This window comes from Ahaetulla prasina, chromosome 3 (genome assembly GCF_028640845.1).
Source record: "Ahaetulla prasina isolate Xishuangbanna chromosome 3, ASM2864084v1, whole genome shotgun sequence".
Classification (NCBI taxonomy): Eukaryota; Metazoa; Chordata; class Lepidosauria; order Squamata; family Colubridae; genus Ahaetulla; species Ahaetulla prasina.
The window spans coordinates 15,360,124-15,648,481 of record NC_080541.1 but is presented as its reverse complement, the minus strand read 5'-3'; the positions used below and the strand labels follow the sequence as shown (position 1 = coordinate 15,648,481).

Here is a 288,358-nt window from a genome sequence, read left to right as displayed (position 1 = left end):
GGGGTGGAAACTGCAAGTTATAGAGAAGTGGTGAAAAATGGGAGTAAGGGAAGAATTTGTGTGCCTTGGTTGAATGTTTACCAAGATGGGAAAATGGATGAGAAAATGTTAAGATCTGCAAATGCTAGTAAAAAAAATAAAATTGGTGGGTAGTATGTGGTTCTGTTGAAAGGAATACATTTTTATTGAACATAGTGAAAGTAGGTGAATGTAAAAAAAGAATGCGTAATAATGAGAGCTGGCTACGTCCAAAGATGAATAAAAACGAAATGAATGTAATGGAAACAGGTTACTTAAGGAATGTATGTAGGAAAGCAAGAGGTGATAAAATCAGAGGTGAGCTGCTGAGGGTTCGCAGGGGTTCGGGAGAATCTCTAGCTAAGATTCTGTGCAGTTTGGACAATGCCCAAATCTCACTTCTTGCTGGCCCCACCCACTCTGCCCCTCCACTCCCAGGAGTCTCCACGTAGCCTGTTTTGGATGCAGGGTGCTCACAGAGGCTCAGGGAGGGTGAAAAATGGGCCTACCAGAAGTTCAGGAAGGCCGGAAACGGGCCTGTTTCCAGCCTCCACAGGGCCTCCGGAGCCTGGGGAGGCTGTTTCTGCCCTCCCGGAGGCGCGAAGAAAACTTCCGGAGCCCGGGAAGGCAAAAATGCCCCTCCCCCCCGCCATGGTGCAGGAGGCCAACTAGGCCACGCCCAACATGGCCACACCCACCCAGCAACCAGGCAGAAAACCCCTTACTAAAAATTTTGAAGCCCACTCTTGGATAACATAAAGAATTAATGAGTGGTTAGTGCGGTTTGAGTACAACAGTGAGGGACCAGTATGAAAAAAAGAATATCGAGATGGTTTAGTTCTTTAAAAAGAAAGAAAGAAAGAATTCATATTGAACTGAGTTATATGAAGGGAGAGCAGAATATATGAGAGAAAAGAAAAGACTGAGAAAGATGTAATTGGATGACATAGATGAAGTCCTTAAAGAGATGTCCATGGAGATTTTCTCAAAGGTGCTTTTTAAAAAAGCAACTGAACTGTTTTTCCTCTTGAGGAAGAAGAAGAAGACATTTTGCTTCTCATCCAAGAAGCTTCATCAGAACCGATGAAGCTTCTTGGATGAGAAGCGAAACCTCTTCTTCTTCCTCAAGACGAAAAACAGCCCAGGTGGGTTTTGAAAAGCACCTTTGAAACAACTATGCCTTGGATGACGGAGAATCTCCATAGATATCTAGGAAGATTCTCCATCATTCAGGTCATGGCTGTCCCAAAGGCAACTTGGGGTTTTTTCCTTGAAGAATTGAAGAAGCTTCTTGGATGAGAAGTGAAATGTTTTCAAGAAAAAAAACAACCCCAAAAGTCCAGTTGCCTTTTGGAACAGCACTTTTGGGTACTTAAAAAAAGTTTAAAAGTATATAACACAATGAATGAAGCAGTGGTAGAGGTGGTAGAACCAAAGGGTAGAAAAAAATGGTGAGATAAATGGTGTTTGTAGTAACCTAGACTTACTTATGTTTCGCTTCCTTTTCTTTTATCTCATGTCTTTAAATTCTTGAGTTATTATTTACTATTCCTTTTCCATAATTTGCATTGCATACTTATCCAGGCATGAAGGGCATGTATGTTTTCTTCGAACCAAATAAATTATTAAAACATAATGTATAAGTTGTGCAAGAGATGGGAGAGGCAAGGATTAGAAAAATTGGATAAACAAACTAATTGAAGGCAAACCAAGCAAGAAGGAGATGAGCATAATCAATGGAGAAATAAATCACACGAGAGAGTGCTATCTCCACAAAAGCACATCCACACACACAAACAGAAAAAAATGGGTGGAATAGGATAATTTTCCACAGCCAACTCGCAGCAATCAACTTGCCATGGCCAATTTGTCACAACCAACTCGCTGTGGGACAACTCACCACAGGACAATTTAACACTTCAATTTCATTATTCAGAATAAATTTAAAAATATTTTAATTTTCCCCAATCACGTTTCATTCTATTCCTCATTTTGCTTCCTTTCTTTAATGATTCCTTTCTTTAATAACCTGCCTTCCATTGAGGACTTGTATACTGCACGAATCAAGAAGAGGGCCGTGAAAATATTTACAGATCCCTCACATCCTGGACATAAACTGTTTCAACTCCTACCCTCAAAACGACGCTATAGAGCACTGCTCAACAGAATAACTAGACACAAGAAGTTTTTTCCCAAACGCCATCACTCTGCTAAACAAATAATTCCCTCAACACTGTCAAACTATTTACTAAATCTGCACTACTATTAATCTTCTCATCGTTCCCATCACCAATCTCTTTCCACTTATGACTGTATGACTGTAACTTTGTTGCTGGCAATCCTTATGATTTATATTGATATATTGACCATCATTTGTGTTGTAAATGTTGTACCTTGATGAACGTATCTTTTCTTTTATCTCATGTCTTTAAATTCTTGAGTTATTATTTACTATTCCTTTTCCATAATTTGCATTGCATACTTATCCAGGCATGAAGGGCATGTATGTTTTCTTCGAACCAAATAAATTATTAAAACATAATGTATAAGTTGTGCAAGAGATGGGAGAGGCAAGGATTAGAAAAATTGGATAAACAAACTAATTGAAGGCAAACCAAGCAAGAAGGAGATGAGCATAATCAATGGAGAAATAAATCACACGAGAGAGTGCTATCTCCACAAAAGCACATCCACACACACAAACAGAAAAAAATGGGTGGAATAGGATAATTTTCCACAGCCAACTCGCAGCAACCAACTTGCCATGGACAATTTGTCACAACCAACTCGCTGTGGGACAACTCACCACAGGACAATTTAACACTTCAATTTCATTATTCAGAATAAATTTAAAAATATTTTAATTTTCCCCAATCACGTTTCATTCTATTCCTCATTTTGCTTCCTTTCTTTAATGATTCCTTTCTTTAATAACCTGCCTTCCATTGAGGACTTGTATACTGCACGAATCAAGAAGAGGGCCGTGAAAATATTTACAGATCCCTCACATCCTGGACATAAACTGTTTCAACTCCTACCCTCAAAACGACGCTATAGAGCACTGCACAACAGAATAGCTAGACACAAGAACAGTTTTTTCCCAAACGCCATCACTCTGCTAAACAAATAATTCCCTCAACACTGTCAAACTATTTACTAAATCTGCACTACTATTAATCTTCTCATCGTTCCCATCACCAATCTCTTTCCACTTATGACTGTATGACTGTAACTTTGTTGCTGGCAATCCTTATGATTTATATTGATATATTGACCATCATTTGTGTTGTAAATGTTGTACCTTGATGAACGTATCTTTTCTTTTATGTACATTGAGAGCATATGCACCAAGACAAATTCCTTGTGTCCAATCACACTTGGCCAATAAAAAATTCTATTCTATTCTATTCCACCATTTCTTTGATATTAGTGTAACTCTTGTCCCACAGCGAATTGTCCCACACTGAATTGGCTATGGTGAGTTGGCCATGATAAACTGGTCATGACAAGAAGGCTGTGGTGAGTTGGCGATGGTGAGTTGGTCATGACAAGTTAGCTGTGGCGAGTTGGCCATGGTGAGCTGGTCATGGCAAGTTGGCTGTGGTGAGTTGGCCATGGTGAGCTGGTCATGACAAGTTGGCTGTGGCGAGTTGGCCATGGTGAGCTGGTCATGGCAAGTTGGCTGTGGCGAGTTGGCCATGGTGAGCTGGTCATGGCGAGTTGGCTGTGGTGAGTTGGCCATGGTGAGCTGGTCATGGCTGTGGCAAATTGGCCACGGTGAGCTGGTCATGGCGAGTTGGCTGTGGCCAATTGTTCATTGTCCTGATGCAGGTACCTTTTATCTACTTCTGAAGATTTCACAAGTTGTGATTGACATACCAGTAGTCAATCGACTTACAACAATTCATTTAGTGACCATGCAAAGTTACAAAACATTGAAAAAAGTAATTTATGACCATTTTCTACACTTACAAATATTGCAGCATCCCCATGGTCACGTGATCAAAATTCAGACCCTTGGCAACCGACTCCTGTTTATGACGGTCACAGTGTTGCAGTGTCGCGGAATAGTGTGATCACCGTTTGCAATCTTTCTAACAAGCAAAGTCAATGGGGAAGCCAGATTCACTTAACAACCATGCTACAAACAATCGTAAAATAGGGTGGATCGTAAAATAGGGTAAAGCTTACTTTTCCCTTTACCAACAGAAATTTTGGGCCCAATTGTGATTGCAAGTTGAGCACAACCTATAATCAATTGCAAAGACTAATTCGATAAGAAGATAGACCCATCAGTACCTGAATTTATGTAAGTCCCTTTTTTTTCCCTTCTCATCAAATCATTTCTTTTAAAGAATTCTATCACAAGGGATTTGCCATTAAAGCAAGATGATTAATCGTTTATCGCACTTGACTTCATTGAATTAAAACCAGCTTGAATTTCTCCAGTGCAGGCCCCTTGGATTGTCAATTAAGTCAAAATAGAGCTATGACACAGTGGCTCAGTGGCTCACTGAGCGGTAGCTCAGTGGCTAAGATGCTGAGCTTGTCGACTGAAAGGTCGGCAGGTCAGCGATTCGGATCCCTAGTGCCGCATAACGGGGTGAGCTCCCGTTACTTGTCCCAGCATCTGCCAACCTAGCAATTCGGAAGCATGTAAAAATTGCAAGTAGAAAAATAGGGACCACCTCTGGTGGGAAGGTAACAGCGTTCCCTGCGCCTTTGGCGTTGAGTCATGCCGGCTACATGACCACGGAGATGTCTTTGGACAACGCTGGCTCTTCAGCTTTGAAACGGAAATGAGCACCGCCCCCCAGAGTCAGGAACAAGTAGCACATATGTGCGAGGGGAATCTTTACCTTTAGAGCGATAGGCAAAACAGAACATGCCATGAGCTGATGGCTACCTGAAATTTAAGACATTGGCAGAATATCTAGACCTAGTGAGCTCATCAAGTAAGAAAATTAGGGATTCATAATAACTCCAGATGATAAGCTGTGGTGCAAAATGTAAATGGAAAAGAAACTAATCTCAGGTTGCTCTCCAAATTCCATTTGAGATATGTCACAATTATGGAGGTTCTCAGTCATCCAGGTCATAGCTGTCCTGAAGATGCTTTTAATTCAGAAAATGTTCAGTTGCTGCACTGATTCAGCAGTCCATCTGCATTTGAAAGACAAAGGTCACTCTTGAAGACAGCAAAGTCCACATTTTGGACAGAGAGGACCGCTGGTTTGAAAGAGGGGTCAAAGAGGCCATCTACATTAAGATTGAACAGCCCTCTCTCAACCAAGGGATACAACCTCACCTATCTCCTGTTTACAACACGCTCCTTTCAGCAGTTCCAAGAAGGTTCTACACTCTTTTGTACTATTCAGGTGACTCTGAGGGCACAGATGAACCTCCAAGTGGCCTCAATGACTCTCAGAAAGAGTGAGAATAGAATAGAATAGAATAGAATAGAATAGAATAGAATAGAATAGAATAGAATAGAATAGAGTAGAGTAGAGTAGAGTAGAGTAGAGTAGAGTAGAGTAGAGTAGAGTAGATTAGAGTAGGGTAGGGTAGGGTAGGGTAGGGTAGAGTAGAGTAGAGTAGAGTAGAGTAGAGTAGAGTAGAGTAGAGTAGAGTAGAGTAGAGTAGAGTAGAGTAGAGAATAACAGAGTTGGAAGGGACCTTGAAGGTCCTCTAGTCCAATCACCTGCCTAGGCAGGAAATCCTATACCACTTCAGACAAATGGTTGTCTAACATCTTCTTAAAAACTTCCAGTGTTGGACCATCCACAACTTCTGCAGGTAAGTTGTTCCTCTGATTAATTGTTCTAACTGTCAGGAAATTTCTCCTTAGATCTAGGTTGCTTCTCTCCTTGATTACTTTCCACCCATTGCTATTAGTTTCCACCCTAATCATCTTTGTTGCTCTTCCCTGTACTTGTCGTGTCCCACTCCTCCTCTGACGGCCGGGTCGGGGAAGTCTGTATCAAGCGTGCCCCTGCAGCTTTGCCAAAGTTCTGTCAGAGTTCTCAGGGCAGGCAGGAGACCAGGATGTGACTTCAGCAATCCAAATTAGACTTTGCCTGACTCAAAGAATGCCAGAAAGCAGATCCTTTATATAGCCCATGGGGTGTGACTCCATGACTCAGCACTTATCCAGGCCTGCACCTCCCTTCCTTTTGCTGATGTCGCCTCTCCACTCTCCGGAAGCGTGGGTCCCTCCAGCCTCCAGCTGCTGGTAATTCCAGCTCGTGACTGGCTTCACACTCCCCAGGCTCACATGCTGTGGGGGAGGGGCCCAGCTGCTCCATTTGTCCGGGCATGGTGCCAGGACTGGGGGCTGGAGGCATGTCAGGCCATTCGTCTTGCTCGGTCTGTCTGGGCATGGTGCCAGGACTGGGGGCTGGAGGCATGCCAGGACATTCTTCTGCACTATCAGCGTCCGGCAGGAGACGAGAGGGGCCCGGCTGCGGAGAGGGGGGCAAGCGAGGCACAACAGTACTCTTTCTAGAGCAGGGATCCCCAACCTTGGCAACTTTAAGCCTGGTGGACTTCAATTCCCAGAATTCTGGGAGTTGAAGTCCTCCAGGCTTAAAGTTGCCAAGGTTGGAGAGCCCTGTTCTAGAGCCTCCACATCTTTTTTTTTTTTACATCGTGGTGACCAAAACTGGATGCAGTATTCCAAGTGTGGCCTTACCAAGGCATTATAAAGTGGTATTAACACTTCACGTGGTCTTGATTCTATCCCTCTGTTTATGTACCACCTTACCACCTTTAAAGCGCTCCATGGCTTAGGACCGGGCTATTTACGGGACTGTCTACTGCCGGCCTCTATCTCCCATCGTCCGGTGCGTTCCCACAGAGAGGGACTCCTCAGGGTGCTGTCAGCCAAACAGTGTCGACTGGCGGCCCCCAGGGGGAGGGCCTTCTCTGTGGGGGCTCCGACCCTGTGGAACGAACTTCCCCTCGGGCTTCGACAACTACCTGACCTTAGGACCTTTCGCCGTGAACTTAAAACCTATTTATTTCATATGGCTGGATTAGCGTGATTTTTATCTCTAAATTTTAGTTGAATTTGATGGGTTTTTAAATTTTTGTAATTTTATGGGGGTGTATGTTATTTTAATTTTTGGGCAAATTTAAATCAGTTTTTTAAGGGTTGCTTTAACTATTGTGTATGTCTGTATTTTATCTGCCTGTTCACCACCCTGAGTCCTTTGGGAGAAGGGCGGTATACAAATTAAAATATTATTATTATTATTATTATTATTATTATTATTATTATTATTATTATTATTATTATTATTATTATTATTATTATTATTATTAACCAATCCTCCCATTTTCCACCATCCAGTCAAGAATGGAAGAAGTTTCTTGGATGAGAAGTGAAGCGTCTTCAAGCAAAACAAAGGAAGTCCAGTTGCCTTTTGACAAAGCGCTTTTGGGAATGTCACAATTAACTTTTCTACCAACCGATGTTCTGTATTAGCGGCATCGCAATAAGATGAATGTTCCTGCAAAGGAAAGAGTCTGGACTTTTCCTCCTCTAATGGATCATGTCATCAGCATTGATTTTTCTGCCTCATTCACCTTTGGAAATTCTCCTGCACCCTTTTCAAAGCTGCAGCCTGTTACAAATGAGCTGACAGCAACCACAGGGACGTGGGAACTGGAGAAAAGCAGGGGAGCTTTTGCACCTTCATGGTTTATTCATCAGTTAAAATGGATGAAAATTGGTTAGATGAACTTGCATTTAAGGATGGAAAAATCACCTTTAAAAACAAATACTGTAAGTGGTTATCGTTGTTGTTGGTTATGATGAACATCATAGGGCCTCTGTGGCTCAGACTGGTAAGACAGTCTGTTATTAACACAGCTGCCTGCAATTACTGCAGGTTCTAGTCCCACCAGGCCCAAGGTTGACTCAACTTTCCATCCTTTATAAAGTATGTAAAATGAGGACCCAGATTGTTGGGGGCAATAAGTTGACTTTGTATATAAATATACAAATAGGATGAAGACTATTGCTAACATAGTGTAAGCCGCCCTGAGTCTTCGGAGAAGGGCGGGATATAAATGCAAATAAAATAAAATAAAAATCATCATCATCCATTAACCTGTTTGGTGGATATACACACATTAGCTAGTCAGGCTAGGTTGGTATAAGCCACAATATAAGCAATAGCCATAGCACGTAGACTTATATACCACTTCATAGTGCTTTTACAACCCTCTCTAAGAGGTTTACAGAGTTAGCATATTGTCCCCAAAAATCTGGGTCCTCATTTTACCCACCTTGGGAGGAAGTCAACCTTGAGCCTGGTGAGATTTGAACTGCTGAGCTGCAGCTAGCAGTCAGCTAAAGTAGCCTGCAGCAGTGATGGGATCCTTCCGTGCGGTGATTGTGGGCAGTTCAATGAAAAATCGCCTTCCACATTAGTGCTAGAGAATTAAAACAGCTGAGGTGCACCAATCAGCTCTGCTGCGCTAATCAGCTATGAAGATAAAGGTAAGAAAAACGCAGGAGCGGGCGGATGGGCCCAGCTGATCGTCGGAGTGAACTAGTTCAGTCCCAGCTGATCGTCGCAGCTACCAGTTCGCCCGAACTGGTCTGAACCAGTAGAATCCCACCTCTGGCCTGCAGTACTGCACTCTAACCACTGTGTCACCTCAGCTCTAAGGTTAAAACTAAGCAAGGTTAAGCTCTTGCCCCAATAGCCAGTAATTCTTTAATCAACCTAGTCAATTGTTATGTATGAAACCCATCTATATATGAAAATTGCAATAAATTTCCTGAAACTGACTTGACAGAAACCCTATTCAGGGTTTATCTTCATAAAACATTCTTCATTGTGTGTGTTTTGAATAAAATTCATTTCCCTTTACCAGAATAATTCAAGTGTCATTGTTCCAGCAGGCACTTGCACACTGAATAATAGGATACCAGATTTCATGCTATCAAATTTCTCTCTTGTAGGTAGTTGTACTTAATGAACAAACTCCTAAGGGGAAGTCATATCAGCATGACATTGTTGTAATGCTTGAATAAGGTTATAGTTAACAAAACAGGGATGGGGGAGGTTCAGTGGAGTAAGATAACCAGTGACTCAAGCCATGAAGGTTTTGAGACCCTGCAAATCCTTATAAAACTACTAGCTGGATGCCCATGCTTTGCTATGAAACTATGTGATCGGGTGTGATAAATTGACACTTAAAGCCTGAAACTTAATGTAGAATGTGTAACTCCATAGCATCAGAGCTTGTTAATATAAGGCACCTTAGAGTAGAATGTCCCAGCCCACAGGCCAGATGAGTCACACGTTGGCCACGCCCATGCCTGGTTTAGCAAAGGGGTAGCATCGGAGCATAAGGCAACCGGCAGTTGGAACAGAGTTCCTTTCAGGTGGGGAGGGGGAGTAGAACATCTAACTCCTTAGCATCAGTGCATGTGAATATAATACTATATATGAAATACTAATGATCTGATGGTCGTTTCAAAAAATCCTTTTTTGGCAGCACCTAGAAGCCAAGAGGAACATATATGCCAAATTTCAAGTTTGTAGGCTTTACTGTTCTGGAGATTTCGTGATGCATGAGTGGTATTTGTCTTTTATATACATAGATAGATAGATAGATAGATAGATAGATAGATAGATAGATAGATAGATAGATAGATAGATAGAAAGATCGATCGATCGATCTTTGGTTATTCGGGTTTTCTCCTGCGTAAAATTGGAAGTGTCTTTGGCGATGTTTCGACGAAGTCTCATTCGTCATCTTCAGGCTTCAGCTTCGTGCTTCTGGGAGCAATGTGTGACTGCAGCTGTTTCTTCCTTTTTAACTGCTAGTGGGGGTTTGAACTGATTGGGTGGGAGCTTGGCTGTGCTCTGATTGGATGGGTTGTTGTTTTTTTTGGTGCTCTGATTGGATGGGGGTGTGTCCTCTTTGGGTGGGGGCTTGGTTGTGCTCAGATTAGTCTGAGCTGCAGGGGGATTTGAGCTGGTGAGCTGCACAGCTGTTGTCTGGCTTCGTGTTCGCGGTCGTGCCACATCTTCACAGTGGGTGTCAGTCTGCTGCATGTATGGATTGGAGGGGTTTGAAATGGCCAATGTTGCAGCTGCAGTCTGGCTTCTAGTCCTTAATCGTGCTTCATGATCAGTGTGGGTTTGGGTCTGCTTTCTGGGTGGATGTGTGGTGGTGACATCCTGTGTGGACCTCGTGAGTGTGGAAACAACCAACTTCCCTTCCTAGATGTCTTAGTCTACAGGAAACCCAATGGCTCCCTAGGACACACCATCTACCAGAAGAAAACACACACAAACCGCTATCTGCATGCACTCTCACACCACCACCCAGCACAGATCAACTCCGTAGCCAAGACACTCATCTCCAGAACAAAACGCTTAGCTGACGAAACAACACCTAAAAACCGAACTACACACTCTCACTAACGTACTAACATCCAATGGATTCCAGAGAAATAAGATTACCAAACTAATCCAAAAAGAACCCCCCACTAAAATCCAAGACAGAGAACAAGAAAATGGCACAGCCCTCCTCCCATATATAAAAGGCACCACAGACAGAATCAGCAAGATCCTCCACAAACACAACATCAAGACAACATTCTGCACAAACCAAAAAATATCCACCATCTTAAGAAACCCCAAAGACAAAATTGAGTTAGAAAATCAAGGAGTATATGAAATCCCATGCACCGCCTGCCCCACCACATACATTGGACAAACCAACAGAAGAACACGCATTGAAGAACACAAGAACTCAGTCAAAAAAGAGGAACCAACTTCTTCCCTGGTCCAACACCTTAAAGCCACAGGACACGATATTGACTTTAAAAAGACCAGAACTATCGCCAAAACTGAACACTTTAACAACAGAATAATCAGAGAAGCCATCGAGATAGAAAAACACCCACACAGCATGAACAAACAAGATGATACCTCCCGCCTACCAGCCATTTGGAAACCTGCCCTTATTGACAAACGTGTCCCTAACATGAGAAATGACACCAGACCCACACTCACGAGGTCCACACAGGATGTCACTGTTATGTATTAACAGTTGTGCCTTTAAATATTTGAGCGGGAAATCAGCACGTTGCTGATTGGACGAAGCCTCCAGCAGAACTGTATAAAAGGAGAGGTTTTTCCCCCAGCCTGTTGCTGGGTTCACCCTATATTAAAGAGCTGTTGTCACTACCCTGGTCTCCAGCCTCGTTACTTCCCGAACTTAACATTGGCGACGAGGATGGGATATCGAGGCTAAGGGGAACCAGAACCGAGCTGAAGCACGCTAGTTCCGAACCCAGCAAACTCAGGGCAGAAATGCGGAAATGGCAAACACGCCACCCGCACCGTACAACCCGGGCAAGGAGAAATGGGGAACATATATGACCCGCTTCAAAGCTTAGACGCCAACGAACTACAGGGGATCCCTGATAACCGCAAACGGGCTTACTTCCTAAGCCATTGCGGGCCGGAGGTAATCGAGATTGCGGAAGCCCTGGCAGAGCCAACGCCGATACAATCGGTATCGTGGCCGACTCTGCAGACTTTGCTGAAGAACCATTTCGCACCGACGCCGTCTAAATACGTGCAGCGGTTTGAATTGGAGAACGAGACAGATGGAGGCGAGTCCATCGGTGACTACATGGCCGCTTTAAGAAGAGCGCCCAAGGACTGCGGATACCGAGACTTAGACGAAGTGCTACTTGAGCAACTCATCCGAGGGGTCAAGGACATCCGCCACGGCGACGACTGCTAGCCAGGAGCAACCTGACACTAGCCACCGCCCTGGACGAGGCCAGAGCACACGAAATGTCTACTAAAGCAGCAGAGACTCTGCAAAAGCCTCTACAATCCAAGACGAGCGCAAGGCCAACGCCAGTACACCAGGAGGAGATTCAGTCCGAATCAAGGTGAGGGCGAGGATGAGGAAGGGTCTGCCGGACCGAGAAACGCGACACGGAGGACCGTGACGAGTGCGGAAGCTGTGGAGGGCAGCATCAGCGCCAACGCTGCAGGTTTAAAGACGCAACATGCCGCGGTGTGGGAAGAAAGGACACTTAGCTCAGGTTTGCAGAGCGCCCAACCTTCCCGCCGAAAATTCAAATCGAATCAAAACGCGGAACCGGAAAGGCGGCCCGCGATTGGTTCAAACAAGAAAGGCGCAAGTCTAACCAAACGACTGTCATTATAGGCCGCTACCAACCAAAGTGGAAAAGAAGATTTTCACAAAGCCCAAGATCGAGGGAGTACGGTGCAGGCTTGAAGTGGACACGGATCAGCGATCACCATCATGTCCTGGGACACCCTGGCGGTCGCTGCCGTCCGTCAAGCGCCATCTGCAAGCACAGCGGCTACGAGTGCACGACTACCAGGGAATCGCATCCCTGTTCGAGGGACCACCTCCGTCCGAGTCGAGCACGGCCCTCATAAAAGACCCTGCCCATCACGATCGTCGAAGGAACTCTGCCCAGTCTGTTGGGACTAGACTGGTTTCGTGCCCTGGGCATGGGAGTGACTGGCATCTACAGAAGTGACTGCAATTTGAAAGACATTCTCTTTAACGAGTTCAAGATGTCTTCAAGGACTGCCTGGGCAAGTACAAGGGGACCCCTATTTCCTTCAACTTAGACCCCAGGTAGCCCCCATTAGGCTTAAGGCGAGGAGAGTCCTTTGCCCTAAAACCAAAATTGATAAGGAGCTGGACAAGCTCATAAATCAGGGGTTTTGGTGCCAGTCGATCACGCAAAGTGGGAGACGCCAATCGTCACCCCATCAAATCGGACGGGTCAATTAGAATTTGCGCTGACTACAAGGCGACGCTTAACAAAGCCTTACAGAAAAGCGCACCGGTTCCCGTGGTGCAACATTTTTTGCACCCTTGGGGAAAGGGCAAGCCTTTGCAAAGTTAGACTTGGCCCAAGCCTACCAACAACTGCCAGTAGACGCCCGCACAGCCGAAGCCCAAACGATTGTGACGCACAGGGGGGCATTCAAGTGCACCCGATTGCAATTTGGGGTTAGTGTGGCACCAGGGCTGTTCCAAAACCTGATGGAACGACTACTGCAAGGGCTCCCAGGGGTAGTTCCTACTGATGATGTCCTAATTTCAGGGGAAAACATGGAGGAATTGGGGGAGCGGTTAAGAAAGGTCTTGAGCATTTTCCGGACAGGCGGATTAAAAGTCAAGACAAATAAATGTCAGATAGGGGTCGAATCGGTCGATTTCTTGGGCTACCGGATAGACAAGAAAGGAATTCACCCTACTGAGAGCAAGTTAAGGCAATTAGGAAGGCTCCAGCGCCCAAAAACAAAGCAGAGCTGCAGGCATTCCTGGGATTGGTTAATTTTACGCGGTCTTTTAAAGAACAAAGCAACCGTTGGAACCGCTGCATAGGCTCTTAGGAAAAATACTGTTTGGTCTTGGGGAAAGTCAGAAAATAGGGCTTTTGAAGCAGTAAAGAACCTGCTCTCAAGTGATAGCCTGCTCATCCAATATCACGACTCACTACCCCTAGTGCTGGTTTGCGATGCGTCCCTTATGGGGTGGGGCTGTACTCAGCCATAGACTTCCAAACGGCACAGAAGCCCCTATAGCGTTCTACTCTAGAACGATGTCCTCCCCAGAGAGGAACTACAGCCAATTAGACAAAGAAGCATTAGCCATTGTATCAGGGGTCAAAAAATTCCATGAGTATGTCTTTGGGCGGAATTTTGAAATCGTGACTGACCACAGTCCGTTACTGGGATTACTGGCTGGCGATCGCCAACGCCTGTGGCACTTTCGCCACGCTTGACTCGATGGACTATATTTTAGCCGCTTACTCATACAAGCTGCAGCATCGACCGGGAAAGAAGTGGGGCATGCAGACGCATTGAGCCGATGCCCACTGCCAGGGGCGATCAAGACCCCACTCCGGGACACCCATCCTCCTTATTGACTCGTTGGACTCTGGCCCAGTCACATCAAAGGAAGTGGCTCGGCATCATACCGACATTGTGTTAAGGACTGTACTCGGTTGGGTACAGAGAGGGTGGCCGCGCCGGGCGAACGGTTCAAAGAATTTGTTAAGAAACGTGATGAGCTCTCGGCTCAAGGGGTGCCTGTTATGGGGTGATCGTGTAATAATTCCTGTTAAGTTAAGGGCAAGGTATTGGACCTCCTCCACGAGGGTCACCCAGGCATCGTAAGGATGAAGGGTTAGCTAGAAGCTATGTATGGTGGCCACTCATGGACGCAGAGATTGCTGAGAGGGTAGGGAAATGCCAAGCTTGCCAAGAGTCCAGACCGCTACCCCAACAGCCCCAGTCAGAGAATGGGAAAAGCCCCAAGGGCCTTGGTCAAGAATCCACATTGACTTTGCTGGCCCCTTTCACGGCCAAACGTTCCTAGTGGTGGTGGACGCATTTTCCAAATGGTTAGAGATCATACTTATGAAGTCCACCACAGCCGAAGCAGTAATCGCAACCCTGCGCCACCTATTCGCAACTCACGGGTTGCCGGACACTCTGGTGTCCGACAATGGGCCCCAATTCACGGCAGCCCAGTTTGAAGAGTACCTGGCAGAGGAAGGCATCCGACATGCCCTCTCTGCACCTTTCCACCCTGCGTCGAATGGTCTTGCAGAGCGTTCCGTCCGGAGCGCTAAGGAGGCATTGTCCAGGCTCAAGCCAGGTGACTGGCAAACAAAATAGACTTTTTCCTAGCCGTCAGCACAGAACCCCAAGCACAGCCACGGGAAAAGCCCAGCCGAATTGCTAATGGGACGAAACTCCGTGCCCACTTGACCGTTTGAACCCCATTACACACCCGAGGGTTACAAGGGGAGCTAGAAAAACAAGAGAAATGAGCATAGGCGACCGGGTGTGGGCCGAAACTATGGGGACGGCCCGAGTTGGGTCGCCGGACAAGTAACAAAGTAACAGGGCCAAAATCGTACGTGGTAGAGCTACCAGACAACCGAGTGTGGCGGCGCCACATAGATCAGTTAAGGAAACGAATAACTGACCAAACCAAACCAACAGAGACAGGTAATGACCAATACCACTTTGAATCCACAGCTGACAATGACCCGGGGGAGGCGCAAGACTTAGCTGAGGTTCCAGAGTTCCAGCGACGCCATCAGGTCCCCGAGGGAAACAGCAAGGAAAATTCCAAAATTAATCCAAGGCCGGATGGCCAAGTAAAGAGTCGGCCAATAATCCAGAGCCCGATGGCCTAGAGAAAGAGCTGGGAGGAGAAAACAGCCCCTCCGACCAGCTCAAAACACCACCCAGAACTGAACCGCGCAGGTCAGAAAGAACTAGGAGACGCCCAGGTTATTTGCGTGACTACGTCGAAAAATAACATGTGAATAAATATGTAAATAAGACCAAGTGTTTTCTGGGAGGGGAGGAGTGTTATGTATTAACAGTTGTGCCTTTAAATATTTGAGCGGGAAATCAGCACGTTGCTGATTGGACGAAGCCTCCAGCAGAACTGTATAAAAGGAGAGGTTTTAGCCCCAGCCTGTTGCTGGGTTCACCCTATATTAAAGAGCTGTGTCACTACCCTGGTCTCCAGCCTCGTTACTTCCCGAACTTAACAGTCACCACCACACATCCACCCAGAAAGCAGACCCAAACCCACACTGATCATGAAGTACGATTAAGGACTAGAAGCCAGACTGCAGCTGCAACATTAGCCATTTCAAACCCCTCCAATCCATACATGCAGCAGACTGACACCCACTGTGAAGATGTGGCACGACCGCGAACACAAAGCCGGACAACAGCTGTGCAGCTCACCAGCTCAAATCCCCCTGCAGCTCAGACTAATCTGAGCACAACCAAGCCCCCACCCAAAGAGGACACACCCCCATCCAATCAGAGCACCAAAAAAAAAAAAAACCCATCCAATCAGAGCACAGCCAAGCTCCCACCCAATCAGTTCAAACCCCCACTAGCAGTTAAAAAGGAAGAAACAGCTGCAGTCACACATTGCTCCCAGAAGCACGAAGCTGAAGCCTGAAGATGACGAATGAGACTTATATATATATATGCATCGTAAAAGTTGGTTCACTATCTTATAAAATTCTGCCAGGTTCGGGGTGGACAGGAGAAGTCTTTGTGTGGGCTGAAGCTCCCAGCCATGTCCTACCAAAAACCTAGTGACAACCTTGGCTGGATTTCTAATGCACATTTTTCCAAGGACATTTCTTTTTCTTGTTGTTGCTGATTTTAAATTATTTAGATTAGGAAGGACTTGCATATATACTTGTATCCAGGATCCAAGCTACCTGAGGAGCTGTCTCACGCCAATGGGATTGGCCTGCCCCACTTGCTCTAGCGGAAGAGGCATTCTACTGATGGCTTTGGCTAAGGAATTTTGGCTGGGAGGGTTCAGAAGAAAGGCTTTTTCTACTATGACTCTCACCCTCCGAAACATCATGCCCCTCGAGGTGAGAGCTGCCCTCACCCTCTTGGTCTATTAAAAGAGCCTGTAAAACCTGCCTCTGCCAACTGGCTTTGGAACTCAGTGATGGTGTTCCATACTGAAAGTAGTTAGGAGATTAGGAGAAGATCCCACCTTCACCCTGCTTACGTATTGGTCTCCTTTTACCCAGTTTATTTATTTATTTTTATTTTTTTATTTATTTTATTTTGTCAAACACAACAGTGTATATAAATATAAGCATGAAATAACCATACGAATTGGATACAATCAAAGGGAACATTAGGACAGGAACGGTAGGCACGCTGGTGCTCTTCTGCACGTTTCCTGTTAATTTTAATGTTTTAATTTTAATGCTTAATGTTTTTAACCCTCTAGTTGTTTTATATGTTTCTTTCCCCTAGGCATTCAAAATGGACAGTGATATATGTGAGTGTGTGTGTGTGTGTGTGCATGTGTGTGTGTGTGTGTGTGTACAGTGGTGGGATTCAGCAAGTTCGGGCCAGTTCAGGCGAACCAGTTGTTAAATTGCTGGCTGCCCCCGCCCCTTCCTGCCCCACCCCTTCCTGAAGTCCCCACGTGCATCATTTTGTCTCCCAGGTAAGTGCAGGGAGGCCTCCTAGGCCCAAAATGGAGAAAGGGGGTGTGTGGCGCGGCATCCCCGTGGCCTGTTTTTGCTCCCAGGAGATTGTAGGGAGGCCTACTAGGCCAAAAATGGGGCGCGGAGATGCCCACCGCACGACCCGTTTTTGCTCCCAGGGTAGTACAGAAGGCCAAGTGCTGCCTGTCACACCCCCTGGCCACGCCCACCATGGCCACGCCCAGCCAGCCAGTCATTAGGGCAGAGAACCGGTTGTTAAATTATTTGAATCCCACCACTGTATCTTTGTGTGTGTGTGTGTGTGTATATATATATATCTGTGTGTGTGTGTGTGTGTTATGTTGGGTAGATATACATTTTCTCTTGAGAGCAGGCAACAGAATTTCATTTTTAATGTGGGCCCTAACCCTAACCCTAACCCTGTCTGTCCTATCCTATCCTATCCTATCCTATCCTATCCTATCCTATCCTATCCTATCCTATCTAATCTAATCTAGTCTTATGTGTTTTAAGCTATCCAGAATCACTTGAAAGTGAGATGGGCAGCACATAAATTTAAGAAATGCATAATACAGTAGAATCTCTGGTCACAAACACTTCTGACCATGACCAAATCAGGTTTCTGACCAAAAAATTCACAAATTTTTTTCTGCGGCCAATTTCCCCTTCTACGCTATTTTGTGTGTGTGTGTGTGTGTGTGTATGTGTGTGTGGGTGTGGGTGTGTGTGTAGGTGTGTAAGCGCCAAATTTCGAAAATTAGGTTTGGGTCACGACCAAATCAGTTTGCAACCAAAGATATGGAATGAATTATGGGTGTGATCAGAGGTTCTACTGTATATAGTTTATGCTTATACACTAACAATTTGGAAAAACAGAGGAAAATAATAGAAATTGCTTTTCAGGGTCACAAAGAAATAGATACTTAAAGACTTGGAAGATATAACTCAGTCTGAATAGTCTGGGGGCGGGATGGGGAACCACTTTTCACTCTATATTTGAACAAGCATCTTCCAGCCAGGACTCTCGTTTAGAAGACTATTTAGAAACTTGAATTGAATTTACTAGGTCTTTTTTTCGGCCTATTGTTAAGCAACTTGACCTAAATGTTCATGATTTAACTGTGAAATGAATACAGGCATGCAGGATTAAGAGCAGGTTGGTTGGTTAGTACTTGAGAGATACGTGCTTCTGTTGCGTTTTCTTTCTTGTCTGGTTTAAAAATTCGAAGGCGGCTGGTTTAAAGACGACTCCAGTAACTCAACCTATGGTAATTGCCACATCAGTAGGCAGCCACTCTACGCATTATCTTGGCAATTTGACCTTCTTTGAGGCACTGATGTTCATGTTCTCCAAAAGAGATTCTGGGCGTAATGCAATCCCTTTGAAAAGTTTTGCTGTTACCAATTATGGGCTGGCTGATATGAGAAGATGTGGGATACTAGACATTCAAAGAATAGAGCAGAACAGAATAAAATAAATTAGAAATAGGAATAGGAATAGGAATAGGAATAAGAACAGAGGAGAGGAGAATAGAATAGAATAGAATAACAGACTTGGAAGGGACCTTGGAGGTCTTCTAGTCCAATTCCCTACTTAGGCAGGAACCCCTACACCCAGTGGTGGGATTCAGGTAATTTAACAACCGGTTCTCTGCCCTAATGATTTCTTCCAACAACCAGTTTGCCAACTGCTCAGAAAGTTAACAACCGGTTCTCCCGAAGTGGTGAGAACTGGCTGAATCCCACCACTGCCTACACCACTTCAGACAAATTGTTATCCAACATCTTCTTTAAAATGCTGTTGGAACATTCACAATGTCTGGAGGCAAATTGTTTCACTGATTAATTGTTCTAACTGTCAGGAAATTTCTCCTTTCTGGGTTGCTTCTCTCCTTGATTAGTTTCCACCCGTTGCTTCTTGTCCTGCCCTCAGGTGCTTTGGAGAATAGCTTGACTCCCTCTTCTCTGTGGCAGCCTCTGAGATATTGGAACACTGCTATCATGTCTCCCCTAGTCCTTCTTTTCATTAAACTAGACATACCCAATTCCAGCAAACATTCTTTATATGTTTTAGCCTCCAATCCCCTAACCATCTTTGTTACTCTTCCCTACACTCTTTCTAGAGTCTCACTATCTGCCACAAAGAAGAGGGAGTCAACCTAGTCTCCAAAGCACCTGAGGGCAGGAGAAGAAGCGATGGATGGAAACTCATCAAGGAGAGAAGCAACCTAGAACTAAGGAGAAATTTCCTGACAGTTAGAACAGTGAATCAGTGGAACAACATGCCTCCAGAAGTTGTGAATGCTCCAACATATTTTAAAGAAGATGGATATTTTAAAGAAGATGTTGGATAACCATTTGTCTGAAGTCGTGTAGGCAGTGGTGGAATTCTTTTTTTTTTTTTACTACTGGTTCTGTGGGCATGGTGTGGCTTGGTGAGCGTGGCAGGGGAAGGAAATAGCAAAATCTCCATTCTCTCTCCACTCCTGTGGGAAGGATATTGCAAAAACTCCATTCCCACCCCACTCTGGGGGCAGCCAGAGGTGGTATTTGGCAGTTCTCCAAACTATTCAAAATTTCCGCTACTGAATAGAATAGAATAGAATTTTTATTGGCCAAGTGTGATTGGACACACAAGGAATTTGTCTTGGTGCATATGCTCTCAGTGTACATAAAAGAAAAGATACGTTCATCAAGGTACAACATTTACAACACAATTGATGGTCAATATATCAATATAAATCATAAGGATTGCCAGCAACAAGTTATAGTCATACAGTCATAAATGGAAAGAGATTGGTGATGGGAACTATGAGAAGATTAATAGTAGTGCAGATTCAGTAAATAGTTTGACAGTGTTGATGGAATTATTTGTTTAGCAGAGTGATGGCCTTTGGGAAAAAACTGTTCTTGTGTCTAGTTGTTCTGGTGTGCAGTGCTCTATAGCGTCGTTTTGAGGGTAGGAGTTGAAACAGTTTATGTCCAGGATGCGAGGGGTCTGTAAATATTTTCACGGCCCTCTTTTTGATTCGTGCAGTATACAGGTCCTCAATGGAAGGCAGGTTGGTAGCAATTATTTTTTCTGCAATTCTAATTATCCTCTGAAGTCTGTGTCTGTCTTGTTGGGTTGCAGAACCGAACAAGACAGTTATAGAGGTGCAAATGACAGACTCAATAATTCCTCTGTAGAACTGAATCAGCATTTTCTGATACTGGTTCTCCAGAACCTGTCAGAACTTGCTGAATAGCACCCCTGGGTGTAGGGTTTCCTGCCTAAGCAGGGGGTTGGACTAGAAGACCTCCAAGGTCCCTTCCAACTCTGTTATTCTATTTCTAGTCTAGTGAAAAGAAGGACTAGACAAGGCAGCGGTGTTCCAATATTTGAGGGGCTGCCACAAAGATGAGGGGCTCAACTCCTTGATTAGTTTCCTGGATGAACCAATCTGGAACAAAGGAGAAATTTTTTGACAGCGAGAGCAATCAACAGTGGAATAGTTTGCCTTCAAAAGTTGTGGGTGCTCCGTTATCTGAACTTACATAGGGTCTCCTGCTAGAGTAGGGGATTGGGCTAGAAGACCTCCAAGGTTCTATGTTCCACGTTCTATAGTTATGGATTGTGATTAGAGCCCACCAGAGCTCAATCTGGATTGCATTTGGATTGTATGGAAGAGACGGAGAGAGAAAACTAGTTAGCAAAATGTAACACATGAATGAACAAGGATTCCCAGCCAACATTTTCTAGGACTAAAAAAAAAATTAGCCAGTCCAAAAGACATGAATCCAAAGAGGGTCCCTAAAGTATTTTTTTAATGTAATTTGTTCAGTAGCAGCATTTTTTTTCTACCCTAATTATAACCTTTGACACGCTGTTGCAATTCCAAATGAGTTTTATTGGAGTTTCTCCTGCAAGCTGCACACTCTTTGAAAGTTATTTATTTCCTACAAATATTTCTATCCTGCCACAGTTCAAAAAAGATATCTGACAGCTTACATAAAATAAATAACACACTTAAACCATCCATGGTTCAATCTAAAAACCCGACAGTTGTAAGTACAAACTGTACAGTGTACAACACAAGCCAAAACCACAATAATACTACATAAGTAAAAAAAAAAAAGAGAGAGAGCGAAACATCAGCCCAGCAAATTCCCCAGAAATGAGAGATTGGTAGTAATTTCTCTGTAATAAATCTAATTGATTGGGCAGATGCTTCTAGGGTAGACTTTAAGCTACCCTTAAAGACATTGAGTCTCACCTATGAGACTTTATCTTACCTACTGTTGTGGCTCCGGCCCCCAAGCCTGGCCTCATGGAGCAGGATGACTCTGAGAGTGAGGGGGAGGAGCTGACAAGGCCTCCCTCTCCCGGACCCTCCTTCACCTCCCTGGCAACGCCCCAAGCTCCAGCTGCTGAGGATCAATCCTGGATCGACCCGAGGCAGCGACGAAGAGATAAGTGTGCACAGCAGAGGAAGAGGTGTGTCAGACTCAGAGAGTGCTGAGTCATGAGCCACACCCCACAGGGGATAAAAGCGGGTGGAGCTGCCATTGGGCTTCGTGATGGACAAAAACTACCCAGCGTGTATTGCGGCTCGGTCGCTTGGGAGTTAAAGGCCATTCTTTCCTGTAAGCTTGGCAACAGGACTTGGACACGAGTGCTTTTATCTCTGTCCAAGATAAAGACTTCAGAACTTGGCAGGCCTCTGCACGGTCGCTGCCAAGTCTTGTGCTTCCTACAGAAGAATCAGGTCTGTGTCAATAAAAGGACTGTGAAACTCGCGTTTCTCCGTGAAGTGGTAGGGGGCACAGAACACCTACATTAGATGAAGGCAGGGGTGGGATTCAGCCAGTTTGGACCGATTCGGGCGAACCGGATGCTAATTTTACATCTGGTTCGCCAAACTGGTAGTTGCAATGTCTGGCTGGCCCCATGCACTCTGCCCTGCCCCTCCCAGGACTCTCCACGTGGCCCATTTTGGATGCAAGGTAAGTGCCAAAGGGAGGGCAAAAAATGGGCCTACCAGAAGTCTGGAAACAAGCCCATTTCTGGCCTCCGGAGGGCCTTAGGAGCCCGGGGGAAGGCGTTTTCTCCCTCCCAGATGCTCGAGGAAAGCCTCTAGAGCCTGGGGAGGGCAAAAAATGGGCCTACTGGAAGTACCGTAAGTCCAGAAATGGGCCCGTTTCTGGCATCCGGAGGGCCTCCAGGGCCCAGGGGAGTCTGTTTTCACCCTCTCGGAAACTCAAGGAAAGCTTCCGGAGCCTGGGGAGGATCAAAACACCCCCTCCCCACTGTGGTGCAGGAGGCCGAGTAGGCCATGCCCCCATAGTCACACCCACTCAGCAACCAGGCAGACAACCCCTTGCTAAAAGTTTTCAATCCCACCCCTGGGTGAAGGACTACACAAAACTAAAAGCAGACTCGTTCCCAAGAAATGGGGCTTTATCTGGGCAGACCAGGATGAAGAATATGTTTCCTTGACATTAAAAAAAAAAGAAAGAAAGGGACTTCCGGTGGCGCCACCTCTTCGCTGAGCTCCTAATTAAGGGGCTCCGTACTGAACATGGTAAAGCCAAGAAAAGCTGGCTTTAATCTCTTTCCCTGGATGAAAGGGAAAAGATAAGAGCAGCAGGGAAGTGTTGGTAGACCTCCCCAGGGGCTTTGTTTTTAATTAAGCAGAGCCCTGAAGGGTCGACGGTCCCATAAATATTCCTGCCATGCTCCGACTTCAGTGCGTGCCTGCAAAAGCAGGAAAAGAAGAAAGTGTCCATCTCTGCTAATTGTCTTATCTTTATGGATCTCTTTAAGCAGACGGAATGAGTGCGAGCGAACAATTACTGGATTGCAAGTATTTTTGATTTCCTGACTTCTACCTTTTAAAAAAGAGAAACTTTTTTTTCTTTGTTTTAATTGACTCTTAAAGATGGCGCCTGAAAGGGAGTGAAAGTGACGAATGGAATTTCAAACAGTCTGTGTAACTAAGAAGATAAAAAATGTTATGTGTGGATTTTAATGAAGTGAAGTGAGCTCTCCTATACTTAAAGGGAAAAGAAGTTTCTAGACTTATATTTTGTGAATTTTAAAACTGAAATGGCTACTAAACCACCTAAGACTGGGGTAGAAGGGTTCTGAACCAGCTTTAGAAGATCTGATTAAAGAGCAAGGAAAGTGTCTGAAGAAAGGTTTAAGGAGATTATGGATAATAATGAGAAAATAAGAGAAGAAATAAAAGAGAATAATAAAAAATAAGAGAAGATATCTTGATGGCTTTTCAAGGTTTGGCAAAAGACTGGAGGTGGTGGAGGAGGAGGTGCAAGAAATTGTTCAGTCAAATCAACAAATAGAAAATAGAATGGGGAATGCAAATCAAATTGGACAAAATGAAGATCAAGTGGTGGTGATGCAGTATAGAATGATGGAAGGAGCTCTGAGAATTAGGGGTTTGAATGAGGAGAAAGGGAAGATTTAAAAATTTATCAGAAGCTCTGGCTGAATTTATTGAACTTGATCCACAAGAGGTTGCTTATCAAATTGACAAAATTTATAGAGTTAATTCTTGGATTGCTAGGCAAAAGAAACTTCCTAGAGACATTGTGGTTTATTTTTTGAAAAGAACAGTGAGGAATCAAATTTTGCAAGTTGCTTTTCAGAAAAACTTGAAAATAGGAGAACAGGAGTTGAAGGTTTTGAAAGAGATTCCTCCCAAGATGTTAAGGGATAGAAAGGACTTTACATTTTTTACACAAGAACTTAAGAAATACCAGATTCAATTTAGATGGGAGGTTCCAGTTGGTTTGACAGTGTATTATCAAGGAAGGAGATATCGTATTGACACAGTGCTTAAGGCCAAAGATTTTCTTTCTACAGTGCTGAAACTTGAAATAGAAATAATAGAAAAAAGAATTCAAGAGACTCAAATGGGTGTGGAAGCTGAGGTGATTCCAGTGATGTTACCATCTGAGGAACAACCACAAGAACAAAGACTGACGAGGGAGCTTAAGCGTAAAGAAAAGGGACTTGGTAAAGGACTGTATGATAAAGTGGGCACAAAATTTTCAGGAGCCAATATTATTGGAAACTTGGGAAAAATTTGTTAGAAATGTTAAATTCAGGCACAGAATCTGAGGAAAATTTTATAAAATGTTTTATAGATGGCATTAGATCCTAAAAATTATCGTGTATGTATCCAGATATGCAAGCAAAATGTTGGAGATGTAATTGTGATGACGCTACATATTTTCACATTTGGTGGACTTGTAAGGACATAAAGGCCTTTTGGATAAAAATGAAGATCAAGTGGTGGTGATGCAGTATAGAATGATGGAAGGAGCTCTGAGAATTAGGGGTTTGAATGAGGAGAAAGGGGAAGATTTAAAAAAAAATTTATCAGAAGCTCTGGCTGAATTTATTGAACTTGATCCACAAGAGGTTGCTTATCAAATTGACAAAATTTATAGAGTTAATTCTTGGATTGCTAGGCAAAAGAAACTTCCTAGAGACATTGTGGTTTATTTTTTGAAAAGAACAGTGAGGAATCAAATTTTGCAAGTTGCTTTTCAGAAAAACTTGAAAATAGGAGAACAGGAGTTGAAGGTTTTGAAAGAGATTCCTCCCAAGATGTTAAGGGATAGAAAGGACTTTACATTTTTTACACAAGAACTTAAGAAATACCAGATTCAATTTAGATGGGAGGTTCCAGTTGGTTTGACAGTGTATTATCAAGGAAGGAGATATCGTATTGACACAGTGCTTAAGGCCAAAGATTTTCTTTCTACAGTGCTGAAACTTGAAATAGAAATAATAGAAAAAAGAATTCAAGAGACTCAAATGGGTGTGGAAGCTGAGGTGATTCCAGTGATGTTACCATCTGAGGAACAACCACAAGAACAAAGACTGACGAGGGGAGCCCTTAAGCGTAAAGAAAAGAGGGACTTGGTAAAGGACTGTATGATAAAGTGGGCACAAAATTTTCAGGAGCCAATATTATTGGAAACTTGGGAAAAAATTTGGGTTAGAAATGTTAAATTCACGCAGGCACAGAATTTGAGGGAAAATTTTTATAAAATGTTTTATAGATGGCATTTAGATCCTAAAAAATTATCGTGTATGTATCCAGATATGCAAGCAAAATGTTGGAGATGTAATTGTGATGACGCTACATATTTTCACATTTGGTGGACTTGTAAGGACATAAAGGCCTTTTGGATAAAAATTTGGTGGATTTTACAAAATGTTTTGAAAAAGAAGATAAAGTTCCTGCATAATTTTTCTTGTTGGGAATTATTACGGACTGTACAGTAATTGAGACTAAATTGATTTTAAACCTAATAACAGCAGCAAGATTACTAATAGGACAATACTGGAAGAAAAAGAAGTACCTACAATAGAAGAATGGATATTGAAAGTTGCCAATTTGGCTGAGATGGCGAAGATATCAGCCTTTTTGAAAGACAATACGCAAGAAAGATACTTAAAGGAATGGAAAAAATGGATTGACTATATTCAACGTAGATATCAGACTAAGAGTTATCAGACTGTTTTTGAATGATTATGATGTATTATTCTTGAGTGTTTTGGGGAAGTTAGAATTGATGATTGTAGGGGTATAATTAAGTTGGGATGAAATTTTTTAGCATATGTTTGTTTTATTTTAACTATACCTTGTGCTCGTTCCGGGAAGTCGGGGGAGGGGTGGGGTGAGGGGAGGGGAGAGGAGGGGGGGAAAGGGGGAAAAAAATTTGTAAAACTTTTTGAATGAAAAAAAAAAAAAAGAAGTATTTAAACTGATTGTGGTTACCTTGTGCCACTGAGTCGACTCGTAAGTACCTGATAAGCTAGTAGTAAATCAATACTCCTATTGACTGACAAGGAACCCATTTCCCAGGCTTCAATCATTTATCTGACTATTTTTGTCCCTGCTCGGCCAACTATTGTAGTAGCTGCCAAATTGAATACCCTTGTTCATTGCAGTGTGAGAGTACCAGTGAGTTTGGATCTCTCCTCATCTAACCACTCACTTGTGTTCTTGCAATCTGGTGGTTAGCTTTCTCCCTCTCTGATCTACGTAGTCACAGGGGCAATCCAAGTAGGGAATCTGATAAATGACATTAGAATTTTCTCCCATGTTGTGACTCCAGCCCTCGAACCTGGCCCCATGCCCGACAGTGACTCCCAGAGTGAGGGGGAAGGGCCGGTAAGGCTTACCTCGGGAGCACCGATTCCTTTGGCCCGGTTCCAGGAGCCAGAACCAGACCAGTCGGAGGACGTAATGAGGCCGTCATCCCCTGATTCCTCCCTTCCCCAGGCTATGCCTTCAGACCCAGCTGATAATAATAATAATCAAGCTTGGCTTGACCCACGCTTCAGAAGATTAGAGAGGTGGCATCATCAAAAGGAAGGGTGGGGCAGGAACCCCACCCCACAAGATATATAAAGAGCTTTGGGACTGCTATCACTCCACGGGAAGCAACGTTTAGCTGAACCATTTCAAAAAGAGCTGAAAGTCTTGCTACGTGAGTCATTTGTTTGAACTTTGGCAGGCAGCTGCAATTTCTCTGCCAGGACTGATAAGAGCTCTGAATCCACTGGCTGAAGGCCAGCTCGTGGGTCTGAAGTGGGGAAGGAGACAGAACATCCCACCTCCAAATGATTGTCCTTGTATGGTAGCCACTGGGTGGTATTGAAACTGGTCTCAAATCTTCTGTACTGGGGTGTCAAACTCGCATTTTCATGGTGGCATCATGTGATGTATCGGGACTTTTCCCCCCCTTTGTTAAACTGGGGATGGGCGTGGCCAGCGTGTGATGCATCTGGGCCATGGGCTGCGAGTTTGACAGCCCTGTTATGCACTTATGCCACCAGGATCTGGGACGAATGCCTTTGGCAGGAGAAATACCCTAACTTAACTTATGGGCTTGATAGCTTGGTGGACCTTGAAAGTGAAGCAACCCAGGGGGCACTAGAGGACATCTACTTATTCCATAGCCTTATCTCCATGCATACACAAATTTAAATCGGATGTGTACATATTTAGTTGACACATCCAATCGAAGCTTTAAAAGGTAAAGGTTCCCCTCGCACATATGTGCTAGTCATTCACGACTCTAGGGGGCGGTGCTCATCTCCGTTTCAAAGCCAAAAAGCCAGCGCCATCCAAAAATGTCTCCATGGTCATGTGGCCGGCATGATTAAATGCCAAAGGCGCACGGAACACTGTTACCTTCCCACCAAATGTGGTCCCTATTTTCCTACTTGCATTTTTTACATGCTTTTGAATTGCTAGGTTGGCAGAAGCTGGGACAAGGAATGGGAGCTCACCCCATTACGCAGCACTAGGGATTCGAACCACTGAACTACCAACCCTTTCGATCGACAAGCTCAGCATCTTAGCCACTGAGCCACTGCATCCCATCAAAGCTTAGCCAACTGTAAAATTCTTTTTCCAGAGACCTTTCCCACTCAAAGTTTGAGGTTACTCCCTCAAATGATATAGAGGAGAAACCCAGCACAGGATTCTCACAGGATTCGTTTTGAGCCTTATGAGATTCCCAGTCAATCTCTGTTGAGTTTCCAAATTTCCTTGCGGAGGGCACTCTTGTGATTATATAGCAGCACCAAATTGCTTTCAAAGCCATTCATAACTCTAATGAGGAATGAAGACACCCTATCTTTTCATTCCATAAGAGCCCCCAAGTGATCAACAATCGGAAAAATGCAGTGGAGAGATTTTCCACCCACCAAGTCCTGTATAAAGGTAGAAAAAAGTTTATGAAGACCATCTTCAGCTTTCAGGAAGAGGGGAAGAGGTCTAGACTGGACTTATTTTTCCCCACCATCAACTTATTTTTTCCATGCAGACATCCACTTATCTGTAATCAATAGCTGCTAGCTAGCAAATGTGACTCTGAGAAGGTCAGTTCACATGCTTTGACATGGGTGATTAATTGGACACGGGACCCAATGGCAAGTGATGGGAAGGTTTCAGAAGAAGCCCACTGGGGAACAGGATGGCTAATTCTGCTGTCAAAAGGAGGCCAGGCTAAGACAGAGATCTATACCTTCAACAGCTTTAGCATCAGAGCAACACTGAAGAGATGAGAAGTCAAGGCAGATGGAGATTCAGTTGTAAGGACTGAGGCATGCAATTTTGGCTGGGATTTTGAGTGATGTGCAAACAGACCTATGCTGAAAAAAAGTGAAGTGTAGGTACTCCTTGGCTTATGACCATTGGTTTAGTGACCATCTGAAGCTCCAACAGCACCTAAAAACATGACTTATGAACAGTTTTCACACTTACGACCGTTGCAGTATCCCCATGGTCATGGGGCCATGGTGGCACGGTGGTTAGAATGTAGTATTTCAGGCTAACTCACTACTCACTACCAGGAGTTCGATCCTGACCGGCTCAAGGTTGACTCAGCCTTCCATCCTTCCGAGGTCAATAAAATGAGGACCCAGATTGTTGGGGGCAATAGGCTGACTTTGTAAACCGCTTAAAGAGGGTTGTAAAGCAATGTGAAATGGTATATAAGTCCTATTGCTGATCAAAATTCAGATGCTTGGCAACTGACTTATATTTATAACAATCGCAGTGTTCCAGGGTCATGTGATCACCTTTTGTGATCTTCCTATAAGCAAAGTCAGTGAGGAAGCCAGATTCACTTAACAGTTGTGTTACCAAATTAACAACTGCAATGATTCACCTAAGAACTGTGGCAAGAAAGGTTCTAAAATGGGGCAAAACTCACTTGACAATTTTCTCACCTAGCAACAGAAATTTGGGGGCTCGGTTGTGGTTGTAAGCCGAGGCCTCTCTGTAGAACCAAGACAGAGGCTACATTTGATTTCATTTAATTGATAGTTCGGTACATTAAAAATACAGTAAATATAAATCCTCTCCAAGTATCTCTTTAAGAGTTCATAGAATTTATGTAATATTCCTGCAGGTGCTATCATATCACTCTCAAAGTTACTTAGACCTTCAAGCTCTCTTGTGAGACTTGGTTTCCAGGCTCAGCCCATTTTTGTTCTTCTCTGTAACTGTTTTGTTGGTTGGTTGGTTGGTTGGTTGGTTGGATTGTTGGTTGGTTGGTTGGTTGGTTGGTTGGTTGGTTGGTTGGATTGTTGGTTGGTTGGTTGGTTGGTTGGATTTTTGGTTGGACTGTTGGTTAGTTGGATAGTTGGAAAAGGGGGCTGGCCCCGCTGAACCTCGCACACCCACCCCAGGGATCCAGCTCAGAGAAAGCCGGAGCGGCGTCACCAAAGATGTTCACCTGTCAGCCAGTCAATCCACCAGCTCCATGAGTCTTCACTGTACTTTGGCCGAGCCTGGATGCTCGCTTGTGTGCACCCTCCTGCCCCTACAATAGCCAGCCAGGAGGTTGTGTGAGGAGAAGGAGGAGGAACTGCCACCACAGCTCATGCTCACTCCTGAATTACAGGCCTGTGAAGAGAGCCGTGAAAATATTTGCAGATCCCTCACATCCTGGACATAAACTGTTTCAACTCCTAACCTCAAAACGACACTATAGAACACTGCACACCAGAACAACTAGACACAAGAACAGTTTTTTCCCGAATGCCATCACTCTGCTAAACAAATAATTCCCTCAACACTGTCAAACTATTTACTAAATCTGCACTACTATTAATCTTCTCATCGTTCCCATCACCCATCTCCTTCCACTTATGACTGTATGACTGTAACTTTGTTGCTGGCAATCCTTATGATTTATATTGATATATTGACCATCATTTGTGTTGTAAATGTTGTACCTTGATGAACGTATCTTTTCTTTTATGTACACTGAGAGCATATGCACCAAGACAAATTCCTTGTGTGTCCAATCACACTTGGCCAATAAAAAATTCTATTCTATTCTATTCTATTCTATTCTGTTCTGTTCTGTTCTATTCTATTCTATTCTATTCTATTCTATTCTATTCTATTCTATTCTATTCTATTCTTTCTGTCATACCCTCCTCCTGGATCCCATTCTCACCCCGCCAGCCCTTGTGTTAGCGAGGTTGGCATTGGCCAGAGTCGGGCTGGGCCAGTGTCTTAGTGCAGAGAGCAGGTCACATAACTGGATCGGCAGGGACCTGCAGGAGAGGGGTCAAAGAGCCACATGTGGCTCAGGAGCCATGGGTTGCTGACACCTGTCCTAGGACAAAGCATATTAGACATCTGCTCTACAAGCTGCATTGGTTGCCAATTTCCTTGCTGATCCAATTCACAGTGATGGTGTTGACCTTTAAAGTCTGTCATGGCATGGGACCGGGCTATTTAATGGACCATCTCTCCCCACTTAAATCAGCCTATGCCATCAGATCCTGCAGAGAAGACATGATTCTACTGATTCTATCAACTAGGGATCTACATTTCATGGGTCCCAGGAGATGTGCCTTCTCTGTTGTGGTGCCGTTCCCATCTTTCCTCCTTAATTTGGATTGTTCTCATCCCTTCTGACATTCCCAAAAGCCCTCAAGACCTGGCTATGTGACCAGGCTGGGGCTCCCAAGGAATCGAAGACCAATTTAGATCATTCCTTTGTTGAAGGGTCCATTTTCATTTCCTTCAACTACAAGTTGTATTTCTGGGTTTTAGCATATTTATTATGATGGTCTTTTATATTTATATTTGCTGTTTTTATATTTTCTCTTTTTATCTATTGTTGAGTATAACCCAGAGTCACCTTCAATGAGAAGGACGGCTATATAAATTTGAATAATAAATGAATAAACCTCTGAGAAATGATCTGTCAACAGAAGATGTGACCTGCCAATGGAGGAGGCCTCTCTTACTTCAGCCAGCATGGCCTCCCATGAACCAGGTTGACAGGTTGGGAGAGAGAATACTGGCTAAAGTGGGACAATCTGGACAGAGTAGGAGTAATTTTCCATTCTAGGCAACCACTCCACAAGCTGTGTAAATTTCATAGCCTCATTGCATGGCCTCTGGATCCTCAAAATCTCTCAGTTCGGCCAGCACTGCCACCATGGAAACTGCTGGCACAGCACTCTACAAAGCCCTAGCAAGACCACACCAGCGGTGAAATCCAATTTTTTTTACTACCAGTTATGTGGGCATGGCTTGGGAGAGGTGGGGGGTAATGTGACTGGGTGGGCGTGGCCATTTTTTTTTTTTTTACTTTTAAAAGCATTTTTTCTACAACCCCTTCAGCCCACGATCAGGCAACTCGGCTGGGATCGTCAGAGCATTTTAAAAGCCTTTTTTTCAACATCTTCGGCCAAAGAGGTTGCAGAAAAAAATGCTTTTAAAAGGCTCTGACGATCCCAGCTGAGCCACATGATCATCAGAGATTTTTTTTACTTTTAAAAGCATTTTTTCAGCCGCCTCTGATGATCGCGTGGCTCACCTGGGCATGGAGTGGGGGCAGAGATTTTTGCTACTGGTTCTCCGAACTACCCGCCGCCATCGCTACTGGATCGGGCGATCCGGTCCGAACGGGAGCATTTTACCTCTGAGAAGGTAGCTGCTGCAAAGATAATACTACATAATACTACAAAGGCAGGCTTGGGCAGAGCTGTTGATCATATCCATAAAAGAACTCAGACTATGTTCCCAGAAGTCGACCTCCATACCCTTTCATCCTCAGAAGAATGCCTTGTATAGGAATAGCCAATCTGATGTCCTCCAGATGTTTTGGACTACCGTTCCTATTAACTCTTGTTACTTGCCCGTGCTATCATGGACTGATGGGTGTTGAAATCCAAAGCCCCTAGATGGACGGTGGGTTACCAATGTCTGGTCTATAAGCCAAGTAACTTTAAAGAGAAAAAATAAATGATGGATAAACTGCAAACTCCTGAAGAGAAAAAATCCAAAAAAGAGGAGAAAGTGCCATCTAGAGGTCAAGAGTGGTAATCAGTCAAGTTTTTTTTTAAAAAGGGAAGTACAAGAGTCTTTTGAACTCATTATAACGGTGTTACTGATCCACTTTTCTTCCACCCTGGATGGATCTATAACCATTAGCCTGGCCAACAAGGTCATCTGGGGATTATGCCATTGTCATACTCTAGACTCAGACTCTAGAAAAAGTGCAGAGGAGAGCAACCAGAATGATTAGGGGACTGGAGACTAAAACATATGAAGAACGGTTGCAGGAACTGGGCACAACTAGTCTAGTGAAGAGAAGGACCAGGGGAGACATGATAACAGCCTTCTAATATTTGAGGGGCTGCCACAAAGAGGAGGGGGTCAAGCTGTTTTGCAAAGCACACAAAAGCCAGGCAAGGAATAATGGATGGAAACTGAACAAGGAGAGATTCAACCTAGAAATAAGGAGAAATTTTCTGACAGAACCATCAACCCAATGGAACAGAAGTTGCCTTCGGAAGTTATGGGAGCTTCATCACTTGAGACTTTCAAGAAAAGATTGGACCGCCATTTGTCAGAAATGGTTTAGGGTCTCCTGCTTGACCAGGGGGTTGGACTAAATGACTTATAAGGTCCCTTCCAACTCTTGTTAATCTGAACTCATAGTATCTATCTGATGGGAAGATTCAGGGAGAGGCTGCAATATGTCCAAGCAGGATTCTTTGTGGCACTCTATTATTATTATCATTATTATTTATGGCACTGTGGTGTTGTTACCGTCATCTTCATCTTCTCTACTACCTTCTCTTATTGGTATCATTATTATTATGATTATTATTACTCTGTTGCTTTGCACGTACACTGAAAATGTCTGCAATGGAGACAAATTTCTTTGGTGTCTTTTTTTTTTTTTGTTTTCTCAAGACTCTTACAATGTATAGGGCAATAGTCTCATTCTATTTGTATATTTTTACAAAGTCAACTTATTGCCCCCCCAACAATCTGGGTCCTCATTTTACCTACCTTATAAAGGATGGAAGGCTGAGTCAACCTTGGGCCAGGCTCGAACCTGCAGTAATTTCAGGCTACTGTGTTCTTAATAACAGGCTTTACCAGCGTGAGCTAAACCGGCCCTAATCACACTTAAAGTATACTTTCTGTTCTGTTGTCCTGTTCTGTTCTGTTCTGTTCTGTTCTGCTCTGCTCTGCTCTGTTACGTTATGTTATGTTACGTTACACTACACTATGCTACGCTTCGCTATGCTACGTTACGCTACACTATGCTATGTTACACTATGCTACATTATGTTATGCTACACTACGTTACGTTACGCTACACTATGTTACGTTACGTTATGTTACACTATGCTACGCTACGCTTCGCTATGCTATGCTACATTACGTTATGCTACGCGACGTTACATTACGTTACGCTACGCTATGCTATGCTACGCTTCATTACATTATGCTTCGCTATGTTACGTTACGCTACGCTACGCTACGCTACGCTACGCTACGTTATGTTGTTGTTGTTGTTGTTGTTGTTGTTGTTGTTGTTGTTGTTATTGTTATTATTATTATTATTATTATTATTATTATTATTATTATTTATTATTTATTATTATTATATTTGTATACCGCCCTTCTCCCGAAGGACTCAGGGCGGTTCACAGCCAATAATAACACAGTACATACAATACAAATTTAAAAAACTATATAAAAAACTGATTCAATTACGGCCTAAAAATTTAAATACAATTTAAAACCCCATTTAAAACCCTAATTAAAACCCTGAAATTAAATCAAGCTAGTCCTGCACGTTGAAACAACAGCGTCTTCAGCTCGCGGCGGAAAGTCTGGACATCGGGGAGTTGACGAAGCCCCGGAGGCAGCTCATTCCAGAGGGCGGGAGCCCCCACAGAGAAGGCCCTCCCCCTGGAGGTCGCCAGCCGACATGTTATGTTACATTACGCTACGTTACGTTATAGAATAGAATAGAATAGAATAGAATAGAATAGAATAGAATAGAATAGAATAGAATAGAATAGAATAGAATAGAATAGAATTTTATTGGCCAAGTGTGATTGGACACACAAGGAATTTGTCTTGGTGCATATGCTCTCAGTGTACATAAAAGAAAAGATACGTTCATCAAGGTACAACATTTACAACACAATTGATGGTCAATATATCAATATAAATCATAAGGATTGCCAGCAACAAGTTATAGTCATACAGTCATAAGTGGAAAGAGATTGGTGATGGGAACTATGAAACGATTAATAGTAGTGCAGATTCAGTAAATAGTCTGACAGTGTTGAGGGAATTATTTGTTTAGCAGAGTGATGGCCTTGGGAAAAACTGTTCTTGTGCCTATTTGTTCTGGTGTGCAGTGCTCTATAGCGTCGTTTTGAGGGTAGGAGTTGAAACAGTTTATGTCCAGGATGCGAGGGATCTGCAAATATTTTCACGGCCCTCTTCTTGATTCGTGCAGTATACAGGTCCTCAATGGAAGGCAGGTTGGTAGCAATTATTTTTCCGCAGTTCTAATTATCCTCTGAAGTCTGTGTTTTTCTTGTTGGGTTGCAGAACCGAACCAGACAGTTATAGAGGTGCAAATGACAGACTCAATAATTCCTCTGTAGAATTGGATCAGCAGCTCCTTGGGCAGTTTGAGCTTACTGAGTTGGCGCAGAAAGAACATTCTTTGTTGTCCTTTTTTAATGATGTTTTTGATGTTAGCTGTCCATTTGAGATCTTGCGATATGATAGAACCCAGAAATTTGAAGGTTTCTACTGTTGATACTGTGTTGTCAAGTATTGTGAGAGGTGGAAGTATGGAAGGGTTTCTCCTAAAGTCTACCACCATTTCTACGGTTTTGAGTGTGTTCAGTTCCAGATTGTTTTGGTTGCACCACAAGGCTAGTCGTTCGACCTCTTGTCTATATGCAGATTCATCATTGTCTCGAATGAGACCAATCACTGTTGTGTCATCTGCGAACTTCAGTAGCTTAACTAATGGATCATTGGAGATTATGTTTACATTACACTACGCTATGCTACGTTACGCTACACGACGTTACGCTACGCTATGCTATGCTACGTTACGTTCCACTCTACTCAATCTTGTGTTACCCATTTGAGTTTCCCAAGATTTTCATCCTTCGTAAAAGATCCTAACTTAAAGCATTGCATTAATTCAGTTCATTTCTTCATCTGCCCTTTTCGAAGAGAAAAATGTGCTCAGAAGCAAAAGGAAGGATTGGAATAGTAAACATTAGGAAATCATGGGTTGGTAATCAGCTACTATTTGACATATGCTGCTAATTGACACAATTTGCTGTTTTTCATACAACATAGAATCGTACAGTGGTGGAATTCAAATTTGTTTACTACCAGTTCTGTGGGCATGGCTTGGTGGGTGTGGTGTGGCTTGGTGGGCATGGCAGGGGAAGGATACTGCAAAATCTCCATTCCCTTCCCACTCCTGGGGGGAAGGATGCTGCAAAATCTCCATTCCCTCCCCATTCCTGGAGGAAGGATGCTGCAAAATCTCCATTCCCACCCCACTCTGGGGCCAGCCAGCGGTGGTATTTACCGGTTCTCCCAACTACTCAAAATTTCCGCTACCGGTTCTCCAGAACCTGCTGGATTTCACCCCTGGAATCATAGGGTTGGAAGGGATCTTAGAAATCTTCTATTTCAACCCTCTGCTCAGGTCAGGAGACCTGATACCATTTCAGTCAAAATGGGATGGTTTACAGTCTTCTCGTGCATTGTTCACAACTTGAGGGAGTAAAGGTTTGGGGCATCCAATTCTTCAATCTCATGGGACAATAATAAAGGTAGTTCTTGATTTACAACCACAACTGGAACCAGAATTGTTGCTGCTAAGCAAGATGGTGGTTAAATGAGTCATACCTGATCGACCTTTTTTTGCCACGGTTGTTGGTTGTTAAGCAAATCACTGCAGTTCTTAAGTGAATCACGTGGTCGTTCAGTGAATCTGGCTTCTACCATTGACTTTGCTTGTGAGAAGCTGCTGGGAAGAAGGCAAATGGTGATCTTAAGACCTTGGGACGCTGTTTTAAATACATGCCAGTTGTCAAGGACCTGATGATACGACCATGGTAAGTGGCAAGCTCCAGGTATAAGTCACTTTTTTCAGTGCTGTTGTAACTTTGAAGTATGGTTGCTAAATCGCTAAGTTGAGGACTACCTGTCGGCCACACCCATGAATGGTTCCCTCTGAGCAGCAAGTCCCAACAACTTTCACAATGAAGTCCAATTAAGAAGCCTGACTTGCCGTTTAACTAAATCCTGAACCTTTAAAGGCATCTTATCTCGACAGCGGGGAATTAAAAGTGTCAGAGAGTTTAATTAAGCTGTGTGAGATCAATAGCTTTCACACTGAGTGAAGCACAAAGTCTGCTCTAGACCCCAAAGCTACAGGTCTGTCAAAAGGGCACCTCAACTCCCAAGTTGGAAACCATCACAAGAACAAAACCAGGGGTGAAATGCTCCCGGTTCGGACCGGATCGGCCAATCCGGTAGCAATGGCAGCAGGTGGTTCAGAGAACCTGGTAGCAAAAATCCCTGCCCCACCCCACCCCCCGCCCACGCCCACTCAATCACCCGGTCTCCCACTTCTTTGAAAAAATGCTTTTAAAAAGTTAAAAAAGGCTCTGAGGATCACACTTGAGCCGCACGATCGTCAAAGCCTTTTTTTTTTTACTTTTAAAAGCATTTTTTACAACCTATTCAGCCAAATAGGTAGCAAAAAAATGCTTTTAAAAGTAAAAAAAAAAACGATCGTGTGCCACAGCTGATCACACACACACACACACACACACTGTTCTACTTTCCCCATGCCTCCTTTCGGCGTGTACTGCAGGCACATGTGCACCTCGCATTTGGTTCGAGGCATGAACTGCGCAAGTGCTCCCGCAGCGCACAGCGAACCGGTAGTAAACCAGTTCAGATTTCAGCACTGAACAAAACTGTGACTTTGCCACGACAGTTCCCTCGTTCATACATTCCCCTCCACAGATACATTTTGTTGCTGGCAATCCTTATGATTTATATTGATATATTATCATCAATTGTGTTGTAAATGTTGTACCTTGTACCTTGATGAACGTATCTTTTCTTTTATGTACACTGAGAGCATATGCACCAAGACAAATTCCTTGTGTGTCCAATCACACTTGGCCAATAAAATTCTATTCTATTCTATTCTATTCTATTTACTTACAAGAATAAGTCAAAAGGAATATTAGGACAGGGACGGTAGGCGTGCAGATATATATAAGTATAAGCATGAAATAACCATACAAATTGGATACAACCAAAGGGAACATTAGGACAGGAACGGTAGGCATGCTGGTGCTCTTATGCACGTCCCTTACAGACCTCTTAGGAATGGGGTGAGGTCAACAGTAGACAGTCTTAGGTTAATATTTTGGGGGTTTTGGAATGAGACCAGAGTCTGATAGTGCATTCCAGGCATTGACCACTCTGTTGCTGAAGTCATATTTTCTGCAATTGAGTTTGGAGCGGTTTACCTTAAGTTTGTATCTATTATTTGCTCGTGTATTGTTGTGGTTGAAGTTGCAGTAGTCATTGACAGGTAGGACATTGTAGCAGATAATTTTATGTACTACACTTAGGTCAGACCGCAGGCGGCATAGTTCTAAGTTGTCTAAGCCCAAAATTTGGAGTCTGGTGGCATAAGGTATTTTATTGCGAGCAGAGGAGTGGAGGACTCTTCTTGTGAAATATCTCTGGACTCTCTCGATTGTATTTATGTCCGATATGCAGTGCGGGTTCCAGACAGATGAGCTGTATTCAAGGATTGGTCTAGCAAATATTTTGTACACTCTAGTTAGTAGTACAATATTACCAGAGAAGAAGCTATGCAAGATTAGGTTAACAACTCTTAGCGCCTTTTTGGCAATGTTGTTACAGTGGGCTCTGGCACTTAGATCTTTAGAAATACAGTCATAAGTCACTTTTTTCAGTGCCGTTGTAACTCTGAATGGTCACTAAGCAAACTGTTGTAAGTAGAGGGCTACCTATACATGTCGGCGGCCAAGCATCCAAATATTGATCATGCAAAGATCAGTTGTAAGTCCATTTTTTTCAGGGGCATTGTAATGTCTAACAGTTGCTAAACAAATGATTATATGTTGAGGACTACCTGTATTACATTATTATTTAATAATACTTTTAAATTATTGTATTCAGTGTCCTCAAAATCATAGTTAAAGTTAAAGGTTAACTGACATGCAGTATCTACAATTATGTTCTAAGGTCTATGTGTAATGTATAGTATACATGTTATGTAAACATTAAATATTTTTTTAATGACACTTTAGAATAATAAGGCCACAGCTGTCCCTTTTCTCCTTTCCCCGTTCAATGCTGTCTTATTTCTTTCTCATTTTCTAATTCTGGTTTTCTGTTGAATTTATTTTTATTTCATTTTTTCCCCTCCTTTTGCACAAAAAGTACACTTCCAGAACAGAGTTTCCCTTCAGCTTTCACAACTTCCCTTGTGAATGAAATCACCCTGAGGCCAGACCAAAATCTTATCCCACATCTCTTTCACAAAAGTTCACCTCTAAAATGAAACAACTTTTGCTGAAAGGAAATTCAGCCCATAAAGCATGAGCACAACTTCCTTTTCTGCCTGCCCCTCTCATTCATTCATTTATATATATATATATTTTAAGTGACAGTTAATTCACAAAAAGCGGTAAGCCTTTCATCACCGTAGGAAAGGCCACCTTGTGATCTGCAAGGAAGGAAGGTAATAATAACAACAACAGAGTTGGAAGGGACCTTGGAGGTCTTCTAGTCCAACCCCCTGCCCAGGCAGGAAACCCTACACCATTTCAGACAAATGGCTATCCAACATTTTCTTAAAAACTTCCAGTGTTGGAGCATTCACAACTTCTGCAGGCAAGTTGTTCCACTGGTTAATTGTTCTAACTGTCAGGAAATTTCTCCTTAGTTCTAGGTTGCTTCTCTCCTTGATTAGTTTCCACCCATTGCTTCTTGTTCTACCCTCAAGTGCTTTGGAGAATAGGTTGACTCCCTCTTCTTTGTGGCAACCTCTGAGATATTGGAACACTGCTATCATGTCTCCCCTAGTTCTTCTTTTCATTAAACTGAGCATATCGAGTTCTTGCAACCATTCTTCATATGTTTTATCCTCCAGTCCCCTGATCATCTTTGTTGCTCTTCTCTGCACTCTTTCTAGCGTCTCAACATCTTTTTTACATCGTGGCAACCCAAACTGGATGCAATATTCCAAGTGTGGCCTTACCAAGGCATTATAAAGTGGTATTAACACTTCATGTGATCTTGATTCTATCCCTCTGTTTATGCAGAGAGATAGAATCAAGATCACGTGAAGTGTTAATACCACTTTATAATGCCTTGGTAAGGCCACACTTGGGCATGTTGCTTCTTGAAACTTGTGGGACATGTTGCTTCTCGACAAACCCTAAAGATTATTAGACCACTTATCTTCCTGTAAAAGATTTCCCCACTTCTACTTACCACCGACTTCTTTGGAAGCAAGAAGGAACAGAGGTGACATCAAAAAAAAACAAAACACTATTACACAGCAAGCCAAAACAAAGACTCCTGAGCTGGTTCCTGGCTCCATTTTCCATGCAAATTCTCCCAAAATGTTGTAGGAGATCCAAGATCCAGAACTAGACCACACTTAGAGTACTGCACCCAGTTTTGGCCACCACACTATAAAAAAGGATGTCGAGACTCTGGAGTGGAGAAAAGAGGAACCAAGATGATTAGGGGACTAGAGGCTAAAACATATGATGAACGGTTGCAAGTACTTGGCATGGCTAGTCTAGTGAAGAGAAGGACCAGGGGAGACATGATAGCAATGTTCCAATATTTGAGGAGCTGCCACAGAGACGGGGGGAGGTTTAAGCTATTTTCCAAAGCACCCGAAGGCCAGACAAGGAACAATGGATGGAAACTGATCAAGGAGAGATTCAACCTAGAAATAAGGAGACATTTTCTGACAGTGAGAGCAATCAACCAATGGAACAGAAGTTGCCTTCAGAAGTTATGGGAGCTTCATCACTGGAGGCTTTCAAGAAAAAGTTGGACAGATATCTGTCAGAAATGGTGTAGAGTCTCCTGCTTGGGCAAAGGGTTAGACTCAGTGGTGGGATTCAGCCAGTTCGCATCACTTCAGGAGAACCGGTTGTTAACTTTTTGAGCAGTTTGGCAAACTGGTTGTTGGAAGAAATCATTAGGGCAGAGAACCGGTTGTTAAATTACTTGAATTCCACCACTGGTTAAACTACATGACCTACAAGGTAGCTTCCAACTCTGTTAATCTGTATCTGTATCTATTTTGACCCTTTACAGCAAGGATGAACTCAAAGTTATATATATATATTTTCCTCATGGTTTCTTCGCAGATCTCAGAGACCCCTTCAGTCAATGTTTAATGAAATTTATTAGCAGATTCCCCTCCATTTTGAGGTGAGTAAACTGTCCAACAGATGTAGATGTTTTCTCTGTTGATGTTGTGTCTTGCCCGCCCTCAGAGCAGCCGGGGCCTTCTTATCTGCTCCCGAACACGGAGGAATGTATGCCTCCCGGCCCAAGTCCTGGCTCCATGCCCAGACAAACTGCAGAAGAAGGGGCACCTCCCTGCCCCAGCCCTGACTCCATGCCCAGGCAAACGGAGCAGCTAGACCCCTCCCCCTCCTCCACAGCATGTGAGCCTGAGGAGGGTTTATTACCAACAGCTGATTGGAGTGACCCTCGCATCAGAAGATTGGATAGGCGGAGGCAACAGAAGGAAGGGAGGGGCAGGCCTTAATGAGTGCTGAGCCATGGAGCCACCCCATGGCCTATATAAAGGATCTGCTTTCTGGCAGTCTCTGAGTCAGGCAAAAGTCGAACTTACCTTGCTGAAGTCACTTACTGGTCTCCTGCTTGCTCTGAGGACTTTGCTAGGACTTTGGGCAGAGCTGCAGAGGCAAGCCTGATTCGGATTTCCCTGACCCGGCCGTCAGCGGAGGAGTGGGACACAACAGTTGATTTCCTTGGATACATGCAGATATAAATGTCAAAATGGAAAGTTAAAGTCACATGATTCCTGCCTGCACCTTAGTTCTAGGTTGCTTCTCTCCTTGATTAGTTTCCACCCATTGCTTCTTGTTCTACCCTCAGGTGCTTTGGAGAATAGGTTGACTCCCTCTTCTTTGTGGCAGCCTCTGAGATATTGGAACACTGCTATCATGTCTCCCCTAGTTCTTCTTTTCATTAAACTGAGCATACCGAGTTCTTGCAACCATTCTTGTTTTAGCCTCCAGTTCCCTAATCATCTTTGTTGCTCTTCTCTGCACTCTTTCTAGAGTCTCAACATCTTTTTTACATCGTGGCGACCAAAACTGAATGCAATATTCAGAGTGGGGCATTATAAAGTGGTATTAACACTTCATGTGATCTTGATTCTATCCCTCTGTTTATGCAGAGGGATAGAATCAAGATCACGTGAAGTGTTAATACCACTTTATAATGCCTTGGTAAGGCCACACTTGGGCATGTTGCTTCTTGAAACTTGTGGGACATGTTGGGACATGTTGCTTCTCGACAAACCCTAAAGATTATTAGACCACTTATCTTCCTGTAAAAGATTTCCCCACTTCTACTTACCACCGACTTCTTTGGAAGCAAGAAGGAACAGAGGTGACATCAAAAAAAACAACAACACTATTACACAGCAAGCCAAAACAAAGACTCCTGAGCTGGTTCCTGGCTCCATTTTCCATGCAATTTCTCCCAAAATGTTGTAGGAGATCCAAGATCCAGAACTAGACCACACTTAGAGTACTGCACCCAGTTTTGGCCACCACACTATAAAAAAGGATGTCGAGACTCTGGAGTGGTGAGAAGAGCAACCAAGATGATTAGGGGACTAGAGGCTAAAACATACGATGAACGGTTGCAAGTACTTGGCATGGCTAGTCTAGTGAAGAGAAGGACCAGGGGAGACATGATAGCATGTTCCAATATTTGAGGGGCTGCCACAGAGACGGGGGGAGGTTTAAGCTATTTTCCAAAGCACCCGAAGGCCAGACAAGGAACAATGGATGGAAACTGATCAAGGAGAGATTCAACCTAGAAATAAGGAGACATTTTCTGACAGTGAGAGCAATCAACCAATGGAACAGAAGTTGCCTTCAGAAGTTGTGAGAGCTTCATCACTGGAGGCTTTCAAGAAAAAGCTGGACAGATATCTGTCAGAAATGGTGTAGAGTCTCCTGCTTAGGCAGAGGGTTAGACTCAGTGGTGGGATTCAGCCAGTTCGCACCACTTTGGGAGAACCGGTTGTTAACTTTCTGAGCAGTTTGGCAAAGTGGTTGTTGGAAGAAATCATTAGGGCAGAGAACCGGTTGTTAAATTACTTGAATTCCACCACTGGTTAGACTACATGACCTACAAGGTAGCTTGCAACTCTGTTAATCTGTATCTATATCTATTTTGACCCTTTACAGCAAGAATGAACTCAAAGTTATATATATATATTTTCCTCATGGTTTCTTCGCAGATCTCAGAGACCCCCTCAGTCAATGTTTAATGAAATTTATTAGCAGATTCCCCTCCATTTTGAGGTGAGTAAACTGTCCAACAGATGTAGATGTTTTCTCTGTTGATGTTGTGTCTTGCCCGCCCTCAGAGCAGCCGGGGCCTTCTTATCTGCTCCCGAACACGGAGGAATGTATGCCTCCCGGCCCAAGTCCTGGCTCCATGCCCAGACAAACTGCAGAAGAAGGGGCACCTCCCTGCCCCAGCCCTGACTCCATGCCCAGGGAAACGGAGCAGCTAGACCCCTCCTCCACAGCATGTGAGCCTGAGGAGGGTTTATTACCAACAGCTGATTGGAGTGACCCTCGCATCAGAAGATTGGATAGGCGGAGGCAACAGAAGGAAGGGAGGGGCAGGCCTTAATGAGTGCTGAGTCATGGAGCCACACCCCATGGCCTATATAAAGGATCTGCTTTCTGGCAGTCTCTGAGTCAGGCAAAAGTCGAACTTATCTTGCTGAAGTCACTTACTGGTCTCCTGCCTGCTCTGAGGACTTTGCTAGGACTTTGGGCAGAGCTGCAGAGGCAAGCCTGATTCGGATTTCCCTGACCCGGCCGTCAGCGGAGGAGTGGGACACAACAGTTGATTTCCTTGGATACATGCAGATATAAATGTCAAAATGGAAAGTTAAAGTCACATGATTCCTGCCTGCACCTTTTCTATGCTCCCTCTAGATCTGGTAGGACCAAATTATGGGGTTATTTTTACACTTTGGATGATTTTGAAAGCATTAAAAGAGAAAATGTGTATCTCAAAAGTTACAGAGACTCAAAGCTCCCATGTCATCGTTTAAAACCCACTCTTGCTTGCCCAATGTTTATTTATTTATTTTATTTATTTATTTATTTTGTCACACAGTATATATAAGCATAAGCATGTAATAACTATACAATATATAAGTGTATATATAAGTATGAGTATGTAATAACTGTATTAAATTGGATATAACGAAAGGAAACAATAGGACAGGAACGGTAGGCATGCTTGTGCTCTTATGCACGCCCCTTACAGACCTCTTAGGAGTGGGGTGAGGTCAATGGTAGATAGTTTTTGGTTGAAGCTTTTGGAATTTTGGGAAGAGACCACAGAGTCAGGTAGTTTAGTCCAAGCATTAACAACTCTGTTACTGAAGTCATATTTTCTGCAATCAAGATTGGAGCGGTTAACATTAAGCTTAAATCTATTGTGTGCTTGTGTATTGTTGCAACTGAAGCTGAAGTAGACTTCGACAGGAAGGACATTGTAATAGATGATTTTATGAGTTAAACTCAGGTTCTGTCGAAGGCGGCGCAGTTCTAAATTTTCTAAGCCCAGGATTTCAAGTCTGGTGGCATAAGGTATTTTGTTGTGTTCAGAGGAGTGGAGAACTCTTCTTGTAAAGTATTTCTGGACACGTTAAATTGTATTAATGTCAGAAATGTGGTATGGGTTCCAGACAGTCGAGCTGTATTCAAGAATTGGTCTAGCAAATGTTTTGTATGCTCTGGTTAGTAGTGTAGGGTTTTTGGAGAAGAAGCTACGCAAGATTAGGTTTACAACTCTTAAAGCTTTTTTTGCAATGTATTTGCAGTGGGCTTTGGCACTTAGATCATTTGATATGAAAACTCCAAGGTAATGTAACCTGAACTGGCCAACTTAACAGAATAGCAGTATTGGAAGGGACCTTGGAGGTCTTCTAATCCAGCCTGCTGCTCAAGCAGGAGACCTTATACCATTCTGGACAAATAGCTGTTCAGTCTCTTCTTGAAAACCCACAGCTTCCGAAGAGCTGCTGTTCCGCTGATTAATTGTTCTCATTGTCAAGAAACATCTCCTTAGTTCTAGGTTGGAACTCTCTTTGATGATCTTTCCCCTGTTGTTTCTTGTCCTGCCCTCGTGTGCTTTGTAGAGCAGGTTGATCCCCTCTTCTCTATCACAACCCCTCAAGTACTGGAAGACTGCTATCATATCACCACTAGTCCTATTGTTGTTAGTTGCAAAGTTGTGTCTGACCCATCGCGACCCCATGGACAATGTTCCTCCAGGCCTTCCTGTCCTCTACCATCCTCTGGAGTCCATTTAAGCTCATGCCTACTGCTTCAGTGACTCCCTCCAGCCACCTCATTCTCTGTCGTCCCCTTCTTCTTTTGCCCTCAATCGTTCCCAGCATTAGGCTCTTCTCCAGTGAGTCCGTCCTTCTCATTAGGTGGCCAAAGTATTTTAGTTTCATCTTCAGGATCTGGCCTTCTAAAAAGCATTCATGGTTGATCTCCTCTAGGACTGACCGGTTTGATCACCTTGCAGTTCAAGGGACTCACAGGAGTCTTCTCCAGCACCATAGTTCAAAGACCTCGATTCTTTGGCGCTCAGCCTTTCTTATGGTCCAACTTTCACAGCCATCTAATCCTATTAAAAACAGTTAAACATTAATAACAACAATAGCAATAGCAACTTTTATACACTTCTTACACATAGCCTAAACAATAAGGAAATTTGGGGGGTGGGTAGGGAACAGCCTCTCTGATATCTCTCAGGTAATCCCAGTTATCGTATCTTGTAAGGTTGACCTCCAGTCCAATAAATCTCTCTCAAGTCTCAAGTCCTTAGAAAAATCCCCTTCCTTATACTGACAAATCCTCTATCGTGGCTGGACTGAATCTTGGTTTAAGTGCTCAGCTGTCCATTATCATGTCATGAGACTCATTCAGTATTTGCCTTACCGGATTCTGAAGAAAAAAAGAGATAAAGCCAAAGGTGGTATTTTTATTTTATTTTATTTTATTTATTTATTTGTCACAACAGTATATATAAGCATAAGCATGGAATAACTATACGATATATAAGCATATATATAAAATCATAAGTATGTACTAACTATATGAAATTGGATACAATCAAAGGCAACATTAGGACAGGAACGATAGGCACGTTGGTGCTCTTATGCACGCCCCTTACAGACCTCTTAGGAATGGGGTGAGGTCAATTCAGATGGTTCAGACCAGTTCGGATGAACCGGTAGCGGAAATCACAGGTGGGGGCCCACCCACCTGCCCCAGCTCTATGCTGTCCTATTTAGGTATGTTTTTGAAGCCTGACAAATGCAAGGAAGGCGTGAGAGAGAGCATAGCACGTGCACGTAAGGCCGGGCGCAAGTGTGGAAGGCAGGTGACGCGTGGAGTGTGTGCGTGTGCGAAGCAAGCATCTGTGCGAAACATGCGTCTGTGCATGTGGCGAACCAGTAGTAACAAAATGTGAAACCCACTGCTGGATAAAACTCTCTCTGGATGTCATCAGATAGGACTCTTTCAATCGCGGAATGATCTTACTCAGCAGTGGAACAGTGCATCAGATAAAACCGGGTGAAACCCTCCCGTGCAAACACCATGAGGTTGAGGAAAATCTCCCCAAACACCACCCAACTCTACAGAAGGGGACTCCAGGATGGAATCGAAAGAGTCCCTGGAGAAGCGAACTATTCTCGTTCTTCTCCAGCTCTTTCTTGGCAAAGGTCACACGCCAGATAACAGGCTGCTCAGGGGGCCTGAACCCTGAATGAAATGGATACAGGCAATCAAGTTCTTCTCAGAAGATCTGGATCCAATCAGCCAGCAATTAAATGGGACTGGCTTCATTGTCAAGGCCTGATCACAAGTGGCCTTCACCAATTAATGCCATTAGGAAGTCTTGGCCTCATTCCAGTGAGGGAGATCAGTGGAAGAATTAGGCAAGTCTCCAAGTTGGAAAGGAAAGGGGATTTACCTTTGCACAGAGACCGTGAGTTCTAGTCCCACCTTAGGCATGAAAGCCAACTGGATGACTTTGAGCCAATCACCAGGAGACTGTGAGTTCTAATCCCACTTTAGGCATGAAAGCTGACTGGATGACTTTAGGCCAATCACCTGGAGGCTGTGAGTTCTAGTCCCACCTTAGGCATAAAAGTTGATTGGATGACTGGGCCGTTCCTTGTTTCTCAGCCCAACCCACCTCACAGGGTGGTTGTTGTGGAGAAAATAGAAGGAAGAAGGAGTATTGGGTATGCTGTCTGCTTTGAGTTATTTATGAAAAGAAGAAAGGCAAGGTAAAAATCTAATAAATTAATATCACGAAGGAAGGTAGACTCTTCCTTCCTCTCTCATGCAAGGAGAATAACTGGATCCCTTAAGATTTCACTTTCAAGTGAAATGGATTTTTGGAATTCAGACTCTGCTGAGTTCAGATGCAGGTCAACAATTGAGAATTCAACACTGGGCACCCAGCGGTTCCACTCTTGTCTTCAAAAACAGGGACAGAGGAAACAGCAACTGTTGCATCGTATAGCTTCCTAGACCTGATAGACAGAGACCTAGGGAACTAAGGAACTATAACTGAAAGCGGAATTTTTGTGGCAAGTTTCACACATGCTCAACAGCCGGGGATGGGAATTTGCAGGGTGTTGAACAGCAGTTAGCAATCTTTGCTCTGCAAGGAGAACCCTGCAAACCGAAACGTGTCTCATCCTAGAAGGTGCGACTGTGTGTCAGCACGGCCAGATTCTCTCCCTGTCCACAAATGAATGGGCATTGTTTGTTTAGCATTTTCATTCATCTCATTGTTTTAATTGAGAAAGAGAGGGAGGGAGGGAGGGAGGGAGCGAGCGAGGGAGGGAGGGAGGGAGAGAGAGAGACAGAGAGACAGAGAGGGAGGGAGGGAGGGGATGAGACTCTCATTCAAAAGGTTATTGTACTGTGGGCGATGGCGTGTGGAGTGCTTTTATTTTTAAACAGCTTCAAGTTTTCCCACCCGCCTAGGAAAGTTGCTTTGCCACCGTGCACACACACTGTGAATCAAAACCAGAAAGTGTCTGCGCTAAATGGAGCTAGTTGTTTCTCTGTCTTGGCAGCTCTCCTGGCAGGCGAGGCCTGCCGATTCAAAGAACAGATACGCCATGCTGCTTTTATCTGCAGTGTCTCTCTCATTGGCCAAGGTTGGAAGGAGTCGGGGGTGGGGGAGGAAATGATAAGCGCCTCTTGTTAGCGAGAAAGCAAATATTAAAAGTCCGAAGTCCGTTTGTTGGCGGTCTTCATCCACATGATCGGATGGAAGGTGATTGCAGACATGAGCACTCTGGTGAAGAAGAGATGATGTTGGGGTAATGGACCTCTGGCCACTGTTGTCAGGCACCTTCTTATAGATCAAGACTCCTAGCATCCTTCTAGGATTTGCACAACTCAGGTGACCCTGAGGACACAGATAAACCTCCAGTTGGTCTCAACAACTCTCTTAAAAGGCTGCAAATGACCAGCTATCTGCAAGGAGCATAAATCCTTCCGTTCCCCACCATCCAGTTAGAGCTAAAGAAGCTTCTTGGATGAGAAGCGAAACGTCTTCAAAGAAAAAACAAACGAAGTCCAGTTGCCTCTTGAAAAAAAGCTCTTTTAGGACAACCATGACCTGGATGACTGAAAATCTCCCTAGATATTTAGCATCCTTCTACTTCTTCTACCTGGGTTCACATGATATACCAAACGTTGTTTAGGTTTTCTAAATGTTTCCTGACACTGAGACAGGCCTGGGCAGACAATATCAGTGGAACAGCTTACCTCCAGAAGTTGTGGGTGCTCCATCTCTGGAAGTTTTGAAGAAGAGGCTGAGTAGCCATGTGTCCTGAGTGATATAAGGTCTCCAGCTTGAGAAGAAGATTGGGCTAGAACAGGGGTCTCCAACCTTGGTCCCTTTCAGACTTGTGGATTTCAACTCCTAGAATTCCTCAGCTAACTTTGCTGGCTGGTCACCACGATGTAAAAAAGATGTGGAGACTCTAGAAAGAGTGCAGAGAAGAGCAACAAAGATGGTTAGGGACTGGAGGCTAAAACATATAAAGTACGTTTGCTGGAACTGGTTATGTCTACTCTGATGAAAAGAAGAACCAGGGGAGACATGATAGCAGCGTTCCAATACCTCAGGGTTGCCACAAAGAAGAGGGAGTCAAGCTATTCTCTAAAGCAGGGGTCTCCAACCTTGGTCCTTTTAAGACTTGTGGACTTCAACTCCTAGAATTCCTCAGCTAACTTCGCTGGCTGAGGGACCCTGGCATTTGAAGTCCACAAGTCTTAAAGGGACCAAGGTTGGAGACCCCTGGGCTAGAAGACCTCCAAGGTCCCTTCCAGCCCTATTATTCCACTCCACGTTTTATGTTCTAGATTGAATTCAGCATGTTTGATGAAGCCAGAACAGTGCTCAGGTCTTGATTTCTGTGAACCCAAATGAATTGGGTTTATTTAACCAATCATCATCCAACCTTTCCCGTGTTAGATTTACAAAAGAGGATTGTGGAAAGCTTTGAAGAATTTTGTGAGAAGGGTCTAAGAAAAAATGAAAAGAAGTCACGTTCTGGGACATTGTGTGAAGGGACTTTAAAAGTAAATGGGAAAAATATAAAAATTTGGTGTATTTGTTCAAGTGTAGTAATCCTTAATAAACATTTGCTGAGGAGGACTTGAAGAGAAGACATGGAATATGGGGGAAAGAGACGATTTGTGGTATTTTAATAGAAGGTGATAAATGGCTAAAATTGTTTATACTTATGATGACAGAAGTCACATTTTTTACATTTCTTTTTCTTTACTCTTATTTTTTTTTCTATTTTTTTTCCTTCTTTGTACTTTCTATTGATTCTTTTTATTATTTTTTCTATATTTGCACTAGGTTGTTTTTTCATTTTAATTGTACCGTAATTTTTAATAAAAGTACTAGGAAAAAAATCATGGCTTAGGGCGGGTGTGTGTGTGTTTGACCTCAGGAGGGGGGGGCGTGGCCAAGACGGGTGTAGCCAGCTCAGGGGTGAAATCCAGTAGGTTCTGACAGATTCTGGAGAACCAGTAGCAGAAATTTCGAGCAGTTCGGAGAACCGGTAGCGGAAATTTTGAGCAGTTCGGAGAACCAGCAAATACCACCTCTGGCTGGCCCCAGAGTGGAGTGGGAATGGAGATTTTGCAATATCCTTTCCCCAAGAGTGGGGTGGGAATGGAGATTTTGCAATATCCTTCCCCTAGAAGTGGGGTGGAATGGAGATTTTGCAGTATCCTTCCCCTGCGATGCCCATCAAGCCACACCCACCAAGCCACGCCATGCTACCACGCTAAGCCCACAGAACCGGTAGTAAAAAAAATTGGATTTCACCACTGGGCCAGCTCAATATCACTCATATTGGGTGCTCCTGTGGTGGCCCGACAGCTTTACCAGTGAAAACAGCTCCCAAGCGCCGTTTTCAGCCACAACGGACTCCTGCAAGCCTCTGCCCGTGAAAACGGAACTTGGGAGGAGCTTTCCTGAAGCTCCATTTTCATTGAAGAGTCACTATGGGCCAGTCCTGTGCTGTTTCCAGGGTGGCCCATGTGCCATATCTAAGCACCCTGCAGGCTGGATCTGACCTCCAGGCCTTGAGTTTGACATCCCTGGCTTAGGGCAATATGCAAACCAGGTCGATATGTTCCCATGAAAAGAAAAATGGCGCACCTGTTCCTTTACGGCAGTGCCTCTCTCAAGCTTGGCATCTATGGGAACTTGGCATGCTGGCTGGGGAATTCTGGGAATTGAAGTCCACATATCTTAGAGTTGCTACGGTTTTGGAAACACTGCTTTTCGATGTTTCCAGGCTGCTTCTATCTGGCTATTAGGTACACTGTCCACATAGCATTTTTGATAAGGGCATCGGAGTAGTCATTCATCGTAGGCAAGTGACTTTGTTCTCTTTCTAGCCTTAAAAGAACAGAATCCATGGATGATGGATGGAGAGAGAGAGAGAAATTATGCTTATCAGAAGAGCCCATGCATCAATTAAGCTTAAAATTTCTTTTCTTGGACCACAGATATCAAACACAAAAGAAATAAACCTTGCAATCAGATGCAAGGCAACACAAACACAGGCCAAAAACTTTGAAATATTTGAGATCACCTAATTAGCTTATTTATAGAAGGAAAGATTCCCAAGCCTGCTGTCCCTATGCTTGCTCCAAAGAATTTATTTATCTGATATTTATCCCGCCTTTATTATTGATTATAAATAACTCAAGGTGGTGAACATACCTAATACTCCTTCTTCTCCTGTTTGCCCCACAACATCCTGTGACATGGGTTAAGCTGAGGCTGAGAGACTGGTCCAAAGTCATCCAGACAGCTTTTGTGCTTAAGGCGGGACTAGAACTCACAGTCTCTTGATGATTGGCCCAAAGTCACCCAGCCCACTTTCATGACTAAGGCGGGACAGGAACTCACAGTCTCTTGATGATTGGCCCAAAGTCACCCAGCCCACTTTATGACTAAGGTGGGACTAGAACTCACAGTCTCCTGATGATTGGCCCAAAGTCACCCAGCCGGCTTTCATGTCTAAGGCAAAACTAGAATTCACAGTCTCTTGATGATTGGCCCAAAGTCACCCAGCCAGCTTTCATGCCTAAGGCAGGACTAGAACTCACAGTCTCCTGGTACGTGGCCCAGCACCTTAACCACTAGACCAAACTGGTTTTTGATATCCCAAAGTCTTTATTCATCTAGCAATTCCTGACAAACACCAGGATGATAAGATGATCTTATACAGAGTAAGATCTTAGTCTTGGTAACTTCATCAGCACTGTATCAATATTCAAAACCTTTGATTTTTCCCCAGTTAAGTATTTACCACTGCCCTGCTTAATTTATTTGACTTAATTCATACATCACCTGCATTTCTGGTGCGGCACGAACACAGCAAGCTAATAGCGTAGTCACCCTCTACTGTGCACACATATGCTACAGACAGAGGATATGGGTGGGGAGCCACCAGGCTGAGCATTTCACCCTGGGGGGGGGGAAGAGAACTAACATTTTATGCTTAAGTTGTTCGCAGACACGGGGGCCCAGTTTCCATATGAGAGAACAGTGAGTTGGGATCCAGAACTTTCTAAAGAAGGGCTCACAATATGCCCCAGGAAATGGGGGATTTCCTGCAGTGAAGGAGAAAGAGGAAAAAGGGAGCATTATCACTGGAGGCTTTCAAGAAGAGACTGGAGTGCCGTGTATCAGAAATGGTTAGGGTCTCCTGCTTGGATGTGGGGGGAGGGGTTTGGACTAGATCAGGGGTCTCCAACCTTGGTCCCTTTAAGACTTGTGGACTTCAACTCCCAGAGTCCCTCAGCCAGCAAAGCTGGCTGAGGAACTCTGGGAGTTGAAGTCCACAAGGCTTAAAGGGACCAAGGTTGGAGACCCCTGGGACCAAGGTTGGAGACCCCTGGACTAGATGACCTACAAGGTCTCTTCCAACTCTGTTAATCTGTTAATTTTAATTGTAATTTTAAAAAATCTTTTTCAGAGATGAAATTAAGAGCCGTGGTGGTGCAGTGGTTACAATGCAGCACTGCGGGCTAACTCTGCCGACTGCCAGGAGTTCGATCCTGACCGGCTCAAGGTTGCTCTAGTCTTCCATCCTTCCGAGGTCCGTAAAATGAGGACCCAGATTGTTGGGGGCAATAGGCTGACTCTGTAAACCGCTTAGAGAGGGCGGTAAAGCACTCTGAAGCAGTATGTAACTCTAAGTGCTATTTCTATTGCTATTTAAATCTATTGGGTTATAGCCAAAGGCACTCTTTTTCCAGATCAGGCCAACAGCAAAATCATTTAAATTGATTTTAATCAAGAAATCTGCACTGCACTTCATTGAAGCAAAGAACTGAGAGATTTTTTTCCCCGTGAAGCGTCATTAAGGGTGATACGATAGCAGTCTCCCAGTATCTGATGGATTGTCACCAAGAAGAGGGGCTAGACTTTTTCTCCAAAACACCGGAGGGCAGGACAAGAAATAATGGATTGGAGCTTGTTAAGGAGGGATCCAACCTAGAACGAAGGAGAAATTTCCTGACAGTGAGGACAATTAATCAGTGGAACAGTTTGCCACCAGAAGTTGTGGGTGCTCCAGCACTTGAGGTTTTCAAGAGAAAACTGGACATCTATTTGTCCAGAATGATATAGGATCTCCTGCTTGAGCAGGGGGTTGGATTAGAAGACCTATAATCTCCCGTTCAACCCTATGATTCTATGTTTTGGACATAGGAATTCTTAGTCTTCATTCTACTTGCCATAGGACAGTTGAGCCAGTGGTGGGTTGCTACTGGTTCACCCCGGTTCAAGTGAACCAGTAGTTTTGGCAGTGGGAAGCTCCGCCCACCCGCTGAGACATCATCAAAAATGCTCTGCGCATGCACAGAACCTTACGTGCATGCGCAGAAGTACCACATGCTCACAAAGCAAGCGAGTGAGCCTGAGCGCTCCCAATAGCGAATTGGTAGCGCCAGGATTTTAAACCCACTACTGATCTGAGTGGTTAAAGTGCAGTACTGCAGGCAAACTCTGCCCATAGCCTGGAATTTGATCCTGACGAGGCTGAAGGTTGACTCAGCCTTCCATCCTTCCTGAGGTCAGTAAAATGAGGACCCAAATTTGGGGGGGGGGGCATACATTACTAACTCCCCAGAGAGTGCTGTAAAGTGCTATGGGACGGTATAGAAGTCTGAATAGCAATACCATTTAGATTTATATACCGCTTCACAGCCCTTTCTAAGGGGTTTACAAAGTCAGTGTCGTGTCCCACTCCTCCTCTGACGGCCGGGTCTGGGAAGTCTGTATCAAGCATGGCCACGAAGCCTCTGCAGCTTTGCCAAATTCCTATCAGAGTTCTCAGGGCAGGCAGGAATCCAAGGTGTGACTTCAGCAACTAGATAAGACTTTGCCTGATTCAAGGAAAGCCAGAAAGCAGATCCTTTATTAGGCCATGGGGTGTGGCTCCATGACTCAACACTTATCCAGGCCTGCCCCTCCCTTCCTTTTGCTGACGTCACCTCTCCATTCTCCAGAAGCGAGGATCAGCCCACCTTTCGTTTTTCTGCTCAGCTGCCGGCAATTCTAGCTCGTGGCTGGCTTCAGGCGCACATGCTATAGGAGGGAGGTTTGTTTGCTCAGTCTGTCCTGGCATGGTGCCAGGGCTGGGGGCTGGAGGCATGCCAGGCCATTCTTCTTCACTATCAGTCTCTGGCTGAGATAGCAGGAGATGAGAGGGGCCCGGCTGCAGAGAGGAGGGCAGGCGAGGCACAACAGTCAGCCTATGGCCCCTTATAATCTGGGTCCTCATTTTACTGACCTCAGTAGGATGGGAGGCTAATCTTGCCAGTTTCAGGGCATTGTGATGGATTCCTCATGTGCCAAAACTAGCTTGGAAAATCATCCAAAGGCACCAAGAGAATATACCCAACTAGAAGGCCTTCGTGGTATTAGAGACATCATTACAGAATAACAGAGTTGGAAGGGGCCTTGGAGGTCTTCTAGCCCAACCCTTTGCTCAGGCAGGAGACTGTATACCATTCCAGATAAATGGCTGTCCAGTCTCTTCTTAAAAGCCTCCAGTGATGGAGCATCCACAACACCTGAAGGCAAGCCGTTCCACTGGTTAATTGTTCTCACTGTTAGAAAGGTTCTCCTTAATTCCAGGTTGCTTCTCTCCTTGATTAGTTTCCATCCATTGTTTTTTGCCTTGCCTTCTGATGATTGGGAAAATAGCCCAAAATTCGCCCACTCTCTTCTTTGTGGCAATCCTTCAAATATTGGAATACTGTTATCCTTCTCATTGCAGTCCTTCTTTTCACTAGACTAGGCAAACCCAATTCCTGCAACCGTTCTTCATATGTTTTAGCCTCCATCTTTGTTGCTCTTTTATGCACTTTTTCCAGAGTCTCTACATCTTTTTTTTTTTTTAATAATCTGGTGACCAAAACTGGATGTGATATTCTAAGTGTGGCCTTACTAAGGCTTTATCATACTTCACGTGATCTTGGTTCTACCCTTTGTTAATGCAGTTTAGGATTGCATTGGCCTTTTTGACTGCTGGCTCATATTTAAGTGATTGTCTGCTAGGACTCCAAGATCCCTCTCTCAGTTGCTGCTATTGGTGTCACTTATTTTTATTTTTTATTTTGAATTTATATCCCGCCCTTCTCCGAAGACTCAGGGCGGCTTACACTGTGTTAAGCAATAGTCTTCATCCATTTGTATATTATATACAAAGTCAACTTTATTGCCTCCAACAATCTGGGTCCTCATTTTACCTACTTTATAAAGGATGGAAGGCTGAGTCAACCTGGTGGGACTTGAACTTGCAGTAATTACAAGCAGCTGTGTTAATAACAGACAGACTTAGTCTGCTGAGCCACCAGAGGCCCTACTTAACCTGTACCCATATATTTAATTTTCCTTACCCAGGGGTAAAACCTTATAAAAACCGTTTAATCAGTGGTCACATTCAAATTTTTTTCCCTACTAGTTCGGTAGGTGTGGCTTGGGGGAGTCCTGTGACTGAGTGGGTGTGGCCAACTCGATGTCATTCATAGCCACACCCACTCAGTCATATGACCCCACCACCAAGCCACGCCCACAGAACCCGGTAGGAAAAAATGTGTGTATGAGTTTGTACCAGAAGGGCTCATAGTGAATGCTGTGGCAGAGAGAAGCCAAAATTTTCCCCCTCCATTCATAGCAGAACTGCTGCTCCCTTTATGTCCCCCCCGGCCCCCTCCCTCCCAGGAGTCAAAGTACCTTAGAGGGAACAAGGCTGCAGCAGCTCCGCTGTGAATGGAGGGAGAAAAGTTCAGATTCTCTTTGCCACAGCATGTTATGTTGAATGGGTCAAGCGGCCAGAAGGGGTGAGCGAGCGGCCGGAAGGGGTGACTGGCGACCAGGTGAGCAGGCAAGCAGGCGGGTGTGGGTGAGGCCAACCAGGGGTGGTCTTTACCGGTTCAGCTAACCAATTCAAATAGTCTCTACCGGTTCGCCTGAGCCGGTCAGAACCAGTCAAATTTCACCCCTGCCTTTAATGATATCAAGGCGACTCTAAATTGGGCAGCTTCGGCACATGCAGCAGGATCTGGAAATACAGCAGCTTGTAAACTTGGGTTGCTGCTTGAAAGACCTCCTCTCAACTTTCCCCCAGGGCTCACCAAGAAAGCTTTCTCTCTTTCGGCTTTCTCCGATAGTCATCTCTGTAGGCAGATGGCTGAGAGAAGCTGGAAACAGATCAACAGGAAGCAATAGAGTCACTTTGCTTTTAAAAGCAAAGGAGCCAGGTGGAGAAGATGGTTCGCTTGAACCTTCATCAAAGGAAAACACCCTTCCCAAGATTCCTGTCGCTCTTCTTCCAGATGCCGTTTGTCTTCTAACCGGCAGAAAGCAGACCTGTAAAAAGACAGAAAGGTGACTTCAGAATGGAAAGCCAATGACAGCACCGTCTTTCCCACACAGACACCTTCCAGATGTGGGTGTCATTCCAACACATCTGGAGAACATAAGGCGTGACCTCAAATTGAACTGCAGGGAGAAGCTTCCCTTCTCCAGATTCCACATCTGCATTGAAGGGCACCCAAAATAACAGCTGATGGACCAAAACACCAGCTGAAATGTCTGTCTTTGAGCAAGACAAGACAGAAATCAGACATTGTAGTGAGTTTTAATCTCATCTGACTAGTTTTGACTCAGCAAAATTGGGCAAATCTAGATACTATTGCCCGTTCTCCATCATTTATGTTTTAATGTCATGTGTGAATCTACCCAGTTTTGGCTTACTGAATGAAAACATGTTTGAATAAATGATCAGCGCTTTATTTGTGATCTATTAGAATTAGAATTAGAATTTTTTTTTATTGGCAAGTGTGATTGGACACACAAGGAATTTGTCTTGGTGCACACGCTCTCAGTGTACATTAAAAAAAAGATACCTTCATCAAGGTACAACACTTACAACACTTAATGATAGTCATAGGATACAAATAAACAATCAGGAAACAATCAATATCAATATAAATCATAAGGATTGCCAGCAACAAAGTTACAGTCATACAGTCATAAGTGGGAGGAGATGGGTGATGGGAACGATGGGAAGATTAATAGTAGTGCAGATTTAGTAAATAGTTTGACAGTGTTGCAGGAATTATTTGTTTAACAGAGTGAGGGCATTCTGGGAAAAACTCTTCTTGTGTCTAGCTGTTCTGGTGTGCAGTGCCCTATAGCATCATTTTGAGGGTAGGAGTTGAAACAATTTATATCCAGGATGTGAGGGGTCTGTAAATATTTTCACAGCCCTCTTTTTGACTCGTGGAGTATACAGGTCCTCAATGGAAGGCAGGTTGGTAGCAATTATTTTTTCTGCAGTTCCAATTATCCTCTGAAGTCTGTGTCTTTCTTGTTGGGTTGCAGAACCAAACCAGGTATTGAGGTGCAAATGACAGACTCAATAATTCCTCTGTAGAACTGGATCAGCAGCTCCTTGGGCAGTTTGAGCTTACTGAATTGGCGCAGAAAGAACGTTCTTTGTTGTCCTTTTCTGATGATGTTTTTGATGTTAGTTGTCCATTTTAGATCTTGCAATATGGTAGAACCTAAAAATTTGAAGGTTTCTACTGTTGATACTGTGTTGTCTAGTATTGTGAGAGGTGGAAGTATGGAAGGGTTTCTCCTAAAGTCTCCCACCATTTCTTCGGTTTTGAGTGTGTTCAGTTCCAGATTGTTCCGGTCGCACTACAAGGCTAGTTGTTCAACCTCCCGTCCATGAAGACAATTACTGTATCATTCCTGCAGAGTTCACCCACATTTTTAAGAATCTCTGCAAAAAAAAGGAGGGGGTGAGAGCTGGTTTTCATCTTTCTTGTCTCTCTGAAAGAGCACTAATTCAATTTCTCCAGTCTTCAAAACAGCAGCCATAGCAATTAATATGATTATTAGCAAATGATTGCTCTGATTGAATACAGACTCCTAGACATCAGCTGGGAGTTAAACATTTCACACACCAAAGTCTCTGTAGAGAATGCATAACGGATTGTGGGCTGGGGAAAGGAATGGATTATAGGGTCTCCTCATTTAGCAACTGCTTCATTTAATGACCTTTCAGTTAAGATGGGGATTCAAAGTAATTTTGCAACCAAGGTCCTCATTCTCAACCTCCACATCATCACTCTCGCACAGTCAAAACTTGATTGCCATTACAGACAGTTAGTACACATTATCCTATGTAGAATCAAAAATCCAGTCATGGTCCCATGATTTTTCACTGATCAGCCACTTCACTTAATGACAGAGTTGCTCATCCCAGTCTCAGTCACTAAAAGAGGACTACCTGCACAGTGGTGGGATTCAATTTTTTTTACTGTCAGTTCTGTGGGTGTGGCTTGGTGGGCGTGACATGGCATGGCATGGCTTGGTGGGCGTGGCAGGAGAAGGTTACTGTAAAATCTCCATTCCCTCCCCACTCCACGGAAAGGATACTGTAAAATCTCCATTCCCTCCCCACTCCAGTGGAAGGTTACTGTAAAATCTCCATTCCCACCCCATTCCAGGGAAAGGATACTGCAAAATCCCCATTCCCTCCCCATTCCAGGAGAAGGTTACTGCAAAATCCCCATTTCCTGCCAATCACCCGGGACTCAGGAGGCAAAAAAATAGATGGGGGCGGGGCCAATCACAGTTGGTATTTACTGGTTCTCCGAACTACTCAAACTTTCTGGTACCGGTTCTCCAGAACTGGTCAGAACCTGCTGAATACCACCTCTGGCCCTGCAGATATATTCAAACTCATTTACATGAGCAAGTGCAAGGACCGTAGGAGAAAGAAGGAAAACATAAAAAGGTCCAAAGTGAGTGATCTTTATCACCTTTGCACTTTAAGTGTTCGTTAAATGTCAAAACAACCTTTGGAAGATCTGGGCTTTTTGCTCTTAATTAGTATGAGAAATTCACAGAAAATAACATGAAGTCTAAAATTCCAAAAATGCTATGTGCCAGAATATTCACACAACATATAAGAATATGTATTCTGGGAGTTGAAGTCCACAATTTATTTATTTATTTATTTATTTATTTAAATTTTTATACCGCCCTTCTCCCGAAGGACTCAGGGCGGTGTACAGCCAAAAATAAAAACAGCAAGTATTACAAAGTTAAAATATCAATTTAAAATACCTATTCCATAATGGTCAATTAAACCAGATTGACCTAACCTAAAATACCTCATATAAAATTACGAAGGATTAAAACTTTAAAATTTAGAATTTTAAAAAAATCAGTCCAGTCCCGCTTGAATAAATAAATGAGTTTTTAATTCCCGGCGAAAGGTCCGAAGGTCAGATATTTGGCGCAAACTGGGGAAGGTCGCCCAGAGCGAGGTGCTCCAACAGAGAAGGCCCTCCCTGGGGCCGCCAGCCGGCATTGCTTGGCGGACGGCACCCTGAGGAGACCCTCTCTGTGAGAGCGTACGGGTCGATGGGAGGCATAAGGTAACAGCAGGCGGTCCCGTAAGTACCCAGGCCCTAAGCCATGGAGCGCTTTGAAGGTGGTATCAAAACCTTGAAGCGCACCCGAAAGACCACAGGTAGCCAGTGCAAACTGCGCAGGAGCGGTGTTACCCGGGAGCAACGAGGAGCTCCTCGATCACCCGCAGCTGCATTCTGACTAACTGGAGTCTCCGAGTGCACTTCAGGGTAGCCCCATGTAGAGAGCATTGCAATAATCCAGGCGGAAGTGACGAGAGCATGAGTGACCGTGCATAAGGCATCCCGTCCAGAAAGGGACGAACTGGCGGACCAGGCGAACCTGGTAAAGGCTCTCCTGGAGACGGCCGCCAAATGATCTTCAAACGACAGCCCATCCAGGAGAACGCCCAAGTTGCATCTCTGTTGGGGCCAGTGACTGCCTCAACAGACAGCTGCGTTGCAGCTGACTGTACCGGGTGCCGCATCCACAGCCACTCCGCCTTGGATGGATTGAGTCTGAGTCTGTTTCTCCCCATCCAGACCCGCACGGCCTCCAGGCAACGAGACAGCAGTTCAACAGCTTCGTTGGGGTGGCCCGGGTGAAAAGTACAGCTGAGTGTCATCAGCGACAGCTGATAACTCACCTCAAGCCACTGATGACCTCACAACGGTTTCATGTAGATGTTGAACAGGAGAGGCGAGAATCGACCCCTGAGGCACCCCACAAGCAAGGCGCCCGCGGTCGATCTCTGCCCCTGTCAACACTGCTCTGCATCCGTCAGACAGATAGGAGGAGAACCACCGATAAACGGTGCCTCCCACTCCCAATCTCTCCAACCGGCGCAGCAGGATACCATGGTCGATGGTATCAAAAGCCGATGAAAGATCCAACAGGACCAGGGCAGAGGAACAACCCCTATCCCTGGCCCTCCAGAGGTCATCCACCAACGCGACCAAAGCTGTCTCCGTGCTGTACCCGGACCGGAAGCCGGACTGGAACGGGTCTAGATAGACTTAAAGTTGCCAAGGTTGGAGACCCCTGGACTAGAAGACCTCCAAGGTCCCTTCCAGCTCTGTTATTATTATATTTAAACTTGTTTAATAGTGCCTAATAGTGTTTTTGTGTTCCTAAATTCCTGTATTCTTTGATTCTCACTTTTCTTCCTTGATTTTTTTTTACTTATTTATTTTGTCACACAGTATATATAAGCATAAGCATGAAATAATTATACAATATATAATCATATATATAAGTATGTGTATGTAATAACTATATTAATTGGATATAACGAAAGGAAACAATAGGATAGGAACGGTAGGCACGCACTAGTGCTCTTATGCACACCCCTTACAGACTTCTTAGAAATTGGGTGAGGTCAATAGTAGACAATTTTTGGTTGAAGCTTTTGGGATTTTGGGAAGAGACCACAGAGTCAGGTAGTTTATTCCAAGCATTAACAACTCTGTTACTGAAGTCATATTTTCTGCAATCAAGATTGGAGCGGTTAACATTAAGCTTAAATCTATTGTGTGCTCGTGTATTGTTGTAATTGAAGCTGAAGTAGTCTTCAACAGGAAGGACATTGTGATGGATGATTCTATGAATTAAACTCAGGTCATGTCGAAGGCGGCAAAGTTCTAAATTTTCTAAGCCCAGGATTTCAAGTCTGGTGGCATAAGGTATTTTGCTGTATTCAGAAGAGTGGAGAACTCTTCTTGTAAAATATTTCTGGACATGTTCAATTGTATTGATGTCCAAAATGTGGTATGGGTTCCAAACTGTCGAGCTGTATTTAAAAATTGGTCTAGCAAATGTTTTATATGCTCTGGTTAGTAGTGTAATGTTTTTGGAGAAGAAGCTACGTAAGATTAGGTTTACAACTCTTAAAGCCTTTTCTGCGATGTAGTTGCAGTGGGCTTTGGCACTTAGACCATTTGATATGAAAACTCCAAGGTCTTTAACAGGGTGGGGGTCATCTGTAAGGTAATGTCCATCAAGTATGTACTTAGTGTTTGGGTTGTTTTTTCCAATATGTAAGACTGAGCATTTGTGGCCTTCAGTTCAAATTCGTCCACAGCTCTCAATCCATACGTAGGTTTTTTGACTTTGTAGCTTTTCCAGGCAATCAAGCACGTCTGCCAATTCTCGTTTATTAATCAGGATGCCAAAATGTTTGGCTCTTGCATATATAACAGTCTAGATTTCCCGGCTTCCTAGAAAATATTTCTTAATAAGTCAAATCTCCATTGCAATCAAAAACGAAACCTTAAAAGGGAACCAGAATTTGGAATCACATAAATATTCTTGAGGGGCTTCAAAAACTGAGTTAAGTTCTACCACAAGTGAATAAAAATTGTTTCTGCCTCTGGAGATATGCTGGTGTTAACAGAATAACAGAATAATAGAGTTGGAAGGGACCTTGAAGGTCTTCTAGTCCAACCCCTGCTTCAAGCAGGAAACCCTATACCATGTCAGACAAATGGCTGTCCAGTCTCTTCTTGAAAACCTCCTCATCAGTGGTGGGTTTCAAATTTTTTTACTACCGGTTCTGTGGGCGTGGCTTGGTGGGCGTGGCATGGTGTGGCTTGATGGGCATGGCAGGGGAAAGGATACTATAAAATCCCCATTTCCATCCCACTCCAGGGGAAGGTTACTCCAAAATCCCCATTTCCTCCCAATCAGCTGGGACTTGGGAGGCAGAGAATAGATGGGGGCGGGACCAGTCAGAATTTTTACTACCGGTTCTCTGAATTACTCAAAATTTCTGCTACAGGTTTTCCAGATCTGGTCAGAACCTGCTGAAACCCACCTCTGCTCCTCATACAATTTTTTTATCCCTCAATGTTATGTGTAAGCAGATGACACTTCAATATCACAATTTTCCTTCTTCAACTAGTATGAAATCAACCTGATTTTAGCACTCTTTCTCTCCAAATCATCAACAAGATACTGCAAAGAACATCCTCCAATTAATATCTTACTCTTTGGATCGGTGGTGAAATGTAAAAAATTTGTTACTACCAGTTCTGTGGCCATGGCTTGGTGGGCGTGACATGGCATGGCATGGCATGGCTGGGTGGGCATGGCCCATTTTATTTTATTTTTTACTTTTAAAAGCCTTTTTTCTATAACCTCTTCAGCCAAGGTTTTAACAGGCTCTAACGATCCCAACTGAGTTGCCTGATCATCAGAGGCTTTTCTTTTCTTTTAAAAGCACTTTTTTTTGCCTTTAAAAGAAAAAAAAGCCTCTGATGATCAAGCAATTCAGCTGAGATCGTCAGAACCTTTTAAAAGCATTTTTTACAACCTCTTTGGCTGAAGAGGTTGTAGAAGAAATGCTTTTAAAAGGCTCTGACAATCCCAGCTGAGCTGCGCAATTATGAGAGGCTTTTTTTTTCTTTTAAAAGCATTTTTTCGGCTGAAGAAAAAATCCTTTTAAAAGTTTTTAAATGGTTATTTTAATTTGTATATAAATGTTTTTATCTGCCTGTGAACCGCCCTGAGTCCTTTGGGAGATAGGGCGGTATACAAATACGAATAATAAATAAATAAATAAATAAATAAATTCCAGGGAAAGGATACTGAAAAATCCACATTCCCTCCCCATTCCAGGAGGTTACTGCAAAATCCCCATTTCCTGCCAATCACCCGGGACTCAGGAGGCAAAAAATAGATGGGGGCAGGGCCAATCACAGGTGGTATTTACTGGTTCTCCGAACTACTCAAACTTTCTGCTACCGGTTCTCCAGAACTGGTCAGAACCTGCTGAATACCACCTCTGGCCCTGCAGATATATTCAAACTCATTTACATGAGCAGTGCAAGGACGGTAGGAGTAAGAAGGATAACATAAAAAGGTCCAAAGTGAGTGATCTTTATCACCTTTGCACTTTTAAGTGTTCGTTAAATGTCAAAACAACCTTTGGAAGATCTGGGCTTTTTGCTCTTAAGTAGTATGAGAAATTCACAGAAAATAACATGAAGTCTAAAATTCCAAAAATGCTATGTGCCAGAATATTCACACAACATATAAGAATATGTATTCTGGGAGTTGAAGTCCACAATTTATTTTATTTTATTTTATTTTATTTTATTTAAATTTATACCGCCTTCTCCCGAAGGACTCAAAAATAAGTATTACAAAGTTAAAATATCAATTTAAAATACCTATTCCATAATGGCCGAATTAAAACCGTCAGATTGACCTAACCTAAAATACCTCATATAAAATTACGAAGGATTAAAACTTTAAAATTTAGAATTTTAAAAAAATCAGTCCAGTCCCGCTTGAATAAATAAATGAGTTTTAATTCCGTGAAAGGTCCGAAGGTCAGATATTTGGCGCAAACTGGGGAAGGTCGTTCCAGAGAGTAGGTGCTCCAACAGAGAAGGCCCTTCCTGGGGCCGCCAGCCGGCATTGCTTGGCGGACGGCACCTGAGGAGACCCTCTGTGAGAGCGCACGGGTCGATGGGAGGCATAAGGTAACAGCAGGCGGTCCCGTAAGTACCGGGCCCTAAGCCATGGAGCGCTTTAAAGTGGTAACCAAAACCTTGAAGCGCACCCGAAAGACCACAGGTAGCCAGTGCAAACTGCGAGGAGCGGTGTTACCCGGGAGCAACGAGGAGCTCCTCGATCACCAGCAGCTGCATTCTGACTAACTGGAGTCTCCGAGTGCACTTCAGGGTAGCCCCATGTAGAGAGCATTGCAATAATCCAGGCGGGAAGTGACGAGAGCATGGGTGACCGTGCATAAGGCATCCCGGTCCAGAAAGGGGCAACTGGCGGACCAGGCGAACCTGGTAAAGGCTCTCCTGGAGACGGCCGCCAAATGATCTTCAAGCGACAGCCGTCCATCCAGGAGAACACCCAAGTTGCGTACCCTCTCTGTTGGGGCCAGTGACTCGCCTCAACAGACAGCTGCGGTTGCAGCTGACTGTACGAGTGCCGGCATCCACAGCCACTCCGTCTTGGATGGATTGAGTCTGAGTCTGTTTCTCCCATCCAGACCCGCACGGCCTCCAGGCAACGAGACAGCAGTTCAACAGCTTCGTTGGGGTGGCCCGGGGTGGAAAAGTACAGCTGAGTGTCATCAGCGTACAGCTGATAACTCACCCGAGCCACTGATGACCTCACTGGCGGCTTCATGTAGATGTTGAACAGGAGAGGCGAGAGAATCGACCCCTGAGGCACCCCACAAGTAAGGCGTCTCGCGGTCGATCTCTGCCCCCGTGTCAACACCGTCTGCATCCGGTCAGACAGATAGGAGGAGAACCACCGATAAACGGTGCCTCCCACTCCCAATCTCTCCAACCGGCGCAGCAGGATACCATGGTCGATGGTATCAAAAGCCGATGAAAGATCCAACAGGACCAGGGCAGAGGAACAACCCCTATCCCTGGCCCTCCAGAGGTCATCCACCAACGCGACCAAAGCTGTCTCCGTGCTGTACCCGGACCGGAAGCCGGACTGGAACGGGTCTAGATAGACTTAAAGATGCCAAGGTTGGAGACCCCTGGACTAGAAGACCTCCAAGGTCCCTTCCAGCTCTGTTATTATTATATTTAAACTTGTTTAATAGTGCTTAATAGTGTCTTTGTGTTCCTAAATTCCTGTGTTCTTTGATTCTCACTTTTCTTCCTTGATATTTTTTTACTTATTTATTTTGTCACACAGTATATATAAGCATAAGCATGAAATAATTATACAATATATAATCATATATATAAGTATGAATATGTAATAACTATTTTAATTGGATATAACGAAAGGAAACAATAGGACAGGAACGGTAAGCACGCTAGTGCTCTTATGCACACCCCTTACAGACCTCTTAGAAATGGGGTGAGGTCAATAGTAGACAATTTTTGGTTGAAGCTTTTGGGATTTTGGGAAGAGACCACAGAGTCAGGTAGTTTATTCCAAGCATTAACAACTCTGTTACTGAAGTCATATTTTCTGCAATCAAGATTGGAGCGGTTAACATTAAGCTTAAATCTATTGTGTGCTCGTGTATTGTTGCAATTGAAGCTGAAGTAGTCTTCAACAGGAAGGACATTGTAATAGATGATTCTATGAGTTAAACTCAGGTCATGTCGAAGGCGGCGTAGTTCTAAATTTTCTAAACCCAGGATTTCAAGTCTGGTGGCATAAGGTATTTTGTTGTATTCAGAGGAGTGGAGAACTCTTCTTGTAAAATATTTCTGGACACGTTCAATTGTATTGATGTCAGAAATGTGGTATGGGTTCCAAACAGTCGAGCTGTATTCAAGAATTGGTCTAGCAAATGTTTTATACGCTCTGGTTAGTAGTGTAGTGTTTCTGGAGAAGAAGCTATGCAACATTAGGTTTACAACTCTTAAAGCCTTTTTGCGATGTAGTTGCAGTGGGCTTTGGCATAGATCATTTGATATGAAAACTCAAGGTCTTTAACAGGGTGGGGTCATCTGTAAGGTAATGTCCATCAAGTATGTACTTAGTGTTTGGGTTGTTTTTTCCAATATGTAAGACTGAGCATTTGTGGCCTTCAGTTCAAATTAGTCACAGCTCTCAATCCATACGTAGGTTTTTTGACTTTGTAGCTTTTCCAGGCAATCAAGCACATCTGCCAATTCTCGTTTATTAATCAGGATGCCAAAATGTTTGGCTCTTGCATATATAACAGTCTAGATTTCCCGGCTTCCTAGAAAATATTTCTTAATAAGTCAAATCTCCATTGCAATCAAAAACGAAACCTTAAAAGGGAACCAGAATTTGGAATCACATAAATATTCTTGAGGGGCTTCAAAAACTGAGTTAAGTTCTACCACAAGTGAATAAAAATTGTTTCTGCCTCTGGAGATATGCTGGTGTTAACAGAATAACAGAATAATAGAGTTGGAAGGGACCTTGAAGGTCTTCTAGTCCAACCCCTGCTTCAAGCAGGAAACCCTATACCATGTCAGACAAATGGCTGTCCAGTCTCTTCTTGAAAACCTCATCAGTGGTGGGTTTCAATTTTTTTTACTACCGGTTCTGTGGGCGTGGCTTGGTGGGCATGGCAGGGGAAAGGATACTATAAAATCCCCATTTCCATCCCACTCCAGGGGAAGGTTACTCCAAAATCCCCATTTCCTCCCAATCAGCTGGGACTTGGGAGGCAGAGAATAGATGGGGGCGGGACCAGTCAGAATTTTTACTACCGGTTCTCTGAATTACTCAAAATTTCTGCTACAGGTTTTCCAGATCTGGTAAGAACCTGCTGAAACCCACCTCTGCTCCTCATACAATTTTTTTATCCCTCAATGTTATGTGTAAGCAGATGACACTTCAATATCACAATTTTCCTTCTTCAACTAGTATGAAATCAACCTGATTTTAGCACTCTTTCTCTCCAAATCATCAACAAGATACTGCAAAGAACATCCTCCAATTAATATCTTACTCTTTGGATCAGTGGTGAAATGTAAAAATTTGTTACTACCAGTTCTGTGGCCATGGCTTGGTGGGGAGGTAATGTGACTGGGTGGGCATGGCCCATTTTATTTTATTTTTTACTTTTAAAAGCCTTTTTTCTATAACCTCTTCAGCCAAGGTTTTAACAGGCTCTAACGATCCCAACTGAGTTGCCTGATCATCAGAGGCTTTTCTTTTCTTTTAAAAGAATTTTTTTTTGCCTTTAAAAGACAAAAAAAGCCTCTGACGATCAGGCAACTTAGTTGGGATCATCAGAGGAGCCTTTTAAAAGCATTTTTTTACAACCTCTTCAGCCAAAGAGGTTGAAGAAAAAATGCTTTTAAAAGCCTCTGACAATCCCAGCTGAGCTGCGCAATCATCAGAGGCATTTTTTTTTAACTTTTAAAAGCATTTTTTCGGCTGAAGAAAAAATCCTTTTAAAAGTTTTTTTAAAAAACCTCTGATGATCGTGTGGCTCAGCTGGGCATGGGAGGGGCAGGGATTTTTGCTACCAGTTCTCCGAACCACCCGCCACCATCGCTACTGGAGCGGGCAATCCGGTCAGAACTGGGAGCGTTTCACCCCCGCTCTGGACTATACTAATCATGGAGTCAGAACAATCCCATTGCTGCCACTCCAAACCAAATATAAAATAAAATGCCATTTCCTCTGCAGGATTTTCCAGCCCCTGGGTTTAAGTGCAGTAATATAGAGCTTACAAAAAAAATTTTTTTTTAATAAGACGTTGCTGTGATAGGATGCTAGGCGAGAAAAGGCAAATTGTCAAAACCGTAAACAACATGTTGAAATCTTCTGAAGGTTTCTGACTTGCCTTCCTGTCATTCCCCTCTAACATTTTAAAAGTCCTACGAATTGAGAAGGTAACTTTCTGGCAGTTTTGTAACCAGGTACCTTACTCAATCGCTGTGATCACGTGGGTGTGTTGCTACATTGGGTGGCTTGGAAGAGAGATAAATTTAAAACAAGGCATGGAAGAGAAGATAAACTCCAGGAACAGGAAGCTGAATTTTGGAGGAGGAGAGGAGAGAGGAGAGAAGACCGTGACTGGCTTCAGCCTAGCTGGCAAAATGGACCATGCAGAAATTCTACAAAGCCACAATGTTTAAAAAAAAAAAAAAGTCAGCTTTGCTGCATTTCTAATAACCAGGAGTAGGGTCAGAAATCAATTAACTAAAAATTAAAAATAGGTGACAATGTGAGAGTGATCAGATGAGGAGTGAAATCTACCTTCCCTACCGGTTCGGAAGTGCACACGCCGTGCATGCGCCACATCACATGCACGCTTGGACCCTCTGCACATGCGCAGAAGGTAAAAAACAGATTACTTCCTGGTTAAAACCAGGAAGTAATGACAACCAGGTGGGTGGGCAGAGCCTTGCTCTGCCATTGCTAGTGGTTCTCCAAACTACCCACCGCCATCACTACTGATTCGGCCAAACCGGTCTGAACCGGTAGCATTTCACCCCTGGATCAGATCCAGGATGAACCATCTAGTGGAGCAAAACAGTGGTGTGAAAACACCTAACCATCAACATTATGGTTGGTGCCTCTGGTGGCTCAACAGACTAAGACAGTCTGTTATTAACAGCAGCTGCTTACAATTACTGCAGGTTCAAGTCCCACCAGGCCCAAGGTTGACTCAGCCTTCCATCCTTTATAAGGTAGGTAAAATGAGGACCCAGATTGTTGGGGGCAATAAGTTGACTTTGTATATAATATACAAATGGATGAAGACTATTGCTTGACATAGTGTAAGCCGCCCTGAGTCTTTGGAGAAGGGCGGGATATAAATGCAAATTAAAAAAAAATATCTTTATCAGTTCAACCTTAACTTTACCTTGGAACTGATTCTGAGATGTATATTTCTTTTGGATCATCTTCCTTCCTCGCTCCCATACTATTTGTAAAATATTGGCCGTTGAAGAGTTTTGAATTTAACCAAGCAACAGATCTTCAAACACCTAGAAGCAAGCAAAGCTGTTACTAAAAGACAACATGAGTTTGTCAAAAATGTATCAGGCCAAACAAATCTTATTGCATTCTTTGACAAAGAGGTTAAGTTAGTGGCCAACAAAATGCGGTGGACATAGTATTCTTATTTATTTATTTATTTATTCCATTTCTATACCGCCCTTCTCCCGAAGGACTCAGGACTTATAGCCAGATAAAAAGCAAAATACAAAAATTAAAAACATTTTAAAATCTAAAATTCAATTCGGCCAAAACGAATAAAAACAGTAATAAAAACATAGTAAAAACCCACATTAAAATACATTAAGCCAGCCCTGCACGGCGAAACAAGAAGGTCTTTAACTCACATCTGAAGATCAGGAGGTTGGGGAGTTGGTGTATCCCCAGAGGCAGCTCGTTCCAGAGGGCTGGAGCCCCCACAGAGAAGGCCCTCCCCCTGGGCATCTCCAGTCGACATTGTTTGGCTGACGGTACCCTGAGGAGGCCCTCTCTATGGCAGCGCACAGGTCGCTGGGAGGCTATTGGTGGCAGTAGGTGGTCCCGTAAGTAACCCAGTCCTATGCCATTCTTGGACTTCAGTAAGGCATTTGACAAAGTCAGCCACTGTCTATCCTGGTAGAATAGAAAAATGTGGGATAGACAGCATCACTGGCTGATAAACCATACTCAATAAGTAGTCCTTAACAGGCCTACATCTGCATGGTGGGAAATAAGCAGTGGGGTATCCCAAGGTTCTGTCTTATGCCCACTACTCTTCAATAGCTTCATAAATGATTTAGATGAGGGGATAGAAGGGAAATTCATTAAATTTACAGAAAGGATGAATAGCTAACAATCTAGAACAGGGGTGTCCAACACAAGGCCCATGGGCTGCATCTGGCCCATGATGTGGTCAGAATCAGCCCGCGGGGCCATCCTGGAAAATGTAAGGGGCTGACCCACATCGCTTCAGCCCGGTCTACCCAGTGCAAAAAGCAAACATCAGGCCAGCATGGCTTCAGCCCAGTCTACCCAATTCAAAGAGGAAACATTGGGCCAGTGCGGCTTCGGCCCGGTCTATCCAATGCAGAGGAAACATGCCAGCAGCTTAGGGAATGGTTCGAGTTGGCCACACCCATCCAGCTGGTCACGCCCATCCAGTCGGCCCCACCCACTGAGCGGCATCAAGCTGTTCATGGCCCACCCAATTGATCATACCCGCCCGGCCCCCCGAGAGCAACCACAGCCCTGATGCAGCCCTCAATGAAATTGAGTTTGACACCCCTGATCTAGAAGATAGGCTCAAGATCCAGAAAGATCTTAACAAACCTGAATACTGTGTCCTATCCAACAAAATGCAGTTCAATGGCAAGGAAAAGAAAGTTTTACACTTAGGCAAGAAAAACCAAACTGACAGGTATAGAATAGGTGATACCTGACTCAACAAACGTAACAGTGAGAGGGATCCAGGACTCTTAGTGGACAACCACTTAAGTATGAGCCAGCAGTGTGTGGCAACTGCCCCAAAAGCCAATGCAATCCTGGATTGCGTCCTGCCTTGGTAAGACCACACTTGGAATACTGCATCCAGTTCTGGTCACTAAGCGAAGTGGAGACTCTAGAAAGAGTGGAGAGAAGAGCAACAAGGACGATTACGAGACTAATGGCTGAAATACATGATGAACAGTTGAAGGAACTGGAGTGTAACAGAAAGAGTAACTGGGCATGTAAGAGAAAGAGAAGTATAAGAGAAAGACTCAGGGGTGACATCAGAGGGGGTATTCAGCCAGTTTGCACCGGTTCAAGCGAACTGGTAGCGGCGATCGCAAGTGTGCCGGCCTGCCCACCCACTCCGACTCCAAGTCATGCTAAATAGCATGTTTTTGAGGCTGGGCGCATGCACAGAAAGTGCACGAGCGAGCAAAGTGCATGCACAGGAGGCCAGGTACATGCGCAGACAGCACATGCGCAAAGCGCGCGTGGTGAACCGGTGACAAAGATAAATGAAACCCACCCCTGGGTGAGATGATAGCAGTCTTCCAATATTTAAGAGGCTCAAAGAAGACCAGTCTTATTCTACAAAACACTTAAGGGAAAAACAAGAAGCAGCACATGGAAACCTATCAAAGAGACCCATCTTAGAATTGAGGACAAATGTTCTGACAGTTACTGTGATCGGTGGAACACTTTGCCTCTGGAGATCGTGGGTGATCTATTACTGGAGGATTTGAAGTAGAAATTGGACAATCATTTGTCTGGAATAGTACAGGGCAGCACCCCACCCCACCCCCCAAACCTTTAGGGCACTAGGGACCAGTTCCATGGATAGAGTTTTTTCCGCAGACTGGAAGGCAGAGGTGGCTTGCACTGGTTCGGCCAAACCGGTAGCAGAATTTGCGGAGGGCGGGGGGGGCGTCATCCACCCCAGCTCTAAGCCATTCTATTTAGGCACGTTTTTGAGGAAGGCGCGCGCACTAGCAAAGCATGTGCGTGGAAGAGCAGGTGCATGTGTGGAAGGCAGGCACGCACACGAACTGGACACATGTGTGCACAAGGCGAGCACAAGCACACGTGCAAACTGGTAGTAAGATAATCCGAAACTCACCACTGCTGGAGGGGGCCTGCTTTCAGCGTGCTGCCTGCATCCCGCAGATGAGGCTTTGCTCGTTGGCATGACCTGGTTTATGGTATGCCATGGCCCGGTGCCAGTCCATGGACCATGGGTTGAGGATCCTGGTATAGGGTGCGCTGCATGAGCAGGGGGCTGGACTAGAAGACCTCCAAGGCCCTTCCCAGCTCTGTTAACGTATGAAAGTTGGTGAATAGAATAGAATAAAATAGAATTTTATTGGCCAAGTGTGATTGGACACACAAGGAATTTGTCTTGGTGCATATGCTCTCAGTGTACATAAAAGAAAAGATACGTTCATCAAGGTACAACATTTACAACACAATTGATGGTCAATATATCAATATAAATCATAAGGATTGCCAGCAACAAGTTATAGTCATACAGTCATAAGTGGAAAGAGATTGGTGATGGGAACTATGAGACGATTAATAGTAGTGCAGATTCAGTAAATAGGCTGACAGTGTTGAGGGAATTATTTGTTTAGCAGAGTGATGGCCTTCGGGAAAAAACTGTTCTTGTGTCTAGTTGTTCTGGTGTGCAGTGCTCTATAGCGTCGTTTTGAGGGTAGGAGTTGAAACAGTTTATGTCCAGGATGCGAGGGATCTGCAAATATTTTCACGGCCCTCTTCTTGATTCGTGCAGTATACAGGTCCTCAATGGAAGGCAGGTTGGTAGCAATTATTTTTTCTGTGAATGCTTTTGCGCTGGTTTTGCTGGTCTTAATGAGGATCCCCCCACACCCCCATGTATGATATATCAAGGCTCTAACTATTTTTCATTTTTTTTTCCTTTTGCCAGTTTGCTTCTGCTACAATCCCTTTTAATCTTGAAGACACCAAAGGGTGGGTGGGACCCTGCGTATGTGTCAGTATCTTGATGGATGGACCCTCTCCTAAACTGATATATAACTGAAAATGATGGTGCTCTTGCTAGAAACTCTGGCCGGCATAAAATGTCAAACCCTAACAAAACACTAAATCATGGTTGAATGTAGACGTTTTTCTGGACCAACAGTGACCCCTGCTGTTTCTTGATTTCTGTCTCTTTTCTCTTTAGCCGGGGCTAAAAGCTTTCAGACAAGGAGTTTCACAACGCACAAAAGAGCTAAGGAAGCTCCAGGCGCCCTCTAAACCTGCAATTTTGGCTAGCCTCAGTTGGCTGCTTCAAAAGATCCTCCTGAACGTCTTTACTCGAGTGTGCGAGCACAACCACGTTAGGTTCCCAGAAAAGAAAAGACTGACAAGACGAGAAGTAACGTGTGGAAGATCATTCAAGAGAGAAGCAACCTAGAATGAAGGAGAAATTGCCTGACAGAACAATTAGACTTAGAATAACTTTATTGTCACTTCGAATGTACACCAATCGATATATATTAAAATGAAATCCCATTGCATACAACTCTCAAAGGGTCACCACCCCCAATATACACTACAAAAACATGACAAAATAAATGAGTGAATAAATGATAGATAAATCCAAGGTAGTGTTCTTGGACCAACACTCTTCATACTATACATAAATGATCTCTGCGACCTCATCTCAAGTTATTGTGTTCTCTTTGCTGACGATGTCAAACTATTTAATACCACCAATAATACTTCTACCCTTCAAGAAGACCTCGACTTAATTTCCGATTGGTCTAAAACTTGGCAACTCCAAATCTCAACCAGCAAATGCTCAGTCTTACATATTGGAAAAAAGAACCCTAATATCAAGTACAAACTTGATGGACATTACCTAACTGATGACTCCCACCCTGTCAAAGATCTTGGAGTTCTCATATCTAATGACCTTAGTGCCAAAGCTCACTGCAACTACATAGCGAAAAAAGCCCTAAGAGTTGTAAACCTAATTTTACGCAGCTTCTTTTCTAAAAACTCTACACTACTAACTAGAGCATACAAAACATTTGCCAGACCTATTCTTGAATACAGCTCATCCGTCTGGAACCCATACCACATCTCTGACATAAATACAATAGAAAGAGTCCAAAAATATTTTACTAGAAGAGTTCTTCACTCCTCCGAAAACAACAAAATACCTTATACCACCAGACTTGAAATCCTGGGATTAGAAAATTTACAACTCCATCGACTTTGTGTTTAACACACAAAATCATCTATTGCAATATCCTTCCTATAAAAGACTACTTCAGCTTCAATCGCAATATTACAAGAGCAAAAAATAGATTCAAGCTAAATGTCAACCGCTTCAAACTTGATTGCAGAAAATATGACTTCTGTAACAGAGTTGTTAATGCTTGGAACTCATTACCTGACTCCATAGTCTCTACTCAAAATCCCAAAATCTTCAACCAAAAACTGTCTACTATTGACCTCACCCCATTTCTAAGAGGGCTATAAGGGGCGTGCATAAGAGCACAAAAGTGCCTACCATTCCTGTCCTATTGTTCCCTTCATCATATCAAATTGATATAGTTGATGCATATTTTTATACATATATGTATATTTTCTTCAAAATATATTGTTTTATCTATGACAATTGTTTGTGTATTCTGTTGTGACAAAAGAAATTTTAAAAAAAATGATAGACCCACCGACTGACCGACTGACCGACTGACAGACAGACAGAAAGACATAGACTTAAACTAACTTTATTGTCACTTTGAATGTACACTAATCAACATATATTAAAATGAAATTTCATTGCATCCAACTCTCAAAAGGTCACCCCCTCCAATATACACTACAAAAATGTGACAAAATAAATGAATAAATAAATGATAGATGATAGACAGACAGACAGAAAGACATAGAATTAAACTAACTTTATTGTCACTTTGAATGTACACTAATCAACATATATTAAAAAGAAATTCCATTGCATCCAACTCTCAAAGGGTCACCACCTCCAATATACACCACATACACATGACAAAATAAATAAATGATAGATGATAGACCGACAGACAGACAGACAGATAGATAGACATAGACTTAAACTAACTTTATTGTCACTTTAAATGTACACTAATTGGCATACGTTAAAATGAAATTTCATTGCATACAGCTCTCAAAGGGTCATCATCTCCAATATACACTACATAAACATGACTAAATAAATAAATACAAAATTATGCATATAACCACATATATTATGTGACACAGAGAAACATCACAATCTAGTTCAGGTACATGTATATAGCGAGAGAAAAAAATCTTGCGAAATTACCAGACGGATGGCCTAGGGAACAAAGCTGTTACAGAATCTTTATTTTTATTTTTATTTTATTTATTTATTTGTCAAACACAGCAATATATATAAGTATAAGCATGAAATAACTATACGAATTGGATACAACCACAGGGAACATTAGGACAGGAACGGTAGGCATGCTGGTGCTATTATGCACGCCCCTTACAGACCTCTTAGGAATGGGGTGAGGTCAATAGTAGATAGTCTTTAGTTAAAGGTTTGGGGATTTTGGGAAGAGACCACAGAGTCAGGTAGTGCATTCCAGGCATTAACAACTCTGTTACTGAAGTCATATTTTCTACAATCAAGATTGGAGCGGTTCACATTAAGCTTAAATCTATTGTGTGCTCATGTATTGTTGCAGTTGAAGATGAAGTGGTCTTTGACAGGAAGGACATTGTAGCAGATGATTTTATGAGTTATACTCAGGTCATGCCGAAGGCGGCGGAGTTCTAAATTTTCTAAAACTGGTAGTCCTGCTAGAAATACTTCGAAACCTCCTCTGAGAGGGGAGCAACTGAAACAGATTGTGAAGTGGCGGGGGGTGTCTTTGACCATGCTTTGAGCTCTAAGCACGTAGCTTCATTAATCAGTGGAACGGTTTGCCTTCAGAAGTTGTGGGTGCTCCATCACTGGAAGTCTTCAACAAGAGAATAGACAGCTATTTGTCCAGAATGATATAAGGTCTCCTGCTTGAGCAGGAAGTTGGATTAGGACAGGGATTCCCAACCTGTGGGCCATGAGGGGTTTGCAGCTGGGCTGTGGAAAGGACTGGTGAGTGTGAGTGTCACAAGCAATAGAATAGAATAGAATAGAATAGAATAGAATAGAATAGAATAGAATAGAATAGAATAGAATTTTTTATTGGCCAAGTGTGATTGGACACACAAGGAATTTGTCTTGGTGCATATGCTCTCTGTGTACATAAGAAAAGATACCTTCATCAAGGTACAACATTTACAACACAAATGATGGTCAATATATCAATATAAATCATAAGGATTGCCAGCAACAAGTTATAGTCATACAGTCATAAGTGGAAAGAGATTGGTGATGGGAACTATGAGAAGATTAATAGTAGTGCAGATTCAGTACATAGTCTGACAGTGTTGATGGAATTATTTGTTTAGCAGAGTGATGGCCTTCGGGAAAAAACTGTTCTTGTATCTAGTTGTTCTGGTGTGCAGTGCTCTATAGCGTCGTTTTGAGGGTAGGAATTGAAACAGTTTATGTCCAGGATGTGAGGGATCTGCAAATATTTTCACGGCCCTCTTCTTGATTCGTGCAGTATACAGGTCCTCAATGGAAGGCAGATTGGTAGCAATTATTTTTTCTGCAGTTCTAATAGGTCTAATAGGTGAGCATGTGTGCACACACTCCCTTTGTGTAAGCGTGATGCGCATGCATGCCGCTTATGCAAATGCAGCTGCGTGCGCACTAGCCAGCCCTTGAGCAAACCATCCTCACCCCCACACACACACACCTCGCAAAGCCACAGAGCTGGAAACATTGGGAAACTCTAAACTAAAAGACCACTAAAAGTAAAATCATACACAAAATCACTATACATCTTTGGGCCACACCCCCTGTCCATTCGGCTGCCCACGCCCACTGGTAACCACCATCTGGTGCCTGACGGCGTTAGGGCTGTGCATGACTAGCTCCGCCTGGGCTGACACCCATCTGGCAGCAACGTTCCTCCGTGCTGTCCGGAATGGCCCGGCGGGTGGCGGGTGGCCGCTGCAGAAGGCTACCGGGACCAATCAGCTGGACAGCACAGCTGCTATATTCATCCCGAGGGGTGTTAGGAGTGTCTTACCCCACAGTATTTTTTTCCAGAGAGTAAGTCATCTGTGTACCAAGTTTGGTTGAAATTGTTCAAGGCATTCCAGAGTTATGCTGGAACACACACAGCCATTTTTTTATATATATAGAAGATTTTCAATCATTAAGGTCCGTTGATACTTTTCCCCAAAGGTGATAAAGATTTATAATTTATACCTACCAAGGGCTGTCCTTAAATAGTATTGGAATAAGAGAAGATACTAGTTGAGTAAAACTAGAGAGGACTTGTAGATTGATGAAGGCATGGGAGCTCTGGAGAAAGGAAGCGATGGGTGGGACATGTTTGTATTTTAGGTTCATAGAGTTGGAGACACGGCCCTAAGTCTCCTTAATATCTGGATGTAATCTTAGCCACCAAGCACTCGATCCATTTGGGAACCATGCAGTTGTCAGTTTACATAAATTAAACATACATATAGGGCATAGTCCATCATTTTCTCATCTCTGGGCATTGGATAACTGTGACTGAGTTCCCAGTTGTGTTAGAGTATTCCTGTAATGGATTACAAACCACAGCTGTTGGATTCACTCAACATGCCCATTTCAAACCAAACAAACCAAACCACTGTTGCGGCTTGATGAGTTCTGTGGAATCAGGACAATAACTCAGGATGATTAATTTGGAAGTCATTACTGGTGTGCTCCAGGATAAAAGGAAGTGCTACTGGAATTGGATATAGTCTAGAGCAGCGGTTCTCAACCTGTGGGTCACGACCCCATTGGGGATCGAATGACAATTTTCCGGGGTCACCTAAGACCATCGGAAATATGGGAAGTATACTTGCAAGTCGAAGAATCACGCTCCAATGGTTGACTCCACAAGCCAGCTGCAGGCTCTTCAAATCGCTAGCCGAATTTGGCTTCAGGCGCAAAGAATTAAAAAAGAGAGAAATCTTTGCTCTGACGTCTCCTCTCAAGCGAGCTGCAATCACTCCCAATCGCTAGCCTGATCTGGCTTCAGGCGCGATAAACTTAATAGGGGAGGAGTCTCCGCTTTAATGCCTCCGTCCTCAAGGCAATCGCAAGCAGTTCAGATCGCTAGCCAATACGGCTTCAGACGCGATAAATTCAAAAAAACAGTTTGCCGCTTCCCCCCTCCCTTCTGCGGCTGCTGAGGCGCACTGAGATCGCTGCCTAAAAAAAATAATTTTACGGTTGGGGTCATTGTATTAAAGGGGCCGCAGCACTATAAAGGTTGAGAACCACTGGTCTAGAGAAAAGAAGGATGAGGGGTGATATGATAGCAGTCTTCCAATATTTGAGGGGCTGCTACAAAGAAAGGGGAGTCAACCTCTTTTCCAAAGCACCAGAAAGCAAGACCAGAAACAACGGATGGAAAATAACCAAGGAGAGAAGGAACCTAGAACCAAGGAGAAATTTCTTGACAGTTAGAACAATTAATTGGTGGAATGACTTGTTTTCAGAAGTTGTGGGTCCTCCAACACTGGAGGCTTTCAAAAAGAGACTGGACAACCATTTATCTCCTGCTTGAGCGGGGGGCGGGGTGGACGGACTAGAAGACCTCCAAGGTCCTTTCCAACTCTATTATTATTTGTTCTATGGAAGCCAAGCAACTCTGAAATTGCTGTATAAATGTGGAGCTGCTTGGCCTTTCCAATCGTGTGAAAAAGTAGGGGGAGATGCCATTGCTTCCTTCAACAGCCACAGAAACAAAGCAAGGGAAAACATCCGTTATTCCTCCTTGGCAGAATTTTTTGCCCAAGTGCTAAATAGGATTGCAGATTGTGGACCTCAGCAAAAGTCAAAAACAGGAGCCAGAGAAGGTGAGACACGATTAGGGAAAGATTCTGCACCTCTCGCTCTTTTATTTCTTTCACAAGTAAATTACTTTCAGAGGGGTCCTTGGGGCTCTCTGAGCTTGGTTGTTTTCTTACAGATGGTTCATTACCCAAAATAGGTGGGAGGAGGAGAAGGAGGAGGAGGAGGAGGAGGAGGAGGAGGAGGAGGAGGAGGAGGAGGAGGATTGTGAGCTCCTTGGTGCTCTCTGAGCTTGGTAGTTTCAGGAATAGAATAGAATAGAATAGAATAGAATAGAATAGAATAGAATAGAATAGAATAGAATAGAATAGAATAGAATAGAATAGAATAGAATAAACAGAGTTGGAAGGTCTTCTAGTCCAACCCCCTGCTTAGGCAGGAAACCCTACACCACTTCAGACCAAATGGTTAACCAACATATTCTTAAAAACTTCCAGTGTTGGAGCATTCACAACTTCTGGAGGCAAGTTGTTCCACTGGTTAATTGTTCTCACTGTTAGGAAATTTCTCCTTAGTTCTAGGTTGCTTCTCTCCTTGGTTAGTTTCCACCCATTTCTTCTTGTCCTGCCTTCAGGTGCTTTGGAGAAGAGCTTGACTCCCTCTTCTTTGTGGCAACCCCTGAGATATTGGAATGCATCCCATGTTCACAGCTTGCTTCTTATGTTCAAACAAAGACGCTGCAAAAGATCGTTTAGGGACTGGCGGTGAAATGACCAACTCAAAAGTTAAAAACACTCCAGACAGGAAAATCCCCAAAGCATATTGGATTGTTCAAACCAGCTGTGAAACTCTAAACCTGCCTTATCAAATGACATGAGGAGGAAACCCTCCTCTCCCCCTCAGACATGACTCCCGCCTCAAAGCTTGGAGGCCCCCAAGTGAGGGAAGAGACAGAGGCTTTAAAACAAGGAAAGAGGAATCTGAGAATCAACAAGGAAATGTCCCTTTAAGGCCAACCAAATGGCAGACCGTGTAATAAAATAATGGGCAGCCGTTTTTTTACTGTTTTGTCCTGTCGCTTTTCCTGCCGATACAATTCTAATTAAAATCTGGCTTCTACCGTTAAAAGGAGAGGTTGATCAGTAAGGGTTGACTTCATTTATGAGATGGAATCTCACAGACAGGATGGGAGAAGTGAAATCCCCTTTCAGCTGAGTTTGGTTTCTGATGACTTCACGGATATAGCTATAAAGTTTTCTCCTTCTCCTTCTCCTTCTCCTTCTCCTTCTCCTCCTCCTCCTCCTCCTCCTCCTCCTTCTCCTTCTCCTCCTCCTCTTCTTCTCCTCCTCCTCCTCTTCTTCCTCCTCTCCTCCTCCTCCTCCTCCTCCTCCTCCCCCTCTCCTCCTCCTCCTCCTCCTCCTCCTCCTCCTTTTCCTTCTCCTTCTCCTCTTCCCCACCTCCTCCTCCTCCTTCCCCTCCTCTTCCTCTTCTTCTTCTTCTCCTCCTCTTCCTCCTCCTCCTTCTCCTCCTCTTCTTCTTCTTCTCCTCCTCCTCCTCCCACCCCCACATAGCAAATGAAGAAGTGATATCCTTTGATTACAAGTAGTCCTCACTTACCAACCTCTTGTTGCAGCTGGTAAGTGAAAACAATCTGTATTCCAAATCTCCTTCCACTCAGCATCTGTAGATGGACTGGAGTTCTAACGCCACGGTGTGGCTCAGGCTGTAAGAAGCCTGTTATTAAAACACAGCTGCCTGCAATTACTGCAGGTTCTAGTCCCACCAGGCCCAAGGTTGACTCAGCCTTCCATCCTTTATAAGGTAGGTAAAATGAGGACCCGGATTGTTGGGGGGGCAATAAGTTGACTTTGTAAATATACAAATAGAATGAGACTATTGCCTTACACACTGTAAGCCGCCCTGAGTCTTCGGAGAAGGGTGGGATATAAATGTAAACAAAACAAAAAAAAAACGCTCCGTAAAGGGCTTTCTCCAGACCATGCATGATTTTATTGGTGTCAAGCACATGGTTAGTCCTCAACATAGGACCACAATTAAGTCCAAAATCTCCATCGCTAAGCAAGACAATTGTTAAGAAAGCTTTGCCCCAGTTTATGACTTTTCTTGCCACAGTTGTTAAGAGAATCATTGTGGTTGTTAAGTTAGTAACACGTATGTTATCTGAATTAACCCCCTGCTTGAGCAGGGGGTTGGACTAGAAGACCTCTAAGGTCACTTCCAAGACCTCCCTTCCCCACTGAATTTGTTGTCAGGAAATCAGAAAAGGCGATCCCATCACCCAAGGATTGCAACAGTCATAAATACATGTCAGTTGCCAAGTAAGCGCATTTTGATCACTTGATCCTGGAGGTGCTAAGTGTGAAAAACGAGCGGAAGTCACTTTTTTCAGTGCCACTGTAACTTTAAATGGTCACTAAATGAATGGTTGTAAGTTGAAGACTACCTCTATCCTCCCTCGGTCACCCATTCTCCCAGTTAGAGAGGCCACGTATTCTAACTTTATTGCCTAAGAAGGATGTTCAAACTCCCTGAACATTTTGGCTGTCCTGTCCTACGCATTTTCTCACTCTATAATTTCCTTTTTCAGATGTGGTGATCAGAACCTTCCACGCAGTGTTCCAGATAAAAGATAGCCCATAAAGTTGGGACAATGTCGGCGTTTTTCTTCCTAATCCTTTCTGATAAACCGAGTATGGAATTTGCTTCTCTTACAGTTCTCCTCACTGAATTATCCATTCTGATCCCATCAGCGGCAGAATTCAAAAAAATTTTTACTACCGGTTCTGTGGGCGTGGCTTGGTGGGCATGGCGTGGCTTGGTGGGCGTGGCAGGGGAAGGGTACTGCAAAATCTCCATTCCCACCACACTCCAGGGGAAGGATACTGCAAAATCCCCATTCCTTCCCCATTCTGGGGCCAGCCAGAGGTGGGATTTGCCAGTTCTCTGAACTACTCAAAATTTTGCGCTACCGGTTCTCTAGAACCAGTAGTGAAATCCACTTACTTTCACTACTGGCTCGGGAACAGGAGCACACGCCTCTTCAGCACATGCACCAATGGTAAAAAAAAAAAGGGACGTAAGGATGTCCCGCCGGATAGGTGGAGCCTCTGGCCGCCAGCACTACCGGTTCGGCAAGCCGGATAGAACCAGGGGGATTCCACCGCTGTCCAGAACCTGTCAGAACCTGCTGAATAGCACCTCTGGGTCCCATTCTACCCTCCTCTTTTTTCAGGTTAGTTACAGACAGCTGTGCATAAAAGACCTTATTTTATCCTTCAGAGTGTAAAACATGGAATAAAGTTGCGTAGGCCATTTGATCGACATTTAACCCCTGTTTACTATTTACGGGCTATTTACGGGACCGCCTACTGCCACAAACAGCCTCCCACCAATCTGTGCGCTCCCACAGGGAGGGCCTCCTTGGGGTACCGTCAGTGAAACAATGTCATCTGGCGACCCCCAGGGGTAGGGCCTTCTCTGTGGGGGCTCCTGCCCTCTGGAACGAGCTGCCTCCGGGGCTTCGCCAGCTCCCCGACCTTCGGACTTTCTGCCGTGAACTGAAGACTCTTTTATTCCGTCGAGCTGGGCTAGCCTGATTAAATAATTTTAAATGGGGTTTTAGTTTTTATATTACTTAGTTTTTAATTTTGGTTATATACATTTTAGTTTTGTTTTTATTGTATCTTTTAAATTGGCGGTTAACTGCCCTGAGTCCTTCGGGAGAAGGGCGGTATACAAATGCAATAAATAAATAAATAAATAAATAAATAAATAAAACCCCGTTTAAAGAATTCCTCCCAGAGTCTTTTTCATCAACCAGAATAGTTTAGCATCAAATGCAAATATGGCCAGGTCTCTACTTATGCCTTAAGACTATTTTTGAACAAGTCAAAAACCACAGTCCCAATTAGATCTCTGAGGGATTCTACTTCTCACCTCACCAATTCTTTGCTTGCTTGCTTGCTTGCTTTTTTAAACAAGAAACAAAACACAAAAGCTAGCAATCTATAAAAAGACACAACCGCTTAGCCAGGGCTGTCGATTTCATTCAAGACTCATTAAGGAGGAAGAACTTCGTCAACAGCTTTTCAAATATCCAAGCATATAATGTTGAGAAGGAGAAGATTAAGGTTTCCTCCATCAGTGAGTCTACTGACAGTTTCAAAGCACTGTATAAGGTTGGTGAGGAGGTGGGATTTAATTTATTCGTTCAATCAATTTATCCTACCTTGCAGAGATGCTATTCAAGCGGTTCGGACCGGTTCGCCTGAACCGGTAGCAGAAATCAAGAGTGGGCCCTCAGTGGGCCCGCCCACCTGCCCCCAGCTCTATGCCATCCTATTTAGGCATGTTTTTGAGGCCGGGCGCATGTGTGGAAGGTGCATGCGTGAGCAAAGTGCATGCGCAGAAGGCCGAGAACATGTGCAGAACGCGTGTGCGCCAATAGCAACAAAATGTGAAAACCACTGCTGCTACTTTGGACACATATAAGGAGTCTGGAGAAAGCTCTGTTGCTAGGAAAGAAGGAAGAAAAGAGAAGAAGGGGATGATGAAGAAGGTAGGTAGAATATTATAATAGCAAGGAGTCCATTGTTGGAAGGTTGGAAAGACCAGGGACTGGTTTACACGGAGAAAATCTATTTATTCTGTCCGAAATGGCATAAGGTCTTCTGCTTGACAGGAGGTTGGACTAGAAGACCTCCAAGGTCCCTTCCAACTCTGCTATTCTGTTATTCTAACATCAACTTGATGGTACATAATCTGTTCATTTATTTTGAGAGTCTGTCCAATTCTAAAAATTTAAACTTTGCAAAATCCATGAAGGTTCCCCATCTCCAGCAAGGCTTATTCTTCTATGTGCTATCTTATCATTGTTGTCATCATCATCATCAATTATCATTTCTATCATTTTGCTTGGGCAAATGCTAAGCTGGTCAGCCAATGATTACGGCATACCCTTTATAAAAATGCATGTCTCACTTGGTTCATATTCAACACGTAAAGGTTAAACACAGGAATGGACAGCCAACATCAAAAACATCATCAAAAAAGGACAACAAAGACTCTTCTTTCTGCGCCAACTCAGTAAGCTCAAATTGCCCAAGGAGCTGTTGATCCAATTCTACAGAGGAATTATTGAGTCTGTCATTTGCACCTCTATAACTGTCTGGTTCGGTTCTGCAACCCAACAAGAAAAACACAGACTTCAGAGGATAATTAGAACTGCAGAAAAAATAATTGCTACCAACCTGCCTTCCATTGAGGACCTGTATACTGCACAAATCAAGAAGAGGGCCGTGAAAATATTTACAGATCCCTCACATCCTGGACATAAACTGTTTCAACTCCTACTCTCAAAACAACACTATAGAGCACTGCACACCAGAACAACTAAACACAAGAACAGTTTTTTCCCGAAGGCCATCACTCTGCTAAACAAATAATTCCCTCAACACTGTCAAACTATTTACTAAATCTGCACTACTATTAATCTTCTCATTGTTCCCATCACCAATCTCTTTCCACTTATGACTGTATGACTGTAACCTTGTTGCTGGTAATCCTTATGATTTATATTGATATATTGACCATCATTTGTGTTGTAAATGTTGTACCTTGATGAAGGTATCTTTTCTTTTATGTACACTGAGAGCATATGCACCAAGACAAATTCCTTGTGTGTCCAATCACACTTGGCCAATAAAAAAATCTATAAAAAATTCTATTAGGTAAAGTTTGTAAACTATGCATTTCCCAAATGGGTTCATTGTGTTAGCCTATTATAAATTACTCTGCAGAAAATAACTGGCAAGGGGACATGGGCCCATTAATTTTAAAATAAATGAATAATTAAATCTGGAGTACACTAGAAGTACTTTTGAATCAGCTTCCAAAGAACCTTTATAAAAATAGTTTCTCAAGGAATTATTTTTTCTCCAAGTGCAATTTACAAAGTTATTACTAAATAACATTGCAACATGTAACACGGCCAAGTCTTTTTTTAAAAGATTTTTTTCCCCTCCTTGTTTCACTTGTCTGTCTCAATACCTGCAGAACTTCCCATAAAAATTGTAGACACTGGCAAGGAAAACATCATCCCGATGATGACTTTGAAAAATGACTATCCAGAAGCTCTTTGTAACTTTTCATTCACAAAAACTGCTATGTGTAAATATGTGGTTACTGAATGTCTTGATAAGCCTATTACAGTAATTCTCACCACAATGGACAAGGTGTGCTGGCTGATTGGAAGGAACTTGTTTCTTTCCGTTGGAAACCACAGGACTTTCTCCGAGTCTTTTTTGTTAATGATTCCTAGAAGAGGAGGAGATCGTGATGTTTATGTGTGTCTCTCTCTCTGTGTGTGTGTAGAATAGACCCTTATCTAGATTCCAGCTGATTTTCATTCTCAGACAGCACCCATTTTCTGTAGAGTAGAATGGAATGGAATGGAATGGAATAGAACAATATAGAATAGAACAGAATAGAATAGAATAGAACAGAATAGTATAGAATAGAACAGAACAGAACATAATAGAATAGAATAGAATAGAATAGAACAGAATAATATAGAATAGAACAGAACAGAATAGAATAGAATAGAACAGAATAATATAGAATAGAACAGAATAGAATAGAATAGAATAGAATAGAATAGAATAGAACAGAATAATATAGAATAGAATAGAATAGAATACAGAACAGAATAGAATAGAATAGAATAGAACAGAATAATATAGAATAGAACAGAATAGAATAGAATAGAACAGAATAATATAGAATAGAACAGAACAGAACATAATAGAACAGAACAGAACAAAATAGAACAGAATGGAACGGAACGGAAGGGAAGGGAAGAGAAGAGAAGAGAAGAGAAGAGAAGAGAAGAGAAGAGAAGAGAAGAGAAGAGAAGAGAAGAGAAGAATTGTTTATTGGTCAAGTGTGATTGGACACACAAGGAATTTGTCTTGGTGCCACGGTGGCTCAGTGGCTAAGATGCTGAGCTTGTCAATCAAAAGGTCGGCAGTTCAGCGGTTCAAACGGGGTGAGCTCCCGTTACTTGTCCCAGTTTCTGCCAATCTAGCAGTTCAAAAGCATGTAAAAAAATGCAAGTAGAAAAATAGGGACCACCTTTGGTGGGAAGGTAACAGCATTCTGCGCACTTTTGGCATTTAGTCATGCTGGCCACATGACCACGGAGATGTCTTCGGACAGTGCTGGCTCTTTGGCTTTGAAATGGAGATGAGTATCACCCCCTATAGTTGAGAATGACTAGCACATATGTGTGAGGGGAACCTTTATATTTTAGAATAGAATAGAATAGAATTTTTTTTAAATAAAAATTTATAAAAATTTTATTTTTATACACTCTCAGTGTACATAAAAGAAAAGATACATTCGTCAAGAATCATAAGGTACAACACTTAATGATAGTCACAGGGAACAAATAAGCAATCAAATCATATTAGGAAACAGTCAATATAAATCTTAAGGATACCAGCAACAAGGTTACAGTCATACAGTCATAAGTGGGAGGAGATGAGTGATGGGTGATGGGAACAATGAGAAGATTAATAGTAATGCAGACTCTGTAAATAGTTTGACAATGTTGAGGGAATTATTTTTTTAGCAGAGTGATGGCCTTCGGGAAAAAACTGTTCTTGTGTCTAGGTGTTCTGGTGTGCAGTGCTCTATAGTGTCGTTTTGAGGGTAGGAGTTGAAATAGTTTATGTCCAGGATGTGAGGGGTCTGTAAATATTTTCACAGCCCTCTTTTTGACTGGTGCAGTTTACAGGTCCTCAATGGAAGGCAGGTTGGTAGCCACTGTTTTTTCTGCAGTTCTAATTATCCTCTGAAGTCTGTGTCTGTCTTGTTGGGTTGCAGAACCAAACCAGACAGTTATAGAGGTGCAGATGACAGACTCAATAATTATAGACTTGGAAGGGACCCTGGAGGTTTCTAGTCCAACCCTTTGTTCAAGCAGGTGACCCTTTACCATTTCAGGACTGGTTGTCCAGTCTTCTTAAAAACCTCCAGTGATGAAACACCCACAATTTCTGAAGGCAGCTCATCCCACTGGTTAATTGTTCTAACTGTCAGGAGATTTCTCTTTAGTTCTAGGTTGCTTCTCTCCTGGATTAGTTTCCATAATAACCCTCTAAAGAATGCAAATGACCAGCTGTCTGCAAGGAATATAAATCCTTCCATTCCCCACTGTCCTGTCAGAGTTGAAGAAGCTTCTTGGATGAGAAGCAAAATGTCTTCAAAGAAAAAACAGGAAAGTCCACTTGCCTCCTGAAAAAAGCACCTTTGGGACTTTGGAAGACAGATTGACTTCCTTTTCTTTGTGGCGGTCATTGGCTTTGTAGTCCAAGAACTCCAGAGAATCACAAGCTGAGGAAAGCTGGACTACTGAATGTTGATGCATTCTTGACCAGTCTTTATGAATGCTGCTGGCAATAATTTTTGTTAAAAGACAAGATAGGTGATTGGGTAAATAAATCAATAAAGATGACTCAGTGTGACCTATTTCATAGGGGTGCCAAGAAGATCGAACGGGATCTCATTGCAAAGAGGTTCTTAAAAAGTGCAAATCTAATCATAAGCACTTTGTTCAATCCTTGAATGAATTGGGCCTCTTCTTTTTTCAATGACTTCCATTTAGGTTGGAATCCTTTCTCCAGTGATTAGAGAGACGGGGGGTTATTTTATTTTATTTTTGCCACCGGAAACATTGATTGTTCCTTTTGGAGATAGAAAACCAGTGCTGAGCAATGTATTAAGTTGATGCTTGAAGTCTCAGAGCTGCAGCTGTTCAGTGAGCCAATGGGCCCACATATATCGCCAAAGAAACAAAAATGAGTCCTAGCTGTTCTTCAGAAGTGTGCAGTTCTTCAGAAGTGTGCAGTTCTTCCAGAAGAAGCACCAAAGTGAACAGGAGCAACAGAGAACATCAAGAAAGAGATCAATAAGTGCTGTTGTATTGTCCATGGAAGCCATACTCTGATCTGGGAACTTCTAAGCCATTTTGGGAGATTTGACTCAAAACTCCAAAATACATCCCGAATCCATAAATATTGGCGATCCTAACCAGAGAGTTGAAGGTATGTAAGAAGGGACCCATAGTAAACATATTGATTGTATTAAATTGCTGAACGATAATACCAACAACTAAGGATGTAGTTGGTAAAATTACAAAAAAAAACATGGCACTCTTGATTTCAATCAATAATATCTATCAGTCTGGTTCTCATTCCCAACTGGAGCAAAAACAAAAAATAGCCTTCTTTGGTGAACTCTCCTTGCTCCCATTCAGAAAATCAGCAGTCTTAGAAATAAAGGAATCTTTCCTTGAAGTAAGGAGTGGGGGGAATTATCTCTAAGCCTGCACAAGAAGAAACTCAAGTGAGGCTGATATAATCTGTTTTGGGAAGATTAAAGAAAGGAGTTTCCTCATTCCTCCGTCAACAAAGGCGAGCTGATTTGTCTTCAGTGGACAAGGCAGATAAGGGGAGTGAAGGCCCCTCTCCAGCCAGCAATGTTTGTGTCTCTTTCACACCAGGGGATCTTATCCAAGTGTCTTTCTCTGAAATTTAGGGTTTGTTTGCTCTGGGGCCACAGATAGCTGTTGGGTGGGAAGCTTGCGGTGTACTCGTTCAAACAGTTCCTCCATCTGACTGGTCTAATGGGAGTAAACAAAGAGGCCCACCAAGCAAAACAACCCACCCCAAGATGGGCAAGCCGATCCTTTTGGATTACCTGATGTCCTCCAGATGTACCAATCCCATCGTATGAATCCCAAACCTATGAAGAATGGTTGCAGTAATTGGGTATGGCCAGTCTAGAGAAAAGAAGGACTAAGGGGGGATATGAAAGCGGCGTTCCAGTATTTGAGGGGCTGCCACAAAGAGGAGGGGGTCAACTTATTTTCCAAAGCACCAGAAGGCAAGACAAGAAAGAATGGTTGGAAACTCATCAAGGAGAGAAGCAAGCTGGATTTAAGAAGGAACTTCATAACAGTGCGGACAATTAACCAGTGAAACATCTTGCCTTCAAAAGTTGTAGGTGCTTCATCACTGGAGTATTTGAGCAAGGAATTGGACTAGAAGACCCCCTAAGGTCCCTTCCAGCTCTATTCTGATCATTTGATCAATTGATTGATTGATCTATTGACTTTTTTTTGTTTGTTTACATTTATATCCCGCCCTTCTCCGAAGACTCAGGGCGGCTTACAGTGTATAAGGCAATAGTCTCATTCTATTTGTATATTTTTACAAAGTCAACTTATTGCCCCCCCAACAATCTGGGTCCTCATTTTACCTACCTTATAAAGGATGGAAGGCTGAGTCAACCTTGGGCCGGGCTTGAACCTGCAGTAATTGCAGGCTCTGTGTTCTAATAACAGGCTTCTTAACGGCCTGAGCTATCCCGGCCACTGACTGACTGACTGACTGACTGACTGACTGACTGACTGATTGATTGATCATTCCCAGCTCAAATACTGGAGAATCGTAGAGACCAAAGTCCTCAGGAAGGGAAATTTGCTTTGTCAAAACAAAAGTGAAGACTTTTGGTCTAGAATAGATAGAGTCCCTTCGGCATGCAGTCAAAATCCTGTTAGTTCCTGACACTGATGTCCACAAAAGTGTGCTGCTTGTGTGGGTCAGAGATTGAGATAATTGGCTTAAGACTTGACTAAAAGTTGCCTTGAAAGCAGCTGAAAACTTCTCTATTCCTAAGTGGATAGGGGTTCTGGTTGGTAAGTTGATTGATAAGCTCCAGAGAAATGGTGGACTAGATTACGGAGGGTCACATGCTCCAAGAGTATCTTGCTTAGGAGCAAAGACCTTCTTCTTTGGACAGTAATTGACTCTACTGCTGGGATAAGGTATCTAGATCCCATGAACTATAGTTCTCACCTGTCGGGTGCAAGAAATCAGGAACCAAGGCTGGTCAAATGAATGCAAGTTTATCCCATGCTAGCTCGCTACAAGAATCTGAACTACTAATGGTCAAAACAAATTGGTGGTAGATAAGAGTCAGTAGAATTAAAGGAGGGTGGGACTTAGATCTCTTGTGGGCACAAAGGATCTCCAAGATGACGACACCTTGACCTCTTTCTTGGGCTCAACCTGGTTATCTCTTACACACCATTCTTTATTATCGGGCATGCCAGCAAGAAGTACTGGGCATTCACATGGGAAAGGCCACCATTCTCTACTCATACCCTTACTTTGTTCACCATATCTTCTGAGGTTTATTAATGCCTGCATGAAACTCTGGGGGTATTCCTGTATGTTGGTATCAAGGAAGTTGGCCTAGAAGAAGCCATAATTTAATAATAATAATAATATCAGAGTTGGAAGGGACCTTGGAGGTCTTCTAGTCCAACCCCCTGCCCAAGCAGGAAACCCTACACCATTTCAGACAAATGGCTATCCAACCTCTTCTTAAAAACTTCCAGTGTTGGAGAATTCACAACTTCTGGAGGCAAGTTGTTCCACTGATTAATTGTTCTAACTGTCAGGAAATTTCTCCTTAGTTCTAGGTTGATTCTCTCCTTGATTAGTTTCCACCCATTGCTTCTTGTTCTACCCTCAGGTGCTTTGGAGAATAGTTTGACTCCCTCTTCTTTGACTCAATGCAATTTGACTCAATGCAATTTGACTCAATTTGACTCAATGCAAAGCATTCTTATATTTCCATCGGCTTCAGCATCTGGTTTCTTGCATTTCCTACCTCTGAAAAGAGACAAGCGTTTCTTCACTAATTTTCACCCCTTTCCAAGCAATAGGTATCTGAGGATGACCTCCTCCCCAACACAGATTTTGACAATCAAAAATTCTACTGCATCCAGTTTGGTCACCGTGTTATAAAAACGATGATGAAGCACTGGAAAGAGTCCAGAAAAGAGTAATAAAGATGATCAGGGGTCTGGAGGTTAAAATATATGAAGAACGGTTGATTGCTCTCCCTGTTAGGAAATTTCTCCTTAGTTCTTAGTTCTAGGTTGCTTCTCTTCTTGATTAGTTTCCATCCATTGTTTCTCGTCTTGCCTTCTGGTGCTTTGGAGAATAGTTTGACTCTCTCTTATTTGTTGCAGCCCCTCCAATATTGGAACACTGCTATCATGTCTCCCCTTGTCCTTCTTTTCACTAGTCTAGACATACCCCATTCCTGTAACCCTTCTTTGTATGTTTTAATCTCCAGCCCCCTAATCATGCTTGTTGCTCTTCTCTGCACTCTTTCGAAAAATCTCTTTTTTTATATTTTTAATATCTTTTTTTTTTAATATTGCGGTGGCCGGAATATAACTGTGTGATTAGCATTGGTGAGCTGCATATCCCTCAAAACAGGCCTAACAGAACACAAGCCCTGCTCATTTATCACACGCACACCCCACATTCTGCAAACACAACACCAAAAACCCTGCTTAGCAAGTCAATGGACATGGCCTTCGTGTTTTAACATTGATTACACATAATTAGTTTCTCTCACTTGAAGTCTGGCCCAGTATATTCTTGTGGTGCCAACAAGCTGCTCTGCTTGTGTGTGTGTATGTGCATGCAAGTGTATGTGGGTGTGGGTGAGAGTGAAATAATAGGGTATTTGGAGGGGGGGCATGCCCTCCCAGTTCAGTTAACGCTTGCAGGAAGTGGTTTGCCAGCCCCTGCACAAGAGCTGATACCCCTTCTCAGAAATGAACAGGCAGTTCTCTAAAGATAGATTGCGCAAATTAAGAAGAAAACCCACTGGGGGCCTTCGAGGCCTCCAGCTGTTAATTCCCCCAGCGCCGAGTTCCAGGAGACCATCAGAAGATCCTCTTCTGTCCATACCCCACCCCACCCCCCTCCCCAGTTTCCCCTCCCAGCATTTTACACAGCTGCCTCCCGGATGACTACAAGCAACGCTAGCTTGGCACCCATGGAGGCCTCTTATGCAAGTGGTCTTGGGTTTCACATCCGCAGCTCCCCCAATTTTCTCCGAAGTGTGGCAGCTGCACACATCCTTTATTGCCCACCACCACACACCCCATTCCATCCCCCCACCCCCCTGGGGCCTGTGTAATCGTAACTGTAATTTCAAACATTGTTCCCAAGGCTGCCATGCCAATGGGTTTGGTTGGCCCTCTACAAAAAATCTTTCACCACGGTTTGGAAGTAGCCGGTGTTTGAGAGACAAAACACATTGGAAAGAGAGTGACAAAGATTTCCAGAAGGGTGGTATTAGAAAGGATCTCCCTCAGTCCATCTGGGGGTGGGTGGGAGGACTCTAGTACCAGGTTCCCATAGTTGATAGAAAATGGAGGGATGCCGTTTAGAAATTATATTCACGAAAGCTAAAACATAAGCTACAGATAATTCTGCCAGCTATGGTATATCTCTGTTCCTCAATTAAGATCACCTGTTGTGATTTAGGTGATTTTTTTTTTAAAAAATGGAATCAGAATAGAGCTGGAAGGGACTCCGGAGGTCTTCTAGTCCAGCCCCCTGCTCAAGCAGGAGATCCTATGCCATTTCAGACAAGTGACTGCCTAGTGATGGATGGTGATGAAGGCCCTACAACTTCTGGAGGCCAGCTGTTCCATTGGTTAATTGTCCTCCCTGTTAGGAAGTTTCTCTTCAATTCCAGGTTGCTTTTCTCCTTGATTAGTTTCCAACCGTTGTTTCCTGTCAATTTTTACAAGCAAAAGGTTGCTTGGTTAAAAAAAATTGTGTGGAATTTGATGCATACTTCGCCAAGCTCATACAGCTATTGGTTTGCCATGTTAACTAATATATACAGCTTTTCAATTCATGGGTGTTTATATCATACCATATGGAAAAAACTGAGCTTTTGTATATATATAGTTTAGATGTAAAGATACCTAAACAGCATAAACTTCTATCCAGTGGTAGGATTCAAGTGATTTAACAACCGGTTCTCTGCCCTAATGACTTCTTCCAACAACCAGTTTGCCAAACTGCTCAGAAAGTTAACAACCGGTTCTCCCGAAGTGGTGCGAACTGGCTAAATCCCACCACTGCTTCTATCTCTATATCCTCTCTGTCTCCCTCCCTCCCCAGATTAATAGATGATAGATAGATAGATAGATAGATAGATAGATAGATAGATAGATAGATAGATAGATAGATAGATAGATAGATAGATAGATTTGAATTCTTTATTGGCCAAGTGTGATTGGACACACAACAAATTTGTCTTTGGTGCATATGCTCTCAGTGTATATAAAAAGAGAAGATACATTCATCAATAATCATAAGGTACAACACTTGATGATAGTCATAGGGTACAAATAAGCAATCAAATCATACTACGAAACAATCAATATAAATCTTAAGGATAAAGCAACAAGTTACAGTCATACAGTCATAAGTGGGAGGAGATGGGTGATAGAACCGATGAGAAGATTAATACCAATAGTAATGCAGACTTAGTGAATAGTTTGACCATGTTGAGGGAAGTGTATAGGTGTGTGTAAACAATTTTCTATTGCCTGTTTCCTAGGATTGAGAGAAAGTGGCTGCCCCCAAGGTCACCCCACTGGCTTTCCATCTAAAACAGGACTAGAACTCATAATCTCCTGGTTTCCAATCTAGTATCTTTAGCCATCAACTCAACTCTGATATATCTCTCTATATAAATAGACATGCCTTCAAAATACCAAAACACTGGTTAACTTCTCTCCTGTGCCTCTTGAATTCTCTTCATGGGAAACTTGCTGTTATCATTGGTGACTGAGGGATACGGTACATTCTTTGCCTACAGAAGGTCCAAGGTTCGAATCCTTCTGTATCTCCAAAAAAAAATAGTCTAACAAACAGGAGAACTAGGGTGACATGACAGCAGTCTTCCAGTACTTGAGGGGCTGTCACAGAGAAGAGGAGGAGTCAAACTATTCTTCAAAGCGCTTGACGGCAGGACATGAAACAATGGGTGGAAATTTTTCAGAGTTAGATCCATTCTGGAAGTAAAGAGAAATTTCCGGACAATGAGAATAATTAATCAATGGAAAAGCTTACCTCCAGAAGTTGTGGATGGTCCATGAGGGGTGCGGTGGCCTAAAGGTGGAGCACTCGCCTCACAATCAGGAGGCTGTGAGTTCGATCCTAGGTAGAGACAGTTATTTCTCTCTGAGCCCACGGTGAGAATATATCTGCTGAATGAATCTCCGCATTGGTGTCAGGGAGGGCATCCGCCAGTAAACACTCTGCTAGCTCCGTTCAGTTGCCCAGTCTCCACCCTGCAAGGAATTATGGGGTCGTTAAATGATCATGATGATGATGATAAGTTGTGGATGCTCCATCATTTAAAGTTTTGAAGAACTGATTGGATACCCTTTTGTCCAGAATACTATAGGGTCTCCTGCTTGGGCAAGAGTTTGGACTAGAACAGGGGTCTCCAACCTTGGTCCCTTTAAGACTTGTGGACTTCAACTTCCAAAGCTGGCTGAGGAACTCTGGGAGTTGAAGTCCACAAGTCTTAAAGGGACCAAGGTTGGAGACCTCTGGACTAGAAGACCTCCAAGGGCCTTTCCAACCCTATTGTTCTATGTTCTGAGGTGGATATCTATCTGAAACCCAGCCTAGGGTTTCCTAACAGTAGCCTCCTTACCAAGGCACTTTTTAGGGACATAAACATGAAAAAATGTATGCCATTCTTAACTTCGCTGCCATTTTTGGCTGAAATTCTTTCTACTCATGTCTGTTGGCCAAGCTGGCCAAGGAAGCTGAGAATTATAGCCCAACACATCTAGACAAATATTCATGTCGGGGAGGAGGTCCAAAGTTCTAACTCGCACCTGTGGTTGCTAATGAAAGATACTTATTACTCCGCATCCCAGCCGTAATAACCTGCTTCCCCAGGCCTGTAGATCCCACCCCTCCCTTGAACCAGGGAAGGGCTTGCATTCCTCCTTTGCTCACTATATTCCCACGCTGGAATTGGATTCTGTAATTCAGCAAGAGAGAATCTCTCCTCTGCCTTCTGTACAACAAAGGGCTGGCCACACAGCAACAGAGGAAATGAGAAACAGCTGGCCAGCTTCCTTTCCCTCTGCTAAGCATTGCACAGCAACAGCTGTGTCTGGCATTTCATCCAGTGCAGAAATCCATCGGGCTTCATCCAACCCATCCACCCCACCCCCTCTTGTTTTACATCACACCTCTCAGCACTGGCATCTGGGCTCACACCAAACAAAACCACGGCAGTGTAGTCGGAGGCCGCCTGAGATGCCTGGACCTAGAAGTCCTCATTCACTTGTTGATGGAGAGATGCGAGGGGCCAGCTATCCCTTTTCCAAAACGATCTTCTTTTAAATGAAACTGTGTTGCGAGGTCTTCAACTTTTTGTCTGCTACCTTTGTAGAATCCAGAAGGTTTAGAAAGCCGTACATATAGAGGCAGTCTTATCAGCGGTGGGTTTCACATATTCTTACCACCGGTTCACCCTGCACGCACCCACTTGCGTGCATCCGGTCTTCTGCATGCTCGCTGCACACGCACACCTTCTGCGCATGCGCTTTGCTCGTGCACACCTTCCACACATGCGCCCGGCCCCGAAAAAGTGGCTAAATAGGATGGCATTACATCCAGGCGGGTGGCCGGCCACCTGCAGTTGCTGCTACTGGTTCGCCTAAACTGGTCCAAACCGGCTGAATACCACCTCTGAATCTGATCCTTTCTCGATGAAAGAGTTCTGAGTTCAAGAGTAGTAGACTCAGCTCTTTGAGATTGGTACATGGATGAGTCCTTGTCAGCTCAACATGGTAAATCAGATTAAGAAACCATCACCATAGAGGTCAGAACTACTTTTATTGTAATAGCTGTAGTAACAAAATTTTGCAAGTCTGGATGTGCTTCCCCCAACCTCAGTTTGTCTTCACGTGAACTACAGATGGGCTTGTCTGGGATGTTTTCTCAGTTTACTTTCTTGAGTTGGCCTCTCTTATCTGGCAATTGGCTTAATCATCGTTCTTCCCCCTATCTTCAAGGCCTTTCTTGCTTCCCTTTAGATTTCCTCCATGGTACCAGATCGTCTCATGAAGAGTTGGCTAGATCAGATGATTCTGTGGCCCTCTCCAACTTTATTATTTTATTATTTGTGGTGTGGGCTTGTTTCACAATTAGGATCAACCTGGACATCCCCAGTTAGCTCTTTCTGATGTTTGGCACAAGGATTAGGGCTCAAAAATGTTACATACAAAGACAGCAACTCTCCCAAAATGGTGCCTGTCCAAACCATTGGATTGCAACTTATTTGCTTATTGCTCTGCTAGTTCAATACTTACTGGTAGTTATGAATGGGCTGATGGCTGATGGGTTCAGAGTATTGTATGAACCTAGTTCTCAAATGGCAGATATTTATATGGCCCAGAATAGAATGGGATGACTTGCCATAGCCAACTCACTGCGGGCAACTTGCCATGGCCAACTTGCTGTGGGACAACTCACCACAGGACAATTTAACAATTCAATTTAATTATTCAAAATAAATAAAAAAAATCATTTTAATTTTTGCCATTCACATTCCATTCTGTCCCTCCTTTTGCAACTTTTCTTTACTGATTTTATTCCACCATTTCTTTGATATTAGTGTAACTCTTGTCCCACAGCAAATTGTCCCATGAGGAGTTCCCGTGGCGAGTTGTCCCACATCAAGTTGGCCATGGCAAATTGGCCATGGCGGGTTGGCTGTGACAAGTTGGCCATGGTGAGTTGGCCATGGTGAGTTGGCCATGGTGAGTTGGCCATGCTGAGTTGGCCGTGATGAGTTGGCCATGGTGAGCTGGCTGTGGTGAGTTTGCCATGGTGAGTTGGCAATGGTGAGATGGCTGTGGTGATTTGGCCGTGGTGAGTTGGCCGTGGTGAGTTGGCCGTGGTGAGTTGGCCGTGGTGAGTTGGCTGTGGTGAGTTGGCCATGGTAAGTTGGCCATGGTGAGTTGGGTGTAGCAAATTGGCCATGGTGAGTTGGCCATGGTGAGTTGGCTGTGGCAAGTTGGCCATGGTGAGTTGGCCGTGGTGAGTTGGCCATGGTGAGTTAGCCATGGTGAGTTGGCCGTGGTGAGTTGGCCGTGGTGAGTTGGCCGTGGTGAGTTGGCCATGGTGAGTTGGCCATGGTAAGTTGGCTGTGGTGAGTTGGCCGTGGTGAATTGTCATTAGACCCAACCCAGAATCGCAAAGTGAGGTACGCAGAAATGCAGTGCTAATTTCATTGGCACAGAAAGAGATCATCCAAGTGTTTCCAGGGTATATGTTTTCAAGAGCAGCTTGCATGCTCTGATACTCCGAAGACTCCTGGTCTGAACAGACCTGCCATGAACAGCAGCCTAGAGAAATAGTCAGGAAAAGAAAATGTGTGTAAATAGAAGACAGCGCAAAGAAAGAATGATAAAACGTCTATGGCTCAAAGACATGTAGCCTTCAAGAATCCTTTGGGAAGAAGGGGAGTTTTATCCCACCCCACCAGTTTGCAAAAGTTCCAGGAAAAAGTTTTATAGGGCTGTCAAAAGGTTGCATTATTTCAGCTAATGAATTAAACATCCTTCTCATGCGGCGCTTAAAGGAGTTGTATTCAATGGCTGAAGCCAGATTCATCCCGAGAAAGAATGTATCTGGTTTGTGAGTTTTCTAATGAAAACAGATCATCATTGTCATAATAAAATATTCTGCCATGCCACACAGCGACTGATGACATAATCACAGATGGACGTATGGGAAGTGGGTTAATGTTTAAAATGTGTCGTTTTTTTCTCTCTTTCTTAGGTTGCAGCAGAAATAAATACATATCCGAGGAGAGACAATGAAGTTGCTTTAAGTTGTCCTGAAAAATATTCCCTTCCAGACTGAGCGTTTTGTACAAATCGCAGGTTTGTGGCAGTTGGCTTGGACTTTAAAGTGTCCTCATTTTTCTGTCTGAAGTAGCTGTAGGTGGAAATATTTCTTATATCCCAACTATTTTTGCAAGATGTGGGTTGTTCACCCATCTTTCGGACATCAATACAATTGAACGTTTCCAGAAATATTTTACAAGAAGAGTTCTCCACTCCTCTGAATACAACAAAATACCTTATGCCACCAGACTTGAAATCCTGGATTTAGAAAACTTAGAACTCCGCTGCCTCCGACAGGACCTGTGTTTAACTCATAAAATCATCTATTGCAATGTCCTTCCTGTTGAAGACTACTTCAGCTTCAATCACAACAATACAAGAGCAAACAATAGATTTAAACTTAATATTAACCGCTCCAAACTTGATTGCAGAAAATATGGCTTCAGTAACAGAGTTGTTAATGCTTGGAATGAATACACTACCTGACTCTGTGGTCTCTTCTCAAAGTCCCCAAAGCTTTAACCAAAAACTGTCTACTATTGACCTCACCCCATTCCTAAGAGGTCTATAAGGGGCGTGCATAAGAGCACAAACATGCCTACCGTTCCTGTCCTACTGTTTCCTTTCATTATATCCAATTTATATAGTTATTACATGCTTATACTCATATATATACTTATATGTTGTATAGATACTTCATGCTTATGCTTATGTATACTGTTATGACAAATAAATAAATAAAATAAATAAATAAAAATAAATCTCTGACTGATACAGATTTAACAGATTAACCACATTGGAAGGGACCTTGTAAATCTTCTAATCCAATCCCCCACCCAAGCAGGAGACTCTTCACCATTTCTGATAAATGGCAGTCCAATCTTTTCTTGAAAGCCTCCAGTGATGAAGCTCCCACAACTTCTGAAGGCAACTTCTGTTCCATGGGTTGATTGTTCTCACTGCCAGAAAAATTCTCCTCATTTCTAGGTTGAATCTCTCCTTGATCAGTTTCCATCCATTATTCCTTGTTTGGCCTTGGGGAACTTTGGGAAATAGCTTGACCCCTTCCTCTCTGTGGGAGCCCCTCAAATATTGGAAGACTGCTATCATGTCTTCCCTGGTCCTTCTCTTCACCAGATTAGCCATGTCCAGTTCCTGTAACCGTTCTTCATATGTTTTAGTCTCCAGTCCCCTAATCATCCCGGTTGCTCTCCTCTGTACTCTTTCTAGAGTCTCAACATTTTTTTTATAGTGTGGTGACCAAAACTGGATGCAGTACTCTAGGTGTGGTCTTACTAAGGCTTTATAGAGTGGTATTAGTACCTCACTTCATCTCGATTGCATCCTTCTGTTAATGCAATTTAGGATTGTGTTGGCTTTTTTGGCTGCCGTCACACACTGTTGGCTCATATTTAATTGGCTGTCCACTAAGACTCCAAGATCCATCTCACAGTTACTGCTATTAAGCCTGGTTTCACCCAGTCTATATGTGTACTTTTGGTTTTTCTTGCCTAAGTGTAAGACTCATTGAATGATTGATTGATTATATGTTATCAAACCAATTAGCAACCGCATAGGTAGAACTTTTCCAGATGACCTGGTGAAGATCCTTCAGAATTCCAAACAATGTACCCATTGTCCCTGCAATTGAGTCCATCATTCTTCTCACTGATCATCCTTCTCCTTCCTTCCATCTTTTCCAGCATGATGGGCTTCTCAAGGAAGTTGACTGATTATATGTCATTAAATCAGTGTTGACTCTTAGCAACTACATAGAATCCTCAGAAAAATTTGTCTCCAACCTGGTCGTTTGATCCTTCCTGATTTTTTTTTGTTTTTGTTTACATTTATACCCCGCCCTTCTCCGAAGACTCAGGGCGGCTTACAATGTATAAGGCAATAGTCTCATTCTATTTGTATATTTTTTACAAAGTCAACTTATTGCCCCCCCAACAATCTGGGTCCTCATTTTACCTACCTTATAAAGGGTGGAAGGCTGAGTCAACCTTGGGCCGGGCTCGAACCTGCAGTAATTGCAGGCTTTGTGTTCTAATAACAGGCTTCTCTATTGCCTGAGCTATCCCGGCCCATAAGACGTATAGGGTGTTGAAAATATAATGTACAGAATCTGCTGCTACTGAGCCATTAACCTATATATGGTTAATCCAGGAAAGAAAGAGGACAGAAAGAGTTGTATTGGAGCAATCTGATGAGCATCTACTCAAGTATTCTGTCACAAAGGCATCTGGGCAGCTCACAGGCTGAACTCAAGAATGAGAGTCCCTTCCACTATCTCTTTCCACAGTTAGTACTGAAATTCCATGATTAAAGAGGTAGTCAATAAACATCAATATTTGTAGCCATTGATAGCCTGCTCCTCCAGCCCTCCATTAAAGCTATCCAGCTTGTGGTAGGAAACTCCAGCGTTTAATACTGTATTGGATGGACGAGTATTTTCTCCTCGTGGTCCTACACCTCTCTCAATTTTGTTCCAGTGGATGGCTTCTTCCACTGTGAGAAGAGATGTAATTTTGTTAATACCCGGGGATGGCTTTATAGATGCCATTTCTCGTTCCTCTTCATTCCAAGCTAAAGAAAGTCGGAAAAGAGAAAGAAAAGGAGAAGGAAGCTTGTCTTCCAAGAACAGGGATTTCTTCCAGGGCCGGGTCAGCATTGTAGGTCTCCTTACCCTGTTTCCCCCCAAAATAAGACATCCCCTGATAATAAGCTCCATCGGGTTTTTGAGAGCATGGCAATAAGGCCAAGTGTTTATTTCAGGGTTCAAAAAAAATATATATAAGACAGGGTCTTATTTTCAGGGAAACATGGGTATTCAGGCTGGGTGGGCAGGAGGAGGGGGGAGGAGATGGGACGGATGCCTCTTGCATCACTTTGCTGGTCAAAATGGGGCACGGGGGATGCATGAGGGCCCCCCCCCCTCCATTTTCTACCTGGACGGTCTCCTGCAGCATCTTGCCAACCAAAATGGGTCTTGTACACACCCCCACACCCTGCTTTGGCTGGCAAAGTGCAGAAGGAGGCCGTCCAGGCCCCAAAATGGGGTACGGGGTGGGGGGAGGGTCATGCATCACCGTGCACTTCATTTTGGCCGGCAGAAAGCCGTCCTGGCCAAAAATGGTGGGTGGGCTGCATGTGGCCTTCCCGCACCCTGTTTTGGCTGCCAGAGGCACCACAGACCGGTTCTTTGCTATTTGCAGGCGGCCCCACAGGCCAGATTTGATGAAGGTATCTTTTTTTTTTTTTTTTTTTTTTATTCAAAAAGTTTTACAAAATTTTTTTTTCCCTCTTTCCCCCCTCCTCCCCTCCTTAGCCCCCTCCCCGACTTCCCGGAACGAGCACAAGGTATAGTTAAAAGTAAAACAAACATATGCTAAAAAGTTTTCGTCCCAACTTAATTATACCCCTACAATCATCAATTCCTAACTTCCCCCAAAAGCAATCAAAAATAATACATCATAATCATTCAAAAACAGTCTGATAACTCTTAGTCTGATATCTACATTGAATATAATCAATCCATTTTTTCCATTCCTTTAAGTATCTTTCTTGCGTATTGTCTTTCAAAAAGGCTGATATCTTCGCCATCTCAGCCAAATTGGCAACTTTCAATATCCATTCTTGTATTGTTGGTACTTCTTTTTTCCTAGGTATCTTTTTTTTTATGTACACTGAGAGCCTATGCACCAAAGACAAATTCCTTGTGTGTCCAGTCACACTTGGCCAATAAAAAAATCTATTCTATTCTATTCTATTCTATTCTATTCTATTCTATGACTATCATTATGTGTTGTACCTTATGATTCTTGATGAATGTATCTTTTCTTTTATGAACACTGAGAGCATATGCACCAAGACAAATTCCTTGTGTGTCCAATCACACTTGGCCAATAAAAGAATTCTATTCTATTCTATTCTATTCTATTCAGCACCCCAGGGGCCAGATCCAGCCCACAGGCCTTGAGTTTGACACCTCTGTCCTAGAAGATTAGCTAGCATATTTGCTTTTTTCATACACAGCTGGCAGGTGTGGCTTGGATAAAGGCATGTATGGCCCAATGAGCCTTTTAGAGTCTTGGTATTGAAGATCGTCTCAGTGAGTGTGTGTGTGTGTGTGTTTGTGTGTGGTGTGTGTGTGCAAACCTAAGGAGGAACCTAAAGATGCCTCATTGCCTCAAGAATCTCAATTTCATGTGAAGATTTGCATTCCATAAAGAAGTTCCAGTCAGGCAAAAAAGGACTGCAATTCTTCTATATAATAAAAATACCTGAGAGATCTTTCAGATTTACTGCCAGAAGCTGGAAAATAACCAAAGAACGGTCGGAGGAGGAGGAGGTGAGGAAGAAGAAAGAGGAAAAGGAGGAGGAGGAGGAGGAGGAGGAGGAGGAGGAGGAGGAGGAGGAGGAGGAGGAGGAGGAGGAGGAAGAGGAAGAGGAGAAGGAAAAGGAGGAGGAGGAGGAGATTACGTTAACACTTCCACTATGTTTGAAGTGCTTCCCATCTGTTATCTCATGGATCAATATTTGAATCAGTGAAGTAAATTATAAGTCTGCAAACAGAATTGAAAAGGCAGCGAGCAGTTCAACATCTCATTTTTCCATGTGGGGAGGGAGGATTATATTTGGACCTGGATAGGGATTTCATTCTCCCTTGCTGACCAAGTGTCTCTTGAACCCAAACTCAGCCAATGAGCTATTTCTACTTTTAATCTATAACCACTGCTCTCCAAAATAAATGACCTGTTTGCCAACTTCCTGTCCCTCCAGGGGAGTGTGGAAAGCCCTTTTCGCCCTCCCCATGTTCCTAGAAAGGCTCTGGAGCCTTGAGGGGGAGAGAAAAACGGGCCTTCCCCACCACCACCACCACCCCGAGGCCCTCTGGAGGCAGGAAGCATCCTGTTTTCCTACTTCTGGTGGGCCCAGAAGGCCAGCGGAGCTGAGCTCGTGTGCCCACCGATATGGCTATGTATGCCACCTGTGTACGCGGGCCACAGGTTCACCAACACATGTTCTATTACTGTATATAGAACACAGAATAACAGAGTTGGAAGGGACCTTGGAGGTCATCTAGTCCAAAACCCTGCTTAAGCAGGAGAGTCTATACCATTTCAAGCAAATGGTTGTCCAATCTCTTCTTAAAAATCTTCAGTGTCTGGAGGCAAATCAAAACCATGATTAATTGTTTTCACTGTTAGGAAATGTCTTCTTAGTTCCAGATAGAATAGAATAATCGAATAGAAAAGAATAGAATTTTTACTGGCCAAGTGTGATTGGACACACAAGAAATTTGTCTTGGTGCATATGCTCTCAGTGTACATAAAAGAAGAAGAGAAAAGATACCTTCATCAAGGTACAACATTTACAACAGAAATGATGGTCATAGGGTAGAGATTTAACACTTAATGATACAACACTTAATGATAATCATACGGTACAAATAAGCAATCAGGAACAATCAATATCAATATAAATCATAAGGATTACCAGCAACAAAGTTACAGTCATAGTCAGAAGTGGAAATTTTGCTTCTTTCCTTGATTAGTTTCATCCATTGTTTCTTGACTTGCCTTCTGGTGCTTCAGAAAATAGTTTTCCCCATCCACCCTCCCACCCCCATATTTGGATCAACCCCTCAAATATTGGCACACTGCTATCATGTCTCCCCTGGTCCTTCTCTTCACTAGACTAGCCATGCCCAGTAACTGTAACTGTTCTTCATATGTTTTAGCCTCCAGTCCTTTAAACATCCTGGTTGCTCTTCTCTGTACTCTTTCTAGAGTCTCAACATCTCAACATCCATGTTAATAGCAACAGCAGTTGACATGGAGCCAAGGACCAAGAAATAATGAGCAGTTCTTATCTGGGTGGGTTCAACTGAAGTTAGACACCATCTATCTCAGATGCCTAAAACTGGATTCCTGCTTAATTAGACTTGATGACCTCCATGGCTCCTTTGGCTGTAAATAAAGGGGATTCTAAACCCCTTCCCTCCCTCTACCCCATATAGACAGTGAGCAGTGAAAAGGAAAGGACCATTTTAATCATTTCATGGCCCTGTCGTGTTCCACTCCTCCGCTGATGGCCGGGTCAGGGAAATCCGAATCAGGCGTGCCTCTGCAGCTCTGCCAAAGTCCTAGCAAAGTCCTCAGGGCAGGCAGCAGACCAGAAAGTGACTTCAGCAAGATATGTTTAGACTTTGCCTGACTCAGGGAATGCCAGAAAGCAGATCCTTTATATAGGCCATGGGGTGTGGCTCCATGACTCAGCACTTATCCAGGCCTGCCCCTCCCTTCCTTCTGTTGCCTCCGCCTATCAAGTCTTCTGACATGAGGGTCACTCCAGTCGGCAGCTGTTGGTTATAGACCTCCCTCAGGCTCACATGCTGTGGAGGAGGGGGAGGGGTCTAGTTGCTCCGTTTGCCTGGGCATGGAGCCAGAGCTGGGGGCTGGAGATATTTCCTCCTCTTCAGCCTGTCTGGGCATGGAGCCAGGGCTGGGGCTGGGAGGCATACTAGAACATTCCTCCATGTTCGGAAGCAGATAAGAAGGCCCCAGCTGCAGTGAGATTGGGCGAGACACAACAGGCCCGTGTCCCCTCTTCTAATGCTAGGATCCTACAAATGATAATTTCTAATGGGACAGTCAAGGGTTGAATTAAATCCAGCGCCATCCAGGTAGTCCTCGACTTACGACCACAATTGGGTCCCCTCAAATTGGGTTACAAAGCAAGACAGTTGTTAAGTGGGTTTGGCTCCATTTTACCACCTTTCTTGCCACAACTGCGAAGTAAATCAATGCAATTGTTTCAGTTAGCAAGCCGGTGGTTAGATGAATCTGCCTTGTCCATGGACTTTGTTTGTCAGAAGGTCACTAAATGTGATCACATGATGCTGGGACACTGCAATGGTCATAAATATGAGCCAGTTGCCAAGTGTCCGAATTTTGATCCCTCGACCAGGGGGGATGCTACAAGCAGTCATCAGTGTGAAAATCGGTCATAAGTCACTTTTTTCAATGCTGTTGTAACTTTTAACGGTCATTAAACATTTGGTTGTAAATCAAGGACTACCTGTATTCATGGGTTTTCATTAAGGCTTCCCTAAGCCACTGAAGGAGCAGGAATGACAATTCCAGGCTCCCTCTGGCTTCTTGCAGAACAGAACAGAACAGAACAGAACAGAACAGAACAACAGAGTTGGAAGGGACCTTGGAGGTCTTCTAGTCCAATCTCCTGCTTAGGCAATACACTATACCATTTCAGACAAATGATTGTCCAATCTCCTTTAAAAAACTTCCAGTGTTGGAGCATTCACAACTTCTGGAGGTAAGTTGTTCCACTGATTAATTGTTCTGTCAGGAAATTACTCCTTAGTTCTAGGTTGATTCTCTCCTTGATTAGTTTCCACCCATTGCTTCTTGTCCTGCCCTCAGGTGCTTTGGAGAATAGTTTGACTCCCTCTTCTTTGTGGCAACCCATGAGATATTGGAATACTGCTATCATGTCTCCCCAGTCCTTCTTTTCATCAAACTAGACATCCCCGGTTCCTGCAACTGTTCTTTATATGATTTAGCCTCCAGTCCCCTAATCATTTTTGTTGCTTTTCTCTGCACTCATTCCAGAGTCTAGAATAACAGTTGGAAGGGACCTTGGAGGTATTTTATTTCAACCCCCTGCTTAGGCAGGAAACCTTACACCACTTCAGACAAATGGTTATCCAACCTCTTCTTAAAAACTTCCAGTGTTGGAGCATTCACAACTTCTGGAGACAAGTTGTTCCACTGATTAATTGTTCTCACTGTCACAAAATTCCTCCTTAGTTCTAGGTTGGATCTCTCCTTGATTAGTCTCCACCCATTGCTTCTTCTCCTGCCCTCAGGTGCTTTGGAGCAGGGGTCTCCAACCTTGTCAACTTTAAGACTTGTGGATTTCAACTCCCAGAACTCCTCAGCCAGCAAAACAAAGCTGGCTGAGGAATTCTGGGAGTTGAAGTCCACAAGTTTTAAAGTTGACAAGGTTGGAGACCCCTGCTTTGGAAAATAGCATGACTCCCTCTTCTTTGTTGGGAGCCCCTGAGATATTGGAAATCTGCTATCATGTCTCCCCCCAGTCCTTCTTCTCATTAAACTATTTATTTATTTTATTTTATTTTATTTTATTTATTTATTTATTTTTGTCACAACAATATATGTAGGTATCATACAAAAAGATTATATAGTATATAAACACATATATGAGTAAATATAAGGAGGTATAAGCATATATGTATATATATATATATAGGAAGAAGAAAAGAACTAGATAGATAGATAGATAGATAGATAGATAGATAGATAGATAGATAGATAGATAGATAGATAGATAGATAGATAGATAGATAGATAGATATAGGAAGAAGAAAAGAAATAGATAGATAGATAGATAGATAGATAGATAGATAGATAGATAGATAGATAGATAGATAGATAGATAGATAGATAGATAGATAGATAGATAGAGGAAGAAGAAAAGAACTAGATAGAACCAATTCCAGCAAGATGCCAGGCTCTGCCAGTTTGCCATTATTGCATAACGACGAAAGGCAGACCTGCCCTGTGTTCACCAAGCGGGGGTGTTTACACAGCCACAGAGTGCGGCAGCACTTTCTGTTCCTCACACAGAGAAAGAGATCTTGCCGGCCACACCACCAGCAGTTAGGTAATCGGAAGCCTTTGTTTCCGCTAATTGCCACATTGGGGCACTATATAAGGGAACACATGGTTGTGGAAGTGATCAACGACCAAGCCGCAAAAGATGCAATGCTGACAAGAGAATTGATGTCTCTTTCTCTTGTACGTACACCACAAACACACTCACACACTCACATATATGCACAACGCCGGGCCAACCCTCCCATGTTTCATCTCCAGGGACGGATCTTGGCTGGGTGGCTTTTGATCCGGGCACCTTTCACACGGAGAGGGGGGAAGGCACCCCTCTCCAGGTGGCACCATCTTCCCATTCATGTTTCTACAAGGCCAGAGGGAAATCTCTTGTCTTTTGAGAAGAAAAGTTGAAATGGCTTTTGTGTGTGTGGTGGTGGTGGCGGGGGGGGGGTTGCAGCCTTTCCTCCAGAATTGTAGAGCAGGGGTCCTCAATGGTGGGACTACTCTGTCACCCTGGTACCTGGTGCTTCATGGATGTCATGGCACCTTGCCACCACTTTCCATCCTTCAGTAATAACTAGATTTATTTTCCTGTCCCTCTGCACAAACATCACTCTTGTTCCCCTGAGGAGAAAGCAGATTCAGCAAGGAAAGGAGGACATTGGGAATCTATCTCATCTATCTATCTATCTATCTATCTATCTATCTATCTATCTATCTATCTATCTATCTATCATCTATCTATCTATCTATCTATCTATCTATCTATTTTTATCTCTCTATGTTTCTCTCTATCTGCATCTCTATCTGTATCTATATCTATCTATCTGTCTGTCTGTTTTTCTATCCATCCATCCATACATCTCTATAGTCTGTCTGTCTGTCTATCAACTATCTCTATCTCTACATAATAATAATAACAACAACAACAACAACCACAACCACAACAACAGAGTTGGAAGGGACCTTGGAGGTCTTCTAGTCCAACCCCCTGCCCAGGCAGGAAACCCTACACCGTCTCAGACAGATGATTATCCAACATTTTCTTAAAAATTTCCAGTGTTGGAGCATTTACAACTTCTGATAGATGGATACATAGATATTAGATAGATAGATAGATAGATAGATAGATAGATAGATAGATAGATAGATAGATAGATAGATAGATATTCTGTTATCTATCTATCTATCTATCTATCTATCATCCATCTATCTTTCCATCCATCAATCCATCTCTGTTTTCATCTCTATAGTCTTTCTGTCTGTCCATCCATCCATCTCTATAGTCTGTCTCTATCAATCACCCCTTTATCTCTCTCTCTATCTATCTATCTATCTATCATCTATCCAATTTCTATAGCTATATATATAGCTATAACCAATTTCAATCAATGACTCTGAAAGCATTTTAAAACAATAAAAAAAAACCAATAGAAACATCTAAAATAAATGTACCTAACAGCCAAGATACTTGGCAATACAGTCAGAAATGAGGCCCTTGACACATTCAGCACCCCAGGCACGGGAACATAACCTCATGGAAAAAGTCTTCACAGAGAAAAGGAATGAGGTGGATAACTTTGAGGTAGGGCAGGTTAGGGAGACTAACTATAGACCAGGAGTCTCCAACCTTGGCAACTTTAAGACTTGTGGACTTCAACTCCCAGAGTTCCTCAGCCAGCTTTGCTGGGAGTTGAAGTCCACAAGTCTTAAAGTTGCCAAGGTTGGAGACCCCTGCAATAGACTACATTCCAATAAGATGTGAAAGCCATGGTTGGCTGGATCATAGTTTCCTGAATCAAGGTGTTGGAAGATGCTGTCTAGGATGTTCTATTCAACTCATACAGGAATTCACATTACAGCGTTTCTTCTACAAATGTTCAGAGAAGGAGAAACCACTCTCCTTGGTGTCACCCGACACCATCTTCTCCATTTTGCATCCAAACACAAAATTCAAATCCGATTCAAATCCTGAAAAAATCAGGAGAGAAGTTTATTGAAGGCAGCCTGCCTCCCCCTCAAGTTGGCCAACCTTCTGACATGACCATTGTCCTACCAGTCTCTCCTCCCTGAGATTGTATCAGGAAACTAGGAGGTGGGAGACGTACAGCCAATTACAGAGCAAAACGCAGCCACTTCTGGGATGGCACCAATGACAGAAGCAAGAAGACGGGACCAAAGGTATTGGTAAACACGTAGAAACAATGTCCACTGAAATAAGGAGAAATCTAAACCTGGCTTGGGAGCGGGAAAAAAGTCAGACATGGGAATGCCCCTATTCTCTAGTGTCTGAAAAACATAACATACAGGTAGTCCTTGACTTACGACTGGTTGCTTACTGACCATTTGAAGTTACTACTCAAAATTTCCGCTACCGGTTCTCCAGAACCTGTCAGAACCTACTGGATTTCACCCCTGGTCCAGTCCCTTTCTCTCAGCCCTAGGAAGAAGGCAATGGCAAATCACTTCTGAAAAACCTTGCTAAGAAAACTGCAGGGACTTGCTCAGGAAGTCTCCATGAATTGGTCACAATTGAAGAGAAGAAAAACCAAAAAAAGGTCATATATACCAATGGTCCCCAACAGGTGGTCTGTGGACCACTAGTGGTCCGCGAGAAAATTTTGGTGGTCCGCAGAAAAATTATTTGCATTTTTCATATTGCACTAAATCAGGGATCCTCAAACTACGTACAATGAACGTTTGTGTTGCTGCAGAGCATCTCCCCCTTTGGGGTCTTTTTGTGTGGGTTGGAGGGGGGCAGAAATTCCGACTTGGGGTCTGCTTCAACCTCTTGGTGTGGGGCTTTGGGCAAAGGCTGGAGGGAAGCACCACTGATGGCGAAGAGCCGGAGGGCCTTTTTCCAGTGGGACTGCTTCATGGCCTGGAACTAGCTGACCATCTCAGCCCGCTGAGCCTCCAGGTTCTGGTACCTGGCCTTGCACTTCCCCAGGTCTTCCCTCTGCTTGGAAATCCTATGCTGGTAGTCCTGAGTGAGGTGCTTCTGTTGAGTCTCCTTCTCGGCCAGATCCAATTTGAATTGAGCCAGCTGTTTTGTCAACTCTTTCTCGTGGTGGCTGCTTAGCTCCAACAACTGCTTCCTGTTGGGGCCCTAAGGAGCCCGGGCGGAGAGGCGAGGAGTGGCTGGGAGGGGAGGGGTGAGTAGAGGCTGGCGAGGCATCCCTCGACATGAGTGACATTGAGTTGGCCACGTCCACCCAGCCGGTCATTAGGCAGATCATATTAGTGGTTGGCGGGATTTAAAATTATGAATTTAGTGGTCCCTGGTTGGTGATCACAGGGAAAATGATTAGACTAGACTAGACTAGACAAGACTAGACTAGATTAGATTGGTCTTTTTCCTTGAAAATATATATAGTTAGTCCTTGACTCTTTAAAAAAAAAATTTCCAGTGTTAGAGTATTCACAACTTCTGCAGGCAAGTCGTTCCACTTATTAATTGTTCTAACTGTCAGGAAATTTCTCCTTAGTTCTAAGTTGCTTCTTTCCTTGATCAGTTTCCACCCATTGCTTTTTGTTCTACCCTCAGGTGCTTCAAATGCTCTACCATCATCCCAGTGCCGAAGAAGTCCACCATCAAGGAACTGAATGACTACAGACCAGTTGCTTTAACATCTGTAGTCATGAAAACCTTTGAAAGGCTAGTGCTTTCCTACCTGAAAACCATCACGGATCCGCTGTTAGACCCCTTGCAATTTGCATACCGAGCAAATAGATCAACAGATGCTGCTGCTAATATGGCTCTGCACTACATCCTACAACATCTTGAGTCTCCAAAGACCTACGCAAGGGTCCTTTTTGTAGACTTTAGTTCAGCATTCAATACCATCATTCCAGACACTCTTCTAACTAAGCTAAACCAGCTACAGGTACCGGAACAGACTTGTAAGTGGATCACAAGCTTCCTAACAAACAGGAAGCAGCAGGTGAAGCTAAGCAAGATCACATCAAATACCTGTACAATTAGCACAGGGGCCCCCCAAGGCTGTGTGATCTCCCCACTTCTCTTCTCTCGGCATACCAATGACTGCATCTCCAATGATCCATCTGTTAAGCTAGTGAAGTTCGCAGATGACACAACAGTGATTGGTCTCATTCGAGACAATGACGAATCCGCATATAGACGAGAGGTCGAACGACTAGCCTTGTGGTGCAACCAAAACAATCTGGAACAGAACACACTCAAAACCGTAGAAATGGTGGTAGACTTTAGGAGAAACCCTTCCATACTTCCACCTCTCACAATACTAGACAACACAGTATCAACAGTAGAAACCTTCAAATTTCTAGGTTCTATCATATTGCAAGATCTAAAATGGACAGCTAACATCAAAAACATCATTAAAGAAGGACAACAAAGAATGTTCTTTCTGCGCCAACTCAGTAAGCTCAAACTGCCCAAGGAGCTGCTGATCCAATTCTACAGAGGAATTATTGAGTCTGTCATTTGCACCTCCATAACTGTCTGGTTCAGTTCTGCAACCCAACAAGAAAAACACAGACTTCAGAGGGTAATTAGAACTGCAAAAAAAATAATTGCTACCAACCTGCCTTCCATTGAGGACCTGTATACTGCACGAATCAAGAAGTGGGCTGTGAAAATATTTACAGACCCCTTGCATCCTGGACATAAACTGTTTCAACTCCTACCCTCAAAACGACGCTATAGAGCACTGCACACCAGAACAACTAGACACAAGAACAGTTTTTTCCCAAAGGCCATCACTCTGCTAAACAAATAATTCCATCAACACTGTCAAACTATTTACTGAATCTGCACTACTATTAATTGTCTCATAGTTCCCATCACCAATCTCTTTCCATTTATGACTGTATGACTATAACTTGTTGCTGGCAATCCTTATGATTTATATTGATATATTGACCATCAATTGTGTTGTAAATGTTGTACCTTGATGAACGTATCTTTTCTTTTATGTACAGTGAGAGCATATGCACCAAGACAAATTCCTTGTGTGTCCAATCACATTTGGCCAATAAAATTCTATTCTTCTCTTCTTCTTCTCTTCTTTGGAGAACAGCCCGACTCCCTCTTCTTTGTGGCAACCCCTGAGATATTGGAACACTGCTATCATGTCTCCCCTAGTCCTTCTTTTTATTAAACTAGACATACCGAGTTCCTGCAACCGTTCTTCATATGTTTTAGCCTCCAGTCCCCTAATCATCTTTGTTGCTCTTCTCTGCACTCTTTCTAGAGTCTCAGCATCTTTTTTACATCACAGCAACCAAAACTGAATGCAGTATTCCAAGTGTGGCCTTACCAAGGCATTATAAAGTGGTATTAACACTTCACGTGATCTTGATTCTATCCCTCTGTTTATGCAGCCCAGAACTGTGTTGGCTTTTTTAGCAGCTGCTGCACACTGCAGGCTCATATCTAAATGGTTATCCACTAGGACTCCAAGATCCCTCTCACAGGTACTACTATTGAGCAAGGTACCACATATACGGTACCTCTGCATTTTGGGTTTTTTTGCCTAAAGGTAGAACCTTACTTTTACTTTTACTCATGACCTATGACCTGGATATGAATTTCTGACAGTCCCTCCCCCCACTCCCCCCTTCAGTTATGTGAATGCACTTTGGTTGCTAAGCAAATGATCTGCATTTTATGACGGTTTTGCTGAAAATCAGAAGTTGCATCTAGTTTTGGGCAAACCGCAACCATAGCAAACTATTGGTATGCTACACCCTGCTGCTCGATGACAGTGAGTTTGCTTAATGATCACTGCAAAAGGGGTCATAAAATTGGATCAGTCATTGACCAACTCGCTTTATGGCTATCACCGGTTATGACTATGGTGAGGCAGGCTTCCTGTTGTGACCCAGGTTCCTGGACCCGGACTCCTGGACTCGGATGATTCAGAAAATGAGGGAGAAGACCTGGCAAGCCCTGCTTCTCTTGAGCCCTCTCCCTCCCTGGCACCCACTCAAAGGGAGGGGCCGGCAAGGCCTGATTCTCCCGGGCCTTCTTCTGATTTGGCAACGCCCCAAGAACAGTTTTGGAGGGACGCAAGATTACGAAGGCTTGATCGACGTGCGCAGCAGCGGAAGAGTTGGGACAAAGCCAAGTCATAATTGTCATGCAGTGACATCTGCAGAGACTATAAATAGGAGGCGGGACTTCCTGGTTTTTTGTCTCGGACAAAGCAATGAATTAGGCGCGAGCTAACTATTTCATGGAGGGAAGAATATATTCGTGAGTAATTCTGGCCTTATCTATAATTTCCTCGTTATCTCCAGAAACTTGGCAGGCCCGTGGGTAGACGTGGCCAGGACATGTATCTATGTAAACAAAAGGAAAAAAGGAAGGCCTCTGACGGACTCTTTGCTGGGAGTATTGGGGAAGGAAACAGAACATTTTGTCCAAGACCTGACTAAAACATCTTCCACCAAAGATGGATCAGCAGCAGGTACAGCAGCAGTTAGAGCAGCTACAGCGGCTAATCAACAGCTCCAGCAGCAAGTGGCTCACTTGGCAGGCCAACTTGCTGCCAGGAATGTGCCTGCAGCCCCCCCCCATCCTCCCACTCCTCCTCCTCGTCGCAAGTGCCCGATAACCGTGCCGGATAAGTTTTCTGGGCAGCCTGAGATGTTCCCGACCTTCTTGGGACAGTGCCAGCTCTACATGGCTATGAGGCCAGAGGATTTCCCAGACGACCGGGCTAAGGTGGCCTTCGTGATTAACCTTCTTTCCGGCTCGGCTGCTCGATGGGCCACGCCCCTCTTGCTCCAGGACAGCCCCCTGCTGGCGGACCAACAGCGTTTTTGGCAGCACCTCGCACCATGTATGAGGACCCGTTCGAATGCTGACGGCAACCAGGCGCCTTAAGGAACTCCGTCAAACGCCCCTGCAGGAGTACATCGCGAATTTCGTCTTTTGTGCCAGGACTCTGACTGGAATGATGCAGCGCTGGTGGGCCAGCGTTCAGGAGGGACTCTCAGAGGAATTGCAAGACGAGCTGGCCCGCGTGGGCGCGCGGACCCTCGACAACTTGGTGCCCTTTGTCTCCGCCTCGATGCCCGTCTGCAGCGGCGACCGTCCCGTCGCACCCCGGGACCCTCCGTCGACATCTGCACCCCACTTCCTGCACCACCAGCACCCAGGGTCGCCCACGTTTTGTAACCGCTGCGGAAGAGCCCATGGAGTTGGGAGCGGCCAGACCTCGCCTAACAGCCCAGGAGCGGAACCGAGGCGCCAAGGGGATTGTGCCTGTACTGTGGGAGCCCGGCCACCGCCGCTTCTTGCCCCAGAAAGCGAAGTGGGGCACGACGCCGTCCCGAATCACAGCGTGACCAATCGAAGCGGGCAGGCCCGACCTCGGGAAACCCTAGGTCGGGCACGCATACTAAGCCCCACTGGACGTTGCGGAAGTAGACTCTGGGCCCCTCGGCATCTGATTCTGGACACACGGATATGGTTGGGGAACCAGTCGGACGGGCTCCAGGCGCATGCGCTGGTGGACTCAGGGCCACAACAAACTTTATGGACCAGGCCTTTGTGACCCAGTTTGCGGTCCCGTGGTTCCGTGGACCCTCCGATGCGGGTAGAGACAAGTGATGGGCGAGAACTGGTGTCCGGCCCCATTAAATTCGCCACCCAGCCTTTGCGCCTGGCTATTGGGGACCATGAGGAGGCGATCCAGTTTTATGTCACGGCGGACCTTCATTTTCCCTTGGTCCTTGGGTTGGCCTGGCTTGGACCCACGATCCTCAGGTGGCCTGGTCGCGAACGCCATCTCTTTCCCGAGTCTGCAGTGCGTCGATCACATCCGCCACACCTGTGCCGGCCAGAACGTCCCCACCGCTGCCATCACCTTGCCTCCTGAGCTGACGGACTTCGCCCGGCGTGTTCAGCGAGAAGGAGGCGGACCGACTACCCCGCATCGGCCCCACGATTGCCCGTGGACCTTCTGCCCAACGCACCACTGCCTGTGGGACGCCTGTATTCCATGTCGGAGCCCGAGTTGGCCGCCTCAGGGACTTCCTGGACAAAAACCTGGCCCGAGGGTTCATCCGCCTTCAAAGTCCCCTCTCTCGGCCCCGGTCCTCTTTGTGAAGAAGAAGACAGGGGACTTGCGCCTATGCTGTGATTACCGCCGGCTAAACGCCATTACGGTGCGGAATCGCTACCCCCTGCCGCTCATCCCGGAGCTACTGGAAAGGTTGCGGGGGGCCACGATCTTCACCAAGCTCGATCTCCGGGGGGCCTACAACCTGGTGCGGATACGAGAAGGAGACGAATGGAAGACGGCATTCGGCACCCGATACGGACACTACGAATACACTGTCATGCCATTTGGGTTGACCAATGCTCCCGCCGTTTTTCAGCACTTCATGAACGACGTGTTCCGAGACATGTTGGATCGGTTCGTGGTTATCTACCTCGACGACATCCTGATTTACTCCCGGTCCAGGGAAAGCCACCTTCGACACGTCAGTCTGGTTCTGCAACGCTATGGAGCAACAACTCAATGCGGCTGGAGAAATGCGTCTTCTTCCGGACTTCCATAGAATTCCTCGGGCATATCATCTCGCCCGAGGGCATGGCCATGGACCCATGTAAAGTAGAAGCTTTGTGTAGCTGGGAAGCCCCTCGTCGGGTGAAGGATGTTCAGCGCCTACTGGGCCGCCAACTACTACCGGACCTTCATCCCGGGCTTCGCCACACTGACAGCTCCACTTACCCAGCTCCTCAGGAAGAAGGTTGCATTCTGGTGGGGTCCCCCGCAGCAAGAAGCATTCACAGCCCTCAAGAAAGCCTTCGTCACGGAACCCGTCCTGAGGCATCCCGACCCGCTCCGGCCTTTTGTGGTGGAAACGGACGCGTCAATGTGGCTCTGGGAGCGGTGCTGCTACAGGCTCCGGCGAATGGTGGCACACTTTTCCTGCGCTTACTACTCCGGAAACTCAACCTTCCGAGCGCAACTACACTATCTGGGAAAAGAGTTGCTGGCTATCAAGGCTGCATTCGAGGCTTGGCGACACCATCTGGAGGGCCCGACATCAGGTGGAGGTCGAGCGGACCATCGGAATCTCGAGCACCTCACCACAGCTCGGAAGTTAAACCAGCGGCAGATCCGGTGGTCGTTGTTTTGCCCGGTTCAACTTCCGCGTGACCTACATTCCCAGCGGTCACAACCGGAGGGCGGATGCCCTGTCCATAAGCCAGAGTACCTCTGCGCCAAGGACCCCCTTCCTCCACGGACAGTGCTGCCGGCAGAAGCCTTGGCGCAGCACGGGAGCCAGTGGACTTGCGGGCCCAGGTGCGAGGCGCAGCGCCAGGACGCCTGGTCGCAGCAAAGGAGAGCGGAGGTGGGCCCCACGTCTCCTTGGACCTTGGAGGAGGACTTACTCAAGTTTGAGGCGATTATATGTACCCACAGGACCACTCCGAGCCCTCGTCATGACCCAGTGCCACGACAACCCTGCAGCAGGACATTTTGGGTTCTTCAAGACCCTCCACCTGGTGACACGGACCTTTTGGTGGCCCCGAGTGCGGCATGATATACATGCCTCGTGACATCCTGCGTACCGTGCCGGCAAGCCAAGACCGCCACGGGGCCCCTCCCGGCTCCTCCAGCCCTTGCCGACACCCGACAGACCCTGGGGCGATCTCTATGGATTTCCTGACAGACCTGCCGCCGTCCTCTGGGTTCACCACGGTGCTGGTGGTGGTGGACATGCTCACCAAGATGGCACACTTCATCCCATGCCGCGGACTGCCCACAGCCGCAAAAACGGCCCGTCTCTTTCTGCAGCACATCTTCCGCCTCCATGGTCTACCGGACAGGGTGGTTTCGGACCGCGGAGTTCAGTTCACAGCCCGCTTCTGGAAGAGCCTGATGGGCGTTGGAGGTGCAGGTTTGTCTGACGTCATCGCACCATCCGGAGACCGACGGGGGTACAGAGAAGGTCATCGGTATACTGGAACAGTATCTCCGTTGCTTCATCAACCAGCAACAGGACAACTGGGCCGACTACCTGTCTCTGGCGGAGTTTGCTTTTAACAACTCTCAGCACACCTCTACTCAGATGACCCGTTCTTTGCCAATGTGGGGTACCATCCGCGCTCTTCCTCTGGCACCACCGGACTCTCCTGTTCCCAACGCAGACCTTCCTGACGGAATTGCATGCGGTCCAACAGTTGTACGTCAGCAGCTGAATCGGGCAAAGGAGGACTACAAGCGGTCCGCTGACCGCTCCCGACGGGCAACGCCCGCTGGCAGTTGGAGACCGGTGTGGCTCTCACCAAACACCTCCCGTCCGACCGCCGGTAAAGAAGTTGGACCACCGATTCATCGGCCCGTTCCTGTCGAGGCAGTCATCAACCCGGTAGCCTACCGACTGACCCTGCCACGATCCATGCGGATCCACCCGTTTTCACGGTCCCTTCTGGTTCCTGAGGCCACACGAGTCCCCTTCGGTGCCCAACAGCACCCGTCACTGTCGCCGAGGACGGGTCGGAGGAATCTGAAGTCCACAGCGTCACGAGACTCTCGCTGGCTAAAGGGTCGTTTCCAATATTTGATCGCGTGGAAGGGATACGGGACTGATTTCTCCTGGGTAGATGCCTCCGACGCTCATGCCCTGACCTGGTGCAGGCCTTCCATGAGCAGAACCCAGCCCGACCGCATCCCGATCGTCAGCCCGGGGAAGGGCCCTGCGGTGAGGATAGTGTTGTGACCCAGGTTCCTGGACCCGGACTCCTGGACTCGGATGATTCAGAAAATGAGGAGAAGACCTGGCAAGCCCTGCTTCTCTTGAGCCCTCTCCTCCCTGGCACCCACTCAAAGGAGGGGCCGGCAAGGCCTGATTCTCCCGGCCTTCTTCTGATTTGGCAACGCCCAAGAACAGTTTTGGAGGGACGCAAGATTACGAAGGCTTGATCGGCGTGCGCAGCAGCGGAAGAGTTGGGACAAAGCCAAGTCATAATTGTCATGCAGTGACATCTGCAGAGACTATAAATAGGAGGCGGGACTTCCTGGTTTTTTGTCTCGGACAAAGCAATGAATTAGGCGCGAGCTAACTATTTCATGGAGGGAAGAATATATTCGTGAGTAATTCTGGCCTTATCTATAATTTCCTCGTTATCTCCAGAAACTTGGCAGGCCCGTGGGTAGACGTGGCCAGGACATGTATCTATGTAAATAAAAGGAAAAAAAAAGGAAGGCCTCTGACGGACTCTTTGCTGGGAGTATTGGGGGAAGGGAAACAGAACACTTCCATATGAACGTAACTCGAGAACGATCCGTATACACTGAGTCTGGTTAGTGTCGTGTCCCACTCCTCCGCTGACGGCTGGGCGGGCAAGACACAACAGTTAGTAAGTGATTTCTGGTTAGTAATTGATACCTTCCCACTTCTCCCATGACACACTTGACAAAAGATGAGCCATGGTGATCCCATGAGGGCCTTCCACCAGGTTGGCCTGGTTCGGCAGTTGCGCCCCTTCCTTGATCGGGATGCCTTGTGCACAGTCACTCATGTGCTCGTTACCTCTCGCTTGGATTATTGTAATGCTCTCTACATGGGGCTCCCCTTGAAGTGCACTCGGGGGCTTCAGTTAGTCCAGAATGCAGCTGCTGGTGATAGAGGAGCTACGTAGCTCCCATGTAACACTGCTCCTGCGCAGACTGCACTGGCTACCTGTGGCCTTTCGGCTTTAAGGTTAGTTACTACCTTTAAAGCGCTCCATGGCTTAGGGCCTGGGTACTTACGGGACCGCCTGCTGTTACCACATGCCTCCCACCGACCCACGCTCTCACAGAGAGGGACTTCAAGTGCCGTCCGCCAAACAATGTCGGCTGGCGGCCCCAGAAGGTCCTTCTCTGTGGGGGCTCCCACACTCTGGAACGAGCTTCCCCCGGGTTTACGCCAAATACCTGACCTTCGGACTTCCCGCCGCGAACTGAAGACACATCTTTTCATCCGCGCGGGGATGAAAATGGCTTGAATTGAATTTTAATGTCAAATTTTTATCAATTTTAAATGGGGTTTTTAATGTATGGTAAATTTTAAATTTCCAGGCTAATTTAAATAAGTTTTTTAAATCTCATTTTAAACTGTACTTTGTATTGTTTGTTTTATTTTGCCTGTACACCGCCCTGAGTCCTTTGGGAGAAGGGCGGTATAAAAATCAAATAAATAATAATAATAATAATAATAATAATAATAATAATAATAATAATAATAATAATAATAATAATAATAATAATAATAATAATCCCACCGTCACTGTCTGAAAGCCCCTCCCATTGCAGCCCAACAGGCTGGGGTAACTATCAGAGTTCACATAACTTGAGAGTTGTTAAAACCAGCGCTGAAATCAACAGAGCTTTTCCTGCTGCCACCATCTCAGGCTCTTGAATTTGCTGGTTTCTGCTGCCATCTGCTGCCTCTCTTGATTTCCAGGGACTGATGTGCGAACACATTAAACACCCCAAATCCAGTGGTGGGATTCAGCCAGTTCGCACCACTTCGGGAGAACCGGTTGTTAACTTTCTGAGCAATTTGGCAAACTGGTTGTTGGAAGAAATCATTAGGGCAGAGAACTGGTTGTTAAATTACTTGAATCCACTCTAATAATACCACTCTATAAAGCCTTAGTAAGACCACACCTAGAGTACTGCATCCAGTTTTGGTCACTACACTATAAAAAAGATGTTGAGACTCTAGAAAGAGTGCAGAGGGGAGCAACCAGGATGATTAGGGGACTGGAATCTAAAACATATGAAGAACGGTTACAAGAACTGGGCATGGCTAGTCTAGTGAAGAGAATGACCAGGGGAGACATGATATTTGAGGGGCTGCCACAGAGAAGAGTGGGGGTCAACCTGTTTTCCAAAGCACCTGAAGGCCAGACAAGGAATAATGGATGGAAACTGAAGAAGGAGAGATTCAACCTAGAAATGAAGAGGAACTTTCTGACAGTGAGAACAATCAACCAATGGAACAGAAGTTGCCTTCGGAAGCTTCATCACTTGAGACTTTCAAGAAAAGATTGGACTGCCATTTGTCAGAAATGGTATAGGGTCTCCTGCTTGAGCAGGGGGTAGGACTAGATGACCTATTAGGTCTCTTCCAACTCTGTTAATCTGTTAATCTGAATCCCACCACTGCCCAAATCTCTACATATCTGGATTGCAGAAAGGTGATCGTCCCCTAGATGGCAGCAAGGATGAACAGATGAACAACATTGCTTGCTGTTGCCACCTATTGGACATCTGGATTTTTGCAACCTAGTTTTATTCATTCATTCATTCATTCATTTATATGGAGTTGTTATTGTTATTATTACTGATTGAATAATATTTTCAGTGACACCTCTCTGCCTGCTGCACAATGCCATTCCTGGACAAGCTGTTTAACCTCATCTCCAGATGGACATTTTTTAGAGTAGTGGTTAGAGTAAGTTCAGCGTGATTTTGGGGAGGATGGAATCAGACACGACCTGGACACTTTTGACTGCTATAACAATCATGGGCTTACCCCCAAGACATCAGAGGCCCACCTCTCCTGATCTAGAAATGGCTGTTCTTGTTCTCCAGATTGAGTTTCGTAAAGCCTTTCCTGGCCACAGCTACTACATGTTACTCAAACAATAACTGTGAGTCCAGAAGACTTTGAAGCCATATGAGCACCTCTGCTCAGGGTCACTTATGACTTGGTCACCTCTCAACTGGACAATCGCAATGTGTTCCGGATGGCGCACTGATCTTGAAGATCAGTTGGAAGCTGCAAATGATCCAGAATGCAACATCCGGAACTGTTGTGTCTTGCCCGCCCTCAGAGCAGCCGGGGCCTTCTTATCTGCTCCCGAACACGGAGGAATGTATGCCTCCCGGCCTCAGTCCTGGCTCCATGCCCAGACAAACTGCAGACGAAGGAGCACCTCCCGGCCCCAGCCCTGACTCCATGCCCAGGCAAACGGAGCAGCTAGACCCCTCCCCCTCCTCCACAGCATGTGAGCCTGAGGAGGGTTTATTCCCAACAGCTGATTGGAGTGACCCTCGCATCAGAAGATTGGATAGGCGGAGGCAACAGAAGGAAGGGAGGGGCAGGCCTTAATGAGTGCTGAGTCATGGAGCCACACCCCATGGCCTATATAAAGGATCTACTTTCTGGCAGTCTCTGAGTCAGGCAAAAGTCGAACTTATCTTGCTGAAGTCACTTACTGGTCTCCTGCCTGCTCTGAGGACTTTGCTAGGACTTTGGGCAGAGCTGCAGAGGCAAGCCTGATTCGGATTTCCCTGACCCGGCCGTCAGCGGAGGAGTGGGACACGACAGGAACTGTTCTAGGTGCCTCTTTCCTTTTATAGTGACTCATATACATTTTGGAAGGGTTTTTATCTTTGGTCATGTGCATTTCTGTAGATATGTTGTGCTCTCTTACATGTAGTGTAACTCTGCCTCCTCTTTTTGTAGATCTGTTTGTTTTGAACAATGTGTATCCATCCATCCATCCGTATATTCCAGTCCCACCAGGTTTCTGTAACGGCAACTATGTCATACTTACCCTCGTGTACTATTGCTTGTAGTTCACCCTGTTTGTTCCCCAAGCTTTGAACATTTGTATATAAGTACTTAAGACTTTTATACCTGTCCATGGCCATGTTTCCTGCATCTGCATTGTTGTTTGAGATTTTCCAAAGTGCCCGAGGGCAGGACAAGAAGCAATTGCTACCAACCTGCCTTCCATTGAGGACCTGTATACTGCACTAATCAAAAAGTGGGCCGTGAAAATATTTACAGACCCCTCGCATCCTGGACATAAACTGTTTCAATTCCTACCCTCAAAATGACGCTATAGAGCACTGCACACCAGAACAACTAGACACAAGAACAGTTTTTTCCCGAAGGCCATCACTCTGCTAAACAAATAATTCCATCAACACTGTCAAACTATTTACTGAATCTGCACTACTATTAATCGTCTCATAGTTCCCATCACCAATCTCTTTCCATTTATGACTGTATGACTATAACTTGTTGCTGGCAATCCTTATGATTTATATTGATATATTGACCATCAATTGTGTTGTAAATGTTGTACCTTGATGAACGTATCTTTTCTTTTATGTACACTGAGAGCATATGCACCAAGACAAATTCCTTGTGTGTCCAATCACACTTGGCCAATTTCAAATTCTATTCTATTCTATTCTATTCAATGGGTGGAAATGAATCAAGGAGAGAAGCAACCTAGAACTAAGGAGAAAATTCCTGACAATTAGAACAATTAACCAGAGGAACAACTTGCCTCCAGAAGTTGTGAATGCTCCAACACTGGAAGTTTTTAAGAAGATGTTGGATAACCATTTGTCTGAAGTGATGTAGGGTTTCCTGCCTAAGCAGGAGGTTGGACTAGAAGACCTCCAAGGTCCCTTCCAACTCTGTTATTCTATTCTGATTTTTTCCCTCATCACTCCCTACCTCAGGCTGGTTTCATACAACACATTAATTCTTAATCCAGGTTGAGAAAACACAGTTTCTGCGCTTGTCCAACAGACATTGCCCAAACCCATAAATTATACAATGTCTTAATGTAATGGTCTTAAGTCACACAGCATTCCAAGAGAGCAATAGGGCCTCTGGCGGCTCAGACTGCTAAAACAGTCTGTTATTAACACAGCTGCTTGCAATTACTGCAGGTTCAAGCCCCACCAGGCCCAAGGTTGACTCAGCCTTCCATCCTTTATAAGGTAGGTAAAATGAGGAGCCAGATTGTTGGGGGCAATAAGTTGACTTTGTATATAATATACAAAATGATGAGACTATTGCTTAACATAGTGTAATCCGCCCTGAGTCTTCGGAGAAAGGCGGGATATAAATGCAAATAAAAAAAAAATACAATAGGATTTCTTATAATACGTGATGCTGCCTAATGCCATTTCAGTCTAGCTTGGCGTTTTACGTGAAGCCAGCCAAAGCGTAACTGTTACTTCATGGACAATGCTCTTTTCTCTGGTTTTCTTCTCATTTAACTTTAATTTCTGACATAAATACGATTGAGCGTATTTTACAGAAATATTTTACAAGAAGAGTTCTCCACTCCTCTGTTAACCACAAAATACCTTATGCCACCAGACTTGAAATCCTGGGTTTAGAAAATTTAGAACTTCTGCCGCCTTCGACATGACCTGAGTTTAACTCATAGAATCATCTGTTACAATGCCCTTCCTGTTGAAGACTACTTCAGCTTCAAGTGCAACGATACATGAGCACACAATAGATTTAAGCTTAATGTGAACCGCTCCAATCTTGATTGTAGAAAATATGACTTCAGTAAACAGAGTTGTTAATGTCTGGAAAGCACTACCTGACTCTGTGGTCTCCTCCCAAAATCCCCAAAGCTTTAACCAAAGACTATCTACTATTGACTTCACCCCATTCCTAAGAAGTCTGTAAGGGATGTTCACAAGAGCACCAACGTGCCTACCATTCCTGTCCTAATGTTCCCTTTGATTGTATCCAATTCGTATAGTTATTTCATGCTTATGCTTATATATATGCTTATATATCGTATAGTTATTTCATGCTATGCTTATATATAATGTTGTGACAAATAAATAAAATAAAATAAATAAAACTGTACATGCTTGTTGTAAATTACTTTGAGGGAATTCTTCTTCCGCTCACCATTTGTAAAGTAAATTTATCTTAAGTCTGTTCCTGTTCGCAAGACGTTGTGTTTTTTAAAAAAATCCTTTTTTTCATGCCCAGCTGCTACTTTAAACTTCTGCTGGGAGGGCTGTTGAATGTGCTTTTTGCTTAGCCAAAAATGACAAGGATCTTCCTGTGCACATCACAAGGATAGAAAAGTTATGGAGAAAGCTGTTCCATGTTGAAAATCCTGAGATGTTAATTTTTTTGGATGCAGGGTAAAAGGGATAATAAAAAAGGAATGTGGGTTCATTTAAAACAAAATTCAAAGGGGCCCCTTAACAACAAATGGCCCACATGACAAAACGTCGTATTTATTCTATTAGCTGTGCATGGCCCTTCTTCCTCTCTCCAAAGGTCATAGCCTCGTGCCAAAATGATAAAGGAACATGGTGAGCGCCATCTAGTGTATTTATCTAATACTTTGGCAGAGTTGAGATTAAGAAAGCCACACAAACTTCCTTTTTTAAATGATTTTGTGTGTTTTTTAAAGGTCCTGATGGATAACACCGCTGTTCTAAGAAACAAGGGCATTAATAAGTAAAAGAACAAGGTAGATAGATGCATCCTAGAGACTTCTGAATATTATGTCAGGTGGCATATGCATCTAAAAATGTATAGGGTTATGGCCAGTGGTGGGATTCAGCCGGTTCGAACTGGTTGGGGCGAACCGGTAGTTAAATTGCTGGCTGGGCTGCCCCTTCCTGCCCTGCTCCTTCCAGGAGGCCCCACACGCCCCATTTTGGCTCCCAGGTGAGTGCAGGGAGGCCTCCTAATACCAAAAGGGGCATGAAAGGGGGCAGGGTGCCCCTCCCCCCGCAGCCCATTTTCACTCCCAGGAGGCTGCAGAGAGGCCTACTAGGCCCAAAATGAGGTATGGAGGGGCAGGGCAGCCCTCCACAGCCTGTTTTCACTCCCAGGAAGCTGCAGAGACATTGTTGTGTCTCGTCCGATCTCACCACCACAGCCGGGGTCTGCTTATCTGCTTCCGAATGCTGAAGAATGTCCTAGCATGCCTCCCGGCCCCAGCCCTGGCTCCATGCCCAGACAGGCTGAGGAGGGGGCATCTCCCGGCCCCAGCCCTGGCTCCATGCCCAGACAGGCTGAAGAAGAGCAAGTATCTCCAGCCCCCAGCTCTGGCTCCATGCCCAGGCAAACGGAGCAACTAGACCCCTCCCCTCCTCCACAGCATGTGAGCCTGAGGAAGGTTTATTACCAACAGCTGCCGATTGGAGTGACCCTCGCGTCAGAAGAACTGATAGGCGGCGGCGTCAGAAGGAAGGGAGGGGCAGGCCTGGATAAGTGCTGAGATGGAGCCACACCCCATGGCCTATATAAAGGATCTGCTTTCTGGCAGTCTCTGAGTCAGGCAAAGTCTAAACATATCTTGCTGAAGTCACTTTCTGGTCTCCTGCCTGCCCTGAGGACTTTGCTAGGACTTTGGCAGAGCTGCAGAGGCACACCTGATTCGGATTTCCCTGACCCGGCCGTCAGCGGAGGAGTGGGACACGACAGACGTCTACTAGGCCCAAAATGGGGCACGCGGGGGCAGCGCCCCCCCTCGTGGCCCGACTTTGCTCCCGTGGGGGTGCAGAAGGCCGAGTGCTGCCTGTCACATCTCCTGGCCACGCCCACTATGGCCACGCCCACAAAGCCGATCAATAGGGCAGAGAACCAATTGTTAAATTATTTTAAATTAAATCATTTGAATCCCACCACTGGTTATGGCTAAGGGTCATAATAATCTGTAGAGATTCTCTGTCATCCAGGTCATGGTTGTCCTCAGGCTGCTTTCTCAGGAGGCAACTGGACTTTCTTGTTTTTTCTTTGAAGACATTTCGCTTCTCATCCAAGAAGCTTCTTCAGCTCTGACAGGATAGTGGATTAATCCTTCCATTTCCCACCCCCCCACACCCTGTCAGAGCTGGAAAAGCTTTTTGGATAAGAAGCGAAACATCTTCAAAGAACAAACAAAGTCCAGTTGCCTCCTGAAAAAAGGACCTTTGGGACAAGGTGATCATTAAATGTTCTCAGAAGAATTCTGAAGAATAACAAAGCTGACTGTCAAGAATAACTGAAGAATATCCCAAAGGTGTTTTTTCAAGAGGCAACTGGACTTTCTTGTTTTTCTTTGAAGGCATTTCGCTTCTCATCCACGAAGCTTCTTCAGCTCTGAGAAGTGAAATGTCTTCACAGAAAAACCAGAAAGTCCTGTTGCCTCATGAAAAAGCACCTTTGGGACAACCGTGACCTAGATGACTGAGAATCCCCATAACTGAAGAATATGAAAAATTTTGAAAAATAAAAGAGCTGACCATGATTTTCATACCCAGCTTCTGAGATCCAGAAAGGCATCTTGTTGTGACCCAGACCCAAGTAGGTAGTAATAAACTTAGTCTGTGGAAAAATAAACTTTATTCGAACAGCTGGGAATTACTTCATTCCCAGCGTCCTTCAACTCAAAGTAAAACAAAAGCCTCCCAACACAAATTCCTCCGTTATCTCACAAACCTTAGTCCAATTAGGCACACTGCCAAAGGCTCTTCCTGGCAAATGTCCAGAAGCCACAAAAACAAAGACCTATACAAAGCAGAAGACGAAGCTACAACGTTATTTTCTTGGCAAAGCTGAAACACCGATGCTGGTCTGTTTTAAGCCTTATCAGAGGGGCCAATCATCTCTTGGCCCTACTCCTGAGTTGTCCTTTCTGTTTGAGCTGCTCTTGCCTTCTGGCAGCTCTTCTCATGCGTGCATTAGGAACAGGTTCCTCTTGTTCCTCTGCCTCACTACTATCAGTCTCTGGAGGCTCTGGAGTCCGCACCTCATTTCCCAATGGCCCTGGCCTCACCTCAGCCTCATCACTGTCCGATTCAGTTGCCAGCTCCATAGGCAGCTGACGGACCACAACACATCTACAGTATCTAGCTTAGATTATAGGATAAATGGTTGAGGGACCTAGGTATGTCTAGCCCACGGGTGTCAAATCGATCGCGTCACCTGACATCACATGATGACTCATGACATTTTTTTGCCTTGTGGAGCTGAGGTGGGTGTGTCCTGGGCATGATGCATCCTGCCCATGAGCCGCCAGTTTGAAACCCCCAGTCTAGCCTATCAAAGAAAAGGATCGGTTTCTAGCCATTTATACCACACAGTATAAATACCACAAATGGCTAGAAACTAGATGTAAAATTAATGCATAGAATATATATAGAAATCACGTTGAAGGGAAAACCGTATAAATTTATGAATATGAGAAACGACATTAATTAGTTAAGATATAAGGAATTTATAAAATGTATATTAAAGGTGAATAACTATATAACATAGTAAATGGTTTCATATATTTAGATGTATAAATACAGAAATTACATATATGTATAATACAAAAGGCCGTAAGTGGAAAATATGCAATTAAAATTGATACTGATAATTGAACGCCGTAAAATTGGAAAAGTGATTTTAAAACTAAAAAAACTGAATAAAGATTATTTTTTTTAAAAAAAAAAGAAAAGGATCAGGTGGGACATGATAGCCATCTTCTAGTGCTTGAGGGGATGTCATAGAGAAGAGGGAATTGACTTATTCTCCTGTTATTATCTAGGCTCTCTTAAAAATCAGGAAGCAGACTCTTGGTCCCTGCAAAACCTCTTTTAATTACACGACTGTGAATTCCTTTCATTCACAGTCAGCAAGGCCTGTCCAAACAGTTTTTCAAAGGAATATTTATCAACATAGACTTTATCTCGCTTGAAAAGCTGCCAGGTAACTAGTTTCCAAATGCAGTACAAGGCGAAACTTGGCACAGAGTCTCTCAGAGTCACAGAACGAACGAATTGTTTCCTTCAAAAGCCCATTCTCCGTTCGCTCCTCTTTTGTTTCCTATAGGTGGGGCCAATTGCCTCCAAGGTGTGGCTTTACTCCCAAGTCGACTCTGATTTCTGAGTTGTTCTTGTCTTCTGGCAGCTCTGCGCAATCACACAGTGGGAACGGGCTCCAGCTGTTCCTCTGCCTCATTGCTGTCTAGTTCCCTCTCTGCCTCCGACGCAGAGCCCTCATCCGAGGTTTCCCCAGCCCACAGGACTGGTCCATATTCCTCCCCAACCTCCTCACTATCCGATTCTGCTGCCAGCTCTGCTGGCCACCAGCGAGCCACAACATCTCCAAAACACCAGAGGACAGGGCAAGAAGTAATAGGTGGAAGCTTGTTAAAGAGAGATCCGGCCTAGAAGTAAGGAGTAATTTTCTGACAATGTGAACAATTAATCAATGAAACACTGCCTCCTGGAATGCTCTGTGGCTGGAAGTGTTCAAGGAAAAAAATGGATATCCATTTGTCTGGGATAGTATAAGTCCCTGATGGCAAACCTATGGCATGAGTGCAACAGATGATACGCAGAGTCCTCTCTGCGGGCACGCCAGCCGCTGCTCCAGCCCAGGTCTACCACACATGCACATGTGCCTCCCTCCGGCCAGCTGGTCTTCAGGTCTCTGCCTCGCATTGCATTTTGGGGTTTTGCATGCATGCGCCCCCACCCCGGCGGCCAGTGGTGGGTTTCAAAATTTTTTACTACCGGTTCTGTGGGCATGGCATGGCTTGGTGGGCGTGGCAGGGGAAGGATATTGTAAAATCTTCATTCCCACCTCACTCCAGGGGAAGGATACTGTAAAATCTCCATTTCCTCCCAATCAGCTGGGACTTGGGAGGCAGAGAATAGATGGGGGCAGGACCAGTCAGAATTTTTACTACCAGTTCTCCAAACTACTCAAAATTTCCGCTACTGGTTCTCCAGAACTGGTCAGAACCTGCTGAAACTCACCTCTGCTGGTGCCCCGTTTTGGGCCTGGACAGCCTCTTGCACCAACCTGGAAGCCAAAATGGGGCATGGGGGGGCACGGGGCACATGTCTGGGGGCATGCACGCATGCAGGGGGGATCACGTGAATGTGTGGGGGACCCGCTCTCATTGCATTTTGGGGGTTCGGGCACACGGGCGTGCATTTGCGCATGTGTGCATGCGGTTTGGGCACTCGGCACCAAAAAGGTTAACCATCACTGTTATAAGTACTCCTGCTTTGTGAAACTACAGGAAAACAGAATTAGTTACACAGTGGTAAGAACTGTGAAATTTCAGCCAAAAATATCAAACACCCACCCCACCCCAACCAGTTCCCAGCAGCACTCTCCGACAAATGTTCTCCAAAAGCCGAATGCCTGCAGATCATCAACAATGAATGGAGGTGAAGTCTACATGTCCCAGACTGCGGGGGAGGGGGGGAAATGTGACATTTTACATGCTAGAGAAACCTAACCGCCTTGATGCAACCCAGTGTTGAAAGAACAGCTGGGAAGACATGATTCACTGTTTAAATCAGACTGTTGTGTCCCACCCCCCACTCCGACGAACGAGTCAAGGAAGTCCGTGACAAACTTGGCAACGAAGCCTCTGCAGCTTGCCAAGTCCCTTCGAGGTTTATCAGGGCAGGCAGGAGTCCAAGTTGTGACTTCAGCGATAGGATCCAGTATCAGCAAACTAGATGAGACTTTGCTTGACTCAAGGTTGGAATGCCAAAAGCAGGTCCTTTATATAGGCTGTGGGGTGTGGCTCCATGCCTCAGCATTTATCCAGGCCTGCCCCACCCCTCCTTCTGCTGGCGTTACCTCTCAGATCTCCAGAAGCGAGGGTCCTCCCACTCTGAATTGTCTTCAGCTGGATCTGCTGGCAGCTTCTGGGAAAGGGAGGGGTCAGAGGGAGTAGGGCCAAGTAATTCCAGCACCTGGCTGACGTCCTGCTCTGAAGGCTGAGCCAAAGGAACACACACTGTATGAATGAGGTTTATCGAGCTTGTCCTCCCACTCCTGGAATCCTCTCTGGGCATGGGGCCAGGGCCGGGGGCTGGAGGCATGACAGGCCGTTCATCTTCATTATCAGACTCGGAGTCTGATAACAGGCCGGTTGGAGACGGGAGGGGCCCAGCTGAGGAGAGGAGGGAGGATGAGTCACAACACTGACTCTCTTCAACTTTCCTTTGAAAGACCACGCTGGGTATTGCAGTTACAACCCAAGGCAAGCAGAACTGAAGAACATGGCTTCCCTGTAGAATGTATATGGCTCCAAACCCGATGCATAATAATCAGCCAATTTGGCACTTCAATTATTTCTATCAGTAAAGAAGTTGTTAATTTATTAAAAGTTCATTTTGTCTATTTTTATCTTTACTGTGGCTAATTTAGAGATCTGCTTATCTGCATTTCCCCTGCATACCCAGGTAGTTTTTGTGCCTAAGGCAGGACTAGAACTCACAGTCTCCTGGTGATTGGCCCAAATTCACCCAGTTGGCTTTTGTGGCTAAGGCAGGACTAGAACTCACAGTCTCCTGGTGATTGGTCTAAAGTCACCCAGTTGGTTTTCGTGCCTAAAACGGGACTAGAATTCACCATCTCCAGGTTTATAGATCAGGACCTTAATCACAAGACCGAACTGGCTCTCAATACATATACAAGGTATAATAAGTCCCAACAATGTATATAAGACTTAAACAATGTTACTCTGGATGCTGTACAACAGAAACCAAACATGGCAAAGAAAAACCACACACAATGCTAAAAGGAACAAGCCAATATGTAAAATATAAATGAGATAATCCAACAACCAATAGGGGATTTGCTCCATCTGGAGGGGGGGAAATGGGGTCTTAACCCCTTTTTTAAAGGCAAGTAGAGTTGGGACCTGTCGTGTCTTTGCTTAAAGACTGTGATGTGAAATTGTTGCTAAATGTTATACTTCAATTGAGGCTTATGATGAAATATGATGAACGATTAACAGATTAACAGAGTTGGAAGGGACCTTATAGGTCATCTAGTCCAACCCCCACCCACCGACCCGCCCAAGCAGGAGACTCTACACCATTTCTGAAAAATGGCAGTCCAGTCTCTTCTTGAAAGCTTCCAGTGATAAAGCTGCCACAACTGTTCCATTGGCTGATTTTTCTCACTGTCAGAACTCCTCATTTCTAGGTTGAATCTCTCCTTGATCAGTTTCCATCCATTATTCCTTGTCTGGCTTTCAGGTGCTTTGGAAAATAGCTTGACCCCCTCCTCTCTGTGGCAGCCTCTCAAATATTGGAACACTGCTATCCTGTCCACCCTTGTCCTTCTCTTCACTAGACTAGCCATGCCCAGTTCCTGTAACCGTTCTTCATATGTTTTAGCCTCCAGTCCCCTAATGATCATGGTTGCTTTCTTCTGCACTTTTTCTAGAGTCCCATCTCTGGACCTTCTTTAGAAAATTCCTTCCCTCCTTACTGGCTCCTCACTTTGTCCTTGAAGTATTCCTGAAGGCCATCAAGACATCCCCCCCCCCAGGGAGCTTCCTTCTTCCCTAGACAACCCAGAAGATCAGCCTTGTTTCCCTAAAGACTTCTCAGAAACCACCCTCCCCAGTAAATTCCATGAATTAACCACTTGGCTCAGTTATCAGCTTCAGCCCAGAAGCTTCTTCCTTGAAGGAAAGAGGCCAAGCCTTAAAACCCTTGCTTTATGATTTATATGATTTATATTGATATATTGACCATCATTTGTGTTGTAAATGTTGTACTTTGATGAACGTATCTTTTCTTTTATGTACATTGAGAGCATATGCACCAAGACAAATTCTTTGTGTGTCCAATCACACTTGACCAATAAAAAATTCTATTCTATTCTATTCTATTCTATTCTATTCTATTCTATTCTATTCTATTCTATTCTATTCTATTTAGTTAGCAAGAAAGATTTTGCTGAAGCTCAGCAGTTGGGTTGCCCTGGCTGAAACAGAGGGATAGAATCAAGATGACATGAAGTGTGAATACCACTTTATAATGCCTTGGTAAGGCCACACTTGGAATACTACATTCAGTTTTGGTCGTCATGATGTAAAAAAGATGTGGAGATTCTAGAAAGAGTGCAGAGAAGAGCAACAAAGATGATTAGGGGACTGGAGGCTAAAACATATAAAGAACGGTTGCAGGAACTGGGTATGTCTGGTTTAAGGAAAAGAAGCCTTAAAACCCTTGCTTTATGATTTATATGATTTATATTGATATACTGACCATCATTTGTGTTGTAAATGTTGTACCTTGATGAACGTATCTTTTCTTTTATGTACATTGAGAGCATATGCACCAAGACAAATTCCTTGTGTGTCCAATCACACTTGACCAATAAAAAATTCTATTCTATTCTATTCTATTCTATTCTATTCTATTCTATTCTATTCTATTCTATTCTATTCTATTCTATTTAGTTAGCAAGAAAGATTTTGCTGAAGCTCAGCAGTTGGATTGCCCTGGTTGAAACAGAGGGATAGAATCAAGATCACATGAAGTGTTAATACCGCATTATAAGGCCTTGGTAAGGCTACACTTGGAATACTATGTTCAGTTTTGGTCGTCACGATGTAAAAAAGATGCGGAGACTCTAGAAAGAGTGCAGAGAAGAGCAACAAAGATGATTAGGGGACTGGAGGCTAAAACGTATGAAGAACGGTTGCAGGAACTGGGTATGTCTAGTTTAAGGAAAAGAAGGACTAGAGGTGACATGACAGCAGTGTTCCAATATCTCAGGGGCTGCCACAAAGAAGAGGGAGTCAAGCTATTCTCCAAAGCACCTGAGGGTAGGACAGGAAGCAATGGGTAGAAACTAATCAAGGAGAGAAGCAACTTAGAACTAAAGAGAAATTTCCTGACAGTTAGAACGATTAATCAGTGGAACAACTTGCCTGCAGAAGTTGTGAATGCTCAAACACTGGAAGTTTACAGGTTGGATAACCATTTGTCCAGTGATGTAGGGTTTCCTTCCTAAGCAGGGGGTTGGACTAGAAGACCCCCAAGGTCCCTCCAAGGTCTGTTAAGACCAAAATTAGGAAGGCTTCAGTTTATGAGATTATATTTTATTAGAATTCTGAATCCCTTTGTGGATTTGAAGAAAGAACTTCAGGGAAATTTGAACCCCTTGGTCCAATTGAACTCACAATCATTCCTTCAAAACCATACCCCAACTCCACCCTGACTGTTCTACCTGTTGATAGGAAGCGTATCAACATTCCCAAGGCTGAACAATTAGATATTTGCTAAGAGGAGAAGAGGAAATTGCAAAGAACAAATTCTTTACATTTGTCTACACAGGAGAAAAATTGGGGAAAATCTTTGAATCTCTTCTCAGGAAAGCAATTTATTTATTTATTTATTTATTTATTTATTTATTTATTTATTTATTTATTTATTTATTTATTTATTTATATTTAGATTTTTATACCGCCCTTCTCCTGAAGGACTCAGGGCGGTGTACAGTCAGAATAAAAACAGTACAATATACAAATTAAGACAAAAGTTAAAATAACATATTCTATAAATGGCCAAAAATTTAAAACCGTCAAATTTGACCCATAAAATTCATAAAAATACCCCAATTAAAATTATTAAAATTCAAAAAGTTTAAAAATTAAGCCAGTCCCGCTTGGATAAACAAGTGCGTTTTCAATTCACGGCGAAAGGTCCGAAGGTCAGGTAATTGACGCAAACCAGGGGGAAGTCCATTCCAGAGGGTAGGTGCTCCGACAGAGAAGGCCCTTCCCCTGGGGGCTGCCAGCCGACATTGCTTGGCGGACGGCACCCTGAGAAGACCCTCTCTGTGTGAGCGTACGGGTCGGTGGGAGGCATAAGGTAACAGCAGGCGGTCCCATAAGTACCAGGGCCCTAAGCCATGGAGCGCTTTAAAGGTGGTAACCAACACCTTGAAGCGCATCCGAAAGACCACAGGTAGCCAGTGCAGACTGCACAGGAGCGGTGTTACACGGGAGCAATGTGTGGCTCCCTCAATCACCCGCGCAGCTGCATTCTGGACTAACTGAAGCCTCCGAGTGCACTTCAGGGGTAGCCCCATGTAGAGAGCATTGCAATAATCCAGATGAGAAGTGACAAGAGCGTGAGTGACCGTGCATAAGGCATCCCAGTCAAGGAAGATTAAATGAATTGAGCCATAAAAAGGTAAAGGTAAAGGTTCCCCTCGCACGTATATGCTAGTTGTTCCTGACTCTAGGGGATGGTGCTCATCTCTGGTTTCAAAGCTGAAGAGACAGCGCTGTCTGAAGCTGTCTCCGTGGTCATGTGGCCGGCATGACTCAATGCCAAAGGTGCACGGAACACTGTTCCCTTCCCACCAAAGGTGGTCCCTATTTTCCTACTTGCATTTTTTACGTGCTTTCGAACTGCTAGGTTGGCAGAAGCTGGGACAAGTCACGGGAGCTCATCCCATTACTCAGCACTAGGGATTCGAACCGCTGAACTGCCGACCCTTCGATCGACAAGCTCAGCATCTTAGCCACTGAGCCACCACATCCGTGAAGAAGCACTAGGATTGATTGACAAATTGACAAACATCAACAGATCTCTAGGCCTTGTTAGCATCCACCAAAGTTATCAAGGAGCTTAAAAATGAGTTTGTGGACCACTTAACTGAAATAATGACTATGCACTCAGCCTCTTTGGTTGAGAACTGGAAGATGGCCAATGTAATTCCACTTTTGAAGAATGGCTCACAGGGAGATCCAGGGAATTATAAACCTGTCAACTTAACATCTGTTCCAGGAAAGATAGAGGAAACTGCCATTAAAGATAAAATTTCCAACGTTTTTGAGAAGATACGTTTTTCTTAAGGATATGGTTTCACTTAGCAAGTCTAAGCAATCTTGAACTTTTTGTGAGAGATAATTTGTGAAACCAGGAGACAGCAACTACTTAGAGATTTCAAAAAATCCTTATTCCAAGGCTGTTAAGCTTATTCAGAAATCATCGATAAAGGACTTTATCAATGACTTCTCAGTAAGCTCAACAGCCTTGGAATAAGACAGGTAAGTAAGTAAGGCCACAGCTGGAATACTGCATCCAGTTTTGGTCACCACATTACAAAAAAGATGTCGAGATTTTGGAAAAAGTGCAAAGGAGAGCAACTAAGATGATTAACAGCCTGGAGACAAAAACATATGAAGAACGGTTGCAGGAATTGGGTACGGCCAGTCTAGAGAAAAGAAGGACTAGGAGTGACACGATAGCAGCATTCCAGTATTTGTGGGGCTGCCACAAAGAAGAGGAGAGTCAACTTATTCTCCAAAGCACCAGAAGGCAAGACGAGAAACAATGGATGGAAACTAATCAAGGAGAGAAGCAACCTGGAATTAAAGAGAAACTTCCTAACAATGAGAACAATTAATCAGTGGAACAGCTTGCCTTCAGAAGTTATGGGTGCTCCATCACTGGAGGTTTTTAAGAAAAGACTGGACAGCCATCTATCTGTAATGGTATAGGGTCTCCTGCTTAAGCAGGGGGTTGGACTAGAAGACCTCCAAAGTCCCTTCCAACTATGTTATTCAGTTCTGTTCTGTTATAAAGTTGCTTGCATATTTTAGTAATCCTGGAACTCTCCTTCAATTGCATTCCTGACAGGTCAATGGATACTGTATGCAACTTTCCTTAGCAAATCTGCATGCCTTTGTAGTATCCTTCTAACTTTTAAACCATGATAATGCGATAGCAGATAAACAACCTTGTGGCAAATTGCTGTAAAGGAAACAGCGAAAGAGCTCCTGACAGGGTGTTTCCTGCTGGAGATCAGAAGATATGGTAAAGGATAGTCATTTGTGGATGGTTGATACTATTTATTTGTGTTATTGATATGCTAATGTGGGCATGCGGATCCTTCTAAGGTGGCCTCCAGGCACCATCATGTCCATGTTGAGGGCCATCTGCTCACCTTATCTCCACAGATGTCCTTTCCTTTAAGTAGCCATAAAATAATTGTTCATGACATCAGTGTTGTCCTCCCATCCTGATGAGATCTGGTAGCCTGCTCAGAGCTCTTGTCAATCCAGTGATCACTGCATTCTTTGAGGCTCAATAAACAGACTCACTGGAGAAGAGCCTAATGCTGGGAAAGATTGAGGGCAAAAGAAGAAGGGGACGACAGAGAATGAGGTGGCTGGATGGAGTCACTGAAGCAGTAGGCATGAGTTTAAATGGACTCCAGAGGATGGTAGAGGACAGGAAGGCCTGGAGGAATGTTGTCCATGGGGTCGCGATGGGTCGGACATGACTTCGCAACTAATAACAACAACAAACAGACTCTGTTATTCATTTACTTTGGTTCCTTAGAGATGGGTTTGCCCAAAAAAACCCAACCCTTGGCATTTTCCAGAAGTGTTAGGAAGCGATTCCCCCAGCCCCATCAGCTCTGTACCTGCAGCTTGTTAGCTTGATATAAGCTGATCGACTTTGACCAGGGGTGAAATTCAGCAGGTTCTGACAGGTTCTGGAAAACTGGTAGCAGAAAATTTGAGCGGTTTGGAGAACTGGTAGCAGAAATTTTGAGTAGTTCAGAGAACCAGCAAATATCACCTCTGGCTGGCCCCAGAGTGGGGTGGGAATGGAGATTTTGCAATATCCTTCCCCCAGGAGTGGGTGGGAATGGAGATTTTGCAATATCCTTCCCCCAGGAGTGGGTGGGAATGGAGACTTTGCAATATCCTTCCCCCAGGGGCGGGGAGGGAATGGGGATCTTTCAATATCCTTCCCTCAGGAGTGGGGAGGGAATGGGGATTTTGCAGTATCCTTCCCCTCCCATGCCCACCAGGCCACGGCCACCAAGCCATGCCCACAGAACTGGTGGTAAAAAAAATTGGATTTCACCACTGGCTTTGACTAGTACTTATTTCACACAATCCATAATCAGAATCTGGCTTGTTTGCAATCAGAGCAAAATTAAAAGGCCTCCAACCAGCACAAAGCAAAACGAACAGGCAATTATATATTTCTCAAAACACTCAACTGTGTTTTCAACACTCAACTGTACACTTATACTTGCCCAAAATCAGGGTACCATCCCAACCAAGAGCTGCATCTGTGTTTGTCCACAACCAGGATATGCATCCATGGAGGTCATCCTCGACTTACGGCCACAATGGGACCCCAAATTTCTGTCGTTAGGTGAGATCCTTGTTAAATGAGTTTTGCCCCGTTTTACGACCTTTCTTGCCACGGTTGTTAAGTGAATCAGTAAAGTTGTTAAGTTACTCCGTCAGACGGTTGTTAAGTGTGAACCTGGCTTCCCCATCGACAGGAGGTCGCAAAAGGGGACTCCCATTACCCCGAGACAATTGCAACTGACATAAATACATGCCAGTTGCCGAGCCTCTGAATTTTGATCACGTGACCCTGGGGATGCTTCACAACGGTTGTGTGAACAATCACTCTTTTTTTTTTGCAGTGATGTTGTAACTTTGAGTGGTCACTAAATGAACCGTTGTAAGACGAGGACTATCTGTCGTTCCCCAGCAATGTAACTGCCTGTTACTTTTGTAACAAAATATCCTGTGGGGATGCGGTGGCTCAGTGGGTAAGACGCTGAGCTTGTCGATCGAAAGGTCGGCAGTTCGGCTGTTTGAATCCCTAGTGCCAAGTAATGGGGTGAGCTCCTGTTACTTGTCCGAGCTTCTGCCAACCTAGCAGTTCGAAAGCACATAAAAAAATGCAAGTAGAAAAATAGCGACCACCTTTGGTGGGAAGGTAACAGAGTTCCATGCACCTTAGGCATTTAGTCAAGCTGGCCACATGACCACGGAGACGTCTTCGGACAGCGCTGGCTCTTCGGCTTTGAAACGGAGATGAGCACCGCCCCCTAGAGTCGGGAACGACTAGCACATATGTGCGAGAGGAACCTTTACCTTTACTCTGTGGCTGTTGGAATTTGAAGAGCCTCCTTCTCCAACAGCACCTATCTTGAAGGTGCCTTTTAAAAAGGTTGAGCTGTTGACTTTCTGCTAGATGAAGCAGCAAAAGATACTGGAGGGAAACCTTTTGTTCTAAACATGATTTTTTTTTCCAAAGAGAAGTAAAGGGAAATCAGGAGTAGCAACAACCTACTCTTGGCCCCCTAACCAAAGATGGACAATCCCTTCTGTCTTCTAAAGATAATGGCTGCTTCCAAGAACCATGTTCTTATCAGGGAGTATCTTGGGTTGACACAATAGGGAAGAGGACAGGGCAGTGATACCAACTTCAGCACTGGGGCAGAGGCGGGGGGGGGGGGAGCCAGCCCTGGAGTCCTGCTAGGAAATGCCAGACCCTCCCTTAACCCTTCCTAGCACTGATGATGTTACCTAGTCTGGGGAATGAAAGGTCTGCAAGAAAACAACCAAGTTCAGAAAGCATCAAGGACCCTTCATTTCAACCCCTAGCTATAAATATTCTCCTTTATTCTCGCATACAGACAGGAGGTTGAACAACTAGCCTCGTGATGCGACCAGAACAATCTGGAACTGAACACACTCAAAACCGTAGAAGTGGTGGGAGACTTTAGGAGAAACCCTTCTATACTTCCACCTCTCACAATACTCGACAACACAGTATCAACAGTAGAGACCTTCAAATTTCTAGATTCTACCATATCGCACAACTAACGGACAACTAACATCAAAAACATCATCATCAAAAAAGCACAACAAAGAATGTTCTTTCTGCGCCAACTCAGAAAGCTCAAACTGCCCAAGGAGCTGCTGATCCAGTTCTACAGAGGAATTATTGAGTCTGCCATCTGCACCTCTATAACTGTCTGGTTTGGTTCTGCAACCCAACAAGAAAGACACAGACTTCAGAGGATAATTAGAACTGCAGAAAAAATAATTGCTACCAACCTGCCTTCCATCGAGGACCTGTGTACTGCACGAGTCAAAAAGAGAGCTGTGAAAATATTCACAGATCCCTCACATCCTGGACATAAACTGTTTCAACTCCTATCCTCAAAACGACACTATAGAGCACTGCACAACAGAACTACTAGACATAAGAACAGTTTTCCCCCGAACGGCATCACTCTGCTAAACAAATAATTCCCTCAACACTGTCAAACTATTTACTAAATCTGCACTACTATTAATCTTCTCATCGTTCCCATCACCCATCTCCTTCCACTTATGACTGGTATGACTGAAACTTTGGTGCTTGTATCATTATGATTTATATTGACATTGATTGGTTCCTGAGTGCTTATTTGTTCCCTATGACTATCATTAAATGTTGTACCTTATGATCCTTGATGAATGTATCTTTTCTTTTATGTACGCTGAGAGCAAATGCACCAAGACAGATCCCTTGTGTGTCCAATCACTCTTGGCCAATAAAAAATTCTATTCTATTCTATTCTATTATTGGTAACTCCCTTGAACAGCTCTGCTTTCTGTTAATAGGAAGTGGCCTTGCTAGACAGGTGAACAGGACAATGTATGTGGGCTGTAAAGGCTTGAGGAAACCCAGTTCAAATCCAGCCTGAGCCTCAGAAGCTCACTGGACATCCCGGGACCATATGTCTGGCTCTCTCCAAGCCCATTTTGCCTTAGAGAGTGGTTATTCTGGGGATAACTCAGAGATCCTCGTAACATCCTCTAGTCACACCCTCCAATGCTTTGGGCACCAGGGACCAGTTCCCTGAAGAAAGATTTCTCCACGGACTGGACGGTGCATGGTTTCACGTGCTCCCTGCATCATGTGGGGCTTCGCTTATTGGCATAGCCCGGTTTTGGCATGTCGCAGCCCAGTACTGGTCCATGGAACAGGGGATGGGGATGGGGGCCCCTGCTCTAGACCTTTCAGGAAAAGTGGGATTTTATGCTTATGGAAGTCTATAGGTCACTTAGGTGAGATGAACGAGATAGGATAGGATAGGATAGGGGAGGGAGGGACAGAGGGAGGGACAGAGAGAGGGAGGGAGGAAAGCAGGCAGGCAGGCAGGCAGGCAGGCAGGCAGGCAGGCAGGCAGGAAGGAAGGAAGGAAGGAAGGAAGGAAGGAAGGAAGGAAGGGGAAGGGGAAGGGGAAGAGGAAGGGGAAGGACCGTATTATTTATTTTTGAATTAAATCTATTTGTCACCCATCTCATTTCAAACAACTCTGGGCAGCAAATAAATCTGACAAATAATAAATTCATTCATTTATGCATTCATTCATTCATTCACTCACTCACTCATTCATGCAATCATTCATTCAATGAAGGTAGATCCCGACTTCCAACCATTCATTTAGTGACCATTCAAAATTACAAAGGCACTTGGAAAAAGGTCATGACTTATGACTGGTCCTGTCTCTCCTTTTGCATCCTTTCTTTAATTATCCTATTCCACCATTTCTTTGATATTAGTGCAACTCCTCTCCTGCAGTGAGTTGTCCTGCGGTGAGATGGCCGTGCTGAATTGTCCAGGAGCAAGCTGGTCAAGGCAAGTTGGCCGCGGCAAATTGTCATAGACCCTCCCAGAAATGGGTTAAAATGGGTTGTGCTCTAATGTCTAGAATGGAAGAACGCCAGGATTTCTGTATTGTTTGCAAGAAGGACCTTGGGGTTTTTCAAAGACTTGACCTTTTTAAGGGAAAAGAGAAAAGAGAGATCTGGAGGGAGGGGGGATAGGGAAGTTGTCACTCTCAGGACTCGGGAAAATGGCCTTAATTCGTTGGGCGAAACTTTCAAAGGCTCGTGTTCACGTCGCCGAAAATGGATGGAGGACTGAAAGAAGGTTGTTTGACGTAAGGAAAGGCTAATCTGGAGCAAGGGGTGGGGGAGGAGAAGCGGGCAGGAGAAACTCTCTCGCAATTCTGCCTTGCAACATTCATCGCTGACACTCCTCCCCACCCCCACCCCCACTGCCTCTCGAGGGTCTGCCTTTTCAAAGCTGGCAGCCTTTCAGCGTTTTCATGTGCCAAATCTCCAGGCGATACCATTAGCCTACTTTCAAAACTGCCACAGCCTTCAAAAATCCCTGGAAACAGCCTTTGCGTCAAAGCCTTCTAGGAAAGGAGACTCAGCAGTTCATCAACTCGGAAAGCAGGCGAGAGGCAGCGAGGCTGGTGGGGTGGGACGGCTGCTGTTTCAGCACAGAAAGATTACCTGGAGAGGGGGCTGGTTTGGTGGAGGGGTGTCCCAATCCACCCTTTAAATAAAAAATGACGCCCCGGCCATTATCTGAACGGTGTCAAAAACCTCCCTGAAAAAAATGCCTCTGAGCACAGAAAGGAGATCAAATGCATATTATAAATAGCTCACACCAGGGGCAGGGGTGAAATCCAGCGGGTTCTGACAGGTTCTGGAGAATCAGTAGCAGAAATTTTGAGCAGTTCGGAGAACCGGTAGCGGAAATTTTGAGCAGTTCAGAGAACCGGTAGCAGAAATTTTGAGTAGTTCAGAGAACCGGTAGCAGAAATTTTGAGCAGTTCGGAGAACCGGTAGTGGAAATTTTGAGCAGTTCAGAGAACCGGCAAATACCACCTCTGGCTGGGCCCAGAGTGGGGTGGGAATAGAGATTTGGCAGTATCCTTCCCCTGCCATGCCCACCAAGCCACACCCACAGAACCAGTAGTAACAAAAAATTGGATTTCACCACTGGCTCACACCCTCCTGCCGTTTAAGACACTGTGCGGTGGTGCTGGAATTATGGCTAAATCGTGGGTGACTGAATAAGGAACATATTAAGCCACTATTCTAGAGAAGATGATGGCTGGATTGCCCTAACAAACCACATTCTATCCCTGGTGATCCTGAAAAACATCTTCAAACTTTGTCATAATAGAAGTCTGACACAACTCAAGATATCTTCTGGAGCAGTTGCGGATTGAAATGCAAAATCTATTTAGGTAGTCCTCGACTTACGGCCATAATTGGAACTAGAATTTCTGGTGCTAAGCAAGTTAAGTGAGTCATGGCTGATCTTACAACCTTTTTTTTTTTTTTTTTGGCTACGGTTGCTAAGCAAGTCACTGTAATTGTTAAGTGAATCTTGTGGGTTTTAAGCAAATCTGGCTTCCCCCATTGACTTGATTTGTAGGAAGCTGCTGGGAAGGTCGCAAACAGGATGCTGCAAACCGTCATAAATATGTGCCAGATGCAACATGCCCAAATTTTGGTCATGTGACTATGGGGATCCTGCAATGGTTAGAAGTGCGAGGACTGGTCATAAGTTCCCTTTTTTCTGTACTGTTGTAACATCAACAGTCACTAAGTGAATGGATGTAAATCAACCTATAAAGACTACCTATAAAACCTCCCTTTTTAGGACCCCGTAATTCCTTAAGTTTAGTTTTTAGTTTTAGTTTTATTAGATTTTTATACCGCCCTTCTCCCGAAGGACTCAGGGCGGTGTACAGCCGAAATAAAATACAGAGTATATACAATTAAAAGAAATTAAAAGAAACTATTAATAAATGGCCGATAATTTAAAAATTAAAAAATTTACAAATGTTTAAAATCTCTAAAACCCCAATTTAAAATCACTATTTATGCCAGTCCTGCTTGAATAAATAAGTATGTTTTTAGCTCACGACGGAAGGTCCGAAGATCAGGAACTTGACGTAAGCCAGGGGGGAGTTCGTTCCAGAGCGTCGGTGCTCCCACAGAGAAGGCCCTCCCCCTGGGACCCGCCAGCCGACATTGTTTGGCGGACGGCACCCTGAGAAGGCCCTCTCTGTGAGAGCGTACGGGTCGATGGGAGGCATACGGTAACAGCAGGCGGTCTCGTAAGTACCCGGGTCCTAAGCCATGGAGCGCTTTAAAGGTGGTAACCAGGATCTTGAAGCGCACCCGAAAGACCACAGGAAGCCAGTGCAAACTACGGAGCAGAGGTGTTACGTGGGAGCCTCGAGCGGCTCCCATTACCACTCGCGCAGCTGCATTCTGGACTAACTGCAGCCTCCGGGTGCACCTCAAGGGCAGCCCCATGTAGAGAGCATTGCAATAATCCAGCCGAGACGTAACCAGAGCGTGAGTGACCGTGCATAAGGCATCCCGGTCAAGGAAGGGACGCAACTGGCGAACCAAGCGAACTTGGTAAAAAGCCCTCCTGGTGACGGCTGCCAGATGTTCCTCAAAGGACAGCCGGCCATCCAGGAGGACGCCCAAGTTGCGAACCACCTCCTTTGGGGCCACTAACTCGCCCCCAACAGTCAGCTGCGGATGCAGCTGACTGTACCGGGGTGCCGGAATCCACAGCCACTCCGTCTTGGAGGGATTGAGCTTGAGTCTGTTTCTCCCCATCCAGACCCGTACGGCTTCCAGGCACCGGGACAGCACTTCGACCGCTTCGTTGGGGTGGTCCGGGGTGGAAAAGTACAGCTGAGTGTCATCAGCGTACAGATGATAACTCACCCCGAACCCACTGATGACCTCACCCAGCGGCTTCATGTAGATGTTGAACAGGGTAGGCGAGAGAATCGACCCCTGGGGTACCCCACAAGTGAGGCCCCTCGAGGGCGGCCTCTGCCCCCCTGTCAACACCGACTGCGACCGGTCAGAGAGATAGGAGGAGAACCACCGATAAACGGTGCCTCCCACTCCCAATCCCTCCAACCGGCGCAGCAGGATACCATGGTCGATGGTATCAAAAGCCGCTGAAAGATCTAATAGGACCAAGGCAGAGGAACAGCCCCTGTCCCTGGCCCTCCAGAGGTCATCCACCAACGCGACCAAAGCCGTCTCCGTGCTATAACCGGGCCGGAAGCCGGACTGGAACGGGTCTAGATAGACAGCTTCCTCCAGGTGCCGGGGAAGCTGCCATGCAACCACACTCTCTACAACCTTCGCTAAAAAGCGAAGGTTGGAGACTGGACGATAATTTCCCAAAATAGCTGGGTCCAGGGAAGGCTTCTTCAGGAGAGGTCTCACCACCGCCTCCTTCAAGGCGGCGGGGAAAACCCCTTCAACTAAAGAAGCATTTATAATCCCCTGGAACCAGCCTCGTGTCACTTCCTGAGCAGCCAGTACTAACCAGGAAGGACACGGGTCCAGTAAACACGTGGTCGCATGCAACCTCCCCAGCAACCTGTCCACGTCCTCGGGAGCCACAGAATCAAACTCATCCCAAATAACCTCAACAAGACGAGTCTCTGTCACCTCAGCTGAATCATCGCAATCATGGTCCAAACCATCACGAAGCTGAACGATTTTATCGTATAGATAACCGTTAAACTCCTCGGCTCGACCCTGCAAGGGGTCATCCCGCCCCTCTTGTTGAAGGAGGGAACGGGTCACCCGAAACAGGGCGGCCGGGCGGTTATCTGCCGACGCAATGAGGGTGGAAACGTAGGAGCGTTTCGCCTCCCTCATTGCCACTAGGTAAGTCCTGGTAAAGGACCTCACTAGTGTCCGATCAGCCTCGGACCTGCTGGACCTCCAAACACTCTCTAGGCGTCTTCTCCGGCGTTTCATCTCTCTCAGCTCCCCGGAGAACCAGGGAGCCAATTGAGATCTGCGCCGGGTCAGAGGGCGCAAAGGCACGACACGGTCCAAAGCCCCAGCCGCGGCCCGATCCCAAGCCGCAACTAGTTCTTCAGTCGTGCCGTGGGTAAGATCCTCAGGAAACGGCCCAAGCTCCGTCAGAAACCTCTCCGGGTCCATCAGGCGCCTGGGACGGAACCAACGCATCGGCTCCGTCTCCCTGCGGTGGTGAGCAGCGGTTCGAAAGTCTAGGCGAAGGAGAAAATGATCCGACCATGACAATGGTTCTTTCACTATATCTCCTAATTCCAGATCATTAACCCACTGACCAGAGATAAAAATCAAGTCTAGCGTGCCTCCCCCGATGTGTGTAGGGCCATCAGTTACTTGAATCAGGTCCAAGGCCGTCATGGAGGCCTGGAACTCCTGAACCACTGTTGATGACAAGCCGGCCGATGGCAAGTTGAAATCTCCCAAGACCAAAAGTCTGGGGATCTCAACCGCCACGCCAGCAAGCACCTCCAGTAGCTCAGGTAGGGCTGTAGTCACGCAGCAAGGAGCCAGGTACGTGATCAACAACCCCATCTGATTACGATGGCCCCACTTCACAAGGAGGGATTCACAGCCAGCTATCTGAGGAACAGTGGACTCCCTTGGCTCCAGACTCTCTCTAATCACAACCGCCACCCCGCCACCCCTACCCTGGGCCCTCGGCTGATGGAATGCACAGAAACCCGGCGGGCACAGTTCTACCAGGGGTACACCCCCTTCTGTGCCCAACCAGGTCTCTGTAATGCCCATAAGGTCCGCGGACTCCCCCTGAATCAGATCGCAAATCAGGGGAGCCTTATTAACCACGGACCGGGCATTGCAGAGCATCAGCCGTAGGCCCGAGCTCTGAGGATCTTGACCATCCGGGGAACGAGTAGGGACTGGGGGGCCGGAGCACGTGATCGCCTTTAAACATCGACCACGTGCTCCCAAAGAACGATACGGCCCCCTGCCTCCGCCATATCTGCCCCTCCCACTTACCGTACAGATGGAATGATATTCTCTGCTCTGTTCAAACCCCTCCCCTCCTGTCTTCGGACCAGCTAAAATAATGTCGTGAGCGCGCGCTAGGACTGGACATACCCTCCCCGACGGGTTTCCCCCATCACCCGCCCTTGCCCTCCCCCCCTTTAAAAATTCCCTATTTAAAAATCCCCAAAGGCTCTTCCTCGACGCATGCCACCTCTGTGGGTCCCAAAACCCGTCATTGAGGCCGGCCCTTGGTAGTGCAGAGGGCCATTCCTGCGAGGGTGGCTCAGGCAGAGGAGTTCATGTGCGGAGTATCGCATGTTGAAAAGTAGAGACAGCGAGAGAAAGACATTTCCTCAGAATGGACAAGGCAAGAATAGCTGGTCCAACCAATGGGAGGCCCCTTTGTCCGATGGAAAGTCAAAGTCAAAAATAGGCCAACACCCATATGGCAAGAAGGTGAGAGGCGCCATCGTCCCCAACCATCGCTGGCACTGTCAATTAAGTAGAGTCGATTGGATGGAGCTGAGAGTTTACTGGCTGGATGCCCTTCCTGATGCCTACATGGAGTTCACAGCAGTTATTTTTTTCATTACGCCCTAGGAGAGAAATATCTGTTGCTCTCTAGGATTGAACTTTCAACCGTCCAAGTGGGAGGCGAGTGACTTCTCCACTAGGCCAGCACACCGCTCCCATAAAGACCACCCTAAAGAGGGTGCTAAATTTTGCTTTAGAATATCACACCTGAAGAAAAGCCCACTTTTCCTGCTGAGCCAAAACTGGCCAGTTGGTTACAAGTAACCTGATGTGTGTCTACGATGATTTTCTCTAAGTTGACGAATTGTAGGCATGTCCAGCAGATATACTCCCCAGCCAGTAAAAGGTGGGGTAGATTGTTTTAGACCAGAGGTCAGCAACCTGAGGCTCTGGAGCCGCATGTGGCTCTTTCATCCCTCTGCTGCAGCTCCCTGTTGCTGGTCAGCTCCAGATAGGGCTTTCAGTTAGGACAGGTAGAGAAAAAAGGATGCTGTGGAGACTCTGGTGGGGGAATCGACTTCCAGTCGGCAGAGGAAAAAGGACACCATGCTAGGAAGAGACTCTATGGTGGGGGAACTGGACTTCCAGGGCTCCAGAATTGAACGGGGGGCTTCCAGTTAGGGCAGGGGTCTGCAAACTTGGCTCTTTTAAGATTTGTGGACTTCAACTCCCAGAGTTCCTCAGCCAGCTTTGCTGGCCGAGAGCCAAGTCTTAAAAGAGCCAAGTTTGCAGACCCCTGAATTAGGGCCTTTGGGGCTCTTTGAGTGTTTAAGGTTGCCGACCCCCGTTTTAGGCGATTGCGTCATGCAACAAATTCAGGATTTCCTCCTGTGAAAGGACTTGCAGAAAACATTGGATTTCTCTCCCACATAACTACCCTAAACCCGTTTCAATGTAATTCTATCATTCATCACAGGAATCCCTATTCTCTATTTTTATCTTTAAAACTTTCCTTGGAAGAAGCAAGTTAACTAAGGTTACTTTCCTTGGGAGATTCGTGCAAAAAGCAGTTTATTCCACTATTTGACAGAGCAAAATATATATTCTTAAGGGAGGGAAGCAGAACTATTTTATCACTTAAGGAGAAGGGATAAGCGTGAATTGATAGGCTAGAGGAGACGTGTTTTGTAACTTCTTACTGGTGACATTCCATAATGAATTGATCATATGAAACCGGTATTAATCAAAACTGTTTCAATCAGAATAAACTCTTGAAGGACAGATGTTTCTCTCCCTTTCTCAAACTTCTTTCTGGCATACCTCGGAAATAATCTGTCCTGGATCAAGATCTTTCCTCTGCTTGTGCTTCAAAGACAGGTTAAGACTTATTAATTTTTTGATGACCACTGCATTATACAGGTAGTCCTCGACTTAGAACATTCACTTAGTGACCATTCAAAATTACAAGAGCTGGCTTGCTGTCAGGGTTCCAACAGATGCCCTAATTAAATCATGAGTCTCCTTGAAAAGAAGCCCTATCACATTTTTGAGCGCATGCGATCAAATTAAACCCCACCTACAAAATTAGCCCTAAAAAAGACCCCACCCACCCCAGGGTGCAGGGGATGGGGCAAGGCACAAAGGTAAAAAATAAGCTAGTGTGGGGATGGGGGGAGGGTAGAGCTGCCCTACTTACCAGCCCTCGCACACTCCGACAACTGCCTCGCCATCTTCAGTGGCTGCTTGCCGCCACTTGCACGCATCGCCCCGGCCTCCATTTCACTTTCAGATGCCTGCCGGCATCTGTTATCTGCAGCTGATAAGAGCTCCGGATCGATCCAGAGCTCTGTTATCGGCTGCTGATGCCTGCCAGCAGGCATCTAAATGTGAAAGAGAGGCCAGGGCGATGCATGAGAGTGGCGGCATGCAGCAGCAGCAGCGGGTGAGTCAATAATTAGAACCCTCCAAAAAAGAAGGCCTAGCTGCTTTTTTCGGGGGGGGGGGTGTCAAAAGAAAATAAGACAGGGCCTTCTTTTTGGAGAAATACGGTATTGTAAATTGTTTCGAGGGCTGTGCAGAACCTAAACCAGGGGTCTCCAATTTGGCAACTTTAAGCCTGGCGGACTTCAACTCCCAGAATTCCCCAGTCAGCAAAGCTGGCTAGTGAATTCTGGGAGTTGAAATCCGCCAGGCTTAAAGTTGTCAAGGTTGGAGACCCCTGACCTAAACAGAGGCTTCGAATGGGAGAGCCTTTTCTTCCTTTTCATGCACTCCCAGATCTGATCCAGAAGCTTGAAGGGGACCCCAAGGAGTAGATTGAACAGAAAGGGAAGTCTTGTGTCAGAAAGTTGCTTAGGTCTGTCCGGAATCTTCAAAAATACGATGGCTGTTTGAAAATTGACTGGTCAGTCTAGGGCAAGGTTTGCTATTTTGTACACGCAGCATGGAAACCAAAACATGTTGTCTGTAACCAGAGCACCTCTTTCCCAGCACAACAAACATAAAAGCCACATGATGACATGTTTTCAAAATTTCTTCAATAACAAAAAAACATGGTGATTCTTGTGGGAAAACAGAACTTGGGAAAAAGTTAAGTCAAAATTCCATAAATTCCACGTTAAGCTAACAGGGCTGTCTGTGGAACGAGAATTTATGACTGTATGTAACTGTTTCTCAGGAAGTGGATTAAAAGCATCTTAATCCAATGAAGTTATGCCGGTATTAACTCATGACTTAAGGCAGAGAGGTTAAAATAGGGGTTTTTTTCCAGCCAAGGGAACAACTAAAATTAATCTTGCTAAATACTATTAAAATGAAACAAAAAATGTTGAAAAGTTATATTTATATAGTTACTTATCAAGCAAGAATAGAATAGGAATTGGAATTGGAATATAGAGTAGAGTAGAGTAGAGTAGAGTGGAATGGAATGGAATGTTATAGAATAGAATTGGAATTGGAATAGGAATTGGAATTGGAATATAGAGTACAGTAGAGTAGAGTAGAGTACAGAAGAATGGAATGGGATGGGATGAGAATAGAATAGAATTGGAATTAGAATGTGGAGTGGAGTGGAGTGGAGTGGAATGGGTTAGAAGGGAATTATCATTCCAAAGAAGTGACTGTCTAGTCTCTTCTTAAAAACCTACAGTGAGGAAGAGCCCATGATTTCTGAAGACAAGCTGTTTCACTGGTTAATTGTCCTCACTCTTAGGAATTTTCTCCTTAATTCCAGGTTGCTTCTCTCCTTGATCAGTTTTCATCCATTGCTTCTTCTCCTGCCTTCTGGTGCTTTGGAAAATAGGTTGACCTTCTCTTCTTTGTGGCAACCCCTCAAATACTGGAATACTGCTATCATGTCACCCCTAATTCTTTTCTCGAGACTAGCTGAACCCAAATCCTGCAGCTGTTTTAGTCTCCAAGCCTTTGATCATCCTAGTTGCTCTTCTCTGCATTTTTTCCAAAGTCTCAACATCTTTTTTTCTGTAGTATGGTGACCAAAATAGGTTGATCTAAATTATATAGTAACCAAAATATTTCTATAGTCCTCAAGGCATGTCACAATGTTTGGAAGTTGAAAAGTGAAAACTTTGACACGTCCTACAAAGAAAAAGAGCCTGGTTAATTAAGACGAACTCATTCCTTTGGTTTCAGTGGGGTGTAGCTACAATTAAATTTTAGTTTGATCAAAATGACTGCAGGAAGGAAGTCAGATGAAGCATACTAGTCTGGAAGCATTTCAAAAATTGCTATTTGCTTTAAGAAACAAAGAATCAAAATCATGTGAAGTATTAGTACTGCTTTATAAAAACTTAGTAAGACCACACCTCTAGAATGTCACATCCTGGACATAAACTGTTTCAACTCCTACCCTCAAAACGACGCTACAGAGCACTGCACACCAGAACAACTAGACACAAGAACAGTTTTCCCCCGAAGGCCATCACTCTGCTGAGCAAATAATTCCCTCAACACTGTCAGACTATTTACTAAATCTGCACTATTATTAATCTTCTCATCGTTCCCATCACCCACCTCCTTCCGCTTATGACTGTATGACTGTTTCTCAGGAAGTGGATTAAAAGCATCTTAATCCAATGAAGTTATGCCGGTATTAACTCATGACTTAAGGCAGAGAGGTTAAAATAGGGGTTTTTTTCCAGCCAAGGGAACAACTAAAATTAATCTTGCTAAATACTATTAAAATGAAACAAAAAATGTTGAAAAGTTATATTTATATAGTTACTTATCAAGCAAGAATAGAATAGAATAGAATAGAATAGAATAGAATAGGATGGGATGGGATGGGATGGGATGGGATGGGATGGGATGGGATGGGATGGAATAGGAATTGGAATTGGAATAGGAATTGGAATATGGAGTAGAGTAGAGTGGAGTGGAGTGGAGTAGAATGGATTGGAATGGAATGTTATAGAATAGAATGAAATGGAATGGATGGGTTGGAATGGGATGGGAATAGAATAGAATAAAATAGGAATTAGAATATAGAGTGGAGTGGAGTGGAGTGGAATGGAATGGAATGGAATATAATAGGATGGGATGGGATGGGAATAGAATAGGAATTGGAATATAGAGTAGAGTAGAATAGAGTGGAGTGGAATGGCATGGAATGTTATAGAATAGAATAGAATAGAATTGGAATTGGAATATGGAGTAGAGTAGAGTGGAATGGAATGTTATAGAATAGAATTGGAATAGGAATTGGAATTGGAATAGGAATTGGAATTGGAATTGGAATAGGAATTGGAATATAGAGTAGAGTGGAATGGAATAGAATTGGAATTGGAATTGGAATTGGAATTGGAATTGGAATTAGAATATAGAGTAGAGTGGAATGGAATGGGATGGGATGGAATAGAATTGGAATTGGAATATAGAGTAGAGTGGAATGGAATGGAATAGAATAGAATTGGAATTGGAATTAGAATATAGAGTAGAGTAGAGTAGAGTGGAATGGAATGGAATGGAATGGAATGGAATAGAATAGAATAGAATTGGAATTAGAATATAGAGTAGAGTACAGAAGAATGGAATGGAATGGAATGGAATGGAATGGAATGGAATGGAATGGAATGGAATAGAATAGAATAGAATAGAATTGGAATTAGAATGTGGAGTGGAATGGAATGGAATAGAATAGAATAGAATAGAATTGGAATTAGAATATAGAGTAGAGTAGAGTGGAGTGGAATGGAATGGAATGGAATGGAATGGAATGGAATGGAATGGAATGGAATAGAATAGAATTGGAATATAGAGTAGAGTGGAATGGAATGGAATAGAATAGAATTGGAATAGGAATTGGAATTGGAATTGGAATTGGAATTAGAATATAGAGTAGAGTAGAGTGGAATGGAATGGAATAGAATTGGAATTGGAATATAGAGTAGAGTACAGAAGAATGGAATGGAATGGAATGGAATAGAATAGAATTGGAATTAGAATATAGAGTAGAGTGGAATGGAATGGAATAGAATAGAATTGGAATTGGAATTGGAATAGGAATTGGAATTGGAATATAGAGTACAGTAGAGTAGAGTGGAATGGAATAGAATAGAGTGGAGTGGAATGGAATGGAATGGAATGGAATGGAATGGAATAGAATAGAATAGAATAGAATATATGGACTGGAATAGGAATTGGAATAGGAATTGGAATTGGAATATAGAGTAGAGTGGAATGGAATGGAATGGAATGGAATGGAATGGAATGGAATGGAATGGGATGGGAATAGAATAGAATAGAATTGGAATTGGAATTGGAATATAGAGTAGAGTGGAATGGAATGGAATGGAATGGAATAGAATAGAATTGGAATATAGAGTACAGTAGAGTAGAGTGGAATGGAATAGAATTGGAATTGGAATTGGAATTGAAATTGGAATTGGAATTGGAATTGGAATAGGAATTGGAATTGGAATTGGAATATAGAGTAGAGTGGAATGGAATGGAATAGAATAGAATAGAATTGGAATATAGAGTACAGTAGAGTAGAGTGGAATGGAATAGAATTGGAATTGGAATTAGAATATAGAGTAGAGTGGAATGGAATAGAATTGGAATTGGAATATAGAGTAGAGTGGAATGGAATGGAATAGAATTGGAATTAGAATATAGAGTAGAGTAGAGTAGAGTAGAGTGGAGTGGAATGGAATGGAATGGAATAGAATAGAATTGGAATTGGAATTGGAATAGGAATTGGAATTGGAATTAGAATATAGAGTAGAGTGGAATGGAATGGAATAGAATAGAATAGAATAGGAATTGGAATTGGAATTGGAATTGGAATTGGAATAGGAATTGGAATATAGAGTAGAGTAGAATAGAATAGAGTGGAGTGGAATGGCATGGATTAGAACAGAACGGAACGGAACGAAATGGAATAGAATTGGAATTGGAATTAGAATATAGTGTAGAGTAGAGTGGAATGGAATGGAATGGAATAGAATGGGATGGGATGGGAATAAAATAGGAATTGGAATATAGAGTACAGTAGAGTAGAGTACAGAAGAATGGAATGGGATGGGATGAGAATAGAATAGAATTGGAATTAGAATGTGGAGTGGAGTGGAATGGATTAGAAGGGACTTTGGATTATCATTCCAAAGAAGTGACTGGCTAGTCTCTTCTTAAAAACCTAGTGAGGAAGAGCCCATGATTTCTGAAGACAAGCTGTTTCACTGGTTAATTGTCCTCACTGTTAGGAATTTTCTCCTTAATTCCAGGTTGCTTCTCTCCTTGATCAGTTTTCATCCATTGCTTCTTCTCCTGCCTTCTGGTGCTTTGAAAAATAGGTTGACCTTCTCTTCTTTGTGGCAGCCCCTCAAATACTGGAATACTGCTATCATGTCACCCCTAATTCTTTTCTCGAGACTAGCTGAACCCAACTCCTGCAGCTGTTTTAGTCTCCAAGCCTTTGATCATCCTAGTTGCTCTTCTCTGCATTTTTTCCAAAGTCTCAACATCTTTTTTTCTGTAGTATGGTGACCAAAATAGGTTGATCTAAATTATATAGTAACCAAAATATTTCTATAGTCCTCAAGGCATGTCACAATGTTTGGAAGTTGAAAAGTGAAAACTTTGACACGTCCTACAAAGAAAAAGAGCCTGGTTAATTAAGACAAACTCATTCCTTTGGTTTCAATGGGGTGTAGCTACAATTAATTTTAGTTTGATCAAAATGACTGCAGGAAGGAAGTCAGATGAAGCATACTAGTCTGGAAGCATTTCAAAAATTGCTATTTGCTTTAAGAATCTAAGAATCAAAATCATGTGAAGTATTAGTACTGCTTTATAAAAACTTAGTAAGACCACACCTCTAGAATGTCACATCCAGGACATAAACTGTTTCAACTCCTACCCTCAAAACGACGCTATAGAGCACTGCACACCAGAACAACTAGACACAAGAACAGTTTTTCCCCAAACACCATCACTCTGCTAAACAAATAATTCCCTCAACACTGTCACTGTTTACTAAATCTGCACTACTATTAATCTTCTCATCGTTCCCATCACCAATCTCTTTCCTCTTATGACTGTATGACTGTAACTTTGTTGCTGGCAATCCTTATGATTTATATTGATATATTGACCATCAATTGTGTTGTAAATGTTGCACCTTAATGAAGGTATCTTTTCTTTTATGTACACTGAGAGCATATGCACCAAGACTAATTCCTTGTGTGTCCAATCACACTTGGGCCAATAAAAATTCTATTCTATTCTATTCTATTCTATTCTATTCAGGGACTCCTCGGCTTACAACCGTTCATTTAATGACCGTTCACTTACAACGGCAGTGAAAAAAAGTGACTTAAGACCGTTTCTCGCACTTACGACCATTGCAGCATCCCCGCAGTCAAAATTCAGATGCTTGGCAATTGCAGTTTCCCAAGGTCATATGATCCTCTTTTGCAACTTTCTGAAAAGCAAAATCCATGGAGAAGCCAGATTCACTTAAGAACCAGGTGACTAACTTAACAACTGGCAGTGATTCACTGAACAGCCGTGGCACGAAAAGTCATAAAATGGGGCGAAATTCGCTTAATTATTGTTTCACTTAGTAACAAAAAATTGTGGTTGGCTTAATTGTGGTTGTAAGTTGAGAGCTACCCAGGGGTGAAATGCTCCCTGTTCAGACCGGATCGATTGTTCTTGTGTCCACAAGTCTTAAAGTTGCCAAGATTGGAGACCCCTGCCCTAGTGAATAATATGTGTTTTTTTTTATTTATATTTATATCCTGCCCTTCTCCGAAGACTCAGGGTGGCTTACATTGTGCAAGGCAATAGTCTCATCCTATTTGTATATTTATATACAAAGTCAACTTTCACTTAACAACCGCGGAATTCGCTTTACGACTGTCCATTCGCTTAATGACCAAGATTTACTTAGTGACCGCCGTAAAACAAAGTCAGTTGAGTCACATGATGCCTCTCTTTATGACCCATCCTGACTTACTACCGTAAGCGGAAACTCTACAGATAGTCCTCGGCTTCCAACAGTTCGTTTAGTGACCGTTCAAAGTTTACAACGGCACTGAAAAAAATGGCCCATGCCCGTTTTTCAGAGTTACGACCTTTGCGGCCTCCCCAGGGTCACATGATCCAAATTTCGATGCTTGGCAACCGGTTCATGACGCTTGCGATGTCCCGGGGTCCCTTTTGCGACCTTCTGACGAGCAAGGTCAATGGCGAAGCCAGATTCCTTTAACAACTTGGTGATTAACTTATCAACGGCAGTGATTCACTTAACAACCGGGGCAAGAAAGATCGTAAAATGGGGCAAAACTCACTTAACAAATGTCTCACGCTTAACGTTTTGGGCTCAATTGTGGTCTTAAGTCCAGGATTACCTGTACTCCTTTTTAACCAATTTTCTCCTAGCACCTATTAATTACAGGCCCCTCCCTCTTCAATTAGTGAAACAAACCACACTTAGAAAAATGAAAGCTCATTTTTATTGTTGTTTCCACAGCCAATCCTTTGACACAAACATGCATACGTAATTTGGCTACGCACACACCAATATTTTTTTTGTTGTTGAAAAACATTAGTTATTAAACATACAACGTACATCCTTACAAAAATGAGTCGAAATGCAAACTTAACATTTTTTAAAAAAAAAAAAACCAAACGAACGGTTTTTACTAGTTTCTTTTTTTTAAAAAAAAAAATTGTGTTGGGTACCATTTGTACAAACACAGTTAATTTAAACAAATCTGCTTTTTTTTTTTAAACGTTTTCTTCCCAGTTGCACATAAGAAAAGCTGCAATAGAAAAATGAAGTCACTGTGGATTTTTCTTTTTTCTTTTTTTTTAAATAGCAGTAATAGGCAGTTTCGCCATGCACGAGAAGCAATATTAAATATTAGTTTTTCAAAAAAACAAAAACAAAAAGGAAAACAACAAAAAAAACCCCACGTTTAAAAATATTTAGTTCAAGTCACAGAATTTTCTCTCATACAGAGAAATCCATAACGCAATACAAGAAATTAGCTGCCACGTACAATGGCGACTCTGAAAAGTAAAAAAAGAAAGAAAAGAACCCCCCCCCCCAAAAAAATTATCTTCCCGAGATGATACATTTCATTGATTTTGGCACAGAAAAGAAGTTATCAGCTTACCCAAGGACAAGAACGTGATTTTTTGTTTTTTTTAATGGAAGAGAAGACACGGGGAAAGAAAGTCAAAAGCAAGACTGAACAAGATAGTAGTTGCAATCACTTTTTAAAAAAAAAAATCTGTGCATCTCAGTCATTGCAGAATACTGTTTACAGCAGGACCACACCTTGTAGGTAACTGTTATTGCAACATAGATTTAATTTGCTTGGAGGTAGTCTCATCGTTCAAATGTTTTGTTGTGTACCTATCGAGGAAAGAAATAGACATTAAGGTGATGCTTTGCCGTTTTTTTGAGGGGGGGGGGTTCCTCCAAGTTTTTTATTTTTGATAAAAATGTCAAAATGTCATGAACGGTGTGGTTGGTACCTGGGTACCATACATTCCAGTACAAACAAAACTAAACAGATTAAACATTATTATTATTACATTCAATCCAATTTATGAAATTCCCATAACAATACACATCTATATTAGGCTACAGTCTTATCATTAATCAATTACTCCACCTATTTCTCGTTATTACTTTCATTTTATCAAATAAAAATGTAATTCATTAATATTCCCTTTATTTCTATCTCTTACTCTAGCTTTTAATCGTATCACCCTATATTAAAAAGCTTTTCCTTTCGGGTTTTTTTTTTTAAGACTCAGATCAAGTACAGTTTCTAGTGCCATAGCAACAGCACTTAGATTTCTATATGCTTCATAGTGTTTTACATCACTCTCTGAACAGTTCATAAATACTAGCATATTGCCCCCAACAATCTGGGTCCTCATTTTACTGACCTCAGAAAGATGGTCAACCTTGAGCTGGTCAGGATCAAACTGCTGGCAGTGGGCAGAGTTAGCCTGCAATATTGCATTCTAACATTACGTCACCACCATGAAGCTATATAATGCAATTGTCTGTCTATCCAACTTTTCTTTCTTTCTTTCTTTCTTTCTTTCTTTCTATCTTTCTTTCTCTCTCTCTCTCTCTTTCTCTCTCTGTCTTTCTCATCAGCCAATCTTTCTCTGGACTGGGTGGTGTCTGGACTCTGGATGGTATACAAATAACATAAAAACTGTACATAAAATTTTAAAAAGAGGCAATTAGAATTCCACATTAAAAAGTTGATCAAAAAGCAGTTGTGGAACAACATATTCTCTGGCTGAGAGTTATTTGACTCACAATGCCAGAAGAAGACATGTTTGACAGAAACCAAATACAGCACTCCTGGAGAACCTGATACAATGGAAAAGCATGGTGGTGGAAAGGCCAGCTTCCCATGCAAGAACCCACTATGAGTTCTTCATTGTACCAAAGGATGCTTGAGGATAAAGTGAGACCACCTGTCAGAAAACTGAAGCTCAGTCAAAAGTTGGCCTTGCAACATGACAGGAACCCTAAACCCACCTAGGAATGAGGGAGGGAGGGAGGGAGGAAGGAAGGAAGGGAAGGGGAAGGGGGAGGGGAAGAGATATATTTGCTCTGTCCTCCTCGCTTCAGTCTGAGCGATGACTTAATTAGCCGGCAACTATCAGCTCTGGCAGCAAACTAGCAAGCGTATGCCAAGTGTCTCTGTTATCTCTCTTGATGCCGATGAGTCAACCAGGAACAAACAGTACTTCAGCTCTAGTTAAGCAGTTGATTTGCTTGCCACAAAGTGGTATAGCAGCCCTTGTGGGGTTTGGCTCCATGACTCAGCACTTCCTAGGCCTGCCCCACCCCTGCTTTTGTTGTTCCCGCCTTTCCTGCCTATGAAACCTAGGGTCCAGCGAGGCCTGATTGCCATCAGCCAGGTCTGGAGGCGTGGCCTGGGGGGGAAAGAGTCAGAGGACGGAGGCCTCGTTATCTCCTCCACCTGGCCTGCCTCTGGCTCCTGGAGCTGAGCCAGGGAAGCCGGTGCTCCAGAGGTAAGTCCTGATGACCCTTCCCCCTCACTTTCCGAGTCACTTTCTGGCAGGGGGCCCAGCTCGGGGGGCGCAGACACAACAGTATTATTTATTTTTGTATTAAATCTATTTGTCACCCATCTCATTTCAAACAACTCTGGGCAGCGAATAAATTTGATCAATAAACAATAAATTTATTCATTTATGCATTCACTCATTCAGGAAGGAAGGAAGGAAAGAAGAGGGAAGGTTCTAGAACGGCCAAGTCAAAACCCAGGTGTAAAGCTCACTGAGGGGTGGTTTAAAATAGGCTATATCAGTGGTCACCAACCTTGGCAACTTTAAGCCTGGCGGACTTCAACTCCCAAAATCCTGGGAGTTGAAGTCCTCCAGGCTTAAAGTTGCCAAGGTTGGAGACTCCTGGACTATATAATGCAATAAACCCCTCATTCGCACAGCTGGGGAGGAAAGTGTCTGGAGAAGTGGGGGAAAATTCCTTTTAGTTGATCAGTGGACGGTTATAAGAAATGTCCACTTGAGATTACTTCTGTCCAAGGAGCAATACCAGGTATTAGAGCCATGGTAATTTTTTTACCACAGGGGGAAAAAAATGGCATTATAGGTAGTCCTTGATTTACAACCATAATTGAGTCTGAAATTTTAGTGATCACTCACAATGGTCATTAGGTGACCGTGCTTGATTTTATAACTTTTTTTTTTTTTTGCAGCAGCTGTTAAGTGAACATCGCAGCCATTAAATGAATACGATTCGTTAAGCGAACTCATTATCTCCAATATGGGGTGTTTTTTTTGCCAGAAACCAGAAAAAAATGACGGTTTCTAGAAAAAAACCCCCATCATGCATTGTAAAAAAAGGTTTTTCAGGTTCGTTGTAACATTGAATGGTCACCTAGCAACTGGTCATAAATTGTGGATTACCTGTATCTATTTTTGCTGTTGTTGTTGAATGAATAATCGCAAAGTGAATTTTTCATAGGATCTTTTCGTTCAATTACATCAGCTTTACACCACTATTTTCTGCTTGAATGAAAATGAAGATGTGATATATTCACATTTGTTTGGGTTTTTTTTTGAAGCACATGGATGATGTGTTGTGAACTTTACATGGATGACTGTCCATGTGCTTGTGAACTTATCTTTTTCACATGACGGCATCTGATTAAGTTAGCGTTTACTACCCAAAATGTTCTTATTGGGCTAAACTTGGATCTTTCGCATTTGTACCATCTTAATCTTAACTGTGCTTTGTCCCTAAGCTCTAAACAGCTGTTAGTGAGAATTAAGTCCAACATTGCTGATCCCCTTGTTCCCTTCTCTACTTTTTGGGAGACAAAGTTGTCTGTTAGGTTTGTCAGGAGCCTGTTGGAACTTCCACTTGGTGCAAGAGTTTGTCCCCCTGTTGATGGCAGGGTAGTTAAAATCCCCCAGCTTCAGGCAATGTGTTTGCACTACTACCAGCAAATGAAAGAGGATGGAGGGCTTGCTAATTCTTACAAATCTGTTTCTCGGAAACAAGAAACCCACAGCCAGCAACTCTATGCAAACCTCTGGGATTCAAACAGAAGCCATTCACTCTACATCAAGATGGATTTAAAACACACACACACATCCAAAACACAACAATTATGCTTAACATGGGAGGGCTTGTTAGGTACCTGAGAGCATTTAGAAGGCCTTCTACGCTGTTTGGAGGCTGGTCTTTGAGAACTTTAATGCATCCTTTCATCTAGAGTGCCATAAAACAGGAAAAAACAAAATACAGTATTTCAACGAATGTCTAGACGTGATGCAGTAATTCCGTACCTGTAATTTCAGCAAACTGATTCATGCAAAGACTTTTTATTGGATATTTTAGGAAATATCCAAACCTGGCGTCAGTGTAAGTCACCTAAATTCTTAAAATGGCAACATAATAACAATCATCATCATCATCATCATCATCCCTGCCACCACAAAAAATCAAAGAAACTGTAGCATACATTTTCTCAAGCTCTGTCTAGTTGTGAACTTGGAGACACCCATACATGTAAACGCATCCTGAATTATCCCATATATTGTCTAATTTATTGATTTTTTTAAATTATCCCATCTGTTGTTTAAAGCATTACTTTGAATGCTACATCACCCATGTGTTGTTCATATGTGTTGTTAGGAGAAAAACATGAAGGACAGCAAAAAAACCCAAATTCGTTACATAAAGAACTAAATTTTATGAAGACCTAGAGCAATAAAGAACACACAGAGAAAAGAGGAAATAGCACACAAAGCAGAATCCAGGCAAGTAGCTTGAAACAGCAGAGATGGAGTTGTAAAAATAAAAACTCAGAATCATTTGAGGCCAGCACACAGCATTAAGAATAACAGAAAGGGCTGCTTTAGTTATGTTTAAAATAAAAAGAAAAGGGGGGGGGATCAACATATCACCTATTCAATGAAGAAAGGTAACCACTAATAAGGAAGAAACAGAGTTATTCCTGTTTTCATTCCATCTTCTCTAACCAAATCTATGTGTTCCACCAACAGATTGTGAAGAGAAGGCGGAAGGGATGAGAATAAAACTTGAGACTGTTAAAACTATGGTCATGAAATACATCTTTATTTTGAATGCGTTTAAATTTCCAGGGCCAGATAAATTTCATTTCAGGATACTGAAGGAATCACCTGATGGGCTGGCCAAATATCTGGGTATTATTATTATTATTAGACTCCCTGGAGAACCAAAATCTCCTTATCTTCAAAAAGAGGAGAAAGGAAGGCCAAAGATGCAGAAAACTATAGATCTGTCATTTTGACACCAATGCCTTGGGAGATGCTATAGCAATAGATCTGTTGGTAAGCACTTTTAAAAAATAATGAAGCCAGCACGGATTTGTCACGAACAATTCTTGCCACATCCCATTTTTCAAAAATTATCCCATTTTTTTTATCAAATAGTTTCCCTAACAATTTTTTTTTATTTGCATTTATATCCCGCCCTTCTCCGAAGACTCAGGGCGGCTTACACTATGTTAGCAATAGTCTTCATCCTATTTGTATACAAAGTCAACTTATTGCCCCCAACAATCTGGGTCCTCATTTTACCTACCTTATAAAGGATGGAAGGCTGAGTCAACCTTGGGCCTGGTGGGACTAGAACCTGCAGTAATTGCAAGCAGCTGTGTTAATAACAGACTGTCTTAGCAGTCTGAGCCACAGAGGCCCTTCAAATTATGGGAAGGTTACATATTAAATATGAATTAGCACCCTCACTTGGTATCTCTCTCCAATTTGATGAAGTGGGTATAATTATTGATCTACCTATTTATCCATTTAATTGGAATGCTTTCCAGCCCTCACTTAAATTAGCTTGCTAATCAGCGTGTTGTACGAACTTGGACCGAAGTGGTGTAGAGAATGTGTCTACCACTTGCAGCTGATACAAAATTGGATGGGAGAGTTCATATCTTAGAAGATAGAAGTAAAGTTTCAAATTGAGTTGATAGGCTGGAAAAATGACCTGAGCATAGTTCTGTGAAAAAAAGTTCAGGTAGTCTCGACTTACAACAGTTCATTTAGTGACTATTCAAAGTTACAACGGCACTGGGGGAAAAGGTGACTTATCACCGTTTTTCACATTTACAATCGTTGCAGTATCCCCACAGTCATGTGATCAAAATTTGGATGCTTGGCAATTGACTCATATTTATGACAACTGCAGTATCCAGGGGGGGGTGCCATGTGATCACCTTTTGTAACTTTCTGACATGCAAAATCAATGGAAAAGCCAGATTCACTTAGCAATTGTGCCACTAAGTTAATGATTACAGTTTTTCGCTCAACAACTGTGGCAAGAAAGGTCGTAACATGGGGCAAAACTGACTTAACAACCGTCACCCTTAGCAACAGGAATTTTGGGCTCAACTGTGGTCATAAGTTGAGGACTATCTGTACTTGCCTCTTTCAGAGTTTTTCTAAAGGTTCTCATTCAGTGGCAAAAACTTCCAAAAAAAATCTGAAAGGGAAGAAGTGCTGTTTCCCTTTCAGAAGGGGACCATGTCAAGTGCTTCACCTAGGAAGCAAATTCCAAATGTCCTAGGATTGGACATTTAGAGGGAAAGATCATGGAGAAGTCCTAGATTGCAAACTGAATTTGAAACCGTAGCCTGGTGTTGCAATAAAAACACTTATTTATTAGAGGCTGACTCAACAGAAGCATTGTTGCCAAATCACGGGAAGTAATTGTTCCCCTTTATTCTGCTTCAGTCAAATCCCGCTGGGCTCTGTTTTAAGGATTCAGAGAAATTGGAAGAGGCTAAGAAAGGTGGCCCAGTGGTTAAGACGCTGAGCTTGTCGATTGAAAAGTCGGCAGTTCAGCGGTTCGAGTCCCTAGTGCCGTATAACGGGGTGAGCTCCCGTTACTTGTCCCAGCTTCTGCCAACTTAGCAGTTTGAAAGCGCGCAAAAAATGCAAGTAGAAAAAATAGGGACCACTTTTGGTGGGAAGGTAACAGCGTTCCGTGTGCCTTTGACGTTGAGTCATGCCGGCCACATGACCACGGAGACGTCTTCGGAGAGCGCTGGCTCTTTGGCTTTGAAACGGAGATGAGCACCTCCCCCGAGAGTCGGGAACGACTAGCACATATGTGCAAGGGGAACCTTTACCTTTAAGAAAGGTGCAATAAAGATGATCTGGGGAGGATAAATCTAAGAGAGAATGAAGGAAGCATGCAGGGTTACTCTTAAGAAAAAACATCCGAGTCACAGGACAGCCCTCCTCAACTGAAGTCTACAAGCCTTAAAGTTGCAAAGGTTGGGTACCCTGACCTAAATAGTCCTTCCAATCTACAATTAGCCCTCTCTGCCCTGCCATTGTCCCCCCCGCAACTCCCCCATGCAGTCAGTAACGAAAAGGAGTATTTCAACTATCCAAGCACAGAACTTACATCGATTTTTGAAGTTTTTGCAAAAGCACCCACTGGATGCACATGGTCGTAGAGGATTATAACACCCACCATTACCCTCAGGCAGAAGGACACGGTCTCCTCGTTTGTGAACCTGCTTCTGTACTCCCTGGAGAAAACAACAGACGACATAAAAGAACATTGGGGTTACCAAAAGCTGAAGCAACAGAGTTTTTCATGAACTTGCAAGTTCGGCTCAATAACTTCCCAAAACATGACCTGCATTTGCCACGAGTGACTGCAGGACAGCCTTTTATGAAGAGCCTTAAATTAAGCTTATCAACTATAACATTCAACTATTGTTATCAGCCTTTCTTGGATGGATCCAGCCGCTCTATGGGAGGCCTGGTTCAGCTCCTGAACTTTATTTTTAAAATTTATTTATTCATGTCTTGCCTTTATTACTTTTTGAAAACAATGCAAGATAGAGAACGCATCTAATGTTCCTTCTTTCTCCTATTTTCTCCACAACAGCCCTGTGAGATGGGTTAGACTAAAATAAGAGTGGTTGGCCCAAAATCACCCAGCTGGCTTTCATGCCTAAGGAGGAACTAGAACTCACAGTTTCCTGGGGATTGGCCCAAGGTCACCCAGTTGGCTCTCATACTTAAGGCAACACTAGAATTCACAGTCTCCTGGTTTCTAGCCTGGTGCTTTAACCTCTAGACCACACTGGCTTGCCTTAATTTTGATACTGTTCTCAAAGGAGAAAATAAGATCCTGTCTTATATTTTTTTGAACCCTGAAATAAGCGCTTGGCCTTATTGCCATGCGCCCAAAAGCCCGATTAGACTTATTATCAGGGGATGTCTTATTTTGGGGGAAACAGGATATATATAAAAGGCTTCAGCTTTACACAGACTGTACTGTAGGCAAAACAGACAGTTTCATACTTTTTTTTTAACTATGTAGGAGGTGAAAACATGTAGAAAACTACTGGACACCTTGGAACACATCTCCAGTGTTGAAATATTTAACAGTATTCCCACAAGAAATAAACTGGAGAGTTTCCCCCCTAAACATAAGAGAATATTAAAACTATAAGTGCCAAGATCTCTCTAAGAGCAAGAGGTCTTCAAACTTGGCAGCTTTAAGACTTGTGGACTTCAACTCCCAGAATTCTCCAGCCAGCTGGCTGGAGAATTCTGGGAGTTGAAGTTCCCAAGTCTTAAAGCTGCCAAATTAGAAGACCTCTGCTCTAAGAAGGACATAACTCCTGCTCTTTAAGCGGGGTTATTAGTTCTACTAGAAGAAGATGGGAAACAGCACTTATTTCCCCCTATGATGAGATACAGGGCAAAGGCAAAATGTGTTTTACGGTTTTATTTTATCTCCGCTCAGGCCTCATCAGGGTTCTCCTTTTGCAGAACTGTTATACTTTTGCTGAGAATGGAGACAAAGGATAAGATGAAGAGGATAATATCCCTGCTCCCTGCTAGGATTCCTGCCTCTGGCAAATCTCCTGCAGAACTAGGCGCTTAGAGCTCAAAGCATGGTTAGAGACCCCCATGCTCACTTCACGGTCTGTTTCGGTTGCTCCCCTCTGGGAGGAGGTTTCAAAGTATTTCTAGCAGGGCTACCAGATTCTGTAACGGCTTTGTTTCCTAGGCCATCGGTCTGGTAAACTCACAAGATTTGTTTTTCTCGCCATGTTACATGCATACATCCGAATTAGACTGTGTTGTTTCTCCGTGTCACATAATAATATACATGGGTATATGCATATTTTTATTTATTTATTTATTTAGTCATATTTATGTAGTGTACTTTGGAGGTGGTGCCCCTTTGAGAGCTGTATGCAACGAAATTTCATTTCAATGTAGGCTGATTAGTGTGTATTTACAGTGACAATAAAGTTATTCTACTCTACTCTAACCCCTGTCCTCTTAACACACTACTTGGATAAACAGATCAAACTAAAAGAAGGAGCAACATGTTTGTGACCCAGCATTTTGAAAAAAGTGAGGTTATATAAAAACACGGGAGAAAGAGACCTAAATACTGACAATATACCAAATATTGTTTCCGTCCCCTCCCCCTCCCTCCCTCAATCTCTCTTTCTCCCTCACTCACTTTTTTCCCTCAATCTCTCTCTCAATCTGTTTCTTCCTCACACTTCCTCCCTCCCTCCCTCTCTTTCTCCTTCACTCTCTTTCTCCCTCAATCTCTCTCTCTCTCTCCCTCTATCTTTCTCCCTCCCTCGATCTCTTTCTTTCTCCCTCACTCTCTCGCTTTCTCCCTCACTCTCACTCTTTCTCCTTCAATCTCTCTCTCAATCTCTCTTTTCCCTCAATCTCTCAATCTCTCTCTCCCTCAATCTCTTTCTTTCTCCCTCACTCTCTCTCTCTCTCAATGTCTCTTTCTCCCTCTCTCTCAATCTCTCTTTTTCTCCTGCACTCTCTCAATCTCTTTCTCCTGCACTCTCTCTCACAATCTCTCTTTCTCCCTCAATCTTTCTCTCTCCCCTTCCCTTCCTCTCCCCTCCCCTTCTCTCCCATGGCTGGGAAAAGATCTGCCGCACACACCTCCCCCCACCCCATTGCTACCCTAAAAGCAACTTCTGGGCTGAAAGGATTTATTTGAGGAGAAGAGGAAGCTAACTTTAGGAAAATAGGTTTGGTCTCAGCCTTTGTTCTATATATGTTGCAACAACCTCAGCGATTGGGAGAGGGATGGGAGGAGGACTGCCATTCTGCAATATTCTGTCATTTTAGAAAGGTTCTGGCTACTTTAACACGAGTGCAGCTCTGTGTTTATCTGTGTGTGTGTGTTTGCAGAGACCAGAATAAATTGATTGGCTGACTTTACCCTTCCTTCTTTTACCTATTTTAATTTCTTTCAGTCTTTTACAATTTTACTTGTATCAAAAAATTCATCGTAATGACGATGATCCTCACCTACTGATAAAAACCTCATTTAGGTTAATTGAAAATTTACAAAATACTACTCAAATACTTGTCAAGCAAGAAGGTTAAAATGGAAAAGGGAAGAAAAGGGGATCACCAAGCGTATATTTTAGGCTATAAAAGGTATTAAAGTAATGTTAACTTTCGTCAGAGATTCTTCCAAATCTTTCCTGGAATAAAAAGCCAACATATAAGAGTTGCTCCTGCATTTGTTAAAATCAAAGTTGGCTCTATCCTTTTGTGTAAGATAGTCCTTAGGTTATGACCGTCACAGTGATACCTCGTGAGGGTCATACGATGGTCAATCATACAACCCAACTGACTTGATTTTACAATCCTTTTCGGCACCTGCGATTAAGTGAACACCATTGGTTGTTAAGCAAACATCACTGTTGCTACACAAACCAATGGTTCGATATGGGTGTGGTTTTGCCGAAAACTGGAAGTAAAGGCCAATTTTTCAACAAAACCGCTGTAAAATGCATTCACGTGACACTAGAAATGCAGTGCTGTGTCCTAGGCTTCCTGAGTCATTAAAACACAAGAGTAGTTCCAAAAACCTCTTTTATTACAACAGTTGTGAATGAATATAATTCACAGCTGAGTCCCAATTAGTTGCAAAAATTCCTTCAGGGGAAGTCCTTCGGGATAATTACCAACCTTTATCTCCCTTGATACTTTGCCAAAGACCTACTTGGCAAAGCCACACGGATTCTAGAATCAAACAGAGATGCTGACTGGGAACAGAATTAACAGCGTTGCTTTCCTGCAAAGTGCCCATGTGTCTTTGCTCCTCTTTTAAGCCTCATGGGAGGGGCCAATCATCTCCAGGTCTTACTCCCGAGTCGTCCCTTTTGTTTTAACTGTTTGTGCCTTCTGCCAGCTCTGCGCATGCGCGCACTAGGAACAGGCTCCTCTTGTTCCTCTGCCTCTCTGCTGCCCGATTCTGGAGGCTCCGGAGTCTGTGCATCGCTCCCAGATGACCCTGGCCCCATCTCTGCCTCCAACGCAGAGCCCTCATCTGGGCCTTCCCCAGACTCCAGGACTGGCCAATGTTCTTCCCCAGCCTTCTCACTGTCCAACTCTGCTGCCAGCTCCACAGGCTGCTGGTGGACCACAACATGCAGCCTGGTTGCTGATCTCCCAAAGTGCAATCACATGATGGGGGTGAGGGTGGGGAGTGGAATCCAAGTGTTAGAGCTTTGAATCCAGGTTCTAAATATCTGTCAGAACTTTGAATGGTTGCTAAGTGACCAGTTGTTAAGTTGAGGACTACCTATATTTAACAATTCTCATTTGCAAAGTAAACACTCTTTTGGGTAAAGATAAGTTACCTAGTAAGTTCATCAACACGTCCATGTGCTTTTCTCGGGAACATGATGGAAGTTGTCTGCCACTGGCCTCCTTCTATTTTTGTTGCGTTTTACTTTGTGATTTCCCAAACTAGCTTACAACTCTTGGTGTTCCCCATCCAAATACTAACCAGACCTGATGCCACTTAGCTTTATGAATAAGTCCAGGGCCAGTTCAGAATAGCCATCGATTTGTGAATGGAAGGAATTAAAAATGATTCCCACAAATCCCCAAATAAATAAAATAAATAAATAAATAAAAATCCCCATCTGCTCGGTTTAGAACAGGAGTGAAATTCAGCCGGTTCTATCCGGCTCGGGTGAACCGGTAGCGGCGGCTGCAGGAGGCTCCGCCCACCTGTGCAGAAGGCATGACTTCACTTTTTTGCAACATTTTAAGCCTCTGCACGTGCACAGAAGGCTTTGTGCATGCGTGGACAATAATGCGTGCATATTTGCAAACCAGTAGGGAAGGTAAGTGAATTTCACCCCTGGTTTAGACCCTGTTCTGTCCCCCCCACCTCAGTCTGGGAAACACGTGAGCTGACTCAATTAGCCAGCAATGTAGTCCATGGCAGCTATTAGCTCTGGCAGCAAACCAGCAATCGTCTGCCAAGGTTTCTTTTATCTTCCCAGGTGCCGGCGTCACTGAAGCTCATTACTGGAGCAACAGAAAGTCAGGAACAAACAGCAATTCAGGCCAAATGCTCAGTCAAATAATTCAGCTCAAGTTTTCTCCAGTCAGTTTGTTTGTCCATCACAAAGTAGTAGAGCAGTCCCTCCTGCTTTTATATCCTGTGGGGTGTGGCTCCGTGACTCAGCACTCTCTAGGCCTGCTCCACCCCCTTTTTTGTTGTTCCCGCCTCTCTGGTCTACGAAACCTGGGATCTAACCAGGACTGATTGTCCACAGCTGGGTCTAGAAGCATTGCCTGGGCGGGGGGGAGATACAGGAGACAGAGGCCTCGTCATCTCCTCCACCTGGCCTGCCTCTGGCTCCTGGAGCTGAGCCAGAGAGGCCAGCCCTGTGGAGGGGAGCCCTGACGGCCCTTCCCCCTCACTCTCTGAGTCACTCTCTGGCAGAGGGCCAGGCCCGGAGGGGGGGGGCTGGAGCCACAAAAGACCTTATGCATATTGGTACTGGTAGTCCTTGACTTAAACCACAATTGAGCCCGAAATTTCTGCTGCTAAGTGAATTTTGCCCTATTTTACGACCTTTCTTGCCACATTTCTTAAGTGAATGACTGCAATTGTTAAGTTAGTCACACAGTTGTTAAGGGGATCCGGCTTCCCCACTGACTTTGCTTGTCAGAAGGTGGCAAAAGAAGATCGCATGATCCCGGGAATGCTGCAACGGTCATAAATATGAATCACAATTGCTGAGCGTCCGAATTTTGATCATGTGAATTCAGGGACATTATGACGTGTGGAAAAAAAAGAGTCGTAAGTCATTTTTTTTTCAGTGCCGTTGTTCACTTTGAACGGTCTTTAAATGAAATGTTGTAAGTCGAGGACTACCTGTATTTGACAATGATGGTATCTGATGATGATGGTTCTACTCACGGGGTTTCCAGCATGACTCTGCAAACGCTGGCCATGGTGCTTAAGCAATCTGTGGTGTTTTCTATAGGTAAATTCTTGTTCTGTGAATGGATGGGTGAGGAAGAAAAAAGTTAGTGAAATGTGACCGGGAGCATCGTTTTCATCTCTCCTTTCCTAATCGGTGTCCGTAATAGTAATTATGGTAAGGATGGCATAATGGTTATTTGAGCAATTTCTCCTGATTCTAAACTGTGCAAGGCATGTAAGAGGAATATTCAGAGATTCTGCAGTCTAACGGGTTTGTATTCTACCTGGAGCTGCCTTTGAAGAGCACCCCAAACTTCTTTCTGCTGGCACAAAATGCACTGCGTTAGTGGGAAATGCACAGACAGTCACACCTCGGCTCTGTGAGTTGCACTGGTTGGCAATTTGCCAACTTTTCACTTTTAAAGCCCTATTAAAGCCATAAGATCTTATCCGAGGGATCATATCAACTGCCCCATTGGCATATGCAGCAAAAAAACAAAACAAAACAAAAACCTCCTGGGACATTATTTTACCAAGAGTATAACTTTGCTGATAGATCCATATAGGCACAGTAAAAGCAAAGCCAGTTCTGAAGTTTTCGCGCGTGCAAAAAAATAAAATAAAAATCTGCATAGTTAAAAATCCCCATTTTCCATCCTCTGGGCCACCCACTGTCCATCGTCCCCCAATCCAGTGCAATCTCTTTGTTTTGGGAAACAGTCAGCCGGCTCAAGGTTCGACCTTGAGTTGTCGAGATTCTCCCAGGCCACAAATGGTGCACATAAAATCTCCCAATTCCTCCCCAGCCACCCATGCTATTCGAATTTTCCTTTGGGAAATCATAGTGAACTTGCAGTCATTGTATGAAGCTAAAAGAGATTGAGGGATCCTGGGTGCCTCTTTGATTGTTTTGTTGTGGACATATCACTGCTCAAATTAGGTTAACATCATCAATGCTAGACTAGCACTGATGATGTTCCTTAGCTGGGTAATGAAACGTCTGTAAGAAAACAACTAAGCTCAGAGAGCACCTTCATTCAACCCTAAGCTAGTACTATTCTCCTTTATCAATACTTTGAGATTCTTCTATATTATCATTTTTGTTCTCATTTATTTATTTTTATTTTTTAATATTGTGATATGGCTTTGTTATTATTATTATTTTTTATTGAAAAAGTTTTAAAAAAACAAAAACATTTCCCCCCCCTTTTTTTCCCCCCTCCCTCCCAGAAAACCCCTTCCCCTCCTTCCCCCGGCTTCCCGGGTCAATCACAAGGTATTGTTATACATAAACCAAACATAGAGTAAAATTTTTCCCTTCTAATCCAATTATCCTCATCCAAATCTTTTCATCTCCCAACCCCCTCCCCATTACATAAAATAATACTTCCTAATTATTCAAAGGCAGTCTGATATTTCTTAATCTGATATCTATTTTGTAGATAATCAATCCATTTTTTCCATTCAATTAAATATCTTTCCTGCGTATTGTCTTTTAAAAAAGCTGAGATTTTAGCCATCTCAGCCAAATTAATGACTTTCAATATCCATTCTTCTATTGTAGGTACCTCTTCTTTCTTCTAGTATTGTCCAATCAACAGTCTTGCTGCTGTTATTAAATTCAGAATCAGTTTAGTCTCAACCCCTGTACAATCCGTTATAATTCCCAAAAGAAAAAATTGCGGCAGGAACTTTATCTTCTTCTTCAGTACATTTTTTTTTTTTGTTTACATTTATACCCCGCCCTTCTCCGAAGACTCAGGGCGGCTTACAGTGTATAAGGCAATAGTCTCATTCTATTTGTATATTTTTACAAAGTCAACTTATTGCCCCCCCAACAATCTGGGTCCTCATTTTACCTACCTTATAAAGGATGGAAGGCTGAGTCAACCTTGGGCCGGGCTCGAACCTGCAGTAATTGCAGGCTACTGTGTTCTTAATAACAAGCTTTACCAGCGTGAGCTAAACCGGCCCTTGAATAATCCACCAAATTCTTATCCAAAAGGCCTTAATTTTCTTGCAAGTCCACCAAATATGAAAATATGTAGCATCATCACAATCACACCTCCAACATTTCGCTTGGATATGATATGGCTTTGTTATTCTGCTTGTAAGCCACTCAGAGTAATTTTTACGATATGGGCAGCTACACAAATTTGTGAAATAAATAAATAAAATCCCCTGAACAACATTACATAGGTCTTGCTGTCTGTGAAGAACAATTCATAAGACTGACAAGGTTTCACCCTTCCTCTCCACTGAACCCCCAAAATAAAATTTATGTGAATCAGTCACAAAAGGCACAATCGTTTTTCCAAAACTATCTGTGTTAACGGAAATTAATTCACGAACATACCTCTGAAACAAATTTTGTTGTGGCATCGCTTAAGGTTTTCAACATGGGTGTCGCTTCAGCGTAAAATAAGGACATTCTGTTGGCCAATTCATTGTTTACTTCATTTTCCCCTTCTGCCTACCGAAAGTCAAAATAAATGTTTGCATGATTAAACAGGTCAAGTAGAAAAGAACACAAGGAAATCATTTTCTTCGATTCTAATTAAAGGTTACTTACTGGGACATTGTTGATTCTCATACGACTTAAGGTTCTTCTGTAATAACTGAAATCATTCTGAATTGCAGGATTTGTCATCTTAAAAAAAAAAAAAAAAACAGACACCGTCAAGAACCTCATGACAAAATTACATACAAGCCTCGGCAACTCAGTTTCTGGTACCCAAAATGACACCCACAAAACCTCCATGAAATATTGGGGAAAAAAATTAATTGCTAAATCTTTGTGAATCAGGATCCCCATGTGAGAATACATGACATTTGAGGGGAAAATATGCCAGTTCTTGAGGGAGAGGAATCCTGAAATCATGTTTTAAGATTTTGGGAGCGTGTAAGATTGTCTACTCTTTTCTACTTTCTTATCTTCTTACAGATAATTTGTATGCCTATCCATCATGAACACTGTTAAGTCTTGGTGACTCACAATCAAATTATTGTGATTTTATTAGGTGAAATGCCAACCTCTGCCTTAACTTGTTCAAAAGAGGGCATAGTTTCTAAGTTGTAAAAGGTAGAGAAATTAGATATATTTATTTGATTTTTTAACATCCTGCCTTTATTACCTAATAGGTAACTCAAGGCAGTGAACATACGTGATACTTTTGCCTCCTCCTATTTTCCCAGCAAACCACCCTGTGGGATGGGGTGGGATGGGATGGGATGGGATAGATTGGACTGAGAGTGACCAACTCAAATTCACCCACCTAGCTTCCATGCCTAAGGAAGGACTAGAACTCATAGCCTTCTAGTTTGGACCAAACTCCCTAGCCAGCCTATATGCCTAATAAATAAATATAAATAAAATGGCATTTCAAGCCACTTCAGTAGCATTGATGATCACAGTTCAGGACCTGATCATATATAAAGCTTAATCAACTGGACTATTAGAGATGCTCCAAAATATAAATGAGCAAAAATGTTGAGTCTGGGACAAAATAATCAGAATTACCAGATTTCTTCCTCTTCCTCTGAAGACTTTCCATAGATCGCACCGAAGTGAGGGATAGAATGGCAAAACTAGAATGGCTCCTGATTTGATTCAGGTCTCTTATTGGTTGATTATTTATATTCTTAATGTGGATTAATAACCGGACTCATCTAACAAAAGGTTCGGAAGTAAATATGCTCTAAAAGAATCTGTTAGAAATCTATTATTTCTGCAAAAGGCAGAAATGGGAAGAAAGACATTTAAATACCTCCTTATCCGTTTTAAACACCATCTGAAAGGAGACCAAACCTCACAGTCAATAATGTGACTTGGTGATCAGCCAAACCGTTCAGGAATTACTCTGTTGTATTTACCTTCAGCTCGTCAAACCGAAGCGTGAAATGAAGGATTTCTGCAAACTGTTTAGCAAGAGCCTGCTCTCGCTCCAGATGCTGCGTAGGAGAATATGGCGTGCTAGTCAGGGCCCCAAGGAGACCTCGTAAAGCAGCTTCTATTTGGAAAAAAGAAAGACAGGCATATATCAAACACCGGGGACGTGTTGGTAACATCTTGGCATAATTCACGGTTACAAAAACAGGGTGCAGTTTAAGCATGACAAAATCCTAGGTGTTGGTGTGTTGTCTAAACGGTCAAGTTTAACCTGCCTCCCCGCCCGCCCCCCCCCCCCAAAAAAAAGGAAAGAAAAAACAAACAGGCTCTTGCCTAATTACAGACCCGCTGACAATTTACAACTCAAAAACACACCAGCAAGCAAGTTGCCAAAATTATGTAGGGGTGTGATATTGTTCTTAAAAGTCATCTCCGATCATCTGTCGTGCTAAAATGGATTTAGTTGCTAATCTAAACGTGTGTGAAGTGGAAATACAGAATTGAATAAAACAAACACTCTGAACTATTGTGGGTATCAATGAGCTATTGGCCTTACCTAGCCTCTGAGAAAATTCATAGAATTTCTTTAGTTTGCCCACTAGGGGGACAACTGCACCCCACGCCTTCTCTTGAAGTCTCTCGTCGGTGGGATGCTGTATTGCCTGAAAAAAAAAAATTAAAACGTATTTCATAAAAATAGGGAGTTCCCCTTTACCCCTATCTTTTAATATCATCTTTTGATTATTATTGATTGATGGATTGGCCTATAGGCCCGTGATGACGAACTTGTGGCACGCAGAGCCCTCTCTGTGGGCACCTGCGCCGTCACCAGCTGCTCTTCTGATTTCTGGTGTCCACATGCATGCTGGCCAGCTGATATTCGCGCCCCAGAAACCCGCAGATCAGCTGGCTGGTGCCCATGCGCGTGCTAGCCACCTAATCATTGGGTTCCTGGCATTCTGGGACCATCTAGCGCAGTGCTTCTCAATTATTTTCTGTCATGCCCCCCTAGGAAGAAGAAAACATTTTTCGCGCCCCCCGCGTGACTGTAAATAGTATCAATAGCTTGTTATGACAGTGTTTGCCGAGATCAAACGCGTTTGAGAAGCACTGATCTAGCGCATGCATCTAGCGCATGCATGTGCCGGAAACCAGAAGACCAGGTGGCTGGCACATATGTGCAGCTGGTCTTCGAGTTTCCAGGGCTCCAGTGCGCATGCACATGCGTGTTCCAGTTTGGGTACTCGGTGCAGAAAAGATTCGCCATCACTGCTATAGGCCATATCAATGTACAAGGTTCAAACACGTATTAGCGATAAAATCCAATACATACTATTTAAAATAAGAGTAGGGTAAAATACAATAGCTATAGGATAAAATACAATAATTTAATACATGAATATGTAAAATAGAATAAAATGACATAACATTATATTTCTGTTATCACCCCTGCAATCTACCCCAATCTTTAATATTATCTAATGATAAAGTAGAGGCATTGTTTTGTATGTTGTTTATACATTCTGGGGAAAGAGAAAGATACAGGATTTAAACCTTTTACACTGTGTGCATCAGGCTATGAGGTCAATAGCAGTTCTATGAGGATCACCTTTTACAACAAGTTTGTGATGCGAAGGCAAACTGGCAACTGGTGTGTATTTACAATGGTTGCACAGTGCTCCAGGGTCACGTGATCTCCATCTGCAACCTTCCCAGCCGGCTTCTGATTTGCAAAGTCGATGGGGAAGACAGCAGGAAGTCGTAAGTTGCAGTTAGGTGACATCATGCTTATTGACTGTGGGTGACCTACTTAATGGCCATAGCCAGAACTGATGGACTGCTGTTGTTAAGTTGGGAATGGTCACATGATTCTTCAATTTTCCAGTCCATAGCCAGGAGTCTGATCTTGAGCGGCTCAAGGTCGACTCAGCCTTCCATCTTTTCCAAGGTCAGTAAAATAAGGGGCCCAGATTGTTGGGGGCAAGATGCTGATTCTTTAAACTACTTAGAGAAGGCTGTAAAGCACTGTGAAGTGGTATAGAAGTCTAAGTGCTATTGCTACCGTGCTTGTCCGAAACTAAGACCCAACTGGAAAATAAGCCTTAGCCTGATTTTTTTCCAGGATGTTCGTACTATAAGCCCTACCCTCCCAAAACAAGCCCCAGTTAAGATCATCCACCAGATGGATGCAGTGATGGGATCCTTCTAGTTCGGTGATTGGGTGCGCAATTCCACAAAAAATCATCTTCCGCGTTAGTGCTAGGGAATTAAAAAAGCTGAGGCGCAGCAATCCGCTCTGCCATGCTAATCAGCTGCGAAGATAAAGGTAAGTAAAGCACAGGGGTGGGTGGGCCCACCAGCTGATCATTGGAGCAAACCAATTGGCTCCCAGCTGATCATCAGCGCTTCGGTTCGCTTGAACTGGTCCGAACTGGTAGAATCCCACCCCTGGATGGATGCATTTAGTACTGTATTTCCCCGAAAATAAGACCTAACAGGAAAATAAGCTTTAATTTTGGAGCAAAAATTAATATATAAGACCCAGTCTTATTTTCAGGGAAGCACGGTATTAGTGACAGAATTGCCAGTCCAAAGGGCAGCCTTTGAGCCACATACTGATGGGTCAAAAAGCGGGGGAAAGGAGATGCCTTAAATCAGCAGTTCTCAACCTGTGGGTCGCGACCCCGTTGGGGGTCGAATGACGGTTTGCCAGGGGTCGCCTAAGACCATCGGAAATATGGGAAGTATACTTGCGAGTCGAAGAATCGTGCTCCAATGGTTGACTCCACAAGCCAGCTGCAGGCTCTTCAAATCGTTAGCCGAATTCGGCTTCAGGCACGATGAATTAAAAAAGAGAGAAATCTTTGCTCTGATGTCTCCCTCTCAAGCCAGCTGCAATCACTCCCAATCGCTAGCCTAATCTGGCTTCAGGCGCAATAAACTTAATAGGGGAGGAGTCTCCGCTTTAATGCCTCCGTCCTCAAGGCAATCGCAAGCAGTTCAGATCGCTAGCCGATACGGCTTCAACATGGCGATAAATTCAATACGAAAATAATTTTATGGTTGGGGTCGCCACATCGTGGGAAATTATATTAAAGGGGTCGTAGCACTATAAAGGTTGAGAACCACTGCCTTAAATGAAGTGTTATCCTTAAAGGGAGCAGTGTGGTGGTGACACAACAAGTGAGAAATAGATGTAAATATCAGGCTTCCACACTGCCATGTAATTTGTGTGCAAGCCATTGATTGCTTACATGGAAAAGTATAAGGCAAACCCGCTGCGTGATTGCTAACAACATGCTTGATCAAGACCAGTTGTTTTTTTCCCCCAAATTTGGCAACTTTTAAGATGGGTGGACTTCAACTCCCAAAACTCCCCAGCCAGCATAAGGCTGGCTGAAGTCCACCCAGAGTTGCCAACACTCTGTTGAAAAACACTGATCAAGACTCTTGACCTACTGAGTAGGCTTCTAAGTATTATGCTAAGGCTAATAAACAAGCAATATTATGTAACATTTTCTCACTTAAGGTATCAAGAGGCCTTCACTGATCGGAAAGCAGCTCATTAGAACAGGATTCCTGAATTGAATATCCGATGAATTTTACCTCTCGTATTTCATGTCCAGCTCCTCTGTAGGATTGTAAGTCTTCCAGGATTCCTTCTGCATCCTTTAACACTACATTTACCTGATTGTAAATTTCCTTTTCTGATTCTGTAGGTTGAGCATCTACACACAGGAGAGAATATCAGGTTGCGTATGGAGTTATCCTCTTACAAATCCAAATATTATGTCCATATTTTATTCCTAATTCTATCAACTGTTCTCAACTTCATCTTTCCACTTTGACGTTTGATGACAATTTATTTGTCATCAAGAAAATGTCTGTGTGGCTTAACTTTATTTATTTATGTTTATCACCAGTGTTACATTGGTGGTAGCCTTGGTAGATCTCGTTTTAGTTCACTTTCATATATCATTGCAAGAATATTGCAGATTGAAGTAGATCAACTACATTTACAGGCAATGTGCTTTTGTGCTATGTCCCCACCACCAAATATAAAAATATTATCAGTGATCAGCATTCTTGTGAAATTTTAGGTACCATTCTGAGTGATTTTACGAGGCTAATAAAAAGAGATATTACAGCTATTATGAAGCCACATGGCCAAAGAATGCATTCTAATTTCATTTAAAAAACCTTTACTCAAAATCAGGACCATTTAACACATTTCTCTATTCTCTCGCAGTGCTTTTTGAAAATTAGAAGGCACTGAGCTGTGTACTACTTTGGAAAAATGGATTCTACACCATAATGGGAAACACCTCATTAAAGTAGCTGCATCTTTTCCCGGGGTCACAGGGCTGCCTTTGCAGTGCAATCCAATAAAGATGGGTGTAGTTTAAGGGGCTATTACCTAGTGACATGACTGTACCAGAGGTAGTATTCAGCAGTTTCTGACCAGTTCTGGAGAACAGGTAGCAGAAATTTTGAGTAGTTCGGAGAACTCGTAAATATCACCTCTGACTGGCCCCACCCCCATCTATTCTCTGCCTCCCGAGTCCCAACTAATGGTGAGGAAATGGAGATTTTGCAGTAACCTTCCCCTGGAGTGGGGTGGGAATGGAGATTTTACAGTATCCTTCCACTGTCATATCCACCAAGCCACGTCCACCAAGCCATACCACGTCCAAGCTGCGACCACAGAACCGGTAGTAAAAAATGTTGAATCCCACCACTGGACTGTACCATTATGTGCGCCAAAGAATCTTTTCTCCTTTAAAATCTGAAGGGCTGCACAGCCTTCATAAGGAAAACTTCTGAATGGAAATGCTCGTTATGGCCTTAATCAAGGAGATACGCACAGATGTTTTGCTTGCCCATCCAGCTGCTTTGCAGCAACTTCATTTTACAAGGAAGCCTCTTAATCTTGGGTTTTTGTTACATTCAAACTGAAGAACTGTGATTAGTCAAAAGAAACCAGTTTCACAATAAGCTTTAGGGCCCCCTTTTCTTTTGAAATTGGTTTCCCGGTCCTGATAAAATAGGACACAATGGTTGGAGACTTGCTAGCTTTGCAAGATCTGTGCCACTAGAGTTGAGTGGGCACCAACAAAATACTTAAACATGTTTATTATAACCTGTAATTAATTAACACAATAGCCCTTTTTCCTAAATAGATATTGTTGTCTCAGTGGATACTCCTAACACGTGCTCAGATTTTTTTATCTTTGTGTAACCCGCTCACATATAAATTAGCCAATAAAAGGGAACTTAATTTATGATTCAGGCTTATTGTCTAATAAGGTTTTTTTTTCAGAAACGCATAAAACAAATAGCCAGGGCTTATGAAACGCAAGTTAAAAACAGTTCTCACTTTCAAAATCCAGGAAAAAGTTTGGTCCCTGTTCAAGGTCTGTGCATGTCAAAACTTTAAGAAGGTTCCCCATGTTAAGATGCCTGTTGAGACAAAAAGAAGACATATTTTCTTTAGGAAATATTTTTAGGAAAGACATTTTCTTTAGGGGGAGATGTATACATTGATATCCACATACCCTTGGGAGCTTAGTCACTCCCTATTTGTTATTTACAAACTCTGCACTACTATTAATCTTCTCACTGTTCCCACCACCCATCTCCTTCCACTTATGACTGCATGACTGTAACCTTGTTGCTTGTATCCTTACGATTTATATTGATATTGTTTCCTGATTGCTTATTTGACCCTATGACTATCATTAAGTGTTGTACCTTATGATTGTGGATGAACATATCTTTTCTTTTATGTACACTGAGAGCGTATGCGCCAACACAAATTCCTTGTGTGTCCAATCACGCTTAGCCAATAAAAACTTCTGTTCTGTCCTGTCCTGTCCTGTCCTGTCCTATTCTATTCTATCAATGGTCAACAAAGTGGACATATCAACTCCAAATTCCCAATGTCCTACAGAAGACAATTGGCTCTTCCATAACAAATGAAAGATACAAGAACCCCATTCCGTTGAACTCTGATGAAAAAGGTAGTATATAACTTCTTACTAAATTTTAAAATGGAGGATGAACAAATAAAAGATACAACTGTACAATGGGAAATTTTTTTTTTGGCTATAACATAGAACTAGAGAAATGGCAAAATTTATGGGAAAGACACTATAGGTTAACAATGGCAACTTCTTATAAAGAAAATTTATATAAAATGTTTTATAGATGGCATTTACCACCTGCCAGTTTAGCTAAAATGTTTAAAAATATATCTAGTAAATAAATGTTGGAAATGTAATTAAAAAAAAAACTGGCACATTTTATCATATGTGGTAGACTTGTGTTAAAACTAAAAAAAATTCAGCAAAAATACACAGATGGATAGAAAAGATAATAGGGAAACATGTAGATTTCAAACTTGAACTGTTTTTATTAGGTATGGTATCAGAAAAAAATGATAAGTATGTATTTAATATTACATGTCTTAACAGCAGTGAGGATTATTTTCACACAATATTGGAAAAAGGAAGAAACAGCGCAAGATGAAGAGATAATTAAGAAGATATTAGATTGTGCAGAAATGGATAGACTTACATTGAAAATCAAACAGAAAGAAGATAGAATATTATCAAACATGGAACATATTTTACCAATGGTTGGAAAAAAGAGGTGGAGAGTAAGTAGAGCATTTGTATTGTTAAGGAATTTAAATACCCAGACAACACAATGTTTATTAAGCACTAAGAAATGTAATAAACAGAAAATTAATACAATTTATTTTAATACAAAGAACCCCATTCCGAATCCACTAAAGCCACAGACAGTACAGTTCCCCATGGATGATTATACTACTCTTCTTAGATTTAACAGATTTAACAGTTGAAAGAGGCTCTTTGAATTACTGAATCCGGTCCCCTTATCAGTGAGCAAATATATTTTCCCTTTGCCCACAGCTTGCTTTTATTTATTTATTTATTTATTTATTTATTTATTTATTTATTTATTTATTTATTATTTATTTATTTATTTATTAATTAATTACATTTTTATACCGCCCTTCTCCGAAGACTCAGGGCGGTGTACAGCAAGATAAAACATAAATACCAAAAAATTTAAAATACAATATTCATTAAAAATCTAATTCGATACGCTGAATAATTAAAATAAATGTATAAAATTTTAAATAAATTAAACCCCTTAAAAACCCCACTAACAAATCCACAATTAAAATTTTAGGCCAGCCCTGTTTGGTGAAAGAAAAAAGTTTTGAGCTCGCGCTTAAAGGTCCGAAGATCAGGGAGAAGACGTAGTCCCACGGGTAGTTCATTCCAGAGGGCCGGAGTCCCCACAGAGAATGCTCTTCCCCTGGGGGCCGCCAGCCGACATTGTTTGGCTGATGGCACCCTAAGGAGGCCCTCCCTGCGAGAGCGCACCGGTCGATGAGAGGCTACTGGTGGCAGCAGGCGGTCCCGTAAATATATAGATTTGGCAGAGCTGAACATCCAGGTCTTCCTTTCTTTGCTGCTTTTATATCATTATTAACAGCAAATTCTCATCATTCTTCCATACTTTAAAATAGGGCTTTGGAGTATGACTTCCAACACAATTGATGGAAACTATAATCCAGAGCATCCAAAAAGCAGGAAAGTTGCTTATTCCTCAATCTATATCATCACTGCAGGTATCCAGCATCCAACTATACAGTTAGAATTTTTCTTCAACACTAAAGTCTTTCTCCTATTTGGCTTCTTTTTTCTGTAAATTCATAGCTACACACATGCACACACAAACAAATACACACCATGAACTATCCATAGAAAGGGATATCAAGTTTATTATTACTTTCAGTAGTGGCCAAAATTGTGGAAACCTTTTGGGAAAAGCGTATTTTTGAAGTTTGATGGCTAATAACACCATTTTTTTTATTTTTTTATTTTGGAGTTTCAATATATTCATATTCCATTGCTGCAATGGCCTGGGAATAGCCCAGACCTTAACCCAATTGAAAATCTATGGAGCCAACTAAAGAAACTTGTTAGTCAGAAGCGACCCACCAATAAAACTCAGTTAACAGAAGCAATCATTCAATCTTGGTTTCACATTATAACAGCTGCAGAACTAAAAGACTTGGTTCACTCAGTGGGAAGACGTTATAAGGCTTTAATTCATGTTAAACGTGACCCAACTAAGCATTAACTGACATGGTGATAATTTTTGTATATCTTGTTTTTTTCTATGTGTTAAACTTTTCTTCTTTATACTCTAACTGCTATTCTAACAGCAAATTCTTCATAAAAGTTATTGCATTATATTCTTGATTAAATTATCTTTCCATTGATATATAATTTTATGGTACTATTACTACAAAAAAAGGGGGGTGTCACCATGTTTCCCTGAAAATAAGACCCTGTCTTATATTTTTTTGAACCCTGAGATAAGCGCTTGGCCTTATTGCCATGCACTCAAAAGCCCAATTGGGCTTATTATCAGGAGGTGTCTTATTTTGGGAGAAACTGGGTATTAGCTACTTTTAGAAAATACACTTTCCCCAAAAGTTTTCCACAATTTTGGCCACTACTGTATTTACATATTAATAATCAATAGATACATTGAGGAGGAAAATATGTTTCTTTTAATGCAGAGAAGAAAGGTATATAACACAATTTTCAAAGAAAAACCCGTAACATCTCCAAAATAATGTTCCTCGGGTCATTTTACCACTGAACCAGAGTTGAATGGCAATATTTCCTTCTCAACAGCTGGCTTTAATAATGTTCTGCTATCCAGAAAGTATTTATCATTTATTGAGAGGAATGTTAAGCACAGTCCAGTTTAGTCAGCAGCTCGTTGTACATTTCACTTCCGAAATTACTTTTCTTCACCCGCAAAAGGTAGGTTTATTTTTCACAGCAAGCTGTGTTATGGAAAAGTTATGGGGATTAAGATGGATGGCACCCCTGAAATACTTCCTTTTTTGGGGTCTAAGAATCTTAAATGCCGACAATTTAACAAGATGTCAAGCCTATGCTTTAAGATATCATGTTGAGACAAATGATATTCTGGGAAAATCAGCCGCGTGGAAACTCGGATGCTGCAGGAAACCATCTGTTGAAAAAGCAATTATTGGTGCATGAATGAGGAAAACCTTGATTCCCCCTCCTTCCCACAATTGTGGGGCAGACTGCATGCATTAAGGTTAAAAAAGCCCAGGAGGATGAGTTTCTGAAGCTTTCCTATATGAACTCTTAAGGTCAAAACAGTCTTGGGTGATTAATAAACCAGCTGCTATCCGAAATTAGAATCTTTCAAACATCCTGCAGCAACGATATAGAATCAAACCTCAGATTCGTTAGGGTTTCTTTTCTCTGAACTAACTACTCACCAGTTCCCACAGCTTATGGTGCAACCACAGTTACCATAAAGTAATATTGATTTATGGGGCAAAAGGGGGAGAGAATCCCCAGTACAGCAATACACAAGTGCTTCTAGCGCTCTTATATTAATAGAGCTCTCTATATTTATAAAGTATGGTCAGACGTAAACACAAAGGGGAGGAAAACGCATCTCCCCACCAGCCCTACAAAGAAACTACCTTCGCTGAATGTTAGTTACTGCCTGCTATTATTTAGGGGCCATTCTCTCAAGCTGCAACAGGTGTGGCAACGGAAGGAAGAGGATTTCAGCAGCTCTACTGCGAAATCAATTAATTTTACGTGCCTTCTGCCTTTCAACTTTTACCACGCCAGCTGGCACTGAAAGGAAGAACAAACACTTCTGCCTGTTTTATTGCATTGTTAACTCTACTGTGGGAAGTTACGTACTGCAAGACCGTGATGGCGAAACTATGGCACGTGTGCCCGAAGTGGCACGCGAAGGCATGTTGCCTGGCGCGCGCAGCATTGCCCGTTCCTCTTTCGGGCGTCTGGCACGCATGCGCAAGCGACGATCAGCTGGCCTTTTTGCGTGCGGCAGTGACGGAAACCGGAAGAGCTGGTCTTCTGTCTTCCAGTGTGAGCATGTGCATCGGCCAGCAGATCAGCGCATCAGCGCATGCGCGGCATTAACTGAAAGACTTGCTGGCCAGCGCACATGTGTGCGCTGAAAACTGGAAGTACCTTATCTGGCGGGCGCATGCCACCTGGCCAGCTCCTCTTCCTGGTCACAGCCGTGACGAGCCTGCAGTTCCGAAAAGGTTTGCATCACTGCTCTAAGAGCTACCCATGTTTTCCCAAAAATAAGTCCTGGTCTTATATTAATTTCTGCTCCAAAAGACATATTAGGGCTTGTTTTCTGGTCAGGGCTTACTTTCAGGGAAATACATTATTAAATGGATCCGTCTGGTTGACGATCTTAACTGGGGATTATTTTTGGGGTACAGCTTATATTATGAACATCCTGAAAAAGCATGCAAGGCAGTGGTGGGTTTCAAATTTTTTTACTGCTGGTGGCTTGGTGGGGGTGGCAAGGGAAGGATACTGTAAAATCTCCATTCCCTCTCCAATCCAGGAGAAGGTTACTGCAAAATCCCCATTTCATCTCGATCAGCTGAGACTCGGGAGGCAGAGAATAGATGGGGGCGGGGCCAGTCAGAATTTTTAGTACCGGTTCTCTGAACTACTCAAAATTCCCGCTGCTGGTTCTCCAGAACTGGTCAGAACCTGCTGAAACCCACCTCTGATGCTAGGGTTTATTTTCTGGTTGGGTCTTATTTTCAGGGAAACACGGTATATAATGCAGCAGTCCTTGACCTATAACCATTCATTTAGTGACCATTCGGAGTTAAAACAGCACTGGAGAAAGTGACTTATGACCGTTGCAGTATCCTTGTGGTCATGGGATCATAATTTGGGAGCTTGGCAACAGGCATGTGTTTATGACAGTTGTAGTGTCCCTGGGTCATGTGATTTTCTTCTGTGACTCTCTAAGAAGCAAAATAATGGGGAAGCCAGGTTCACTTAATGACCATGTTATTAACTTAACAACTGTGAAGATTCACTTAACAACTGTGACAAGAAAGATCATAAAATAGGGCAAAACTCACTTAATAACCATCTTGATTAGCAATGGAAGTTTGGGGCTCAATTGTGGTCATTAAGTGGAGGACTACCTGTAATAGGAAAGCATACCGGAGTGTTTTTGCTTCCTTCAACCCTTTCCCATATTTTTTTTTAGGCTGCATTGCTAATATAAAACCAATTTTGGATTCTTCAAGCACAAAAGGTGTTTCTTTGGACTCTAATGTAACAAGAAGTAAATATAAATTCACTCCTGATATTATGTCTCCTGACAATATCCACTAAATGAACAATTTAAAACTAGAATTAAATCTAATTAAATTGAATTAAATTAAATTAAATTAAATCTGCTGAAACGGATTTACAAACATTGCCGCCCTTCTAGAGTTAGGAATGAATGTTGGTCTATATATCCAGTGATTTTGAAATGTTTTCAGTTTAGTGAAATAAAGTTATGAATCTGAATGCTCCAAATTACTAGTCCTCTACACCTGTAGAATTTAGATGGTTGTTCCTCCATCCTGTTAAAAATAAAACAGAAAACATGACGTGCGGAGGCGGTGATCAGTGGCGATGTGCTATAGCAATCCCTGCAGCTGGAACGGATCTAAAACAGGGCATGCAGAGGCCAAAAACATGAGGTGCGGAGGATCGAAAACGCGAGGCATGGAGGCCCAAAAACATGAGGCGTGGAGGCCCAAAAATGCAGTGCGCGGAAGCCCAAAAATGTGACGTGCGGAGGCGGCAATGATGTACTGCGGCAATCCCCACAGCCTGGAATGAGTCTAAAACTGGGCATGTGGAAACCGAAAACGCAATGCGCAGAGGCTCAAAAACAGAATGCATGGAGGTGACGATCGGTAGCAATGTGCTGTGGAGATCCCCGCAGCCTGGAACGGGTCTAAAATGGAGCGCGTGGAGGCTGAAAACGGCCAAAGAGTAGGGGCCGGTGGGTGGGCGGGGCTTCGGCAACATTCACTGTGTAAGATGCACAGAAATTCCCACCCACTTTTATTGGGGGGGGGGAATTTGATACTCTGAAAAATATGGTAATTATTTTCCTCTTAAGAATGAGAATGTATTCAGCTTTCCGATTTAGCTATTTTTAGGCACTAAATTCTCATTATCAGATACTGTCTGACACAGATCCAAATGCCAATGACCGTGTGATTCATACCATTGGTTGGTCCAGATTATATGCCAATGCATCAGCCAACTCTGCTTCCAGCCCCCTATAAGAACAGACTGCAGAAATCAGTGGGAAATACTGTTTCTAACTTGACCTACTTTTGTGAAATTAGACACACGGAACGCTGCATTTGATTACAATGACTCGGCCCATTACAGCCTTATGGGATTGTCTGATGCAAGGGGCCATGTCAAAATCAGACAGGCAGAAAGCTGGGGCACATTTTCCAAACAAGACTTGCACGCATGGCCTTCCTGCTGGATGCATCTGACACATTTTAGTTTGGGCTTAATTCAGAGGAAAATGCAATGGAATTACAAGATGTAATACCAATTCTGAAGCATCAGAGAAAACTCCCTTAGGGGTAAGAGTACATTAATAAGTACTTTGTCTCCGACGCGTGGCTCGGTGAGTGATAACAAAATTACCCCGGTCCAATTTCAATACTTTTGGAATAAAATCCCCAAGATAAATAATTCTTTGAAGGCTCATAATAACGAACTGCAAAGCTATTCTACTTTTTCATTTGAAGAACGGATATTTGAAGATAGTATGGCAGCTTTTTTATAAAACAAGCACATGCACATAGACCTCTCTATTTCTTCCTAAATGAAATTCAAAACACAAGATATCAAAAGCTGACTATCCTGTTTTTCCCAAAAATAAAACATCCCCTGATAATAAGCCCAATCGGGCTTTTGAGGGCATGCACTAAAATAAGCCTCCCCAAAAAAATAAGCCCTCCCCGAAAATATTTAAACGCAGACCTGGAAATCAGGTAAGATGGCAAGAGTATTTATTATTTATTTATTTATTTATTTATTTATTTATTTATTTATTTATTTATTTATTTATTTAAATTTTTATACCGCCCTTCTCCCGAAGGACTCAGGGCGGTGTACAGCCAAGGTTAAAACAATTAAATATACAAAATTAAAATATCAATTAAAATACATATTCAATAATGGCCAAATTAAAACCGTCAAATTGACCCAGCCTAAAATACCCCATATAAAAATTACTAAAAATTAAAAAATTTGAAAATTTAAAAATCAGGCCAGTCCCGCTTGGTAGCCCTATCTTGCTCCATGCACCCCAAAATAATAAGACCTCCCCAAAAATAAGGCCAAGTACTTATTTCGGAGTTCAAAAAAATGTAAGACAGTGTCTTATTTTTGGGAAAACACTGTAGTACATTTGCATCATACACTAGGGTTGCTTAGATCTCTCCCTCTCTCACACCCATGTATACAAGGATAATGAAGCTGAAGTGCAGTGTGGAAGGATTTAATACTAATGAATGGAAAAGACTGCCAAATGTTTAAATCACAGAAAGCAACAGTGATCGTGAGTCAGTTCCCATAATTTCTAATACTGCATAAACAACGCACACAATGAACTAGATATGTGTTTTGATGTACCAATAGCATCCATCCATCCATATAGCCAACCAACGGCACCCAATACATGTACCTCTTGATTTACGACTACAGTTGAATGTCAGAGCTGAAAAAGCTTCTTGGATGAGAAGCGAAACGTCTTCAAAAAAAACACAAAAAAAAACAAGGAACTCCAGTTGTCTCCTGAAAAAGCCCCTTTGGGACAACCAAGACCTGGATGACTGAGAATCTCCACAGACTTTTAGAAATACAATTTGGGATGAACACCTTTGGAATGGTGTGGCAACAAGGAATGGATTTCCAGAGGGAAAAATTGCAGACTACAGGAACCAGGAGCACCACTCAGGTGACCCTGAGGACACAGATAAACCTCCAAGTGCTTCAACGACCCTCTAAAAGGATGCAAATGACCAGCTGTCTGCAAGGAATATAAAACCTTCCATTCCCCCACTGTCCTATCAGAGCCGAAGAAGCTTCTTGGATGAGAAGTGAAAAGTTTTCAAAAGAAAAAACAGGAAGTCCAGTTGCCTTCTGAAAAAAATCATCTTTGGCACAATTGAATCCAAACTTTCCACTGCTAACCAAGACAGTTGTTAAGTGAGTTTTCCCTCATTTTTCAACCTTTCTTGCCACAGCTATTTAGCAAAACACTGCAGTTGTTAAGTTAGGGACACAGCTGTTAAGGGAATCTGGCTTCCCCATTGACTTTGCTTGTCCGAAACCCTCTGGATTGCAAGCTGAGAAATGGAATTACTTTGGTCCAATTTTCTTCCTTTCTCTCCTTTCTCTATTGAGAGATGGGGGGAGGGGGAGGGAGAGAGGGAGAGAGAGATGGGGAAGAGAGAGAATGAATGAATAGTGGCCAAAATTGTGGAAACCTTTTGGGGAAAGTGTATTTTTGAGGTTTGATGGCTAATAACCTCACTTCTGGGGGGCGGGGGGAGTTTCAAGATAATCATATTCTACTGCTGGAATGGGCTGGGAATAGCCCAGACCTTAACCCAATTGAAAAACTATGGAGCCTTTTACTTGGTATTGAATTAAGAAGAAAAACAAGTAAAGGAAACAATGATAGCCTGGGCAAAAAAAAATTAGATATTCAGTTGAGCTAGATAGATGGCAACAGTTATGGGAAAGGAATTATAAATTAACAATGTCCACTACATATAAAGTAAATCAATATAAAATGTTTTATAGATGGCATATGCCTCCTGAAAAATTGGCAAAAATGTTTAAAGATAAATCAGCTAAATCACCAGGATCTTACTATCATATGTGGTGGACATGTTCAGAAGCTAGAAACTATTGGAGTAAAATTAAGACATGCTTAGAAGAAATGACACAACAACATATTGATTTAAAACCGGAGCTGTTCCTATTGGGTATTCTTCCAGAGAAAATCAGTAAAGAAAATATACATTTGATTATACATGTAATAACAGCAGCGAGGATAGTATTTGCGCAAAATTGGAAACCAGAGAAAATCCCCTTGGAAGGGGAAGTAATTAAGAGAATTCTAGAGTGTGAAGAAATGAATAGATTAACTTTGATAATTAAAGAAAGAGAGGATACAGAATATTTTAAGATATGGGGTCAATTTTATCATTGTTTAGAAAAGAGATATAGATAAATAAATCAATAGCTATATAAGAGAATGGTATAATAAAAGTACTATATTTTAGGAGAGATGTTGTAATAGATTAAGAGAAAATGAAGATAGGAGAAGTAAGAAGTCACTGAAGAAATACCAAGATGAAATATGGAACGATTGGTGTATTATGTGTTTGTTTGTGTATAAAATAAAATAAAAATTTACAAAAAAAAAGAAAAAAAGAAAAGAAAATCTATGAAGCCAACTAAAGTAACTTGTTAGTCAGAAGCGACCCAGCAATAAAACTCCGTCCTGAAAACATTGAAGGACCGGCCCACGGTGCCTCTGCCAGCCAAAAACGGAGCTCGCGAGGGCCGTGCGTGGCCCCTCTCCAGTTCCATTTTTGCTGGCGGAGGGTTGCAGGAGGCCGTCGCAGCCTAAAATGGAGTTCGGGAGCCCATTTTTTTGCTGGCAGAGAGCTCGGGCCACCACAGGCACCCCAACACGAGTGACATGCTGGCCATACCCCCCCAAAATCCAACACAACCTGATGTGGCCCTCAATGAAATCGAGTTTGACACCCTGCCTAAAACCATCCCCACCCACACTGGTGGGCAACTCAGTAGAATATAAATTGACAGCAAACTGTGCTCTTTAGGAACACTGATGATGTTACCAAGTTTGGGTAATGAAACGCCTGCAAGAAAACAAGCAAGCTCAGAGAGCACCAAGGGCCCCTCATATTATTGAGCTTTTTGGACGAAAACAAGCGAATATTGTTTGCTCAACTCCCTAAAGAATCTTCATGCTTTTAATCCTTCTTTAAATGTCTAAAAGCGATACTCCATGTTTGGAGAGTATCAAAGAGACGAGGGCAAAGGCTGAGGCACTTCCTTTTCGCTCACTTTTGAAACTAGCAAACCAACCACTAACACAGGCGAGCATTTCCTCTTTCTGAACTGCACATCAAAACCTGGCAGCCATTCTGCACCGCACAACCGTCCCTTGAAGAAATCGGCCATTAGAATTCGAATTGCGGACAACACACCCATGCGGAACCAGCCATCGGGGCTGAAGCTACTTTGCAGCCCCAGCTCTTGAAGGGATATGAATTCCAAAATCAAGCACGACAGTAGCCCACTCCCTACTGTGGAAGATGAATATGCCAAATTCTTTCTGCCACTATAGATAGTCCTCGACTTACGACCATAACTGAGCCCAGAATTACAGTGGTAAGTCACTGTGGCCGTTGAAGCAAATTACCACATGACTGGGATCCCGACTTTTTTAAGATTTTGTTTGTGGCGCTTGTTAAGCAAATGGGCCAGATAAGTGAATGTGGGGATGGTTAAAACAAATCCTTCATACTCTGAGTGAGCGTTTTTTTGTATGAAACTAGAAGTAATCACCAGAAATTGTGTGATTGTGTGACTGTGGGATGCTGAAAAACAGCCATAAATCAAGCCAGTTGCCAAGCACCCAAAAGGCAACCACATGCCTATAAGGGATGGACGCTGGAACTGGGTTGCAAGTACCTTTTTGGAGATCTATTATAACTTCGACCAGTCACTAGGAGTTAAGCAAGGATTACCTATATTTGTTTCTTAATTGGCAGAGACCATCTACACCAGGGGTGTCAAACCCGGGGCAAATTGTGATGTATCAGGTCATATTGCAACGCATCAGGATGATTTTTGCCTTTGGGGAGACAGGGTGGGCGTGGCCTGCACGGGCCATATCCGGGCAACAGGCCACCAGTTTGACAGGCCTGACCTATATCTTTCCACAGACTTATTGGTTCAACGCTCTTAGTTCTTTGCTAACGGAAAGTAAAGGTAAAGGTAAAGGTTCCTCTCGCACATACGTGCTAGTCGTTGCCGACTCTAGGGGGTGGTGCTCATCTCCGTTTCAAAGCCGAAGAGCCAGCGCTGTCCGCAGACGTCTCCGTGGTCATGTGGCCGGCATGACTCAACGCCAAAGGCGCACGGAACGCTGTTACCTTCCCACCAAAGGTGGTCCCTATTTTTTCTACTTGCATTTTTAGGTGCTTTCGAAACTGCTAGGTTGGCAGAAGCTGGGACAAGTAACAGGAGCTCACCCCGTTATGTCGCAGCACTAGGGATTCGAACCGCTGAGCTGCCGACCTTTCGATCGACAAGCTTAACGTCCTAGCCCCTGAGCCACCGCGGGAAGTACAACTATCAATATTGTGGTATAATTTCATACACTAATCCTATTCTTCCTAATAATAATAATAATAATCCTATACTTCCTCCTAATAATTCCAAAGGGTTAAAAATTGGGGGGGGGGAATAGACACAATTGTCTCTTCCTAAAATCAAAGTAAATTAAGCTATTGCAAGAAATACTGTTTAGGTCATAAGTTCCAGACATATTCATGGCTGCAAGGAATGGGAATAGTTGAACAAATATTGGGTGTCAGATACAAGATAAAACAAATGATTTGAGCCATTTGTGTATCTTGCGCTACACATCCTTTCTTATTCTCTTTTCTACTGCTGACATCTAGTGGCAAATTTTAAGTATACGGCTTTAGATTGGTGCAAGAAGCTAATGACTGCAGAATAATATGTTCATTAATAGGGCTGTTTGAAAAGATATTAAAAGCAATCAAAATGTCCTTTCTCTTCAGTGTGAATAAAGCATTACTGTTTTTTGAATATTTATGGAAAAGAAAGCAATTCAAGTAAACACAAAGCAGGGACTTTATAAATAATAGGCAAGAGTTTTATTTAGAGAGATTTAAAAATATCCCAAAATCACAGTTCATTTTTTGTGACTTCCAATGTTCTGTAATAGAATGGAAAACTGAAATTGTGCCATAGCTACAATTTCTATACCTACCTATACCTATAGGATTCTTTTTATTATTCTAACATTTGCATTTGGACTAGGGGAGACGTGATAGTAGTATTCCAGTATTTGAGGGGCTGCCACAAAGAAGAGGGGTCAACTTATTTTGCAAAGCACCAGAAGGAAAGGCAGAAAGGATGGAAGAGAATCAAGGAGAGAAGCAATCTGGAATTAAGAATAAATTTCTTAACTGAGAACAATTAACCAGTGGAACAGATTTCCTTCAGAAGTTGTAGGGGCTTTATCACTGGAGGTTTTTAAGAAGAGACTAGACAGCCACCTATCTGACATGGTATAGGATCTCCTGCTTGAGCAGGGGGTTGGACTAGAAGACCTCCAAGGTCCCTTCCAGTTCTATTCTATATAGGATTCTATATAGGATTCATTTTTACTAGCATGTCAACTGTATGATAAAATTCAAAGTAAGCTGCATCACATTTACGTAAATAAAATTTACAGCAATTCCTAATATTTGTGAGAAATCATACGTGATATCTTACGGTCAGCATATTTTGCTTTTTAAAAAATGCATTACAATAAATAACTAAATACTTAAAAGAGTCATGGAGAGTTCATTATTCTGGGTAGTAAGAGCTGCAAGGAAAGCCATGTAAAAGAAAATGGAATTAAAAATGGAAGACATGTTTATTTACTCATTTATTAAGAAAAGGTGTATGTTTCTTATGCATTAAGGTTGAATTATGTCTCACTTAAGAAAAAAAGAACAATATTGCATTAACAACTGTTTTAAAATCAGCTTCCAGATATCATCCCCAAACCAAATTTTTTCACTGCAAAAACGAAACAAGGAATAAGGGTGCTTCAGCAAGGGTGGCAGGAGAAACAAGCATTTAACTGTGTAACAAAACAAGGTTCTCACCTTCAGCCAGTGCTGCTCTGTTTTTGTTCCCAATCTAAAAATATAAAAAGAGGAAATGAAGCCACGTCCAGCCAGTTTTCAACTAACACTTCATCTGTTTTTTCCCCCCCAAACAGAATATATTTTTAGTCACACCCAAGTCCCCTTAGCAAACACACTAAGGTCTAACAGAAGTTTCTATGTATCAAATATTAGCACGTTTTCTATACAGCTGTCAATGTTCTAAATATAATTGCAGATTACAAGTTAAAATATTAAAAAGGGGGAGTAGATTTTTGCAGATTTTTCTCCCTCAAAAGAATACCAATCTGGCTGGGGAAAGGTGGCTATGCTAGAGTGCTTATCAGCCAGCAATAATTCTTATTTGGATGAAATCTAATCAGGCAATTACCGAGCTTAAGCAGAAGGTCTTAATGCTGATACCGTCAACACTTGGGTCACATATCAGGATGTGAAACCAGCATATGAAATAAGGATGCAAATAAAGGCTAAGTCATTTCCCCTCTTTCTCCAACTTCACCGTCTGCAATACGACAGGGACTTTGCTGGCATGTAGGGCACCTATTGTTTTTCATACTGTTCAAGTTTAGCATGCAACAAGGAGACTTTAAATGGGAGGAAAATGGAAAAGTATGATTGAGAGGTGTAAATCAACTCATAACAAAGCAAGGCAAACTATTTAAATGGATGTTCTATGCCAGGGACGCGGTGGCTCAGTTGCTAAGTCACTAAGCTTGTCGCTCAGAAAGGTTGGCAGTTTGGCGGTTCAAATCCCTAGTGCCGCGTAACAGGGTGAGCTCCCGTTACTTGTCCCAGCTTCTGCCAACCTAGCAGTTCGAAAGCACATTAAAAAATGCAAGTACAAAAATAGGGACCACTTTTGGTGGGAAGATAACAGCGTTCCGTGTGCATTCAGTGTTTAGTCATGATGGCCACATGACCACGGAGACGTCTTTGGACAGCGCTGGCTCTTCTGCTTTGAAACGGAGATGAGCTCCGCCCCTTAGAACCGGAAACGACTAGCACGCATGTGCGAGGGGAACCTTTACCTTTACAAGCCAGGGGGTGTCAAACTCAAGGCTCGGGAGCAGAAGCTTGTCCACAAGGTGCTTAGATTTGGCCCATGGGGCTGCTCTGAAACAGGAAAGGACTGGCCGAATCTGATCCACGGGGTGCTTAGATTTGGCCCATGGGGCTGCTCTGGAAACAGCAAAGGACTGGCCGAATCTGGTCCACGGGATTCACGGGGTGCTTAGATTTGGCCCATGGGGCTGCTCTGGAAACAGCAAAGGACTGGCCCGCGGTGCCTCTGCCAGTGAAAATGGCTGCACGCACCCCTCCTGAGCTCCGTTTTCGCTGGCAGAGGGTTGCAGGAGACTGTTGCAGCCGAAAACGGAGCTCATGAGCCCCTTTTTACTAGCAGTGTGTTTGGGCCGCCACAGGTGCTCCTGACACAAGTGACGTCAAGCTGACCACACACAGCCAAAGTCAAACACAACCCTGATGTAGCCTCAATAAAATCGAGTTTGACTGCCCTGTTCTAAGCACATGGTGAGGCAGCCGCCTAAAACATCTCACTGCACATGATCTATTATATACTATATGAAGAACCACAGGGGTAGTGTATGCCTGGGAGAACTGACGAATAGCAAAAGCGGGTTAAATAGACAAACCATTTGCACATAGAGCTGGAACATCACATAGTAAGTTCTGAATTTCAGAAGCAAAGAACCATACAACATGCCCAAGAATCTCACTACTATTTCTGCACTACTATTAATCTTCTCATAGTTCCCATCACCAATCTCTTTCCACTTATGACTGTATGACTGTAACTTGTTGCTGGCAATCCTTATGATTTATATTGATATATTGACCATCAATTGTGTTGTAAATGTTGTACCTTGATGAACGTATCTTTTCTTTTATGTACACTGAGAGCATCTGCACCAAGACAAATTCCTTGTGTGTCCAATCACACTTGGCCAATAAAAAATTCTATTCTATTCTATTCTATATATCCTGCAAGGGAATTTGGGTTGAAATCTGCTTGTTGGCCCTTCATATCCATTTTGTGACAAAAGAGAAACCAAATACATTCAAATTTTCCCTCAGTACTTGTACTGTATCAACACTACAAGAAATGCTTTTAAAGGGTTTAAGTATCTTACACACACACACACACACACGTTTCAATTTCCTATTTAAGTTTAGGATCTGTTTTAAATATAAGGTGTTTGGAAAAGATTGACAGATTACTTTTGTTCTAATCCTTACCATACCTACCAAGAAAGAGATGGATGAGGTGGCCCCAATAAGAGATTACAGCTACCTCAACAAATATGTTGTCCTACCTGCCATAAGAAACTTTATTTGAAGGTATCTGGATGGAACATACTGTCTATTGTCCAGGAGTATTCCTTGACAAAATGTACTATCAGGTTGATTATATCTGGCTTTACACCTAATGCAATCTCACATCTGGCACTGACACTGGGAAACCCATGGTCATCTTGATGGATGGACTGCAAGGGGCTTTGATATCACTGACCATGGTCTTAATTAAAGCTCAGCCATGACACCTTTTGTATATGTGCTTTACTTAACCCAGTGCTTCTCAATTATTTTCTGTCATGCCCCCCTAGGAAGAAGAAAACATTTTTCGCGCCCCCTGCGTGACTGTAAAACACGGGGCTTAGCTTGTTATGACAGTGTTTGCCGAGGTCACCTGGGGCGCCCCACTATTTGAGAAGCACTGACTTAACCCAAAGGCGCTTTTTCAAGAGGCAACTGGACTTTCTGGTTTTTTTTCCTTTGACAATGTTTTGCTTCATGAGCTGAAGAAGCTCCTTGGATGAGAAGCGAAACGTCTTCAAAGAAAAAAACCAGAAAGTCCAGTTGCCTCTTGAAAAAGGGACAACCATGACCTGGATGACTGAGTATCTCCATACACGTGTTTTACTTAAATGTTAGATAAGCTGCCTGGTCTTGATGACTGCCTTAGAGCTTTCCAGACGTAGTTGCAACTCCAACATTAATTACAGACAATGACCAGGGATATGGCCTTCTTCAATTTCCCAGTCCAGGATTCTCAGCCCTGAGGTTTCTTTGATGATTGTCTTCTGATACAATGAAGACTATCCTGTCTCTCTCCATCACACTTGTTATAGAGAGCAATACAGTGGGGATGAGCGGGAGGGATGCAAATTTGGGGTCTGAGCTAAATACAGGGATTACCGCTCCTGTCATCTTATTATACAAATTATATTATACAAATATAATAAATAATAATAATAATAATAATCTTATTTATGCAAACATTATGAATGATGATGTAGGTTTAGGAATATTCAGGTTCAAAACTACAACAATAGACATGGAAGCTCACTGAATGAAGTGAGTGGCATTAGGATAGCTTTAACACAGATCTGACTTTGTGGGGGATATATATTTATGTATACATGAATTAATGGGCAAACTATCAGCCTTCTGAACTGAATCTCAGGCACAGAAGGTTCTGTGGCTAAGACGCTGAGTTTGTCGATTGAAAGGTCGGCAGTTCAGTGGTTCAAATCCCTAGTGCTGCGTAACAGGGTGAGCTCCCGTTACTTGTCCCAGCTTCTGCCAACTGAGCAGTTTGAAAGCATGTAAAAAATGCAAGTAAAAAAATAGGGACCGCCTATTGGTGGGAAGGTAACAGAGTTCCGTGCACCTTAGGCGTTTAGTCATGCCGGCCACATGACCACGGAGACGTCTTCGGAGCACGCTGGCTCTTCGGCTTTGAAATGGAGATAAGTACCGCCCCCTAGAGTCAGGAACGAGCAGCACATATGTGCGAGGGGAACCTTTACCTTTACCTTATCGGCCTTCTGAACTGAATCTCGGGCACAAAAGCTTTTCATTTGGTCTTAATTCTTTTTTAACCTCTTCTATTTCAAATAGGGTTTTTTCTCCTCCCTATAATGCATCTCAGATCATTTTAAAGCATTTCACAATCCAAATCACAAAATGGCTCATGTATTAAGCAAGAAATTAGTTAAAATCTCGACTGCTGCTTGCAACTGGGAACTGGGGAACCGAGAGCCGTTTGACCGTCCCTGTCCTCATGAGGACTGGTGGATGAACCCAATGTTGCTGATCCTTCAAGCTGTCTCAGTGCGAATTATGGTCTCAATTACCTAAATTTGTCAACTGCACACTCAGGTGCCCAGAGCGGCTCATTTTAGCTTGCTCAGTTTTTAACTTAAAAGTCATTTGCAAGGCAACATATGCTTTGCCACAGCTAAGTGAACACACAAGAAAGAAAACTGCACACACCACCATATATTTCCCTTCTCTATACAGTTGGCAGCCCAATTAGACACACTTGCTGAATTCAAAGACCACTAACCGACAGGCACCGACATCAAATGTCCCCGCATTTTTATTTTATCAGAATTGCTCCATTAAATACTAAAATCACATTCTGCTAGATCATCGCTATACCCTGATAATAGAATCACTTCACTGCACCTGCGAAAATTATAAATAATAACAATGCTCCTACAGACAAGCAGAAAATGTATTTCGGAAACCCCTGGTTTTGGGAGAAGTGAGCTTTCTCCAACATGGAAAATAAGTCATAAAGGGTACTAGCCTGTAAATAGCAACAGCACTTAGACTTATATACCGCTTCACAGCGCTTTACAGCCCACTCTAAACGGTTTATAGAGCCAGCCTATTGCCCCACAACAATCTGGGTCCTCATTTTACCCACCTCGGAAGGACGGAAGGCTGAGTCAACCTTGAGCCTGGTGAGATTGGAATTGTCAAATTGCAGGCAGCCGGCAGGCAGCCGAAATTGCCTGCAGTACTGCACTCTGCCACTGCAGCAAAAAGTATTAATTATTAATTAAGTATTAATTAATTCAGTCTTCGAGTTAGTGTGTGCTAGGTATCCAGAGATGGGAAAGTCCAAGGGGGGGAAAAAAATCAGAAAAAACTCTTTCTCCAAATCCTTTACTTTTAATTTTATTAATATTTTTTTCCTTACATCAGAGGCAAAAAAGTATCCACAAACAGTACTGCTATCCAGTTTAATGTTCCAAATGGATTTCTTCAAAGCTACGTGAAAGACAACTCACTGTGTGAGAACGTTAAAAATTCTATACATGGAAGACAACCTATAGAGAGCAGCTCCCAAATGCAAGGAGCAGGAATCTATTTATAGGGTTGTTTCCATCTCCTGACTTTTGATCCAGAAATTGGGGGTGGATCTGCTCCTTCCCTATGGAAGCAAGACAAGAGATTGGCAGTAGTATTCATATAACTGTAGCGCAGGGCTGGGCAAGATTTGTTAACAAAGAGCCATATTTAACATCTTTTGTGTGGCTGGAGGGCACAGTGAGTGGTTTGATGACGTCAAGTGGGTGGAAATAAGATTTCATGGCAGTTGGTAAGAGGAGTTTTGAAGTTTCTCTTTATTAAACCATATTAAGGCAATTCCAGGGGCTGATATCACAGTTTCTGAGCAGCTCTCTTTCTTCTACAATAGCACTGAAAAAAGTTGACTTACGGCCGTTTGCCAAAGTTAAAACCTTTGCAGCACTAGCCCCACAATCATGTGATCCAAATTCAGAGGCTTGGCAACTGGCTCATACTTATGACCATTGCGGCATCCCAAGGTCACGTGATCCCTTTTTGCGACCTTCTGACAAGCAAAGTCAATGGGGCAGCCAGATTCACCTAACAACTGTGTCATTAACTTAACAACTGCAGTAATTCACTTAACAACTGTGGTAAGAAAGGTCATAAAATGGGGCAAAACTCACTTAACAAATATGAGCTGCAGTGGTGCAGTGCAGCAGGGTACTTCTGCTGACTGCCGGCTGCTTGCAGTTTGGCAGTTCAAATCTCACCAGGCTCAAGGCTGACTCAGCCTTCCATCCTTCCAAGGTGGGTAAAAATGAGGACCCAGATTGTTGGGGGCAATAGGCTGACTCTGTAAACTGCTTAAAGAGGGCTGTAAAAGCACCGTGAAGCAGTATACATATGTCTAAGTGCTGTTGCTATCAGCAATGGGTTGAATGTCATTGACTCCATTTTACACTTAGTAGTGTCAGCATTTAAAGTGATATATAAAGACACTCTAATTGGGATGTTTGCATTGTATTTCTTATTTACGTGCTATCATAGACTATGTAATTTATACTATTTATATTTTATTATTTACATGCTATTATAGACTATGTAATTTATTAATTAGTAGCTCATGGTCAGAGAGTATGGAAAATAAAAGAAAAAATAAAATAAATAAAATAAATAATAAATAAATAAAGGACTTTGCTATCCTGACAAGAGACTTAAATCTACCAAGTACACATGAGCCTGGTTGGGGTCTGTTTCACATAAAACACTCAGAACTGTTGGACCAAATCTTACATTTACTCATTTCTCTTCCCTTTGCTGTTCCTTCCTCTTTCTGCAAACCAAAAGTAGCAGAGCTGAAAATTACCCTTTAAGGCAAATTTCCAGGGGCGACACAAACCGTGATAGCTCAGACTGTAAGAAGCCTGTTATTAGAACACAGCAGCCTGCAATTACTGCAGGTTCAAGCCCGGCCCGAGATTGACTCAGCCTTCCATCCTTTATAAGGTAGGTAAAATGAGGACCCAGATTGTTGGGGGGGGGACAATAAGTTGACTTTGTAAATATACAAATAGAATGAGACTATTGCCTTATACACTGTAAGCCCCCCTGAGTCTTCAGAGAAGGGCGGGATATAAATGTAAATTAAAAAAAAACACCTAGATTTCTTCTTCAGATGCAATAATGTAAAACAGCCAGCGCTGTGCTGTGCACAAAGTCACAAACCACAACAGTGAGGCGGGGAGGGGGGGAATGGATATTGAAAACACCTGAGTCACATGTGGCCAGTAAGATCTTGGCATTGCCATAGCTGCTCCACCTGTGGGGGAAACCCCCCACTATATCCTGTTCATCTCCCAGAGTGGAAGGTAATATTCTCTTCAACTTTTGGGAGCTACATTTTTCTGAAATATGCTCAGGTATACATCAAGTGGCAACACTGCATTTGGTTCACAGTATAAACAAGCATTCACTTATCAAAATTATCCTCAAGGAAGTTCTAGTTGTCTAAGATTCCTAAACTAGAATAGAATGCAACCCATACAGCCAATAATTAAACTATAATGAAAAGGAAGTCCTACATAGGTAAACGGCTCTAATTTAATCATTCATGCTGCTCAAAAAAAGAATTGCAAGAGGGTGTGGGAGGAAGTTTCCTAGCAAGATTGACACAAGGCGAATAGAATTATGTAGAATAGGTATAGCCTGATTTTTCCCCCTTTTCAAGAAGGAACAATCCTGCCTTCTAATGCAGTGGTCCCCAATGTTTCCAGGTCTATGGACGAGCTGTGGGGGGTGGAGAAGAGGGGATGGTTTGTGTGTGTGTGTGTGTGTGCTGTTTGAGCAAATGCAGCTTTGTGTGCTCGCACGCTTGCTTGCCACTTGTGCAGCCCAGTTCCTAATGGGCCATGGCCCAGCACCAGGCTGTGGACTCGGGGTTGGGGACCCCTGTACTAATGGTAATTGAAGTCTATAAAGGTAAAGGTAAAGATTCCCCTCGCACATATGTGCTAGTCATTCCCAACTCTAGGGGGCAGTGCTCATCTCCGTTTCTAAGCCGAAGAGCCAGCGCTGTCTGAAGACGACTCCGTGGTCATGTGGCTGGCATGACTCAACGCCAAAGGCACATGGAACGCTGTCACCTTCCCACCAAAGGTGGTCCCTATTTTGCTACTTGCGTTTTTCATGTGCTTCCGAACTGCTAGGTTGGCAGAAGCTGGAACAAGTAACGGGAGCTCACCCTGTTACGTGGCACGAGGGATTCGAACCGCCAAACTGCCGACCTTTCAAGTGACAAGCTCAGCGTCTTAATCACTGAGCCACTGCGTCCCTTTTTTGAAGTCTATATACTAGGTTTAATCCATAGCTTTGGTCAATATCTGAAGTCTTTTACGTGGATAGTTAATTTTTTTAAAAAATTGATATGAATATCTTGAATTTACATACCAGGTAAACTATGTCTTGAAACTTCTATCGACACTTACTCCTTGCACGGATGATGCACCAGCTGTTGTTATGAAGCCTGAAAAAAATGAAAAAACAAAACAAAACAATGAAACACAGTAAAACTAAAACCATTCAGCTAAAGACCTGTCTGGTGTTTACTGTTCCTACTTCAAATAAAATATGCGAGATGTCTATGCAGACTTACACAGTAAAATCCCCACAATTAATTGGTAGGTAATGAGCATACTCAACGGAGGACAGAGGTCTTAATTTCTGTACTGCACAGACAAATGATAAACCCTCAAAGAGATTTACATTAGATGATGTTTTGTTTATTTTGTCGAGTGTCAAAACTGTGAAGATAATATGACCCTGATACAGATTCCGCTCTTGAAGAGTTTATGTATTTGACTGTTATAATTACCTGGTACCTTTTTTTTTGCTGCCTCTTTTTATCCAAAAGAATAAAAAGCAGCCCAGAGAGAACGATTACTTCCTCGTTACAGAAGGAAGGTGGAGTAGATTCACACAAGGTCACTGAACTTGAATGCTTCACAGGAAGGGAAGGAAAGTTATCTGAAATATTCATTGTCACAGTAGCTGGCAATCTTTCATGACAAACATTTTCAGAATCACAACTACCGTATATCATGTAACCACATCTAAAAGCACAGATTTAAGACAATATATTGCACAATTTCACAAGTCCCATTTCTTCCTCTACAACAGGCTTTCCCATGATAAATGCGCAAAGACAATAAGGATTTTAAAAAAATTAAGAAAACTGGATCTTTAAAGGAAAAAAAAATAACACTAAAATCTCACCTTAAATTTATAATAGAAGACACCAGGGATTTTCTACCATGTTGCCTCTACTGCCCATACAACCCATTTAAAGCAGCCGCTTAATAAAATACTGAAAGCAGGAGTGTCCAATCTTGGAACTTTAAGACTTGTGGACTTCAATTCCCAGAATTCCTCAGCCAGCTAGATTAGCCCAACTCTCTGACTGAAAAAAATCATAACCTCAGTTCTGTGGTTCTCAAATTTTGTAACTGCCAAGATATACAGACTTCAACTCCCAGGATTCCCCCGCTAAGCAAGAATTCTCGCAAGTTCACACATCTGGAATTGGTTCAGTTTGGGAAACATTAAATTTATTCCAGTACCAATCAGAAAAAAAGTAACAAGCTGGCTGCTGCCAAGAGTTCTCAAAACCAAATCACTGTCAAGAGAAAATGTATTCAAGCCATTGGCGTGTTAATATAATTAGTGCATTTACCAATACATCTAGTTCACTTTTTCTTAAAGGACGTTTAAAGGTGTTTTCTCGCTTAAAGATCAACATAATTCCCCCAACCCACCCCACCCAAAAAAGAAGTCGTTGTGATACAATATTTTATGATGCGGCATTTCACTGTAGAATCTCCCAATTCTAGAATTGTAAGCAGTGGTGAAATCTGAACCGGTTTATTACCGGTTCGCTGGCTGCGCATGCAAACCATGCACCAAATGCAAGGTGCGTACGCAGTGCACACCGAAAGGAGGCATGGGGTAAGTAGAACAGCGTGTGAGGGGGGAAATCAACTGTGATGCGTGATTTTTTTTTTTTACTTTTAAAAGCATTTTTTTCAACCTTTTCGGCTGAAAAAAATGCTTTTAAAAAAATGCTTTTAAAAGTAAAAAAAAAAAGCTCTGACGATCGCGTGTCTCAGCTGTGATCGTCAGAGCCTCTTTTTGTATCTTTTAAAAGCATTTTTTAAAAGAAGCGGCAAGTGGGGAAGTGGGCAACCGGGCATTGGGTGGGCGTGGGCGGGAAGGTGGGGGGGCAGGGATTTTTGCTACCGGTTCTCCAAACCACCTACCACCATTGCTACCGGATCGGCCGGTCCGGTCTGAATTGGGAGCATTTCACCCGATTGTAAGGCTTCATTGTCAACGTCATTTCTAGAGGGGAGATGAACATGCGGTCCTCCAAATTCTGCTTCAGTTGCAACTTAACTGCAGTTACCAGCCCCCATTAACGTGCCAGGGTCAGTGATCTAAGTTTAACCAGTTTCTGGAGGGACGAATACTCCCCACCCTGCCTTACGGGAACCAAGTGGTTGCCATTTGTTGGTAACCGAATCCCACATTATTCCAGTCATGTTTGAATGACTGGAACACATGGGTATATTACCCAAGGCAGCAAGGGCTGGGGTGTGGGGATAGAGCCTATGAATAATAGCTGTGCAACTGCATTACTCAGCTAAAGTTGTTAGCAATCCATAGCCAGATGAAAAGTAGCAACCGTGACAAGCGGAAAGATCAATTAGGCCTTGTTTTCACCAGTTTTAAGTCCGACACCGTTCAGTCCGTTTGCTGGAGACTTTATGATGACATAAGCTTTCAGGAACCTGTGACCATTTTGCCAGCTGCATGGGGTGTATTATGCTGAGAAAAGAGCTTATGTGCGCTAGGGATACGCAAAACAGATCAGGAGGTCGCTGGTGGTTTCTAGGTAAAGATTCCCCTCGCACATACGTGCTAGTCGTTCCTGACTCTAGGGGGCGGTGCTCATCTCCGTTTCAAAGCCGAAGAGCCAGCGCTGTCCGAAGACGTCTCCGTGGTCATGTGGCCGGCATGACCAACGCCAGAGGTGCACAGAACGCTGTTACCTTCCCACCAAAGGTGGTCCCTATTTTTCTACTTGCATTTTTTACGTGCTTTCGAACTGCTAGGTTGGCAGAAGCTGGGAGAAGTCACGGGAGCTCACCCCATTACACGGCAGCACTAGGGATTCGAACTGCCGACCTTTCGATCGACAAGCTCAGCGTCTTAGTCCCTGAGCCACCACATCCCTTGGTGGTTTCTAATAGAAGGCAAATATGACGGCACCAGATTGTATTTCTGTCTAACCCAAAATCCACCCCTTTATACTTAGTCCTCTACTTCTGACCGTAATAGACTCCTATCGATTGTAAGTCAGGGTACCCATGTGCCCAACCTGATTACACAACGTACATTGGGGTAGTAATTAAGCGAAACCCATGGCCTGCGATGAACACTTTTGCCGGAACACAGAAATAAATGCCAGTTTCCAAACATAACCATCATGCAGCATGGTCACATGACCACGGGATGCTGCAAATAGCTTTAAAGGCAGGCCAGGTGCTGAGAGCCGATTAATCATGTGACCTGGAGGGTGGGGTGGGGGGAAGAGTCACAACTTCATACTGGGTTATATGTACCTTTTGGGGGGGGGGAAGTGGGGTGTCTGCAGAAACTTCAAGGACTAAATGGCTGATTGTAAGTCTTAAGTCGAGGACTACCTGTAGATTGTTCCTACCTGGTAGACTTCCACCCATCGAGATACTGCTTGAACAGTGGGTGACGCTGCAGGAGAAGGGACCTAACTGGGTGTCTCCAGAACACCTGGAAGCAGACATTTGCAGCCGAGGCAGTTTCTGTCCTTTCCATGAGGAATATAGAAAATAGAGCTCCAGGACCAGGCAACCTGACTTTACAGTCCCAAAGGTGTTTTTTTCAAGAGGCCACTGGACTTTCTGTTTTTTTCTTTGAAGACGTTTCGCTTCTCATCCAAGAAGCTTCTTTAGTTCAATTCAGCTCTTGGATGAGGATGAGAAAAAAAAACAAGGAAGTCCAGCGGCTTCTTGAAAAAGCACCTTTGGGACAACCATGACCTGGATGACTTAAGAATCTCCATAGACATCTGACTTTACAGTGGAGTGATGGAGAAACTGAAGTCAGGGGTGAAATCCAGCAGGTTCTGGAAAACCGGTAGTGGAAATTTTGAGTAGTTTGGAGAACCGGTAGCGTAAATTTTGAGTAGTCTGGAGAACCGGCAAATACCACCTCTGGCTGGCCCCAGAGTGGGGTGGGAATAGAGATTTTGCAGTATCCTTTTCCTGCCACGCCCACCAAGCCACGCCACGCCCACCAAGCCACACCCACAGAATCGGTAGTTTAAAAAAAATGGATTTCACCACGGATCTGAGTTCCAAACAAGCATTTGTGCTCATCAGCTACTGCGATTCGACGTTGAAGGGTATAATCACTCATGCTCACAGGAGAATGGGGCAATCCTGAGGCATCGAACAGCATCTATCCGGAATGGTGAAGGAACTCCTGTTTGGGGAGGGGGTTGGACTAGAAGACCTCCAAGGTCTCTTCCAACTCTGTCATTTGTATTCATTGAGCAAATATTCTCTCCCAGCAACAGTGCCAACAGTGTGGACTACTATGTTCTGCATTACCTGAATGGAGGAAAGTAAGGGGGCAGACCCATTCTGCTCCAGACTGCCTGTGGCTCCTCAAATTTCCACAACCAACTGCCATGGCTAACTTAAAAAAGTAATTCTCAATTTACAATCCCAGTTGGGACCAGAATTTCGGCCATTTAAACCACTGCAGTCATTAAGCAAGTCATCATGTGACTGGTGCCGATTTTATGATCATTTTTACCATGGTGGTGAAGTGAACCATGCGGTCATTAAGCCAATCTGGATTCCCCAATTGAGCCTGCTTCTTAGAACAGGGGTCTCCAAACATGGCAACTTGTGGACTTCAATTCCCAGAATTCCTGAACCAGGAAAGCTGGCTGAGGAATTCTGGGAGTTGAAGTCCACGAGTCATAAAGTTGCCAAGGTTGGAGACCCCTGTCTTAGAAGCTGGCTGAGAAGGTTGCCAATCACGATCATGCAACGGAAAGACACCACAACCCATCATAAATGCGAGTTGGTTGCCAAGCGCCTGAATTGTGATCAGGTGACGGTTTGGGTAGTGTGGTGACGTCGCAAATTTGAGAATTCTTATGTCACTTTTTCTAAGGCTACTTTGAACTTTGAACCTTCGCAAAATGAATGGATGCAAGTTGAGGGACTTCACCCACAGCCCCCAATCTCGGACCCTGAGAGTTAATTTTAAAGCAACCCCCTTAATGGACCACCTGGAATTTATTTTCTGCCAAGATATCCTTCTGCCTTGGAGGAGGTAATTAATTTGAAAGGGTTGTTTGTTGCCTTGCTGGTGAGATCAAAGCTACAGAGCCAGTCTACTAGTAACTTCCCCTCACATTCCCTTCAATTAGCATACCTCCAGGGCAAAGTAGATATATATTGGGGTACTTAATTCAAGAAAGGTAGCATGAGAGGAGGAAATTTGGTTGCATAATCAGAGGCATAGAATAAAAAAACTTGTGAAGTATGAGTACCGCTTTATAAAACCTGAGTAAGGCCACACCTGGAATGCTGCATCGTTTTGGTCACCACGGTTCAAAAAAAGGTGTCGAGACTTTGGAAAAAGTGCAGAGAAGAGGAACTAAGATGATGAAAGGCCTGGAGACTAAAACATTTGAAGAACGGTTGCAGGATTTGGGTTTGGCTAGTCTAGAGAAGAGGGACGTGGTGGCTCAGTGGCTAAGACGCTGAGCTTGTCGATCGAAAGGTCGGCAGTTCAGCGGTTTGAATCCCTAGTGCCGCGTTGACAGGGTGAGCTGCCGTTACTTGTCCCAGCTTCTGCCAACCTAGCAGCTCGAAAGCACGTAAAAAATGCAAGTAGAAAAAACAGGGATCACCTTTGGTGGGAAGGAAACAGCATTCCGTGCACCTTTGGCATTTAGTCATGCTAGTCACATGACCACTGAGATGTCTTCGAACACCACTGGCTCTTCGGCTTTGAAACGGAGATGAGCACCACCCCCTAGAGTCGGGAATGATTAGCACATATGTGCGAGGGGAACCTTTACCCTTTTAGTCTAGAGAAAAGAAGGATCAGGGTGACATGATAGTAGTATTCCAGTATTTGGAGGGCTGCCACAAGGACGAGGGGGAGAACTTATTTTCCAAAGCACCAGAAGGAAAGGAAAAAAAAAAACAATGGATGGAAACTGATCCAGGAGAGAAGCAACCTAGAATTATGGAGAAACTTTCTAACAGTGAGGGCAATTAATCAGTGGAATGACTTGCCTTCAGATGTTGTGGGTGCTCCATCACCCTTTAAGAAAAGACTGGACAGCCACTTGTCTGAAATGGTCTAGGACTGTGATGGTGAACTTATGGCACATGTGCCGGAAGTGGCACGCAAAGCCATGCCACTTGGCATGCACAGCTTCACTCGTTCCTCTTCCAGGTTTCTGACACGCATGCCTGCGCGACGATCAGCTGGCCTTCATGTGTGCAGCAGTGCCAGAAACTGGAAAAACTGGTCTTCCATTTTCCTGCGTGAGCATGCGCGCCGGCCAGCTGATCGTCGCACACATATGCACAGCAGCAACCGGAAAACTACCTGGCCAGCACATATGTGCATGCCGGAAAACCGGTAGTGGAAATTTTGAGTAGTTTGGAGAACCGGTAGCGTAAATTTTGAGTAGTCTGGAGAACCGGCAAATACCACCTCTGGCTGGCCCCAGAGTGGGGTGGGAATAGAGATTTTGCAGTATCCTTTTCCTGCCATGCCCACCAAGCCACGCCACACCCACCAAGCCACACCCACAGAATCGGTAGTTTAAAAAAAATGGATTTCACCACGGATCTGAGTTCCAAACAAGCATTTGTGCTCATCAGCTACTGCGATTCGACGTTGAAGGGTATAATCACTCATGCTCACAGGAGAATGGGGCAATCCTGAGGCATCGAACAGCATCTATCCGGAATGGTGAAGGAACTCCTGTTTGGGGAGGGGGTTGGACTAGAAGACCTCCAAGGTCTCTTCCAACTCTGTCATTTGTATTCATTGAGCAAATATTCTCTCCCAGCAACAGTGCCAACAGTGTGGACTACTATGTTCTGCATTACCTGAATGGAGGAAAGTAAGGGGGCAGACCCATTCTGCTCCAGACTGCCCGTGGCTCCACAAATTTCCACAACCAACTGCCATGGCTTACCTAAAAAAGTAGTCCTCAATTTACAATACCAGTTGGGACCAGAATTTCGGCCATTTAATCCACTGCACTCATTAAGCAAGTCATCATGGGACTGGCGCCGATTTTATGATCATTTTTACCGCGGTTGTGAAGTGAACCACACGGTGATTAAGCCAATCTGGATTCCCCAATTGAGCTTGCTTCTTAGAACAGGGGTCTCCAACCATGGCAACTTGTGGACTTCAATTCCCAGAATTCCTGAACCAGGAAAGCTGGCTGAGGAATTCTGGGAGTTGAAGTCCACGAGTCATAAAGTTGCCAAGGTTGGAGACCCCTGTCTTAGAAGCTGGCTGAGAAGGTTGCCAATCACGATCATGCAACGGAAAGACACCACAACCCATCATAAATGCGAGTTGGTTGCCAAGCGCCTGAATTGTGATCAGGTGACGGTTTGGGTAGTGTGGTGACGTCGCAAATTTGAGAATTCTTATGTCACTTTTTCTGAGGCTACTTTGAACTTTGAACCTTCGCAAAATGAATGGATGCAAGTTGAGGGACTTCACCCACAGCCAAGAACAATGCGGTTTAGCCCCAATCTCGGACCCTGAGAGTTAATTTTAAAGCAACCCCCTTAATGGACCACCTGGAATTTATTTTCTGCCAAGATATCCTTCTGCCTTGGAGGAGGTAATTAATTTGAAAGGGTTGTTTGTTGCCTTGCTGGTGAGATCAAAGCTACAGAGCCAGCCTATTAGTAACTTCCCCTCACATTCCCCTCAATTAGCATACCTCCAGGGCAAAGTAGATATATATTGGGGTACTTAATTCAAGAAAGGTAGCATGAGAGGAGGAAATTTGGTTGCATAATCAGAGGCATAGAATAAAAAAACTTGTGAAGTATGAGTACCGCTTTATAAAACCTGAGTAAGGCCACACCTGGAATGCTGCATCGTTTTGGTCACCACGGTTCAAAAAAAGGTGTTGAGACTTTGGAAAAAGTGCAGAAAAGAGGAACTAAGATGATGAAAGGCCTGGAGACTAAAACATTTGAAGAACGGTTGCAGGATTTGGGTTTGGCTAGTCTAGAGAAGAGGGACGTGGTGGCTCAGTGGCTAAGACGCTGAGCTTGTCGATTGAAAGGTCGGCAGTTCAGCGGTTTGAATCCCTAGTGCCGCGTTGACGGGTGAGCTCCTGTTACTTGTCCCAGCTTCTGCCAACCTAGCAGCTCGAAAGCACATAAAAAATGCAAGTAGAAAAAACAGGGATCACCTTTGGTGGGAAGGGAACAGCGTTCCGTGCACCTTTGGCATTTAGTCATGCTGGTCACATGACCACGGAGAAGTCTTAGACAGCGCTGGCTCTTCGGCTTTGAAACGGAGATGAGCAGCGCCCCCTAGATTCGGGAATGATTAGCACATATGTGCGAGGGGAACCTTTACCCTTTTAGTCTAGAGAAAAGAAGGATCAGGGTGACATGATAGTAGTATTCCAGTATTTGGAGGGCTGCCACAAGGACGAGGGGGAGAACTTATCTTCCAAAGCACCAGAAGGAAAGGAAAAAAAAAAAACAATGGATGGAAACTGATCCAGGAGAGAAGCAACCTAGAATTATGGAGAAACTTTCTAACAGTGAGGGCAATTAATCAGTGGAATGACTTGCCTTCAGATGTTGTGGGTGCTCCATCACCCTTTAAGAAAAGACTGGACAGCCACTTGTCTGAAATGGTATAGGACTGTGATGGTGAACCTATGGCACATGTGCCGGAAGTGGCATGCAAAGCCATGCCACCTGGCATGCACGGCTTCACTCGTTCCTCTTCCAGGTTTCTGACACGCATGCCTGCGCGACGATCAGCTGGCCTTCATGTGTGCAGCAGTGCCAGAAACTGGAAAAACTGGTCTTCCATTTTCCTGCGTGAGCATGCGCGCCGGCCAGCTGATCATTGCGCACATATGTAACCGGAAAACTACCTGGCCAGCACATATGTGCATGCTGGAAACCCGAAGTTCATTTTCCGCCCTGGCCAGCTCCTCTTCTGGGACTAGATGAGCGTGCACACACTCGCTGCCAACAAGGTTCACCATCACTGGTATAGGGACTCCTGCTTGAGCAAGGGGTTGGACTAGAAGACCTCCAGGGTCCCTTCCAGCTCTATTCTGATTGAAAGAGAGGAAAGGAATTTCTTCCTATTCTTCTTTGTTGTACTGAACACCTGATACTTGGGCTACCTAATGCCTTTGTTGACCTGTTTAGTCTCTCAACTTCTGGGTGAAAAGAAAGGAGCAAGAAACTTACACTGTTTCCCACGACGGAAAAACCACATGAAATGGTTTCAGGTGTTTGTTTCGATGAGACAAAACCAGCTTTTTGAGTTTGGGTCTATTCAACCACAGGCGATCTGAGAGCGGAGCTTTCAACGTGCCCCTGCATTTTGTTTTCAGCACTGTCATTTTTGAATTACAGCACCGATGTACGTCTTAGGAGAGGTGGCCACCATGAGGTCAGCAGGATACCCGAACACAAAGATGCCAACAGTAATAGATATCCAGAGAGCTAATCACAAAATAGCTGCTGGCAGTGACAGACATTCCTGCAACCGACAGCCTAATCCTTATGAGAGAGCATTATTATCTTGCGTTTGCTGAAGATTTTAACAGCTGAACCTTGGACAGAACTTTCACTGTCTGGCACTAAGCTTTTAAAAGAACAAATTCAGCGTGGATTCACCCTCTATTCATAGCCGATTGCGATCAGGAGCAGTGTTAAAATAATACTTATTTATGGTATTTCTATGTTGCTCTTCCGTTGGTCCAAAATTATTTGCTCAGTGATTAAAGCAGAAGTCTTCAAGTTTAGTAACTTTTAGGACTTATGGCCTTCAATTCCCAGAATTCCTAAATCCTGGGAGTTGAAGTCCATAGAGTTTAAGGTTGGACATGCCTGGATTAAAGCATATAGATGTTTCCTTCCAGTTTCCAAAAGGAAAAAAAAGCCCTGTTGCAAACAATGGGTTCGTTTAGTGACCATGTTTATTTATTGACCGCCACCAAGAAAGTTGTAAAATGAAGCAGGGCAATGTGAGGACACGCTTTACGAACATCATGACATACAACTGAAATGTCGTACAGTTATGGTTGTAAGTTGAGGACAATCTGCAGTCCTCATTTAGCAACCTCATTTGGGACCAGTAACCTGGTTGTTAAACAAAGCAGTCATTAAGGAAAGGGAAACTGCATATTACCATCTTATTTTAGTTTTAGTTTTAGCTTTACAGAACCTGCATGGGTTATAAATTCAAGGGCTGCTTGCAAAATTACTTTTTCATCACCAAAACTGCAAACGGTTGCCAAATGAGACGGTTGATAAAACAAGGATTACATGTAATATTAAAACAGTTATTACACCGATTCTTAAACGTAAGTGACTAATTAAGGGCCAAAGAAGAAATGCAGAGTATGGCATATATTAGATGAATGTATTGCAAGTATATATTAATAATGAATGTATTTATCTGCAAAAAAATAATCTCCTTGTGACCCCTAATTAATTTTACTTTACATTCTAATTAAGAAATTGAGGTTCTGCAAACCATATCAAAATCATCTAAAAAATCGTGAACCTTTATTACCTTCTAGATACACTTTTAATGCGTTAAAAGAAAAAAAAGCACTACAAACAAATTTAACTCTCTCGTATGCTACTCATTATCAATAGATCTTTTACATACATTCTCCCCCTCCCCATTCTTCCCCCACCCCCCACATTCTCCCCCTCCCCAGAGGGAAAGGGAAAGGATGAACATCTCAATTTGCAAACACTTGAATAATGAGTAGTTCTCCAAGCATGATAAATGTAAACAAAATACTAACTCAGAAACTGAGATAATTTATCATCATCCTTACAGGGCCAAGAAATGAATATAAAACACAAGTATAGCGACATTTGATTACCAGGGTAAAAAAATCCATAATGTGTAAATATCATTATATTATTATTAGGGTTGGTCGCCCAGTCAGCCAGATGTTTAGATTGGATTTGGCAGTTTAATTGTCCACCTATCGAGTCGAGACAGGCAGATGTTGTTTGACAAAGTGGAAATTATCATTACAGATGTTAAAAGCTGGACTGAGTAATCCTTTTTTGTGTGTGCAATTGATTGGTAGGGATTTTGTCAAATGTTCAAATGGTGCTCAGAGGTTTTGGAATTGCACCCAAGGCGTCTATTACTACGGGTAGTCCTCGCCTTACGGCCACAACTGAACCCAAAATTTGTTGCTAAGTGAGACAGTTGTTTAAGTGAGTTCTGTCCCATTTAACAACCTTTCTTGCCCCCGTTGTTAAGTGAATCGCTGCAGTTGTTAATAACACGGTCGTTAAGTGAATTTGGCTTCCCCGTTAACTTTGTTTGTCAGGAGGTGGCAAAAGGGGATCCATGTGATCCCGGGACACTGCAACCGTCATAAATACGAGTCAGCTGCCAAGTGTCGGAAACTTGATCCTGGGGATGCGGCGACGATCATAAGTCACTTTTTTCAGTGCTGTTCTAACTTTGAAGGGTCACTAAATGAACTGTATTGCACCATCTTCGTTTTCTTTTGCCAGTCATTCATTCTATTTCTATTTGCAAATATTTATCATTTGGGTGCCTTAGAGCTGGGGTCTCCAACCTTGGCAACTTGAAGACTTGTGGACTTCAACTCCCAGAGTTCCTCAGCCAACTTTGCTGGGAGTTGGAGTTCACAAGTCTTCAAGTTGCCAAGTCTTCAAGCTTTGCTGGCTGGGGTATTCTGGGAGTTGAAGTCCTCCAGGCTTAAAGTTGCCAAGGTTGGAGACCCCTGCTCCAGAGGATGGTAGAGTACAGCTGAAGGCCTGGAGGAACATGGGGTCACGATGGAGTCAGTCTTTACTTGACAAGATTTTGGAAATAGTTTCATTGCCTGCTTCCTAGAGCGAAGATTGACTGGTCCAAGGTCACCAATTGGCTGTGTGCCTAAGGTGGAGTTAGAACTCAACAATCTCCAGTTTCCGGCCTGGTGCCTTAACCACTATACCAAACTGCCTCTCAATGCCTTCCTGAAGAGCAATTAAGAAGTCCTGCAGAAATCTTCATCAGACGGAATGTTACAAATAACAGGGGATGACAAAACCCAAGAATATTCAAGAGTGTGATCAGACACAAGGCAAGAGATTTATCAGTATGACTATGGAAATTGCACATTAGACTTGTACATTGTTTAGAGTCCAAGTCCACAGATTACGTAAACAATAATAGGCGATATAGATATCGTGGAAAACAACAATGGTTTATGAATCACAAAGGAGACTGGCAGATGCTGGTAAATGTGTTGCTTTATGATAGATATAAGATTAAAATTAATGCGAAGCAGAAGGCTATATGCTTCCGATGCTCCAATTACTTCTGGCATCCATAATTAGAAGGTATACAAATTCTACAATTGTACTGAAGCAACGGATGGAAACTAATCAAGGAAAGAACCAACCTTAGAACCAAGGAGGAATTTCCTAACAATTAAAACAATTAATCCGTGTAATAGCTTATCTCCAGAAGTTGCAGGTGCTCCATTGCTGGAGGTTTTTTAGAAGAGACTGGACAACCATTTCTCCAAAATGGTATAGAGCAGTGATGGCTAACCTTTTCCGGACCAAGTGCTTAAAGTGCATGTGCCCCCCACATATGCATCCTCACCCGCACATGCCCCCCATGCATGTGTTTATGGGCCCTCGCACATGCCCCCCCTGCATGCGCCTCACTCCCCATGCATACACGCATGGCCCCCCTGCATGTGCCCTGCGCATGCATGACAGAGACCCGATGACCAGCTGGCTGGTGGGAGGGACGCACGTATGTGCAGCGGAGCTGAACTGGGGTGACGGTTCGCATGCCCAGGAAACGTATGTGATGGTAAGGGTATAAATACATCTTACGATATGCCCTTCGGGGTTCAGACCCTTTGCACTGTTTTGCTTGCTAAACCTGCGCAATCCTTTCCTTCCCTGAAGAGCTGGCTCGAGTCTCATCTTTCTACAACAGGTTTGCCATCACGGGTATAGGGTTTCCTGCCTGAGCAAGGGGTTGGACTAGAAGACCTCCAAGGTCCCTTCCAACTCTGTTATTCTGAGTTAATGGAGCAAGAATAACGATACATTATGATTTGTAGGAAATGCATAAGAAAAAAAATTAAAATGCTCTAAATACATATTTCAAAGCCTAAACAGGAGCTATTTTGTGAATAAAATGAATTGAATAAAATGAAAGTTAATCTCAAATAACTGAAAACATTATGTGCAGTCCTGCTGTACTTTCCATCTGCAAACCATCTCAATTATTTCTTGGCACACGCGTGAAGTATAAGCATCTGTCCTCTATCTCACATGCTGAGTCAGCATCAGGCTTTGATAGGTGTGCTAAAAATGCTTCATCAGTAGAATGTAGCCTTGGCCAAATATATTGGGGAGGAAAAAACCAAAGAGATAGGAAAAAATGAGAAAGAGCTTTGAAAATTAATCTTGCTATCTATGGAAATCAAAGACAGTACCCAAGGCAAGCCAATTACAAAAAAGTTAAGTTGAGCAGCATTTTACCAGATCTACCGAATTAAAAAGAAAAGAAAAAACCCACAAGATAGAATTTCTCATATTAAAAAAAAAATAAATATACAACCTGTATGTCTTTAGATGCTACAGATACTTAATTCTATGATCCTCTGAGTGAGAAATGGTAAAAATCCAATTCTATTTTTCTCTTTTTTGCAATGATTTTAAGGGGCAAAAAGGGTCCACAAAGTAAAGAATTGTACTGTATTCTATTCTATTCTATTCTATTCTATTCTATTCTATTCTATTCTATTCTATTCTATTCCTATTCCTATTCCTATTCTGCATTCTATTCTCTCTCCTCTCCTTTTTGATGCCTTTCCCCTTTAGTTTTTTTAAAAAAATCCAAAACCTGAGCTCATTTGGGTCCTTCTTTCATCTACTTTTTAAAAGTTGCTCTTGGATCAAAAGAATTTACTCAATCCTGCATGCGCACTACACATCTCATAGTATCTTACTTCTTTCTTACTGGTTGGCTGATCTAGATTTGACAGCGAATTGTAAGCTAAACCATAATAAGATTGGTTTGTTAAGTAAACCACACCGTGCTAGGTTCAGTCATCCTACTAAGCCCTAAGCTTATATTTTAATTTAATGTATGAACCCAGTTCCAGAATAACAGAGGAACCTTGGAGGTCCTCTAGTCCAACAATAGAATTACCACAACAGTTGTAGGCCTCTTTTAATAAAGAGAAATTTAAAAGAAATTTACAGCTGACTTTCAACTGAGTTTGGATTCCCAGTTGATGATAGCACTGAGCATTTTTACAATTATGCTATTGCATTAGTTGCAAACTTTCTCAAACTAATCAAACCTTGGCAGATGTTTTCTACTATATCACAGCCTAATTTCTGTAATTCATACTATGAAAACTGCACAAGTTTCAGCTGGTAAAATTTGGCAGCTGGTCTGTTAGCCCAGGGGTCTGCAAACTTGGCTCTTTTAAGACTTGTGGACTTCAACTCCCAGAATTCCTCGGCCAGCTTTGCTGGATCAATGATGCTTTACTGGCTGAGGAACTCTGGCAGTTGAAGCTCACAAGTCTTAAAAGAGCCAAGTTTGCAGACCCCTGGGTTAACCAATGCAAGATATTCAGACAGCGTTACACTCCAACCAAAGTTGGGAAACTTGCTTTGTTACCAGCATTTTTAATACACACTTATAGAGCTGATTTGAACCTCTAAAGCAGGGGTCTCCAAACTTGGCAACTTTAAGACTTGTGGACTTCAACTCCCAGAATTCCTCAGCAAGCTTTGTTTTGCTGGCTGAGGAATTCTGGGAGTTGAAGTCCACAAGTCTTAAAGTTGCCAAGATTGAAGACCCCTGCTCTGAAGTCCCAAATGACAGAAAAAGGACTGAATAAGGTCCACCCAAACTCAATAATGAATTTGAGCAGTCCTTCAGGAGAGATCAATGATGCTTTTATTTTCAGTGCCCGAAGCATTTTCTCCTGAAGTCTTCTTCCAAAGAATCAGGGCCCTACAGCAAGCTTTGCCTCATAAAAGTACAGGTACAAACAATACGACGATATTTAAGTTCACAACTTGGAAAAGCTGACATTACAGATTCATGTCCATGAATGCCTATGATCATAAATGCACTTTTCTCGTCAGATTGCAAACCGTGGTATTATCAGATGCCTTTCTAAATTATCCTGACAGTGATTAATATCTAAGTGACAAAATGGATACTGTGGCGCAGGGGTTAGAATGCATAACTGCAGGCTAACTCTGCCGACTGCCAAGAGTTCGATCCTGACGGAGCTCAAGGTTGACTCAGGTTCTCAAGGTTCTGGGAGTTGAAGTCCACAAGTCTTCAACTTGCCAAGGTTGGAGACCCCTGCTGTAGAGCATTGTGAAGCGGTATATAAGTCTATTGCTACTGTAGGTAGCAAGTCTTTAAATGTTCAGAAACCTGTGCGAAGTGTTGCTTGCAAAGCCTCAAAACCGTGGTGGTGGACCTATGGCATGCAGAACCCTCTCTGATGGCACGCCCGCTGTTGCCAGCTGCTCTTTTGGTTTCCGGAGAGCGCATGCGTGCCGGCCACCTGGTCTTCGCGTGTATCCAAGCACCAGAAACCCGAAAACCAACTGGCTAGTACGCATACATGTGCATGCACCGGCCACCTGGTCTTTGGGTTACTGGCGCTCTGGCACGCATGCGGGCACACATGTTCCGGTTTGGGCACTTGGTGCCAAAAAGGTTCACCATCACTGCCTTAGAATATCAAGTGATATTTGAGATTGGCCGAAATTGATCTTTATGGATCAATCAATGCTGCGCACGGGGTTTATGCTTCTCAGCTTGGCTTCCATTAACTCACTGTTAAATAAGAACTAGGAATGGAATGGGACTGAAATATCTAACGTGTTTTTCTGCTAGCTATAAATCTCATGTCATTGTATGGAAAAAATACCATGCAAAAGCTAAGGATATTCTCATATTCCAAAATGAATGAATGAATGAGTGTGTGTGTGTTTGTGTTCTTTCCTAAGGTTGAGACAAAGTGAACAACCGAAGGTCACCCAGTTGGCTTCATATTCAATGTAGGACTAGAACTCACGGTCCCCCAGTTAATTTTGTATTGGATGTAGAAAGCAGCACAATTTCACCCTTTATAAGAATAAATATACACGATATCGAACAAACAAAATATAGAATACCAGTATGGATGGCAAAAATCGAGATGCATTCGAAGTAAGTTATCTATTATTATCTTTTTCTTTCTCGTGTACACCAAGCCTCCACTCGACTATGAATAGATATTAAAAAGAAGGAAACTAGCATACTCGGGGGAAAATGCCATTTTAAACATGGAATTATAACATGGTTTCAAAAAATTTTATTACCGGTTCTGTGGGTGTGGCTTGGTGGGCGTGGCAGGGGAAGGATACTGCAAAATCTCCATTTCCTCCTGATCAGCTGGGACTTGGGAGGCAGAGAATAGATGGGGCCAGTCAGAATTTTTACTACCGGTTCTCTGAACTACTCAAAATTTCTGCTACCGATTCTCCAGAACGGGTCAGAACCTGCTGAAACCCACCTCTGAATTATAACCTGGAATTCTTAAGGATACTGAATGAAAGGCATTCCTGCCTTTCATTAGGGCAATGGGAGATCTTCCATTGCAAATAGTTTGTGCACTCATACAGAGATATTTTAATATAGATTTTTGCATGCCAAACAGTTTGTTAAGAAAGCACTTAAGCTGTAAAGCTGCTGCTGCAGACATAAAACAAAAGAAAACAAAGACTGATTTCTAAGAGCCCACTTGCACATTTTGCAGGCAAAACAAAAGTCATTATAAAAATATATATGTTTCAAAATCCGACAGCCACAATGGGGAGTTGATTATGTTCTATAAACGTTGATCAAAAAAGCGAAGAGGAAAAAATGATAAACTCAGTTGACTAGATTACAGCTACAGTATTTCAATATCCAAATCTATATCTGAAGATTGGGGTATGCAAAATGTTTACTCTGGAACCATTTCAAGGGTGAAACTTCAAAAAATGTCCTGTTTTGCAGGTAAAACTGCCATTCTGAGTGCAAAATGGGCGGTTGGAATAGTTCTAAGCTCAAAATGGAGATTTCCAACTTGAACCCCTACCCTAAACATTCAATGCTGACAATTTTTCACTTGAAACAGCAGATTTGTGCTCAAAATAAGACGCTTCTCAAAGGTCCATGCTGGTTTTGCATACTCATTATTGGAAGATCTCGCAGGTATCTTATCCTGCGCTTTGCTCCTAACCAAGGCATATTTATTCCATAGGAAATATATTTTACAACCGTAGCACTAGTGATCATAATGAAACTGACTCCTCATGCAGTGTGCAAATAAAAGTAAATAACTTTTAAAGGAAAGAGAAGTTTGTAAAAAATAATAATAATAAAACGTTCCACTGTGGCTTTTAAGACTGGAAAAGGCTAACCTACCGATATAGTGTGTAATCATCTCAAATGCGGCTGAACGTTTTTTCAGGCGAGCAAGAAATTTCATTGAGTAACAACTACACAACCCCAGTCAGTTTGTTGCAAAGCTTTGGCCACGTTCAGTTACTGCTTCCTTCCTTCTACTGGGTTGAGTCATATCCGCAGGTTTAGTTTCTTTTTAGAAATAGGGAAATAAATCACACTAAGAGGCCAGGACTGCAATCCTAGCAAGACGCTTCTTTCCAGAGTATGGAGAGAGAGAGGGGGGGGGGGATGGATGAGATAGATGGATGGATGAGATAGATAGATAGATAGATAGATAGATAGATAGATAGATAGATAGATAGATAGAAGATGGATGGATGGATGGATTGATAGATAAACAGTATTATTATCCCTTTTTTATTAAGATTAATATAACATTAATAGTAAATTAAAATAAATATAAATGTTATTAAGGAAAAATGACAATTGTACCCCCAAACATTTAGAAAGTACTAAACTAGCAGTTTACAGCAAGACACCAAAATTACACTGTATTTCTTAACATAACGTTAAACTGTTAAATAGTTTAACATAATGTTAAACTATTAACACTACCAACAAAACGGCTATCCTTCATAAAGACCTTGACTTTGTGTTGGAATGGTCAAAAATTTGGCAACTCCAAATCTCAACCAACATGCTCTGTCTTACACATTGGAAAAAAGAATCAGAACACTAAATACAAGCTCGATGGACATTACCTTACAGATGACCCCCACCCTGTTAAAGATCTTGGAGTTTTCATATCCAATGATCTTAAGTGCCAAAGCCCACTGCAACTACATCGCAAAAAAGGCTTTAAGAGTTGTAAACCTAATCTTGCGTAGCTTCTTCTCCAGAAACACTACACTACTAACCAGAGCATATAAAACATTTGCTAGACCAATTCTTGAATACAGCTCGACTGTCTGGAACCCACACCTCATTTCAGACATTAATACAATTCAGCGTGTCCAGAAATATTTTACAAGAAGAGTTCTCCACTCCTCTGATCACAACAAAGTACCTTATGCCACCAGACTTGAAATCCTGGGTTTAGAAAATTTAGAACTCCGCTGCCTTCGACTTGACCTGAGTTTAACTCATAGAATCATCTGTTACAATGTCCTTCCTGTTAAAGACTACTTCAGCTTCAATTGCAACAATACATGAGCACACAATAGATTTAAAGTTAAAGTGAACTGCTCCAATCTTGATTGCAGAAAATATGGCTTCAGTAACAGAGTTGTTAATGCCTGGAATGCACTGGCTGACTCTGTGGTCTCTTCCCAAAATCCCCAAAGCTTTAACCAAAGACTATCTACTATTGACCTCACCCCATTCCTAAGTAAGGGGCGTGCATAAGAGCACCAGCGTGCCTACCGTTCCTGTCCTAATGTTCCCTTTGACTGTATCCAATTCGTATAGTTATTTCATGCTTATGCTTATATATACTGTTGTGACAAATAAATAAATAAAATAACAGTAACAGAGTTGGAAGGGACCTTGGAGGTCATCTAGTCCAACCCCCTGCTCATGCAGGAGACCTGTACTAGGGATTTGAACCGCCGACTTTTCTGATCGACAAGCTCAGTGTCTTATCCACTGAACCACCTAGCCAGGCTAAAATGGAGTTTTGCCAGGATGTCTGTCTGTCTGTCTGTAGGTTCTTGTCCACAAATTCTGCATGAATCTGAATATAAATCTGATTTATGGGAAATGTTTTAATTTATGCAAGCTTTGAACTAAATTGTCCCTTTGACCCAACAAAATACCTTAATGTATTAGGTTTAGTATTATCTGCCATATGCTAAATAAATAAGCATAACTTGCCAAGCAAGGACATGTTTTGAACATAAATTATAATACATCTTTGTAACCATTTAAAAATGTGAAAAGTTAAATCATCATCACTGGGTAAGAATATATTTGTTCACATTCTACAATAACCCTTAACATGGTTTGCTTTTTTTTTTTATTTGCATTTATATCCCGCCCTTCTCCGAAGACTCAGGGAGGCTTACACTATGTCAAGCAATAGTCGTCATCCATTTGTATATTATATACAAAGTCAACTTATTGCCCCCAACAATCTGGGTCCTCATTTTACCTACTTATAAAGGATGGAAGGCTTAGTCAACCTTGGGCCTGGTGGGACTTGAACTTGCAGTAATTGCAAGCAGCTGTGTTAATAACAGACTGTCTTAGCAGTCTGAGCCACCAGAGGCCCTTTTTGCCTTGACATGTTTAATCCCAGTCTTTATGTTTCGTAAACCATGATTTATGATCTAGCACAGTATTACAAGAAAAAAAAAATACCCGAAAGGCTTGTCAATTAGTTTTGAAGTTAATTTTTTTCTTTCACATTATGTACATGTAAATATAAACTTATTTTTCAGACAGATATTACTGGAAATAGAAAATGCATAGCAATTATGTTAAGCACTGTATTTTAGCTATGTTACTTCTATGGTTTTTAGAAAACTATCTGTATACAAGCTCACATTGTAAATATATTGTTATGGTCTTCCTTCCTTCCTTCCTTCCTTCCTTCCTTCCTTCCTTCCTTCCTTCCATCCATCCATCCATCCATCCATCCTCTCTTTGCTTTCCTTCTTTCTAGTAGCAACAATGGGCTTTATTTGTACATGTATTTAAACATGTACAAATAATGGAATAGGAATAGCTAGGAATTCATTACAATAAAAAGGGAAAATAAGTTCGAACTATTCAAGGATCTATGCAAAGTTCTGCATTTTACTACTGGTTGAATTTTCCAGACAACATGCTACAATTGACAAACTCCTGTTTATACGACAGAAGTCTTGGCAACCCTTTTAGTATTACGGTATAAAAGATGAGATGGTAAAGAAAAGAACTCTACATTTATTTCAAAACAATATTGATCCAGGAATCTCAAAGGTGCTTTTTCAAAAGGCAATCCGACTTCGTTTTTTCCTTGAAGACATTTCGCTTGTCATCCCAGAAGCTTCTTCAGTTCTCACTGAAGATCAGTCAGAACTGAAGAAGCTTCTTGGACAAGAAGCGAAACGACTTCAAGGAAAAATGAAGTCCGGGTTGCCTTTTGAAAAAGCACCTTTGCAACAACCATGACCTGGATGTCTGAGAATCTCCATAGACATTAATCCAGGAAAGAAGCTCTCTAAGCAATGGGCTTTCTATGCTCAATTGTATCATGCGGTTGTCTTTTTTAAAAACATCTCTCAAAAACTCATTTGTAATTCTGACACATGAAGAAAAGAGTGGGCTCACCTGAAAAGAATTCAGTACAAAAGAGTTCAGTACAATTAAAAAAAAAAAATACTGCTAAAAGGGAAAAAATCACTGAAACTACAATTTTATTGTAGGACTGTAAGGATTCTATCCATAAGGAAGGCTGAGCGCCAAAGAACTGAGGCCGTTGAACTATGGTGCGGGAGAAGACTGCTGCGAGTCCCTTAGACTACAAGCAGGGGTGGGCTGCTGGGGGTTCGCAAGGGTTCGGGAGGACCTCTAGCTAAGATCCTGTGCAGTTCCGAGAATCCCCAAATCCTACTCCTGGCTGGCTCCGCCCACCCCTCCCCAAAGTCCCCACATGGCCCATTTTGGATGCAGGTAAGTGCAGCGTGCACACAGAGGTTCGGGAAGGGCGAAAAAAGGCCCTACCGGAAGTTCAAGAAGGCCTGAAACAGCCCCATTTCTGGCCTCCAGAACCCAGGGAGGCCATTTTTGCCGTCCCGGAGACTTGAGGAAAGCCTCCAGAGCCCAGGGAAGGCAAAAGCGCCTCTCCAACCCCCCACCCCGTTGTGTTGCAGAAGGCCAATTAGGCCACGCCCACCATGGCCACACCCACCCAGCAATCGGGCAGAGAACCCCTTGCTAAAAATTTTGAAGCCCACCCGATTGCAAGGCGATCAAACAAGTCAGTCCTAGAGAAGATCAACCCTGACTGCTCTTTAGAAGGCCAGATCCTGAAGATGAAACTCAAATACTTTGGCCACCTAATGAGAAAGAAGGACTCACTGGAGAAGAGCCGAATGCTGGGAAAGATTGAGGGCAAAAGAAGAAAGGAACGACAGAGAATGAGGTGGCTGGATGGAGTCACTGAAGCAGTCGGCGTGAGCTTAAATGGACTCAGAGGACAGGAAGACCTGGAGGAATATTGTCCATGGGGTCGCAATGGGTCGGACACGACTTCGCAACTAACAACAACAAGGATTCTATATTTCAAAATAAATGCAAACATTTTTGACCAACTATGTTTACACAAGTTCAACGATCATGCCCAGATTATAACTTTGAATATGTTATTGTGTTTTTACTATTAACAGAGAGAAATCAAAAATCTCACAAGCCATTGGAATCCTATTTACGGACTTGCCCACTTGGACAAAATTTTGAAGAAAAGATCACACAAAGTTCCCTCACTCAGATAGAACCCCAAAAGTGATTTCATGTTGCATGTTGTTACCTGAAAGTGGCTCTCTAAATCAAAGGTCTCCAAGCCTGGTGGACTTCAACTCCCAGAATTCCCCAGCCAGCCTCTGCTCTAAATAAAACCAAGTCCTTTTTAAGAAACAAGGATCTGCAGAATCTACAGTCATAAGATGCAGCACCAGTCATCAAAACTGCATCTCCAGATGATCAGACATTTTTCCACTAAGGGACAAAGCTGTCAAAAAGCACGTAGTCTTTTTTTTTTTTTTTATAAAAAGTTTTATTTTTACAATCATATCAAATAATTCATCCAATGTAGTTATATACAATTAGTCGGGCTTGCCCAGTCACCACCACCCTTTTTAACACTCTTCCCTCTTCTACCTTCTTTTACTTTCCAAACCTTCCTCTCCTTCTCTTATCTACATCCGCTCCTCCCTCCACCCTCCACCTTCCTTCTCCCTCTACTATCCCTCTTCCTTCCTCTTCTCCTCTTTCCTACCTCCTACTCTCTCTTTTCTCCCTCCTCACCGTTCTAAAATGGTAACTAGGCAGACCCGACCCTACATTAATTATATTTCTTCAATAATCCCTGTACATTAACCATCACTCCATCTCTACCAAACCCCCCAATTCCCTCCCCTTACCCCCACCCCCACCCGACTTCCCAGAACAAAATGCAGGGTATCAAAACTAACAATCATAATCCAAAATAATTCCTAAATTATAATCTCTAGTCACACCACACTTAGTCACACTCTCAATTCCCCTCTCCTTCAAAAATATATCTAATACAAAATATTTCCTAAATTTACTCATATGCTATTCGATATTTTTTTTATCTGATACTTATTTTAAATATAATCAATCCACATTTTCCATTCTAGAATATATTTTTCTAGTGTATAGTCTTTCAAGTAAGCGGAGATTTTTGTCATCTCTGCCAGATTTGATACTTTGAGTGTCCATTCTTCGATTGTAGGTAATTCTTCTTTCTTCCAATACTGAGCAATCAAAAGTCTTGCGACTGTTATTAAGTTCAAAATCAATTTAGTCTCTATAGCTGTATAGTCCATAATTATTCCTAGTAGAAAGAACTGCGGAGTAAATTTAATCTTCTTTTTCAAAATATTCTGCATGATCCACCATACTTTAATCCAAAATGCTTTAACTTTTTTACAAGTCCACCATATATGGTAATAAGTAGCATCTTCACAATCGCATCTCCAACATTTAGCAAGATCTAATATGTGTTTCTTGTAAACAGGTAATGTCATTTTTAAATTGTTTCAAATAATGAAATACTTTCCTTCTCTTCTGCGGTGAATTCAGGCCATTAACATTCCAAGATAATAGTTTAATTGCCATTATCGGCCAAAGGAAACTTTTGGAACACCAGCCAGATCACATTTTACTTTAGGCCTTGCTCCTCCCACTGTTTCCGTTGTAGTAGTTGCCAGTTGTTGTTGTGCCTTCATCTCTTGTTCCTTGCGTTTAGCAGCAGCTCTTGTCAGCCTTTGTTCTTTTGAATCTAAACCCGTCGAGGTATTTCCAACACTTGTAATAAATCTTCTTCCATCACAATCTGTTCTTGTACCTGCTTCACTTCTCTTCCTTCACTTCAGCCTCCTTCTTCTAGCTTCCAATGGGGGAAGACTTCCAACTTTTAATACCTCAACATAAAATTCTCTTGCTTTTCCAACTGTATTGAGACGATGTACTTTCCTGCATAATATACTATTATACCAGTTGGAATATCCCATCTATATTCAATCTGATGTTTTTAAGTTCATTCACCAGGAAGGCAAATTCCTTCCTAGCCCTTAACATTTTGGTGGAATTTCCTTTAATATCAAAATATCTTGACCAGCAATCTGAATCTTCTCCCCTTATATGAAGCTTGCAAAATCTGATTTCTCACTGTTCTGTTTGTAAAATAAATAACAACATCCCTTGGCAACTTTTTTGCCTTGCTATCCAAGAATTCACACGATATATTTTATCAATTTGATAAGCCACATCTGCTGGACGAGCTGCTAATATCTCAGCAAATACTTCAGAAAAATTTCCTTAAATTCTCTTCCTTATTTTCTTTCAAACCTCGAATTCTAAGAGCAAATTCCATATTTCTATATTGTATCAAAACTATTTCATCCTCTGTTTTTCCATTTTACTTTGAAATTCATCCATTTTATTTTCTAATTTTAAATTATGTTGCTTAATTTCTTCAACCTCCTCTTCCAATAAAATCACATTCGTTGCCAAACTTGTACTGTCATTACAAATCCTTCTTTAACTTCTTTATTTCCCACTTGAATTTCTGATATCTGCTCTTTCATTTCAGACATCTCATCAGTTATTACTTTAAATTTTTCTTCTATAAAGCCTTTTAAGTTCTCTTGTAACGCCTCTAAATTCAATGTTCTAGTCTCTGCTGTATGAGCTGGAGAGGCACCAGCTGATAAAGTTCCAGAGCTCTTTGTTACAGTAGACTTTAATTGTTTGGCTGCCATCTTCTATAAAATTATTTATTTATTTATTTCCAACTTAATATTCACTTTAAATTTTCTTTAAGAAACACAGTCTTTTAAAGCAGTATTTAAAAATCTCCCCTAGATTCTATCAGCAGGCAGCAAAGAGTTAAAGAGTAAAAGCAGCAAGTAACATGCAAATTACCAACTGCAGACGGCAAACGCTGAAAGTATCGCTTTCGCTTTCCACTCGTTAGCTTGTTAACAATTCGCCTCCATTTTTTTACTGTTTTCAAGCTTGTTACAAAGTAACGGGGAATCGGCTTGGCTACTTGCATAAAGTTCTCCCACTTTCGTTCTGTCCGGTATAATCCTTTATTGTCCAAAATAAATCTCGGCGTTTGGTCGTGGTGATTGGTTCCGCCAAAGCAGAAGAATCCTCGGATCTGGAGCACTTCGGGTTACTGGAGGGAACTTAACCCTTCAAACCCCTTTTTTCTCAGGGGCTTTAGGGAAATTCAACCTCTGCCCTCAGCTCACCACCTTCTCCTTCTCCCGAAGAGGGGGTTTTCCGAACCGCTGGACAGCAGATTTAAGCTGTCCTAGCGATTCCACATAATCCAGAGGTTGGTGATTGTAAAGATCACCGCCATCACCTACGGTGCCAAACCGGAAGTCCAAAAAGCACGTAGTCTTTACAGCAAAACGGAACCACTCTCTTTAGCACACCTCTGATTATTCAAACCCTTGGGATAAGCCGAATCGTGTTCCACTTGTGAGCTCCTAAAAGCCACTTTCTGAACAATGCAAATAGTCTTCGGGTTATGATGGCAATGGGGACAAGAATTCCTGCCACTAAGCGATGCATTGTAAAGCATAATGCCATACGACCAGATCGCTTAGCGATGGCAATCCCAGCAGTCGTGGTTGCCATTGTAACTCAAAGTTGTGAATTGGGAAGCAGTGAAAATCCCAGTTGAGGAGCATGGGGGTCCCATAGGAGTGGAGGGGTAGCAATGGTTGGGGGAGGCCAGGGCAGGTTCCTGGGAATCCCGATGTTTCCTCATTGACTTTCCTTGTGGGAAACTGGCAGGGAAAGTCACAAACAGTGATCACGTGATCACAGCTCCTTTGATGTCATAATCATTGTCATGCATCCAATGGTTGTCATTGTCATGCATCCAATGGTGAGGTCATGATCGTGTGATTGTGGGGTCGCAGCAAAGGCTGAAATTTCAAGGACTGGTCCTTATGTCCATTTTTTCAGCCCTGTCATAACTTTGAACAGTCATTAAATGAATGGACATAACCCAGAGATTAGTTATACCAGGGGTCTCCAACCTTGGCAACTTTAAGTCTGGTGGACTTCAACTCCCAGAATTCCCCAGCCAGCTTCAATTCTGGGAGTTGAAGTCCAACAGGCTTAAAGTTGCCAAGGTTGGAGACCCCTGAGATATACAGTAATGGGATACAGAATGCTAACTTAGATGAGTTTTGTTCTTTTGAATCAATAAGACTACAACACTACTCTTGCCTTCCCAATTTTTAAAATTTGATCCCCCCCCTCAAAGCCTATAGGCTAAATATGATCATGTAGGCTATATTTATCAGTGTCTTGAGTTATACAGCAAGTCAATCCAAATGCATTGGCAAAATACAATTGTCCACTTAGAACATGGTTAAACAAACCATCTTGCACCATCTTGGTTGTCCCGAAGGTGCTTTTTCAAGAGGCAAGCGGCCTTTCTGCTTTTTGTTTTTTTTGAAGACGTTTCACTTCTCATCCAAGGAGTTTCTTCAGCTCTGACTGGATGGTGAGGAATGGAAGGATTTATACTCCTTGCAGACAGCTGGTCATTTGGTTTGGAAGAGGTGTCAAAAAAGTCCATCTATGTCAAAATCGAACAGCGCCCTCTCAACAGAATAACTTTATTGTCACTTCCAATGTACACTAATTGGCATACATTAAAATGAAATTTCGTTGCATAGAGAGATGGAGGGATCCAACATCATCTACTGTATCTTTAGTCTACAACACAAACCTCTCAACAGTTCCAAGAAGGCTCCACAGGCGACCCTGAGATGACCCAGATAAACCTCCAGGTGGACCCTCAAAAAGAATGCAAATGACCAGCTATCTGCAAGGACTATAAACCTTTCCATTCCCCACCATTCAGTCAGAACTGAAGAAGCAGCGAAACATCTTCAAACAAAAACCATAAAGTCCAGTTACTTCTTGAAAAAAGCACCTTTGGGACAACCATGACCTGGATGATTGAGAATCTCCATAGACACTGTTTTGGTCCATTCAAAATGTTAAAATAATGGAATAATTCCCGTTCTACACTGGAAACATAAATTCCATTTTAACCCAGCCTAGTATATATGTGAAAGTTGGAGCATAAGGAAGGCTGAACACCAAAGAATGGAGGCCTTTGAACTATGGTGCTGGAGAAGACTCCTGAGAGTCCCTTGGACTGCAAGGCGATCCAACCAGTCAGTGCTAGAGGAGATCAACCCTGACTGCTCTTTAGAAGGCCAGCTCCATGAAGATGAAACTCAAATACTTTGGCCACCTAATGAGAAAGAAGGACTCACTGGAGAAGAGCCTAATGCTGGGAAAGATTGAGGGCAAAAGAAGAACGGGATGATGGAGACTGAGGTGGCTGGATGGAGTCACTGAAGCAGTCGGCATGAGCTTAAATGGACTCCAGAGGATGGTAGAGGACAGGAAGGCCTGGAGGAACATTTTCCATGGGGCTGTGATGGGTCGGCACGACTTCGCAACTAACAACAACAACAACAAAATATATACTTCAATCCTGCTCCTATTCATTGAGGCCCCCTACTTCCTTATATTATTGGAACCCTTTATAAATGCCATTCTTCCTCATTAGCAGCATCCCCTATATTTAGGATGTTTTTCCTACCAATCTCATTAACAAGGCAATACAATGTCCCAGTTCCTATTTGATAAATATAGCCTTTAATACCGTTTTTTTTCAACTGCCAACAGCCTACACTTGCTTCAAGCCCACAGGAGGGACGGCAAGCCTTTCAGAATTGGATTCCTGCCCTTAGTTCAACTGAAATCTTTTAAGATAATAAGGATATCGTAGTCAGCTTGCAGTGGAAATGGGTGGGAAGCTATCAGTGGCGAACGTGGGAGTTCTGCCTTAATTTTGCAGTAGAAATTCGCTTCAGTTGGAAGGGGAAGAATTTAGGAATTCAGCGCTGTCCTTAGGGAAGGAACTCTGTAGTGTTTTGTCTGTGGAGATTCTCAGTCATCCAGGTCATGGTTGTCCCAATTTTTTTTTTCCCAGGAGGCAACTGGACTTCCTTGTTTTGTTTCTTTTGAAGATGTTTTGCTTCTCATCCAAGAAGCTTCTTCAGCTCTGACAGGATAGTGAGGGAATGGAAGGATTTATATCCCTTGCAGCTGGTCATTTGCATCCTTTTTAGAAGGTTGTTGAAGCACTTGGAGTTTCGTCTGTCTCCTCAGGGTCACCTGAGTGGTGTTCCTGGTTACTGTAGTCTGCAATTTTTCTTTTCCACTCTGAAAATCCACTCCTTATTCCCACACCATTCCAAGGGCGTTCATCCCAAATGGTATAGCTAAAAGTCTGAGGAGATTCTCAGTCATCATCCAGGTCATGGTTGTCCCAAAGGATGGAGCTGTCTGCAAGGAATATAAATCCTTCCATTCCCCCACTATCCTGTCAGAGCTGAAGAAGCTTCTTGGATGAAAAGCAAAACGTCTTCAAAAGAAAAAAGAAACAACCCAGGAAAGTCTTGAAAAAAGCATCCAGTGATTTCCAAATCCATTCCAATCGCCAAACTTAACAAGAGCTATTTCACTCTAACTCAGCAAAGCCTTTTATGTATACAGGAAGCTTCCTCAGAAGCAGCCACTTCTCTTATTTCCTAAACAAATCACTCAGCTGCCTCCACAAGCATAGAGGAAATGCCAAAAACTGGACTTGGCAATTTTTGCCTTCAAAAAATGCGCTGTGCTACTGAAAAAAAGAGCAACTTTAATACAGTTCGAGCACTGAGGCGGATTATTTTTTACGTGTTCCAGGGAGTCCATGGAGAAAAAAGGTTATCAACTACAGCAATATTTCTGTTGCTAAGCGAGACTTTTGCCCCATTTTACGACCTTCTTTGCCACAGTTGCTAAGCGAATGAATGACATGCCTGTTCTGGCTTCCCCACTGACTTTTGCCTGTCGGAAGGTCGCAAAAGTGGATCTCATGATCCCAGACCGTCATAAATATGAGCCGATTCCCAAGTGCCTGAATTTTGAGATACTGCAATGGTCGTAAGTGTGAAAAACAGCCATAAGTCAACTTTTTTTCTGTGCCATTGTAATGGTCACTGAATAAAACGGTTGTAAGTATAGGACTTCCTATAGTTTTGATATGTTTTTTTTCTCTGATAGGAATCTTGTACGTATATTTGAGCATCAGCTGAGCCTGATAATAAGATAGTCTTTATGTTCTGAAGGTTGTCCCGGTGATTCCCAAGAAACCTTTGTAGAAAAAAAACACGTATAAAATTCTAGAAGGCAGCAATGGCAAAGGTGTCGTGTCCCACTCCTCCGCTGACGGCTGGGTCCGGGAAATCCGAATCAGGCTTGCCTCTGCAGCTCTGCCCAAAGTCCTAGCAAAGTCCTCAGAGCAGGCAGGAGACCAGTAAGTGACTTCAGCAAGATAAGTTTGACTTTTGCCTGACTCAGAGACTGCCAGAAAGTAGCTCCTTTATATAGGCCATGGGGTGTGGCTCCATGACTCAGCACTCATTAAGGCCTGCCCCTTCCTTCCCTCTGTTGCCTCCGCCTCTCCAATCTTCTGATGCGAGGGTCACTCCAATCAGCTGTTCTTGGGAGTAAACCCTCCTCAGGCTCACCTGCTGTGGATGAGGGGGAGGGGTCTAGCTGCTCCGTTTGCCTGGGCATGGAGTCAGGGCTGGGGCAGGGAGATGCTCCTTCTTCTGCAGTTTGTGGGGGCATGGAGCCAGGACTTGGGCCGGAAGGCATACATTCCTCAGTGTTGGGGAGCAGGTAAGAAGGCCCCGGCTGCTCTGAGGGCGGGCAAGACACAACAAAAGGGGTTCTGCAACCTCACCTGGAATCTGTACGGATGCAGGTATTTGACTGACGGCCATCCTTACCTTACAAAAGGGGTGTCAAACTCAAGGCTGGAACGAGCTTCCCCCAGGTCTTCGTCAACTTCCTGACCTTCGAACCTTCCGCCGCGAGCTTAAGACACATCTATTTATCTGCGCAGGACTGGACTAGAGTTTTAAATTTTTAAATGTTTAAATTTAAAATTTGGTTTTAAATGGGTTTTATTATTTATATCTTTATTTTAAATATTCGGCCTATGTAATAAGTTTTTTAAATTAATGTTTTACCCTGTATATATATATGTTTTTTTATATGGCTGTAAACCGCCCTGAGTCCCTAGGGAGATAGGGCGGTATAAAAGTGTGAATAATAAATAAAATAAGGCCTAGTGTTTAAATGTGGAAACAGCAAAGGACCGCCCCACGGTGCCTCCGCCAGCACACGGGCCTCCCAAGCTCCGTTTTTGCTGGAAGAAGATCGCAGGAGGCCGTCGCGGCCGAAAACGGAGGCAGTTTTTGATGGCAGAGCACTCGGGCCACCACAGGCGCCCCCCGACAGGAGTGACGTCGAGTTGGCCACGCCCACCCTGACCACACCTGCCCCGTCCCCTTGAAGTCAAACACAACCCTGATGCGGCCCTACATGAAATTGAGTTTGACAACCCCGCCTTACAAGAATATAAAAACAACTGCCACAACTTTTTTGTGCTTTTGCCTTGACACACAAAAAATTAAGCTGCACTTGGAAGCCACACAAAAGACCTTCCCTTGCCATGTATCCAGATCGAAACTGATTTTTGCAACTGTAAGACCTGTTGCTGGTTTGGTTCAGCAACCCAACAAGACAGACACAGACGTCAGAGGATAATTAGAACTGCAGAAAAAACAATGGCTACCAACCTGCCTTCCATTGAGGACCTGTATACTGCACAAATCAAGAAGAGGGCCGTGAAAATATTTAGAGACCCCTCACATCCTGGACATAAACTGTTTCAACTTCTACCCTCAAAACGATGCTATAGAGCACTGCACACCAGAACAACTAGACACAAGAACAATTTTTTCCCGAATGCCATCACTCTGCTAAACAAAAAATTCCCTCAACGCTGTCAAACTATTTACTAAGTCTGCACTACTATTAACCTTCTCATTGTTCCCACCACCCATCTCCTTCCACTTATGACTATATGACTGTAACTTTGTTGCTTGTATTCTTATGATTTATATTGATATTCTTTCCTGATTGCTTTTTTGTACCTTATGACTATCATTAAGTGTTGTACCTTATGACTGTGGATGAACGTATCTTTTCTTTTATGTACACTGAGAGCGTATGCACCAAACAAATTCCTTCTGTGTCCAATCATGCTTGGCCAATTAAAAAAATTATTCTGTTCTGTTCTGTTCTAGTCTAGTCTAGTCTATTCAGTTGTTTGCAATGCAAAATACCGCAGCAAGGAAGAAGGCACAAGACAAGTCGTCTCACTTCAGCTATTATCCTAGACATGTTTCACAATCCCAACTGGGATCATAACGTTTCAAGAGGAACCTATACAATTGAGTTGTGAAGGAAATGGTGTGTATTGGTTCTGTTTGAGATGTAAATAGTCCTAGACTTACACTTTGTTTTGTGACCATTCGAAGTTACAACGGCATTGGAAAAAGTGACTCACAACCGTTTTTCAAGCTTACAACCATTGCTGCCTCCCCATGGTCAGGTGATCAAAAGTCGGATGCTTGGCAACTGGTTCATATTTATGACGGTTGCAGTGTCCCAGGATCAACTTTTGCAACTTTCTGGCAAGTGAAGTCAATGAGGAAATCAGATTCACTTAACAACCGGGTTGTTAACTTAACAGTTGCATCGATTTATTTAACAACTGTCCTAAAATGGAGTAAAACCCACTTAACAGCTGTCTGGCTTAGCAACAGAAATGTTGGGCTCAATTGTGATCGTAAGGCGAGGACTATCTATATTAGGTCCTTAATATAATTTTGCTAGGTTGTATTCCATGGAATTCATGTATTCCATGGAAAACAGTTATGCCTGATCATCTTAGCACCAGGTTTTTAATCAAGCTGAAGTTAACTTAAGTATAAATTAGACTCTGGGGTATGATCCCATAAGCCTGAGGAAAAAAAATGTAAAATCTGTATGCTGAGATTGTTAAGGCATACAAGAGTTGCCAGCCTAGGTAGCCAAGTGTTTCTGCAGGACTACCATGTATCCCCAAAAATAAGACCCTGTCTATTTTTTTGAACCCTGAAATAAGCGCTTGGCTTTATTTTCGGGGAAGTCTTATTATTTTGGGATGCATGGAGCAAGATGGGGCTCCTCTGGCTGTCTTACCTGATTTCCAGCTCTGCATTTAAATATTTTTGGGGAGGGCTTATTTTCGGGCGAGGGGGAATTTTAGTGCATGTGCTCCAAAGCCTAACTGGGCTTATTATCAGGGGATGTCTTATTTTCGGAGAAACAGGGTAAATAAATACATTTCTCATCCAGTCTTACAGGAATAAAAGAGTCACAATAACCAATGTACGGTCAAAACTTTCCTAGCCCCTGTCAGAATTGCAAAGATTTATAATTCAAGTTCAAGATGCTTCTAATAGTATTCTCAAAATTCTAAAATCTGATTCTGAAAGAACCTTTCAGGCAGCCCCACGTTAATTAATGCATTAATTCAGGAACCTTGGTGGATCGTAAGGCACATTAAATAGACACATGGAATGAATAGGACCCTGAGAAAGGTATATGCACATCCTTTCAGAGCGAGAACTGTGGTAGTAAGTCATGTGTTTGGCAGGAAATACAATGCAGGAAGTAGAGGGTTATTTATTGAAGATGTCTACCACCAGTCAACATTAAGTGCAATACACACACACACACAAATGTGTACGTATATGCAATTGTGAGCTGATTAACAGATAGTGTTTGCATTTAAAATTTGGTCTCATGAACCAAGTAAATGATAGTTTCCTCTTAGCAACCACAATTGGGATCAACAATTTGGTCACTGAGCAAAGCATGCCACTGTGCTAAGGATCTTATTTCAGCATTCTCTTGTCTTATAGACCTACAAAGGTCACAAATGCCCAGGGCTGGTTGTAAAGTTAGTTTTCCAGCACCATCATAACGGCAAAAGATTACAGTCAATTTAAACAAGGATTATCGGTATCTCCAGATTGCACAGGACTTGGTCAACGACAATCAGTCTATTCTAAGTGCTTAATAGATTTCATTCTTGAGATTTAATCCTTTACTAGTCTTGTCCACTGACCAGATCTTAAACTGTTCCTAGCATCAATAACATTCTGATTTATAAATCTAGCTCATAGTTGAAAGCATTTTTTGGAAAGCAAATTCAACATCCCTGTGCAACTCACGAGGTCCTCTGAAATTAATCTGTCTGTGATAAAATGAGGACTCTTAGCACAAATTCAAAGAAAGTTGAACAGAGTTTTCTACAAGGCCTACAAATGGAGTTAGATAGTTGCATATGCCTTGTATTAAAAAAACAACAACACATTTTTCAGTCAGAAAACATGTTGCAAACACACACACTACACACACACACACACGGTATATATAATCAGACTGTGATATTCAAAGGAAATTCACTACAAATTATACAGAATTTCCGCACCTGAGAAATTTAATGCAGGATAGGGATGTATTAATGCAAAATAAAATTACAAAAACTGATTTTAAAATTGTTAGAAGGGCTGGTTCTACACCTGTCAGACATAGAAAAAATAGTATCCTCCTGCAGGGTCTTTATAAAATAGTTTATTTATAATGACATTTACTGTATACAACAATATTCTGATATTAGATCTCCACATTATTTTACTCACCTACTAGGTCAATATAATTAAAAGAGGGGGGAAAAGGAATATTACTGCTATTTACTAATCATTTAAAATTACGGCAAGTATGTTGTTCCCGGGAATCATTAAAGCACCTGGAATAGCTACTAAAAATTGCATAATAGAAAAAAATGAACTATATTAATTTCCATTAAAAGGCTTGACAGTAACAGTACTTCAGTCAGCTAATTTTTATGCATAAAGTGCCACGGTCTCTGATGTTTTTTATAATGATTTCAGAGTAATCAGAATAATAATAGCAGTACATACATTTGGGGCTTTGTAAGCATATAATATAAAGCCTTTCGATTTATTTTTTTTGGTCAAAAAAACCAATCCTTCATTTGATATGCTTTTCCACAAACAAAGAAGAAAAAAACTAAATGCTGAAAAGTGAACGAATGAATGAATGCCACATGATGGCATTAACAATTTGAAAACAAAAATGTCAGATGGACATGGTTATCAGTTGTGCACTAGACATTTTCTAAGCTGCTCATCCAGTTACGGTTTGTTGATAACTTGAAACATATCTGTGAGTTAGTAGCAGTGGTGAAATACACATTTTTTTACTACTGGTTCTATAGGTGTGGCTTGGTGGGCATGGCAGGGGAAGGATACTGCAAAATCTCCATTCCCACCCCACTCCAGGGGAAGAATACTGCAAAATCCCCAGTCCCGTCCCACACCTGGGGGAAGGATATTGCAAAATCTCCATTCCCACCCCACTCTGGGTCCAGCCAGAGGTGGTATTTGCCAGTTCTCCGAACTATTCAAAATTTCCGCTACCTGTTCTGCAGAACCTGTCAGAACCTGCTGGATTTCACCCCTGGTTAGTAGGTTTCTCATCTGCAAAGTGGCACTTTGGCACAACAGATCAAGATATTTTGTCACTGTATGGACAAAAGGAAGTAGTTTCTTGAGACTCTTGCAAACAGGAACAATACAGACCCAAGTTTTAGCCCAAAGCACTATATATTAACAGATAAAATGAAAATAGCTATTTTTACTAAGACCTACATATATATAATAACAGCAAGGTTATACAGATAATATACAGATCCTGTTTTCATTTTAATGAGCTGTTAATAAATCCAGATATATTTCAGACTTCTAATTAGCTTGCTCTTCCAATAAATTGCTGTTCCCAATTAAGTTTCGTTTCTGAAAGATAATGGAAGATAGAAATCTACCCGCAAATTATTGATTGATAATATAGTTACATGATCATCAGGAGAGATCTTTGTTTGAAGATTAGCTACAGAATAAATTAGCGCTACCAAGATTATGTGCAATAAATCAAATAGGAAGACAGAAAAAACGAAGCATTGAACCCTCCCTGATTCACTTATAACTCAGTAATACTTTTAAAAACTACCATGTTCTAACTATCGACATTATGACCATGAAAGACGCATCAAAAGACGCCACTCTGAAGCTGGGTAAATTTACTTTTGGAATAAGTTCTATCAGCTTTATTTCCAAATCCATCTTGTTTAGTCACAGAACTGTACAAGAGAAAATTCAATCAATACTTCTGGAACTTTGCTTTTAATTATACCTTGAACCCACTTCAGGATCCTATTATCTCTGCCGTGTTATTTAATATCTTGATGAAACCATTTAAGCGGGATCATAGGTCATAAATACGCGCATGACTCTCAGATTTCTCTTTCATCTCGAGGAAACAGCTGTGGTTCTATTTGTCCTGAACCCAGTTTCGGGATGGAGTTGATGAGGACAAATTGGGCAAGCTAAGTCATAAAAAAAGCAAGCTAAGTCAATGGTCAGTGGGTCAACTGCTAAAATGAATGGCATTCAGATGAAACGATGGAAGGTCAGTGCCCACTGAAAAACCTTAGCTGTGAGGAAAACTAATGGATCTAGTGCTAGCTTCAATGGCTTTCAAGCTATTGTGTGCAGTTTAGTAATCTTTGCACAATTAGACATGGTCTCATAACCTGTCGTGTCCCACTCCTCCGCTGACGGCCGGGTCAGGGAAATCCGAATCAGGCGTGCCTCTGCAGCTCTGCCAAAGTCCTAGCAAAGTTCTCAAGGCAGGCAGGAGACCAGAAAGTGACTTCAGCAAGATATGTTTAGACTTTGCCTGACTCAGAGAATGCCAGAAAGCAGATCCTTTATATAGGCCATGGGGTGTGGCTCCATGACTCAGCACTTATCCAGGCCTGCCCCTCCCTTCCTTCTGTTGCCGCCGCCTATCAATTCTTCTGAAGCGAGGGTCACTCCAGTCTGCAGCTGTTGGTAATTGACCTTCCTCAGGCTCACATGCTGTGGGGGAGGGGGAGGGGTCTAGTTGCTCCGTTTGCCTGGGCATGGAGCCAGAGCTGGGGGCTGGAGGTACTTCTTCCTCCTCAGCCTGTCTGGGCAAGGAGCCAGGGCTGGGGCCGGGAGGCATACTAGGACATTCCTCAGCGTTTGGAAGCAGATAAGAAGGCCCCGGCTGCGGTGAAAGCGGACGAGACACAACATAACCTCCCTATCTGTGTTTCTGCAATAGGTCACATGTGGGAATGTCAGTTCAGCAATTACAGTTGGTCTAACAAAGGGCTGCAAAATTAACTACCTAGCATTGGGGGTTATGACCATATTACATCAGTTTTTAGTAACCATTTCAAGTTACAACGGCACTGAAAAAAAGGGACTTCTGACCATTTTTCAAACTTACGACCGTTGCAGCATCCCCAAGATCATGTGATCAAATTCTGGACGCTTGGCAACTGGTTCGTATTTATGACAGTTGTAGTGTCCTGGGGGTGTGTGTCATGTGATCAAGTGTCATTTTTCTCACTGTGCATTTGGGAGTGAGTTAGGCACCTCATTTCTCATGAAGTACGTTTAGAGAGAGACGCAACTTACACATTTTCAAAATGATGCAGCATCTGAAATCTACATGGCGTGTTTGGGCAACATAAATCTTTCCAAACTGCCGCATGTAAATGATATTATACAAAACACAGGTGTTCCAAACAAGAGAGACTCATATTCAAGAAATTGTAAGGGGAAAACTGATTAATGCATGTTTAACTTGGGCACGTTAGAAAATAAATGCATAGAGAACTAACATGAGCAGGAAACTCATGTAAAATTTACAATCTTGTACACTATAAATGCTTTTCTTAGAGCAGGGGTCTCCAGCCTTGTCAACTTTAAGACTTGTGGACTTCAACTCCCAGAATTCCTCAGCCAGCAAAGCTTTGTTTGTTTCAACTCCTGCCCTCAAAACGATGCTATAGAGCACTGCACACAAGAACAACTAGACACAAGAACAGTTTTTTCCCGAACGCCATCACTCTGCTAAACAAATAATTCCCTCAACACTGTCAAAATTATTTACTAAATCTGCACTATTAATCTTGTCATCGTTCCCATCACCCATCTCCTTCCACTTATGACTGTATGACTGTAACCTTGTTGCTTCCTTACGATTTATACTGATATTGTTTCCTGATTGCTTATTTATACCCTATGACTATCATTAAGTGTTGTATCTTAGAATTCTTGATGAACGTATCTTTTCTTTTATGTACACTGAGAGCAAATGCACCAAGACAAATTCCTTGTGTCCAATCACACTTGGCCAATAAAAAATTCTATTCTATTCTATTCTATCCTATTAGTATCTGACAAACAGAAGTACCGTATATACTCGAATATAAGCCGATCCGAGTATAAGCCGAGGTCCCCAATTTTACCCCAAAAACTGGGGTAAACTGGGGACTCGAGTATAAGCCGAGGGTGGGAAATGAGGCACCTACCGGTTGGGGAAACCCTCCCTCCCTCAGCTGAGAAGGCTGGCGGCTCCCCGCCCGCCTCTCACTGCACCGCAGGGCTTCAGTCCGTAAAATGTGAAAAAGAAGAAAAAACTCAGTATAAGCCGTATATACTCGAGTATAAGCCGAGGGCTTAAAAAAAAACTTGAGTATAAGCCGAGGGCTTAAAAAAAACTTGAGTATAAGCCGAGGGGACGTTTTTCAGCACAAAAAATGTGCTGAAAAACTCGGCTTATACTCGAGTATATACGGTATATTGTCTCTAATATCCAATTATTACAAGTTTATTCCACAAAGACAGAGCCTCCAAAATTTGCAAATCTCATATCATGGAGTACTGTAATTCATGGAGGGATAAAGAAACAGACTGAGAGATGAATTCTACATTCAAAATAAGATACGTGCTGTTGTCATTTAATAAAGATAATTAGTATGTTCAAGGCAGAGGTTTTATGTATATCCTTCATCGTTCCTTTCAGCACTGAGTATTAATACTCAATGTGATATTGTATGGTGCATTAAATCGGACATATTTAAGATACCTATATAAATAACAGGGCAAAAAGTAAGCATGACATGAGATACAGAAAACTAACACGCAACTTCAAAGAAATGGAGCAAATAGCCTTGAAACAAGACCAGAGATCTATACATGCAAAGAAAAATAAGGATGATATGTGGGATACAAAGGTCAGATCTGCAGAGGTTTGTATCTTATGCAAATGTACTCTCAGCTTGGTTCATGTGATGAGTTTATCCACAATGAACTCATTTTTCTGGCCACAAAGACTCAATTCACACAACACCCTAGGCTAAGATGGGGTTAGCTAATTTGCAAGATCTTATAGGTTCACAACCACTTGAAAGTAAGTAAATACCGTTGTAGTGGTACCAACAATAAAGATATTAAAAAGTAAAAGAACAGATGAGCAGAAATGACTACGTCCTGTAATAAAACTTAAGCAAAACAAGAGTTCTCAATTGTTGGGAGAAAACTATGCAACAATTAGAAAAAATGTGAACCACAACACAGTTGTTGGCCTAAAAATTTGCAGAATGCAGTAGGGGACGGATGGATGGGGAGGATGGAAGTAGGGGTGCGGGAGGAAGGAAGGAGGGAGGGAGGGAGGGAAGGAGGAAAAGAAGGATATTAACCAGGGCTTAGTGGGAAGAAGAAATAACACCCTCATTCAGGACATGACTAAGAGAAAGAAGAGATACAGAAAACTAACATGCAACTTCAAAGAAATGGAGCAAATAGTCTTGAAACAAGACCAGAGATCTATACATGCAAAGAAAAATAAGGATGATATGTGGGATACAAAGGTCAGATCTGCAGAGGTTTGTATCTTATGCAAATGTACTCTCAGCTTGGTTCATGTGATGAGCTTATCCACAATGAACTCATTTTTCTGGCCACAAAGACTCAATTCACACAACACCCTAGGCTAAGATGGGGTTAGCTAATTTGCAAGATCTTATAGGTTCACAACCACTTGAAAGTAAGTAAATACCGTTGTAGTGGTACCAACAATAAAGATATTAAAAAGTAAAAGAACAGATGAGCAGAAATGACTACGTCCTGTAATAAAACTTAAGCAAAACAAGAGTTCTCAATTGTTGGGAGAAAACTATGCAACAATTAGAAAAAATGTGAACCACAACACAGTTGTTGGCCTAAGAATTTGCAGAATGCAGTAGGGGACGGATGAATGGGGAGGATGGAAGTAGGGGTGTGGGAGGAAGGAAGGAAGAAAGGAGGGAGGGAAGGAGGAAAAGAAGGATATTAACCAGGGCTTAGTGGGAAGAAGAAATAACACCCTCATTCAGGACATGACTAAGAGAAAGAAGAGATACAGAAACATAAATTAGTTGGGTGAAATGACACAGCCAGAGCAAAGAATGGGTGGAAATGGAAAAAACTGTACAGGTGGTTCTTGACTTACACCCTCAAGGGAACCCAAACATTTCTGCCGCTAAGCGAAACATTTAAGTGAACGTTGCCCCATTGTACAACCTTTCTTGCTACAGTTGTTAATTCATTCATGGCAGCTGTTAAGTTAGCAACACCCTTACCAACAACCATGCAACTAATTGAGCAACTGCAGTGGTTGCCTTGATCTGATTTCCACTCGACCCGATTCACATTTCTGATGGTCGCAGCATCCCTGGCTCACGAGATTTCTCCTTTTTGAAAATATTTACAGACCCCTCGCATTCTGGACATAAACTGTTCCAACTCCTACGCTCAGAACGACGCTATACAGCATTGCACTCCAGAACAACTATACACAGGAACAGTTTTTTCCCGAAGGCCATCACTCTGCTAAACAAATAATTCCCTCAACACTGTCAAACTCTTTACTAAATCTGCACTACTATTAATCTTCTCATTGTTCCCATCACCAATCTCTTTCCACTTATGACTATATGACTGTAACTTTGTTGCTGGTAATCCTTACGATTTATATTGAGCGTTTCCTAGTATGATTTGGTTGCTTATTTGTACCCAATAAGTATCATTAAGTGTTGTACTTTATGATTCTTGACGAATATATCTTTTTTTATGTACACTGAGAGCACATGTACCAAAGACAAATTCCTTGTGTGTCCAGTCACCCTTGGCCAATAAAGAATTCCCATTCCCCATTCCCTTCCATTCCATTGACCTCCTAACAAGCAAAATCAATGAGGAAAGCTGGATTCCCTTAACAATCGTGTGGCTTACTTCACAACTGCAGTCATTTGCTTAACAACTTTGGCAAAAAAAAAAAAAAAGTGGTACCAGGGGGCTTAAAGACTCCCTTAAGAAATTTAACAGATTAACAGAGTTGGAAGGGACCCAAGTCCAACCCCCCACACAAGCAGGAGACCCTACACCATTTCTGACAAATGGCAGTCCGGTCTCTTCTTGAAAGCTTCCAGTGATGAAGCTCCCACAACTTCTGAAGGCAACTTCTGTTCCATGGGTTGATATTCTCACTGTCAGAAAATTTCTCCTTATTTCCAGGTTGAATCTCTCCTTGTTCAGTTTCCATCCATTATTTCTTGTCTGATCTTCAGGTGCTTTGGAAAATAGTTTGACCCCCTCCTCTCTGTGGCAGCCCCTTAAATATTGGAACACTGCTATCATGTCTCCCCTGGTCCTTCTCTTCACTAGACTAGCCATTGGAATTAAGATTGCCGGAAGAAATATCAACAACCTCAGATATGTAGATGATACCACTCTAATGGCAGAAAGCAAAGAGGAACTAAAAAGCCTCTTGATGCGGGTGAAGGAGGAGAGTGCAAAAGTTGGCTTGAAACTCAACATTAAGAAAACTAAGATCATGGCATCCGGCCCTCTCAATTCCTGGCAAATAGATGGGGAAGAAATGGAGGTAGTGACAGATTTTGTTTTCCTGGGCTCCAAGATCACCGCAGATGGGGACTGCAGCCAAGAAATTGAAAGACACTTGCTCCTGGGGAGGAAAGCTATGGATAATCTAGACAGCATGCTAAAAAGCAGAGACATCACCCTGCCAACAAAGTGCATATAGTCAGGGCTATGGTTTTCCAAGTTGTAATGTATGGCTGTGAAAGTTGGACCATAAGAAAGGCTGAGTGCCAAAGAATTGAGGCCTTTGAACTCTGGTGCTGGTGAGAAGACTCCTGTGAGTCCCTTGGACTGCAAGGCGATCCAGATGGTCAGTCCTAGAGGAGATCAACCCTGACTGCTCTTTAGAAGGTCAGATCCTAAAGATGAAACTCAAATATTTTGGTCACCTAGTGAGAAGGAAGGACTCCCTGGAGAAGAGCCTAATGCCTAAAGATTGAGGGCAAAAGAAGGGGATGACAGAGAATGAGGTGGCTGGATGGAGTCACTGAAGCAGTCGCCATGAGCTTAAATGGACTCCAGAGCAGGGGTCTCCAACCTTGGCAACTTTAAGCCTGGAGGACTTCAACTCCCAGAACTCCGTCGCCTTCGACAAGACCTAAGTCTAACTCATAGAATCATCTATTGTAATGTCCTTCCTGTTAAAGACTACTTCAGCTTTAATTGCAATAATACTAGAGCAACTAATAGATTTAAACTTAATGTCAACCGCTTTAATCTAGATTGCAGAAAATATGACTTCTGTAACAGAATCATCAGTGCTTGGAATACTTTACCTGACTCTGTGGTCTCTTCCCATAATCCTAAAAGCTTTATCCAAAAACTTTCTACTATTGACCTCACCCCATTCCTAAAAGGACCATAAGGGGCGTGCATAAGCGCACAAACGTGCCTACCGTTCCTGTCCTATTGTTTTTCTTTTCTTCTTTCTATATATATGCTTATACCTCCTTATATTTACCCATATATGTTTATATACTATATAATCTTTTGTATGATTCCTACATACATTGTTGTGACAAATAAATAAATAAATAAATAAAAAATACTGGGAGTTGAAGTCCTCCAAGCTTAAAGTTGCCAAAGTTGGAGACCCCTGCTCCAGAGGATGGTAGAGGACAGGAAGGCCTGGAGGAACGTTGTCCATGGGGTCGCGATGGGTCGGACACGACTTCGCAACTAACAACAAGACCAGCCATGCCCAGTTCATGTTTTTCTCATTCAGCAACCTAAATCCTGGGCTGGTGAGTCGTAAGTCGGGGACTACCGTTAAAAAGGTGGAGGGGCGTCAAGGGATTCAAGGGTGGGTGTGGGTGAGGAATGCATTGAAACCCACCTACTCACCCCCCCCCCATCCATCCATTCCCCGTTTTGGGGAAAGAGGCCAAGCGAAGCAACCACGAGGAGGAAGAGCAGCAACAGAAACCACGTGGAAGGAAGAGAAGGGGAGGAGGGAGGGAGGGGCCAAGGAGCGGTTTCCAAGGGAACCGCGCGTGAGGGGACTCGCGCCAAGGGGCGGGGCCGGCCCATGTGCCGCGCGGGAGGGGCCGAGCGCCTCTGCAGAAGGGAACCTGAGAGGAGGGAGGGAGGGAGGGAGGGGGAAGGAAAGCGAGCGCGGGGAAAATGCTTTTTTTTTTTTTCCTTCCTCTTCCCGCCCTCCCGCCCTCGTTTTCCTCCAGCGCCTACTCACCGCGCTATTCCCCCCTCCCCCGAAGCTTGAGGGGAGGGACTCAGGTGGGCAAAGCGGAGCCGCCGCCGGAGCCGCCCGCGTTGACCAGGCAAGACGGGGTGTGGAGACGAGGACGGCCACCGCCGGGCGTGCGTGCGTCACGCGCGTGCGCGTCAAACCAGCCGGATATATATATACCGGCAGGCGCAGCGCATCTGCCCGGGGAGAGGGTGGCGTACAGCAGGGCGGTTGTGGCGGCGGTGCCTCTTGGAGACACTGCGCATGCGCCAGAGCCGGCAAAAAGAGGAAGGGGAGAGAGAGAAAAAAATCCCGAGTTTCTCTGTGGCTCCATCAGGGTGAAAAGTGAAGTCGGGCGGGCGCCAAAAAAACAAAAAACCCAACCACGGGGGCAACTCGTGTGGCTTATGGTTCCCCGGGCTCTCGGGTGTTGAGTTGTTTCGGGTCCAGGTAGAAAAGAGCAGAGGAATCCTTTTTTTGGTTTTGTGCCCTTCCCTCGAAAAACGCCAAGATTTAAGGGGCAATTTTGGGGGGGTTTGGGTAGGTGTCAGTTTTGAGGAGTGGAAAAAAAGCGTTATCAACCCTTGAAAACACAAGAGATGCTTCCTCCAGACTCTGTGAAAAGGAAAGACCCTGGAGCAGGGGTCTCCAAACTTGGCAACTTTAAGCCTGGAGGACTTCAACTCCCAGAATCCCGCAGCCAGTAAAGCTGGGAGCTGAAGTCCTCCAGGCTTAAAGTTGCCAAGGTTGGAGATCCCTGCTCTGGAGAATCCTGGACCTGATCCATAGTTTGCTTTAACCATGGTTTGCGGAATAAACCATGGTTTGTTGAATCCTTATTGCATGTATTGCCTATACATGCAATAAGCATAAACCAGAACTGGAAAGCCAGGGTGCGTATTACCAACAGTTCCCAACCTAGAGACCATAGGTAATAAGGAAAGGGGCTGGAAGGAAAACCAAAAGATAGATAGATAGATAGATAGATAGATAGATAGATAGATAGATAGATAGATAGATAGATAGATAGATAGATAGATAGATAGATAGAAGCTAGGAGTTGAAAATGACTGGATAGCACGTGTGTGTAGATCTTGGCGTATTCAGGTCTTTTCCCGTGTAAGGTTGATAATATCTTGGCTTACACGGGAAAACACCTGAATATGCCAAGACCTACATACCTATACCCATGAAAATCTACAAAAACATATATACAGGTGTGAATTACCAACAGTTCCCAACCTAGAGACCACAGATACTAAGGGAAGGTGCAGGAAGGAAAGCCAAAAAATGATAGATAGATAGATAGATAGATAGATAGATAGATAGATAGATAGATAGATAGATAGATAGATAGATAGATAGATGCTATCCAGTCATTTTCAACTCCTAGCAACCACATACTCTCTTTTTTCCCCCCCACGATGATCTATCCTTAACCTATTTCTTCAGATCTTCCAACAGTATCTAAAATTTCACAAGCTTGCCAGATTTTGCAAGGTTTCAAAATCGTGCAATGGAGCGACTTTTTCCCATTAATGCTTAAGTACCACAGACAAGTGGGGCAGGTTGCAGAGGCATGGATGGCCACAGGTAGTCCTTGACTTAATGACCACAGTTGAGCCCAGAATTTACGTTGCTGAGCGGGAAATGGGTTTAAGTGACTTTTTGCCCCATTTTACGACTTTTCTTGCCGCCGTTGTTAAGCGGAACCACGGCAGTCGTTAAAGGAGTAACACGGCTGTTAAGTGGATCTGGCTTCCCCGTTGACTTTGCTTGTCAGAAGGTCGTAAAAGGGGATCACGTTATCTTAGGACTCTGCAACCGTCATAAATAGGAACCAGTTGAATGTAAATCAAGGATGCTGCAGTGGTCATAAGTGTGAAAAATCCCCACGGTCACGTGATTTACATTCGGATGCTTGACAGCTGGTTCATGTTTATGATGGTCATAGCACCCCAGGGTCACGTGATCACCTTTTGAGAACTTCTCAACTTACAACTCAGTAAGCTCAAACTGCCCAAGGAGCTGCTGATCCAGTTCTACAGAGGAATTATTGAGACTGTCATTTGCACCTCTATAACTGTCTGGTTCGGTTCTGCAACCCAACAAGAAAGACACAGAGTTCAGAGGATAATTAGAACTGCAGAAAAAATAATTGCTACCAACCTGCCTTCCATTGAGGACCTGTATACTGCACGAATCAAGAAGAGGGCCGTGAAAATATTTGCAGACCCCTCACATCCTGGACATAAACTGTTTCAACTCCTACCCTCAAAACGACGCTATAGAGCACTGCACACCAGAACAACTAGACACAAGAACAGTTTTTTCCTGAAGGCCATCACTCTGCTAAACAAATAATTCCCTCAACACTGTCAGACTATTTACTGAATCTGCACTACTATTAATCTTCTCATCGTTCCCATCACCCATCTCCTTCCACTTATGGCTCTATGACTGTAACTTTATTGCTTGTATCCTTATGATTTATATTGATATATTGACCATCATTTGTGTTGTAAATGTTGTACCTTGATGAACGTATCTTTTCTTTTATGTACACTGAGAGCATATGCACCAAGACAAATTCCTTGTGTGTCCAATCACACTTGGCCAATAAAAATTCTATTCTATTCTAACAAGCAAAGTCAATGGGGAAGCCAGATTCATTTAACAACTGCAGTGATTCATTTAACAAATGTGGCAAGAAAAGTCGTGATCTGAGGCAAAACTCACTTAACCAATTTCTCACTTAGCAACATAAATTCTGGGCTCAATTGTGGTCGTAAACTGGCTTCCCCATTGACTTTGCCTTTCAAAAGATCGCAAAATACGATCCCATGATCCTGGGTGGGACACTTTTATGCAACGGTCATAAATATGAACCCTTTGTCAAACATCTGGATGTAAATCACGTGATCAGGTGGATGCTGCAATGGCCATAAGTGTGAAAAATGGTCCTAAGACTTTTTTCCAGTGCCGTCGTAACTTCGAATGGTCGCTAAAATGACCTGCCGTAAATCAAGGACTACCTGTAGTAGGTTGGGCTAACTCTGCTTACGAATAAAGATAGCCACCATTAAAGCAAAACCCATAAGGAATTTGGCTATTGCTTTAGGGCAGGGGTCTGCAAACTTGGCTCTTTTAAGACTTGTGGACTTCAATTCCCAGAAGTCTTAAAAGAGCCAAGTTTGCAGACTCCTGCTTTAGGGAGTAAAATGTACAGATAATCCTCAACCTACGACCACAATTGAGCCCAAAATTTCTGCTGCTAAATGAGACATTTCTTAAGTAGATTTCGCCCCGTTTTACAACTTCGCAGTTGTTGACGTTGCTTGTCAGAAGCTCGCAAGCAAGACCCTGGGACACACTGCAACCGTCAGAAATATGAGTCAGTGGCCGAAAAAGCCTGAATTTTGATCACGTGACCATGGGGATATTGCAATGGTCGTAAGTGCGAAAAATGGCCACGTGGCTTTTATCAGTGCCATCGTAACTTCCAACGGTCGCTAAAGGAACTGTCATAAGTCCGGGATTGCCTTTATTGGTTCGGCCCCTATTCCATGGTGGGCAGCAGCTGTTACGCAGTTATTTCCTCCTCCAGTGGGTCCACCGCTAACACACCCTGCAACAGTCTCTCTTTAGGGCTTAATCCGATTAGCGTCGCAAACCCTGGTGGGGTTTTATTCTTCTGAATGGCATTTGTCACAACATTGTTAGAAGCGGCAGAAAGCAGGAGTCTCGGGTCAGCCTCAGACTGAGGTTCTCATGGGCCAGATGGCGACGCAGGTGGGAGGGGGTGGGTGGGAACCGGAGTTGTCGCCCAACACGCCGGGAGGACTTTGAGTTTGAAAAAGAACTTAAACAGAAAAGAGGATTTCTGAATCTCGGGATTTTTTTTTTTTTAAAGAACGCCCAGCTTTACAAAGAGGCCATCAGCTGTTCTTCTGCATTGCCAGAACATTAATTCCACCCTACTGGATGATGGGCTTAGTCTTGGTTGCAGACAGGAGCGTAAAAAAAAAAAAAGATCAGGGACTCAAGAGGAAAACCCCAGGCCAATGGGGTCTCATCGCAGATCTCATGAAGGTCACTGTGCCTTTATTAAAAAGCCAAACTGCACAAACTAAACAACTAGACACAAGGACAGGTTCCCTCCCACCAGTCCATGCCATCACTCTGCTAAACTACTAATTCCCACGCACTGTCCAAACTATTTAGTAATAAAAAGGTAAAGGTTCCCCTCGCACATACGTGCTAGTCATTGCTGACTCTAGGGGGTGGTGCTCATCTCCATTTCAAAGCCGAAGAGCCAGCACTGTCCGAAGATGTCTCCGTGGTCATGTGGCCGGCATGACTCAACGCCAAAGGCGCACGGAACGCTGTTACCTTCCCACCAAAGGTGGTCCCTATTTTTTCTACTTGCATTTTTTAACATGCTTTCGAAACTGCTAGGTTGGCAGAAGCTGGGACAAGTAACAGGAGCTCACCCCGTTACACAGCAGCACTAGGGATTCGAACCGCTGAGCTGCCGACCTTTCGATCGACAAGCTCAACGTCCTAGCCCCTGAGCCACCACGTCCCTTTTATTTACTAATTAATTTATTTTATTTTATTTATTTTATTTTATTTAGTAATACTGTATTACTATTATTATTCTCGTCTTTCCTATTACCTATCTCCTTTTCTACTTATGACTATATAACTTTGTTGTTTGCATCTTTACGATTGATATTGTTTTATTTAGTGTCCTAGTACGATTTATTGTTGATTGCTTATTTAGTGTCCTATGGCACTGTATCTTACGATTCATGATGAATGTATTTTTATGGTGACTATGATCGTGATTGATCACTTACAGCTTTTATGTACAATGAGAGCGTATGCGCCGAAGACAAATTCCTTGTGTGTCCAATCACACTTGGCCAATGAAGAATTCTATTCTATTCTATCAAATCAGAATAGAGCTGGAAAAGATATTGGAGGTCTTCTAGTTTAGCCCCTTGCTCAAGCAGGAGACCCCCCTATACCAGGGGTCTGCAACCTTAAACACTCACATTTGGACCTGTTTCCCACAGAAAAGAAAACACAGGAGCCACAAAACCTGGGTGGGCGTGGCCAACTCTACGTCATTCACTTCCACCAGTCATATGACACACCCCCAGCCACGCCTACCCAGCCGGTCATTAGGGCAGAAAACAAGTTGTTAAAAAACACCGGGAACCACAAAACCCTTTCTCACAGAACCTTTCTCTCTCTCTCTCTCTCTCTCTGCCTCCCTCCCTCTCTGCCTTCCCCTCCCCCCGCCCACCCGCTTATCTCTCTGTCTCTGCCCCGGCTGCTTTTCCATCCCCCGCCTGTTGCCCTTACTTTCTCAGGCCAGGCGAGGAGTGACTGGGAGGGGAGGACGACGGGCGGAGCCAGCCAGTGGTGGGATCACCCGACAGGGAGCCACAGCAGAGGGCCCAAAGAGCCACATGCGGCTCTGGAGCCACAGGTTGCCAACACCTGCCCTATACTTACGGGACCGTCTGCTGTTACCGTTCGCCTCCCACCGACCCGTACGCTCTCACAGAGAGGGCCTTCTCAGGGTGCCGTCCGCCAAACAATGTCGGCTGGCGGCCCCCCGGGGCAGGGCCTTCTCTGTGGGAGCTCCCACACTCTGGAATGAGCTTCCCCCTGGTTTACGTCAAGTACCTGATCTTCGGACCTTTCGCCGTGAGCTGAAAACGCACTTATTTATTCAAGCGGGACTGGCCTAAAATTTTATTGGGTTAAAATTTTATTGGGTTATTTATATTTTAATATTTTAATTCATTTTAAATCTGGCCATTTTATAATATGCTTGTTTTAATTTCTTTTAATATTGATATTGTGATTTTTTACTTGGCTGTACACCGCCCTGAGTCCTTCGGGAGAAGGGCGGTATAAAAATTGAATAAAAAATATACCAACTACTTGTAGATTAGAGAAGAAATATCGATTGGACCTTATCTAAGGCCATCTTCTGGACAGAGAAAACTGAATAAGGGAGAGCTAGCGAAGGTCTGCCTACCAAGGGCTTAGTAGTATAGATAGTCCTCAACTTACGACTGTAATTGAAGCCTGGAATTACAGTTGTAAGTCACGCCAGTCATTAAATGGCTCTCATTGTGACTCTGCCTGATTTTAAGACTTTCTTTTTTTTTTGAGGTGCATGTTAAGCAAAGGTCACTCATTAAGAAGATCCGTTGTTCGCAATGGCTATTGTTGTTTTTTTCGCTGGAAACCGGAATTAAATGCTAATTTCCGGGAAAAATATTGGAAGTGGAAGTCATATGACCATGGGATGCTGTAAGCAGTTGCAAATGTGAGCTGGTTGAACACTCAAAATGTTATTGCATGGAGTGAAGTTTGGGGCTGTCAGAAGATCAAATCCGGCTCATTAAGTGGCCCTGGAAAGGCCCGTCGTAACTTTGAACAGTTGCTAAGTGACCAGTCATAAGTCACGGATTACCTCTAAACCATTTCATTCTCTCTCTCTCTCTCTCTCTCTCTCTCTTTTGGTCGCTGTAATCTGACAACTAGAACATTCACAGTCCATAAATGAGTGATTTAAAAACAAAAACAAAAGTTAAAGGTCATAGGGCTCATGAATATGGCTTTATCACCTACAGAAAAGGTGATAAAATGCTGTACAATCAGGCCAGAAATGTGAGATCAGAGCAGCAAAAAGAAGCTACTCTGAAAAGCTAAAGACTCAGTTCTCAACAAATGAACCAGCAAATGTGGAAAACTCTTAAAAATATTACCGGCTACGGCAAACCTCCTTCCCAGGCTGATGGAAATCAGCAACTGGCAGATGACCTGAACGTGTTTTACTGCAGGTTTGAAAGGAAACTAAGCCGCCTATCTCCACAATCCCCATCTCAAACACACCAACAACAACTGACCCCATCCCATTGGGTTCACAACTCCTAGTGATCACAGAAAAGGAAGCGCAAGACCTATTTCACATACAAAAGCCAGGAAAAGCTCCAGGCCCAGACAAGATAACTCCTTGCTTAAAGGTCTGTGCTGACCAATTGGCCCCCATCTTCACCAGTATCTTCAATAAATCATTAGAGATGTGCTATGTTCCTTCTTGCTTCAAACGCTCTACCATCATCCCAGTGCCGAAGAAGCCCACTATCAAGGAACTGAATGACTATAGACCAGTTGCTCTAACATCTGTAGTCATGAAAACCTTTGAAAGGCTAGTGCTGTCCCACTTGAAAACCATCACGGATCCGCTGTTAGACCCCTTGCAATTTTCATACCGAGCAAATAGATCAACAGATGATGCTGTTAATATGGCCCTGCACTACATCCTACAACATCTTGAATCTCCAAAGACCTATGTAAGGGTCCTCTTTGTAGACTTTAATTCAGCTTTCAATACCATCATTCCAGACACTCTTCTAACTAAGCTAAGCTAAACAGGTACCTGAACAGACTTGTAAGTGGATCACAAGCTTCCTAACAAACAGGAAGCAGCAGGTAAAGCTAAGCGGGATCACTTCAGATACCTGTACAATTAGCACAGGGCCCCCCCAAGGCTGTGTGCTCTCTCCACTTCTCTCTGTATACCAATGACTGCATCTCTAACGATCCATCAGTTAAACTACTAAAGTTCGCAGATGATACAACAGTGATTGGTCTCATTCGAAACAATGATGAATCCACATACAGATGGGAGGTTGAACAACTAGCCTTGTGGTGCGACAGGAACAATGTGGAACTGAATACACTCAAAATCGTAGAAATGGTGGTAGACTTTAGGAGAAACCCTTCCATACTTCCACCTCTTACAATACTAGACAACATAGTATCAACAGTAAAGACCTTCAAATTTCTAGGTTCTACCATATCGCAAGATCTAAAACGGCCGAAGAGGTTGTAGAAAAAATGCTTTTAAAAGTAAAAAAAAAAAAAGGTGGCCACGCCCACCCAGTCACATTACCCCACCACCACCAAGCCACGCCCACAGAACCGGTAGTAATAAATTTTATATTTCACCACTGGCTCAAAGTCATTGCCCAGATGATCATTGGTTGCTCTCTCCCCTCCTTGGAAGAGCTTTATAACTCCCGCTACCTTAAGAAAATTCAAAACATTCTTAAAGATCCATCTCATCCTGGGTACCCTTTTTTTGAACCATTATCATCTGGCAGACGGTACAGGATAATAAAAACAAGGATAAATAGGCTGAAAAACAGTTTCTATCCCAGGGCAATAACCATACTGAATTGTACGGTATAGTGCAATATCGGGTTTTCAATTTCAATTATATAGAATGTAAAGGATGAATGTTTTGTGCTTTTATTTTTATAGTTAAAATGTACACTGAAGACGACATTTAATTTCATTGTACTATGTGCAATGACAATAAAGTAAACTAAACTAAACTAAACTAATCGGGTGGGGGTGTGGGCTGGTTGGCTGGACAGCCTGCCATGCTGTTCCCCTGGAGTTACCCCAGTGAGAATGGGCCCTGTTTGGGCACAAATTTAGTAAATAAAATCAATAAACAAACTGCACAATTATTTCTGCACTGGGATTGCCCTTATCAGAGAGAACCTAGAAACCTTCAGAGTAAAATGTTTGAGCAGAGAAATTTTAAAAGGTCTTGCTACAGGCTCACGACATTGCTGGATACGGCTAACTTTACCATAGTTCTCGCAAATTATTTTTGAGAGAGAGGTAATTTAGGATTCCCGTTCTTCTTTCTGTCACTTTTTTCCCTGTGGCAGGGATGTTTCCTGCAAGCTTGGGGACTAAATTATGCACGCAATGCTTTCAAAGCAATGCAGCATTGTCTTTAAAATGCTGAAAGTGCCTTTTTGCAAAGACCCAAGGTTTCGATGTAATTTAAAATTTCCTCTATTCTCTTAAGTTGGGCAACGTCTGCAGCACTCAAATTGGACAACTGAAAACAGCCAAGCCTTAAGCCTCAGAAATGTGCCGGATTTCAACTTCTGGAACCCCTGATGGGAAAATCATTCAATTGGAAAGTGGTGTTTTGTTTTGTTTTAGAAGCTGCGCAGCTATTTCTACCATCATAGATACGCCGAGGTGATACTGACAGTATGTCTATGGAGATTCTCAGTCATCCAGGTCATGGCTGTCCTAAAGGTGATTTTTCAAAAGGCAACTAGACTTTGCTTTTTCCTTGAAGACGTTTTGCTTCTCATCCAAGGAGCTTCTTCAGTTCTGGGCCATTCATACTCTCGTTCCATTCAAAATGGATGGATTGTGATTAATACATAAATGTGTATGTGTGTGTGCGCATGCATGTATAGGTATATATGTGTGTGTGTGTGCATCAGAGGTGGGTTTCAGCAGGTTCTGACTAGTTCTGGAGAACCGGTAGTGGAAATTTTGAGTAGTTCAGAGAACCAGTAGTAAAAATTCTGCCTGGCCCCGCCCCCATCTATTCTCTGCCTCCTGAGTCCCAGCTGACTCAGGAAATGGGGATTTTGCAGTATCCTTCCCCTGCCACGCCCACCAAGCCATGCCACGCCCACCAAGCCACACCCACAGAACCGGTAGTAAAAGTTTTTGAAACCCACCACTGGTGTGCATGTATGTGTATATATGTACCGGTACATATATAGCATGTGTATATGCATGTGCACGTATGGTATTATATACTATATATGTGCATGCCTGTGTGTGTGTATGTATATATATATATATATATATATATATATATATATATATAATTTATTTATTTATTTATTTATTTAATCAAATTTATATACCGCCCTATCTCCCGAAGGACTCAGGGCGGTGTACAGGCATTTAAAAACATATGAATACAATATAAAAAACAATTAAAAAACTTATTCTAAAAAGCCCGTTAATTTAGAATTAAAAATATAGAATAAAACCCAATTTAAAACCGATAATTTAAAATCTAGCCCATTCCTGCACAGTTAAATAAATATGTTTTAAGCCCGCGGCGGAAGGTCCGGAGGTCCGAAAGCTGATGAAGTCCGGGGGGTAGTTCATTCCAGAGGGTGGGGGGCCCCACAGAGAAGGCCCTTCCCCTGGGTGTCGCCAGACGACATTGCCACGCTGACGGCACCCTGAGGAGACCCTCTCTGTGAGAGCGCACGGGTCGGTGAGAGATATTCGGTAGCAGTAGGCGGTCCCGTAAGTAACCGCCCAATGCCATGGAGCGCTTTAAGGTGGTCACCAGAACTTGAAGCGCACCGAAAGCCACAGGTAGCCAGTGCAGCCTGCGCAGGATGGTGTTATCACGGGAGCCACGGGGCTCCATCTATCACCCGCGCAGCTGCATTCTGGACTAACTGCAGCCTCCGGATGCCCTTCAAGGGGAGCCCCATGTAGAGAGCATTGCAGTAATCCAGGCGAGACGTCACGAGTGCGTGAGTGACCGTGCATAGGGCATCCCGGTCCAGAAAGGGGCGCAACTGGCGTACCAGGCGAACCTGGTAGAACGCTCTCCTGGAGACGGCCGTCAGATGATCTTCTAGAGACAGCCGTTCATCCAGGAGGACGCCTAAGTTGCGGACCCTTTCCATCGGGGCCAACAAATATATATATTTGTTTGTTTTCTGAGGTTTTCGCGGGTGTTTGTATGTAAGTCTTTGGTTATTCGGGTTTTCTCCCGCGTAAAATTGGAAGTGTCTTGGCGACGTTTCGACAAAGTCTCATTCGTCATCTTCAGGCTTCAGCTTCGTGCTTCTGGGAGCAATGTGTGATCACAGCTGTTTCTTCCTTTTAACTGCTGGTGGGGGTTTGAACTGATTGGGTGGGAGCTTGGCTGTGCTCTGATTGGGTATGGGTTTTTTTGTGCTCTGATTGGCTGGGGGTGTGTCCTGTTTGGGTGGGAGCTTGGTTGTGCTCAGATTAGTCTGAGTTGCAGGGGGATTTGAGCTGGTGAGCTGCATTGCTGTTTGGCTTCGTGGTCGTGGTCGTGCTACATCTTCATAGAGGGTGTCAGTCTGCTGCATGTATGGGTTGGAGGGGTTTGAAATAGCTAATGTTACAGCTGCGGTCTGGCTTCTGGTCCTTGGTCGTGCTTCATGATCAGTGTGGGTTTGGGTCTGCTTTCTGGGTGGATGTGTGGTGGTGACATCCTGTGTGGACCTCATGAGTGTGGGTCTGGTGTCATTCCTCGTGTTAGGGACTCGTTTGTCAATAAGGGCGGGTTTCCAAATGGCTGGTAGGCGGGAGGTATCATCTCGTTTGTTCATGCTGTGTGGGCGTTTTTCTATCTCAATGGCTTCTCTGATTATTCTGTTGTTAAAGTGTTCAGTTTTGGCGATAGTTCTGGTCTTTTTAAAGTCAATATCGTGTCCTGTGGCTTTAAGGTGTTGGACCAGGGAAGAAGTTGGTTCCTCTTTTTTGACTGAGTTCTTGTGTTCTTCAATGCGTGCACTTATTCTTCTGTTGGTTTGTCCAATGTATGTGGTGGGGCAGGCGGTGCATGGGATTTCATATACTCCTTGATTTTCTAACTCAATTTTGTCTTTGGGGTTTCTTAGGATGGTGGATATTTTTCGGTTTGTGCAGAATGCTGTCTTGATGTTGTGTTTGTGGAGGATCTTGCTGATTCTGTCTGTGGTGCCTTTTATATATGGGAGGAGGGCTGTGCCGTTTTCTTGTTCTCTGTCTTGGATTTTAGTGGGAGGTTCTTTTTGGATTAGCTTGGTAATCTTATTTCTTTGGAATCCATTGGATGTTAGTACGTTAGTGAGAGTGTGTAGTTTGGTATTTAGGTGTTGTTCGTTTTGTTCTGGAGATGAGTGTCTTAGCCATTTCAAACCCCTCCAACCCATACATGCAGCAGACCCTCTATGAAGATGTAGCACGACCACGACCACGAAGCCAAACAACAGCAATGCAGCTCACCAGCTCAAATCCTCCTGCAACTCAGACTAATCTGAGCACAGCCAAGCTCCCACACAATCAGTTCAAACCCCCCACCAGCAGTTAAAAGAAAGAAACAGCTGCGATCACACATTGTTCCCAGAAGCACAAAGCTGAAGCCTGAAGATGACAAATGAGACTTCATCGAAACGTCGCCAAGACACTTCCAATTTTACGCGGGAGAAAACCCGAATAACCAAAGACCTACATATATGTATGTGTGTGTGTGTGTGTGTGTATATATATATATATATATATAGTGTATGTGTGTGTGTGTGTATAAAATGTATTATATAATTTATAATATATTTATATATAGAAGGTTTTTTTGTTTTGAGAGTGGGCATCAGAATTTTATTTTTTAATGTGTGCTACTGCGTTCATAGGGACGCAGTGGCTTAGTAGCTAAAACACTGAGCTTGTTGATCAAAAGGTCAGCAGTTCAGCAGTTCGAATCCCTAGTGCCATGTAACAGGGTGAGCTCCCGTTACTAGTCCCAGTTTCTGCCAACCTAGCAGTTCGAAAGCACATAAAAAATGCAAGTAGAAAAATAGGGACCACCTTTGGTGGGAAGGTAACAGCGTTCCGTGCGCCTTCGGCATTGAGTCATGCCGGCCACATGACCACGTAGACGTCTTCGGACAGCGCTGGCTCTTCGGCTTTGAAACAGAGATGAGCACCGCCCCCTAGAGTCGGGAACGACTAGCACATATGTGCAAAGGAAACCTTTACATTTACCTTACTGCATTCATGAAAAAAAAGACAAAAAAACTTATCTTATTTTATCTTACCCCAAAATGCATAGCTAAATGTCCATGGAGATTCTCAGTCATGTCCCAAAGACGCTGAAGAAGACCTAAAGAAGCTTCTTGGATGAGAAGCGAATGCTACCCTTCGAAAAGACCTTGACTTTGTGTCAGAATGGTCAAACAATTGGCAACTCCAAATCTCAATCAACAAATGCTCTGTCTTACACATTGGGAAAAAGAATCAGAACACAAAATACAAGCTTAAGTGGACATGACCTTGTAGATGACCCTCACTCTGTCAAGAACCTGGGAGTACTCATGTCAAATGATCTATGTGCCAAAGCCCACTGTAACAACATCACCAAAAAGGCGTTAAGGGTTGTAAACCTAATATTGAGTAGCTTCTTCTCTGGTAATATCACACTACTAACCAGAGCATACAAAACATTTGCTAGACCAATTCTGGAATACAGCTCGTCTGTCTGGAACCTGCACTGCGTATTGGACATTAATACAATTGAACGTGTCCAGAAATATTTCACAAGAAGAATCCTCCACTCCTCTGCTCGCAACAAAATACCTTATGCCACCAGACTTGAAATTCTGGGCCTAGAAAACTTAGAACTACACCATCTTCAGTATGACCTAAGTGTAGCTCATAAAATTATCTGCTACAATGTCCTACCTGTCAATGACTATTTCAGCTTCAACCACAACAATACATGAGCATACAATAGATACAAACTTAAAGTGAACCGCTCCAAACTCGATTGCAGAAAATATGACTTCAGCAACAGAGTGGTCAATGCCTGGACAATGCACTACCAGACTCTGTGGTCTCATCCCAAAACCCCCAAAATATTAACCTAAGACTGTCTACTGTTGACCTCACCCCATTCCTAAGAGGTCTGTAAGGGGCGTGCATAAGAGCACCAGCGTGCCTACCGTCCCTGTCCTAATGCTCCCCTTAATTGTATTCATTTTATGTATTCAATTCATGTTTATAATTATATAAATTATCTAATACGTTCTTGACAAATAAATAAAATAAAAATAAATAAAAAAGCAAAGTCCTATTGCCTTTTGGGGGAAAAAAAAACACCTTTGGGAAATTGACAGTATAGTGACTCGTGCTTGATTATGGTAAGGCAATTCTTTAACCAGCCCAAGGAAATCACTTCAGCTAGAAAGTCAGTTAGCAAGTCAGAGGGATTTGATAGATAACAGCACTAGCACTTAGACTTCTATACCGCTTCACAGTGTTTTTACAGCCCTCTCTAAGCGCTTTACAGAGTCAGCCCATTGCCCCCAACAATCTGGGTCCTCATTTTTATCCACCCCGGAAGGATGGATGGCTGAGTCAACCTTGAGCCTGATGAGATTCGAACTGCCAAATTGCAGGCAGCCGGCAGTCAGCCGAAGTAGCCTGCAGTACTACATTCTAACCACGGCGCCACCGCAAAAGAACCCGATAGCACCATTTATCTGTCTCTGGCAGTCTAAAAGCAAATTAAGGTATTCAGTAGATCCACTGGCAAGAAAGCAAGCCCTTTCTGGTGACCGTCCCAAATTGATTTATATTCTCTTCTCTCTCTCTCTCTTTTTTTTTCCCCTCAACACAACTTCCCCCTTGTCTTCTAATGGGAAAGTAACGAAACCGAGTTCCTTGCCCTACCACTTTTATACTTCATTCCAAAAGATCAATGGGATTTTTTTAAAAAGTAATATTTGAGCCCCGCAAATGTGATTACTGAATAAAGCAGGGGTCTCCAACCTTGGCATGCGCTGGCTGAGGAATTCTGGGAGCTGAAGTCCACAAGTCATAAAGTTGCCAAGGTTGGAGACCCCTGGAATAAAGGACTTCTTTAAAGCCATCCTTTCCAAGTGGGGAGGCCTTTAGGTGTGCTGCTATTACATCACTGGAGTTACGTCTCTCCCATCATCCCCAGCCAGGTGGTGCACGGGGTTGAGGACAGAATCTATTCCAGAGGAGATGCCTGTTGAACTTGCAGCCGGCTTGTGATGACCCAGGGTGTGACACAAAGGCAACACAGCCAGAGAACCAGTATGAATCCCTTTATTATCACCAACTGTGCCCCCAATGTCCCTTTCAACTCTCTGGCCTGGAGAGAGCTCTTCCACCAACCTGTAACAGCCTTTGGCTGACAATACTTCAGTCCCAAATGTTGCAGACAGAAAACATCCAACTACAAATCCAATAAGGCAAGATAAGGTAATTAATCCGGCAGGGCAAGCAAGATAAGGCGTTCCAGAAGTGAACTAGCACGGCAGTAAATCAAACCAGTTGGGAGGATGCCAGGAACTCAGATAAACAGCAAACACAAGATGCACTCAGTGTTTGTTCCCGACAACCGCCCCTCCCATCTGCCTCTCCTTTAAACTCCATCCCCAGGTGTGCCTTGTGAAGGGAATCGGGGCCCTTTCCACCCTCGTAAGCCACGCAACCCACGTTGATCTCTTCTCCGTTCTTCCCTGCACTTCCTAGGATGAGGAGGGGGGTGGACCTTGGTCTTTATCTGAACCCCCTCTCCCTTGTTCTACCTCTCCCCTGCTCTGCCGAGCCTGACTTTGCCCTTCCCCAGTTTCTTCCACAGCCAACGGAGCCACTCTCTGTCAGCTTTTCATCTTCCCCTTCGGATTCAGATTCCGACAGGGGCATGACACAGCCCATGGAATAGTTTGGCCAGTTTTTCACCATGTGTGAAACTAAAACCAATCAAAATCGCCCTGTAGGAATCAGCATAATGTGGGAAAGTAGGAACGATATTTATTGAACAAGCTTTAATGAAATCAGCGTTAACTTAAGAGTGATTTGTGAACAGGGAAAAGTGCAGTACTCCAGTTAAACATGCCCCTTTCCATAATACTCTGAAATCATCCATTATCCCATTTTTCCATTTTGTTCCTATCAATGGACAGCCAGGTTTCTGTGTCACACGGAGCATTCTGATAATAATGTTGATATCAGAATGTTTAGGATTCCCAGACCAGGTTTCAATTAGCCAGCCGCCATTGATAGTGCAACTTGGAAAACCTGAAGAGCAGCATCCAGTGGTGACCACTCACTTCAAGCTGGTGGATTTGGAATTTGGGGAGATGACACAGCTCTATCCTTCATCTTCCCTCCTTCCTTCCTTCCTTCCTTCCCATCTCATCCCATCTTCCTTCCTTCCTTCCTTCTTTTTCTCCCTCCCTTCCTCCCTCCCTAATTTACCTCCCTCCCTCATTTTCCTTCCTTTCTTCCTACCCATCTCATCCCATCATTCCCCCTTCCTTCCTTCCTTTTCTTTCCTCCCTCCCTCATTTACCTTCCTTCTCATCTCATCCCATTGTTCCCCCTTCTTTCTTTCCTTTTTTCTTCCTCCCTTCCTCCCTCATTTACCTTCCTTCCTTCCCATGTCATCCCATGTCCTTCCTTCCTCCTTCCTTCCTTCTTTCCCATCTCATCCCATTGTCCTTCCTTCCTTCCTTTCCCTCCCTCATTTTCCTTCCTCCTTCCTTCATTTTCCTTTCTTCCTTCCCATCTCATCGTATCGTCCTCCCTTCCTCCTCCTCCTCCCTCCCTCATTTACCTTCCTCCTTCCCTCGTTTTCCTTTCTTCCTTCCCATCTCATCCCATCGTCCTTCCTTCCTTCTTTCCTTCCTTCCTTCCTTCCTCCCTCCCTCTCTCCCTCCCTCATTTACCTTCCTCCTTCCCTCCCTCATTTTCCTTTCTTCCTTCCCATCTCATCCCATCATCCTTCCTTCCTTCCTTCCTTCCTCCCTCCCTCCCTCCCTCCCTCATTTACCTTCCCTCATTTTCCTTTCTCCCTTCCCATCTCATCCCATCGTCCTTCCTTCCTTCCTTCCTTCCTTTCCCACTTCCCTCCCCCAGGCAGAGAGAAGCCTCTTCAAAGATGGCTGCAAACACATTCATTTATCCGCAAACCGTTTGTGGAAATGAAGATTATGGTGTAATTCTTATTAGCCTTCGCTCTGCAAAATCCCAAAGTTTGCCAGGCATGATTTTAAAAAGTCGCCATCTTAATTTTTTTTTTTTTAAGTCCACACCCAGAAAATACCCCAGCCAACCTCCCATTTGCAACGAACGGCGTTTGTGTGTTTTCATGAAACCCACCCATTTCTACCACAGGTTGTGCACAAAGGGAACAAGTCCGTTTCCTAAAACTGGAAACTTTTTGTTTCCACTTACTATCACTTCGTGTCATACAGTTTTTAAAAAAAAAAATCCCCAAAGAACAAGGAACTAAAGTCACATGTTGACAGAAGGGGAAACTTCCACTTAATGTGGTCTGGAATAATCGTCTGGTTCCTTCTTTGGAGAAATGAGATTTTTGTCTTAAAATATAACTCCAACTGATGATGTGAAATATCTAAGATGTGGTGTAAAACAGGGGTCTCCAACCTCGGTCCCTTTAAAACTTGTGGACTTCAACTCCCAGAGTTCCTCAGCTGGCTGAGGGACTCTGGGAGTTGAAGTCCACAAATCTTAAAGGGACCAAAGTTGGAGACCCCTGGTGTAAAGGACATCTGGGAGGTTACCGAACAAAGCAAAGCAAAGCAGTTTCCCAAAGAAGCCAGACTAGCAGGTTGGGGATAATGGGATTTGTAATCCAAACCATAAACTGGTGCAGACTCTAAGCACAGGATTAAAACACACTGTCTCCCTTCTAGGTGTGTCAACCCACATTCAGAGCTATGATTCGTGCCCCTGCTTTGAAGTGTCCACACACACACACCCATTAACAGCCTTGCCGATTGCAGGCGCTGGGAATTGTAGTTCAGTAGCTTTTCAGGCGTTTCTGTTTTAAAATATAACGCGAACTGATGATATTGCGCCCCCCGAGCCGGGCCCCCTGCCAGAAAGTGACTTGGACAGTCAGGAGAAAGGGCCATCAGGACCTACCTCAGGAGCGCCGGCTTCCCTGGCTCAGCTCCAGGAGCCAGAGGCAGGCCAGGTGGAGGAGATAACGAGGCCTCCGTCCCCTGACTCCCCCCCCCAGGCCACACCTCCAGACCCAGCTGATGGCAATCAGGCCTGGCTGGACCCTAGGTTTCGTAGGCAGGAGAGGCGGGAACAACAGAAGCAGGGGTGGGGCAGGCCTAGGAAGTGCTGAGTCATGGAGCCACACCCCACAGGATATAAAAGCAGCAAGGGCTGCTATGCCTCTTCATAGCAGGCAAATCAACTGCTTGACTAGAGCTGAAGTACTGTTTGTTGACTCATCGGCATCAAGGGAGATAACAGAGTCACTTGGCAGACGCTCGCTAGTTTGCTGCCAGAGCTGATAGTGCCGGCTAATTAAGCCATTGCTTGGATGGAGGCGAGGGGGGACAGAGAACAGATATGGGATACTAAGATGTGGCATGAAGGACATTTGGGTGACCACAGAACAACGCAAGGTGAGAAAGATTCCCAAAGAAGCCGAACAAGCTGGGAAATGCAATCCAAACCCTTAAATTGGTGCAGACTCTGAGCAGGATTACAACACACCGTCTCCCTTCTAGGCCTGTCAACCCACATTCATGGGCTATGATGAATGATTTGTCTCATGCTTTGAAATAGCCACATGCACCCATTAATAGCCTTGCTGACTGCCAGGTGCTGGCAACTGTAGTTCAGCAGCATTTCAGGCACCGATCTCCATTCCTGCTTTATTTGCCCTGCAGAATTTTTCCAGGACAAGATACAAGCAGTTCGGATTTAAGCTGAACTTGCTTCTCTACAATCACCTTGGTTTCACCTTTTCCTACGGCCGGCTCACAAAAGGTTATGGAAGCAAATGGAGGGGGGGAAAATATGGGGTATTTGGAGGAACCCAATTTGTAGCCACTCTAGCCGGGAGAAGGAACTTGAAAAGCAGGCCAAGCCCCAGAAAGCAGCTGTTAGAATACCACCTCCAAGGCTGTCCCCAATAATAGCAATAGCAGTAGGCAGGTCTAGGATAATTCGCCGCAGCCAGCTCAGCTTGGCCACCTTTCCATGGGGACTATTCAACAGGGGATTCAACACGAAAGAGGGACAAGTGAATTGCAGCGGGCCTTGTCTTGCTTTAAGTCTGAACCTTCTCAAGTTGGAGTCCTAGTGGACAACCATTTAAATGGTTGTGCATGTGCAGCAGCTGCCAAAAAAGCCAACACAGTTCTAGGCTGCATAAACAGAGGGATAGAATCAAAATCACATGAAGTACCTTGGTACTTTTTAATGCCTTGGTAAGGCCACACTTCAAATACTGCATCCAGTTTTGGCCACCATGATATAAAAAAGATGTGGAGACTCTAGAAAGAGTGCAGAGAAGAGCAACTAAGAGGATTAGGGGATTGGAGGCTAAAACATATGAAGAATGGTTGCAGGAACTGGATATGTCTAGTTTGATGAAAAGAAGGACTGGGGTGACATGATAGCAGTGTTCCAATATCTCAGAGATTGCCACAAAGAAGAGGGAGTCAAACTATTCTCCAAAGCACCTGAGGGCAGGATAAGAAGCAACGGGTGGAAACTAATCAAGGAGAAAAGCAACCTAGAACTAAGGAGAAATTTCCTGACAGTGAGAGCAATTAATCAGTGGAACAACTTGCCTGCAGAAGTTGTGAATGCTCCAACACTGGAAGTTTTTAAGAAGATGTTGGATAACCATTTGTCTGAAGTAGTGTAGGGTTTCCTGCCTAAGCAGGGGGTTGGACTAGAAGACCTCCAAGGTCCTTTCCAACTCTGTTATTAACTCTGTTATTCTATTCTTATTCTATAATGAATTTAAAAGAGTTATTACAAAAATGATTGCGAAGTAGTTTACAAAACGGCAGCCCAAACAACAGTACTTTTAAACAAGGAGTCCCCGCCAAACAACCCCAAAGCCTGAGGGAACCAGCCAGGTTTTCAAGCCATCTAGAACAGGGGTCTCCAACCTTGGTCCCTTTAAGACTTGTGGACTTCAACTCCCAGAGTCCCTCAGCCAGCTTTGCTGAGGAACTCTGGGATTGAAGTCCACAAGTCTTAAAGAGACCAAGGTTGGAGACCCCTGTTCTAGAATGTCATCTGTGTGGGAGATGGGCAGTTTAGAAATATGAAAAATCTGTCAATCAATCTCAGGGTTAACCTCGTTCAGGAAATCAGATGCCACTACAGAGAAGGCTCATTTCCTGAGTCTCAAAAGATGACTTTATACAGTCGTTGTAAACTATAAAGTATGAATTGTGGGGATCTGGAACACACCCATTTATGTTGGATTGTACAGGCCAGGCAAAAACCACAGAAGAAAGATAGTCCTTCAAATTATTGGGCCTTCTGACCATCTACGCTTTAGAGGTCCTAATCAACACTTAGATTCCACCCAGAAGAGCACTGGTCACCTGTGCAGATCGCAAAGCCGAGGTGTTTCAGAAGTTCTGGACAGAGGTCATGTGGGCTTGTTGAGGCAAGAACTTCTCCACTCACTCCACCCAATTCTGAATCAGTTGAAGTTCTGAGGAGTCTTCAAGATCTTAAGATCCCATATGCTTCTCCAAACACCTTTTCCAAATTGTTTTCAAAGATCTGTAGAACCTGAACATCAGGGGTAAAATGTTCCCAGTTTGGACCGGATCGCCCGATCTGGTAGCGATGGCAGCGGGTGGTTCGGAGAACTCCCTGCCCGCCCCCCATGCCCAGCTGAGCTGCACAATCATCAGAGGGTTGTTTTTTTACTTTTAAAAGCATTTTTTCTTCGGCCAAAAAAATACTTTTAAAAGTAAAAAAAAGGCTCTGATGATGGCGCCATTCAGCTGGGATCGTCAGAGCCTTTTAAAAGCATTTTTTCTACAACCTCTTTGGTCGAAGAGATTGTAAAAAAATGCTTTTAAATGGTTCTGACGATCAGGCAACTGAGCTGGGATCGTCAGAGCCTTTTAAAAGCATTTTTTGTAACCTCTTCCGCCAAAGAGGTTGTAGAAAAAATGCTTTTAAAAGAAAAAAAAAGTTGGCCATGCCCACCCAATCACATTATCCTCCATTATTAAAAAGGTAAAGGTTCCCCTCAAACATATGTGCTAGTCGTTCCCGACTCTAGGGGGGCGGTGCTCATCTCCGTTTCAAAGCTAGAGCTGTCCAAAGATGTTTCTGTGGTCATGTGGCTACCATGACTCAACACCAAAGGTGCACGGAACGCTGTTACCTTCCCACCAAAGGTGGTCCCTATTTTTCTACTTGCATTTTTTATGTGCTTTTGAACTGCTAGGTTGGCAGAAGCTGGGACAAGTAATGGGAACTCACCCTGTTACGCAGCACTAGGGATTCAAACCGCTGAACTGCCGACCTTTCGATCAACAAACTCAGCATCTTAGCCACTAGCAAAGAAAACTCTGGTCCTAATTGTCGAGGACTATCTATACACAGGACGTACAACCACAATGGAGTGAGACAGTTGTTAAGTGAATTTTGACCCATTTTCTGACCTTTCTTGCCACCCTTGTTAAGTAAATACAATACAGCTGCTAAGTCATTGACTTTGCTTGTCAGAAGGTTGTAAAATTGGATCACAGGACTCAGCTTAGAAAAATGATTGCCAAGCATCTGAATTTGGATCTTGTGATCACGGGGATGCTACAATGGTCGTTTACCGTATTTTTCAGAGTATAAGATGCACCTTTTTCCCCCCTAAAAGGGGGTGAAAATTTAGGTGCGTCTTATACACCAAATGTAGCCCCGCCCACCCACTGGCCCCCACCCTTTGGCCTCTGCCTCCCAGCAATTTACCTCCTTGCAGCAAGAAGAAACAGCCCATTTCAGCTTCAGCAAAGCCTAATTAGCACAAGCTGATTGTTGGATCAGCCTCCAGACTCTCAGCTGTTTTGCGGGGACGTCTGCTGCTTGCCGCAAGGAGGTAAATTGCTGGGAGCAGATTTTTTTTTTCTTTTCTTGTGCTAATGAAGCTATGCTGAAAACAAAAATGAAAGTAAAGCAGGCTGTTTGCTGTTTGCTGCAAGGAGGCAAAATTGTTGGGAGGCAGAGGCAGATTTCTTTTTCTTGTTGTCCTCACCAAAAAAGGTAGGTGCGTCTTATAGTCCGGAGCATCTTATACTCCGAAAAATATGGTAAGTGTGACAAACTATCATAAGCAATGCTGAGATTCAGCTGGTTCGCACCGGTTGAAGCAAACCGGTTGTTAAATTCCTTCCCACCCTTGCTATCAAAGTGGATCCTGGGCACTGCGCTGCAATGGAAAAATGGGCAACGGAGTGGGCGGTGCGAGGAAAGGAGAAAGCTGCTTTCCCTCTTTCTTCTGGCTTAGGACCGGGTTATTTACGGGACCGCCTACTGCTACCGCTTGCCTCCCACCGACCTGTGCGTTCTCATAGGGAGGGCCTCCTTAGGGTGCCGTCAGCCAAACAATGTCAGCTGGTGACCCCCAGGGGAAGGGCCTTCTCTGTGGGGGCACCCGCCCTCTGGAATGAGCTTCCACCAGGACTTCAACAACTTCCTGACCTCCGGACCTTCTGCCGCGAGCTGAAGACATATTTATTCTTCTGCGCAGGACTGGCATAAAATTATTATTATTATTAATTTTAATGGGGTTTTTTATGATTATAATGTATTTTAATTATTTTAATTATGAGCCAAATTGAATAAGCTTTTTAACATTGGTTTTAACTGTATTGTATTTATTTATTGTTGTTTTTACCTGGCTGTAAACCACCCTGAGTCCTTCGGGAGAAGGGCGGTATAGAAATTAAATAATAATAACACACACACACACACACACACACACACACACAATAATAATAATAATAATAATATTAATATTATTATTATTATTATTATTATTATTATTATTATTATTATTATTATTATTATTATTATTATTATTCTCCCTGCTCCTTCTCCTTCCCTTTTGCCAGCTGCTCAATTGCCCTTTTCTCCATTGCAACGCAGCACCCAGGATCCACTTTGATAGCAGGAGGGGGATAATTTAACAACTGGTTCGCCCAGGGTCAGGTTGGCTGTCACAGGAGGCTCATCCCACATGTGCAGCAGACCTGGAGGACGGGGATGGGCCAAGCCTCCCATGACAGCCAGCCTGACCCTGGGCAAACCGGTTGTTAAATTATTTGAATCCCGCCACTGGTCATAAGTCACTTTTTTCCGTGCCGTCATAACTTCAAAGAGTCGCTAAATGAACTGTTGTAAGTCGAGGACTACCTATATTGCTAAGTTGATGGAAGATTCATTTATTCAATGAAGCACACACGGCAGGCTCCTACTGGGCCCTAAACGCCAACATGATACTTTAGCACTGTAGCACTTAGACTTATATACTGCTACACAGTGCTTTTACAGCCCTCTCTAAGCGGTTTACAGAGTCACCCTACTGCCCCCAACAATCTGGGCCCTCATTTTACCCACCTCGGAAGGATGGAAGGCTGAGTCAACCTTGAGCCTGGTGAGATTCGAACTGCCCAATTGCAGGCAGCCGGCAATCAGCAGAAGTAGCCTTGCAGTACTGCACTCTAACCACTGGGCCATTGTAGCTCCTATGAATCCACCCAGTGTTTTCTTTCTAGCCAACCCCTTTAGGTAAACCGCGAAATCGCTTAGAGGCTACGATTCAGCCTATGACAGATGCATCCTTCGATAAGCGAGCAAGCGAGACGGGAAATCTCGGGCCCAGCATCTGGTCTGACATAAAGAGGATAATCTGCTTTTCATTCAGACAAAAATCTAACCAGCTCAGCCTACGATAAATGCGGCTACGGCATGTGGCGGATGCTAACACTTGGATAATTGTAGACAGGCTTCTTAGACAGAAGAAACCTTTGGCTTAAGGTCTCTAATAACTGGGAAGGAACTCTGTGCTAATCAGTGCTGCTTAATAGATTTAAGGTGCCACGTGACAAAATGACAGGTAACGACTGTAGATGGCCTGGAAGATTTCAATTAAAAATTAAGGTCAAAATTCCCCCGATAAATTATGTTTTAATTTTTATGCTTCCTCTGGAAAGCTAGGTGAAACCTAGTCCCCGGTTTCCTAGAGCATCATAAATTTGCAAAACATTTTACAATCTTGTTTTTGTTTTCCATTCTGCTTTTCATTCCAACATCAGATAAATAGGGGACGTAAACTAAGAGCTGGTAGAATTGTTTACATCTCTCTCTCTCTCCCCCCCCTCTCTCTCTCCATCCCTCCCTCCCTCCCCTTCTTTTTCTTTCCTTCTCTCTCCCCTCTCTCCGTCCCTCCCTCCCTCCCCTTCTTTTTCTTTCCTTCTCTCTCTCCCCTTCTCTTTCTCTCTCCCCTTTACTCTTTCTCCCCTTTTCTGTCTGTCCCCCTCTCCTTTTACAATATCTTTGTTAAACTTCAGATGCAAACATTAAAATGCAAATTAGCATAAAAGGGAAAAGGAAGGGGAATAACGTAACAAATTAAAAGTGACAAAAAGTACAATGAACCAATTTATAACAATGATGACCCCGAACTTTCATTAGTCCAGAGATAATAACAATTCAACAACCTCTCAATTTCAGCAAACAATGCCAATATCTTAAAATACTAATAATCAAGGCTTCTAAAAGACCCATACTCGTAAAATATTCTTCTCTTGATTTTAATCTAACGGATGATAAATTGGGAAGTGAGAGTTATATTTTAAAAAAGGGGCAATATTTCTCTTAATTCGGTCCAATCTAGGCATCAAATCCCAAAAGTCAAAAGTTGATTTTCCTCCTTGTTTCGTAAGAAATCGAACAGGGGTCTTCAAGCGTTTTATTTTTTTAAGATAAAAAAACCACTGGATTTGCCACTGTAAGAGCCAAAATAAAGTGGCAAGAATCTATCAGCTATGAATCCCAAGTGCAGAGTTGTGGGACTGTCAGATTTGACCTTAGAACTATAATAATTGAATGGATTTAGAGACTGAAACTCTCATTAGTTCCTAAAAATACAGATGCCTGAAGATTCAAGACCAGCTAAGAGAGAGAGATCGTGAAAAAGCTGGTTAAAAGTCTTACATATTGGAAAAAAGAATCCTATCAACAAGTACAAACTTGATGGTCATTACCTTACTGACGACCCGCACCCTGTCAAAGATCTTGAAGTTCTCATATCAAATGACCTTAATGCCAAAGCCCACTGCAACTACATAGCAAAAAAGGCTCTAAGAGTTGTAAACCTAATTTTACGCAGCTTCTTTTCCAAAAACTCTACACTACTAACTAGAGCATACAAAACATTTGCCAGACCTATTCTTGAATACAGCTCATCCGTCTGGAACCCATACCACATCTCTGACATAAATACAATAGAACGTGTCCGGAAATATTTTACTAGAAGAGTTCTTCACTCCTCCGAAAACAACAAAATACCTTATACCACCAGGCTTGAAATCCTGGGATTAGAAAACTTACAACTCCGTCGACTTTGACATGACCTGTGTTTAACACACAAAATCATCTATTGCAATATCCTTCCTGTAAAAGACTACTTCAGCTTCAATCGCAATATTACAAGAGCAAAAAATAGATTCAAGCTTAATGTCAACTGCTTCAAACTTGATTGCAGAAAATATGACTTCAGTAACAGAGTTGTTAATGCTTGGAACTCATTACCTGACTCCATAGTCTCTACTCAAAATCCCAAAATCTTCAACCAAAAACTGTCTACTATTGACCTCACCCCATTCCTAAGAGGACTATAAGGGGCGTGCATAAGAGCACAAAAGTGCCTACCGTTCCTGTCCTATTGTTCCCTTCATTATATCAAATTAATACAGCTGATGCATATTTTTTTTACTTATATATATATATTTTCTTCATGATATGTTGTTTTATTTATGACAATGTTTGTGTATACTGTTGTAACAAAATGAAATAAAAAAAAGTCTCTGCTTCTAGGTGCACAGGAATGGGTGAAGAAGCAAGAACATTAAAGTCTGAGAAGATAGCATTGTTAGAGGAATGCAGATCCTTTGCTAAGCCACCTCACTGATCAGTGGTGAGATTCCAATTTTTTTACTACCGATTCTTGGTGGGCGTGGCATGGCTTGGTGGGCATGGCAAGGGAAGGATACTGCAAAATCTCCATTCCCTCCCCACTCCGGGGGAAGCATACTGTAATATCTGCATTCCCTCCCCACTCCGGGGGAAGGTTACTGCAAAATCCCCATTCCCACCCCACTCCAGGGGAAGCATACTGTAAAATCTCCATTCCCTCCCCACTCCAGGGGAAGGTTACTGCAAAATCCCCATTTCCTCCCGATCAGCTGGGACTCGGGAGGCAGAGAACAGATAGGGGCACGGCCAGACATTGCTTGTATCTACCGGTTCTCCGAACTACCCAAAATTTCCGCTACCAGTTCTCCAGAACTTGTCAGATGCTGCTGAAACCCACCTCTGGTCCTGATGTTCTTGCATTCTTATAATCCTGACCGAAAACGTCGTTAAATGAAAAGAAATAGACCACACTGGGGTTTAGATAAAACTCAAAACAGAGCCAGCAACCTGGTTTACCATCACTCTAAAATCTACAGGTAGTCCTCGATTACGACCGCCTTTGAGCCCAAAATTTCTGTCACTCAGTGAGACGGTCGCTAAATAAATTCTGCCCCCTTTTTTACGATCTTTCTCGCCCCAGTTGCTAAGCGAATCACTGCAGTTGTTAAGCAAGTAACATGGCTGTTAAGTGAATCTGGCTTCCCCATTGACCTTGCTTTTCCAAAAGTCACCAAAGGGGGCAGTGCAACCGTCGTAAATATGAGTCAGATGCCAAGCGTTTGAATTTTGGTCACATGACCATGGGGATGCTGCAACAGTGTGAAATTCAAATTTTTTTTAACTACCGGTTCTCTGGGCATGGCTTGGGCATGGCATGGCTTGGTGGGTGCGGCAGGGGAAGGATATTACAAAATCCCCATTCCCTCCCCACTCCTGGGGGAAGAATACTGCAAAATCCCCATTCCCTCCCCACTCCTGGGGGAAGGATATTGCCAAATCTCCATTCCCACCCCGCTCCTGGGGCCAGCCAGTGGCGGCATTTGCCGGTTCTCCGAACTACTCCAAATTTCCGCTGCCGGTTCTCCAGAACTTGGTCAGGACCTGCTGGATTTCACCCCTGTGCTGCAACTGTCGTGAAGTGTGAAAAACGGTCATAAGTCACTTCTTCCAGTGCTGTTGTAACTTCAAACAGTCCACTAAATGAACTGTTTTAGGTCGAGGAATATCTGTATTTTGCCACAGAAACCCTAATGGTGCCAACAGAAAAGAATATTTGTAGCTCACAGTTGAACTGCGTTAAGTTCATGTTCTCTGAGCTTGGTGGTTTTTTTGAAGATGTTTCATTACCCAAGTGCAGGGGTCTGCAAACTTGGCTCTTTTAAGACTTGTGGACTTCAACTCCCAGAGTTCCTCAGCAAAGCTGGCTGAGGAACTCTGGGAGTTGAAGTCCACAAGTCTTAAAAGAGCCAAGTTTGCAGACCCCTGCCCAAGTAGATAACATTACAGATTAACCAAGTTGGAAGGGACCTTGTAGGTCTTCTAGTCCAAGCCTCCGCCCAAGCAGGAGACCCTACACCAATGTTGGCGATCCTTTTCGGCACCAAGTGCCAAAACAGGAGCATGTATGTGCACGAGCACCGGAAACTGGAAGAGCAGGTCTCCGGCGTGCATGCTTGCACCAGTCACCTGGTCTTCCAGTTTCTGCCATGCATGCACACACGAAGACCAGCTGGCCGGAACTGGAAGAGCAACGGGCGACATGCCTAGAGAGATGGTTCTGCGTGCCACTTCTGGCACACGTGCCGTAGGTTCGCCCTCACGGCCCTACACCATTTCTGAAATATGGCAGTCCAGTCTCTTCTTGCAAGGCTCCAGTGATGAAGCTCCCACAACTTCCAAAGGCAAAGTTGTTCCACTGATTGATTGTTCTCACTGTCAGAAATTTTCTCCTTATTTCTAGGTTGAATCTCTCCTTGTTCAGTTTCTATCCATAATTCCTTGTCCGGCCTTTAGGTGCTTTGGAAAATAACTTGACCCCCTTCCTCTCTGTGGCAGCCCCTCAAATATTGGAAGACTGCTATCCTGTCTCCCCTGGTCCTTCTCTTCACTAGACTAGCCATGCCCAGTTCCTGTAACCCTTCCCTGTATGTTTTAGCTTCCGGTCCCCTAATCCTCTTGGTTGCTCTTCTCTGCACTTTTTCTAGAGTCTCCACATCTTTTTTTATAATGTGGTGACCAAAACTGGATGCAGTACTCTAGGTGTGGTTTTACTAAGGCTTGATAGAGTGGCATGAGTACCTCACTTGATCTTGGTTGTATCCCTCTGTTAATGCAATTTAGGATTGCGTTGGCTTTTTGGGTTGCCACCGCACCCTGTTGGCTCATATTTAATATGTTGTCCACTAAGATCCCTCTCACAGTTACACTACACTACATCCTACAACATCTTGAGTCTCCAAAGACCTATGCAAGGGTCCTCTTTGTAGACTTTAGTTCAGCATTCAATACTATCATTCCAGACATTCTTCTAACTAAGCTAAACCAGCTACAGATACCGGAACAGACTTGTAAGTGGATCACAAGCTTCCTAACAAACAGGAAGCAGCAGGTGAATCTAAGCAAGATCACATCAAATACCTCTACAATTAGCACAGGGCCCCCCAAGGCTGTGTGCTCTCCCCACTTCTCTTCTCTCTGTATACCAATGACTGCATCTCCAACGATCCATCTGTCAAGCTACTGAAGTTCGCAGATGACACAACAGTGATTGGTCTCATTCAAGACAATGACGAATCCGCATATAGACGAGAGGTTGAATGACTAGCCTTGTGGTGCAACCAAAACAATCTGGAACTGAACACGCTCAAAACCGTAGAAATGGTGGTAGACTTTAGGAGAAACCTTTCCATACTTCCACCTCTCACAATACTAGACAACACAGTATCAACAGTAGAAACCTTTAAATTTCTAGGTTCTATCATATCGCAAGATCTAAAATGGACAGCTAACATCAAAAACATCATCAAAAAAGGACAACAAAGAATGTTCTTTCTGCGCCAACTCAGTAAGCTCAAACTGCCCAAGGAGCTGCTGTGTTGTGTCTTGTCCGCTCTCACCGCAGCCGGGGTCTGCTTATCTGCTCCCGAACACGGAGGAATGTATGCCTCCCGGCCCCAGTCCTGGTTCCATGCCCAGACAAGCTGCAGAGGAGGGGGCACCTCCCGGTCCCAGCCCTGGCTCCATGCCCAAGCAGGCTGCAGAGGAGGGAGCATCCCCCGGCCCCAGCCCTGGCTCCATGCCCAGGCAAACGGAGCAGCTAGACCCCTCCCCCTCCTCCACAGCATGTGAGCCTGAGGAAAGTTTACTTCCAACAGCTGCTGATTGGAGTGACCCTCGCATCAGAAGAATGGATAGGCGGAGGCAACAGAAGGAAGGGAGGGGCTGGCCTTAATGAGTGCTGAGTCATGGAGCCACACCCCATGGCCTATATAAAGGATCTGCTTTCTGGCAGTCTCTGAGTCAGGCAAAATCGAACTTATCTTGCTGAAGTCACTTACTGGTCTCCTGCCTGCTCTGAGGACTTTGCTAGGACTTTGGGCAGAGCTGCAGAGGCAAGCCTGATTCGGATTTCCCTGACCCGGCCGTCAGCGGAGGAGTGGGACACGACATGCTGATTCAGTTCTACAGAGGAATTATTGAGTCTGTCATTTGCACCTCTATAACTGTCTGGTTCAGTTCTGCAACCCAACAAGAAAAACACAGACTTCAGAGGATAATTAGAACTGCAGAAAAAATATTTGCTACCAACCTGCCTTCCATTGAGGACCTGTATACTGCACGTATCAAGAAGTGGGCCGTGAAAATATTTACAGATCCCTCACATCCAGGACATAAACTGTTGCAACTCCTACCCTCAAAACGACGCTATAGAGCACTGCACACCAGAACAACTAGACACAAGAACAGTTTTGTCGCTAGCCTTTGTTCATTGTGAGCCTTAGCTTTCCTCACTTCATCTTTACAGGCTCGGGCTGTTGCTGATATTCTGCCTTAGTTATTTGCCCTCTTTCCACTTTTTATATTTGTCCTTTTGTCTTTCAATTTGTCAGATAGTTCTTTATGCATCCATGCTGGTTTCTTTTGTGATCTACTATTTTCTTCTTCATTGGTATTGTGTTAGACTGTGCTTTTATAATCTCACTTTTCAAAATTTCCCAAGCTTCTTGAGCTGTTTTCCCCCTGAGGATTCTCATCCATTGAATCCTTCTCAAGATCTCTCTAAGTTTATTGAAATTAGCTCTCTTAAAGTCCAAGACTCTAGTTTGACTTTGTTCTACTACTTGTATTTGCTTAATGTTGAATTCCAATATTGCGTGGTCACTTGCCCCCAAGGTTCCTGTAGCTTCAACACCTTCTATCATTTCATCTCTGTTAGTGAGAATTAAGTCCAATATGGCTGACCCCCTTGTCGCCTTCTCTATTTTTTGGGAAACAAAGTTGTCTGCTAGGTTTGTTAGGAACCTGTTGGATTTTCCACTTGGTGCAGAGTTTGTTTCCCAGTTGATCTCCATTCCCTCCCCACTCCTGGGGGAAGGATATTGCCAAATCTCCATTCCCACCCCGCTCCTGGGGCCAGCCAGTGGCGGCATTTGCCGGTTCTCCGAACTATTCAAAATTTCCGCTGCCGGTTCTCCAGAACTTGGTCAGGACCTGCTGGATTTCACCCCTGTGCTGCAACTGTCGTGAAGTGTGAAAAACGGTCATAAGTCACTTCTTCCTGTGCTGTTGTAACTTCAAACAGTCACTAAATGAACTGTTTTAAGTAGAGGAATACCTGTATTTTGCCACAGAAACCCGAATGGTGCCAACAGAGAAGAATATTTGTAGCTCACAGTTGAACTGCGTTAAGTTCATGTTCTCTGAGCTTGGTGGTTTTTTTGAAGATGTTTCATTACCCAAGTGCAGGGGTCTGCAAACTTGGCTCTTTTAAGACTTGTGGACTTCAACTCCCAGAGTTCCTCAGCAAGCTTTGCTGACAGTAACACAGTAACAACAAACCTTGGTTTACACCTAAACTTAAGCAGCTACGACATTCCAAAGAGGAAGCCTACAGAAAAGGTGATAAAATGCTGTACAATCAGGCCAGAAATGCATTAACAAGGGAGATAAGAGCAGCAAAAAGAAGCTACTCTGAAAAGCTAAAGAATCAGTTTTCAGCAAATGAACCAGCAAACATGTGGAAAACTCTTAAAAATATCACCGGCTATGGCAAACCTCCTTCCCAGGCTGAAGGTAATCAACAACTGGCAGATGACCTGAATGAGTTTTACTGCAGGTTTGAAAGGAAACTACAGCCACCTATCTCCACAACCCCCATCTCAGACACATCAACAACAGCCAAGCCTCCTACAACTGACCCCATTTCATTGGGTTCACAACCCCTAGTGATCACAGAAAAGGAAGTGCAGGACCTATTTCACAGACAAAAGCCAGGAAAAGCTCCAGGCCCAGACAAGATAACTCCTTCTTGCTTAAAAGTCTGTGCTGACCAATTGGCCCCCATCTTCACCCATATTTTCAATAAATCATTAGAGATGTGTTATGTTCCTTCTTGCTTCAAACGCTCTACCATCATCCCAGTGCCGAAGAAGCCCACCATCAAGGAACTGAATGACTACAGACCAGTTGCTTTAACATCTGTAGTCATGAAAACCTTTGAAAGGCTAGTGCTTTCCTACCTGAAAACCATCACGGATCCGCAGTTAGACCCCTTGCAATTTGCATACCGAGCAAATAGATCAACAGATGATGCTGTTAATATGGCTCTGCACTACATCCTACAACATCTTGAGTCTCCAAAGACCTATTCTATTCTATTCTATTCTTGCAAGGCTCCAGTGATGAAGCTCCCACAACTTCCAAAGGCAACTTCTGTTCCACTGATTGATTGTTCTCACTGTCAGAAATTTTCTCCTTATTTCTAGGTTGAATCTCTCCTTGTTCAGTTTCTATCCATTATTCCTTGTCCGGCCTTTAAGTGCTTTGGAAAATAACTTGACCCCCCTCCTCTCTGTGGCAGCCCCTCAAATATTGGAAGACTGCTATCCTGTCTCCCCTGGTCCTTCTCTTCACTAGACTAGCCATGCCCAGTTCCTGTAACCCTTCCCTGTATGTTTTAGCTTCCGGTCCCCTAATCCTCTTGGTTGCTCTTCTCTGCACTTTTTCTAGTCTCCACATCTTTTTTATAATGTGGTGACCAAAACTGGATGCAGTACTCTAGGTGTGGTTTTACTAAGGCTTGATAGAGTGGCATGAGTACCTCACTTGATCTTGGTTGTATCCCTCTGTTAATGCAATTTAGGATTGCGTTGGCTTTTTGGGTTGCCACCGCACCCTGTTGGCTCATATTTAATATGTTGTCCACTAAGATCCCTCTCACAGTTACACTACACTACATCCTACAACATCTTGAGTCTCCAAAGACCTATGCAAAGGTCCTCTTTGTAGACTTTAGTTCAGCATTCAATACCATCATTCCAGACACTCTTCTAACTAAGCTAAACCAGCTACAGGTACCGGAACAGACTTGTAAGTGGATCACAAGCTTCCTAACAAACAGGAAGCAGCAAGTGAAGCTAAGCAAGATCACATCAAATACCTCTACAATTAGCACAGGTGCCCCCCAGGGCTGTGTGCTCTCCCCACTTCTCTTCTCTCTGTATACCAATGACTGCATCTCCAACGATCCATCTGTCAAGTTACTGAAGTTCGCAGATGACACAACAGTGATTGGTCTCATTCGAGACAATGACGAATCCACATATAGACAAGAGGTCAAACAACTAGCCTTGTGGTGCAACCAAAACAATCTGGAACTGAACACGCTCAAAACCGTAGAAATGGTGGTAGACTTTAGGAGAAACCCTTCCATACTTCCACCTCTCACAATACTAGACAACACAGTATCAACAGTAGAAACCTTTAAATTTCTAGGTTGAATCTCTCCTTGTTCAGTTTCTATCCATAATTCCTTGTCCGGCCTTTAGGTGCTTTGGAAAATAACTTGACCCCCTTCCTCTCTGTGGCAGCCCCTCAAATATTGGAAGACTGCTATCCTGTCTCCCCTGGTCCTTCTCTTCACTAGACTAGCCATGCCCAGTTCCTGTAACCCTTCCCTGTATGTTTTAGCTTCCGGTCCCCTAATCCTCTTGGTTGCTCTTCTCTGCACTTTTTCTAGAGTCTCCACATCTTTTTTTATAATGTGGTGACCAAAACTGGATGCAGTACTCTAGGTGTGGTTTTACTAAGGCTTGATAGAGTGGCATGAGTACCTCACTTGATCTTGGTTGTATCCCTCTGTTAATGCAATTTAGGATTGCGTTGGCTTTTTGGGTTGCCACCGCACCCTGTTGGCTCATATTTAATATGTTGTCCACTAAGATCCCTCTCACAGTTACACTACACTACATCCTACAACATCTTGAGTCTCCAAAGACCTATGCAAGGGTCCTCTTTGTAGACTTTAGTTCAGCATTCAATACCATCATTCCAGACACTCTTCTAACTAAGCTAAACCAGCTACAGGTACCAGAACAGACTTGTAAGTGGATCACAAGCTTCCTAACAAACAGGAAGCAGCAGGTGAAGCTAAGCAAGATCACATCAAATACCTGTACAATTAGCACAGGGACCCCCCAAGGCTGTGTGCTCTCCCCACTTCTCTTCTCTCTGTATACCAATGACTGCATCTCCAACAATCCATCTGTCAAGCTACTGAAGTTCGCAGATGACACAAGAGTGATTGGTCTCATTCAAGACAATGACGAATCCACATATAGACGAGAGGTCAAACAACTAGCCTTGTGGTATGACCATAACAATCTGGAACTGAACACGCTCAAAACCGTAGAAATGGTGGTAGACTTTAGGAGAAACCTTTCCATACTTCCACCTCTCACAATACTAGACAACACAGTATCAACAGTAGAAACCTTTAAATTTCTAGGTTCTATCATATCGCAAGATCTAAAATGGACAGCTAACATCAAAAACATCATCAAAAAAGGACAACAAAGAATGTTCTTTCTGCGCCAACTGTTGTGTCTTGTCCGCTCTCACAGCAGCCGGGGCCTTCTTATCTGCTCCCGAACACGGAGGAATGTATGCCTCCCGGCCCCAGTCCTGGCTCCATGCCCAGACAAGCTGAAGAGGAGGGGGCACCTCCCGGTCCCAGCCCTGGCTCCATGCCCAAGCAGGCTGCAGAGGAGGGAGCATCCCCCGGCCCCAGCCCTGGCTCCATGCCCAGGCAAACGGAGCAGCTAGACCCCTCCCCCTCCTCCACAGCATGTGAGCCGGAGGAAAGTTTATTTCCAACAGCTGCTGATTGGAGTGACCCTCGCAACAGAAGACTGGATAGGCGGAGGCAACAGAAGGAAGGGAGGGGCAGGCCTTAATGAGTGCTGAGTCATGGAGCCACACCCTATGGCCTATATAAAGGATCTGCTTTCTGGCAGTCTCTGAGTCAGGCAAAGTCGAACTTATCTTGCTGAAGTCACTTACTGGTCTCCTGCCTGCTCTGAGGACTTTGCTAGGACTTTGGGCAGAGCTGCAGAGGCAAGCCTGATTCGGATTTCCCTGACCCGGCTGTCAGCGGAGGAGTGGGACACGACACCAACTCAGTAAGCTCAAACTGCCCAAGGAGCTGCTGATTCAGTTCTACAGAGGAATTATTGAGTCTGTCATTTGCACCTCTATAACTGTCTGGTTCGGTTCTGCAACCCAACAAGAAAGACACAGACTTCAGAGGATAATTAGAACTGCAGAAAAAATATTTGCTAGCAACCTGCCTTCCATTAAGGACCTGTATTCTGCACGAATCAAGAAGAGGGCCGTGAAATTATTTACAGATCCGTCACATCCAGGACATAAACTGTTGCAACTCCTACCCTCAAAACGACGCTATAGAACACTGCACACCAGAACAACTAGACACAAGAACAGTTTTTTCCCGAAGGCCATCACTCGGCTAAACAAATAATTCCCTCAACACTGTCAGACTATTTACCGAATCTGCACTACTATTAATCGTTTCATAGTTCCCATCACCAATCTCTTTCCACTTATGACTGTATGACTGTAACTTTGTTGCTGGCAATCCTTATGATTTATATTGATATATTGACCATCATTTGTGTTGTAAATGTTGCACCTTGATGAACGTATCTTTTCTTTTATGTACACTGAGAGCATATGCACCAAGACAAATTCCTTGTGTGTCCAATCACACTTGGCCAATAAAAAATTTTTATATTTCTATATTTCTATTGAGCTTGGTTTCACCCAGTCCATATGGGTACTTTTGGTTTTTCTTGCCTATGTGTACCACTTTATTTTTCTCTAGATTGAATTTCATTTTGTTAGATAGGGCCCATCATCATCAATGCCAACAACTGTTGATATTATCTAGTTAGGTAATGAAATATCTGCAAGAATATAACCAAGCTCAGAGAGCACCAAGGACTCCAAGCCCCAATTGGCTAAATCCAACCTCCCTGCCTAGGCCAAAACCAAACAAATCACATTATATCTTAGGGCGCTATATATGAAGCCAGCCAGTGTCAATTACCATTCGCAGGTTGTGTTCCCTTTTAGAGCTGAAATACACCTTTTTATTATTATTATTATTTGCATTTATATTCCGCTCTTCTCCGAAGACTCAGGGTGGCTTACACTGTGTCAAGCAATAGTCTTCATCCATTTGTATATTTATACACAAAGTCAACTTATTGCCCCCAACAATCTGAGTCCTCATTTTACTCACCTTATAAAGGATGGAAGGCTGAGTCAACCTTGGGCCTGGTGGGATTAGAACCTGCAGTAATTGCAGGCAGCTGTGTTAATAACAGACTGTCTTACCAGCCTGAACCACCAGAGGCCCTACAGAAAATGCATTTGTCCCCAGTTCCCTCAGCTTTCAGAAAGGTTGATATAAAGTCCACAAGAGTCATGCTAAGTACTTTTTTCTCTCTCTCCATTGTCTTCAAGCCTCTTTTAGTTCCTCGGCCTTAAAGTCTTAACTTTCCTTACTGAACCAGCCCCGCTCATTCAGCAAAATCTTGAGCTCTACCGAACACACCCCTTATCAGACTAATCTGTTGAGAAAAAGGAGTCACAGATTGTGTTTTCCACCCCATTCCTCACGACCGCAAACAAGGGCAGAGAGGTTTTGGTGCTGGAATGTGGTCGTAAGTCTAAATTGGTCTGTGTGTTTTTTTTTAAACAAGGCAACTTTAAGACATATGGACTTCAACTCCCAGAATTTCCCAGCCAGCCATGTTGCAGGAACCTTGTACCTTGATGAACGTATCTTTTCTTTTATGTACACTGAGAGCATATGCACCAAGACAAATTCCTTGTGTGTCCAATCACACTTGGCCAATAAAAATTCTATTCTATCTATTCTATTCTATTCTATGACGTCAGGGAGTCAGGAGACCAGTCCATGTATCTCCAGAACTGCCTGTGTTTGCCCCATTAAAACTAGGTTATTCTTTTATAGTACATGCAGATTGTCTGCTCGTAGCAAGGAAGATAGCCTGAAAATTTGGTCTATTTTGGCCAATAGACAGAGTCTTGGCAACAGACTCATATTTACAACTGATAATTGACTCACACTTATGACGGTTGCCATGTCCTGGGGTCACAGGATCCCCTTTTGCGACCTTCTGACAAGCAACGTCAACGGGGAAGCCAGGTTCAGTTTTAACAACCGGGTTACTAACTTAACAACTGCGGTCATTCTAAGGGAAAAACCTAACCTTGTACTTAAAATGAAACTAATTTACAAGAACTTCTTCACTTACAATCAGTCACTTAGTAACAGTTCCCAGTTATGACCTGAAAAAAGGGACTTAAAACCCAGATTCGAAGAGATGACCAGGTATGCTGTTCCTTAGTAGAGAAAGGTAATTGATAGCGAAAGATTAAAGTTGAGTGAAAAGTGTAGTGTTTTTTCATACAGGAAGTGCTTTTGAATCCTTTCGTTATGGCTTCATCACTTTTTCCCAGTAGAAAAATCACTTAACATGATTTCTTGAACTCTTGGGGATTCTTGCCTAACCGATTCCAGTCCTGATGAAAATATATATTTATGTCAAAAAATCTAGACAGATATTGAACCAGGGGTGAAATCCAGCAGGTTCTGACAGGTTCTGGAGAACTGGTAGTGGAACTTTTGAGTAGTTCAGAGAACGGACAAATACCACCTCTGGCTGGCCCCCGAGTAGGGTGGGAATGGAGATTTTGCAATATCCTTCCTCCAGGAGTGGGGAAGGAATGGAGATTTTGCAGTATCCTTCCCCTGGAGTGGGGTGGGAAGGGAGATTTTGCAATATCCTTCTCCCAGGAGTGGGGAGGGAATGGAGATTTTGCAGTATTCTTCCCCCAGGAGTGGGGAGGGAATGGGGATTTTGCAGTATCCTTCCCCCAGGAGTGGGGAGGGAATGGGGATTTTGCAGTATCCTTCCCCCAGGAGTGGGGTGGGAATGGAGATTTTGCAATATCCTTCCCCCAGGAGTGGGGAGGGAATGGAGATTTTGCAGTATCCTTCCTCTGCCACGCCCACCAAACAAAACAAAACCACGCCCACCAAGCCACACCCACCAAGGAACACCATGCCACGCCCACAGAACCGATAGCAAACAAAATTGGATTTCACCACTGTATCAAAGTGTATTGCCTTTGTAATAAGTCTGGTTGCACTTGGCCCAAACCTTGACTCACAGCATTTGTTTAGTGACCATTTGAAGTTCCAAGGGCACTGAAAAAAAGTGACTTACAGCCAATCCTCACACTTACAGCATCCCCATGGTCACGTGATCAAAATTCAGCTGCTTCAGAACTGACATGGGTTTACGGTGGCTGCAATGTCCTGGGTTAGCTTCCGACAAGCAAAGTCAATGGGAGAAGCCTGCTTGGCTTTTTACAAGCATGTGGTTCGTTTAACGACCGTTTTGCAAAAAAGAGGCCGTACAATAGGCCCAGCTCTCTTTAACAACCGCTTGTTAACGCAGAATTTCCTGCTCCCCATTGTGGTTGTAAGTCAAGGACTACTCGTAAGCAGCTGTAGTCTGTATCTCTACAAAAATTCTTACTTACTAAAATGAGGACCCAGATTGTTGGGGGCAAATAGGCTTAGAGCAGGGGTCTCCAACCTTGGTCCCTTTAAGACTCGTGGACTTCAACCAGAGTTCCTCAGCCAGCTTTGCTTTGCTGGCTGAGGGACTCTGGGAGTTGAAGTCCACGAGTCTTAAAGGGACCAAGGTTGGAGACCCCTGGATTAGATAACCTACAAGGTCCCTTCCAACTCTGTTAATCGGTAATTCGCCATGGCCAACCCACTGTGGGCCAACTCACAAAGCTTTGCTTTGCTGGCTGAGGGACTCTGGGAGTTGAAGTCCACGAGTCTTAAAGGGACCAAGGTTGGAGACCCCTGGATTAGATAACCTACAAGGTCCCTTCCAACTCTGTTATTCGGTAATTCGCCATGGCCAACCCACTGTGGGACAACTCACAAAGCTTTGCTTTGCTGGCTGAGGGACTCTGGGAGTTGAAGTCCACGAGTCTTAAAGGGACCAAGGTTGGAGACCCCTGGCTTAGAGAGGGCTGTAAAAGCACTGTCAAGTGGTATATAAGCCCAAGTCGCTGTTGCTATTGCTACAAGCAAAGGTTGAGCACCAGAGTATCTCCATACAGTTTTCTTAGTCAAAATAATCCAAGCACTTTCTCCTTATAGGGTTTCCTTCCTGACCCCCAGGGTCGGATTAGAAGACCTCCAGGATCCCTTCCCAACTCTGTATTCGACCATTCTATCTAGCATACAGCCATCGGATGCTCTTGCGATCCTCCACCCAAATCCTAACCAGATCCCAATGCTGCTCGCTCAATCAGTAAATGTTGAGCGTACCCACCAGGGGTGAAATCCAGCAGGTTCTGACAGGTTCTGGAGAATTGGCAGCGGGAAATTTTGAGTAGTTCGGAGAACCGGCAAATACCAACGCTGGCTGGCCCCAGAGTGGGGTGGGAATGGAGATTTTGCAATATCCTTCCCTTGGAATGGGGAGGGAATGGGGATTTTGCAGTATCCTTCCCCTGGAATGGGGTGGGAATGGAGATTTTGCAATATCCTACCCCCAGGAGTGGGGCAGGAATGGGGATTTTGTAGTATCCTTCCCCTGGAGTGGGGAGGGAATGGGGATTTTTCAGTATCCTTCCTCTGGAGAGGGGAGGGAATGGGGATTTTTCAGTATCCTTCCTCTGGAGAGGGGAGGGAATGGAGATTTTTGCAATATCCTTCCCCAAGGAATGGGGTGGGAATGGAGATTTTGCAGTATCCTTCCCCTGTCACGCCCACCAAGCCACGCCACGCCCACCAAGCCACGCCCACAGAACCGGTAGTAAAAAAAATGGATTTGACCACTGATAGCCACCCTCCAACCCACCCTTTTCTCCGTTCCAGGCATCTTTTCCCTCCCTAACTACAGGGCGCTCGATTCACCCAACCCCCGAGACCAGCAAAGCGGCGGCCGCGGCGGCGTCTTGCCTTGCGTGGCTTTGGGCTTTGTCACGTTCAAGCAACCCAAAGGCATCCCGCAACCGATTCTACACGCACCGGATCCGATTGCTGAACCGGGGAAGGGCGGGGGGGACGCCGATAAAATCAGAAGAACCCCCCTCCTGCAGGTTTACCCCCAAATTTCCCCCAGATCCTCTTCCTTGGGCGATGGGGATCCTTCCTCCCCCCACTCCCACCCAAAACCAGATCTCCGAGAGATTTCCCCACACCCGGGGGGGGTGTGATGGACCCTTTCCCGGGTGGCCGTTGCGACCCCCCACCCAAAAAACAAAACCAACCCTCCTTGTCTTCATTTGCAAGGAACGAGCCGCCTTTACCCCAAAGCATCGCCCCTTGGCGCCTGGCTCCCTCCGGATCGCGGAGAAACCCACCGCCGCCCCGATCCCGGACCGGATCCCGACGACCACCGGAGCCCCCCCAACCCAACCCAACCCCACCGCGTGTGGAGCGCGAGGCAGACGGGCGACGGTTCCCTTCTTACTCCGCCCCGCCAGCGGCGCGCAAAAGGGGGGATCGGAGCGGAGCGAGGCGCGGGGATCGGGCTGGTGGAGCGCATGGCCAGGCGGGCAAAAACGGACAGCCAGCCAGCCTCCGAGCTCCATTCAAAAGAGCCGGGCTTTCCCTCCAGAAGCGGGATCGGACACAAAGCTAAAAGGGCTCTCGGAGCGGAGGTCCGGCTTGGAGGGCAAGACGGCTCCCCGTTGGATTCCCCACCTTTGCAGGCGCCTGGTCGCCCACTGCCCATTTCTGGATCTCTCCATCCCTCCCTCCCTTCTCTTTTCAGGAAGGCGATCGGGCATAAAAAAAACACACCCCACAAATATTAAAATCAAATAAAATCAAGCAAGAGGGAGCTCCCGACAGGCATAAACTCCCATCCCCGCCTCCACCCCACTGCAGTGGGTTTCCTCCAGGGGCGTCCTCAGCCCCCACCCACCCACCCACCCTCCCTCCAAAGCCATAGGATTGGAAGCCCCTCGATCGGATCTGCACCGGATTCCAATGCCGGGGAAAGCACTCACTCACCGTTCGCTGCTGCTGGGCGTCGAGATCCCTCGCACCAGGTTCGGGGGGGCAAAAAAAGCAGGCGGGCTATTACTGGAGATCCCCCCCACCGCCACACACACACACACACACAGCCACCAGCCACAGGAGGGAGGGGGAAAAAAAAACACCAAACCAAAATGCAAAAAGAGAGAGAGAGAGAAAAAGGGAACCAGATTCCTGCAGCCTCTTGCGAAGGCAAGCGGAGCTTCCGGGTTGGTCGACGACCGAACGTCACTTTGCTACAGGTTTACGAGGAAGAGGTGGCGGCGGCGGCGGCGGCGAGTAGCAGGCGCGCGCGGGAGACAGCTATAAAAGGAAGGGATCGGGGAAAGGAGGGAGGGCGGAAAAGAAAATGGGGAGGGGGAGAGGGAGGGAAAGAAAGAAAGAAAGAAAGAAAGAAAGAAAGAAAGAAAGAAAGAAAGAAAGAAAGAAAGAAAGGAGGGAGGGAGGGAGGGAGGGAGGGAGGAAAGACAGGCAGACAAACAGAAAGAGAGGGAAGGAGAGAAAGAAAGAGAAAAGGAAAAGGAAGGAAAGAAAGAAAGAGACAGACAGAAAGAGAGAGAAGAAAGAAAGAAAGAAAAGGGAGAGAGAGAGAGAGAACGAAAGAAAAAGAAGGGAGGAAAGACAGACAGAAAGAGAGAGAGGGAGAGAAAAAGAAAGAAAAAGAAAGAAAGAAAGAAAGAAAAGAAAGAAAGAAAGAAAGAAGGGAGGGAGGAAAGACAGACAGACAGACAAACAGAAAGAGAGGGAAGGAGAGAAAGAAAGAAAAAAGGAAAAGGAAGGAAAGAAAGAGACAAACAGAAAGAGAAAGAAAGAGAAAGAAAGAAAAAGAAAGAAAAAGGAGAGAGAGAGAGAGAGAGAGAATGAAAGAAAAAGAAGGGAGGAAAGACAGACAGAAAGAGAGAGAGGGAGAGAAAAAGAAAGAAAGAAAGAAAGAAAAGACAGAGAGAGAAAGGAAGAGCGAGAGAAAGAAAGAAAAGGAAGGAAGGAAAGACAGTCAGAAAAAAGAGAAAGAAAGAAAGAAAGAAAAGACAGAGAGAGAGAAAGGGAGAGATTTTACAGTATCCTTCCACTGCCACGCCCATGAAGCCATGCCACACCCACCAAGCCACACCCACAGAACCGGTAGTAAAAAAATTTGAAACCCACCCCTGTTCTGATGAATGAATTCATGATTTTGCCAACACAGGTTTAATGAGTTGTATGTGAACCCAAGTAGTTCGTTCATCCAGCTCCTGCATCTTCCCTGGGCAGCAAAGGTGACTAATAAGGATTGTGTGGGACACGACAAGTCCACTTCACAACTTGTTTTCCTCGTTAACTTCTGGGAGGAGCTTCATGGTATCCGAAGCAGAACATCCAGCTTCAGTCACAGTTTTGTTCCATATAGCGTCAACCTTATGAACTCTCAACTTTCCTCTTTCCGCTATGTATTCAAAATGGACAGTGATTAATACGTGTGTGTGTGTGTGTGTGTGTGTGTGTATGCGGATGGACGGATGCAGATATATATTTATGTATGTATATAGTATATATATTATCTACCGTATTTTTCAGAGTATAAGATGCTCCGGAGTATAAGACGCACATTAGTTTTTGGGGAGGAAAACAAGAAAAAAAAAATTCTGCCTACCAGCAACCATTGGTGTTCATCTGGCTAGCATCCTTGCCAACAGCCTGGTCAGCTTTAGCACATTATCGCAACCTGATTCAGCCCGAGCAGCTGATTGGCGGGTGGATTGGCCTCCCGGAATATCCCCAATCAGCTGTTCCAGGCTGCAGGGATTACCACAGACCATCGCTGCCTCCGCATGGCCCGTTTTTGGCCTCCGCGCGCTGCATTTCCGCACACCTCATTCTTGGCATCTACGCATTGCGTTTTTGGGTGGCCTGAAAATGTGATGCGCAGAGGCCAAAAACGGGATGTGCAGAGGCCAAAAATGGAGTATGCGGAGGCTGAAAAGGGCGGGAGCTTTGGACCGCATCGTGCCTATGCGGCCTCTGACCCGGCGCTGCTCTCGACTGGCACCTTGGTTTACTGAGGAGCTGAGAGAGATGAAGCACCGGAAAAGACGCCTAGAGAGCGCTTGGAGAGCCAGCCGTTCCGAATCTGACCGAACACTAGTGCGGTCACATATTCAGGCCTATCTAGTGGCAATAGGGATGGCGAAGCATGAATACTTTGCCGCCCTTATAGCATCGGCAGATAACCGCCCAGCCGCCCTGTTTAGGGTGACGCGCTCCCTTCTGTTTCAGGGGGCGCGGGAGGACCCCTTACATGGTCGAGCTGAGGAATTTGGAAGTTATCTGCACAATAAAATCGCTCAGATTCGGGACGGGTTGGACACTGATTGGGTGGATCTAGGCGGGATGACGCAGGCACGTCTTGAGAACATTGTTTGGGCTGAGTTTGACTCTGTGACTCCCGATGACATGGACAGGATACTGGGGAGGCTGAATGCCACCACATGTTTATTGGACCCGTGTCCCTCCTGGCTGGTACTGGCCACCCAGGAGGTTACACGAGGCTGGCTCCAGAGAATTACGAGCGCTTCTTTGATGGAGGGAGTCTTCCCTGCCGCCTTGAAAGAGGCGGTGGTGAGGCCCCTCCTCAAGAAGCCCTCCCTGGACCCAGCTATCTTGGCTAATTATCGTCCGGTCTCCAACCTTCGCTTTCTGGCGAAGGTTGTTGAGAGTGTGGTGGCTTGGCAGCTCCCCCGGTACCTGGAGGAAACTGTTTATCTAGACCCGTGCCAGTCCGGCTTCAGGCCTGGGTACAGCACAGAGACGGCTTTGGTCGCGTTGGTTGATGATCTCTGGAGGACACGGGACAGAGGTTGCTCCTCTGTTCTTGTCCTGTTAGATTTGTCAGCGGCGTTCAATACCATCGACCATGGTATCTTGCTGCGGCGGTTGGGGGGTTTGGGAGTGGGAGGCACCGTTTTACGGTGGTTCTCCTCCTACCTCTCCGACCGTTCGCAGACGGTGTTGACAGGAGGGCAGAGATCGACCGGTAGGCAACTCACTTGTGGGGTGCCACAGGGGTCGATTCTCTCACCCCTCCTGTTCAACATTTATATGAAGCCGCTGGGAGAGGTCATTCGTGGTTTTGGGGTGAGCTGTCAGCTGTATGCCGATGACACTCAGCTGTACATCTCTACCCCGAACCACCCCAACGAAGCTGTCAATGTCTTGAAGCCGTTCGGGTCTGGATGGGGACGAACAGGCTCCGACTCAACCCATCCAAGACGGAGTGGCTGTGGATGCCAGCAGCCCGGCACAGTCAGTTTACTCCTTTGCTGACTGTGGGGGACAAATCGTTGGCCCCCAGGGAATTGGTGCGCAATTTAGGCGTTCTCCTGGACGTACAGCTGTCTTTAGAAGATCATTTGACGGCCATCGCCAGGGGAGCTTTTTGTCAGGTTCGCCTGATTCGCCAATTGCGCCCTTTCCTGGACCGGGACTTGTTATGCACAGTCACTCATGCCCTCGTCACTTTCCGCCTGGGTTACTGCAATGCTCTCTACATGGGGCTCCCCTTGAAGAGCATCCGGAGGCTCCAACTGGTACAGAATGCGGCCGCGCGGGGGATTGAGGGAGCTCCTCGTAGCTCCCATGTAACACCTCTCCTGCGCGGGCTGCATTGGTTGCCGGTGGTCTTCCGGGTGCGCTTCAAGGTGTTGGTTATCACCTTTAAAGCACTCCATGGCATTGGACCGGGATATTTACGGGACCGCCTACTGCTGCCAGTTCCCTCCCATTGTCCGGTGCATCCAGTGCGCTCTCACAGGGAGGGCCTCCTTAGGGTGCCATCAGCCAACCAATGTCAGCTGGCGGCCCCCAGGGGAAGAGCGTTCTCTGTGGGGGCCCCGGCTCTGTGGAACAAGCTGCCGGTGGGACTCCGTCTTCTCCCTGATCTTCGGACCTTTAAACGCGAGCTCAAGACTTTCTTTTTCCACCAAGCGGGGCTGGCCTGATTGATTGATTTTAATAATTAGGGATTTTAGTGGGTTTTTAACAGGGGTTTTATCTTTGTTATGGTATTTTAAATGGTTTTTTGTATTATTGTTGTTTTATTTGCTGTACACCGCCCTGAGTCTTCGGAGAAGGGCGGTATAAAAATGTGAATAATAAATAAATAAATAAATAAAAATGCGATGCGCAGATTACAAAAACAGGATGTGCAGAAGAGATGGCGATCGGTGGTGATGTGCTGTGGCAATCCCTGCAGCCTGGAACAGGTCTAAAATGGAGCATTTGGAGGCCAGAAATGTGATGCGTAGAGACCCTCTTTTAGGGGGGAAAAGTGTGTCTTATACTCCGAAAAATACGGTATGTGTTTGGGTAGATATATACTTTCTCTTCAGAGAATCAAGATTTTCATTTTTAATGTGGGCCAGTATGCTCACATAAAAAAAGGACAACAAAAGTTATTTCGTCTCATCTCATCTCATCCCATCTCATCTTATCATCATCAAGAAGGAACAGCATAGGCAGTAAATAGGATTCCGGTCCTGGATTGGGAAGGAGGGATCTCTACATGCTGGAGGGCCTTAGGGCCCTCTGCTCTGTCCGCTTCTTTTGAACATTTGCACTAAATGACTGGCGAGGTCATTAGCTGCCATGAGATCTGGTATCCTCAGTAAGTTGATGCTACCCAGTTAAGACATCTTGGCCTCTGGCAAGAAGCAGGCAGCGCAGCTCAAGTGCGGAGCCAGTGTCTGGATGCTGCCAGGATCTGGATGGGGAGAAGTAGCTCCCTCAAAGCAGAATATTATGCGTCTGGGGGTTCAGTGGAAATGTTGTGGACTCTGGTTTTCAATTTGGAGGTTCTTCCAGACTCAGAACAGATGGCAGCTTTAGTCAGATGTGGCTTCTGTGCACTTATATGTTGGGCACCTATGGCAGCCATTTTTGAATTAATCACCTCCTACTTGGTTTACTGTAACGTAAGGGTGTCCAACCTAAGGCCCTGGGGTTGGATCTGGCCCGCAGGGTGCTTAAATCAGGCCCATGGGGCCACCCTGGAAACAATGAAGGACCAGCCCTCAGAGCTCAGGAGCCCATTTTCACTGGCAGAGCACTCAGGCCGCCACAGGCGATCCCGACACGAGTGATGTTGAGCCGGCCACATCCACCTCAGCCCCCTGAGGTCAAACACCACCCTGATGCAGCCATCAATGAAATCGAGTTTGATACCCCTGCTGTAACACATTCAATATAGTGCTGCCCAGTAGTGGGCTGCAACTGGTTTAACTGTTGTAGTCCGTCAGCAGCCTAAGGAGCTGGCAACTGAGTCGGACAACGATGAGGCTGAAGTGAGGCCAGGGCCATCGGGAAGTGAGGTGCAGATTCCAGAGCCTCCAAAGACTGATAGTCGTGAGGCAGAGGAACAAGAGGAGCCTGTTTCTAATGCACGCATGAGAAGAGCTGCCAGAAGGCAAGAGCAGCTCAAGCAGAGAGGACAACTCGGGAGTAGGGCCAAGAGATGATTGGCCCCTCCAATAAGGCTTAAAACAGACCAGCAACAGCATTTGGGCTTTGCCGGAAAATAATGTTGTAGCTGCATCATCTGCTTAGTCTACGTCTTTGTTTTTGTGGCTTCTGGACCTTTGCCAGGAAGAGCCTTTGGCAGTTTGCCTAAGTGGACCAAGGTTTGTTAGATAACTGAGGAATTTGTGTTGGGAGGCATTTGTTTCACTTTGAGTTGAATGACGCTGGGAATGAAGTAATTCCCAGCTGTTTGAATAAAGTTTGTTTTTCCACGGACTGAGTTTATTACTACCTACTTGGGTCTGGGTCACAAGATTAACAACTGGTTCTGTGAGCATGGGGTTTGTGCGCATGCATGGGATTTGCCCGCGGCCGCCTAATGTGCTTGTGCACAGCATTCAAAATACAGCAATTTGAAGCTCAGCTGCTTATCTTCTAAGGCAGTCCTCGTAAGTAGAACAGCGGAGGCGTGGAAATCAGTTGTGTCGCACAAATCAGCTGAGTCAGAAAGAAGGAAATATAAGACAGGATAGAGCAGGGGCCAGTGAGCGGGGCCAGCTGATTGTTTGACCTACTGGTTCATCCGAACCGGTCTGAACCGGCAGCAGCCCACCACTGGACCTGTCTTTGAAAGCATTCAAAAGCTATAGTTAGTACAAACTCTGGTATCCCAGAAAGTGGTAGTAATATCCTGGTATATTTAGGTCACCCCGCTTTTGTTTTATTTATTAAATTTACTTGCCACCATCTCTTCCTTATGGAATCGGCACATATTGTCCTGTTGAGTTTTGGGGTGTGATCCAAAATGCAGGACCATTTTTAAGATCCTACAAGGCTCGGGATGAGGTTCTCGAAGGAGATACCTTCTCCCAAATTTACCTGCATAAACTCTTCATCAGATGGAATAGGGAACATCTATTTGGGATGGTCATGTGACAGACCTGGGACCAGTGATGGGTTTCAAATTTTTTTTACTACCGGTTCTGTGGGTGTGACTTTGTGGGCGTGGCATGGCTTGGTGTGTGTGGCATGGTGGGCGTGGCAGGGGAAGGTTACTGCAAAATCCCCATTCCCTCCCGATCAGCTGGGACTTGGGAGGCAGAGAATAGATGGGGGTGGGGCCAGTCAGAATTTTTACTACCGGCTCTCCAAACTACTCAAAATTTCCGCTATCGGTTCTCCGGAACTGGTCAGAACCTGCTGAAACCCACCTCCGCCTGGAATGTATTAACATTTGCTGGCCCCATATTTTGGATTTCCTTCCACAATTTGGAACTAAAAGAGAAATCCTTCCAAAATAGAAAAACAGTCCTTCCAAAATAGGAACTAAGGAGAAACTTCCTGAGAACAATTAACCGGTGGAATGACTTGCCTTTAAAGGTTTGAGTGCCCCATCACTGGAGGCTTTTAAGAAGAATCTGGACACAGCCACTTTTCTGGAATGGTATACGGTCTCTTGCTTTAGCAGGGGGTTGGACTAGAAGACCTCCAAGGTCTCTTCCAACTCTGTCATTCTGTTACTCCCCACAGAGGTCTGTAGCTGTTCCTTTCGATCCAGAGTTAAGATTTGGTGTATCCATTTAGCACAGGAGGGGAGAGCTTGTTGTGAGCGAAGGTTAGACTATGGCACGTGTTCCCCTTTGCCTATTTTCTGTTTATTATTTTGATGTTGCCGGCTTTGCTTATATTTTGGCCATATTTATTTTGACAATCTTGCTCATCAGGTCTTCGGAAATGGGAGCGTGCAAATAATAAACAATATTATACTCACAGAGCCAGTTTGGTTAGTGTAAAAGCGGCAGGCTCTAGGAGCTGTGAGACTAAGAATTCTAGTCCTGTGTGTGAAGCACAAAGCCAGCTGGGTGGATCTTTGGCCAATCACTCTCTCTTAGCCCTAGAACAGTGGTTCTCCACCTTTATAGTTCTGCGACCCCTTTAATACAATTCCCCACGATGTGGCGACCCCTGAGGATCTCAGCATGCCTCAGCAACCCGCAGAATGGGGAAAAAAGTGGCAAACTGTTTTTTTGAATTTATCGCGCCTGAAGCCGTATTGGCTAGCGATCTGAACTGCTTGTGATTGCCTTGAGGACGGAGGCATTAAAGTGGACACTCCTCCCCTATTAAGTTTATTGCGCCTGAAGCCAGATTAGGCTAGCGATTGGGAGTGATTGCAGCTGGCTTGAGAGGGAGACATCAGAGCAAAGATTTCTCTCTTTTTTAATTCATCGCCTGAAGCCGTATTGGCTAGCGATCTGAACTGCTTGTGATTGCCTTGAGGACGGAGGCATTAAAGTGGACACTCCTCCCCTATTAAGTTTATTGCGCCTGAAGCCAGATTAGGCTAGCGATTGGGAGTGATTGCAGCTGGCTTGAGAGGGAGACATCAGAGCAAAGATTTCTCTCTTTTTTAATTCATCGCGCCTGAAGCCGAATTCGGCTAGCAATTTGAAGAGCCTGCAGCTGGCTTGTGGAGTCAACCATTGGAGCGCGATTCTTCGACTCGCAAGTATACTTCCCATATTTCTGATGGTCTTAGGCGACCCCTGGCAAACTGTCATTCGACCCCCAACGGGGTCGCGACTCACAGGTTGAGAACCGCTGCCCTAGAAGGAAACAATGGTAAGCTATTTTTCCCACCATCACCCCTCCAAAAAAAAAAAAATCTTGCCAAGAAAACTACAAAGACTAGTTCAGGCAGTTGCCAGATGTTAAAACAAAAACAGAAGATTCGAATTTACAAAGAAACTGCTCCCACGAAGAAGAGGGGGTTAAATTGTTTTCCAAAGCACCAGAAGGCGAGACAAGAAACAATGGATGGAAACTAATCCAGGAGAGAAGCAACCTGGAATTAAGGAGAAACTTCCTAACAGTGAGGACAATTAACCAGTGGAACAGTTGGCCTCCAGAAGTTGTGGATGCCCCAACACTGGAGGCTATTAAGAAGAGACAAGTACAGCCGCTTGTCTGAAATTGTATAGGGTCTCCTGTTTGAACAAGGGGTTGGACTAGAAGGCCTCCAAAGTCCCTTCCCACGTTTACTACTCTGTTATTTGTACTCGGAAGCCCCCATGCAGACGTATTCTATAATTCCTATCTTATTTCCTCTTGCAGAATGATCCGGTTGATAAAAAGGCCATTGAGAGGTCTGGAATCAACGGAATACATTTATTGAAAAGCAATTTTAAATATTAAAAAAGTAGAAATTAACACATACAGTACTCAAACGGTCACATTAAACACGTAAAGAAAACAAGTGTACTGATGAAGGAAGAGCGTAACATTCAAGGGAGATTTCAATATCATCTAGAGTAGGAGTCTCCAACCTTGGCTACTTTAAGCCTGGCGGACTTCAACTCCCAGAATTCCCCAGCCAGCTTTGCTGGCTGGGGAATTCTGGGAGTTGAAGTCCGCCAGGCTTAAAGTGGCCAAGGTTGGAGACCCCTACTCTAGACTACAATAATATTTTTTTTCTTCTACAGGTGGTTGCAGTATGTCATAAAAAAAT

General features: G+C 43.6%; 1 protein-coding gene across 2 annotated transcripts; it reads right to left on the bottom strand.

Annotated features, from left to right (window-relative positions):
- Window positions 1–152,774: 152,774 nt before the first annotated feature.
- Window positions 152,775–279,562, bottom strand: CYRIB (CYFIP related Rac1 interactor B). 2 transcript variants are annotated; one of them, XM_058178498.1, is made up of 13 exons: window positions 279,337–279,562; window positions 196,830–196,905; window positions 188,757–188,790; window positions 175,203–175,285; window positions 173,432–173,553; window positions 170,382–170,487; window positions 169,810–169,946; window positions 168,509–168,586; window positions 168,293–168,409; window positions 165,931–166,010; window positions 160,093–160,219; window positions 156,827–156,897; window positions 152,775–153,519 (listed from the first exon to the last, which is right to left on the bottom strand). In XM_058178498.1, the coding sequence occupies exons 4-13, from the start codon at window positions 175,273–175,275 to the stop codon at window positions 153,456–153,458; spliced, it is 975 nt and encodes a 324-aa protein (XP_058034481.1). In that variant the 5' UTR covers window positions 175,276–175,285; window positions 188,757–188,790; window positions 196,830–196,905; window positions 279,337–279,562; the 3' UTR covers window positions 152,775–153,455. The 2 variants fall into 2 exon arrangements, with proteins under 2 accessions (XP_058034481.1, XP_058034480.1); XM_058178497.1 differs by lacking the exon at window positions 279,337–279,562 and adding an exon at window positions 239,031–239,263.
- Between the last annotated feature and the right edge of the window lie 8,796 nt (window positions 279,563–288,358).

Coding starts and splice junctions, on each gene's coding strand:
- CYRIB (XM_058178498.1), bottom strand. CDS start 175,275: ATGGGGAACCTTCTTAAAGTTTTGACATGCACAGACCTTGAACAGGGA. Junction 168,587..169,809: donor TTCGGTTTGACGAGCTGAAG/GTAAATACAACA, acceptor TTTTTTTTTAAG/ATGACAAATCCTGCAATTCA. Junction 153,520..156,826: donor GGCCTTCTAAATGCTCTCAG/GTACCTAACAAG, acceptor TTTCCTCGATAG/GTACACAACAAAACATTTGA.